The sequence below is a fragment of the Polypterus senegalus genome, chromosome 8 (assembly GCF_016835505.1).
Source record: "Polypterus senegalus isolate Bchr_013 chromosome 8, ASM1683550v1, whole genome shotgun sequence".
NCBI classification, from domain to species: domain Eukaryota; kingdom Metazoa; phylum Chordata; class Cladistia; order Polypteriformes; family Polypteridae; genus Polypterus; species Polypterus senegalus.
This window is the reverse complement of record NC_053161.1, coordinates 21,460,877-21,749,234: the sequence shown is the minus strand read 5'-3', so window position 1 is coordinate 21,749,234 and position 288,358 is coordinate 21,460,877. Positions and strand designations below refer to the sequence as shown.

General features: G+C 37.7%; 1 protein-coding gene across 2 annotated transcripts; it reads left to right on the top strand.

The window, feature by feature from the left end:
* The first annotated feature begins 113,963 nt into the window (after nucleotides 1-113,963).
* Nucleotides 113,964-253,716, top strand: LOC120533833 (monocarboxylate transporter 2-like). 2 transcript variants are annotated; one of them, XM_039760861.1, is made up of 5 exons: nucleotides 113,964-114,265; nucleotides 156,614-156,857; nucleotides 242,790-242,933; nucleotides 248,170-248,991; nucleotides 253,036-253,716. In XM_039760861.1, the coding sequence occupies exons 2-5, from the start codon at nucleotides 156,641-156,643 to the stop codon at nucleotides 253,317-253,319; spliced, it is 1,467 nt and encodes a 488-aa protein (XP_039616795.1). In that variant the 5' UTR covers nucleotides 113,964-114,265; nucleotides 156,614-156,640; the 3' UTR covers nucleotides 253,320-253,716. The 2 variants fall into 2 exon arrangements, with proteins under 2 accessions (XP_039616795.1, XP_039616796.1); XM_039760862.1 differs by lacking the exon at nucleotides 113,964-114,265 and adding an exon at nucleotides 114,893-114,991.
* The last annotated feature ends 34,642 nt before the right edge of the window (nucleotides 253,717-288,358 follow it).

The following is a 288,358-nucleotide window of genomic DNA, read 5'->3' as shown; positions in this document are numbered from 1 at the left end:
GTTTTACATCCCTTGAATGCAATGACTGCTTGAGGTCTGTGATTCACAGACATCACCACGTGTTCTGAGTATCTTTTCTGGTGATGATCTGCCAAGCCTCTAATGTAGCCAGTTTCAGCTCCTACTTGTTTTTGGGACTTGTCCCCGTAGGGTTTCTCTTCAACGTGTGGAGGGCATGCTTAATTGGATTTTATTTGGATAACTGGCTTGGCCATTGAAGGATTTTCCATTTTTAGATTTGAAAAACTCCTGTGTTGTCTTAGCAGTTTGTTTGGGAACACCATATTGTTGTAGGATGAAATGGTGCCCAATGAGTTTGGAGGTATTTACTGGTACTCAGACAGATGAGATAATTCTATACACCTCAGAATTCATTGTGTCACTGTCGCCAGCAGTTCCATCATCAATGAAGAGAAGTGTGCCAGTACTTGCGGCACAATGTTTGACAGGTGAGGTGATATGCTTTGAATCTTGGGTAGTTCCTTTTCGTCTCCACATTTTGCTTTTGCCATCACTCTGATATGGGTTCATCTTTGTCTTGTCTGTCCACATGACCTTTTCCCACCATTCTGCAGGCTGGTTTAAGTACCTTTTCACAAACTGTAATATGGCCATCCTGCTTTTGTGGCTTAACTACTTGCAGTATGGCTTCTGTATTTCTGTTCACGTAGTCTTCTGTGGATGGTAGTCTCTGACACCTCCACATCGGCTTCCTGAGGACTGTTTTTGATCTGTCTGACAGGTGTTTGGGGTTTTTTCTTTACAATAGTGAGGATTGTTCTTCCGCAATGGAGATCTTACTTACTGAGCTCACTTTTTCTTTTTAATTATATTTCAGACAATAGATGTAGGTAATTCTAAGATTTTACTGATGTCTGCAATGGTTTTATTCTTGTTTGGCTTCTTTGACTTTCATTGCAACAGCTCTTTTCCTCATGTTAAACAATGGCAACAACAGAATCCAAAGGGCAGAAGCATGCCTAGGTATCATATGACTGCACTAATTAAGCAAAGAAACATTCCTGAGTAATCACAAACACCTATCATGCCAATTGTCCCAAACATTATGGTGCCCTGTAATAGAGGAACACATGGAGTGACCGAAATGTATGCAAATGCCCTCTCTGCAATGATCACTTTAATCTGAATTGATCTATAATTTTAAACTTTAGAGAAAAAGGGGTAAATCAAGAAAAAAAGTGTCCTTGTCCCAAAACATTATGGAGGGCTTTGTAAGTGTTAGGTGGGAGAGAGAACTTTTTAGGTAATTAAGAAAAATGATTAAGTGTTAAATTGTACCACCCTCACTGGTGACAGTGACAGTAGTCACCTTACATCATAAAAGCAGAAATGCAACATAGAAATATTGCTTATGCATGAGAGAATGGTTTTGGAAATACACACTTACACTGTTTACTTTTCATTATTTGTGATTGATTTTTATCAGAATTGAGTTGTTATTTTAGCATGTTGTAAATATTAAGATTGAGTTGGTTGAGTAAATAAGGATTATAAAGCATTTATTCTGTCGCTCCTCCAATGTTAGAGTGTCACATTACATCATGACCTAGAGGGCCAATTTGCAACTTTACAGACGATTATTATAAAATATTTGGAAATGTAGAAGTTTTTACATAGGGCTATCCCCAGTAGTTGCATTCTTTCACAAAAGATGATGATGCACCATGAATAGAAACATACAATAACTACATTGGGGTTTCTCTCAGAGTGTTTTCATACATTTTCAGGTAAGTTGATTTCTGTTTTGTATTAAATAAAATGTAGTTACTCATTTGAATAATTTCTGTTTATCATAGCTTTGGAAAGTGGCACTCTGATGCAAGTTGTTCAGCTATACAAATTAAAATTTCACTGTACTCTTTACAAGTGGCAATAGTACAGCTAGTAAACTCTATATGAATTAAGTAGTGTGCTGTTTGTTTGTTCACCAGTCACACAGAGTTAAGTAGTGTGATGTTTTTCTGTTTGTTTGTTCATTAGTCACACAAAAGTATAAGACCAAAAGGGGTGTAGGGTGTGGTTAAACCCTTAAAGAGCAGTGTTCCTTTCTTTCAATGCCCCCAAAAATGTTTAAAACTCCAAAGCTTCAATCTGCCTATTGGACAAAGATTAGGTTGGAGGATGAAGTTATCTATGTGCTCCAAAAGGCATTTTCCCTCATAAACAAAGTTGGCAGCACTGTGAGGATTAGATTTTTAAATTTTTTTATTCCTTCAATAACATCCAGCCATCCCTGTTAAGGGGTAAACTCAGAGATATGCAGGTGAATGAGCCTATGGTGTTTTGGATAATGGACTATCTGTCCAGCAGACCACAGTTTGTGAGATTCAAGGACTATGTTTTTGATACAGATGTGAGCAACTCTGGAACACCACAAAGAACAGTCCTGTCTCCTTCTCTCTTCACTCTGTAGATGTCTGACTGCAAATAGAACACAAGGTCATGTCACTTGCTGAAATTCTCAGATGACTCTGCACTTATTGGGTGTATTGCTAAGGGGATGAGACAGAGTATAGGAGTCAGATATTTAATAAATCAACTTTGAATCATCTTTATAACATTATTGAAAAAAACATCTGTTGATGTCTCCTGTAACAGTACAGAGACCTGCAGCAATATCCGTGAATCCCAATTCCCCCTTCCTCCTATTGTGGAGACTTTCTACACATCATGGATTATTTATTATTAAATAGGTCATCCAGTTTATTAATGTAATTAAACATCTCTTCATAAAACCACACTAAACTTGTAAATACAAAGTATTCTTCACAGTTACCAACTCAGCAAGGATTTACAATAATTATGAAATACAGTCATCCACATACAGTATACATTCTTGACTCATGAAATTTGACTCATAAATAGATAGTTATCAGATAGTAGTAAGAAAGATCATTTTGGCATCCCCAGCACACACTCAGTGGTTTTCTTTTGATGACTGTTATCATTTTATTCCAAACTCTATTTATTATTTTAGCAAACATTTCGCTATTGCAGACTTATTGGCCTGGTGCTATTTGACCAAAATGACACATGTGAATATTTCATGTTTGTGAAAGGTATTACAAGGTAGGAAGAATTCCTTTAAACCTTTAGGTCACAGTATACATACTTTTTATAAGTGAGACGTGCTTTGGAGAACAGTGTTGGAAACAGTAAGACTTTTGATTCCCTGAATATTGGAGCTGGGGGATGCATTGATGTCTGAGTCTATCAAACATATGTCTGAGGAGATGGCCTTAGCCTTTTCAAATGGTGTTCATGGACCCCAAAATTGAGGAAAGGATTATATTGGAGCTTATGCCATCCCACTTGACAGACAACAGCTCAAAGATTGTATTGTAGGGCAAAAAGGTTTTTGTTTTTTTTTTCAAATATTATTCCTTTGATGCTTTGATTTCTGTCTGCCATTTTCTACAGCTTTGTGTGTATGTGTTTTTTTTTTAAATCATTAAAACTCATAGTGCTTTGTTACATTCGTCCTATTGGCTCACTCTGAATTTCAGGGATGCCTTGAGAGTGTCACCTCCTGTCACTTTTGATGTATGCTAATCACTGCGGCTGATCATTTCCTCTTTAATGTTGTCTATTTCTGTTACATTTGTAAAATAGCAACTTCTACAAGCACAGAAGATGTTTTTGAGGATGATCAGTGCTTATCTGCTTCAGGTGTAAGCCCTGTATGTAAATTAGTAGCACCATGAAAATAAGGCCAACATAATTGTGTGAGTCTGTAATGGTGCCAGAGAGAGTGATGGATCAAGAGAAGTCCTTTAGTTAGGCCGGGTGTCACCTTGGAAACCACATTAGATATTGTTTAGTCTTGGTGCAAATTAACCCAGACAAGCGAGAAGGCAAAGCCCCTGGAGGATACCAGCTGTGTATGTTTTCTTGCTGTTAATAATAGCGTCCTTGCAGCTTAAAATAAAATAATAAGTGTGGATTTCATACCTGTCTGTGAACCTTCTTTTCTATGGGAAAGTGAAAACACCTTTACTGTACTATATGTAATTCAGGCTGAGCTCATAAATATTCTGATAAACTGAAATCCACACAATCAGATTTACTTGCCTGCTTATCTAATTGTTATTTAAATGTTGTTTAGCCCCAGTGTAACCATTACTGGTGAATCTTTTTAAATCAATCCTTACATATGCGTTATTTATTTCAGACTATGTCTGCCTTTATACTGTATGCCTAGTATATAAGCTTTGCATTAATGTTTATATAATCTCAGAGTCAAAATAGTTTTAGTGAAATATTAAATATATCAACAGTGGTTATATGCAAACAGTAACTAAACAACAGCATATTGCTTTTACCAGTTTAAAGCCAAAGGATATCTATACATTTTTTTGTTGTGATATCCATTTTTAATTTAGATGATTCTGACACGCTGTTAAAGGGGCAGCACAGTCAGTGTCAAAATATGCTGGCAATAGGCAAGTTCTACACCTGCATGATAGAGGATATCATCGGCACTATGGATAATATTTATTGGTGGTCTGGTCGATGAACTTTATCATTTAAGCTCCATCTACATTTGCTATAAGTGGGAATTTATTAGTCTGTCTGCTCATCTCCACTATGGTGCCCAGAACTGAGCTTTTAGCTGTGAACATTTTTTGCCTGATATTTCTGAATTTATTTTGCGTTTCTTTCCCACTTAAAAGTGAACAAGATTTTTTGTTTTGTATGTTTGTTTTTTAAATTTGTTGTTTCTATTTACATATGTCACTGTGGTTTAATCAAAAACTTATCTATATGTAATATGATAATTAGAGATTGTTCTTGGCTGTAAATTGTTTAAGGATGAAGAACTGTTCCTTGTTTAAGTTTAAAGTCTTACAGCAACAGCTTCAAGGGAGGAATCTGCACTGAATGGGGGACAAATTGGTTGAGTCCTGGTACTCTTACTCAACAACAACATTTATTTATGTAGCACATTTTCGTACAAACAATGTAGCTCAAAGTGCTTTACAAAATGAAATAAAAGGAAGTTAATATAAAACATAAACAAACAAGATTAGGCAATAATATTATAAAGTATGTAACAAAGAAAGAGGTAAGGTTGAATGGCTAGGAGGAGAAATAGATGATGATGATCATGTGGACATCTGGGACACTCGCCATTCAATCCATAAACACAGGGGTCAGCAGAGTACCTTGATCAAGTGGTGGTGAAGCAAATCACCATCTTTGAAGAACCAGAAAAGACAGCAAAGAACAGTACAGATTATAAGGGAATTGCAGAACCATGAGGAAAATGATAATTCAATACCATATAGTGTAATAGGGATACAACTAACATGTAGGTATGAGAAAGCTATTTTAAAATAATAGGTTTTTAGCCATTTATTAAATTATTCTACAGTATTAGCCTAACAAATTTCAGTAACCTATTCCAAATTTTAGGTGCTGTCACACACGTGCGACTAGGAGTGAGCTGAAGGGACCAAGTGAAGGTGATTACCCACCAGGCCAGGGGGTGGCGGGGTGCTCTAAACCTTTGCCTGTTATTTCTGCAGATCAAATACGGGAAATCCTGCCTGACCTGACGTCACTTCCTGTTCCGGCACCTAGACTGATGTCACTTCCTATTCTAGCACCTAGACTGACGTCACTTCCTGTTCCGGCACCCAGACTGACGTCACTTCCGGGTTACAAGATATAAAATCCTCCATCTTGGCTAACTCAATCAGATCAGTGTGGAACTCAACCAAGCAATAGTGCTGTACCAAATATAATCCTTTTGCATAAGAACAATATACGGGTGGCTGCCCCAAACCTTTTTAAGAGTGTTGAGACTCGTTCTTTTACAGTGCATAACAGCAAAAAGCCACATCACCACTTCTTTTCAGTTTGACTCTTGGAATTATAAGCAGACCTTCATTTGAAGATCTGAGGTTATGACTTGGAGTGTAAGGGGACAAACATTCCAAAATATGGATGGGGTGAGATTTTAAACTGCATTTTAAAGTCAATTTTAAATGACACAGGTAACCAATGTAATGACATTAAAACTGGTGAAATGTGCTCAGATTTTCTTTTCCTAGTTAAGATTTTACTCAGATGTCCTGGGGTGTGATCTTCCTTCTTCCTCCACCTGACACCTTTTCTTCATGTCATTCCAGATAGAAAACTCACAAATCTGCAGAACCAGGTGTCTTAAATGGACACCCACCTGGAGACAGAGCCCAGCATTATGTACAAAAAAAGATAAGTTTTTGTTTTTTGTAATGCAGGCAAACAGTTGTTTTTCAAGAGCCTGTAGGACCTGCTGGCCAGCAGGTGAACTTATGTGCCCAGTATCTGGTGCAGTTGGGGTTAGATTGACCAATTGAGGATGAATCCACTGAAAAATGGCAGACATCTCTTTCATCCATCCATTGGAGAGTGCACACTCCAAAGTGGGAACAGGAAGCTGAGTGTCTGCTTTGCAGATTCTATACAGGTGTGTGACAGGAGTGGGCAATAAACCGGTTGGCATTCTAAAATTAGTGTAGAACTTGTAAACACTTTAAAACATAATGCATATCCTATCACAAAGCCTGCAAATTTATGCAATGCAAACAAAAAGGTGATTTTTTTGTTGTTGTATTAGTATCTTAAAAGTAATGTATTGAGTATGGACTTATCTTTCTATGAAATAAAAAAATCCTGGCACGAGACAAGATTTTTTAGCCTGGGATGAGATTTGACTTTTTCAGAGAGATTCTTTCACATCCCGCAAGATGAGAGTTTGTGCCAAGAGATGTAACCACGCCCGGGGCCAGAAATAAAAGACAAAGAGTAGAAGACAAAGTAGAACGTCATAAAGACGTTCAAAAACATTGGCGAGATACACATGCAGAGCAGGGTAGAGATAATGAAAGTACTGAAATTTGAAAGTCTCAAAAAAATGATAGTAAAGATCACATTAGCACAAACAAATGGAATTTATTACTCAGTGAAATAACAGAACAATGAAAAGAGATTAAATAGATTGTTCTGATTTAAACTTTTAAGTTGAAGACTTGTAGATCATCTAATTAGAGTTGCCATCAGGGAAAAGTAATGTTTCTTCCCATTGAAGAGGCTTATCCATGAGAATTAAAAGATTTGTTGTTTGGTGAAAGTGAAATCCACATACGTGAGCAGCAGAGATGCAAAGTGGCTGGCATGCAGCGCAGTCCGGGGGGTTGGCAAGCGAAGCGAGCAGGGGACGAAGCCCCCTAGTTTGTGTATATAAATGAGCCAACCCCTTTACCCCCTCTCCATTGGGTTAATTAAATCGCTTGTAATTTGACCTCTCCAAATTAGAATCATTGCTGTTATTGAACTATCTGGAGTATAAACACATGTTTGGTCTCTTTGTAAAGGTAACATTCTCTAGTTTCACTCTTAGTAGTCAGAATCACTGTAGGTGTGACTGATCAAAAGTTATACACATTAGAACTCACAGAAAAAATGAATTTTTTTGTTCTCGCCTAAGTTTTTTTGTGAAAATAAAGGCCTCTATAGCTGCAGTAGGTAGGTGGGGACAGAAACACACTATGTACCAACAGAATAACTTGTTGACTACTCACATTTCAAATTTGAAAAGAATACCTTTTACACCAGTTTTTATGTGGGCATGTCCAGGTGCTTTTTAGAGGGACCTATGGTTTATCCATTTTCCATATTTTGGAACTTATGCAAAAAGTGTAATAACTTTTGAATGCTTCAACCCACATATATCAATGAGGGCTCTACTGAAAGCTTACACCTAAAAGAATCTATATCTACACACAGTGTCACTCTATTAGTTATGGAAATTCATATTCCATAATAAAAACAATAAAAAATACACATTTCAATATAAAAATAGTCAAAACAAGTCTTATGGGCCAAAAAAATATATATTTTTTATCATTATTATTTTTTTTAATAAAATGCACACAAACTATATACATTTTTTACAAACTGTTACAACACAGCTCAGCATTTTTCCATGTGCCACTGATTGTAGCAATCCCTAGCAGGCAGAAAGCACAAGGGCGTGTCACATGTCGCTCTCTGCCTCAGACTTCTCCTGGTCCAATTCATCACTGTCACGCCGCATACATGCCTCTACTACTTCATCGAGAGTGTATTTACGTTTATCTGTACGTTTATCCATATTTAAAATGCGAAAAAACTTGGTGAAATCACAATAAACAACCATGCACCAAGTCTGCAGACTGGCACAAATGCCAGCTTCACACAGCTCCCTTCAGTTTTGTTTACAAGTTGGCATGGCAAGTTACACATCGGCGTGCTCAGCTGCTCATTGGCTGTAAGTTTGGAGTGTCACTCACAGCGTCCAATCAAACTGGTAGATTCTACCAGGGTTTGGAGTTGTGCGTCATCGTTCAGCTGTCTGTGACACTCGTTGGCTATATAAGGCTCCAGTCACCCCCCAGACCCCTCGTAATTGGCCAACTTAGGTGTCAATCAGAAGCTAACACTTCTGTGTAACATGCTTTAGCATGGTTATTGCCGACAGAAACAAATTACATCTGATGTCGGAGCTAGTCTCAAGTTAAGAAACGTATTCTAGAGTTTTTGTCCCTTTGAGGATCTATCGTGTGTTTTGGACCTAATTGTTTTACAGGATTATATTCCGGACAGAATGAGACCAATATTGCTCGGAAATATTGATGTTTGACTTGCAGAGAGCCTTCAAAGGTAGGAAAAGTCAACTGTTAAAAGTATTTACTTCTCTGTAAAAAAGGATTTAATGTCAGTGCTGTGGTTGTTGTGTGTCAAAATGGTTTATATCATCGGAAAGACGAGATTCTGAGGTCTCATTTGATGTGTAGTATGTCGAGGTGCATGACAGAGGGGCATGCACACATGGCTGTGACGTCGTCCAATTGTAGTTATGTATCGGGACCGGTACGTGTGCATGTTAAGAGGTTAAAGCAAACAGTTTGAAACATGGAGAGAAGACAAGAAGAAGCTGTGTATAGTCCTGCGTTTGGTCAGTGTTGCTGTGAAGAAGAAGCTAAACTTTCATCAGTTCAAGCCAGAGAACTGACTACTTGCTATCAAATCCATTTGAGTAGTAGAGAGTAAAAAGTGTTTCGATTGATAAAGAGACTGAAAAGTATATACCAATACACTATACCAGTAGCTACCAAAACAATTATAATTTACTATTATAACATATTTTTCAATTCCTGTTACGTAAGTAGCAAAAAAAAAAACAACAAAAAAAAAAATAATAACATAAAACAGCATGAGATTCTCACCTGGAATGCCCACTGCTTTCCCTTTGCCCAAACCTGCCGCTCCGGGTTGACTACTGCCATTTGTTAAATAGCACTGTTCAAATGTTAAAAGCAATTAAGAAGCAGATATATACTGTAATTCTTTTGTAAATAAACTATGTATTTCTTGGAAACTAAAATAAAAAACATTAACCAAAAGAAAACCTGTCTGAGTGCTACCATCTGTACTTCCAAACAAGTAGGCTGAACAGTAATCATTGTCAAAATAGGACTGCAAGAAATGGTTCACTGAAATTCTACAACACAACCACAGCCAAAATAACAAGACAAAGTCAAAACAAAATAGCAACAGTCAATAACAGAGCATCAAAAAGAAGAATTTTTAAAGATCACTTGTTTACTGGAAGAATCCATAGATTGGAAAAAGCAATTTGTGCTGTTGCACTGCAGTTTATCAGCTCATATTGGGCAGCAAGCAGGCAAGATATCATAGCAACTATTATTAGCCCATATTGGCTTTCAAAGTGGTGATGTGACAAAACTAAAATTTGAGTGAAAAACTATGAAAAACTTTCTCAAACTAAAAAAATAAAATCATGCCCATATATGAAAATAAAACTTCAAAATTAAACTTTCAGAATATAAAATATTCAAAATCTAAAAAAAATTATTCAAGGCACTTAAAACTTTGAGGAAGTGGGATACCAGAAATCATTACGAAGAGATCTAATCTGTTGTCTGTGGTATAGAATTGGGGTTGTATGTGACCCAGGAAATGACTAATGGACGTTGCTCAACTTTTTATGCAAACCCCTTGGCAGAGGCCATTTGAACTTAGAGCCTGGCGGTGAGCAAAGGCAGGGGTTCAACTGACAGAGGAAAGAGGGATGTTTAGACTGAGGGAAAGAAACAAGAAAAAGACAGAGATAGACAGTGACCATAATGCACAAGATGAAAAAAAAAATCAAAAAATGTTTTGATGTTACTTTCAGGAGAGCAAGCAATTTAGCCACCTTAACAGCTAGACAGGGGATCAAAACGTGTATGTCTGCCTAGAAAAACAACAGGTTTTTATTTCAGTTTTGTTATACTTCAGGCCTCTTTGTTTTCTCATTGTGTTCATCAGTATTTTTATTTAAGCTCTGTTTTGGTATTTATTTGTTCTCTATAGTCCTACTGATGAATGTCTGCCAAGTGGACATAAATAGTTCATAAAAATTTCACAAGGCCCAATTTCTCACACACTTACCTTCAATACTTCTGGTTCAACAAAATGGCCCACTTCCGGAATTGTTATATATCTGATGGGTTGGTGCTGTGTACTAATGTGTTTTTCTCTTCCCCCCACTGCAGACTGGGAGACTGACAGCTTTAACATTGATGATGCCACTTCCATTGTCTGTCCATTGTGACAGATAGGGGGCGCTGTCATCCCCTTGAACCCTCAGACTATACGTCAGACACCAGATAAAAGTCCAATAATTTGTTTTATTAACAAAATAAATGTGCACAAAGCACCCTCCTCTCCACAATACTCATTAACCACAATACAATACTTAATAAACAATAATCCTCCACTCCCAGATGCGTTGCCACCCTGCTCAGCTCAACGTCTGAGATCTCCCATAGTCCTTTTATAGTCCGTGACCCAGAAGTACTTCTGAACCCGTAGTCCATGTGACTTCCTAGCACTTCCAGGTCAGATGAAAACTCCTCTTCTTCAACCCGGAAGCATGTCATTCCCTTTGTCCATGTGACTAGGACGCACTTCCGGGCTGTAGGAAAAATACTCGCTCCTCCCTGCAGCTCCTTCTAGTGGCCCCTGTGGTACCCAGCAGGGCTGTGGATGAAAACTCCATTGTCCATAATTCCCTGCTGGTATTAGGAGCACCTCCATGCTGCAGGGAGTGCTCCACCTGGCGGCCTGGGGCTATTGATGACTGGCCGGCCATAGACCACACCATTTGGACTCGCCTCTTCCTGCCAATAGTACTTAATTCCACAATCTTGGACAGTCATTATTTGCTCAACACCATTTATACAACACTTTTTTTCCCAATTATATGGTGTTTCCTTATAGATGCCCAAAAATTCTGTCTATACACATATAAAAGGCAAAGTCCTCACTGACTCATTGCTAATTCTCCCACTTTCCATATAGGTGGGAAGCTGAAATTTCGCCTGCTCCTTCCTTGCAGTGTACTTACAAAAGTTAGGAATGTTTCATGTCCTATTGCAACACCCAAGGGGGGAAATGGGTGTACCTCCTACACTGTATATATAGATAAGGGAAACCCCTGCTCACTATTTCTGCGACTTCCAAAATAAGTAAGAAGCCCAATTTTCCTATGCTCATCCTTTACACTGTGCTTACAAATGTTAAGTATGTTTCATTTTGCTCTGTGCCCGTAACGAACTTTTGAAAATAACGTCTTCTTTTTGGCAGTTCTCACCATTATGCCGTAAGGAACTATCGGAACTGACCTCTCCTTTTGGCGGTTTCATTCCTTATTTCCACTAACAGAGGATTTATGTCATGGCAGAGACGCACAAGGGCTGCCCCCGGTCCCCCTTTCTTTTTCCGCATGGCCGCTATCCGTGCACCTACCATGTGGTTGGCTCCCAGCCTATATACATTAATGACATCCCACGCTCATGTGCCTCCTCACTCGGTTCCTTACTTTCCTCAGCTGTTCATCATGCTCACCGTTCCCTTATTATTTACTCCACTGCTTCAAGCCTGTCATTGTTCGCCTTGCTTCCTGCTGGTGACTCCGGCCTTTTCATTTAGTTTCTTCACACTCTAAATCCTCCAGGCACCAGGCTTCAGATCAAATCTCATTTTACAGATAGAACTGCAAACATCGTTAGATCCTTAAATCATAAAAATATGCATTTCTCATACACTACATTTACAAGCCTTTGACAATCATGTTACATTATTTTTAAAATGTTTCCGTTTCTTGTCCATAACTTCTCTAACACACTAACGCTCCGTTGCGAAGTGTGGGTATTTTGCTAGTAATTAATACATTAATACTAGAAGGCTCTGCCCCCTGCTCGCTTTGCTCGCCCACCCCCGGGTTTGGTGAACGGGATATACAATTTAAAGATATTGTTATTTTCATGGAATTCTATGTTGCATTGCTTCTCCATGATCATATATACACCTGACCAAATTGTGGTTTCTTCAAAATTAAACTTGTTGTAGCTTTAATTGTTGCGGGACCACAGATTCTCATAGCATATGGTCCTTTATTGTGTAAATCTACGTTTTGAGTATTGAATAATGTGATCGCAAAAAGTTTATTGTAGACTTGGATGTTTTGCCTATAGTGTTTGTGGATTTCACTTTCACCAAACAACAAATGTTTTAATTCTCGCGGATACGCCTCTTCATTGTGAGACAACACTACTTTTCCCTGATGGCAACACGAATTAGACGATTTACAAGTCTCCAACTTAAACTTTAAACCCTTACAATATCTACATACTTCTGACATATCACCTATGTCCATATATTCAATCTCTTTTTGCTGTTCTGTTATTTCACTGAGTAATAATTTCCAATTGTTTGTGCTAATAAGATCTTCGCTTTCTTTTTTTTTTATACTTTCAAATTTTACTGCTTTCATATTACTTTAACTTGCTCTGCATGTGTATCGCGGCAACTTTTTTTTTTTGAGCCTTTCAAATTCCACTGCTTTCATGATTTCTGACCTGCTCTGCATGTGTATCACGCCAACATATTTCAACGTCTTTATGAAGTCTTTAATTTCTGACCCCAATTGGACTTATGAGGTTTTCAACTCTACTTGGTCCGGGCTGATTATTACTTTCCTTATTTTCTGAATTTGCACATTGATTATTATTGTTCTTTTGCACATTCTTTTTTGTCTTCTTTTCTCTCCAGTGCTTTTGTGTCTCTGTTCGACACGCTGCTCTTTCTTCTTTGCTTAGTCGTTGATGTGCCATCTGGAATGTACAGTATAAAAATTTTAAGACCTGGGTGTTCATGAATTGTGTCTGCCAAAAGCATTCCAACAACTGAGAGGTTAGATGTCCGTGATTTTGTTTTAAATTGTTTGTAAGTAGGGCGTGACATGCAAAAGTTATCGTCTCATGGATCTTGTTTACAACCTTTGGATAGTAACAGTAGAGTACTAATACAGTTGTAAAATCATTTGATTATGTCTTCACCTGTACAGGATGGGGTTCTGTTGTATCCTACTAACAATGAATAGGACCCCAATTCATTGTATGATAAGTAAAGATGAATGCATAGAAAAAAATTAGTAAGCAAGAATCCAGGAGAAAGATAGTTGATATGTTTACAAAGTATTAATTGTTACTTAAGGGTTTAATCTTTATTAAAACAACAGGTTACTTTTACTATTCCTAAATATTTAATTCTCTTAGCATACTACTTTATTCGTTTAAAGCAACAAATGTTAAGGAATTTAAAATAGAAAATGTTATAATGAAAAATATGATGTCTTGATTTGTTCAGTATGGAGAGTGAACCCAACAATATTTCAGTAAAATACTTTCTTTCATTTATAACTAATGTGCATTTTACAATTATAGACAGCATAGTCATATTTATAAAAATAAATAATATAAAAATATATCTCTATCCAGAAGATGGTGCTATAGTATTTAAATTAGAAAAATGTAAAGCAGGAATTGTGTACTGTTAAATATATAATAAAGCTTTGAAGGTCTGCCAAAAAGAACACCTTATATACAAAGAGACGTGAATAAAGATGAATTATGGACCATGAAGGACAAATGAAGAAACAAAATTGAAAAACTAAAAAACTATAGTGCATGACACAGAAAAAAAAATTCAAATACTGAATGTTAAATTTATTCAATTTAGTTAATACATAAAAATGACTAGGAACAGCAGTTTAATCTTAACGAACAGTTTAATAACATGAAACGTATTGAAAAATGAGCATATTCAAAATAAAATGCTTTGCAAAGTGAACATCCTGCGGCACAGAGCAGGGATATATAGATGGTTCAATAATGGACAAGTGGAATATAATGTATACTGCACATAATAATTCTAATGGATTGTTTGATTTTACAAGAACATCTAATAATACACTGTGAGTATTGTTGCTGAAGCTATATAGGTAATGGTGAAGGACTGGAAACAGGTCATATTCAAATATAACCTTACAAAGTAACTAGTTTGGATGAGAAAAATACATTTATCGTGGATCATATGGTGCAAAACTGCAAATGGTGCAGCTGAAGTAGATTCCAAAAAAAGAGGATCCACATTAAATGAAAACATAATACAATAGTACTAATAAAGGTGTGGGGCACTAACATCTTTTAAGTCCTTCTGGCTTTCAAAGATCTTAATCTAGCACTGCACATGAGAAACTTTGCAACAGACTGGTGCCCAGGCTTTCTACCAGCCTTATTTCTGATGGTTTCAGGATGGCCTCAGACCCTCATGACTCTAAATTTTATTTAAGTGAATTTAAGGATGTTATTTTATAATTACATGCAATAAAATAAAATAAAAAAAACAAACAAACACAACCTGTTAACAACAGCATGTTGTGGTTGGCACTGCAACCTGGGTTTAAATCCTGTGCCTAGAACTCTTGTGGGATTTTCTCTCGAATCAACATTTGGATTAGATTAGTTTGCAGTCCTAAACTGGTGTGAGTGTGGGTGTTCTGCAATGGGCTGACACCCTGTTCAGGGCTATCTCTTTCCTTGTGTCTAATGAATATGGGATAGGCTCTGATGCCCCTGTGGCTCTGAATTGGATTCATTGAATTTTAGGAAAAATATATAAATAACTATTTTTTAAGGCTGCAATTTCCAGCCTCTACACTAAAAAAAGCAGACTACCTTTACATGTGATCATTTTTCAGCTTGTCCTCATGCAACAGGAAATACTGCACACATGAAGTATGGTTTTTTGTCATTCCCTTATTTCATTATATCCTGCTAAATTTAGAGAAGTTATTGTTCAAGATCTTTTTCTGAGAATAAAGTCTGTGCCCCTACAAATGATATTTAAACACAACACATAAGAAAAAAGGCATTTTAAGCAAATGGACGTAGAGTATATTCCCATATGCTATGTAAAGCCATATGAATGGGCAGTGAGTTATTTGATTCTACTGTATGGAATCCCAAGTGCAATCTCAAAAGAAAGCCACATAAAAAGTAAAAGTCAGATGTATCTCTTTGTCTGCTTGGCCACCGGCTAAAAAAATGTCCTCACCCTAAACACTGCTCCCCTGACATGAAAACTGGATGCTAGAACATGGGAATACAATATTAGACTGGCAGGTATACACAGATAACCCAAGAAATGTGCTGTTACAGTGCATTTGAGATCGCTGAGAAAAGATCGATAGATGTAGCAAAAATGTCACTGTAACAAGAAACGCTGTGCTCTTTAAAAGAAAGCAAGGGTAATCAATAAGGAGAAACTCTAGACCAGAGCTTTTCTAGAGTGAAAACCAATGAACTGAAGAGTTTTATAAGCAAACCTGAACATTTGCCAAGTTCTTCTAATACTCCATTCAGTTGGAAAATATATAGTAAGTCAGCCACAGTAGTAGATACTCATTCTTGTTGTTCTCACAATATTAGTTTTGAAGAATACTAATTTATTTAGAACTACATTTGCAAATATGAAAACATCATACAGTATGTATTGCAGCCGATATAAATGTTTTCCTGTTGTTTTAGAATTTTCTTTCAACGGAAAATGCCATATTGTGATATTATTGTGTAAATCATGTAGAAAGCACTTTTGGGCCTTGTAAACATTTTTGAAACACATTAAAATGAATCAATTGTCCAGTAGCACTTTAGTGTTTTTATGTACTGTATTTAAAGACAAAATCATTTTGACGGGAAATATTAATAAAGTATTTTAAAGCTTTTGAATTAGTATGTTATACAACAAATAATGCATCAGATACTGTTTACAGTATACAATAAATTTGTTAACTGTCATAATCCATTGTCTAAATCATCTTTATTCTGTTTTTAGATTAATTATAATCTACAGACTAATCTAACAGCATCAAGTGCACCACAGGAAAGATATTTGAATTGGCATCAGTCAACCACAAGGCACACATCCATATATACTCATAGTGGGCCAGTTAACCTAACACTTGGGCTAGGAGTTGGAGACTAGAGATGCAGCAGACCTAAACCTTAATACCAACCCGATTTGCTTATTAACTCTTGTAATAACAGACAGTGGAATGCACGTTTAAAATACACTATCTCTAGCTGTCAGTTTCCTTTCACACTGTAAAAACTGAACTGCTTAATATAAATGCACAAATAATACACTGGCAGTGCGAGGCTATAGTAATGAGAATGACAATAAAGGAACCAGGGGCTGTGAGGCCATCGCAATACTTGATTTGCTAGTGTCTTACCTTTAATATTAAATCACACCAAATGCTGGTATATAGTAGTGTTCTACCAGTAATACCCTCGACCTAGAATAGCTGATAGCCTGAAGTTTGTTTTACAAACTTGCTAAATGAGGCATACATTAAATGATACATATTTGCATACTTACCCACATAGCTGATATGATGAAAATTATTGTAATTTTAAGCTTTATTTCTGAAGATCTATTACTTTTTGTTTTTTTCATTTTTTTCTTGGTAACATTTTATGATGAGTGGGTCACCAGTTTTATATTTCTTTGATATTCACCTGAAAGGCTGTGCTTCATTACAGATGTACTTGTCGATTCCTTTTGCACAAATAGTAAGTATTGCACCAAACAAATCCAGAACAACTAAAGTGAGCCTTTAAAAAGAGTGTGCGGAGTAAAAATGCTTTGAGTGTAGTCTTATTATATGCTATCAACAAGAGCTGGAAGCACTCAGTGACTGTGACTTTAGTTTGAATCCTGAGCAAAAGGTCTATTCTGTTCATATTAGGTTGTCTGCTGTAGCATAGGACATCTACTCACAGTGGCACTGACCTACTGTTATTGTTATGAACCAACTATTCAATCTGTGCTTGATTGACTAATTTGTTGGCATCAGGCAATTCATTTAATTTAAATTCTTTTGATATACAGTGGAACCTCGGTTTACGAGTGTTTTGCAAGACGAGCTAAATTTTTTAATAAATTTTGACTTGATAAACAAGCGATGTCTTGCAATACAAGTAGTATGGATACACTTTGTCTGCTGGGCATCATGTGATCACAACTGAGCTGATGGTTCTATTCTTTCTCTCGCGCGCGCGCGCGTCTCTCTCTTTCTCTCACTGGTGCGCACCGCGTCTGTCTCCTTATATCTCTCGCTTGCACACGTCTCTCTCTCCTTATCTCGCTCGCTCGCGTCTCTCTTCTCTTGAGGGCAAACATCTCCTATTCTCCGTCTGAGTCTGTGTGCCTCACTCATATAGTTAACATCCGTACAAGCGTATACTGTTTACTACAGCATTGTGACTGTGTGTGTGTGTGTGCGCGTGCGCACGTGTGTGTTGTGAAGTGCGAGTCCCCTTCTTGCACCCGAAAACACGAAGCTGAGTTTCAGTACTTTAACAACACCAGCTTTATTCAGCTTGAAACAGCAACAGCGCGGTTATTTATTGTAGCAGGATCTTTATAATGTTCCTTGTATCACCCATTGATAGCATGTCTGTGATCTTTTTGGATGCACTTATACGGCGAACTGCTACAGCGCTGGGAGACTGTGATTGCTTTGGGACACTCTTCCGCGTGTCGTCCCGTTGGGTGGAATCCCACATGAGTTTAGAAACTCACTCACACCAGCCATGATTCTTTTTAAAGGTAAAGTGCAGGTTAATTTATTTTAAGGAATTTTTCCTTTATATTTTGTATTAATCTTTTTTGTATGAATAGTCTTGGGTTGTGGAACGAATGATCTGTGTTTCCATTATTTCTTATGGGGAAATTCACTTTGATATTCGAGTGCTTTGGACTGCGAGCACGTTTCTGGAACGAATTATGCTCGCAAACTGAGGGTCCACTGTAATTGGTTTATTAAAATTGTCATCAGAACCCAGACTGTAATTCATTTGATTTTACATTGGTAAAATTGACTAGTGCCCGTAGAAATCCAATTGACTAGCAAAATATTTGAGTTGGGTTTTTATTATTTTTTTTTCTTTAAATGATAAAGTGTTTATTTTACTATATTTAAAATAAGTAGACCAACATGCTAAAATAAAACATTTACTGATATTTAAATATTTGCTGAATGTACTTAAGTAACTTCCCATAATTTACATGCTTTAAATGTGTAAACTTAAGTGAGATTTACTTTATATTATAACTTTATATAACAAGCAATTTATGATATTTGACCTGAGTGTGATAAATATATTAGTATATACTGTATGACCAGTACATATGATAAATATTTAGCAGTATAAGTGGAACTCTAAAAGAGACAACACTTTTTTATGTCTTTGTTTGATTCCCCTCAGCTTAAAAGTCGAAAACCACCCATGATTCAGAGGCGCCCTTCTGCACTCCACTCTTGCAAAGAGCTCTTATGTGTGTATTTGTGGCCTTACTGTTACATTGAATGAGTCTTGCCATTGTCCTTGGACCTCACACATTAACAAGGGTACTTTTGTCCAAGAACCATTGTTTGTTTTTGCTTATTGCAGTTTTTCTGTAAACCGTACACACCATTGCTACTTTTGAGATACTAAAATAAAAAACTACAGACACCAACAATTATACCACAATCACAGTAACTTAAACCACGTGCTTTGTCATTACTTGTAGCTGTCGAAGTATAAGGCGAAGTCAAGCACGGGCAAAACTAGTGGCGAAAGAGTTTGTTTTCAAAATATTTATTGGAAGTTAAAAGCAAATAATCCACACAAGAATAAAGAAAAAATAGTTACACACGTAGAAAAAAAAGCAAAAAAAAGAAAAATGGATCTTGTCTAAACTTAGCTTTTCTTGAGGAACTTTAGTTATTTCTATACTTAAAGGTTCTTAATTTCTTCTTCTGTATGGTATTCAAATAAGCATTGTTTTCTTAGAGTTATTCACACACTCAAAGATCCCGTAGGCCCTCAGGCATGGTCATGGTTTAAAACTGTATGCCTCTACACCTTACACATGCCAAGGCTGTCACTAACTGAAGAATAATGTTTACTTAAAGCTGTTAGAAATGGCAAGAATATACCAATACAATTCTATTTATGGGGATTTTAGGATCCTCCTATAGATTATGTATTATCATCTAGTAAAATATTCATGAATCTTATAGAACTAGGAAAATGGCTCTTACATTACTAATGTTTGATTGAACAACTAAAGTTATTAAGGGAGCAAGCAATTTGCATTAACAACTATCTAAAAAAGCTTACAAAATGTAAAAATAATCACAACAGTGCAAGCAACATTTGTAATATAATTGCTACACGTAAGTACATAATGCTTAACCAATATCACAAATTGTAGAGTCATAATTACAATAGTTATTATTTTTGAAATCATAATCAAAGTTGGGTGGCTGCTCAACTGTTGGAGAAGGAGAAAATGAATCAACCTTTTAGATGGACAGCTTTAGTAAGAAACTACAGAGATAAGAACTGCACCTTATTTTACATTTACATTTTACTGTTTAGCAGACGGTTTAATCCAAAGTGACTTACAAAAGAAGTCAACATAATTGAGTAAACATCATTCTGTGGGATTGTTTGGGAATAAGTATTACAGGGAATGGTTTCCAAATTGATCAAAATTGACTTTGAATGATGTTAATTTTTCTTATAAAAATATGTAAATCAAGTAGTTACCTGGGTTTGTAGGATTTTTCACTGCAAAAATCTCAATATGAGATTAAAAAAGTTGCCAGTATTGAAATTACTCTTACGGTATATACTGTACTGTGTTTGAAAACATTTTTTCCAGATACTGTACACACTTTTAAGAATTTATTTAATATTACAATAGTTGATTACACACTGGCAATTTTGATGTATAGGCCCTGAATAAGTTGCATTCTGTGCTTTGATTGTACAGAAATTACATTATATGGGGACAAAATGCACTCCTAAGGCATTCTTTTGTCTTTTTCAGGGATGCAAAGTGATGACTGCAGAAGCACAGAGTAAACATCTACACTATATCTAAGAAAGCCAGAGATTCAAAAACATGTAGCACATTCAGATGTAGTCATTTACTACTGGGGAGATCTGGCATAATTTTGTTAAACTCTAAAATATAGTAAAAAAAATGTATTGTAGCTAAAATAGGTGATAAGCCCACATGCTACAGTATGTAATAGAGAGAGACATTTTTATTGTGTGATCTAATTGTAACGAAACTGATAAACATCAAGAAAAAGGATTAGTAGGCGGCCTAAAATATTGCAAGATCAGACACACAAATTATTTAATTATCACAGATGTAATAGCTCCAAGTCTTTAATAATAAAGGCAGGAGTTTTAGGGACCATTGACTTGAATGATCGCAAATACTTTAAACAGACAGGAATTCATAGATGGTCTTTTTTTCTTATATTTTATTTTATTAAAATAAAAAAAAAACATTCCATACATGTAAGTCAAGTTTAACAAAACTGGTTTGAAACAAATCGACCCCCACCTATGAGAATGAGGCCTAGGTCAGCAGAGTAGCACTTTAATAATAGTAAAAATATTGAAATAAATAAATATAGATAGATAGAAACAAGGGGGGAGAGAATCCACTTCCTTAATTTAAATGCTTATTCTAAAATGTTTTTGGGACCATTGACTTGAATGATCACAAATATTTTAAACAGATAGACAGGAATTCAGAGATGATCTTTAGATTGTAATGTTGTAATAAAAATGATGTACTCCAGAAAATGGAAAATGTTGATATCTGGTCTGTGTGCAGAGAGAGAGAAAAACATAATGAGATATTAAAGCTTATTTCATAGTTAAATAACAGTTAAACAAATCTTTGTTTAAGCTTTGTGCCCAAGTTACTCATAATTTAATTAATTCTTGGTGTGATGATGCAATTAGTAGCTTGTTGGAATCCCAAGGCCGTTTTACTGCTTATGTCAGCTTTGGAATCAAGAAGGATAAACACCTGGTGGTCTTCATATATTGTATATACTCTAAATTTCCACCTGAATATGGAGGCTAGGTAATCAATGAACTCTGGGGGTTTCTTTTAAATTGACTCTAAGTATTCTGAAAAGAAAAATGCAAATATATAGCTGAATGACCCTCTTATAGGCCTTCCACGATGCTCATGATTCCTGAAGCAATTTTACTGATCTGTAATATTACTCTGCTGAAGTTTTTTCACAGTAAGTACATATGTACAGTACTGTGTTTTGTTTAAATTCCAAAATGTGAGGAAGTAACAAGTCTGTTAATGTCTAGTTTGTTTAGCAGTAACTCCCTTAAAATGACAATTTAGTTCTCTTTTAATCTTTCTCTTTATTTTAACCTTTAGAGAATGCAAGGCTCTTTAGTAAAATATGTTATCCTTCTATATAAAAGCGGTTGGGATTGTCCTTCCGTCCCGTGAGTGCTACGCAGGCGCGGAGTTTCACACACGCCCCGCCCATTTTGCAATGCACGATGGGATTTGTAGTTTCGTTTTTCCAGGTAAAAGATGATTTTCTACTCCAGACTGTGCGATATCTTCATCTTCTTTCTTATTATATAAAAGCGGTCGGGATTGTCCTTCCGTCCCGTGAGTGGAAAGCGTAGCGGTATTCCGCTTGTCAAAGACTTACTACTTGCAGCTTGCGGTACGAAGCGACATGATGTGAGCAGAGTTCTGGTGCTCCCATCGACCCCTTGCTTTTGTGCGCAATGCACTGGAAAAATAGACAAAATTATATCTCTGGAAATAATTAATGTTGATGGAGTACAAATGCCACACCGTGTAGTAAATATCAGGGGGGTTTAAAAGGGCGACCTCAATATAGAAAAAAAGTTTAAATTTCATCACAAAAATAACAGAAACTACGAGTATTAAAGTAATACCGCTCAAATGCAATATAACCAAATTAATGAGTTTGTATAAAATATCAAATTGATCTACATATTGAATTGCCACTTATAGTCGGTCGCCTTAAAAGGCGGGTCAGCCTAGTGTTTTATTAATTACTGACAGAAATGATCAGAGATATTATTGTGTTGTAACATGGTGATACAATGATCAGCACTTCTACCCCAAAACTAAGACAACAACAGCATTTATTTCTATAGCACATTTTCATACAAACAATGTAGCTCAAAGTGCTTTTCATGATGAAGAAAGAAAAAAAAGACAATAAATAATTACAATTAGGGAACGCTAATTAACATAGAATAAAAGTAAGGTCTGATGGCCAGGGAGGACAGAATAAACAACAACAACAAAAAAAACTCCAGACGACTGGAGAAAAAAATAAAATCTGCAGGGATTTCAGGCCATGAGACCACCCAGCACGGTCATATGGACTTCTTCCCTTTAATGCATCAATGTAGGGACATCACTGTGCTTTGATTATGTGGTGGTGGTGCAGATCACCACCACAAAAAACTGGAAAAAGAACAGAAGAGAAAGTGGGGGTTAGTACGGATTTTAGAGCCACCAGGAATGATAATGATAATTAATTGAATATACAGAGCATCAGGATTAAACTAAGATGAAGCTATGTGAAAGCCATGTTAAAGTAATGTGTTTTCAGCAGTGTTTTAAAGTGCTCCAGTGTATTAGCCTGGCAAATTCCTATTGGCAAGCTATTCCAGATTTTAGGTGCATAACAGCAGTAGGCTGCCTCTCCACTTCTTTTAAGTTTAGCTCTTGGAATTCTAAGTAGACACTCATTTGAAGATAATTTGAAGATTATGATTTGGAGTGTAAGGTGTAAGACATTCCAAAATATAAGATTTAGAGAGATTATTTAAGGTTTTGTAAACCATAACCAGTATTTTAAAGCCAATTTTAAATAACACAGGTAACCAGTGTAGTGACATCAAAACTGAGGTGATGTACTCGGATTTTCTTTTCCGAGTTAAGATTCTAGCAGCTGCATTTTGCACTAGTTGCAATCAATTGATGTCTTTTTTTGGTAGTCCTGAGAGTAGTGCGTTACAGTAATCTAGCCAACTGAAAACAAAAGCGTGAACTGATTTTTCAGCATCTTGCAATGTTTTAAGAGGTCTAAGTTTTTCTATATTTCTTAAGTAAAAAATGCTGTCCTAGTAATCTAATTAATATCCATCCATCCATCCATTTTCTAACCCGCTGAATCCGAATACAGGGTCACGGGGGTCTGCCGGAGCCAACACAGGGCAGGAACCAATCCTGAGCAGGGTGCCAACCCACCGCAGGACACACACAAACACACCCACGGGCCAATTTAGAATCGCCAATCCACCTAACCTGCATGTCTTTGGATTGTGGGAGGAAACCGGAGCGCCCGGAGGAAACCCACGCAGACACGGGGAGAACATGCAAACTCCACGCAGGGAGGACCCAGGAAGCGAACCCAGATCCCCTAACTGCGAGGCAGCAGCGCTACCACTGCGCCACCGTGCCGCGCAATCTATTTAATATGTGTTCTAAAATTATGGTCATAGTTACCCCTAAATTCTTTACCTTGACTTTTAATCCTAATGCAAGTTTATTTCTAATAACCTCATTATTTCCATTATTGCCAATCACTAAAATTTCTGTTTTCTCTTTATTTAGTTTGAGAAAATCACTACTCATCCATTCAGAAACGCAAGTAAGGCATTGTGTCAGTGAATCAAGAGAGTCGGGGTCGTCAGGTGCTATTGATAAATACAGCTGTGTGTCCTAATGGAAGCATGTAAATCAAGAAGATCAGCGGACCCAGGATAGAGCCTTGTGGAACACCATATACAGTGTATCGGGAAAGTATTTACAGTACATCACTTTTTTCACATTTTGTTATGTTACAGCCTTATTCCAAAATGGATTAAATTCATTTTTTCCTCAGAATTCCACACACAACACCCTATAATGACAACCTGAAAAAAGTTTACTTGAGATTTTTGCAAATTTATTAAAAATAAAAAAACTGAGAAATCACATGTACATACAGTAAGTATTCACAGCCTTTGCTCAATACTTTGTCAATGCACCTTTGGCAGCAATTACAGCCTCAAGTCTTTTTGAATATGATGCCACAAGCTTGGCATACCTATTCTTGGCCAGTTTCGTCCATTCCTCTTTGCAGCACCTCTCAAGCTCCATCAGGTTGGTGAAAAATTGAGAAAGCACATGTACATAAGTATTCACAGCCTTTGCCATGAAGCTCAAAATTGAGCTCAGGTGCATCCTGATTCCCCTGATCATCCTTGAGATGTTTCTGCAGCTTAATTGGAGTCCACCTGTGGTAAATTCATTTGATTGGACATGATTTGGAAAGGCACACACCTGTCTATATAAGGTCCCACAGTTGACAGTTCATGTCAGAGCACAAACCAAGCATGAAGTCAAAGGAATTGTCTGTAGACCTCCGAGACAGGATTGTCTTGAGGCACAAATCTGGAGAAGGTTACAGAAAACTTTCTGCTGCTTTGAAGGTCCCAATGAACACAGTGGCAAAGTTTGAAACTACCAGGACTTCCTAGAGCTGGCCGGCCACCTAAACGGAGCGATTGGGGGAGAAGGGCCTTAGTCAGGGAGGTGACCAAGAACCCGATGGTCACTCTGTCAGAGCTCCAGAGGTCCTCTGTGGAGAGAGGAGAACCTTCCAGAAAGACAACTATCTCTGCAGCAATCTACCAATCAGGCCAGACGGAAGACACTCCTTAGTAAAAGGCACATGGCAGCCCACCTGGAGTTTGCCAAAAGGAACCTGAAGGACTCTCAGACCATAAGAAACAAAATTCTCTGGTCTGATGAGACAGATTGAACTCTTTGGTGTGAATGCCAGGCGCCACGTTTGGAGGAAACCAGGCACTGCTCCTCACCAGGCCAATACCATCCCTACAGTGAAGCATTGTGGTGGCAGCATCATGCTGTGGGGGTGTTTTTCAGCGGAAGGAACTGGGAGACTAGTCAGGATAAAGGGAAAAATGACTGCAGCAATGTACAGAGACATCCTGGATGAAAACATGCTCCAGAGTGCTCTTGACCTCAGACTGGGGTGACGGTTCATCTTTCAGCAGGACAACAACCCTAAGCACATAGTCAAGAAATCAAAGGAATGGCTTCAGGACAACTCTGTGAATGTCCTTGAGTGGCCCAGCCAAAGCCCAGACTTGAATCCGATTGAACATCTCTGGAGAGATCTTAAAATGGCTGTGCACCAACGCTTCCCATCCAACCTGATGGAGCTTGAGAGGTGCTGCAAAGAGGAATGGGCGAAACTGGCCAAGGATAGGTGTGCCAAGCTTGTGGCATCATATTCAAAAAGACTTGAGGCTGTAATTGCTGCCAAAGGTGCATCAACAAAGTATTGAGCAAAGGCTTTTTTTTTATTAATAAATTTGCAAAAACCTCAAGTAAACTTTTTCACTTTTTCATTATGGGGTGTTGTGTGTGGAATTTTGAGGAAAAAATGAATTGAATCCATTTTGGAATAAGGCTGTAACATAACAAAATGTGGAAAAAGTGATGCGCTGTGAATACTTTCCGGATGCACTGTAGAATATCATGTGTCTCTGAAGTATAATTACCACAACCAACAAAGAATTTTCTACCTGCAAGGTAGGATTCAAACCAATTTAAGACACTGCCAGAGAGGCCCACTCATTGACTAAGGCGAGAACCAAGTTTGTGGGGAGTTTGTACATTAAAACTATATTAGTGTGAATAGTCCATGGTTCCCTCAAAAATCAAAGTACATATAATTTAGGTCAGTTAGCAAATCTAAATTGACTCTGTTTGAGCAAATATAACATTGTATATGAGTGTGCCTTATGATGGGCAGCAGCCCCACAAAGTGCTTATTGATGAGTTGTGTATGGTATTGCTGGGATTGAAATTAAGAAAATGGATAAATGAGTGAATATTACTACATCTGCATACCAATCAATTCCAACACATGCTTTTCTTTTATTATCATAGTGTATAAAGTCAACCAATCATACAAACATTCTACAGCTTCAATAGTTTTCTTGCAGATTTTCTGGATTACTATTCTTTATATTTTTGTCAGTGAGAAGAATCCAGAAAACTCAGCACAGTTCGATGTGGGTACTCAGCCTGCAGTGTTCTATAGTTTTTCTTATTTCCAATATCACACTTCCCTGGCTGATTGTATTTAGGAAGTTCAGACATCAAGCTGGAATTTCTAGTTTCTCAGGATGACTACCATAGGTACTAATCATCAGTAACTGAGGTTTGATCTCTCAATAGCTACACTGCAGAGACAGTGTTTGATTTGAAGGGGTAACTCAAAAATAAAACTAATTCTTCATATAGAGTTACTTACTGGTAATCACCCAAATTCCAAATACAGAGTTGATACTTCTTAAGACAAGGCCACTGTAAATTTATTTTGAAGACTGTGTATATGGTTGTCTCTGTAAATTAGGTACTTACAAACTTTAAAACCTTGTCAGAAAAAAATAAAAATTCAGCTAAGTTTCTGTGATGCAAAAGTCACAATGTAAAGCAATTTTACTTCTTCTGAATTCTTCAGACCCATCCTTTATATTATTCAGTGTTGAAACATTGAAAGAAATAGATGAAAGTCTCATCTCCTGAACTGCTGTAGAACCTTTATCTACCCAGTTGCACTTTCTCAGCCATTGTTCCTTAGTAATGTTTCCGCTCTTCCAGGATTTCTTTATTTAAGACAGTCATGGACATATTTCAGTCACACATAATTGCAGCTGACAAAGTGCTCTTTAATGGTACCAAAATGAGTATGGAAGAATTCTGTAAGTAAGTGGGAAAGAAAACATAATCCTTTCTGAATTATGTGCAAAGTGCTCAGCACTTTGAGTTACATTAGGTACAGTATAAGCAATTTCATCATCGTAACAGTAAAAAATAATTAAAAGGAAAAATAACAAAGCAAATGCAAAAGGTAACAGAGACTTCCCACTGTGCTATATTGCTTGAACAATATTAGAAACCAAATTATCATTTTAAAAATATTGTATAAAAATATGTTTAAGTTTGATATCTATAGCAAGCCAATAGAGTTGTTTTTAAAGTCAGCAAGATTCCATTAAAATTGCTCAAACCTTCTTTCATTTTTTACTATTATGTTGTTCTTCGCTTCATCACTGCAAATGGCATGAATGAGGTTCTAGCTGAAGTCTTGAAGTCATGAATGAAGGTCAGCAATTTTTGCCATAGTTTTTGCCAACGTTCAGTTTTTCATGTTTTGAAATATCTTGATGACAGTTGTACAATGCCTGTAATCATCAATAACTCTCAAACTTGAAGTCTTGAAATCATGAAAGAAGATCAACAGTTTTGGCCATAATTTTCCTCCAGAGTTCAATTCTTCATGTTTTTAAATATCCAGATGACCATTCTACAATGCCTGTATGTTCAATAACTCTCAGACTAGCTAGGCTACTGCAACTATTATTTGGCCAGGCTGTTCCTTATGCTCATAACCGGAAGCTGAAACAAAAATGTGTGTTTTTTTATTTTGACATTATTCAAATGGAAGATAAGGAAGTTTGCTTTGTCTTTGCTTTTGTGCCCTTTGAAGTTTCAGATATTTTCTGGTGGCTAAACTACTTAAAGTATATTGTAATTAAATACATGATCTAGGCATTGTGCTACATCTACCTGTACCAATTCCGACCCCAAAATGTTAAAGGTAATAAAGTTGAAACATGAGTTTGAAACCAAAGTAAGGCTGCTTGCATTCTGCTTTCTCTATACAGAATGTCCTTGTGAATCAAAGCTTCAATTTTGATATAGACCTGTGATTTCTACTTTTGCTGAATCTCTTAGGAAGTTCTCAAAGTAGGACTTCTTCATCTGCCACCTGCATAGTGTGCATACAACACTTTCATCTGTGAATAGTGCTAGGCAAATCAGCAGCGGGTAATGTAAGACTACTATGCATATCTACGATAAACACATCCAATGTCACTTCTTGCAGTGCTAAATTATACACAGTAACACCTATTTACAAATCTTGCTCACCTCCACACTTCCAGTACAGTATACCTGTTTTCATCTAAACTGTTCAAAGCATCTGAAAGATTGTGGGGATGTGGCAATGGCTCTTTGCTGGTGGGTGCTGTTGAATTATCTGGATAAACAAGACACATAGCATCATACCTGGCATGTTCCAAATGTGTATACGTGATCAGCTACTTGCAAGTGATAACACTTGTATTTTAATTTTTTGCAAAGTGTAGTGTTAGGAAATCACAAAGCGTACAAAGAGCAGGAAAAGATGAATCTGTTGTCACTACACTGATGTGACTTAAATGAAAAAGTGGACAGAACTTCTCATGGCTTCTAGATATTAGATATTTTAATAAAAAAATAAGTAAAATCTTCAAAAAAGAAAAAAGTCAGCAAAAGCGTAGATAAACTGCCATTTTCATTTTCCCATATCTTTAAACTGCTTTTCCTGGAAAGGGTCGCAACACATTTTCATTTTATATTTTTGAATTCTTGACTCACTGCTTTTACAAACAGAAGTAATTCAGTTTTCAGTACGGGTATTGCTCTCCTATTTTAAATTCACTCCGACCTGTGTCAATAATCTACTGCATCTCTAATCAAACATTTATTTTAATTCGAAATATCTGTAAAAGTGTACAGGACAGGTAATCCAGTCAGACAGACCCGTGAAGACTATGGTGTTACTTGGTCTAGCATCCCTGAAGTTTTGGACTGTGCTGTAGTAAATCAAGTTTCATGAATGAAACACATTTAGTAAGTTGCAAAAATCAGTTTTAAAAGAGAGTGCCTCATGTAATTATAATATAAATAACACTGCATATAGATTTTCTCTCATACTAAAAGCACTTAACTCATGTAAATGTCTGGAATGAAAGAGACAGTAGAGCAAGGTGCAGAGGCAGTTTGTTTTTTATTCTGTTCTGGAAGACACAGGAAGCCAGTTATGACTGTGCACAACAGGAATAAATCTGAGTGAGGATTCATGCAGTAGAGCTTTGCCCTGGCTGAAGCTGTGATCACAAATTATAAAGGTCACCTACCAACAGAGATATCATGGTGGTGATAAAAATTATGCACAAACATCTCAGAAAAAGGTAGGAACAAAACAGATGTAATGTTATGTAGTTATAAGAAAACACTATGAGATTTGTATGACTTCAATAAAGATGGCAAGAATAAAAAAAATGATGTCAAGGAAACTGCACTGCATTTTCCTTAAAAGTTCAAATTACGATCAGTACATAAGACCAATGCTTTTCAGTTCTGATTGCCATGGCGCACTGTACTTTGTCAGTTTTGGTGTTTGGTCAACAGATCATTCTGTCATTTTCTAATAACAAATTTACGAGAGCAGGGTTTTTAAGCTGGATTTAATTATACTCCAATAGTGTAATCACAAGCTGCTTGAGAGCTGCACAGATGGTGGCCTATGCCTTAGCCGGGTGCTGCTTACTGCCAGCTTGTATATTGAGAGAAACTATCCCTGTATAAGGTCAAACTACACTACATAGAATTTGTAGCTTTGCAAATTTTGAAATGATGCAGCCAAACAATTGACAGTTTTTCAGGGAAAGAATATTGTACACCAAGGATATTTTGCACTTACATACAGACCCGTCACATACAGTGCTGTCCTCTCAAGTCCTCAATTTTTACTATTTACTTTGCTACACATAAATAAGCTAGGAATGCAGTCAATGTAAATTATAGTAGGATCAAACAGCGTTTTATTAATTTTGTGAGAGATGTATGGTGTGATAAAGGCGCTATATAGCGCACGACCCGGCAAAGACTATGCAGAGGCACGTGTACAAATCACACAGGCTTTTATTTTTCTTCACCCATGGTCACACGTCTTCCCCGTGTCCCACAGGCCTAACACAATCCCAGAAGCACTTAAACACAAAAGCAACAACTCTCCGCCTTGTACCACCACTCCTCTCAGGTAACCCTGTCCTCTTCCTCCCGATTCTAGCCCTTCAGTGGTGGAGGCTGGCCCATTTTATAGCCCACCTGGAAGTGATCCAGGTGCTTGACCACCTGGTCCCAATTGCACCTCCGGGTGGGGTTGATGACTCGTCCAGCCGGGTTCTCGAGTCTCTGCAGCACCCCCTAGCGGCCACCCCTGCTCCCACCCAGGTTGTGGAGGACTCCATGTCCCATGGAGTCATGCGGGAGACTGGGAAACGAACATCAGCCAGGGAGGCTGCCACCAAGGGTTCTGGGGGAGGTATTGAGCTGCCCATGGTGGCTCCCCCGGAACATATGCAGCAGAGGCGTCCTGGCCGGGCATGGGACCCGGCTGTCCATCACAATGGTTATGAACTAAAATTACTAACATAATGTATCGGAATTTTATAGTTAGGGCTAAGTGATTTGTTTTTTGTTCTCAACTTAAATCTTAGCGGACTGCCATAGTGACCTACTTTGTCAGATAGAATTGTGACTTCTATAAATCCTCACCCATTAATAGCCCTTTCTCAGGTAACACTAGATGGGGCACCACAATAAGGGTCTCTGTGTCATCACATTCTATATGACACTACTCACTTGCTGTAGTAGTGTGTTCAAATGGAAGAATCCAAACCTGTACACAACAGCACAAGAATAAATGTATTTTTTTATTTTTTAAAACTAGAAAAAAATTAATTACAAGGAAAAAATAATTAGCTGTTGAGAAGGCTTGTGAAGTGTGGATAAAAATTATCCTTGAATCTAGTGATGCAAATGCTAATGGTTTTCTAGAAAGGAAGAAGAATGAAAGTGAATGTGTGAGGTTGCTGACACCATCAATAACTCATTTTGTATTTCTATGTAATTCTGTGTTATAGATGTCTTGAACTGAAGGGAGTTATGTTCATGAAGGAGGTGGTGAGTATATATAGAGAGACATCGCTGAACACTTTTATGCATGCCATCCTTAAATCTTGGGGATAAGAGATTGATTTTTCTACCTGACTATCTCTGCCTATGCTTGTGGTCAAAGTGCCCTAATCAGTTTCTTCCAATATCTCTAGCTTACTCTCACTTTCCAAAAACTGCACCTTACACTTATGAGCAATTCTGACTTGGCCTACAGTGGCTGATGTTCCATCCCACCTGACACCTTTGTTGCAAGTATATTTGTTAGATCCCTGCAAACCAGTAATAGAAATTTGGATTCAGAAAGTTAATGATGGTTGAATATTTTGTCCATACCATTGTATTCTTATTTCTGATTATATCGTAGTACATCTGGAAACATGCTTCTCACCCAAACCTGATCCTAATGACAGTTTATCTGTCTCTTACAGATTAAAAATGTTGTTTTGTTTATGGAAAGGTAAACCAGCTTTTGCTTTAGATACACATTGATTGACAAGAATGCCTACATTCATAGTGTGAGATGTCAAATGCTATGCTTCTGAGACTGTGGTTGATAATACAGCGTAAATTGATCTGCTATATGGGCTTTGTGCATCCTGATATACTATAGCTGCACAGAATAATGTAATCACTTTTGTCTTTCATTCACTGCAAGCAGAGTCAGTTCTCTTGTTCTCACATCTACACTAGCAATACCTTTCACCAGATCCTTCACTCATAATCATGCTTTCACTACTTGCATCTGGACCTTTGTGTTTTTGTGAATGATGCATTTTGATGAAATGGTGCTTTTAGTATAGAGTGTAGCAATCAAGTTTATTCAAAATGCAGAGCTCTTATGCTACTGTCATCGACCTTTTAATCTCATTAGACAATCTCAAATATTGTCATCTGTTTTATTGAACAATATCTCCTCCAACCAAGTGCAACTACATAGAGAGTGGGCTGTATTCATCCACACATTTTTGAACACCAGAAGTACTCATGTTTATTTTAGGAAGTTTTAATTACTATTAGTGATATCTCCATGAGAATTTGATCAGTATATTACATATGATGCACAACTGAGGAGTGTGAGATAATGTTGTGGTCATTTTAAATATGCATTTGCTGGTGCAATTAGACCATTTCTGTCTCATCTCACACCATAAAAAGTTTATCTTATTCCCATCTGTTAGACCATCCCTAAAAGAAATGAGCATCTTATTAAGACTTTTAAAGTATGATCTGACGAAAGGGCACAGAAATGTAAAGTTTTTTTTCTGTATTGAAGATATTACATGACTTGGATGATTATAAAGAAGTTTTCCAGAATATTAATTACTTTGTACACAGTGTGGCTGATTATCCTAGTAATAAACTGTATATAACAAGGAGTATTTCATTATACTGTAGATGTCCCCATTTAAATCTTATCAGAAACTTTTTCTTCATCCAGAGATGGCAGGGCATCTGTGATCTCAGATGCTTTTGGATTATATACAATATAACACTAGCTGGCTTGGTCATAGTCCATTGGTCTAGCATTAAATCTACTTTCAGAGGCATCAGTGACTTCTGATCTTCAGATTGATGTGCAGTATTTGCAACACAGATCCAAGGCACCACTGTAATTCTTTGAAATCATCTCTTCATCTGCTAGGACAGGGGCAGTCAACTCCAGTCCTAGTAGTCTGCAGTGGCAGAAGGTTTTTACTTTAACCAAATTTTTTGATTAGAACCCAATTACTACTAAAATGATATGGTTTTTTGGGTTTAGTTTTAGTTAACTTGTTTGTGAAAATTCATAACTCTTAATTGCCTATTTTAGGTTCAGACAGCTGCAATAAAGTTTGGTATTTTTGAAGTCAAATTTATTTCTCCACAGACCTGATATATATGCATTTTCCTCATGAAATTCTGCTTTAAAGTTAAGTACTTTCTATAAATTAAAAAAATATACACTCACCTAAAGGATTATTAGGAACACCATACTAATATGGTGTTTGACACTTTTGACTTCAGAACTGCCTTAATTCTACGTGGCATTGATTCAACAAGGTGCTGAAAGCATTCTTTAGAAATGTTGGCCCATATTGATAGGATAGCATCTTGCAGTTGATGGAGATTTGTGGGATGCACATCCAGGGCACGAAGCTCCCGTTCCACCACATCCCAAAGATGCTCTATTGGGTTGAGTTCTGGTGACTGTGGGGGCCATTTTAGTACAGTGAACTCATTGTCATGTTCAAGAAACCAATTTGAAATGATTTGAGCTTTGTGACATGGTGCATTATCCTGCTGGAAGTAGCCATCAGAGGATGGGTACATGGTGGTCATGAGGGGATGGACATGGTCAGAAACAATGCTCAGGTAGCCCGTGGCATTTAAACGATGCCCAATTGGCACTAAGGGGCCTAAAGTGTGCCAAGAAAACATCCCCCACACCATTACACCACCACCACCACCAGCCTGCACTGTGGTAGCGAGGCATGATGGATTCATGTTCTCATTCTGTTTACGCCAAATTCTGACTCTACCATTTGAATGTCTCAACAGAAATCGAGACTCATCAGACCAGGCAACATTTTTCCAGTCTTCAACTGTGCAATTTTGGTGAGCTCGTGCAAATTGTAGCCTCTTTTTCCTATTTGTAGTGGAGATGAGTGGTACCCGGTGGGGTCTTCTGCTGTTGTAGCCCATCCGTCTCAAGGTTGTGCGTGTTGTGGCTTCACAAATGCTTTGCTGCATACCTCGGTTGTAACGAGTGGTTATTTCAGTCAAAGTTGCTCTTCTATCAGCTTGAATCAGTCGGCCCATTCTCCTCTGACCTCTAGCATCAACAAGGCATTTTTGCCTACAGGACTGCCGCATACTGGATGTTTTTCCCTTTTCACACCATTCTTTGTAAACCCTAGAAAATGGTTGTGCGTGAAAATCCCAGTAACTGAGCAGATTGTGAAATACTCAGACCGGACCGTCTGGCACCAACAACCATGCCACGCTCAAAATCGCTTAAATCACCTTTCTTTCCCATTCTGACATTCTGTTTGGAGTTCAGGAGATTGCCTTGACCAGGACCACACCCCTAAATGCATTGAAGCAGCTGCCAAGTGATTGGTTGATTAGATAATTGCATTAATGAGAAACTGAACAGGTGTTCCTAATAATCCTTTAGGTGAGTGTATATCTTGCCCGCACTGGCACCTTACAATTGGGGGGAATGAAGCAAAGAAGGAAGGCTTAAAAACTTATTAAATACCTGCATTTTTCAAGCCAAGATAGTTGTTGAGTATTGATCCTTACCCTCCGACATATCTTTGTGACAACAAAGGGCTCTGGAAATAATCATCTTATTGCATATTCCTGAGACCATTTTTCTCATGGTAAGGATACGTTATCTATTAGCTTGTGCAAGTTCTTACATAAATTTGTAAGTTACTCAAACAAAACCAACCTCATTCCATGAAAAGTTTAATGTGATTTGGTCTTTTGAGAGGAAACCACCCTCTAAGAGCATCAAAGGTTGTTGCGCAGGAGGACTAAGTGCCAAGTTATCACACACTGCTGGTCTTCCTTCAAAATGGCTGGATCTCATAGTATCACTCAAAAATGACATGCATAAAGTTTTTTACAATGTCTGTAATTGCAAGACATGGATCAATACTCATCAAATGTATTGGCTTGAAAAGTTGACGCATTTGGTAAGTTTTTAAGTTTTATCTCTGTGCCCAATAATATAACAATATAAAGCACCAGTACAGGCAAGATATTTTATTGAATTTACAGAAAGCCCAATAACATAACAATATAAAGCACCAGTACAGGCAAGATATTTTATTAAATTTAGAGAAAGCGTTATCTTTAAAATTCAATTTCACAGTGCAAATGCATACTGTATATACCATGTTTGTGGAAAAAATTACTTGAAAAATACTGAACTTATCCATTAAGGTTTTACTTGTAATCTGTTTTCTTAACCAGCCTTTAGTTAATAATGAGATGCACATGGCAAAGAAACCACCAGCTCTCCAGCTAATATACTTCCAGTTAAACCTGTAAACATGCATCATGAAGTATCTGTGTAAATAAAATGTTTTGCAATAAAAAGCGAGAAGAAAAGGACCAAAATGTATAAATCATAAGAAGTACAATCATAAACACATAACATATGGATGATGTTCTCAGAAAGCGAAAATTCTACAATGGGATAAAGATTTATCTTGGAAAAATGAAAGCACTAACAAGTCATATAATTAAATACCAAGTTTCAATATCTGCTAGGCTGGGCTTTTACATACAAAATTGGTTGAAATGAAAACCTGCACCCACTGTGAACCTTGTGGACCTGAGTTGAGTTCCCCTGTGCTAGACCTTTCAGGGTCTCTAATCTCTTTTGAGTGAGATTTGTGCTCATGACTGATGATAACTGGTATCCTATTGTATTCATTTTCAGCACTGATGTAGAGTTTCACTGGCCTTTTGTCTCTTCTTCTTGTGGCTTCTGCCTCATGTCTGGGAATTTACATTTTTTCTGATTCATTTGCAAATTGTAATTTACATGTGGCTGTTTCACTACCTTGTATACTGCTTGCCACATAGTTTAAATCTGTTCCCATGTATGCTTTGCTGCAGTTTCTCTTTCTACTCTTGTCTTTCACTGTTCAGACTATTCATTTTGTCCAGCATGACACAGTCTCTTTCTGCAGTGCTTTTTCAGAAGTCTTATTTCTATTTCATATCTTTGACTGCTTAAATATGATTGACGATTTGGTTGGAGTTCTCAAGTGAAAGTTTATTTCCTTGAATTTCAGTAAAACTGGTTTGACCTGGAAGCAGGCCTCTGATTGTATCTGCTGGAAAGACAAAAATCTTATATTACTTATATTACTATTTAAAATATGATTTATTAATTATATTTTCAGTTTGTCTTTTGCCTCAGTTATATAGCATTTGGTATATGATTCTCAACAGCAATGCAAAATTTTGTAATATGGGATCTCTTTCATATTTTAATATGCTATCTTATTGGTATCCTTATATGGATAAAGAATGTACTAGAGAAATACTTCAGTGTAATTTGTTATAATAAGAACTTTCCTACTTACTCTGCTCACCACACAGCCGGTCAGAGCCATCTAAACTGACACAATAATTGCATATGGTGGGGTGCAGGACAAAATGAAACTGTTTTACCTTAGCCCATGGCAATGTGTGGAATGTTGATTGGTAGAAGGTTCAAGAGCATACGAATGTGCCATGAGGGGAGCTGGTCTCTAAACTATGACAACACACTGATCCAAGGGGTACAGTAAGGAAGAGCAAGGCCACTATAAGTATAGACACACTAGCTAATGCTCATCTTTGTCCTTCCATCAACACCCAGAGACCATGCTGGATGAGAGATCTATCAGCTCAGGAACTCGATGCAAGATTGAAAGAGCCAAGACTTTTAGCAAGAAGAGCGGCTATCTAACCAGGTTGTAGTGTTATGACATCCATTTGCTTTGCTTCGCAGTCAACGCAACAGTAACCACAAGTGGAGCTGCAGACTACAGCTGTATCTCCGCTACAGGCTGGTAAGTATGACTTAACAGAGAAAGAGTAAAAAATTTTGAGATACTCAGGTCTAGATAGAAAGTCGTAAGGTGAGGATAGGGTCACCTTTGGACACTTCCACAACAAAAAAACAAGCACAAAATACAGTAATATGCATAGAAAATTGCAAACATTAACTCCCTGAACCAATTTTTTAACAGATCCTCCCTCCCACTGCCACCTTCTTCCAATGACCAGTCTTCCCACACCATCCCTACTGCATCACTAGCTCCAACCACATCAACTGGAATGGCCAGTGAGGAGTCCACCTCTGATCACCTCAGTATGGGTTATCCATAACTAAAGACCAAGTAAGACCAAATAAGAAGACAACTGAGGAAACTACACACAGGAAAAGCACCGGGGCCAGATGGAGTCAGTCCTCAAGTTCTCAAGGCCTGTGCTGAACAACTTTGTTGTGGCTTTTGTCACCTGATCTGTCTCTCAAGCTCCAGGAAGTATCACTGCTGTGGAAAACATTCTGTGTTTTTCCTGTTCCAGAGAACTTTACATTTTTAGTCATTTTTTAAAATAGTCTATGGACCTTTTCATAGTTTCATAGTTTTATCCAGTTGGCCATGGCATTTGTACTTCATCGAGGAAATCATTATCATGAACGTCACCTTACTTACACTTTGATTTGTTGAAAGTCCTGTAGTATTCATTAAACATGTTAGTTACTTGTTTGGATACACTAACTATAGATATGGCTGTATTGTTAACCTCTGTAACCTCTGCATTCCAAACTTACTTCTCAAGTATTTGTTAAGCTCAGATCATTTTCCATATCTTCAGAACTAGCATGCCATGACATACTGTAAGAATTAGTTATCATCTGTCTCACTTGTAACCAAAAAATTTAATTCTGTTTGTAATGAGAATTTTTTTGTGGAGTGAAGCAGTGAGCAATCTCAATATTCCTGGTCATCTTTAGAGATCTCTGTGATTAGTTCTGATGCTATTCTAGTTTATAACTTATTTTAATGCAAAATGTAAGAAATGACTTTGCCCCTCAAACTTTAGGTGTTTCCCAGAATGTTCCCACAGATATTTCTGCGGGTATGTTGGTCTCAATGGAAATATCATTTTGTGTAAAAATTAATTTAATAAAATCTTTGTCAGCTACTATTAATGAGCTTATTTTCTAATTTAATGTTGAAGTAATAATGCATAATAATAATAATTATACATTTTTAATGTGTCTTTCATTACTCTCAAGGTCACCTCACAGAGTAAAACAGACTATTAGTAAAAACAATGGTATTTAAACAACAGCAAACATTAAAACAATAAGTAAGCATTAATCAATTGTGAAAATGGCATGAAATAAGCAATAATGGACAGCACTAAATATCGTATTCGACCGTTTGTTCACAGGCAAAGGTGTTTTGGTATAGGTGAGTTTTTAAAACAATTTAAAATGTTCTATATTTTTATGTGGAAGGGTAAAGTGTTCCAGAATTTGGGTGCAGCAGTGAAGGAGGTCCTATCACCCATAGTACATAGGTTAATAGTTGGGACAGTCAAAAAACCTGCTTATGAAGATGGCAGGGAACAAATAGGAGCATAAATGTTGGAGCAGATGGAGCAGGGAGCAGATAGGAGCATGATGTAGCAGGGGGCCAGGTTGTGTAACACTTTAAGTGTGAATAGATGAATTTTGAAGAATTTTGAAGTTAAATAAAAATTCCACAGGAAGCCAGTGAAGGTGAGGTGTAATATGATCTGCTATGCTTGGTGTACGTAGTGATCCTGGTGGCAGAGTTTTGAATGAGCTGGAATCTGTCAAGGAGTTTGTTCGAGATGCCAGAAAGAATACCTTTTAAGTTAATCAATGTGAGAAGTAACTAAGGCACTGGGTAAAATTTCAGTGCTAACATTATGTCAAAGCAGGTCAAATTCTGGCAATATTTCAAATGTGGTAGAAGCACATCACTCCATTAAAACAGAAATAAAATTCAGTAGTAAAGATTTCACTTGTTGACAGCAATAATAGTAGTGGTAAAAGTAATAATACTCAGTGGTGTTTTTGGCATACAAATTCTGCTAGGGCTTAGCGTCTCCAGACTGTAATAAGGGAAACAGTTATCCTGATGACAAAGAGATATGCAGAACATGTGTACGTGCATGTGTGTGTGTGTGAAAGAGAGAGAGACAGAGAGAAATATTCTTAAAGCAAATTTTGTTTGATGGGCAAAGTGCTAAATGTTTCTTTCCTAAATAATCAATTTGATTCTTGATAATGTTGTTGATGACTATTCCAGTGCAGGCAAACGTACAAGTTCATGTGGCCTTTAAACTGTGCCATGGAAAACTCAAACAGTAGTCACTTGGGTAAGGTTTGTTAAAGAATAAGTTAGACTGCACACTTGCAAAGGTATGCTGAAACACTGTGGGGTTGAAGGGCCTGCCCAAGCACATTGAAAACTAGTGTCACCAGTCACCAGGTACAAAGAAAATATTTTTCTAGGTAGGAAATGGTATCATGAAAATTGGAAAAAAATTATTGTGAAGACCAAGTTGAATCTGATAATAGATATTTCAACTATAAATGTAATTATTAAGATAAGTTTGCTACTCATTCCATCCATTTGTTTTCCAAATCTATATTTCACTTAGCAGAGATACAGCAAAAGTGATAGCCTATCCCAGCAAACACAGCGCACAAGACAAGAACAATCCCTGGACAGTTCATTGCAGGGTGAACACACACACATACACACATACATACACTAGGTTCAATTTAGGATTGTCAAGCTGCCTAATCTGAATGTCATTTTGCAAAATGTCTTCTGGGAATGTGGGAGTGTGGTGTCTCTCTTGTCGCTAATATAGAGATGCCACTGACAATAGTAGTGTTATTGTTACATACACAGTTAAATTCTTGCTTGCATTTCTGACCAACATACAACCCTTTGCTACTCTTCAGGTGCCATGATAAAAAAAAAATGCACTAAAATGCAGAATTTTGTTTTATTTAACAGGAAACACAAATTGGCTTACTTGAAGTACTCCTGTGACTGAGAGTTAGGCAAAGATTTTATGTTTAAATATTTTTTCCTCTATATTAAGCATGCATTTTACAAAATAGCAAAGCTTTTTATAGCTTACAATGTTTATTCAATAAATTCTTTACCATCTATAGACATCACAGATGTGGTATTCTCTCTGGATTTTGAGAAGATTTTACTAAATAAAATATTTACCTTATTCAGTTTAGGTTGAAATGAGTAAACTAACAAATGCAGGTGTAGGATCAGCTTGAATTCACTTTGCATGTGATGCAGCTGCACTTTGCTGGTAGCTCAGCACAACATTTTTTCTGTTTAACAGAAAGAAGGAATGATGCATAAAATAAAAAAAAAACAGCATTTAGAAATTTTTAATAAAGAAAAAATACAGTCAGCAAACATCAGCAGTGTGATCTAATAAAATGTCACACAGTATTCTGTAAAAGCAATCAGTCAGATTCCATTACAAGGTTGCAGGGAGCACATGAGAGTCACCAGCCCTGAACAGGAGGTCAGTCCATACCTTTGTACAAACCCACACTGATCAATTTTAGAGGAAAAATGACATGGGATTAAACTGGTGTCCCCAGAGAAAGTGATTTGAATGAAATGTATAAAGATATTTGAATGTGTCACCACTGCACTATTATGCTAATGATTATTTGTAGGTGTACTGTATGCCGAAAATATGGCTATCCGTTCATCCATTTTCTGCACCTGCTTCTCTGATCTCAGGTTTGTTTTGCCTTTGATGCTAGACATCTAGTCTATTTTTTCATTTTATGTTTGAAATAACAACAACAACAACATTTATTTATATAGCACATTTTCATACAAACAGTAGCTCAAAGTGCTTTACATAATAAAGAATAGAAAAATAAAAGACACAATAAGAAAACAAAATAAATCAACATTAATTAACATCGAATAAGAGTAAGGTCCAATGGCCAGGGGGGACAGAAAAAACCAAAAAATAACTCCATACGGCTGGAGAAAAAAATAAAATCTGTAGGGATTCCAGACCATGAGACCGCCCAGTCCCCTCTCTGGGAAATGAGGCTTATAGACTCTGGTACGGGTTTTAGACTGCTCAAGTCATGTCAAGAGCATAACAATGTTCCTTAAGATAGCAGATTTGAAACAAGTGATTTTACCTGTGTATGTCTAGTTTATTTTTATTTAATCTATTAGTAAGTTGGTAATGTGAAAAAAAAATACCTTTAATTAGGAAGATCCCACTATTATGTATTAGCTGTATTCACCGGTTAGTTGTGTTTGAAATTTTTTTTTGTTTTCCTGAGAATATTTTGAATTGTTTTCCAGTTGATGAAAATGTTAGCAGTGGCATCAGGAAATGGATTGCTATTGGTGATCCCAGTCATGAGATATGAATTGTTTCTGCTGTCGAACAAGCCTGTGAACAATCTGCGCACTGTCCTTTTTAATGCCAAAAACAAGAAATCGACAGCAGAATCACGAAACATAGCTTATAGCATTCCATGCAGTTCTTGCCCAGCAGTATACATAGGACAAACATCATAAAGAATCACAACACGTATACAGGAACATCGCAACGCCGTCAGAAGGAAGGACTCATGATCACTGATTTATACACATACAAAATCAACTGGACATACATTCAACTGGGACAATGTACAAGTAAGATTTAAGGCCAGTACTAAAAGTGCCAGAGAGCTGGCTGAATCTTGGCTATCAGACGAAAACACCATTAGCAGACATTTGGGCATAAACCCAGCATATGCAAACTTAAGAAGAACATATTCATAATAAATAAAACTTTATGACCAATACTCCTCCCAACCCCCACCTTATTAAATGCACACACTGACCTACCCCCTCCACCTAATTTTGCTGTATATTGCCTTTGATTCTTGTATGTCTAAGCATTATCCTTTGATGAAGGCTCCTGGCAGGGGCTGAAAGCTTAGGAATAAAAACTACTTTATGATATTTAATTCGTCTTCTCCATTTGTGGATCCCCAGCTGCAAATATGCAAACCATATCACAGACCTTCGCTTCCATATATATATTTATATATATATATATGGAATTTATATATATATATATATATATATATATGGTCACGCATGCACGACTAGGAGGCCGCGGAAGGACCTTAAAACACATCGAGAGCGTTCACCGGCGGGGAATGGCGGGTACTAACCTTTTCTCTTTGTTTTCCAGAAGTAAAGACGCTCCGCCATGAGCCACTATACCGCAGTGCGGCTACTTCCGCCCTTCCTCCGCCATCTTCCCTGACGTCACCAGTCCCGGCATCCCTCACGACTCCTTCCTCCACTTCCGGCTCCTCCCATATTAAATGGCCGCCGACGCCTAGTATGGCGTTGCGCAGATGCAATTGTTTTGTTTCTCTGTCAGACCGGTTTTTTGTTTAGGGACTGGATTGTAGACAATATTTTCGGGGCCGGAAAACCCCAAACCTTTCTTCTGTTTGGCTCTAAGCTTGTTACAATATATATATATATATATATATATATATATATATATATATATATATATATATATATATATATTACACTATATAAAAATAAATGTCATGGCCAGTGTAGCTTCTAGATGGCTGTTCTCCAGTTGTTTTTACTACAAAGATATAAAATATTCATGCCAACTGTTTCATTAAATAAAAAATAAATAATCCTGCTAATTTTACTATGTTTCATTTGTGATCATTGTGCTGTATTAGAATAAATCTTCTATTCAGCCTTAAGTAACCGTTTCAAGATGATCGACTATCTGATTGTCAGCTCCCAACAGTTGCTGCAATTAAATATATCTTAATTGGCATTAGACTAATAAGGCTCACAAAAATGTCAAATCCATATTCCATGTGGATCTGTTTAGCATGATTAATTCTTATTTACGCTGTAGGTAAGGAATTATGTGAAGTTTAGCTGAGCTGACAGATGGTTATTCTAAAACCACTTTGAAATATGAATCCATTTTTGTACCAAGCACACATTAATATGACAGACCCACTGGTCCCTTTAAAACAGAGTTCAGTTGCTCAGTTATTTCTTTTCAATCCTTGTGTATTATTTGAAGATTATGGCAAATAGTAGTGTTTCTAAGCAGAATGAGCTAAGTAAGCCAATAATGTTGATGTTTATATATAGATAAGGATGTTTAAATATAGATAAGGATACATATTAGAATATTTTATTGTTATATATGGAATATTTTCATTCAAAAGCATTTCATTAAACAGTTAGTTAACTATAATAATAAAAAATAAATTAATCTGGTTCCTGAAGACAATGATGTGAATGGATTGTGTAACATTAGAACTTGTAACAATTGATTTGTTAGCTTTGTAAATGTTCCTCAGGCCACAAGAGGGCATTATGGGTTAGAATCTAAAGACTGCTAGGGAGAGCAGCATCCCAGTGACATTTTAGATTATGAAGAGACTGAAGGGGAAACCAGGTGGTGTAATTGGATGGGGTAGAGGATTCCTTAGAGGCACCACCACTTGGCCTCTGATAGGTGGCCAGGTAACCCTGAAGTACTGATTTAGTGAGAAGTCAAGCAAAATGACACCTTTTATTGGCTAACTAAAATATTACAATATGCAAGCTTTCAAGGAATCTCAGGCTCCTTTTTCAGGCAAGATGTAATACAGAAACTGGAGTTCCCTGTGTTTATATAGACACCTGGACAGATACAACATTGGAAAACCTTTAAGTGAGACATTTTAAATGTAAAAAATTAATAGACCTCTTCAGGTTAAGATTCATTTAGCAATAGAGGAGAACAATGTATGGTCAAGATCTTTAGACAAAGTCTTTTGAAATTTTTAATGAGTTTTTTAATACAATGTATGCCTGTAGACAGGTGGTCTGTGTCAGTCTGAGAGATGCAAACAATCCTCATATCTGGCCATAAAACTCTTGTTTCTATTCAAACTATGTTATAATGTATTAAATTTTAGCACAAGTTTAACTTCCCATTCTTTTCTCTCTTGCTGTGTTCTGAAGTTGCCCATAAGCACGGTGACTTTCACGTCCCTCTCACAGTGTCTATGGCTGTTGAAGTGGGCTGCTACAGGAACATCTCTGTTGCCACGTTTAATGTGGAACCTGTGTAAATGAGAGGTTATCCAGAAATGTTTCTGGACCTGAGATTAAAAACTTCTGTCAACAAGTATACTGGATGCATGTACTAAGAGGTAGCAAGCTGGCAGCTGGAGAGAAATCGGTGAATCTTTGTGGTAAATAAAGCAAGTTGTTAGTGGTAAGTAAACTAGCCCCCCAACAGAACACCACCTTCGACTTTTATTATTTTCACCCATTTGTGTATTATTCGTCCCCCTGTCACTATTGTTCATGTGTTTTTGTTAATAAAAAAACCTGCTACCTTTTATTACTCAAGCCTTTCTGATAATAATTTGGGTTCAGTAATGGCTCACAAGTGCCATTAAAGTTCATTACCGTATGACTAATTCCAAGGTGAATCAAGTGCAGGTAAAATCTGATGTATCTGATCTGAATAAAAAAAGAAAAAAATATGTATTTGCTTAGCTAAAGAAGAAGAACTGCTGTGCACAACCTGAAACTGCCTTATGGTATGTGAAAAAAATAATACTATACTAAGGTAGGGAATAAAATATATTTTAATAAGCATGTCTGAGCAAAAAACATCTCAGGTTTTCTGTGTTTCTATTTGTGAATAGCAGCCACTCTGAGACTGTTAAGTTTGTCATCATTAGCAAAGCTGCTCAAACTGTAGATTCAACCAGGACATTATTAGCTGAAGAAAACAGATATATGCCAGTGAACTGTAGCAGATAAATCCCTGCAGATAAAGAGGAAGATGAGAAACTGTTTAGGTTAGTGTATTTTTTTTCAACTTTTTATTTTTAAAACCGTTTCAAGGTTAAGCAGTGTAGACTAGTGGTTAAGGTGTTGGACTGTTGCAAAATTGATCAATGTCTCCGACTCATTATGTGACCCTGAGCAAGTCATTTAATTTCCTGTGCTGTGATTGTAAAAATATATCTGAACATATAACTCTGTTCTTAAAATAAAGCATGGCATTCTTCATTTAGTACATAAAATATTAAGTTTTGTGGATTTAACATAACATAACTGTTATAAAGCTGTTACCATCACTTCAGCTGCAATGTATCTGTACCCATATACGGGGTGAGCAAAAGTAGGTTTACAGTTGCTCGTATGGAAAAAGGTGTGCAAATTATGATTATTACAATAGCTTTATCAACTTTATTAATTCAAAAGAATGTCACAAAAGACTGTCATGATTTAGGCTGAAAATTGATATTTTGTAGTCTTTTCCTTTTAGAGAAGAAATATTGTGTGCTGTTGTCAGTCAGGGTCATGTCTTTCTAGAGGTGTGGTCTCTGGGGTTGTGACCTTGACTTAAGCACCAAATGGCATAAAAGGTCAGCATGTAGATTTAAGCCTTTTCTGGTCTGTGGGTAAAACTTCTGTGGAAGTTCATAACAAAAAAAAAAAATTAAATTATAAATAACATGTGCAGTTGAGTATTTCGAGCCCCGCGTCTGAGTCGGATGGTTCCCCTGGTCAACAATTCGTGTGTTTCACTATGCCCACTATGCTTTTCCGTCTTCAGCTACCCATGTGCACTTGTACGGAGGAGACCTTACAGAACAATGCCAAAACGAAACGCAACTAAACCTGCTGCTGCGAGAGAGGACACATTACAGCGTGATCACGAAGCAAAGAGGCAAAGGTGTGACAGTTGCTCACAAGAAACGGATACTCAGCATTCACACAGATTAGCTCAACGACGCATCTCTGCCGCACAATGAAAGGCAACTGAAACCCCTACAGAGAGAAGACAGATTACGCCGTGATCGCGAAAGAAAGAGGCAAAAGCGTGCCAATGAGACACCCGACAAGAGGTCCTTACGATTGAGTCCTTCAACTGTGGTCATCCAACGCGCAGCGTAGCGTGCGCCAAGTTGCTAGTCTTATATGATACTCTACCGTAGTTGTCCATTTGTCTGTCCAGGATTTTGAATCTCCTGTAGCTCGCAAGCCGTTTGACCTATTGACCTGAAATTTGGTACACATATATTACGTGATGTCTACTAAATGCTTTCGGGATGATGATTTTTATTACTCTTTTTATTTTTACTTAATTTTATTTTAGAATCAACTCTCGGCAGTGGGCCGTCACTTCCCCTACCTCTTCATATCTTAAATCATTCTTGAGGCAGATGGCTAGAGGGCATCATCGCTACCACCTTCATTGTCACTTCCCCTACTTCTTCATAGCTTAAATCATTCTTGAGGCAGATTGAAGACTTAAATGCCAGCTTAAATGAAAAATTAAGAAAAGTGTACTAAGTAATTGCAACAAAAAAACTGACTTAATCAGTTTTAAAACAAAAAGACGCCGAAGAAAGAAGAGAAGAAACGGGCCGCTAGGGTGGAGAAAAGAAGAGCTGCTCAGGAAGCAGCAAGCGCATCAAACTCTGAGCAAACAAATGCTAAACTTACAGAGAAGGAGTATGAAAACTGTAAATCAAGTGTATTTCCTGCACATTATCGTGCACTACGCCATTACTGGTAGCAATAATAATAGTAAGAAGAAGACAAATATGAAGATAAATAATATAAATACATAATACAATAATTAATAAACACGCAATAATAGAAAAGTAAACTGTAAACCTACTTTTGCCCACCCCCGTATTTAATCAATTTCTAACACTTTCATTTTTAAGTAACAGCACTTCTTTTTGAACATTACAATATTTAAATGGTTCAAACAACTGAATAGTTTTTCTAATACCTCTGAAATGTCAGTTTTAATGTATTAATTGACTACTCTAAATTAGCTCAGGGCACCCAATTCTGCAGGGAATTCTGCACTTTGTTCACCAGACGCTGGAAAGTCGCAGTAACCTGAATGAAAGGACCCGATACTCCCAGTGTCCACTAGGGGTGCTAAACGCTGTCTTGACCTTCATGGAGTCCATTAAAGGAATCTGCCAATACTCTTTTGTCATGTCAAGTGTGGTCAAACATTTTGCTTGGCCAAGCCTTTCAAAGAGGTTGTCCACGCGAGGCATGGGGTAAGCATTGAATAGGGAGACCTGGTTAAGCTGACGGAAGTCATTGCAAAACCTCCAACTACCATCAGGCTTATTAACCAATACGATTAGACTGGACCAGGGACTATAACTTTCCTCTATCAATCCCAGATCCAGCATTCACTTCATTTCCAGTTCCACTTCTGCTTTCTTTGCCACAGGAAGTCAATAAGGGTGCTCTCGGACTTTAACTCCCAGTTCAGTCACAATATCATGTGCAATCAAAGAGGTCCTTCCTTGTTTTCACTCACCACCTCCAAGATGGACAGGATAGCTGATTCCAGCTCCTGCCTTTGTCTGGCAGTTAATTTCTAGCCAAAATTAAGGGTGTCTGTGTGAGCAAAGAATGAGCAGGGCTGAGCGGAGGTGGGATCAGGTTCCCTTTCCTTCCACGGCTTCAGCAAGTTCACATGATAAACCTACACGCTTGGATTGGGTTGCTTCACCAAATAGTTGAGCAATCCTTTCCTCTCCATTCTTTCCGAATGGGAGGTGGGAACTAACACCATGACACAATCCCCCAGATGGAATTCTCTGAGTGTCGTGCCACGATCATAATAGTGGACCTGTGCTGATTGTGTCTTTTCCATATGAGTTTTTAAAATAGGTCGGATTTTTCTAAATCTATCATGTAATTGCGCGATATATTCCAAAAATATCTCCTTATATCTCCTTCCTAGCCTTCTTTCACAATATCCAATATACAATATAGGGTCGGCGTCCGTATAATAATTCAAAAGGTGAGAACCCCATAGTGGCTTGTGGGACTTCCCGAAAGGCAAAGAGAACGAGGGGTATCGGGTCACATAATCCATGAGGACTAATATGTACAGTATTTATGTACTCGGGCTCAGGGCTCTAAGGGTCCTACAATATCGACCCCAATTCTTTCAAAGAGGACATCAACTAAGGGAAGGGGAATGAAAGGAGCACGGTCCCTCCTAAGAATTTGCCGTAATGGACATTCTGGACAAGAAATACAAAAATGGCGAATCTCCTCATTAATTCCCGGCTAATACAATTGGAGCTTGATCCGCTCTAAAGTTTTTTCAGAGCCCAAATGGCTTCCAAGGAGGTGGGCGTGTGCTAATTCACAAACCTGCCACCGGTAGGCTCGTGGGATTAACAAGAGTTCCCAGACCTTCCCCCCATGTTCCACGACCCGATATAATAGATCATTTTCTATTACAAAGTGTGGCCATTGATGAGGACCACTGTCTTCTTTGCAGATTTTGGGGAATCATCATTCCACTGTTCCCATTTGAAAGAAGCCGGAGTTTTTCTAAACTGAAAGTGTTTCTCAGAGAGAGGGTCTGGCGTGACCTCAAGGGGCAGGGATTCCTCCCAACTCGACGAGGTGCGGGTGGATGACATATTCACCTGCGACGGTCCAGGAGTTTTCCCATCCTCCTCATGGGCTTCTGTATCTCTCTCCACCGGCTTTGTACATGGCGTGGAGACAGCTTGAAACAAGTTATCCCCATCTAGAACAAGGTTTTTTATCAGAAGTAGTCAATAGTTTACCGCATTTGTTTTCAGACCAGTCCCGCCCCAGAATCACTGGAAAAGGAGGATTAGGGTGGAGCACCATGGGAAATTTTTTTTACCGATCCTCCCTGACTGATGAAACATAGTGTGGTATCGTATACACGGAATTCTCTGTGTCTTTTTTTAATTCTTTGTCACGGTAAGATATATTGGCAATCAACAATGGAAATGTTGCTGCTGGAATCAAACAGGGCTCCTAGTTTATAACCATTAATGACTACAGGTCCCGTATTTGATAAAGTCAGGGGATTGGCCAGAGCGCACAAACCATCTCCTGCTCTCCACCTACATCCCACCTCATTCCTGGGTAGGTTGCACACACGGCGGCCCGGGAACTCAGGAACAGGCTCTGATTTATGTGGAAGAGGCTTATTTTGTAGGACATAATCTCTAGGAAATCCACTAGAGGACTGTTCTGCTCTCTCAGATTTTAAGGCTGGCATGGATTATTTTATAAGCTGTATAAACTCTTCCATAGAATTAAAATCTCCCCAGTCCAGCTGGGCAAAGTTTTTGGGAAGGCCCTGTAAAAAAATAAAGCAGGCGACCTGCTGCACTATTTGACAGGTGGTCAATTCAAATTGCCTTAGCCATAAGGCCACCTGCTTCCAAATGGTTATAGCCGGCTCCTGGATTGATCTTTCTGGATCAAACTCCCATTTCTTTATTCTTCTTGCCTGCTGGACTGGGGTAGCCCATATTTTATTGGGAGCTTAGTCCCAATGGGCGGCTCCGCTCTCTCCTCTGAGAGCATAATAAGCCCTTTTTGTTTCATCCCCAGAAACCAGCCTACGTCTGTGTGTCCCTTTCACACTCTCCACTTGGTAAGTTATCAGCCCGGATTTGTATTTTGGGAGCGGAGCTTGTACTGAGTCTTTCCTGACCCCCGAACGCACTCCCCCGCCCAGAAACTCGGGCCCGGTACTTTCCTACCTGGTTTTTTATTAGTTCGTGTCCTGGTTTCTTCTGGGACTTCATCTTGCTGACTATGCCACTGTAACAAGAAAGACTCCAAGACATCATAAAGGTTTGGGGCAGCCACCCGTATATTGTTTTTCCCTGCTGCAAATGTTGAAATAAGTAGCACGATGTGTATAGAACAGAGTCTAAAACAAAACTGATCACAACAGTGCGGTCCAAATCTAATTATGCAGATCCAGGTCGTCTGGATGACTTTGATTTATGCGGGGACGATTCCAGTTCGGCGCGAAGACAATTCTTTATGTCGTCAGTTTGCACAATTCTCAATGGTCCGGGATTTTTCGGGTGATTTTCTATGTAATAAACTTAATAAGTTATAGCGTAATGAAAATTGCATAATTAGATCTGGATCACCCTATAGACAAAGGGAGATTAAAGGCCCGTATAGGAAGTGACGTCATCAAAAGGGCCGGAATCAGAAGTGATGTCGTCTGGACCGGAAGTGACGTCAGCAAAGGCCCCGGTGCCAGAAGTAATGTCAGCAAAGGGCCCGGTGCCGGGAGTGATGTCAGCAAAAGGGCCGGCTCTGGAAGTAATATCTTCTGAGGAGCCGGAACCTTGCTGGATTTCCCAGGAAAGGTCTGTAGGGAACTGAGAAAGACAGTCAGCGCACTCTGCTGCCCCCGTTCAGATGTTTTATTGCAATTACTCAGACCCTTTAGCTGCCTCCTACTTGCATGTGTGTGACAACAGATTGAAACTTGTGGCTGCAGTACAATAAAATGTCATTTGATTCATATTGTGATGTATAATGAGAACAATAAAATCATATTGTTATTTTCACATTTTTAAGTTAAACCTACATATTGATAAAACAGCAATTTAATATATGCTGCATTCTAAAAATGGATTTCAGTGTTTTTTATATTATTAAAGATTGAAATGATTTCATTGAAAATGGCAATGTAATTGAAACACAACCTATTTGAAGTTTAATTATAAGATGTTGTATATCTCAATTTGATGTGTTCTATTGAAACAAAGGAATAAAAATGAAATAGTTTACATCCCAAAGAAAATATTTTAAAAGGATACTAAGCACAGGCACAAAAAAAGGAATAACTAATTGGTGACTCAGTTTGAGTTACTCTGAGCAGACAAATAAATCAAAACATGATGCCCCCACTATTTGATATGTGCAATTGTGCAGTTAGGTGACTAAATGTCTTATTTGTTCACATGTAAAGCGTGGGGGCACCCTTAAGCAAACCTTGTATATTGTGGCACCAAAAGCAAAACACACAAATTAACATGTGTTCATTATACTGTACGTCTTCACAGATGCAAGTCCATAATAAGACTGGAGAAAGATGGTGGTGATACCAGTTATGAAATTTGGTGAGGCGGTAGGGACAAGTTCATGTTGAAATGACGCCATGTGCTCGCGAGATGCTGGTTTCTAGATCTGCAGAGATAAGGAAAAGAAAAACCTTACAAGACAGTGTCAACCCTTGACTTGGGGTGGAATTACATGTTGACAAGCCATGAAATTGTTTTCCAGGCACACGTGTGATACCAATTTGCTAAAAAATGCTTTTTCTTTTACCTATTAAATGGTAAATGTACAAAATCATCCAAATAACCTCTTCGATATGCATTATGTCAAAAAATGCTGCAAATTCCATGAACACGTTCAGCTGGATCACACTATTTCAACCATCTGCACATTCATTTAAAATGACACTTTTTAATTATTTCATGTTCTTAGAAATTTTTTTTGCTTTTCTTTATTAATAAAGGTTATATTTTGTCATGCATGCTGTAGTAGTTTAGTGGTTAGAGGTGCTGACTCACAACTCCAGGAAACTGGTTATTGTCTGTGTATAATTTACACATTTCTCCTTGTGTCTGCGTGAGCTTTTCTCTGTTTGCTCCAGTTTCCTTTTACATGAAAAAGGTGTGTGCATTAAATATTTTATTTATGCTAAACAATCTGATGTGATTGAATGCCACCTTGTACATAAGTGTACCTTGTGACAGACAGGTGCCTCATCCACCACTGGCTCCTGAATAGGCATGATGCTTCTGGAATAGTCCCATATTTCCTGTTATCCTAAAATTAGATACATAATTTCACTTAATGGATAGGTGAATGGATGCATCCAGAAAAGCAAACTTTTGTTTTTTTTAAGGTTATACGTATGTTACATGTTGCCTTTATGTTCATTTGTTTTACTACTGTTAAAAGCAGCATTGTGGGACCTGCTAATAAGAGCCCTGTTTGTAGACAATTGAATATAAATAGAGTGGCAAGGTCATTTATAAAACTGATAATCAAATAACCTTATACGGTAGGTTAAGTTTCCAAAAGAAATATAAAAATATACTTATTAACATTTTTCACTTAAGCAGTTTATTAATCTTCCCATTAGTTGCATTCTCATGCCATATTATCTAATCTTTATTAAGTAATGCATCTATGTATCTTCATGACTTTATATGGGAAAGTTTTTACATTTTCCCTTGCTATCATCATACTAGGCGAGGAGAATAATTCACATTTCATTGATTGTGCTCCCAGAAGTGACATCATCCAACTTCGAGGACAGGCAGCAGGGGGTGGGATAGAAGTCATTTTGTTACTCTGCCTTTTTTTTCCGAGATAGTCATAGAGTTCCAGGTTAACATTTGTCAAAATTGTAAACACCTGTCAACTTGATGATATTGGCTCCCTTAGGAGCAACTGCTTCCGTGCGGCGATGATATGTACATCATAAAATCTACTAAATTGCATTGCAGCAACAAGGTCACCCCTCCTATCAGCAACTAGTACAAATATATTCCAAAAAGAAAATCTTTGTATGGATGGAAGATGCATTCCTGATGTGTAGTGATGAAGCGCAAGTCTTTGATTCCCGAGAGATATCTTATTGGGCTGAAAGACTTTTTTCAATCTTGGCATATATCTGTGAGCTTGTTTCATTTTCAGCATTGTAATCCAGACTATAGGCAGATTTATTCTCTGTTGAAGACAGGCATATGAATCTATTAGAATCTAAAATATAAGCTCCCCAGTTTTATTTATTTTTTTTTTATCAATTTTCTTTTAAAATTTCATTTCAATACCAAGAAATAACAATCAACAATCAGAAAAAGTTACAATGAAAACATGCAACAACAAACCTCCCCACAGTGCTCTCCCAAAATAAACCAACTCATTTTAGGGTACGCTGGAATTGGGTGAGTCCGCTTTAAAAGTCAGTGGTGCACTTTGGTCTACTTGGAATGGCTAACTTAAAGTTGATAGGCATCTGTTATTTCTTAGATCTTTTGTAAACAGGCAATCTGAGACGTGCAAAATTCCTACAATGTTGTTTTTAAAATTAGGGAAGCGGTTTCCTTTAATTGTATCATTTGAAGTTTCAAAGGGTTTTGATTGTCTCAGTGGTATTTACTGTAGGTTATATTTTTATTAAGAATGTGAGTGCTCGGTGAAAAGATAAATAGAAAAAAAGCAATTTCTGATTTGTTATTTTTTCTATAAACTAATTCTTATGAAATGAATTGAAACATATTATTTTTCAATTTCATTTTTGTAATGTGCAGCACACTGTGTCATAATGCCCATCTGTTTATTCCTTGTAATGAAATTAAATTTTTAAAGAATAATATTAATGGTAAATGTTCCAGTGCTAAACTGTATAACACCTTTACTTACTTCTTTTTATTCTTAATCCATTTTAGTAACACATCTTGTCTGATAAGCCTACTCAAATTGTTTTTTACAGACCATTTTTTTAACTGAATAATCTGTTTGAGCTGCATGATGGCACAGCAAGTAGCATTACTGGTCCTCATTGTTTCGGTTTTGTTCCAGGCTGGAAGGCCTCCTGTCCGAAGCTAGCATGTTCTCAATCAGTTTTTTTTTTATATAGTGCTTTTCATATGGCATACAATCGCAAAGCACTTGAAAACAGCACTCTTCCCATCTGTCTATGAATTTCATGCTGAAATTATGCTTTTTCATAGATTTTAAATGGCTATTGCTAGTGTTATGATCTGAACCAGTTTGTTAATTTATTTGCTTCTCATAAATTTATTCTGCTGCTGTATTGTGGGCCTTTTGAAACGCTTTAACTTCACGGAAATTTATTTCATGAGTACTTTGTATTAATAATTTGGTTATGAAACAGTGAAAATTCTTCCATCGTTTATTTCTATGTGATTCATGTCGCCATTTTGTGTCTGTGTTGTTAGTATGTACTGCATTGTCACTAGGAACTGCATCCCAGAAAGCACTATGCATCACATCAAGTTGCTCAGCTTTGTAACCTCATGCAGCATTCAGTAGAGCGTCCCAGATTCAGTCAACAGTCAATCATCTTCAGCGTTAGCCATTAGGCGAGAACACCTTTTGATATTTGATTCACCACAATTCTTATTTTGTCTTCAGTAACAATCTGGTTTCTAGATTTTGGCAAAGGCTCACCTTCCAGTTTTATTTTCACGACAGCTCGCCTGCTGGTTATTATGCCATTTTGACTTCAGGTTATTGCAAGGTTCTGAGTCTAGACTGTGGTGACAGCTTGTCTTCAAATTATAGTACAGCATGGAATTCTTTTTGGGAGTATGCCTTCTTGTTATTAACTTCCACCACTTCTCATTTTGACATCAGTCACAGCTTTACTGTTTGGTTTTGACAATAGTTCTCTGTCTTTCGATACCAACTTTGACAGTTTCCAGACAAAACGTGTATCTCCTGGACAAGCTACTCCATCTCTACAGGTGTTGAACTTCTTGCTTGTCAGCAGGCAATGTAGAGTGGGTGGGATGTTGGTTGGAACTGAGAAATAAGGTGACCATTGCCTACATTGCTGCCCAGCACAGCACCCTGAATACCAGAATTTGAACAATTGTTAGGTTCATTGGCTATTCAAAAACATCCCTGAATTTAAGAGCAGAATCTGGCTCTTGTATTACTTTATGGAAGAAAATTGATAAATGAATATCTACTCTCTATATATAAAATCCTAAGCCTAAAAGTGCAACGATGACATTTTAATGTCACATTCTTTTGTCATGCTTTAAATTGGGCTTATTTTCAAACCTACATATATATGTTTGGTATCATTCTTTTCAGAATTTATTGAACTTTAATGTGATGTTGTTAGATTTTCAGATTCTTATTTTGTTTTTAAATTATAAAATAAAAAATATCAAGAACTCACATCTCGCGAGACGGGACTTTGTGCCAAAAGATTTAGTCACTCCCAGGGCCGGAAATAAAACACAAATAGTCGGACAGATGCTGTACAGACTTTTAAATGTTTGAAGCGCCGTGCAAGATGCAGTTCTGCTTCAGCTGCTAGTCCGTCTATGTAGTCTTTCTTGTCCTTCCTAATGATTTTCTTCACTGCTCTATGGGCTTCTGCATATTCCTCTTGGGCCTTGGCTTTTAATGCCCTAGTCCTGCTGTTGTTGACTGTCGCTTTCTTCTGTTTTCTCTCTTCTATCTTTCCCAAGGTCACAGCTGTGATCCACTCTTTGTGATGATGTTTCTTCATTCTGACCACTTTTTGACAGGCTGTTCTCAATGTCTCTTTTACTGCCTGCCAACTAATCTGTACACTATTTCCTTCCTCTTCCTGGTGCAGTTCTTGTAGCACCTTAAGCTTGTTCTTCAACTGAAGTCCAAACTCTTTCCTGATGCTGGAGATCTTTAGAGGGCTGACATCATACTTCACTCTACACTGTGTTGTTTCCTTCCAGTTCTTTTTCATCTTCAGCTGCATACTGGCTACTACTAGGTGGTGGTCGGAAGCCACATCTGCTCCTCTTCTAACACTAACGTCCTGAAGAGATCTTCTAAGATTCTTACTAATGCAGATGTGGTCAATCTGGTTTTCTGTCAAGTTGTCCAGTGATACCCAGGTGCTTTTGTGGATCCACGTGTGAGGAAAGATGCTACCTCCAATGACCAGGTTATTGAGCGCACACAGCTCCATAAATCTCTCTCCATTATCGTTCATCACTCCCAGCCCATAGATCCCCATGACTTGTTCATATCCTGTGTTGTCGGATCAAATCTTGGCATTAAAGTCTCCCATAAGGATGACAATGTCTCCGGCTTGAAATGTCTCTACGATTTTCTGCAGTCTGTTGTAGAACTGGTCCTTATCTTCTTCATCAGAGTCATTGGTTGGAGCGTAACTCTGGATGACGTTGAGTTTTATCTTCTTGTGTTTGGTTCTGAAGGATGCTGTGATGATCCTGGGGTCCTGTGCCTCCCATCCAATCAGTGTCCTCTGTGCTTGTTTGGACAACATGAAGCATACTCCCTGCGTATGGGGTGCATTTCTCTCTTCATGCCCGGAGTACAGCAACAGCTCTCCTGTCGTTAGTTTTCTCTGTCCGACTTGTGTCCATCTGGTTTCACTGATGCCCAGCATGATCAGGTTGTTCTTTTTCATCTCGGCAGCTACCTGTGCCATCTTGCCTGTCTCGTACATGGTCCTGGTATTCCATGTACCGATAAGGGTTCTCTTGGATGAAGGAAGGGTAGTCGGCTCGGTGGTTTCCTTTCAGCTTTCACCATATAGCGTCATGCGTCTCCGAGTTGTCAGAGATCCTTCATCTTCCAGGAAGTTAGTCTCTGTTTCTCTTTTTGCCGTTTCTATAGCATTGGGGTTTTACGGGGTGGGGTTGCTAGCCCAACGTCCAACCCTCCTCCTTTTTCATCCGGGCTTGGGACCGGCAATGGCAGAGTTATGGCAGTGGCAGTGTACAACGGCAACATGAAACAGCTGTATGACACAACTAAGAAATTATCTGGAAAGTACAACAGGCCAGAGCGACCCGTCAAAGACAAGGAGGGAAAGGTCATCATAGGACTAGAGCAGCAGATGAATAGATGGGCTGAATATTTTGAGGAGCTTTTGAATAGACCAGTACCACCAAACCCTCCAGACATCAACCCAGCCAACGAAGATCTTCCCATCAATTGCGGTAAGCCGACCAGGAAAGAGATCAGGAAGGCCATCACCCTGATGAAGAACAGGAAGGCAGCCGGACCTGACGACATATCAGCAGAAGCCCTGAAAATAGACCTGGAAGCATCAGTGGAGATGCTGTACCCCCTTTTTCGAGAAGATCTGGGAGGAGGAAGAGATACCGACTGACTGAAAGGAGGGTTACCTAGTCAAGCTTCCAAAATAAGGGGACCTCAGTAACCTTAACAACTACAGAGGCATCACACTTCTGTCAGTGCTAGGCAAGGTCTTCAACCGGATCCTCCTAGAATGGATGAAGGACGTCATTGATCCACAACTACGAGATGAGCAAGCAGGCTTCCGGCAGAATCGATCAGGCACGGACCAGATTGCAACGCTGTGCATCATAGTCGAGCAGTCCTTGGAGTGGAACACACCGTTGTACATCAACTTTGTCGACTATGTGAAGGCGTTTGATAGTGTGGATTGAGGGACCCTGTGGAAGATTCTCCGGCACTACGGCATCCTAGCCAAGGTGCTCAACCTGATCAAGAGCTCATACGAGGGAATAACCTGCAGAGTGATCCATGGAGGGCAGCTCACCAACAGCTTCCAAGTGAAGACAGGAGTCCAACAGGGATGCTTGTTATCCCCGTTCCTCTTCCACATCGCTATCGCCTGGATCATGAAGACATCCACCAGCGAACGCAGGAATGGAATCCAGTGTACCTTGTGGAGCCAACTGGATAACTTAGAGTTTGCCGATGATCTCGCACTTCTCTCCCACAGTCAGCAGCAGATGCAAGAGAAGACCAGTGTGTTGGCAGCCACATCATCACAGGTTGGACTCAACATCCACACGGAGAAGACCAAGATTCTTAAGGTCAACTCCAAGAGCAACAACCCAGTCTCCCTGAATGGAAGTTCCCTGGAGGAGATACAGTCCTTCACCTACCTGGGCAGCATTATCGACCAGCAGGGTGGAACAGATACAGACGTCAAGTCAAGGATCGGCAAAGCAAGAACTGCCTTCATCCAGCTCAAAAACATCTGGGCTTCCGGAGAACTGACCTTGACCACCAAGATACATCTGTTCAACGCCAATGTGAAATCAGTACTGTTGTATGGGGCCGAAACCTGGAGGACAACCAAAACCACCACCCGAAGAATCCAGACATTCATCAACACCTGTCTCAGAAAGATCCTCCACATTTGTTGGTCAGACACCATCAGTAACACCAACCTATGGGGAAGGCTCTGCCAAACTTCAGTAGAAGCAGAAATCTGGAAGAGAAGATAGGGATGGATAGGGCATACCCTACATAAACCGCAAACTAGCATCACCAGACAGGCTCTTAGATAGAACCCCCAAGGAAAGCGGAAGAGAGGCTGTCCAAGAAACACCTGGCGATGTGACCTCGAGGCAGACATCACAAGGATGGGCTACACCTGGAGTCAACTAGAAAGAATGGCCCAGGACAGAAATCTCTGGAGATCTACCTTTGGCGGTCCATACCCCGGAAGGGGTGGAGGGCATAAGTAAGTAAGTAAGCAAGATGCAGATCATACAGCATGGCAGCAGCAGCAAGCCAGCAGAACAAGATCGAGCAAAAAGGAGGTAAAAAAAACTATTTGTTTCCCATTGTATCACCGTTTAAGAGAGGGTAACAGAGGAGCAACCACATCTCCTTGGGATGTGTTCAGCTCCTCTCTTCACAACATGAGCAACAGAGACTTGAAGTGGCTGGAGAGCGAAGCGTGCAGTGAGGAACCCCCTAGTTATTTCATAAAGTAAACCATTCATCATTAAATCTCCCTAATGTGGTTTAGGGTTGCAGGCAGTTGGAGCCTTAAACTGCAGCACTGGGTGAAAGGGATGTACCAGTCTTGGAGACAGGTGCCAGTTCAGTACAGGGCAGAGTCGTACTCACTGATATAGGTCAGTTCCTATATATATATACACAAACACATGGCAAAAAAAATTCTATTCAAACACATTTTGGGTTATTAGTATATAAACCAAAGGTTGAATTTGTTTAAGTTTTTTTATTCATTCTTCTGACTCCCAACCTAATCAGATTTGACATTTGCATGCCTTTTATTTTTTTCCATAGGCTTCCTGGTGAAAGCAGAAGTTGATCAATATAAAAAATTAATATACAGAGATGTACGCTTCATACACCAGTGATGGGTAGATAAATTCAACTGTGAATGCCAAGGAATCAGCACACTCACTTCTGGCCCCTTCTTGCTATTTATTGGAGGTGCAAATCTCAGTATTAAAAATATGCTTGGTAATAAACTCTTAAATTTATGAAAGTGATCCGCATATGTCAGCATGCATCATGATAGTGCTGCTGATATTTGTCTGGCGGCTCCCTGCTTTTCAATGAACACATGAGCCACACACCAGCATCTCAATGATCTTTCAGTGCCATTTAGCCAAAAAAAAGTTAGCTTTACTTTTTTGTTATAAAAATCAAATATTTTCTTAAAATGCTATAGACATTTATATATTTTTTTGACAGTAGGCTATCACCTCCAAATCTCCTGCCCACTCTTAATGATGTTCATACAAGTAGGCAGATTACACATTATTTCAGACTGTTAAAGTTTTAATCAGTAAATATAAAGACACAGGTGATCCTTCTGTTTAAAAAAAAATACTGTTGAAATAGGTTAGCATTATATCTGGCAATTGACAGTATGGCTCACATGATGGGTAAATAAATGGAAAGGTGTTATATGCCAGGGGTGTCAAACACCAGGGGCCTCATGTATAAGCGGTGCGTGCGCACAGAAATGTTGCGTAAGAAGTTTTCCACGTTCAAATCACGATGTGTAAAACCTACACTTGGCGTAAAGCCACGCACTTTTCCACGGTACCTCATACCTTGTCGTACGCAAGTTCTCCACTCGGTTTTGCAGACTGTAGCACCCAGTGTCAAAGCAGTGCTACTGTTCCTGTGTGGTTACTCTTTTATTTTCCTGACGGGGCTTTATAAATACACAAACTAACCGCATATTATTAGTGTAATGCATCTGATTGTAATTAACTTGTAACAATATAATGGTCCAGGGAATAGCCATAGTATTCCAAATACCATAACTGCTTTAGCGTTGTTACTCTCATTGCACCTTCTTCTTCTTCTTCTTTCAGCTGCTCCCGTTAGAAGTTGCCACAGTGGATCATCTTTTTCTATATTACTCTCACTGCACCACTCGGAGTATTTTTATCACTGTATCTGAGTATGAATCACAGTAGCAACTAATCGGAAAGAGAATTATCAGTATACAGTATCAAGCACACGCTGTCTCAGCCATGGCAAAACGTTTCAAAGCCTTTCCTGTACGGATCTCACGGTTCAGAAACAGTTTCATCCCAAGAACTTTAAACGCACTCAATCAATTGCTCCTTGTAGAACTGTTTGTACTTATAACTACAATCACCCCACTGTAAACTTGCACTACAGTTATAACATTACACAACCTGAGCCACTTTATAAAGCACGTGTTTACATATGATGATGATATAATTTTTAAGATGAATTGCAGCAAAATATGTTTATTATATTGTACAGATAAAACTTTAACTTCATTTAAATAATCTATATTCTTCACTGGGACTGGCATGAAGGATAGAATAATTAAACATGTACTACGAAGATATTTCAATGTTCCTTAAACATTTTGAAGAATTGGTGCTCTAAGCTTACAGATGGCTTAACGTCTATTACAGAGCTGATTGTGTGGCGATCGGTTACTTGGAGAAAGAAAAGCAAGGACTGCAGGGGCGGCCATGCCAATATATATTGAATATAAAACAGAAAGAGAAAATAACGACACAGCTAAAAAAGCAGCAGCAAATTTTGATAAAAGTTAAACGCTTGTGTCATGAGCACGAGGCGGCCATGCAGTGTCCGCAATGAACATGGCCATCCGCCGTGCATATGATACCATATTGACATTGGCGGGAGAAGATGCCACTGATTCTTTCTCTGCCCAGGGCCGCCACAAGCCTAGAGCCGCCCATGAGTACTGCTGCAATAAATAATTTCATCAAAGGTCGCACAATCACTGTGCCGTGAAACCCATGTTTAATAACGTGCTTTAACTCCTATCATCATGAAAATGACATCACGTATACATCTCAGTATTTTAGTTATTCAGAGAGCTGTAATATCACGAATGTAATGGATTCTGTGTCCAGTCGGAGGAAGAGAGCTGGTTTAAGAAGCAAGTAGTTATTCACACACATAGAGCACATAGAAGATCACATACAAAACAAAGCATTTAATGTGTTACTTTAATTACGATGAGATTTGAGAAATTGGTTAGTTAAACGATTTTAAGATAAAGTTTATAATGTTCTACTTTAATGACAAAATAAACTACATGATTAAAGTGTAAATTTCGAGATTGAAGTTGACATTTCATGCTTTTTCCCCACAATGTGCCTTTTTTTTCTCTGTACCCTAATAAGCTTTCATATGACACTCAGACAGTGGGCTACGACTCGCCTTTTCACAGTGACTTTGATATCTGACAAGTTCCTTTTTATTTTTTTTTATGTGCGACTTTGTGAACGTGAGCTTTCAAGTTTCTCCAACACGCTATGTCACTCGATCAACTTCCTTTTGTTGATTATACCATGGTTTAAATCAACAAATAGTATGTTTTTCCTTTGCCTCCACTTAGTATTCGCTGAAATTCTTTTATTTTTCTCCATGCTTTTCCCATTGTCTTTTCGCAGAAGGCTGAGCTTAAGGGTGATTTATATTCATTTGCATATTCAAGGAGGCGTAATTCTGGGAGGAGTTGGGGCGGGACAGAATGCGCATGCACGAGCGTTACTTTTCACGCTGACCGGATTTATGGAGCAGAAGAACGCGGAAGTTGGAGTATGCACAGATTTCTGCATCTGGATTTTTCTGTGCGTAAGCACATTTCGGCTTTTGTGCTTATGTCATGTTATAGTGCAAATTCTACGCATGCCTGGAGGGCCGCAGTGGCTGCAGGTTTTTATTCTAACCCTTTTCCTAATCAGTGACCAGTTTTCACTGCTAATTAACTCATTTTCCTTTCATTTTAATAGCCCTGTTTTCAAGGATTCAGTCCTCTGAAGTGATTGCTTTTTTCATTAAATGACAGCCAAACAGAAATGAGATGTGAAACAAGCCAACAGATGAGCAGCTAAACGGGGATTTCAAACTCCAATCAATTTCACTCCAACCAATCTCTTAATGAGAAGCCGATTTTTGCTGTTAATTAAACCCATTATTTAATTCCATGGTTTGATGCTGCTCTCATTCTGCCACACTTTTTTCTAAGAACACCATGAAAATGTTTTCGTGAGCTGAGAGATCAATCTAACCGAGAACTTCGCCTTTCTTTATTTTCAGATATTGTATGATGAGCACAGCTGAGCTGGTCATGTGGAAGCCTGTTTCGTGTCTCATTATTGTTTGGCTGATGATTAAGGAAAAAGAGACAACTAAGGGGCCTGAGTCAAGTTAATTAAAACTAAGGCAAAAGAAGTTAATTAGCAGCAAACACTGGTCACTAATAAAGAAGATGGCTAGAATGAAAACCTGCAGCCACTGTGGCCCTCTAGGACTGGAGTATAACACCCGTGTTATATGATCAGATTTTACATTACTTCCATTTGAATAAAAGTCATTAGGTTGATCGTAAAGTTTAGGTTTCTTTACTGGCATGTGCTAAATGGGAAGAGCTTTGACAAGTATAAACAGGTGATTAAAAAAAGTCCTCTTATTAATATAGATGATGACCTACAAGCCCAATCGTTAAACTGCAACGTTTGGGTTGCACACTCAAGGATGTAGAGAATACTGTAGGAACAATTGGTTTAGACCCTCAGCCAGAGACAGGCTTACAGCACCCAGCATGAAGGACAATTTCACACACCTCTGTCTTTGGGTATGCATGCCCCTTTGTCTCCATTCACATTCAATAACTGATCGCACGTTCCACCTTGGTGGTACTGTTTGTATAGCTCTACACAGAAAACATCTTTCTATTAAACTTTCAGATGAGTTATATCCAGGTGGGACAATAATATAATGTTTTAGCATTGGATCTTCAAACCTTCAGGTACTGGGTAATTGTTTGTGTAGAGTTTGTACCCCTCTCTTAATATTTCTGTAGACATTCTTCAGGTAGTGTGATTAATACACAACTTTCAAAGATATGAATGTTAGATTAATTATTATTTGCAAACTTTTGTGTCTTGCTTAACGACTGACTTTTCATTTAGTGCCAGTCCTCACCTTGAACTTGATGCTTCTGAAATAAGCTTTTTTTTTAAAAAAGAAAACATTTGGCATGTCCACATATACAATAGGGCATTAATACTGTTGATTGACAGAATTCACCAAAGATTTTTTTGTGCTGTGTGTATGCTGTATTCGTCGGTGACCTTGTTCACCAAATATTTTCCTGGAAGCCACTGTGTGACCGGTTTAGGTGAACATTTTTTTTCCAAGTGCCCCATGATGCTTTGCAAGGCCAATATGACATCACAGAGGTGAAGCAGCTATGCATGCTTATTGTAAGACGTTGGAGAGTCTCAAGAACAAGAGGGAAAAAAAGCCATATGGTACATGACAGTGTTGTGTGATATTTTCCCTGTGTCTAACTGCACTCATTTCACCAAAGGGAAACTCAGCTCTTCCACTTGTTGTTGTTTCAACTTCAAACCCAACTGTTTGATTGCTGTATGTAGGTTGTCAGTGAGTTTAAAAGGGTAAAAAATAGTTCACAAAGCCACAAAGGTTGAGAAACACTATTGGAATTCCAATTTGCATGCGTTTAGAAAAATATTTTTATTATAGGGGTACATTAGCTAACCATAATGACAATATTATGAGTGCTTTCACTGATCATTGTATGCTGGTAGTGCAATACCGCATGGTTAATTATGCATGCAAATTAGTCACGTGCCCTGCTATGAGCTTTAAAGAAGCCCAACCCCTCCTCCTGCCCTCATCAGCAAACACATGACACACTGGGAAATAATAAAAACAAAAGATTTAATACTTTACAAGGTGTTTCTTCTTGATGGAAATATCTGCACAGATAAATCGGAACAAAACAAAGGTTGTGCCTGAAGTCAGGTTAAACAATAGAACAAGCCACTCCCATGATGCCACTTTCTAGCATTGCCAATGTGTGCACCATGAGTGGAACTCTGTGAGCGCAATGATCTATATTTTGTTTACTTATTCCAGCTTTTGTGGCCATTTGTTGCATTTTGTTTGTGGTATTTCGTCTTGTGTTTTTTGAGAAACAGTGGTTACCACTGCTGGCTCACAGCTCAGGTCACATTTTTATGCCAACATAATCTGTCTGTCCAGCATATTTGGCAGACTTTTACCCATCTAAAGACATGACTATAGGTGTGGTACACAGCAAAAGCTGAAATAAAATAGAACTACTACTGCAAATATACAAAAAATACTGGCTTTTCCCCAGCCATCAGTGACACTTAAAATGCTAATTCACTCGAAACTAGTTTAATTCCTCCTTTTACCATTGATTTCAATTATTTCTGAGGAGTTCAGTGATGTCCACCAACATTTCTATGATTTTGCTAAACTCATGGCGAAGCAAACTCTGTAGGGTTCACTCATCACTAGTTATTAAATAGCTTCTATGAATGGCATCTTTTAACATTTTGTGAGAATTCCTGAATGGGTGTTTACAAACTGTATGTCCGTTTTGAAGTTTTGGGACCCAAGAATTTGGAATTTATTTTTAGTTTTGGAGATCAGAGTGAATTACCATTATTCTGCACTGTCATCTTTGTTTTTCAAACTATGCCGTGATTTCAGAAAAAATATATCGATCATTGCCACAGTGACTTTCCCAGAGATACCCAGGGTACATGATGTTCCTGACGGTATTAGAGCAGCAGCATAAAGGTTAACACAGGCATTTTGGGGGTATCAAGTTTATGGATTGAGAATTATGTTTGTAATTACTGAAAATCTCTTTTGTTTTTGATTTCTTAGTTTTAGAATTCTTGCTCTTGTTTCTGACAAAAAATATCATTATGTCTTATGGTTCTTGGCTTGTTGTTGACTACGTGCATCTGCCGCTCATTTTCTATTGCTACTATTGATTCAGTAGTGTTACATCTGCATTGTTTTAAGAACCCTATTTTTTTACCAACAGTCGTATTCCCTTATGTGAAACTCTTATAGAATGAACTGTTTCTTTTGTGGGACCTCCTTGTCTGTATGCGCATAATGCATCCTTCTGTGTTAATACTAAGAGCAATTATTTTTCTTTGAACAATTTAAGGATGTTAAACTGAATATTGAAGGCAAAAGCAATCCAGGCCTTTGTCTAAACAAGATAACAGCTTAAACCGTGTTTTGTGCCTGTGTGTGTGTGTTTTGCTTTCTTTATGCTTACCTTTTACCTAATTCTTAATGGAAAACACTCCTGTTTCATATTGTTTCAGCCCTATGAGATGATGATGAATTACTTGTGACCGGATTATGGTGTACTAAACTGCCTTTCTTCTTATGCACCCTACTGTGTCTAAACATACCTTAGTTTATTTTAACAGTAAGCACTTATTTCAAATTTTAACTTGGAGACAATAATATTTCTGGTAATATTATTTATTTTAAGAATGACACATTTTTACAGAAAGGAAATGAATTTTGCTTTGATGCACGTGTAAGGAAACTATAAATAAAACCGTAAACTTTACTCGAAGTGTGATGCACATAACAATAACATTCTCAAGTTTCCTGAATCCAGTTCAGCATTGGGGGTGTCAGGTCCAATTTTGGTTTTTTTGGGTAAAAGCCACCCTTGGATCAAGTGCCATCACAGGATCCATTTACTCATAAACCCAGAGTCAATAACACTAGGCCAATTTAAAGTTGCTAACAGGGACACAGAAAACCCAGGTTGTTGGATCCTTGGTGCTAATCATGCACTGTTCATTATTTTAGTTTGCTGTCATGTCCTTCTGTAGCGGTCCGGTGCCACTAAGATTCACACCGTCAAAATGACAGTGATTTATTTATTTTTATAGAGGATCCCAGGGACGCTCCCAGCCTTGGCTCGACCCGCACTCACTCACAAGCAGAGACAAAATAAACCACACTGGAACTAACCAAAATTAAAGAATATAATGAAATTCAATAATATAAATGAAAACAATAATATCACCCCAGTACCCTTACGGCAATATTACATTAAACACAAAAACACAACTCCATACCGGATGTAAGGAGAGATGATGAGAGTAAGTCCAGAGATCTGTATGTTGAAAGGGAATGAAAAAGCAGTCCTACCGGTACACACTGTAAGGGTGAAGATGAATGGATGGTTCAGGAGCGCTCCTACACTTGCGGGAAAGCCATGAATCCACAATCAGTCGTCAGCACACAGGTAGAAAGAAAACGATCCAGACCCCAACAATGAATACAATCCAGGACACAGCAACTAAATATAGCTTAATTAACAGAAGGCAGTCCGACAGGTAAACAAAACATGAAATACAACAACAAAAAACACTTCTCCTCCATTTCGGACACCTGCCCTCATTTTAAACCCCAACAACCCCTGCAGGGACTGCTGGTAGATGCAGTTTTAACTAATAGTAGCACTGCTACAATTCTGTCATCACATTAATTGTATGTCTTTCCTTAACTAAATTCTTGGCTATGTTGCATTTCATTTATCTTTGGTGCTTTTATGGAATGTCAAATGTGTAAAAGTGAACTTTTGTCCCTGTTTTAATTAGTAAGAATATTATAGAATATTACAAACTAGCAAAATACCCGCGCTTCGCAGCGGAGAAGTAGTGTGTTAAAGAAGTAATGATAAAGAAAAGGAAACATCTTGAAAATAACGTAACATGATCGTCAATGTAATTGTTTTGTCACTGTTATGAGTGTTGCTGTCATATATATATATATATATATATATATACACATACATACATACACACACATTATATATACAGTATATATATCTATATCTATATATATATATCTAATATCTATATATATATATCTATATATATCTATATCTCTCTGTATATATATATATATATACACATACATACTGTACATACATACACACACACATTATATCTTTATCATATCTATATATATATATAGCAAAACACCCACACTTCGCAGCGGCGAAGTACTGCCTTAAAAGTTTTATTAAGAAGAAAATTAAACCTTTTTAAACTGAGGGAAAATATGCCAATAATTATTTGTTAAGGATCTCTTTGTATACCACATTGTAAGTTCGGCCCTCCGGTTGTAATATGACCAAGCTGTGCGCTGAGCTTACTCTTAAGCATGCAAGTACAGTTGGCCATGTGAACAGTAATTTTGTTTCAAATCTCATAGCTTGGATTGCTGCTGTCATAATCGGTTTGAGTTTCATGGTTTGTTTCAATTACAACAGTATTTGTAGGGCTTGTGTTGAAGTGACATTCAGCATCTGTCAAGCGTTGTAAGTATACAACCAGTTTCATCGATAACTTCACATCCAGCTTTTGAGAGTTTAAACATTCATAAACATCAAAGTATCCACTACTGAAATCGTCACCTGTCAATCTAAGATGTTTAAGGGGCATTGGTGGTTATCCAAAGGTGTAAAATATTTGGCCATTTCGGTCCACTTGAAAGCGACAACCGAACAATTCAGCGGCAGCCATCAACTCACATGCAGATGCATAGGTGAAGGGCTTAAGCATTTCACTCTTATAGTGCTCCTGTGTAGTATAATTATCTCCTGTACCGTCATCAGTCCACACCTTGAACCTGTCCCAGTCAATCAATACATAAGACACAATGTTCCTCCAGATATCAAGAGTGAGCCTGATATGGCCGTGCAATATGTAACAAAGAGAATGGAAAAGATAGGTGCCATCTCCGGGCATGGAAACTACTCGGTAAATGACAGTTCTTTGATCGATGGTTATCACCTCAATAGACATGTTAATGCGGGTTAGGTTGGAATGATAAAGGAAATGGGTACCTGAACAATGTAAAGTAAGTCTAAAATACCTGCACAATAACTATAATCGTAATAAATGAACAATAAAACAGCGAAGAAGCTGTGGATTAAATAAAAAGGCTGTAGTTATCAGCAGGGAGACGTGAATCCCGTGGCGAAGCAAGGAAGGGAATGTAGAGACCGGGCGACGGACGGCCTTATATAGGCAGGCAGCCAACAACGTGGGAGGCGTTGGGATGGGGGACCCAATGCCACCTCACATGGTGACTGAGCTGCAGGCTATGGACGTATATATGTACGTAAGTAGGATTCAGTTAGCGTTGGGAACCCGCGTACCAAATTTCTTGAAGATGGGCCCATAAGTAACAAAGACTGTTGAAAAGTTCAATATGGCGGCCGACAGTGGCATCATACCATCGAAATAAGTATGCGTACATCGGTTTCGGTTAGCGCAGGGAAGCTGCCTACCAAATTTTGTGAAGATAGGGCCATGAATAAGAAAGTTCAACATGGTGGACGTTGTTGCCCGTTATGACCGGTATGAGTAGAATTTCGAAATGAAACCTGCTTAACTTTTGTAAGTAAACTGTAAGGAATGAGCCTGCCAAATTTCAGCCTTCTACCTACACGGGAAGTTGGAGAATTAGTGACGTTTGGAAAGTTCAATATGGCGACCGACAGTGGCGTCATACCATCGAAATAAGTACGTACATTGGTTTCGGTTAGCGCAGGGAAGCCGCCTACCAAATTTCGTGACGATGGGGCCATAAATAAGAAAGTTCAACATGGCGGACGTTGTCGACTGTTATCGACCGTTATGACCATTACGTGTAGAATTTCGAAATGAAACCTGCTTAACTTTTGTAAGTAAGCTGTAAGGAATAAGCCTGCCAAATTTCAGCCTTCTACCTACACGGGAAGTTGGAGAATTAGTGATGAGTCAGTGAGTGAGTGAGTGAGTGAGTGAGTGAGGGCTTTGCCTTTTATTAGTATAGATATTTATTTCTATTTTGACTTCTAATTTCTAATTTAGTTTCCCAAATGAGTCATATGTTACTTTAAATATATTTAGACTCTACTGTATGAAAAATAAGAAAAAATGTAATAAAAAATAATAATAAGCACAGTTAGGGCTGCAATATATTTTCACTTTAACAACTAGTTTGCTAAATGAAAGTATTCTCAAATCACACTATTGGGGGCTACCTTACAAATGTGCACATAAATATTCACCCATCCATTATCAACATTCCTTAATGTTGGTCAGGATTGTGAAGGGTTCAACGCATATGTCTGCACCACTGGATACCAAGTATGAACCAACCAACACCTTTCACACCCATCCATGATTGTTAATGAGGGACAACTTAGACTCACCAACCAATCTAATGCACATATCTTTGGAATGTGCAAGAAAATCAGGAATACCTGAGAAAATAAAACATAAACAGAGAAATCAGAGCAGTGGGCATTATGATTCAACTTCTGTTCATTCTAGCAATTTAACATTGTAATTTAGCAATCTCATCATTTTAAATAACCTTGTATTTGACTGTCAAGGTAGTGCAGCGGTTAGCCTTTACAGGACAAAGGGCCCAGTTTTCATTCCCAGCCTGTCAAGGAGATTGCTTATAATGTGTATATCTATCTATGCAGGTAATGCAATATCCTTCCATACCATTCAACATTGAACAGCATCTCCAGAGTGCCATCCTGTTCAATGTTCTTTCCTGTTATATGTATGATCCTACTGGAACAAACTCACTCTCTCTCTGTGACCGTTTAATGGAATATGTGGCCTCGGATGATGATGAATGAACAGCTATATGGACACTGAATGTCATTACGAACACACAATTTTTGCAGTATTCTTTATTTGGGCTAGGAAGCAATAAGATTGTGCTAAAATGTATTCTACTGGATTTTGCTAAATTAATTTTCTATAAAAACAGCTCCTTGACATGAAGGAGTAAGACAAGAGCTGATTGAGGATTTACAGTACTACAGTGTGGCTCTTCCGGCTATCAATTTTCAAAGCTTACCCATTAACCACTGGACATGCCCATGCACACTTCTACTTTTGCTCATATCAGGCCAATACCACGTCAGCAATCCATCTAACTTGTCCATGTTTAGTATCTGGGAGGAAGCCAGAGTATTTATTACATAAATATTTAAGTGGTAGAAGTTATTGGGAAGAGCTCATATAAATTTCTGACCTTAAGTAAGAGATGCATAAACTGAACATCTTTATTGTTAATCCCTCTCCTCCGAACATTAGTTGTATACATGAAAATGTAGATTTGGTGAGATATTGTATATAATACTTCTTCAGTTGCTGAAAAGTCTTTCCACTTCACTTCACTTTCTTTCTTTCTTTCTTTCTTTCTTTCTTTCTTTCTTTCTTTCTTTCTTTCTTTCTTTCATCGTACTAGACTCCCATTCTTCTGGTGAATGCTTTTCTCATGATTTCATCGATCGTTGTGTTAAATAGTAGAGGGGAATTCATGTTTCCTTGCTGGACTCCGATTCGCACTGGGAATTCATCAAATAGTTCATTCCAAATTCATACACAGCTTGCCAGGCTATTGTTGGAAGATTTAAGGAATCTGATCATTTTCTCAAGTACGTGCTCGGCCTCTAAGTTTCTCTGCATTGCTGACCAGTGAACGCAGTCAAAGGCTGACTTAAAATCGATAAAGACGATGATAGTTCACTTGCCACATGCGATTCTTTCTTCCTTGAGTTGACGGATGGAAAAAATTTGGTCACAGCATCCCGGATTCAGTCTATATGGGCTTGCGCCTCCCAGCCAGTCTGCTCCCAATATTTTAGGAGCATGGATTGAATAAGCTTCATAAAGACCTTGCGAATGATGGAGAGGAGACTGAAACCACTAAAGTTCTTATATTTGTGGTTATCACCTTTCCTCAAGATCGGAATAATGACTGCCTTCTTCCATGTTGCTGGGATGTGTTCTGTGCTCCAGATAATTTTCAGAAGGGCGTGAATTCGATGAATGTCCATTTCAATTTCTTCATGTTTTTGTTGGTTAGCATATTTTGACCACTCAGCCTTCAGATGGTTTGATACAGAAAGCAATAAATGTTGTGGGATGCTGTATATGTGAGGTCAGCTCAGATTTTATTACAGTGTACTTCTCAATCTGCTTTTGAAATCAATGTTTTTGGCTATCTTTCACTCTATCACCAGGTTGAGGCACTCATCCAAAATCCATGGCTGCATACTGTGTGCAATCAGTGTGCACAAGGGGATGGCACATTCCAGGATCAACGCTAATAGCTGTTTTCTTCTAAATCAACATTGTTGGATAGATCAAGTGCGGCAGACTTGTTCAAAAGGGCAATCTGGAATGTCTGGCTGGTAGCTAGGTCGCTCTGTTGTGTCCAGTCCTGCTTGACTGACAGTTGTGTTCTTGGCCTTGCACATTGTAGCCGCAGTTGGAATTTGGTAGTTTGGTCATCTCATTGCACACATGTCTTTCAGTGATGATCTAAAACAGGAGTTGATCAAGATATAATCCAGGATAGCTATGTCTTTGCCAAATTGGTTCCTTCATGTAATTTGATGTTTCGAGGGATGTGGTGAAGGACTGAAGGCGCAGTCTGTTATTATTTCCTTCTCCATAACTGAATTTGCCCATCATTTCTTCCCATCCTGTTCTGTCCATCTCAATGTGGGCAATGAAGTCATCTGCTAGGATGATGATTTAAGTCTGGGGAATAGGGTCTGACGTATGCTGAAGTCAGTCATACAAATCATCTTTGCCCTTGTTTGTGCACATACATGGAGAGAATATGAGTTTTGAATGTGCCATTGATGTTGATTGCTGCCAGACGGCTAGAGACAGGTTGGAATGCAATGATGTTTCTGTCCACCCAATTGTCCACCATGAAACAAACACCCATTTCTTGTTTTTTCCCACCAGAATAGAAAAGTGTCATTGACCCATTGGATATTGGTCCGACATCCTGTCACTAGTTTGGACAGAATCACATGATTTTGCAAGCCAATAGTTCCTGACCAGTAATTTCTTTTCGTCCAATGTGGTGTCTAGTTCTTACATTCCACACTGCTGTGTGAATTTCCAGATTTGGTTGAATAAGCTTGTATCCTCAGGTGGTAGTCCTCTTCTTGCTAGTACCCTGGGTCCTTGATACTGACACATTGGCTTGCTTGGCTGTGGTTCTCCATGCAGTTTCTAGCCTCATTTCCCTGGATTCCCAGTTCTAGCCACCTCGGCAGAGTGACTGCCCTCCTCCTTTTTCAGTCAGGCTTGGAACTGTTCTTGATGGAGTTCTTTCCACATATTTACCATGCAATAATATGCTCAGCTGGACAGTCCAAATCATTCTATCCAAAGCAACATAATGGTACTCCTGAGGAATTCCAAGAATAGTCAAGAGATATAATCCTACCATCCGGCCGATAGTAGAATCATCACTTGACAAAGAACTATTTCATTCTGGGAAGGGTTCTTTACATATGAAATCGGTACTTTGTGCTTTAAAAGGTACTTCAAATGTGAACTAAACAGAAACCTTTAACGTATAGTGTCCTGAATCAAGAAGTTGTCCTCCACAATCTTCACAAGGGATTCCAAACAAACTGGAGGATGAGCCATGACCCTTAATGGAGCACCCAGCAGAGGCACAATTAACTTCAGTCAGGTCCTAAAGCAAACGTCTGTCTTGTGAGTGGAGCAGACCTTCTCTAGTGCCTTCAACACCATCCAACCTCTGCTCCTTAGAGACAAGCTGACTGAGATGGGAGTAGACTCACACCTGGTGGCATGGATTGTGGACTATCTTACAGACAGACCTCAATATGTGCGTCTTGGGAACTGCAAGTCTGACATTGTGTTCAACAATACAGGGTGCCGCAGGGACTGTACTTTCTCCGGTCCTGTTCAATCTATATACATCAGACTTCCAATATGACTCAGAGTCCTGCCGCTGATGACACTGCTATTGTGGGCTGCATCAAGAGTGGGCAGGAGGAGGAGTACAGGAAGCTAATCAAAGACTTTGTTAAATGGTGTGACTCAAACCACTTACATCTTAACACCAGCAAAACCAAGGAGCTGGTGGTGGATTTTAGGAGGCCCAGGCCCCTCATGGACCCTGTGATCATCAGAGGTGACTGTGTGCAGAGGGTACAGACCTATAAATATCTGGGAGTGCAGCTGGATGACAAATTGGACTGGACTGCCAATACTGATGCTCTATGTAAGAAAGGTCAGACCAGACTATACTTTCTGAGAAGGTTGGCATCCTTCAACATCTGCAGTAAGATGCTGCAGATGTTCTACCAGACGGTTGTGGCGAGTGCCCTCTTCTACGCGGTGGTGTGCTGGGGTGGCAGCATAAAGATGAAAGACGCCTCACGCCTGGACAAACTTGTTAAGAAGGCAGGCTCTATTGTAGGAGTAAAGTTGGACAGTTTAACATCTGTGGCAGAGCGACGGGCATTAAGCAAACTCCTGTCAATCATGAATAATCCACTGCATCCAGTGAACAGCGTCCAGGCAGAGGAGTAGCTTCAGTGACAGACTTTTGTCACTGTCTTGCTCCAGTGACAGACTGAGGAGATCGTTACGCCCCCACACTATGCGACTCTTCAATTCCACCCGGGGGAGTAAATACTAACATTACTCAAAATTATTGTCTGCTTTTTTTTTTTTTTTTCATTTTTTCATTTTAATTACTATTTAATTTAATATTGTTTCTTTGTATCAGTATACTGATGCTGGATTATGTGAATTTCCCCTTGGGATTAATAAAGTATCTATCTATCTATCTATCTATCTATCTATCTATCTATCTATCTATCTATCTATCTATCTATCTATCTATCTATCTTTAAAATGGGACACTGACCCATTTTAGAAAACTGAAGGGGAAAGGGCTAAAAGAGATCAGAGGTGGGTAGAGTAGCCAAAAATTGTACTCAAGTAAGAGTAGTGTTACTTCAAAATAATATTACTCAAGTAGAAGTAAAAAGTAGTCATCCAAAAAATTACTCAGAAGTAAAAAAATATTTGGTGAAAAGACTACACAAGTACTGAGTAATTGTTTGATCATAATAAATGATTAATTTTTTAGAAATGTTGTAATAAGAATAATGTGTAAATTCTGCTATTTCAAAATAATAAAATAAAAAATGAGTAAAAATAAATAACATCTTTACAAAATAAAGATGCGCAAATAACACAAAGTTCCAAATCTCAGTTTTTCACAAAACTTTTGAAGCCAATACCTACAGTAGGTAACATGTATGTTTGAACAATGCAAACTACTTACAGTGACAAGATATACTGTACAATGACAGTATAATACTGCATATTCACTTGTCCTCAAAATAGCACAGCTGATAGAAAATAACATTAGAACAAGGCAGCTTGTGCACATACAAGAAGTCTCACTTTACCTTTGCTAAGCATGTTTGGAATACAGCGTATATAATGGAAAAAAAGTAATGATTTGAGTGTTGCCCAATGTAGCAGAGTAAGAGTAGCGTTTATTTCTTCACAAATGTACTCAAGTAAAAGTAAAAAAAAATGTTGTGCAGTAAAACTACTCTTGATGTACAAATTTTTAAAAAAGATACTTAAGTAAACGTAACAGATTTAAAGTAACTCGTTACTACCCACCTCTGAAAGAGATATGCACAAAGGCAATCCGAAAGCAAACAAAGTCCCAGTACAAAATTTGACAGGACTGCTCAAAAACAGAACAGAGGTTAGAAATCCAGTGAATTAATATAATTACTTAAATTGCACAAAAACACTAAGAGAACTCACTTAATATTGTAATGAGGCTAACAAGCTGCATCAGCTCTAAAAGTGCAAGAGAATCCATTGGTGTTATGGGGCAGCTGTGGTGGGAGAGTCTCAAAGCTGAGATCCAGACCTGGAATTTCGTTTGCAACATCAGTTCAGGGAAGGGAAACAGATGACAGATCAGTACATCTTCAGCTCCAAAGAATTTGCCTGCTCACTTATCATCAACATACTGTATCACTGGCAAGACGCCCAGTGGTTAATAACTGTGTACAGCCATACAGTCGTTTTTTTTTTACCGAAACATTTTTAATGCTAACGATATAACAGTAATAATTATAAATTATGTGATTTTATTTTATACAAAACATTTTCAGTATTTTTTTTTATTGTGTGTCATGTGCAAGTTTCTCTGATCTTTTGGCAAGCTTCTAAAATATTCCCATTTAATTGTTCACAGAAAACTTGGAAATAACTAAAACAGTGAAAGTCAAAAGTTTGCAAATGTGAAGGGGTTACTATAACGAATATTAAAAGCAAAATATAAATAAATGTAACTGTAGTATATTGTAAGTCTGGACTTTTGGGGATTCCATATTAATAAGGAATCATGGGTATTGGAGAGCTATTAGGAAGTAGAGAATAATAATAAGGCCGTGTAACGTGTACTCTGAAAACGATCTTAGTAAAAGGACCTGTTAGTTTACTGCTTTGAACCTGTCTCCGTCTTCTTTCTTTTATTAGTGCAAAATTATTGCCCATACATATAACAGTAATGAACAGTTGAAAAATACTTTAAATCAGGCAGAGAAAGACATACAAAAGAAGCTTACACAGAAAATAAAATGTATAAACCGGTCAACAGTTCAATTAAACCTGAACTTAGCCTGAGATACTGTATGCATGAAGTTTTGTTTTTTTTTTGGTATTTCACAAATCTCTGTTTATCTGTTCATTGTTATTTAAGGAAAAGCACACCTGTAAAAGCGCAGTGTAATGTTATAGTGGGACCTCTCTTGCTGATACTTACAACATACACTCACCTAAAGGATTATTAGGAACACCTGTTCAATTTCTCATTAATGCAATTATCTAATCAACCAATCACATGGCAGTTGCTTCAATGCATTTAGGGGTGTGGTCCTGGTCAAGACAATCTCCTGAACTCCAAACTGAATGTCAGAATGGGAAAGAAAGGTGATTTAAGCAATTTTGAGCCTGGCATGGTTGTTGGTGCCAGACGGGCCAGTCTGAGTATTTCACAATCTGCTCAGTTACTGGGATTTTCACGCACAACCATTTCTAGGGTTTACAAAGAATGGTGTGAAAAGGGAAAAACCAGTATGCGGCAGTCCTGTGGGCGAAAATGCCTTGTTGATGCTAGAGGTCAGAGGAGAATGGGCCGACTGATTCAAGCTGATAGAAGAGCAACTTTGACTGAAATAACCACTCGTTACAACCGAGGTATGCAGCAAAGCATTTGTAAAGCCACAACACGCACAACCTTGAGGCGGATGGGCTACAGCAGAAGACCCCAACGGGTACCACTCATCTCCACTACAAATAGGAAAAAGAGGCTACAATTTGCACAAGCTCACCAAAATTGGACAGTTGAAGGCTGGAAAAATGTTGCCTGGTCTGATGAGTCTCAATTTCTGTTGAGACATTCAAATGGTAGAGTCAGAATTTGATGTAAACAGAATGAGAACATGGATCCATCATGCCTTGTTACCACTGTGCAGGCTGGTGGTGGTGGTGTAATGGTGTGGGGGATGTTTTCTTGGCACACTTTAGGCCCCTTAGTGCCAACTGGGCATCGTTTAAATGCCATGGGCTACCTGAGCATTGTTTCTGACCATGTCCATCCCTTCATGACCACCATGTACCCATCCTCTGATGGCTACTTCCAGCAGGATAATGCACCATGTCACAAAGCTCGAATCATTTTAAATTGGTTTCTTGAACATGACAATTAGTTCACTGTACTAAAATGGCCCCCACAGTCACCAGATCTCAACCCAATAGAGCATCTTTGGGATGTGGTGGAACGGGAGCTTCGTGCCCTGGATTTGCATCCCACAAATCTCCATCAACTGCAAGATGCTATCCTATTAATATGGGCCAACATTTCTAAAGAATGCTTTCAGCACCTTGTTGAATCAATGCCACGTAGAATTAAGGCAGTTCTGAAGTCAAAAGTGTCAAACACCATATTAGTATGGTGTTCCTAATAATCCTTTAGGTGAGTGTATATACAGTATGTTAAAATAGAGGACAGTGCCCAAAATGAATAGATCAATAAAAAAATATCAGAACTGCACCCCAACAAATGAGAATGCTGTCAAAATAGAATGATTAGGTGTTAAATTCATCATTCATCTTTACATAATATATTAAAATTGTGTTGAAATAATATTAAACATTGTGATGAAACAAATAATACTGCGTGTGCTTCATTCAAATGAGTATAATACCCCAATTTCCAGTTAAAGCAGTCGAGGTAAGTCAAGGTAAAGCTTAACAAATGCACCAGTGTTTTGGTTATCTAGGAATATGGGCAGGTTTGTCTGAGTGAGCAAAATAGAGCGTAATTTTATTGCATGACAATACATGTTTGACATGTTATGTAAAGATAAATGATGAATTTGGCACCCGAGATTCTAATTTATTGAGGTGCAGTTCTGATAGTTTTCTCTTGGTCTATTTATTTATTATTGATGCATTCTCATTTTGGGCTTTATCCTCTGTTTTAACATATTAATGTTGTAGGTATCTACAATAAAGGTCCGAAAACAACATTACACTACTCTTTTACAGATATGGTTTTTCCTTTGAACAAGTGTAAATTTTTTTTTTTTTTTGTAGCATACCTTCAGTTATGAGGTTATTTATGCTACTTTGTCATTGATGGTTCTTCTGGTTCTCTTCCTTTGCGACATCAGTCTGAAGAACCACTTTCCAGCTTTACCTTTGAGAGTTTAGATAAAACGTAGCTTAGTAATAAGTTATCAGAAGGTTGCAAATAAAACAATAGGTTATAAAGAATGCAGAAGCAATGAAGACAGTAGTGTAGACAGTTTCAACAGGTTGAACTGCTGAATTAAAATAAATTAAGTGATCTCCAGTGCTAACAAAATGTTCTACATCTATTTATTTTTTCTGTATTGAGTTTGTGTTTGAAACACAAAGGCTGCTAACGTCAAAGTTAATCAAATTAAGTGCACACAATGGCTAAATTATTTTTTTTCCCTGAAGTAAGGGCTTGCTATTCACTGGATCCATTGGATTTATCTGCTGGCTGATTTGTTTAAAATTTCACTGAGGTTAGCACCTCTGCCTGGTGCTTTTGACTTAAACTAAAAATAGTGATTGTTATTAATTATATCACTTTGAAACTGACCTCTTTCAAATTGTTATAATGGTATCCTATTTGTGACACAGGTTTGACTAATTTCAATATGTTATAATGACTTCCGGAATTCTTGCTAATTACCTTCTTAGCCAATTGCTCCTATCTATTGAAAATGTTGAGAATTCTAGAGTGTTGCATTTGGTTAAAAGTTATGATTAACATTTTCATTCACTCAGTCCTAGCTGTCCTCCACTGAGAAGGCTTCCTCCAAAACTATTATCGCTCTGTGCATTTTAATAACAAGTATTTAAAATTATTTTTCTATTTCTTAAGGAACATTGATGCTGTGGGTAATGCTTCTACTTAAAGACTCTGTGGATCAGGATTTCAAATGTCACCCAGGGCATTGCCTTTTTGCAGCAGGCACATTCTCTCGAGGATAATTCAACTGGTGTCTCTAAATGAGGAACCTTAAATGAGTATAAGAATATTCTGTAATGGTCTGGTGTTGAACTTGGTCTGTTGGCAGAACTCCCCACAACCTTATAAAGTAAAAAATGAGATGGATATGCCCCCACACCCTAATTTTTAATAATGTACTGTACATAGCATGTACAAAAAAGAAACACTTTGTTTTTTTCCCATTTCCTATGTTTCTTCTCATAAAAGTTATTTTCCTTTACAGGTTTCAGCTCCCTATCATATTCAATTTCCTTTTATTTAAACTGATTGAATAGACACTATAGTGGCTCGACGAAATATTATGAAATTAGGACTTAAACAGAGCACATCATAATATAAACAGGCTTTACACAGAAAGGTTTGTAATGCATAATAACTATCACTGGTGCATTGTACTCAATCATTTTATAAGACATCTTCCACAACTGCCATTTTGCAAAGCAGGAAATAGTAAAAGGATATAAGATGAAAAAAATAATAATTAAAGACACATAATGAAGAAGAGGATTTTGGAATTTGGGAAGACATTAGCATAGAGTCACTCTAGATCAGGGGTCCTCAATAACAGTATTGTTCAAGTAACACTTCTGCTTCACTTTAGTTGCCTCGCTCATTAAGATTATGAACCCTTACTGCTTAATTTAGTCTTAAACAGCTGTATTCTTGGTTTTTAATCACACCTTATTAGCAATAACAAGCAAATGACAAAAGAGACCAGCATTTCTCCCTTTAGCTTTTTACCATCTATTCCTGTGGGTTCACAGACAAAAGCGTGATAGACATATGCGCCCCGACAAAACTGTGACCGACAAGTCAGCGCCGACAAACCCGCTAACTGGTTTTCGACAAATGCGCGCCGAGAAAATCGCGAGAGAGGCCAAGAGAGTGGGACGCCCCTGCTGCAATTCTTCCTACATATGCAGGGCGTGATCTTAAGGACAATCTGTGTGCCGTGCTGTTGTCATGCCGCGTCTCATAATATTGACTTCTAAAATAAACATTATTATATATGCTTTAAACTAGTAATTCATATTTAATGAAACTTTCGCGGTTTTGTTGGCACGATTTTGACGGCGCGTTTTAATCAGCGCTATTTTGTTGGCGCGCATATGTCTATCACGCAAATGTCGGGTCACAATTCCGGTGTTTATTTATCATCCATTATTGAGTTTAATTAGGGAGGAAAGTGAACAGAGAAAAGATAAGGACTGAGAACTACTCCTCCATTTTAGCCTTCAAATCATTTGGAAGATATCCTTAGAAAGGGGAAGAAAATCTAGGATATGAGAATGACCTGACATAGCAGAGTTAAAGCACTAACAAGCCATGAAATCAAATTATTGGCAAGAAATGGTTTCTAATTAAGCAACCGAGTTAGAACAAAAGCCTGCAGCCACTGTGGCTCTCCAGGACTGCGATTGAGGACCCCATTCTAGATTAAGAATGACCAGTGTCATCAACCAGTAGTAAGGACAGGAACTCAGATCAAATGTTTGGGTGCCAATCAGGCCACCCCACTCAATTGAAAAGGTTTATAACAGAACAAGCAATCAGTGGCACAGAAATGAACAGAAATATATCTAGCTGTTGGCTAATGCAAGGATGCTTATGTATAGAGTGGTCAGGGTTGTGGTTAGAAACTCAGTCTCATCTTCCAAATGAGATGCCTCCTCTTGGGAGGGCCTTGTTTTTACAACTCCTGGATTAGAAGGGGCAGAGTTAGTTGCCCTCATTGGGCATCTTCTCAGAGCTGTTTGTGTAAAAAGAGACAAGGTGGTTAATGATCATGCCCCCTGGTGTCCCAGGAGAGTAGTGCTTACCTTTGACGAGCCTGGCAGGCGACCCTGTGATGCACATGCTTCGGATGCGTGCAATGCTTCAGATCCTCTGTAAGCAGGATGTGGGTCACTAGACCATGGATGGTTTGCCACTCCCTCCCAGATTCTTCTAATAAATGACTACTTTACTTTACATTGTATCTAATGTTAAGAGGAGAGAAAGTGGAAAGATAGTTCAATGCTTGTGACTTAATGTTGTAATGATGATGACAAATGTTATTCTAGAGAAAACCTCCATTTACTTTCAGTTCACCTTCTTTTTGTTTAAAGTAAATGAGGGATCTTTCTTTCATTATAGCTACAAAGTGTCAATTTGATATTTCTGGTAACTTTTGTACTGATCTGTTTAGTACAGTGCCTAATATAGTGCACACTTTTATCCTTTTATATATTCTACATATGTTTCCTACATTCTCTTAATTCGTAAATGCTTTTTAGTTTGACAAGTCACGTAGATATTGAGCGCAAGGCAGGAAGCAATATAGAATGAAGAGTCTATCCATCGCAGAGTATGTAAAACACCATACTCAGCCACATAGGGATCATTTGCAGTTTCCAATTAACACCTTTGGTATTCAAAAGGAAAACCAAAATATCTGAAGAAATATTCATGAACACATAGATAGGTAAAGCATGGGAATTTGACAAAAACTGGTGGTTGAACCACTAAAATAAAAGTTACCATAAAATTAACCTTAGTGAAAACTGTGTTCTGCAGTACGCATAGTAAATGCTGCCATCCATGCACCAGTTGTAGATTAAAAGAGACAATAACAAATTAACAGTGAGCTGGACAGCATTGTTCAAGTGATTCTTCAGAAAAGTAGTTTGAAATAAAATGTGAAATCTCATTTTCCTCCCATTTTATTTAAATGAGACGGGTGACATCATGAGTGTTTACTCTGCGTGATCCTAAATTGTCCCTAGTGTGTGCTTGGTGTGTGGGTGTGTGTGTGTGTGTGTGTGTGCCTTACAGTGGGCTGGCACCCTGCCTGGAATTGGTTTCCTGCCTTGCACCCTGTGCTGGCTGGGATTGGCTCCAGCAGAACCCCTTGACCCCATGTTAGGATATAGCAGGTTGGAAAATGATTGACCGACTGACAACAAATTGTTATTATTATTATTAATTATTATAGTATATTTAGTTATCATGTTTTTCCATAAGATCATTATAAACACTGATATATTACAAATATTTCTTACTGCGGGTGCAGTGACAAGTTAAGTGACTTCATCTGAGCCCATAGTGAGACAATGGGAGGAACTGACCAGCTAGCACACTCATGCTTTAAATTCCAGTGCCTTAGCCACTAGACTTTAAGATTTATGGCCTTAGCAGTGCTTTACACTCATTATCGAGGTAAGCACATGAAAACAAGATCTGTGACCAGACAGGTTCCATCAACAAGACAGAATAGGTGCCAGGACATTTCTTGCAGATTGTAAATGATATTATATGAATTTGTATCACATCTTTATAAAAGGTTTTCCTGACTGGTAATACCACCATGTGGTATGCTGATGCAAAGCACATTCAGAAAGTTGTGATAGTTGCTTACAAAAGACCTGTCAAAAGACTACTAAATAGGAAAAATTGTCATATAATTAAGAATTCCAGCCACCCTAGGCACAAGTAGTTATTCAGAAACAGCATATAATCTAAAGTAGATTATAAATTTAATAGATGCATGTATTCTAATTGCCTGACTACTAAATTATAACTGCTGATGTGCTGTGCCTGGTGATATTGTGAGCAGATATTATACCTTTATGCATGGCTTTCCTGTCCACTTCAGTTATATTACCACACCAGTAATGCTACCAATCAGGGTAATTTCTCTTGCGATTTATTTAATTATATAGTATTTAACATAGAAACCACAAAAATCCCACACCCTTTGTCTTTTCTAATGCTGCTCCAACTGGTTGCTTCATCACACTTCTTGCTTCTGCATTCCCTCATTTACAATAACCTGTACTATAAATCTTATTTTATAGTTGTCATGTTTTATCCTCTGTAAATATGACAAGATTTAGATTACCTACTATAAAATTGCATTTTTGCCTATTTAGGTCATGGTAAACTTAATCTATAACATGTCCACCTCATAATTCAAATAATATGTTTAGAACATAATCTAAACAGACAGAAATTAAAATATTTTATATTATTCAAGAAATGTTCTTGAGAAAGTACATATATCCATCCATCCATCCATTATCCAACCCGCTATATCCTAACACAGGGCCACGGGGGTCTGCTGGAGCCAATCCCAGCCAACACAGGGCGCAAGGCAGGAACAAACCTCAGGCAGGGCGCCAGCCCACCGCAGGAAAGTACATATAAATCATGTAAAATATACTGTATATGATAAGAAAAATTAATTAGGGATATTTTATATTTTGTGGTATACTACATGTCATAAAACACATTATAAGCTTTTTAAAATGATAATGAAAAATGACTAACACATTATGTGTTAACTATATTATACATTACTACATACATTGTTATGTAGTTACATTATACATGTAACTACATTATGTAGTACAATTATATCTTGTAATAATTAATGTTAAAAGTGTAAAAACATTTATAAATTGCTAATAGAGGAATACAATGGATACCTAAACCAAAGTGTTACGGAACATTTAAATAAATTGCACAGCCTAAACTTTAACCTTCTGCTTTGTCCGTTTATGCTACCATACTGCCAGGGTTACATGATTATGCAATAAACAGACTTTAAAAAATGGCCATTAGTTTATGTTAATTTGCTTTACGCTAGTCTTTATGGTTACCAGTATAAAGTGAAATGTGATTTGGGTGACAAGTGTGTCTTTAAAAAGTGGCAAAGACATTATTCTGGTTTTTAACCCGGCTTAGGACTGCAGATTTTAAAAAGAAAGCATTCTTTATGCTGATTAGTAATGCAAGCATACCTATTTTAAAAAAGTGTTATGTTTTTGCTGCTCACAATCCTACATGTAGATTTAAGTCAGAAAACAAGAGATTTTTTTTTAATTGGTGGGAACTCATTTAACATAACATTATGTCTATTATTAAAAAAGACATAATATTAAGAAAAACATTTAAGCTTCACTTGTATATTTTGAAAGAAAAAACAAAACAACTATTGATCCCTATATGAATTACTGATTTATTGGATTTGCCAAATGCATGTTATGTTATTTCTTCAAGGCATTGATGTGGATTCTAAGCAGATTATGGCTAATAATGTATTGCTATTTCGGTGACATTTTTACCAATTTAAATAAAATTGAAAGTAGTAAAAATAGCAAAATAATTTAAAGAAAATATAACAGGGAATGTAATATCCTCAAACTGGCTTTAGGGTTATTAGGGAATAAAGACTATGCCAACAACTTAGGGGCATCTGTTCATCTTAAACTGAGCTCAGGCATAAACTCACTCAGTTACAGTACAGGTATTTAATAAAAAATTATTCAAACTATTCAATAAAAAATAGTTGGAGTGAAATTTTAATATGCAGTGAATTCAGAAGGCATTCAGATGCCTTCACTTTCTTTACACATTTTTGCCCATCAATCTACTCTCAATACCCTATAATGACAAAGTGAAAATGTGTTTTCAGAAAGGATTTATTAAAAATCAAAAACTGATATCTCTCAGAATCTTTGCTGTGGCACTCCATGTGAGCAACTGCATCCTGTTTGCTTTAATTATCCTTTAAATAAGTTCCCACAATTCACACTGCATGAAGTGCATGAATGCAGGAATGCTATAAACATTCTCAATAAAACTCTTGAGAAGACAATGATCAGAGCAAGGGTATAAACCCATTTCTAAAGTTTTATGTGTTCCCAGAAAACAATGGCCTTAATAACTGTGAAATGGAAGAAGAACAACAACAACATTTATTTATATAGCACATTTGCATACAAAATGTAGCTCAAAGTGCTTTACATAATAAAGAATAGAAAAATAAAAGACACAGTAAGAAAAATAAAATAAGTCAACATTAATTAACATAGAATAAGAGTAAGGTCCGATGGCCAGGGTGGACAGAAAAAACAAAAAAAAAATTTCAGATGGCTGGAGAAAAAAATAAAATCTGTAGGGATTTCAGACCAAGAGACCGCCCAGTCCCCTCTGAGCAATCTACCTAACATAAGTCAAACAGTCCTCTTTGTATTTAGGGTTCTCATGGAAGGACTTGATGATGATGGTCACGTAGACTTCTGGATTTTGATCCATCCATCATTGTTGGAGCATCATGATGCTTTGAGTAGGTGGCGGTGGCGCAGGCCACCACAAAGAAACCGGAAAAAGAAACATAAGAGAGAGTAGGGTTCAGTACAGATTTTAGAGCCACCATGAATAGTTATTATGATGAATTGAACATACAGAGTATCAGGATTAAGTTAAAGTGAAGTTATGAAAAGGCCAAGTTAAAGTAATGTGTTTTCAGTAGTGTTTTAAAGTGTTCTACTGTATCACCAAGACTATTCCAAGATTTAGCTGTCCACTTGGTAAGAAGGACATTGGTCAGGGAGGTGACTGAGAACCCAGTGGTCACACTAACAGAACTTCAGATGTCCTCTGGTGAGATGGGAGAACCTGACAGAAGGACAACCATCTCTGCAGTACTCTATCAATCAGGTATTTACAGTTGTGGCTAGATGGAAGCCACCCTTGAGTAAGAGGCATATGACAGCCCACTTGGAGTTTGCAAATGACATTTAAAGGACTGTTGAGAAAAACGTTTAACTCTTTAGGCAGGCACTGCTCATCACCTGCCTAATACCATCCATACGGTGAAGCATAGTGGTGGCAGGACCATGTTATAGGGATACTTCTGAGTGGCAGGGACTGGGGGACTGATCAAAATTCAGTATATGAATATAGCCAAATACACAGAGGCCCATGAAGAGAACCTGCTCTAGTGTGCATGTGACCTCAGGCTGCAATGATGGTTCACCTTCCTGCATAATAATGGCTTAATTTTTCAGACAAGTACTAGAGTGGGCCAGCCAAAGCCTATACTTAAACATCATAGAAGCTTTGTGGAGAGACCTGAAGATTTTAGTTTACAGATGCTTCCCACCCAATATAATGGAGCCTGAGAGGATCTGCCAGTAAGAATAGGATAAACTGCCCAAATCCAGGTATGCAAAGCTTGTAGAGATTTCAAAAGAACACTTAAAGTGTAATTTCTGCCAAAAGGGGTTCTAGAAAGTACTAAATTAAGTGTCCGAATCCTTATATGAATCAGAGATTTCAATTTTTGATTTTTTGTTAATTTGGAAACCTTTGGGTTATTATGGGTTATTGAGTGTAGACTGATGGGCACAAATGGTAAATGTATTCTTTTAAAATTAATTCTGCAACAGAAAGAGTGCAGAAAATGAAACAGCCAGAATATTTTCTGAATCCACTTTTCACACAAGCCACACAATCCTGAGCAAAGTTCATTTGTTGTTACATTAAAAGAAATTTTAAATAATAAAAATAGTCCTAGATAATAACTGTTAAAACTATATATATACAGTATATATATATATATATATATATATATATATATATATATATATATATATATATATATATATATATATATATATATATATATATATATATATACTGTATACAGTATGGGGTGAATTTTCACACAAGGTAGGCCTGTAGTAGGGTAGTTATCTGAGAACGGAGCATAAATAGATTTAATCTTGAAAAGCTTCTTAGGGCTTACCCTTTCATGTTAGTGAAGTAATCAAATGGTGCGACTTAACATTCCTGTCTTAAAGCAAAATGCTTAGTCTAATGAACCTCTTACAACTAAAATAAAATAAGCAAGGGTCTTTATTGAGATTTGCTGCATACCGTTAATAATCAAGACAGAAATAGTTGTATGAGTTATAACTACACTGTTTATTAATCTATGATTACAAAAAATGTCAAAAGTCACTGGTTAGCACGATGTACTGCTCTGAATCTTGCACTTATCAAAAAGTCTTACTTTGTTTTTTCACTAAAAGTGAATTTCCTCTTGGAGAGTACCAAAGTTATCTGTCTGCCTTTCTATTTAAAATGTTTTTTCCCCGGATGGCATAGTAAGGTGGGCCAGTTGTTGCTGCTCCCTTATATCTCTAGGAGCCCAGACATTGCATGGGTGGAATTTGTACTCTCATGCTGTGCCTCTATGATTTTCTTTTCTCTTTTTTTAAGTATTTGTTTCATCCATCCTTTCAAAGATTTGCATATTATGTTAATCAGTGTATGGATGAATGAATGTGCCCTATGATGGATAGACAACACATCCAAACTGGGTTCATTCCTTCCTTGGCAATTAATTCTTCTAGGCTTGGGTTTCTTGCAAACATGCAAATAAAAGTTGTTTAAATATATGGAAGGATAGATAGATGGATGGCTGGGTGAATGATCATTCTGTTATTGTAATAATTCAGACTACTTGGGGTGTTAACATAATATAGACTTAACCATCTTTTAAAAATTCAAAAAAACAGAAGACTTATAACATTTTCTTATGTCATAGTATATAACTGTTATGACACCATAGAAGTGCCAAGAAACCCTAAAGAATTTGCCAGTCAAGTAAAATTAATTTTGAACTTTTAAGAACAAATAAAACACAAGCTGCAGTGATTTTCAAAGTGATGTACTTCACTTGACCACCCATTTGGCTGTATGTGTATTATCAGAAATTCCTTCCCTTTCCTGAAACATTTTTACATATAAGTGTGGTTTAAGGCAAAAGCTAAGCCTAGGCGATACTGGAGAACAATGCAGTGCAACCAACACCACCACAGTGGCACGTTACAGTCACCAAAATAAAGAATGGGCTCATTTTTGAGATGTGAGGGTAAGTATCAAGACAAAAACCACACAAGCCCAGAGAAAACATACAAAGTTCACACAGTGAATGCACCTGGAATTGAACCCAGGTCTCTTAAGGTGTGAGGAAATACACACAAATTATGTACTTTCATTAAAATGTATAGTATATAAATCATATATGTATACTATATATACTATAGCCCTTTTGTTCTTGCATGCAGAGAGAATAATGCATATGAGTGAAGTTTATTTTTAGCAAAGTAATTAAAGATATACTTTCAAATCTGTTAATTTTAAATATAGATATCCAGAAACTTCAAAACTTTGAAATACCCAATTTTCTCGCAGTCTGAAATTGTTGAGCCACTCTATGTATCACTCAAGCTATGGTGTTAAGTGGCCACTCTTGAGAATGGTGTTTATCTTGCCAAAATACTGCAACTCACAACAGTACAACTGTGTTGTTTTCTAATTTGTAAAACTCATTTTGTTTGTATAATTCAGGAAATTGCATTATAATTTTGAATTTTTGAAATGTTTTTAAAGGCACATAATTTAAAAGGTGTTAGAAATGTTTGTTTTTTTTTTTTTACAAAGTGCAAAATTACATGGCATAGAGTTCTGATCAGGCCATCAAATACAAAACTGTCAATCAGTAGAAAAAATTCAAACATATATAAAGTTCCAAAAAATGTGAAAACAAAACCTTCAGCATAGAATGAGCACAAATTATAGTGAGACCATGCTTTCTTCATAAAGATAAAGATAAGATAAAGAGAGTGTTGCATGTTTCAGACATAGTTAAATGGTTATTCAACCCCACCCTGAGCTGTTTAACAGTAAACAAATGAGACTGTCTAGGCAATGGACACTACGGGTGTGAAGCACGAAACAATGAAGCAGGTCTAACTGTGAAGCTGCTTTTTCTAACTACTGTACTGTCAGGACAATGGCTTATAGCTAGACAAAGCTGCCAGGCTAAAGAATGAGTAGACTCTCAAAACACTCAAGAAAGAAAAGAGCAAAAATATGGCTAACGCCCATAGACATAATAGCCAGAGTTGTGATAAGCTATCTTTGTAAACATACAACACAGGAAAAAAAATGATCTAAGCAAAAGTATGGCCAAAATAACATTGATACACTGGCTGTTCTGTGCTAAAACAAGCCTTATTGATACTGTTCTTAAGTGAGACTAGCTCATTGCACTTACAAAGATTTACAAAAGAAGATAACCATACAATATCTTTATATATAATACGCTACCGTGGCTGTCCATTTGTCTGCCCAGGATTTTTAATCACCCATAGCTTGCAAACCATTTGAACTATCCATCCATCCATTTTCCAACCCACTGAATCCGAACGTAGGGTCACAGGGGTCTGCTGGAGCCAATCCCAGCCAACACAGGGCACAAGGCAGGAAACAATCCCAGGCAGTGTGCCAATCCACTGCAGGACATGCACAAACACACCCACACACCAAGGCCAATTTAGAATCGCCAATCCACCTAACCTGCATGTCTTTGGACTGTGGGAGGAAACCGGAGCACCCTTAGGAAACCCACGCAGACACGGGGAGAACATGCAAACTCCACACAGGGAGGACCTGGGAAGCGAACCCAGATCTCCTAACTGCGAGGCAGCAGTGCTACCACTGCGCCATCGTGCCACCCCATTTGAACTATTGACCTAAAATTTTGTACACATATATTACATGATGTCTACTCCAAGGTTATTCCTCTTTTTATTTATATTTTATTTTATTGTAGAATCAATGCTCGGCAGTGGCCAGCAGGGCGGCTGTGTGGCAAAGCGTATGGGCACCGTTCTCAACCCTACCACCTTCGCCGTCACTTCCCCTACCTCTTCTTCCTCTACCACTAAGTGCCAGCTTAAGTGAAAATGAAAGAAAACATACTAAGTAATTGCAACACAAACACTGACTTAATCAGTTTTAACGCGAATAGATGCTGACGAAAGAAGAGAAGAAGTGGGCCGCTAGGGTGGAGAAACGAAGAGCTGCTCATGAAGCAGCAAGCGCATCAACCTCTGAGCTAACTAATGCTAAACAGAGACAGAGAAAGAGTATGAAAACTATGAATGCTCAAATCAAGTGTATTTACTGCACGTTATTCCGCAGTGCGCCGTTGCTGGTTTGCATATAATGAAGAATAGAAAATGAAAACCCCAGTCAGCAGCAAATTACTACGAGTCAATGGTCCTTTGCAACAGGCAAAATCAGAGCTGAACTAGGGCTACTGGCCACTGTTCCCCTTACTTTTGCACAGGTTGAAATATATAAATTTAATATGGAACGATGATGTGGGGTTATGTTAGTAAAGGTTGTATCCCAGATGTTCTAATCACTCTAGTGTGTTATTCAATTGCTCAGGAGCAAAATGGCAGCACCACAACAAGAGACCAAAAGAAAACAGAAAGTGTCAGTAGAAGCTGGTAATGAGTGCTACACTGTAATTTAAGAAAAATAACTACAAACATTATCACATTATGAATGGATTAATCACATTGCAGATGAGTCTGTTAAAATTAGTTGCAGTGGATCATGCATATGCTGTCAGCGTTCACTCTGTTTCCCCATCTGGGAACTACAGGTGGCTAAGAGTGTGTTCTAATCTATCCTCAAGAGGGAAACTGCATTTCCAGAAGGGACACACCCTAGGAGGTCCTCTGAAGTTCCAAGGAGTACATTTCCAGGAAGTTATTCTTAACCAAGGAAATTCCACAAATAAAGGATAGAGACTAAGGAAGACACTCATTTCTGAAAAGGGAGAAATCCTGTGCTGTTAACTGGGGATGAAGAGCTACTCTTATACAACAGATGCTCAAAAAGTTTTGTTACCCACATTGTTTATTGTATAATTGTTTCAACATACTAGATGTATTTGCCACGTTCCTTATTTTTCTACATAATCTGCATGGGCATCTATTCCCTTCTTATATAGAACATTATTTATTTTTTCCTGTTTTTATAGAAGCTATTTAAATAAATAAATAAATAAATAAGTAAAAATTACATACACTACTGTATAGTCTGAATACACCCCAGAATGACTAAGGAGGAAGAAAATTAAAAATAATGAAAAACCTCTGACTTGACAGTTACAGTCACAGTGAAGCATTATGCAGGCATATTGCTGTTAGTATAAAGGAGCCACAGTGGCATATTCTTGACACACTTCTGCTGAATGGTAACTGGCTGCAAGTACTCCATGTTAGTGTATCATAAATAGAATGTGCAGATTTGTTTATAATGGCACTCAGTTTTGCTTTAAATCTCTCCTTTGCTACTACCTCCAGAGTGCATCCTATAACTGAGCTTGCCCTTATTAATTAGCTTGTTATTTCAGTGAAGTGATGTTACCAGCTCAGCACACCAAAGCGTAGAAAGTTGCACTGGCCACCTCAGAGTTGCAGAAGATGTGAAGGATGTCACTACCCACATTTTGCTAAGGAAAAAAGAGCTTACTCTGCCCTTTCTTATATAGTGAATCTGTGTTACGAGACCAGTCCTACCCGTGGACTCTCAAGTACTTGTAGGAGTATTCCACCTCTACATCCACTCCCTGAATTTTGACTGGACATAAGGCTCTTTCACACAGCAAAAGTCAATAATCAGTTCCTTTATTTTACTGATGTTAAGATGCAGATAATTCTTCAAGTAGCCCTGATGGGACTGCTGTTGTTGGCCAGCCAGAACAAATAATGTGCCTTCAACTTCTGCTTGACCTTTTTTGGGAACTTAGCAAGTTTCCAATTGTGTCCCCGTGCTCTTGATTAAAATAACAGTCTCGATTCACTGTACTAATTCCCTTCAAAATTTTAAACACTTTAATCATGTCTCTTCTTAATATTCTTTTGCTTAAACTGAAAAGGCTCAGCTCTTTTAATATTTCTTCATAATTCATCTCCTGTAGCCCTGGAATGAGCCTAGTTGCTCTTCACTGGACCTTTCTAATGCTGCTATGTCCTTTTTGTAGCCTGGAGACCAAAACTACACGAAATACTCCAGATGAGGCCTCACTAGTGCATTATAAAGCTCAAGTATAACCTCCTTGTACTTGTACACAACACACCGTGCTATAAAACTTAACATTCTGTTTTCCTTCTTATTAGCTTCTGAATACTGTTTGGACGTTGATAGTGTAAAGTCAACTACAACTACTAAATCCTTCTCATAAGGTGTACTCTAGATTTTCAGACTTAACATTTTTACTTCCTATGTGTAATATTTAAAATTTACTAACATTAAACGTCATCTGCCCCAAGCCTGTATGCCATCCAAGACCCTCTGTATTGATTTAACTGATTGCAGATTATTTGACAATCCACCTATCTTGGTGTCATCTGCAAACTTAACCAGCTTGTTGCTTACTGTATATTCCTATCCAAATCGTTTATATATATTTAAAAATAGTAGCGGCCCTAGCACGGACCCTGTGGAACACCACTCTTAACATCGGCTTTCTTAGTCTGAGCTAATTCTGCACATATCTAAAAACTTCAACCTGAACTCCCACTTCTTTTTAGTTTGATGCCCAACCTCTCGTGTGGCAACCTATTGAATGCTTTCTGAAAGTCAAGATAAATAATATCATAAACTCGACTCTTATCATACCCTTTTGTTGCTTCCTCATAGGATTCCAGCATGTTAGTAAAACATGGCCTGCCTCTTCTGAACACATGCTGACTGTTCAGAAAAACTCCTGTAATTGCCATGTACTGGTCAATTGTATCCTTAATTATTCCTTCCATTAATTTCCAGTGATGCACATTAAGCTTACTGGCCTATAGTTGTTGGGAACTGCCCAATCAAACTTTTTTATATAATGGGATACTATTTGCCATTTTCCAGTCCTTTGGAATTTCACTTTTTGTAATTTCACCTAAGATATGTTATCAAGGGTTTGTACTTGCTAACCTCTTTAAGAACTCGAGGGTAAATATTATCTAGTCCTGGTGATTTGTTTGATTTCAGCCTATTTAATCTGAGCAATACTTCTCCCTCTACAATTTGCAAATCCTTCAGTACCTCCTTAGTCTCTGTTACCGATGGAAAGATATCTACTTCCTCACTTGTAAAGACCTCAGAAAAATACTTATTTAGAGCATCCGCTATTTAACTGTATTTTATAATTCCCCTTTACTATCGCTGATACACTTCACCTCCTCCTTAACTAATCTTTTACTACTAAAATATTGAAATAATCTCTTTGGGTCATCTTTCGCCTTATCTGCTATATTCCTCTCCAACTTTCTGTCAGCCTCCCTAATACCTTTCTTAATGGTTGCTCTCATGTTCTCATACACTCTACGATTCATATTGGAGTTATTTGTCTTATACCACTGTTTTTTTCCTTTGCAGTTTCTTTTTTAACTCTATATTAACCCACTGAGGAGTTTTCTTAAATCACCTATTAATTCCAAATTTAGGTATGTACCTGTCCTGCATTACATATAAAACATTTTTAACCTGTTCCACTGCTCCTCAACTGTCTCCACACTCAAAAGTTTATCCTAGTCTATCCTTCTTAGGTATTGCTGCGTTGGCTCACAATTTGGCCTATCAAAGTTAAACTTAACAATTTTAGTCTCTGCATCCACACTCTTACAAAACACTGAGAATTATATTTTATTATAGTCACTTGTCCCTAGTGGTTCAATCCCCTCTACAGCTTCAATTATATCCTGATTATTACAAAAAAGCTAAATCTAGACAGGCATCACCCCATGTTGGTGCTTTAACATACTGAGTTATCACCAGCATTGTCTCTGTATACATTTTTGACTGCTTGTGACTTCTAGGTCATGATTCCTTTTTCATAACAATCCATTTTATAAAATTCTCTTTACTAAAAAACAACAATTTTCAAGCCAATTGTGCAAGCATTTGGATAAGGATTGTGGGAAATTTCAAATAAAGCACAGAATAAGTTGCAGGCATTTCCTGTTAATTTTGACTAAAGAATAGAAAGAGTTGTGCAGTTTTTTAAGGTAATCCTCATATATGTTTGGGCTCTTTTTCTTTGTATTACCAACAGCTGTGAATCTAATTAAAATCTATGAGTATAGATTGGCTACACATTCCTGCCTGGTCGCAGCACAGTTCAGTAGTAGGGAAGACTAAAAAATTAAATGGCTTTGAACACAGCATGATAGTGGGCACCAGATGTGCATGCATTTGAAAATCTGCTGGATATTTCAATAACAACATTGTCATTAGTGTACTGAGACTGGGCCATTACCAGTGCTGATCCCATGGTCCAAAAACCTCTGACACAACTTGCACAGAGTAAGAAATACATTTACTTTGACATGGACCATCAGCCCTGGGCCACTCAACAATGTATTCAGTTAATCCCTAAAGAAATATGATTCTTCTCAAGGCAAATGTGGAAGCATCTTGCTCTTAGGTAAGTGAACTTATTAAAAGGCCATTCAGTGTTTAAGCATTGGTAAGCTCACGACGTTTCTTTGTGGATTTTTGCTAACTGTTTTAGACATAGCTGGAAGCTAATGAAGACCCTTCACACTTGAAATAATCCCATAGTCATGTTTCCTTCTTTCTGTTATTCATTCTTTCTGTCCCTTATGCTGAAAGCTACGACTGAAAATCATTAGAAAAGGTACATAATATGAAATGACCTTAAATTATTTTGTTGATTTTCTTTAATATTTTGCACTGTCTCAAAATAATGTTGTTACCTTCTCTGTTTTAACCAAAGACCAAGACAGACTTATTTTTTTTTTTTTTTTTAGTTTAGTTCATGCCAATTTTTCTCCTCAGTTTTCTAGAGACATCCATAATGGTATATATTGTGAAGAAAACACAGAAACAATGTTTAAGGTTTGGGTAATCTGTCCATGTATACTGTAAACACTGGTTTTCAAAGTTGAACGGTCAGACATGAAATATCAAGTACAGACACCAATACATTGAAGCATGGATATTTTATGGAGTGGGAACAGAAATGGAAATGGAATGCTGGGAAAGGAGGCGCTGAGGTTCATGGGATGTAGTGACGTCATCATTGGGGGACTGGAGGGGATGAAGGAACCCAGAAGTGGCTCAGCCTGCTGGCTAGGGATTTCGGGCAGTATTCACAGCTGTATTTTCTCGTCCTTCCTGTTGAAACAAAGAGAGAGTGGTTAGTACACTGCCGTCGTCCCCTGTCTTGCGGTTTTGTGCTGCTTGTCTGGTCCTTTAGCTGCTCCCTAATCGCTCGTGTGTGACAATATAAACTTGATGGCAGCAAGATTGTATTCTCATAAATTATACCAGTTAATCGGTAAAGTAAATGTAGAACCAAGAGTGTGACAGAAATATGCTCTAGATGTAGCCAAGTGATAAGAAGAACTTAAGCCAATGCATACTTTCATACATTCTGAACTGGACAGCTGAATATCAAAGGCAAATGGTACTTTGGCTGACCAAAAAGTACTGACTTGAAATGCATCCTCCGTTGACAGCAAGACAGAATTCCTGTCAAATGTTAGTGAGAAGCTAGCAATGCTTCTCATACATTCCATAGTGAGGTAAATGTTTATGTGCACAGTTGTGTAATTCCAGATGTCTCAAAATTACAAAAATAATCCAGGATCCCTGCATTTAGGAAAATCAATCAAGAGGACCCACATCAAATCTCCATCTTGTTTGGGGTTCACCCTTCCTTTTATAGTACAGTACTGTAAAATCTCAAGTTATTTTTTATGAGAGAAGGACTGTAGGAGAGAGAAACAATGAAGAGAGCATGCCTGACACACCCACAAAGCAAAAATGATGAGGGAAAAACGTTTTCCACAATGTGGATATAAACTAAAAAGTTTTGTTACATAACTTAATGTAGGCATTTCTACATATACTGTATTCTGTGATTGTAAGATTTCCAACAATTGCAGCCATCTTCGTTGCTTTCAAACAAGGGTGAAATGAGTCTTTGAATATGTTTAAGCAGAATGATTCTAGGATTAAGTTCTTGCTTCCAAATTTATTTAAAGTGTATAATCTGATCTGTCAATTAATTTTATGTGGAGTTTGGAATCAGAATGGTCAGAGGCATAGTTAAATTCTGTTTTGCTCATCCAGACTAGTAACAATCATCATAAATTAGCTAATTACTATTCTCTAATGTTACAGGTAGGTGATCCACCTCAGAATATAAACATAAATTCTACAACTACCTTATTACTCATATAAACAAAATTGTATACACAGAATTTCAAAATAATATATTAACATAAATTACCTCAAATAGTTTTTTCATTGTATACATAATATGGGGAAATATTACCATGTTCAAGGTGAAATTTTGGGAGCCTCTTTCATGACTTAGTTGTGGGAATCTGAAGCCAAATGAGTGAGAGGCATGAACCAATGCTGGATAAAAGCTTGAATTTTACAGGGTGCCATCCAAGAGAGTTAACAGTTAACAACATCTGGACAGTATATGTTTTATTTGTGGGAGGAGAAGAACATTAATTTCCTCCTGACATTAAACCACAAACTCTAACTTCCATAATCTCCCCAACATAAGTGTATTCATCTGCTTAAATATTCATCTCTGACTTAAATATATCTCTAAATAATATTTGTTAGAAAGCTACTAGAAAATTATGTGTAAGTATCATTTTAATCCAGCAATATATGAAAGTGTAGAGCCTTGAAAGGGAAGAAAACACATCAGACGTTTTCTCGGTGCAGGCAAAAACTACTAACTTTATTATTGAACATGCTTAAACTAAATACATAACTGTTGCCTCTCCACTCATCACCCTGCCTCCTCCCTATACTGCAGTGCATGTGAATTGTGTCTTTACAGAGGCGCAGTGCTTCCAGGGGCCCCAGACTTTACATACACGGGCAACGTTAACTTTGTTATGGCACACACTATGCGCCCTGTGCGATTGCAGGTAGGCAGGGTTGTGAACGGACCTGGAGAACTAAAACCTGCATGCCCAGTAGGTACAGGTGTGTTAGGGGAAGCAGTAGCCAGGTCACCAACAGGTGCTGAAAAAGAGTCAAAAACATTTGAGGAATTCATGTGCGCAGGCTTACGGCAATTCAATGAGACCGTCTGCTGTTTACCAAGTACAGATGTTTTATCTCTGCATTCCAGGAGTCGGAAAGGGCGTTCATAGGGTGGTTTCAGTGGACTGTGATGTGCCTTGTGCCAGACAAACATGAAATTTGCTAATTGCAGGTGGCATGGGAACCAGGAGTGAGGAGAGCCATGGTGGGCAGGAGGCACTGGCTGGAAGTTGACTGTTGTGCCCGGGAACAGAGATTGATGTCAGGATGCAGTCCAGGGTACAGAACTCTGAGGGATAAAATCCCCGGGCACACGGAGAGATTGGCCAAACACCAGTTTATCGGGCAAGACCTGCAGATCCTCTTCCGGAGCTGTATGTAACCCCAACAGATCCTACAGCAGATGGTTGACCCAGCTGTCTTTGGTAAGAGAAGCCTTGAGGGCTGACTTTAGCTACTGGTGAAAGCACTCACAAACACCGTTAGCTTGGGGGTGGTAGGCAGTGGTGTGTTGGAGGGTCGTCCCAAGGTCTTGTGTCATTGCAGCTCAGAGCTGTGAACTAAACTGTGCATCTCGGTCAGATTGGATGTGGGAGGGCATGCCAAATCGTGCAACCCAAGTGCTGATAAAAGCTCTCACTACTTCTGCTGTAGTCATGGACATCAAAGGAACCACTTCAGGCCGCCTGCTTCTCCTGTCAACAAAGGGTCTACCGGGTCCGAGTGAACATGGTCGAAATGGTGATAAGGCACCAGGAAAGGTGTCAGTGGAGATGTACACACACACATGGAGATGTATTTTAACCTTCAGGCATGCAACACAAGCTGCTGCCCAGCTACGAATATCTTTCTTGTTTCTTCACCACCAAATGGTGGGATGCCTTCCACTCTGGATGTGAGAGGTATGGTGACAAAAATGTGCCATCTCCATTTGCTGCAGACAGTTTGGCATGGGTTACCTGTGCTGGTGTCACAAAGGAACTTATCATTGCTGCCGTCTAACTGCACCTCTGACAACTGCAGGCTAGTTTGTGCCAAGTGAAGAGCCTGGACCTCTGGGTCCTTAGCTTGGTCAGCCGCTAGCTGGGAGTAGTCAATTCCAATGTGTATGGTTACTTTTTCTTACACTCGACATGCTGGACATCTGTTGTGAACTCTGATATGTAACCCAGGTGCCTTTGCTGCCGGGCAGACCACAGCTCTATGACCTTGGACACTGTGAGAACAAATGGTTTGTGATTGACAAATGCAGTGAATGGCCGGCCTTCAAGCAAGAAGCGGAAATGTCGAATGGCCAGGTATAAACTCAGTAGTTCCCAGTCGAAATTGCTATACTTGCGTTCACTGGGATGTAAATTTCTGCTAATAAACACTGATGGCTGCCATGAATTATCAGCCCAATGTTCAAATACCGCCCTCAATGCATGGTCTGAAGCAGAGGGGGCCTTAGGGATGTGTTGGGCCTAGGGTTGATCAACCCCATGCAGGGCCGGTTATGTCAAACACTGTTACTGGTATGTGTGGACTGTATAAACTTACGTGCTAATTTAATAAAAATAATGTTAACATACACCAGATTTTCTTATTACAGTATTCAGCTAAATTTTTGCAAGATAACAAGCGGACTTTATCAAAATATAACTGGAGAATATAACTTGACAAATCCGCTAGAATGGGAGACCATATAAACGGGGCTCCTTTAGGCACAGGACTTGTGACGGTCATCCCACTTGCCACTCCCAAATGCCGCTCTTGGCCTGAAGCGTCAGTTGTAAGAGCGAGTGCAGCATCGATCAGCAGGTGTACGAGCATGGCCATGTAAGTTAAATCATGTTTGGTAAATGCCTCATCCAAGTCTTTGCACCATGTGACAGGGGACTTTGAGGACTGGCCCTGTATTGCCTCATGTAAAGGTTGTGCAATGAGTGCTGCCCGAGAAATGAAGTGGTGGTAGAAATTGACCATGCCCAAGAATATCTGGAGGGTGTGTATGGTGTGGAAAATCGGTGACAGCAGAGACTTTGGAAGGCAAAGGAATCACACCTTTTTTTGAAATGCGATGCCCCAGGAGGTCTATGTCAGGCACTTCAAATAAACACTTAGCTGGATTGATAATGAACTCTTGCAGGCTCAGGTGCTTGAACAAGGTTCGGAGGTGGTTGAGGTTACCATCTGGCAACCAAGATGTCATCTAGGTAGACAAAAAGGAAGTCAAAATCGCAGAGGACAGAGTCCATCAACCTCTGAAATGTTTGTGCTACATTTTTAAGGTCGAAGGGTGGAGGTAATGATACTGCTGAGTATTCAGGGAAGGCGGGCAAAGTCCTTTGTATGTATCTCACCTTGGATAAAGTTGGATAAATGACTAATAACTTATGCTCAAGTGAGTGTGTGTACAGTATATAGCAGATAGGACAATTGCTAAAATAACAAAATATACAATGTCAACTGTTAGGCAGTCTTTATATGCACCAGTCAGGAACACAATTAAAACCACTGACAGGAGAAGCAAATAATTTTGATTAACTCATTACAATGGCACCTGTCAAGGGGGTGGGATATTTTAGACAGTACGTGAACAGTTCATACTTGAAGGTGATGTGCTGGAAGCAGGAAAAATGGGAAAGCGTAAGGATCTGAGTGACAATGATAATTATGATGGCTAGACAACTGGTTCAGAGCATCTCCAAAACAGCAGGTCTTGTAGAGTTTTCCTGGTATTCAGTGGTTAGGACCTACCATAAGTTGTCCAAGGAAGAACTGGTAAACCGGCGACAGGATCATGGACATCCAAGGATCACCTATGTGCGTGGTGAGTGAGGGCTAGCCTGTCTGGTCCAATCCAATAGAAAAGCTACTGTAGCACAAATTGCTGAAATACTTAATGCTCAATCAGAGTGCCCATGCTGACCACTGTCCACCGCTAAAAGAGTGTACAATGGGCAAGTTAATGTGAGAACTGAACCATGGAGTAATGGAAGAAAGTATCCTGGTCTGATAAATCGCTTTTTCTTTTAGGTCATGTGAATGTCATAGTGCGTGTGTGTTATTTACCTGAGGATAAGATAGCAGCAGGATGCACTATGGGAAGAAGGTAAGCCAGCGGAGGCAGTGTGATGCTCTACATAATGTTCTGCTGGGAAACCTTGGGTTCTGAATTTCATATGGATGTTACTTTGATATGTACCATTTACATAAAGAGTGCTGCAGACCACATACACCCTTTCATGTAATGCACCCTGGAATGGTTTGAGGAATATGACAAAGAGTTCAAGGTTTTGACTTGACCTCCAAATTCCCCAGATCTCAGTCTGATTGAGTATCTCTGGGATGTGTTGGAAAAACAATGGAGGCCCCACCTGTCAACTTACAGAACTTAAAAAATCTGCTGTTAAGGTGTTGGTGCCTGATACCACAGGACACCTTCTTGTGGACTTCAGGCCTTGATGGGTGATCAGTGTATAAAATAAAGTTGACAGACTCATTGATTCAAATACTATTTGTTATGTGGTTAAAAAAGTTGAAAATTGGCACGATAGTACATTGAGGGTAAATACCAGGAATCATGTATGACATGAATCATGTAACGCCCCCAACATCATGTAACAGCCACAAAATCCTCCCTCTTCGCTCTTCACGTTAATACATCAAAGTAACACTTAGGGTACTGGCACTTATGTATATCCACGTTAAGCACTGCTTTGCATATCCATTTGCATCTGCAAACTTTAAAGGGGGAATACATACAACTGATGAAAACACAAAAAGAAACACTGTACCTGAGCGAACAACATAAACAAATGAAAATTGCAAATGTCTAATGATAATGATATATATTCAGATTTCACATTATTCCTACTGAGTATCCATTTTGATTCAAAAGAATGTACTTTCTTGTAAAATTGTGTTTGTAATGACCATCAACCAAAGCCAAGTCACTAGGTTCAGAAAGGTGGTATTCAAGGCATGGCAGGCTGCCTGGAACACACTGGTGTAATAACACTGCTCATCAGAGAGGAGCAAGAGGAGTGAGGAGACCTAGTTGTAGTATGGTTGGATCTTGCTAACACATATGGGTCTATACCACACAGGCTGGTGGAATCAGCATTAGACTGCCATCACATCCCTAGGAAGATCAAAGAACTCATCAAAGATTATTGTGGTAATTTTTGGATTAAGATCCCATCTGGACTTACCACATCAGATTGGTATTGATGTAAAAAGGGCATCATTATTGGTTGTACAATTCCAGCCAGCCTTTGAATACTATAGTGAAAGCAGTGGCGGTAGAATGCAGAGGACCCCATACAATTTCTGTTGTGTGGCAAACCCCTATAAGAGCCTTCACTGATGACCTCACAGTTACAACAACTTCAGTCCCAGGCTCAGGTGGATTTTGAACAGTCTGTAAAAGCGTTTTTCATGAGCAAGGATGATCTTTAAGCCAACCAAGTCTCATTCTCTCATCCTAAAGAAGGGTACAGACATAGATTAGTTCTGCTTTGTCTTAGATGGCGTTATAATTCCATCAGTCAGTAAAAAGCCAGTCAAGTGCCTGGGGAAAGTCTTCAACTGTAGTCTGAGAGGCACAACCACCATCAAGACAACCATCAGGTAGCTCGAGGCCTGGCTAACAAAGGCAGACAAGTCTGGATATATCAGCACGGCATCCTGCCTTGAATCTTGTGGTCTCTTTTGGTGTGCGAGGTGCCAATTACAATTACTACAAAGGATTTAACCCACTAACTAGAGGGCAGACAGTACAATATTGTTCAGCCATGCTTTATGTATAATTGTCAATGTTGTTTTAATTGTAACAAAATAAGTCTAAGTGTAAGGTGGGGCTTTAAGGTTGCAACAGATTGTTTATTTAGGTTATATGAAAAATGCCCCTTTGTAAAGCATTTTGTTACGGTTGCCTCTTATTCACATACAGTATAACTCTGCAGGAAACAATACCTCTTGAAAGGAAATCTCAAATAGTAAACTTGGTGCACAGCTTTGGAGCCAGATTACACAGAGAATTGACTTTTAATAATAATCAAGGAAGAGTTCTTTTATATTAGTTGGCTTCTAACATTCTCTGTAAGATTTATTAACTGAGAAGTATTATTTAAGAAATGGTGTTAGAATAGCAAACTTAGCAAACATGCTACAAAGAATATTTTAAGGAAAAGGCATAAGAAATTGGAATTGTACTGGTCTGCAAATGTCTACTCCCCTTTCTCTAGAACACTAAGTTTAGGGTCTGGAATCCTCATCACTAAAAAAATGCTTACACTCTAATGCAACCAACAGTAATTCATAATTAGATACTTAGAACGTTCTAGTGTAATAAGTTCATGCAATTTCAAAGTACTCTGAAGTATATTCCAAAAGTATGGAGGGGCTTGACTTGCATGATCATCACTCCTCTTGTGTTTTTGCAAGCTAGAACAGCGCAAGTCTTAGTAACATCCATATTTCCTGACACAAAAATTGACAGTTGCAGCACTGCGAACAGTGCTCATGGGGGCTAACATCTTACTTGTCATTGCACTTGATCAAAATTATTTTGCCTTTTTGCCATGCAGCTATTGTTGCACCATGGTGTAGCTTCACACAATTCAGTAAAAATATCACAGCAGTTCAGTTATTTAGTTTCAATTTCCATGTCAACCTATGATGACCAATTCACATCGTCAGCATTAGTGTTTGCAGTTGGTCCAGTTTCAGTTCATTCTAAAACTGTCTTTAAGGTTTTTAATTTGGCATTGTGTTTTTTTGTTGGAGGCTCTGTCCCAGTCATGAATATGGATGAGCTATGTTAGAGATGGCATAAAGTGTCAGAAAGCATCAGATATATTCCTGCTTTTTTTTTTTTTTTGATGCCTGATCTAATTTTATTCAGATAGCAGCAAAATGGTGTCCCAAGAGTTATTTGGGCTTAATACAATAAAGAGTATCATTTTGCTTCACCCCGAGCCTGACTTGGATTTAACTATGATTGTATAGAATTCTGAGCTCAGGTATTATTAGGGTTAGCACTTAAGAAGCTTAAAGCTCTTTCTAGTCATTAGTCTTACGTTTTTTGTTTTTTTTTTCAAAAATTGCATTTTGGCTATGTATATTTAGCTAACAGATATTGTTATAAATCCTGAGCGTCTGAGGCCCTCAAATCCCAACACGATCACCAAAAAAGAGATCTTTATCAAATAAATGAAGGTTTTTTTTAAAACATCTCCAAAATATTACCAATTCTCTCAAAACACTGGTTCTTTTCCTCTCACCACCGCACTGCCCTCCTCCAGTCAAGTGTTGCCTCTCTACCACCCAGCTCCGACTCGCCTGAGTAAGGGAGTGCGGTCCCTTTTATTACAGACCCGGGAGTACTTCCGGTGCCAGGGCGATTGCCCAATGAAAGTACTTCTGGATCACACGGAAGTCCATTATTTATTATTTATTTCTCTGGAACGCCCTCTTGCGGCACCCTGTGACTCCAGCAGGGCTGCCTTGGCAGACTACATTTCCCAGCATGCCCTGCTCACTTCCCACTGGGTGGAGATATCTGGGACTGTTGCCATCTAGCGTACTGGGGGAATAACAGTTCTTTAGCAGTCTCCCTGTTTTTATAGAGGTTGTCTGTCCCTTTCTTCCTTCTGGTTCCGCTTCATTTCCTGGCCGGTACGTCCATCCAGCCTGTGTGGCATCTACAATATCTAAATATGGGCAACAAGTTGATGCTGTGATTTGTTCTACCACCTTACACTTCCATAGTCCTGGTATCTAAAATGAACAACAAGTTGATACAGTGGTTTGCTTACACCTCCATTGTCCTGGTTTCAAATTCCAGCCTGACCAATGCCTACATGGAGTTGCAATAGTTTGCCCATGCTTTTTTGAGATTTCTTCCAGGTAATCTGGTAGTGTGTTAGATTGATTTATAAATTGGTGTGAGTGAGAGAGTGTGTGTGTGCAATTTTGCCCTACAATAGGCTGATTAATTGTCCTTGCTGGATCCTGTATTGTGCTTAGTGCTCCTGGGATAGGTTGTGGCTTCAAGAGATCCTAAAGTGGATTAGTCGGTTAGAAAATGGATGTATGAATAATGTGGCCACCAGGGGGCACTCCAGGTCCCCAAACACCCAACAGAAAGTCGTGGACACACGTGTATAAAATAAACAAGAGGATTCAAGAGGATTTCATTTCAGGAAACTGTTCCCCAAGAAGATTTTACCCACAGGACAGTCACAGCACAAAGCATCAGCAATAAAGTACAATACTGCAACTCTTTGTCTTCTTCCTCTGTCTCTGCCACTGGTCACTGCCTCCTCCACTTCTCCTCACAAGCTCTGTACACTTTCCTCCTGACTCTGGTTCCTGGAACGGAGACAGGCAACTCCTTTTACCTACCACCTGGAAGTACTTCTGGGGTTCCATACATGAGGTCCGAAAGCACTTCCTGGTGAGGCAGAACAAAGATATGCCCTGTGGGAATCTGAGACATTGCTGCAGCCCAGTGTGGCTGCCATTTAGCGATCAGGAGGAGATAATGCTCTGTGCACACTCTGTCCCCTGGTCCTTTCATCTTAAGAGCATCCCAACCAGGTAAGGATGCTGGCCATTCCTCACAATGGACAGATAGAGAAATATACAGTATATTTCATTAGCTGAAGATTTTTGATCTCATTTTACCATTATTTATAGTCAATGTAAATCCACTAATTATCTTTATACTTTGAATTAATATGTATTATGACCTTCTTCATGTGAGTGTTGCAAATATCTGTCACACACGTGCGATTAGGAGGCAGTCAAAGAGCCCATAGGTGAATGAAATATCACGAGACAGAGGGTCATCATGTGGTACTTACCCAAATCTCTTTTATCAACAGAAAAATGGAAGACAAAACCACAACTTCCGGCTTCCAAAATGGCCACAACGACGTCACTTCCGGTGTCCCAGATCACGTCATTCCAATCATTTCCTGCCAACCATTTCCTGTCCCCATAATACTTTTTGTATATAAATGCCATTTTCATTCAGTAAAGTTGTTCACTATAATTCAACTACATTGAATCAATTTATTTCTTCATTCTCTGAGCAACAATATATGGGGACGGTCCCCAAAACTTTATGATTGACTGTGTGATATTTTTATTCATGAAGACTCATTCACAATTGGCGTAGTCGGCAGGATTGTTTTTCAAGATGTCGGAAGAACATCCAACCATTTCCTGCCAACCTTTTCCTGTCCCCATAATCCTTTTTGTATATAAAAGCCATTTTCATTCAGAAAAGTTGTTCACTGTAATTCAACTACATTGAATCGATTTATTTCTTCATTGTCTGCACGACAATATACAAGGACAGTCCCCAAAACTTTATGATTGACTGTGTGATATTTTTATTCACAAAGACTCATTCACATATCATAACCTCAAATTGCATATTAAGAATATGATCACAAAGTAATGCATTAAAACAGCACAACTAGCAATTAAGTACTTGAAGAATGTGAGCCAGGAGTGATGAAAGTACATTTAAGACTTAGATTACATTTGTTTTTTAACAAGTCTTTTGTGTGTATGGGGAAATCCTTCTTACAAGTGTGAACTTGAACCCGGACACAGACAGACGGACATCGTTGGATCCACCAAACACTGTTTATTTACAATAACTATTTACAGTTAGTCACGTGCACTCCCCAGTGCCTCTTGCACCGTTCCCCAAAGTCCAGGCCTCACAGTTTCTATGCCTCTCTCTCTCTCCTGGCTGCCACCAGTCCTCTCTCCAGCTCCGTCTCTCTGCCACCCGAATTCCGCCCATTACTGGAGGGAGGCGGCCCCTTGAATAGGAACCCAGATGGGCTCCAGCTGCTTCCCGGCACTCCTCCGCAGACACGCCCCAGTGTGGCGGAAGTGCCGGCTGCACACCCGGAAGCCATCTGGGTGTCCCCCGTCATCTTCCCCCCAGCACTTCCTGGTGTGTCGGAAGTGCTGGGCTCCAGGGATATCCAGGCACCGGGGTGCCGCCTGGCGGTGGCCACGGGTCCCTACAGGGCTGGGCTTCCAAGCCCTTCACCCGAGGCCCCCAACATAACCAGGGCGGACACCCCCTCGCAGTCTGGAGGAGGCACAAGCCCTCCTCTGGTCCTCCTGGGCGTCCCGGCCGGGGACCACACAAGTTCTTTTCATTCATTTCAGTATTTGGCTTTTCAAAAATCCTACCCATGACAGTGGCTGTGATGTCAGACACTTCTGCTTCTGTGACTCCCAAATACCAGAGTTTAAGCAATGTAGCAATGTGAAAGAGATACAAACACAAGTTATTTAGTCACTGTTATACAATATCCTAAAATGTTGGAGTTCAAAGAGTTTTAGGGTGGCCACCTGTGTTTATAAATGTTAGCACTCTAAAGTAAGCTTAGAACTGAATGGGCGAAAGACTAAGGTTTATTTGAGGAGTATGGTATATATATATATATATATTGCCTGAGATGCTGAGGACGATTTATGGCAACAGTTCAGCCAAGGAGGGTTTCAGTGTGTGTAGCTCTTTGTTCTCAACTCAGTTGCTTTATTATAGACTAATACTTGCCAATAACACTTCTTTAATTTAATTACTTTATTACTGTTTTTATTCTTCCATGTCAGGTCATTCATGCTGAACATAGGTGTAAATGGGACTAAGTCATATGGTGCACTGCTTGTCCATTTGTCATATCTGTCTCATTTGTTAATTGGCAGCTGGCTAAGAAAGCAATAAACAATTAAAAACAGAGAATGCATCAGTTTAAGACTAAAAGAAGCAATTAAGGTTAGTGAAGCACAAAAAATATAGCTTGAGAAATAACTGCTTCAGTAGCGCTATTCGGCTTCTAATTAAGACAAGATTGGAGTGCAAACTTTAAGCTACTGCTGCCACTCCCTCCATCCCCTGCCACTGAATCTGAGCATCATTGCTTAATGCATCAGTTTTTCTTCAGGGTAACTAATTTGTCAATGCATGTTGGGGTATGATAAATTGTGTCTGCCTTTTCACTGGTTTCATGTGTTGACAGAATGCTGTAAATACACCCAACACTCAAGTGTGAAATATTAGCAATAGTGAGTACAGTGTAAGACAAAAACATCTACTAAAAATCATGTGATTTATGAATATTAAGAAAAATGTAGCAAACGTATTTTCCAGTATTAAACAGTGGTGTCAAATCTTGTACCACCTATTTTTTTCCGGTTTGAATCTGGCTACAGGAAGTTTGTCTCCTGTTACATCCTATTGTGAGCATACATCTTGTGAAGTAAAGAAAGTTTTGTTTATTTTTATTGCCGATACTACTAATAATAACCACAGCTATATACGCATAACTTGGGATGTTGGCCTAATGCTTGCCTTGTACACTGTAAAAATTTTATTTTTGCTTCTTTTTGTCTACAACAATAGAATGTTTGAGGTCTTGACAAAGAATTTCAGAGAAAGGAGTTCCCTTGCTTTAATCATGACAAAATGTCATTAAAGAAGCTTGTTTTTACCGTTTGTTTTCTTTTTCAATATAAAGTATGTCAATTTTGCTACGATTTACAAGATGAAGGTAAAATTTATGCATCTGATAGGCTAATTGCTATTCAGCACTATAGATAGTAATGTGTGTGTTCCTACCATAAAATCATATGCACCTACAATAGCTATTAACAACATACAGTATGTGAACAATAAAGATTTAGTTTAGTTAAGGCAAACACAAATTCTATTGCCTTTTTCCATGTTTTTCTCAGCATTAAAATATCTACTATAATAAATATAAGGCTGAAATACAGTTAGCTCAGTTAGCTGGATTGTTAATATTGTGATACATAAAAAAGAAACAATCCTTAATGCTAATGACAACAGGAATGTTCACAACACATTTATGGAACAGGCACAAGCCCCTATAAACCAAAATGCTTCTATTTATTACAGCATGTTCTGATCTTATCAGTGCAAAGCATGTATGTATGTACTGCAGCACTACTTAGTGTTTTACTCCAGAATTGTAGAGGTAAAAAATCCTACTCATAAAAATCACTTATTTGGAACAAATTTGATCATCAAATAAAGTATTCTTCTGTTAGTATAGTAGAAGAGAACATAATTTGGGCGATTCACTGGATACACACACATACTAAACTTCTTTAACTATCCAGAAAGTGTGTCATGACTGAATAAACTTTTCATACTCAAAGCCAAGATCCAAACTATACAGCCATTGCAGGAAACCTTTAGAAAAACTGTTTTGTCTATTTTAAAAGCAGCCTTCCAGAATTATAAAGGGCATTTTGCCTAAAAGTTTTTGCAGAGAGCAGTACTCCTCTGTCAATGTGTTCACACTGTTGTCCTGTCTCTTTCTCTAGTGCTCCTATCTAAATCAATAAAATGTCTGCATTAAAATTCAGTCTTTCTGATCCAAAGTTGAACTTTTACTTTAGAACAACTCTTTCATACTGGGCAGTTCTCTTCATTAATTCACTCCCACACTGCCTTTTTACTGATGACTTTCTGAATTGCAAAGAACTCTGCATTTAAACAGTTTTCCTGAGACTGGCACCACACATTTCACTTTGAAACTCCAATTTCGCATAGCAAAGTCTCCCACTGGTTGCATTCTCTCAATCACTTTACTAGCCCTCTCTTAATTATGAATAACTGCATTTAAAGCAGCCTATAGGATCTGCAGGGCAGACTTAAAAATGTAGGCTGCTCAGGAGCCTTTTCTGCATGGTTAACCTGACATGATTAAAATTTCAGATACTGTACATATGGGTCCAGGGAGTGGAAGTCATATGTATGTACAAAATTTCCTGTAACTGCTTTTCCTTTTTTGGTGACATGTGAATGCATATTTATAGACACATTTGAATACAACAGGATGGCACGGTGGCACAATGCTAGACCCAGCATTCTGGTTTTGAATATTTTTCCCTGTCATTGTCTATGCAAAATGTCTATGTTCTCACTGTTTGTATGTAGGTTACCCAAGGTTTCCTCACACATCAAAAAAGATGTGAAAATTAGGTTAACTGCTGACTTTTCTCCTTGTGAGTGCTGGTGTGTGTTTGAGACTTGGCCTAGCGGTGGATTGGTACCCAGTTCAAGGCTGCTACTTGCTTTGGAACCATTTCTAAAGGGACTGGTTATGTTTTTTATCCAATATAATTTGAATTAAGAAGGCTTGGGAATGCATTTTTGCATTGAAATTACATGATTATACACCTTTCTAATTCTTATTGCCCATAACTGTGCATGTGAATGTACTGTACTTGTGTAGGTGAGTGAGTGAGTGCGTAGACATTATAGTTTATTACTGCTGCATTGACCATTTCACCTGCCCAGGTTTTTACTGGATCTGTAACTGCTTTTAAATTTCTGGTCAACATCCCTTATTACATTGAACTGGACATCACATTGGTTGCACTTACTGAGTTTCTGATGGATGACAGAAAACATAGAGCACAAGCATACAGTATGTCCTAAAACATTTCTTGTTTAGTTTATTCCTGATTCCTTCATCCATGATATAACTCTCCAATGTACTACATTTTTCCCTCATTCTTCCCTTCTTTGTTCTGAAAATTATCCTACAGCATCTGTCACAATTTCCTTTCAAAAGTAACAGACTTCTTTACCTTTGAAATGTCTTCTTTGTCTTCTTTCTGCTGCTCCCGTTAGGGGTTGCCACAGCGGATCCTCTTCTTCCATATCTTCCTGTCCTGCATCTTGTTCTGTTACACCCATCACCTGCATGTCCCCTCTCACCATATCGATAAACCTTCTCTTAGGCCTTCCTCTTTTCCTTTTTCCGGGCAGCTCTATCCTTAGCATCCTTCTCCCAATATACTAAGCATCTCTTCTCTGCACATGTCCAAACCAACACAATCTCGCCTCTCTGACTTTGTCTCAACCAATCCAACGTGAGCTGACCCTCTAATGTACTCGTTCCTAATCCTGAAATGTATATATTTAAATATGGAGTATTTTTAAATGGAGTTTATTTGCCTGAAAAAGGTACAGTAAATTATTGGTGCACTTAGATTACTCATAGTAAGCAATTTGTATTTTAGTGCATTATTTTGCAGTCACTCTTTAAGTGGACATGACACACCAAAATATAGTATAGTATACCACTGAATATTCAAGGTAACCATAACCAAGTTTTCATTTCTCCAAGATATCAAGAAAGTAAAAATAATATTGCTTAACTGATTACCTAAATATAATCTGAAAAATGGTAGGTGCAGAACTACATTCTTCTGAACAATACTGTATATGCATCACCCATAAACAGTAATGATGCATAAAAGCATTTAAAGAAACAATTTCACAATGATATGATAATCTTTTTTGTCCATATGGCTTTAAACTGAGATATTTCTACAAGAAGGCAGTTGTGTTCTACTGCAATTTAATATTAAAATAATGGGTTTGGAAAATACAGTATATGTTACCAACTCTTTCAAAGTCGTATGCTCCTTTACTCCATTTTATATAACTTCAGGTTCCTGTATTAGAATTGACCAGGAATCCATGCCCAGGCTGAACTAATTTTTAAATATTTATGTTAGCCTTTATTAAAAAATACTTACAATTTTTTCAGTTCATTGTATCATTCCACAAAAATGACAAAGAAAGATACAAAGATTAGTTTATCTTTTTATCCCTTTTTAATTTATGCACACTGTACAATATATACCCCTAAAAGCATCATTCAGCATCAAATACAGTATACGGGTTATTAAATCTGCTTATATTTTCGGAATATTATATTATAACACTGCAAAAACATCTAAATTGACCTATAAGTTTAATTGCAGTCATTGGTGGTGCAGAGCTCATTTTGTAAAATGTCATTAGGCATTTTTGGACAGTTTTGGGACATAGTAGTAATTCTCATTCAAAAGAATTAGTAACTCTCTTTAACTATTTTTTTCATATTTGTTTCTTATTTCAGTAGCTATTTATTTTACCTGGTATGCAGTTTAGTGAACTGGAACCGGAAGAGTATAGACAGTGTGAGACATGCCAGAACACCACTAGACAGACACCACATCTTTATCAAAAAGCATGTTTTATTCTCCTCCTTCATCTCAACAAAGTCCCGCATAGTACACCGGGCTATTCGCCCCAATCACCTTTCCTCCAGACTTTTCTCTTTAATGTCCTCAGACCTCCTTTCCTCTCTCCACGGGAGCCTTGTCCCGCTCCCACTCCCGACTCTAGCTCCCAGACTGTAGGAAGGCGGGCCCCTTTTATTCTCACTCGGATGTGCTCCAGGTGCTCCCTCTGATGACACTTCCTGGTGTGGCGGAAGAGCACTCGGAAGCACTCCGGGTGTCCCTGGAGGGATCCTCCTTCATCTTCCCGGGTGTAATGGAAGTAAATCAGTCCTGGGCCCTCTGAGACTCGGGGCACCCTCTGGGGGTGGCCACGGGCCCCAATAGGCTTGAGCCTCCTTGCTCTTTTCCCGTGGTCCTCCTCTAATCCAGGTCAGTTGCCTCCTCATGGCCAGGAGGACGTACATGCCACATACCGGTCCTTCCAGGCATCCCGGCCGGGTTGCAGCCCCAGCGACTCACCACAACAGCCAATAGTTTCATTCTTTTCTATGCTGTTTAATGCCATTATCTACTACATTTTACATTTCCTTTCATGAACCAGGAGGAGCGCCAGTATCCATCAGCATTTGTCCGGGAGGGGGTCAAGCCGAGGACTAGCCCTTCAACCCCGGATCTGGGACTGCTGAAAGTTGCCAGGGATTGGCAGATGTAAGTTGACTTGGATCAAAGGCTCATCTTCCCCACAGAGATCGTAACAACTACTCTGCGACCAGACCTCGTCCTTTGGTCTAACTCCCAAAAACTTGCTTACGTAATTGAGCTGACGGCACTGTGGAAGGATGCAATTGAGGAAGCATTTGAACATAAGAAGCTGCGGTATGCCAACTTGGCAGCTGAGGTGGAGGACAGAGGCTGGAAGATCAAGGTGCGCCCAGTGGAGGTGGGGTGTAGGGTCTTTGTTGCCAGTACAACAGCAAAACTACTTAGAGAGGTTGGAGTCAGGGGACAGGCTCAACGACAGGCTCTCAGAGAATTGGCTAACACTGCTGAGAGGACCGGTCACTGGCTATGGCTGAAGAAGGCTGACAACAATTGGGCAGCTAAGGCGATCAGCTAACCGCGAGACACACGCCCAGGATTGATCAACCTGTGGTGGGCCTACCTCAACAGAGTGTGTCTTGTGATAAAAGGCCGAAACACCCTGTGAAGTTAAGGCACACAACTGATGATGTGTCCTGCTGGTAGAGCTTCCTGGCTGCCATTCCTCATAGCAACCATCCCTCAAGACTTTCCTCACTAGAAGCGATGCAAATATCAGGGACTGTAACATCTTAGTCCTTTCATTGAATCTAAACTTACTTTTTTTATATTAAAGTTTCCATCACTGACTCTGGAATATCACACTCTCTGAGAAAATTCTATTAATCCATTCTTATAACTTCTCCTGTTTTTGAAAATATTTCAGTACTCCTCAAAAGAACTGTTTCAACTACTTCCTGTTCTGGTTCACTGATGTTAACACACACCTTACATTGACTTATGGTTCACTGAACTGTATTTCAATAAAACTGGAATTATTATAACATAATAACAACTGGACTTCAAGGTGTAAAAATAATAATAATCTGTTTGAACAAATTAATATGGAATGGGGCACTGTACTACTGAAATAAAACAATAAAAATAATCTGTTTGAATGAGTTATATGATTCATTTGAATGAGTTATGAATTTGTTTGAAGATGTTGTGTAATTCATTTGAACAAGTTGGTAATTTGTTTAAACAAATAATGGAATTCATTCAAACGAGTTAATAATCAATTTTCCATCCATCCATCGTCTTCCGCTTTTTCGGGGTCGGGTCGCGGGGGTAGCACCTTAAGCAGAGTGGCCCAGACTTCCCTCTCCCTGGCTACTTCTTCCAGCTCTTCTGGTAGAATCCCAAGGCGTTCCCAGGCCAGCCAGGAGACATAGTCCCTCCAGCGTGTCCTGAGACTTCCCCGGGGCCTCCTCCCAGTTGGATGTGCCCCGGAACACCTCACCAGGGAGGCGTCCAGATAGCATCCTGATCAGATGCCCGAGCTACCTCATCTGACTCCTCTCGATGCGGAGGAGTAGCGGCTCTACTCTAATAATCAATTTTTTTTTTATTTTTTTCCTTCACACCTATAGGGCTCCGTATTTTTATAAACTCTACTTATAACATAACTTTTTTAGTCCTCCTTAATCCAGTTTAGGGTTGTAGGGGCACCAGAGCCTATTCCAGCAGTACTGAGCACAAAGCTGGAAATAGCTACCAATAGTGTGCAAGTCCATCAAAGAGCCCACTCAACAACACTCACTTGACTTCAGGTTAAAATCACTAATTATTATAACCATGCTTTTCTGAAAGTTTGGAGACTAAGCTGAGTACCCAGAGAAGACTGGGCACAAATCATTAAATTAGGACAATGACATAGGTTAAAGCAGCAGCACTACCAACTGCATATACAGTACATACATACATATACATATACTTATACATATGTATATAAGCCAGGGAAAGTTAATGCATTAATTGTTGTGATTAATGTGGCCTATTTAATGCAATAAAAAATCTTGTTGTATCCCTGCAACAAGGCCAAAGCCTCAGGCAGTGCTTTGGTCAGGGCAGCATTTTCATGTCGTTTTTTTAACATTACAAAATAATAATACAAAAAAGTTAAGTGTGTACCTAAAGAATTATATACACATCCAGTATCATATTCATATACTACCTCAAAAATCTTATGAAATAAACATTTTCATTTAAAGATTAAACATTTCATATTACCTGGATCACAACAATATGCCACACGTCAATATGTAGAACTGGTGCTCATTTTTTTGATTTATACATACTGACATAGGTGCAGGGGTGTGGGAGGAATGGGGAAGGGGGTTAATGGCAGTCTTGGTGCAATATTAGAGAAAAGTTGCAAAGTTAAAAATTACTCTCTCTTTTTTTCATTTCATGTTTCTGTAAGAGGATTGAATCAATGTCATATCACATAGACTTCACCCTCTCAACTTTGACCGGTGAAAATGACAGTTTTCATTTCAAGGCGTATTTCAAGTTACCCACTGTGTCACTGAACAAACAAATGAAGAAATAATTAAATAAACATGTAAAGAAATAAGAAACAAAAAACGAATTGATTCATGCAATCATTTGTGCTCATATACAGTGCTGTTGTATTTATTTGTCACATTTTACAATGCATTTACTTTTTTGCATATTTATTAATTTAATGTGCACCGAACTGTTCCTCAGTGAGGACAGGTACAGCCACCCATGACCTTAGACTGGAAAAATGGGGTTTGGAAAATTAATTAATGAACAACTAATAACATATAAAATAATGTATATAATGTAACTTTAATAGGCCTCCCTATGTTTGAGGTTGATTTGGCGACAAAATGAAAAAATAAATAAATTAAACCCCATGTTGAATCTTAAAAATGAGAACTGGTCCTAGGCTTGTTCTGGTCATGGGCAGATGTTGCAACTGCTGATGAGTTCCAACTAATAAAATCACCACCACGTAACAACACTGGGTAGATTAAAATACAAATGAATTATTTAAAATAATAAAGGTGACGTTTAGGACACAAATGCACGAAGCTTATAATCTTTAAAAGGTACATATTCAGATATACTGTGTTATTTATGAGGACAACGATAATTTGGCAGACTGATTTCAAGTTCTTACAGTCGCAACATTTTTGACTTCAGAATAGATTGTGGCTCTCCGGGGTATTTGAAGGAGTTGGTCTGATGAGACAGTTGAAACATTGTATACCTGAAAGTAACAGTTTGAGATAATTCCATAATTGAGATAATTCTATAAATTACGTTTTACCTTGCGTTAAAAAAACACTGCCTTTAATAGGATGATCTATATTTGTGGCGATTAGAGCGCCGAATCTCAGTAACTGCCGGCTATCGCAGCGAATGGGCATTACTGGTTACTACAGGTACACCAAGAAAACAATGTAAACAAAACTGAGAGGTGATGCCTGTTGGTATTTGCCGCGGGGTTTCACGCGAAAAGACATAGGATTTAAAAAGCAGTCCTATAGGACAGTTTCACGAGCGCGTGACACAAATAGCCAAGTATGCCTTCCAGTAGCAGGGCGTCAAGCGCGTGCACACGGAGAGCACCGCGCACGCCTGCGTACTAAATTGTCATCTTCTCTTTTTCGGCTTTCTATTTTCGTGTACAAACGCGGGACAGTCTAATGAACCAACAGACTGATTTATTTCTGCTCTAGACAGGTCGCCACTAACCCGCCCTCTGTATAAAACCTGCGACCTTCAACTTAGAGCACATTGCAATTGATTACTGGCTTAGTATCTTTCTCAACACACGAGCAAGGTCAGCGGCCAAAAGGACCACAGCTGAAGACACAGTCTTTATATTATCAAACCAAAAGGTAAAGTGTGATGATTTTCATTTGTCCATTACGCGTATGGGTTGCCTGGCTAAATTAAATTAGAAGTGTTTTTTTTTTTTTTTGCCAGCATGACGTTGCACAGAATTCAAGGTGGAGACAGCAAAAAGACCGCTGTTCTTTTTTAGTAATATTTCCCAAGTTGGAGTTTGTATTTGTATTATCAGGCACTGAAATTAAAGCTTTTTTTCTTTGTTCGAATATACAGCGCAGAAATCAAATCCGCAGGGTACATAGACACAAATGACTCTCATAGCATCAATGGATGTAAAGCACCTCACAGTTGATGTCAGTACTGCAGCGATGCCTGAGATCATTTTATTGTTCTTATCTTTATTGAGTCTAATAGGGCTGTACTGGCTAAATCCGCTCTATTAACCTTCAGAGCAAGAAATAGTGATAAATAATGCATACATGATGGTGAAATGAGGCTGAGCTGTTCTATTGTAGTGATGCCGCAGCCTTTTTTGTCAGAGGCGTCTTACGTCAATCAACACAGAAGTGAATGCGAATGTTCCACGCCCCAAGCCGGGCCCACTTTTCATCCAATAGTAAATCATTTCCTCTTGTGACGCTTCAATTATACAAATAGGACCGTCGCGTCATTTGACGATCAAGTGTACTAGAAACCTGCCCTTCAACATCTGCGTTAAGATCCTCTCCCCGAGCAGTCCTATTGGCTTTTCTGTGGCCAGTAACCTTTCTTTCGTGAGTTTTAAAATACTTTTTCCTTATCACTACACCGTTTATGAATTACGCTTCCTTTCTGTAAAGTCAATTGTAAAATCAAGATTTTAATTCTTTGTGGTGTAGAGAGTTGCTCTGCACCGTTATATGGTCTCCCTATAAATTATACTTTACTAATTTTTCTTGAGTTGTGTTTTAATGATGAAGGCTTGAAAGTGTAAGATGTCCAGTGTTTTTATTTACTTTAAATATCAGTGAGTAGGTGCATGTTAAATGTTAAGTCAAGTTTTTATTCAAAGCAAACTTGTTACAAGTTAAAAAAGTATAACATATATATATATATATATATATATATATATATATATATATATATATATATATATATATATATAAGCCTGTTTAATCTAATTCTTTCTACTAACAACATCTTGAGGAAGATAGAAATGGTATTTACTTAATAGACTATCAATAGTTTTATTATTGATTTTTTTGTAGTGTTGTGCATTTAATAAAACACTGTATGTACATAAATACATTTTACTGTGTACATTTGCATAGAATAAATGCAGTACCATATTTCTGCTGCAGAGCTCAAAAACATGTGTGATGTTGAGTGGATCCATCCATTTGTTGACCTCCCCTTTTTCTACTAAAGAGTCACAAGGAGTCCAGGCCTAGGGCAACGTCATTAGTGCTTTGGATTTACTTTGCCTTGTGGTCAATCCAGAACTGGGTTATTGTAAACCCTTTCAATTCATGATCACTGCCATGAATGTAGGACAAATATGTTTTTTGTCAGATATCTTATTTGTAAGCCTGCTTTTCCCAGTTCAATAGCACAGGAAGCCACATTCCATACTGGAGACAAAGATTGAATGGAAGGGAATAACTCTGGACTGAACATCAGATCCATAGCTGGGAAAGCCCAGACTCCCATCACAGGCCATTTCAGATTTACCCAGTAAACTGTTTTTGTGCACTGATAAATTATTGTTTTCTCCACATATCAAAAATATGATAAAGCAAAAGATTGTACAGTTTAGGTTGGTTGGTCATTGTAAATGAGTGATATCAAAATGATCAAGTGATTCTGTTCTTTACTGGTTTCTATGTTGAATTTGATGTTGCTGAAAAAAGTTCCAGTTACCAATGACCCTAAATCAGAATAAGAATACATTGAGAATAAATGATTGAAAAACCTTGTCATGAGAACAGGATGTACAAGATTTATTAATTTTATAGAACACATTCCTGGGTTATGATGACATTTCCTAACACTATAGACAGAAGTATTTGACAGCCTGAAAAAGAACTTAACTGCTCAAGTAGTATATTTGCATATCTGTGCAGGCAAAAGAGGCATTTACTTCGTAAATTTTAGCCAGTGCTATTAGATGTTAGTTAGAAAGGATACAAATGTATGGAGAAAGAATTAAAGATTTACTGTACATCACTATGGAAAAGTACATTACTAAGACAGGCAAATAGTTCTGTTCAGAAAGATTTGCATACAGAATAATATATAAGATGATTTTAATAAGAGCTGGAAATTTTACCCTCATTATAGAGCTATTGCAAAACAATATCATGTTGGTAATGCAAATCTCATGTTAGCAAATGTAACTGAGGTATTTTAGGTGTAATAATGATGTAAATGTTTTATAAGGGTCAACTAACTCAGTTTGTTTGTAAGGCACCTTGCTGTTATGTTTTTTTTTTAAGATAGAAAATGCCAGAAAGCATTTAACCACAAAGTTCACACCCCCATGTAACAAATATTTTAGCATCCACACAAGACATACATGATGAAGATATTCTCTGACAAGGAAAGACACATAGTCTAAGATATTTAGTGCCTTTTAATGGTGTAATCAGTAAAATGTCATACTGACTGTTTACTAGTCAGTGTGCTAGGTTTAGTATAATAGAACAACCATAAATGTTTCGATGGATTTATTTCGTTCTGATGTTTAGTGGATGTGTTACACGGTGCACCTTTATAGTTAGGAGATTGTGTATGTTTAAAATTAGTAGACATATATTAAAAACATTGAAGTTTACAATAGTAGATGAAATGATAATGCAGTTTAATTAGGAAATGTGATTATATATTTCCAAAATTAATTGTTTTTTATTCATGTTTTTATGTTATTATTAGATTTACTGAACAGTTAAAAAACTGAAGGTAAACTATTTTCATGCATATGTGTCTTTACAATCTTGTTCTAAATATATAGAGAATGTTCATTTAAGGTTAAGTGTATTTTATTCGACATCTTTAATCCTAATTCAAACTGAGAAGGCTTCCAATTTGTTTTTTTTTTTTTTATTAAAATGAACTTTCATGTAAATACTTACACCAGCTGCATGATTCCTATGATACATTTCATTATTTTGAATTAGAAAGCTGTAGGAGTAATGCATATTGTAAGTATGTAATTAAGTCAAGAGAAGATATTTTAAGAAAATAATTGTTTCACACACCCTGTTCTCTCCTACAAATGGGACACAAATATCACCATTTTATATTGCTGCACCACTTTTCAAATAGGCTATATAGGATCATTTTCACCAGACAATCACATATGTGGACATATCAGAATTATGGTGAAATTGAAATATCAAAGACTTAAATGTACATATACGGTATGCAAAATGATAGTGTGTTCTTTAAGGCAAATATTTTTTCTTGTTTTGTGTATTTGAGGAGGCTGTTGTTTCTTATAATGTTTCTATAGTGTTCTAAAAAAAACTACATTGCCTCTTGAGACAGAGTACCTGTACTTTCTATCTATCTATCTATCTATCTATCTATCTATCTATCTATCTATCTATCTATCTATCTATCTATCTATCTATCTATCTGGCAGTCAAAATGTTGCACACATTTTTAAAAGCAATACAGAAAGCAAAGTTTGAAAATGGGTGAATTATTTGGATAATACATCTGTGGATTTTATTATTGTTAAAAAATATATATATATATATGTTTGACCTAGTCACCTCTTGGACCAATTGGGACCAGCTTTGTGAACTATGCACAGAGTTCCAAACATGTGGATTTCACCCATATGTTTTATAATGCTTGTGATTTTTTATAATAAATATGGTTACACATGTTAATCTACTCACCATTAAAAACATAACACACAATGATAAAAACAAAACAATTTTTTTTTCAAAATGATACACTAATAAGAACTGAAACATAACACAGAATGTATAATAACTCAGTCTGCTGCACAGAGAGGCCAAAAGCAAAGTATTTCAGTTGTAGATGTTAATTGTAAAGTTTTAGTGTCTTAAATTTTCAAAACTCTGGTATTAAGCCATACATTCTTTAACCTCTGTTGTCTTGAACATATAATTTAGGACAACAGGAACAAGTCATGAGATGCATGTTTATAGATGTGTCACATGGCTTTTTGCATATCCAGTTTCCTAATAATTATAGGTAACCTTTCTCCTGCTTAGCATTGTTACTGCTTTGAAGTGACTTATTCTAGTTTAGACTAGAATTGGTGTCATCTTTAAGCACATATTTTTGAAGAACATAAATTGTTAAGTGCTCTTCATAAAATAATGTGCTTGACCTTTCCAGTATTATTTTTTAAATAAAACATTTGTTTTTAAAGAGGATGACTGTACAAGCCTTCTGCAGTAAACAAAAATAGATCCAGTTTAATTTAGTGTTTTCTTATTTTTTTTATTGTCTAGTGAGGTTTCTTATAATTGCAGGAATTGGAAGCCAAAGGGAAAATATAACTGTAGCTTGCTTATCTGAAAGATACAGGGGGTGGACAAATTAGTGGAAACACCACACAAAAATGTTTAAATTTAAAGTAACGAAATGTCAGTTACAACTGCAGATGCAAAGGTGAGTAATAATAGGTTGATTACCAATTAGTAGTATGTGTCAGCAATAAAAGAAGTCTGGTAATTAACACTGTGATATGTTTACACATTTTTTGTGAACAACACAAGTCTAAAAGCAGAGCTGCAAAGAGGTCAAGTTGTCATTGCCCAAGGTCACAAAAACTGATTTTTTTTTTAGTGTGTCAAAGAGAGCAGTCCCAAAAAAAAATTACAGCATTTACCAAACCTGGACAAATTACAGGAAAGTGAAACAGTGGTTGCAAGCTGAAGCTAACTTACAGACATCAATTGACAATTCACAGGATAGCTGCTAAACACTGCACCTTCAGAAATTAATCCAGAATTGAGTCAGTATCTAATGAGAAGCAGTCTAAACAAAAACTGTAAGTGGTGAGCTACACAATGTTGGAATTTATGGCTGTAATGCCATTCAGTAACTGTTTGTATCCAATGCACAAATACACATAACCTAGTGAAAGAAGCAAAAACCCTACATCCCTGAAAAATTAAAAAAAAAAAGTAATATGGTCTCGTAAGTCATCATTTACTATGTTTTCTACATTTGGACAGGTTTATCTTTGGAGAAAGTTAAAAGATGCCTTCAGCTCACAATGCCTGTTGCACTCTGTTGAGGTAAAGAGAAATGTATGGGCAGGCATCTTGTGGGTCTTACTAGGTAGAATAATTGTTTTGCAAGGTCATATATCATACCATAATATTTTCCAAGCAACTAAATCATTAGCAGGGTCATGGGGTGCTGGAACCTATATCAGTAATCATAGGGCACAAGGCAGGAATTATCCCTGTATAAGGTGCCAGTCTATTTCAGGGAGACCACACACAAAAACACACACACACACACACACACACACACAAACACACACAGACACAACATTTCACCTAATCTACATGTCTTTGGACAATGAGAGGAAACCCATGCTGACATAGGGAGAACCAGGTTAATCCCAACCTCCACCCTCCATGATGCTAAGCTAATTCATGAGAAGATTCATGGATATCTAGATGTATTCGGAGGATTTCAATGTCTCTGTAATCACTAGATCTAAACCTTATTGAACCTTTATGGGAAGTGGTTGAGTGCAGATTGTGAAGTATATTCCTTTATTTCTCAAAGAAGTGGGATCCTTCTCTGAAGAATGATACAATTCAGGACCTGTATGAAGACTTTTAAAGGAGGACTGAAGCTGTTCTATAAAGCAAAGGATGTCTGTAGTGCATATATTGTTACCTCTTTTTTGCTTTTTGGTCAACCATTTTAAATCCGTTATACACTAAATACGTTTTCTGTTAAAATTTGAGTGGTTAACATTGATATTTTAGGACTCAAAATGAATCAAAAAGGAGGTTTCCTCTTTAAATAGACTTTCTTCTATCCACCATTCCAATGCTGACTCTCTAGAACTGACACTTGGCTCATATGTACTGTACATGCAGGTTGCTATTTTAAAATTTGATTTCATGCCAGAATTTTAACAGGTTTTCCCATGTCTCAGTATTTCCTTGTGATGTTTACTATTTTTAAAGTGTTTTATTTTCATTTTATGTATAAAACACGTAGTGGTAGAGTTTGCTGATAATATAGAAATGTAAAAATAAGGTTTTTCTTTAACTAGGTTTCTTTATAAACTGGGTTCCTTAGCTTTGAGACTGCAAGAGGCCTTAATTAGGCAGAATTTGAATAGAATTCAAAAGAAAGTTACTTTCTTAGTATAAATAAACATTTAATTGCTTTTGATTTTGCTTAAGCTTGCTCTGCTTAATATTACTTTTTGTCTGTCTGCCTCCTATTAAAATAATAATAAATTGTTCTGATATTTCATTGTGACAGTATAAGGAAACAGTTCTATAAATGTTACACTTGGAAACCTGCATCTGTAAACATTACACTATTGTTGTATTATGTTTTTAAGGGAATATGTGATGTTTTGAAAACTAATTGATACTGTATATCTTAATTCACAGATTTTCTAAACAATAGTCTTTCAAGGCCTGAAGTGATTCTCAAATGGGGGACAACCTGTTAAAAAGTTTGTAGTGAAGAGCAGAGAAATCTGCCACTGCAGGTTACTAATACTGGGCTTATTCCTAAACCACCTACCCCCAATTTTATCAGTCTGTGCATTTTTAAACCTGCAGGGTTTCAGGAAGACAGCAAAATAAATAAAAAAATAAATAAAAAATAAATAACACTTGACACTAAGAGTATATTAAAAAGTTAAAGTTGCTGTGTTTTATTCAGGAGCTTAGTCGCACAAAGTAGCTGAAGCTTAGTGATTAATTTGCACATTGTAATGAGTACTATGAAAGAAAGGACAGACCGTCTCACACACACACACGTAGACAACCTCGGCAACCTCGGCTTCCTGGCTCTATGTGTTTGAGAAGTACTTTTGTCTGCTGTGATATCTTTCTGTCATTTTACTACTGTGTTACTTTATGGCATGACAACAGAAAAGAATTTAGATAACCATTGTACTTAAAACAATGCTAAAATATTCTGTAAGAGTAATTGAGACGTGCAGTTAGAAACTGAATGTTGTGTAACCTCACCAGTGCTTTTACTGGTGTCTTTTGGCAGATTTGTTGAATCAAGTGTTTTAAGTGCTGAAACCTTTCTCCTGTGGCTGTTTGTTATCAGCTCTCTTAATGGAAATCCTTTTGACAGGGTGTGACATATCGTTTACTTCAAATGCATATTTTTTCACAAACATAGCTTCTGATTGTTTAAAGCTTACATTGACTCAAACACTGTCTTTGTAACAGAGAACAACTACACACTCACCAGCTGTGACAATGTTTGTTCACTTTTACCACTTGTCTATTGATGTCTTTAAATGCCAATGTATAATTTGATGTTACAAAATTTTGTTTTTATTTGCATCAGTTTGTTTATTTGTTATTGCCTGCTCTTTTTTTTTCAGTGTGGAGAAGTGTCTGTATATATGTGTGTGTGTGTGTGTGTGTATATATATATATATATATATATATATATATATATATATATATATATATATATATATATATATATATATATATATATATATATATATATATATATATATATAATATACTGATCCTGTCTAGCTATTTACTTACTATCTGCTTATAACCTTCTTCTTTTTCTTACGGCTGCTCCCATTTTGGGTTACCACAGTGGTTCATCTTTTTCCATATCTTCCTGTCCTCTGCACCTTGCTCTGTTACACCAATCAATTGCATGTCCTCTCTCACCACACCCATAAACCTTCACTTAGGCCTTCCTCTTTTCCTCTTGCCTGGCAGCTCTATATTCTCCCAATATACCCAGCATCTCTCCTCTGCACATGTCCAAAACAACACAATCTTGCCTCTCTGACTTTCTCTCCCAACTGTCCAATTAATGTACTATTTTCTAATCTTGTCCATCTTCATCTACCCAATGCAAATCTTAGCATCTTTAACTCTGCCACCTCCAGCTCGGTCTCCTGCTTTCTGGTCAGTGCTACCATGTCCAACCCATAAAACATAGCTGGACTCACTACTGCCTAAGAGACTATCCCTATCACTCTTGCTGATACTCATCTGTCGCAAATTACTCCTGACAGTCTTCTCCACCCATTCCACCCTGCATACACTTTCTTATTCACCTCTCTTCCACAATCCCAATTTTTCTGTACTGCTGATCCCAAGTATTTAAACTTGTCCACCTTTACCAACTCTATTTCCTGCATCATCACCATTCCATTGACCTCCCTCTCATTCACACACATGTATTCTGTCTTGTTCCTACTGACCTTCATTCCTCTCCTCTCTAGGGCAGTGGTCGGCAAACTCATTAGTCAAAAGAGCCAAAGATCAGCAGTACAACGATTACGATTTCTTTTGAGAGCCAAATTTCTTTTCAAGAACCATGTTTTTAGGAGTCGGTTTAAACTAACTAATAACATTAAATAAAACCAGATATCATAATAATAATAATAATCTTGTTTATTGACAAAAAATATTTTTTACATTAAAATAAAAATATGACAAAACACGCATTTAATGTGAACAATGACCTTGCATTTCCTTGGAAAGTTTGGATAAGTCAGGTTTGTATGTCGTTGTTTTTAATTTCAAGCAGGATTCCAGGTTCTCATCAATAAGATGATTTATCAAAGTACTTTTGATAAGGTTTATGCTTGAAAAAGATTGTCCGCATGAATATGTAGAGCCAAAGAGTGAAAGAACAGCAAATGCTAGTTTTTTTTTTAAGTGATCATACGAGTCAGGAATACTATTCCAGGTGTTGAAAATTATCATGTCTTCCTTCTCCATTTCTTTCAAAGCAGACCACTTGTGCTTTGAACTAAAATCACATTTATTTTTCTCCAGTTTTTCCAGATCAGCATTAAGGCGTTCAAATTTCAAGCTCCATAATTCTTTGTTTTTTAACTCCAGTAATTGCATTTCAAAAGCGCCAATGTCAATATTAAAAAGAGAAAAATGTAATTCTGTTAAGTCAGCACTGAGAGGTTTAACGTAACGTAGCCATGCTATTTCTGAATTCCTGAAACCTTCATAGAAAAGCTTCCCTCATATTTAAAATTGTTGTTTTGAAATAGTAAATGTCAATTACCGAGTTATTTTCTTGGCGATGTTTCAGCAGGCTTGGAAAATGAATTAATGTTTCTCTTTCAAAATCTTGCGCTAAAAGGGATAATTTGTTTTCAAATGAAATGACTTCTTCCATCATCGAAAAAATTGTGTTTCCTTTCTCCTGTAGTTTACAATTAAGATTATTTAGATGAGACGTAACAACTACCATGAAATAAAATTTTTGGATCCATTGATCATCTGTTAGTTCAGGATAGTCAACACCCTTCTCAAGGAGAAATGCTTTAATTTCTAATAATAAGGAAGTGAAACGTTTTAAAACGTTTCCCCTTAAAAGCCAACTTACCTTATTATGTATGCAGCAGAAGATCTGCATATTCACTCTCCATTTCAACTAAAAATTCTTTAAATTGGCGATGTTAAAGAGCTTTAGCTACAATTGTGTTGACAATCTTGATCACCAATTCCAAAACATTGCAAATTTCTTCTGGAAATGTCTGCGCACAAAGCGCTTCTTGATGAATGATGCAATGGTAAACAAGGATCTCGTGATTAATTTTTTCCTTCGAAATAGAAACAAAACCTTTTCTCAGTTCGGTCATACTTTTTGCCCCATCTGTTGAAATTGAAACAATTTTATCGAGTGGGATATGATGTTTCTCCATTTTGACTGTCCTATTTTTTACTGTTTTAGCAGACAGTGGTAACTCTTTAATTTTTTTTAAGAATTTCTGCCTTGTTCTTAAAATCCTGGAATAGCTCTTCGGATGCATTTATAAAACAACTTTTAATGTACTCGCCGTCTGTGTATGGTTTGCCTGTCTTAGCAATCTCTTGACTAACAATAAAGCTTGCAATATTAACATTGTTGGAAGACTGCACCCAATAATTAAATACAGAAGTTGATTTTACTTGATTCTTCTGAAGTTCCTCAACTGCTTTCTTCTTCACATCACCGGCGGGATATTTACTGGCAAATGACGCGTGTTTAGTTGTAAAGTGTCTCTCCAAATTTGATTTCTTGTTATGTGCCAGTTTTTCTTGACAAATAAGACAGGTCAGAAGGCCATTTGAGTTTTGTATGAACGCGAACGATTCGGTCCATTCAACTTTAAATTCACGGTTTTCGTCTTTCGTTTTTTTTTGCTTCTTCTTTGTAGCCATGTCAAATAGGTGGCACCTAAAAACATGTTTCGTTTTATAACAATAAAAGCAGCAACACAAAGTTAGTACAACTTATTAAATTGATGCCAAAAATACCTGTGAGATCTGCAGCTGGTTGAAAGATGCAAGTAGCTTAATGCACTTAAGGTTCTCTCGTCACTCACGTGAGACTTTTTGGCACGCCAGGCACTGACCACTGTACACATTGACGGACGAGCTGTGACTGGCTCACACTCGCTCAACTCGTGCATTAGTCGCGTGTGTCTCCTCCGTTGCGCTACGTCAACCCGACTGACACCCCGCTTGCCCGCACGTAGTCGAAATTGATTCGTGGCAGAGCCGCACTCAAGTGGCTAAAGAGCCGCATGCTCCATATCGCCACATCTGAAGAGTCTCCTCAGCCTGCTCCCTACTCTCACTACAGATCGCAATGTCATCAGCAAACATCATTGTCCACCGGGACTCCTATCTAATCTCATCTGTCAACCTTCACATCACCATTGCAATTAAGAAAGGGCTCAGAGCAGATCCCTGATGTAATCCCACCTCTCCATTGAATGCATCTGTCACTCCTATAGCAGACCTCACCACTGTCACACTTCCCTCGTACATATCCTGTACAAATCTTACGTACTTCTCTGCCACTCCTGATTTCCTTATACAATACCACAAGTCCTCTCAAGGCACCCTGTCATATGCTTACTTCAGGTCCACAAAGATACAATACAAGTCCTTCTGGCCTCCTCTATACTTCTCCATCAACACCCTCAGAGCAAACAATGCATCTGTGGTGCTCTTTATTGTCATGAAACCATACTGCTGCTCACTAATCATCTCCTCCCTTCTTAACCTAGCTTCCACTACTCTTTCCCATAACTGGGGTGTCTGGACCAACGGCCATCCTCTTCATAGCTTTCCTTACTTCCTCCTTGCTAATCCATTGCACTTCCTGATATTGCCACATTATCCAACCTTCTCTCTCTTGCATTCTCTTCATTCATCAGCCTCTCAATGTACTCTCCATCTACTCAACACTTGTGAGTATGTTTCCATCTTTATCCTTTATCACCCTAACCTGCTGCAAGTCTTTCTTAGCAAGGTCCCTCATCCGTCTGTAGCCAATCAGTAAAGGTCCTTTTCTCCCTCTTTAGTGTCCACCCTCTCATACAACTAATCATACGCCTTTTCTTTAGTCTTCACCACCTCTCTATTCCCCTTACACCTTATCTCTTGGTACTCTTGTCTACTTTCTGCATCTCACTAACTATCCCACTTCTCCTTCGCCATCCTCTTCCTCTGTATACTCACCTGTACTTCACAGGTTTTCTTTTCCTCCTTCCTCTGTCCAGATGTCACGACAAGCACACCTCTTGCTGTCACCGTTACTACTTCTGCTGTAGTTGCCCAGCTGTCTGATAATTCTTCACTGTCACCCAGTGCCCATCTTACCTCCTCCCAAAACTCAACCTTTCAGTATTCCTTGTTCAACTTTCACCATTTGATCCTTGGCTGTGCCCTCCCTTTCCTCTTCTTCATGATCTCCCACATCATCCTACAGACCACCATCCTATGCTGCCTAAATACACTTTTCCCTGTCACCACTTTGCAGTCTTCAATCTCCTTCAGGTTGACTCTTCTGCACAGGATATAATCTACCTTTGTGCATCTTCCTCCACTCTTGTACATCACCCTATGTTCCTCCCTTTACATTATACTGTAAATTAATCCATGTCATATGAGTCATCAGTACCTTTTTATGATTTTATTCAAATAACCTTCAGAAAAAATCAATGTTCAATATACTTTTGTTACAGTGTATTATGATTAATCTGTACTCATTTATCATCATTAGATATGTACACGTAAAGCTATACTTAAGATATCATATCATGACTGTTAAGGCATTATGGTGTTTGTTTAACCAGTCAAGTGACCTACATTAATCACACACTTAACATTAAAGTATAAGCAAATGAATCAAGGAAGTTATGCTTGACAAGCTTTGCATATTATCTGAATTACCTAGGTTTTACACCTTAATGCTTAATGTGATTCACTTTCAAAATATTATTTCTGCAAACTTGTTCAGAAAGAAAGACAGAAAGAAAAATACATTTTTAATATTTTTGATTGATTGACTTATTCTTTTAAAATATTATAAATACGGTGTATTCCTGTTCTTAGTTGTCAGGAGTTGAATCCAGTGTGGTTTTCTGCTCTTGTAATCCATTTGCTTGTACTTAGTGAAAAACATTATCTAAGAATGAATTGAATTGAATCAGTGTAATGTTGTATTATTGCTGGTGGAGTAAATTTAAAGCTGACTGGTTTTTATCAAAGGAAAGAGAGAAATTTGTCTACCACAGTGAAATGTAATTATGATGTATCAGTTCCTTGAAACAAACTAATTTTGTCAAACATCCTACGATCCATTACAGGTTATGTTTACTTCTAAATAATAAACGCTGCAAACAACAACCCGTAGGAGCCTTTGGACTAGGTTCTCTGAAATGCATGGGTTCTGACATGCAGTAGTTTCTGAGTAGTTGCTGAGTCATTGTTGTTGAAACTAGCAAGGTCATAAAGAATTTGCTTATAATCATGCTGGCCACACCCAATCTATAAAATCATGTGCATTAGGAGGTCAGCTGCCTTCATGTTTGAAATCATTTATGGTAAATAACAAATCTGAGTTTCTTAAATATTGGGATATTATTCTGAATTTGTATTGATTAAAATATGCTTTTTAAAGATTTGGTCACACTGGGCGATCACTTTCAAGTTTTTTATGTCATAAATTATATTTTCTAAAGATATAGTTAAATAGGTTTTATTCTAAATGTATTATTAGCCTAATATTTTTCTGTAATTACATATTTACATTGAAACATCACAAAATGAAGACATTTTATTAAGTATATATTGTGCATTGGGTTGGGGAGGTGGGATTTTGTACCATTTGTACCAAGGTACTAATCCATATAAACAAAAGTCCCACCACTGCATTGTAATTGTTAGCATGCTTCTTGTCACTCACTCAATTGCTAACTCTAAAACAGAGAGCAATATTGCTGTCAAGCACTGGCATACAAGATGTTCTATTGGCAGTTTTTCAGGGTGTCGAACAAATTGAGTTGCCATTCTAAAATGTCAAAGCAAAATGATTCTGGGAAAGTGGAATTAGTCTAAATGACATTTTATACACCAAAACTCTCAGGGAAAATAAAAATAAAGAAGAAACAACGGAAAAGTTTCCAATAGAATAATATGTTTTTATTTTAACATTGTGTATATTGCAAAGGATCAACATTCAGAAAATTATAAATTTTAAAAATATATAATAGAATTGGCCCATTTCATTCAATCAATCAATCAACATTTATTTATATTGCACATATTCATACAAAAAAATGTAGCTCAAAGTGCTTTACAAAATGAATAGAAAAATACACAATAAAAAATAAACATAGGTCAACATTAATTAACATAGAATAAGTAAGGTCCGATGGCCAGGGTGGACAGAAAAAACAAAAAAAACTCCAAAGGCTGGAGAAAAAATAAAATCTGTAGGGTTCCAGACCACGAGACCGCCCAGTCCCCTCTGGGCAATCTACCTAACATAAGTCAAACAGTCCTCTTTGTATTTAGGGTTTTCGTGGAAGGACCCGATGATAATGGTCACGTAGACTTCTGGCTTTCAGTCCATCAATGTTGGTGCATCAGGATGCTTTGAGTAGGTGGTGGTGGCGCAGGCCGCCACCACAAAGAAACCGGAAAAAGAAACAGAAGAGAGAGTTGAGGTCAGTACGGATTTTAGAGCCACTATGAATAGTTATTATGATGAATTGAACATACAGAGTATCAGTATTAAGTTAAAGTGAAGTTAGAAGAAAGCCATGTTAAAGTAATGTGTTTTCAGCAGTGTGTTAAAGTGCTCCAATGTATTTGCCTGGCGAATTCCTATTGGCAGGCTATTCCAGATTTTAGGTGCATAGCAGCAGAAGGCCACCTCACCACTTCTTTTAAGTTTTGCTCTTGGAATTCTAAGGAGACACTCATTTGAAGATCTAAGGTTACGATTTGGAATATAACGTGTCAGACATTCTGATATATAAGATGGGTCGAGATTATTTAAGGCTTTATAAACCATAAGCAGTCAATCCTGAATGACACAGGTAACCAGTGTAGCGACATCAAAACTGGAGTAATGTGTTCAGATTTTCTATTCCTAGTTAGGATTCTAGCAGCTGCATTCTGCACTAGTTGCAAACGATTTATGTCTTTTTTGGGTAGTCCTGAGAGGAGTGTGTTACAGTAATCTAGTCGACTGAAAACAAATGCGTGAACTAATTTCTCAGCATCTTTCAGTGATATAAAAGGTCTAACTTTAGCTATGTTTCTTAAGTGAAAAAATGCTGCCCTAGTGATCTGATTAATTTGCGATTTAAAATTCAGATTACAGTCAACAATTACCCCTAAACTTTTTACCTCCATCTTGACTTTTAATCCTAATTTATCCTGTTTATTTCTAATAGCCTCATTGTATCCATTATTGCTAATCACTAAAATTTCAGTTTTCTCTTTATTTAACTTGAGAAAGTTACTATTCATCCATTCTGAGATACCAGTCAGACATTGTTAGTGAATCAAGAGAATCGGGGTCATCAGGTGCTATTGATAATTACAGCTGTGTGTCATCAGCATAGCTGTGGTAGTTCGTGTTGTGCCCTGAGATAATCTGACCTAATGGAAGCATGTAGATTGAGAAGAGCAGCGGACCCAAGATAGAGCCTTGTGGAACACCATATCGGATATCATGCGTCTTCGAGTTGTAATTACCACAACTAACAAAATATTTTCTCCCTGTCAGGTAGGATTCAAACCAATTTAAGACACTGCCAGAGAGGCCCACCCATTGACTAAGGTGATTTCTAAGGCAGTCAAGTAGGTGTCAGAGAATGTACACTTTACTGATTAAGTGTGCACAAACTGTGCTGTTAACTTTGAGGTAATGATAAATCATTGTTTGTATATTGTATTGTTATAGAATTTATGTGTTTGAAAGCTTTGGAAACATACATATTGCATTTATTGAATGTCAGTCTCAGATCTGTTTGTTAGTGTACATCATTTATATATTTGTCTGTACATTTAGAACTGAAATAAAAACTGATTTTTTGTGACCTCTGTCCACAACAATATATGAATACATTACTACTGAGATTTTAAACATAGTGTATTTGAGAATATTTTCTGCCAGACAAAAGGTTGCCAGTATCACCAAGGACAAGAGCTTATTGATGAATAGAGAACCCTTCTAGAAATCAGCATATGTAAAAGAGGTTCATCCAATGTGGTTAGCCTTGCAGTTGAAAAAGATCACCAGGGAAGAGATTTTTGAAGAACTCTAGCTTCAGAGAAGTGTTAAAGAGTACTGTTGCCCATAAATAACTACATGAACAGAAACGTATCACAGCGACAAACAATGTACTTTATTATCTGACATATTCATTGTGAGCAAGCTGCCTAATTAACTAGTCAATTACTAACTTAATGTAAATCCTGGGCCATTTTAACCATTCTGTTAGTTAAATATTATTAACAATTTTGTTAGCATATTCCAAGTATTTCTTGATAAGTCTTAATGATGTATATTTTTAGCTTTTTCTCCAATTTCACAGTGACACATACTGAAATAATTAACTTTAAAATGTAAAATGTAAGTTCTAAATTCATTTTTTAGTTGTTCCAAGTTTTCATCTTTGTTTGACTCTAAATGTTTACTGGACATTTAACCACGAGTGGTTCTTTCGAATTCATAGAAAAAATATGAGGTTGTGATAAGCTGATGTATGCTATGCTGCTTTCATATTCCATATTATGCTGACATGCATTATGAAATATAATAAGTGCAAAATTCAGTGTTAACAAACCATAGTTGATAATTCCATTGCATTCATTTTGTTCCTTTTTACAAATACTGTGTTATTTGAAGCTGATATAGTACCACTCCATTAATTTTCATTAACACAATGCTGAGTTTGTTCAGCTAATTAAGATCTTTTCAGAAAACACTGTTTATCTTAATTTTTCTACAAGTTTGTTTGAATGGTATTATTTGCTAATTACCATAAACCATCCGCTGTATAGTAATCAGTTGCTCAGAATTTTTCCTGACTTTGTATAGTTTTATCTGTGGCAATGATAACTACTGAAAAGTTACCTATATTTTTGCTACTATGCATTTTTTCACTTTTCACAACAATTTGCAATACATTAAATACATCTTGTTTATTTCAGAACAGGATTGCCAGAACTAAACTAATACATTTTAGAAGTGAATCTTTGCTAGTTTGGGTAACTGTTTTAAATCATCAATCAGTCTCATTTCTATACAATTTTACTGGTCATATGTGCAGGGGTTCAAAGTCTGTCCCTTCAGGTTAGGGGCAAGCATCAGATGAAAATAAAATAGCATTGAAATTAATAAAATATTTTAAAGTGATTTTCTGATTACATGGTTCTAATTTTTTGATGAAAACAAATATCACGCTGAAGCACTTACTGTGACAACAACAACATTTATTTCTATACCACATTTTCATACAAAAATGTATCTCAAATTGCTTTACAATATATCAAAGAGATAGTTACAAGAAAAGAAATACAAATAAAATTTAGACTGGAATAATAATGAATAAATAACAAAGAATATATCCATATAAGCTTACATAACATATACAGTATAAGTAGTAGAAAAGTAGCATTCCTATATACAATATCATATTGTATGTCTCTACAGATGAGTATGATGATCAGGTGGTCAGGTGGCCGGGAAGACGGAAAGAAAAATACAATTAAGCTGGAGAATAAAACAAAATCTGCAGGGGTTCCAAGGCCAAAAGACCTCCCAGACCCCATAGGGCATTCTATCTAACATAAATATACTTAAGTCATTCCTAATTGTTTCCAGGCTTTGATGCAGTGGGCCCATGACCACCTGTTATACCCGACTTCATTCAAGCATCACAAGTGGCTGCCTAGTGCCTTGATCAGGCAGTGGTGAAAGTAGAAAAAGAAAGCAGAGGAAAGTAGATATTAGTAAAGATGGCAAATCCCTGAAGAATATGATAACTTTATGTGTATATAGTTCATTAAGAGTACAACTAAATTGTAGCTAAGAAAAATCCAAATTAAAAAGTAGGGTTTAGCACTATTTAAAAGATGTTTCACAGTATTTGCCTGGCATATCTCTATTGGTAACATATTCCAGATTTTTGGTGCATAATAACTGAAGGCCACTTCACCACTTCTGTTACGCTGTTATGCTTAGCTCTTGGAATACTAAGCACATCACAATTATAAGATCCATGTTTACAACTTGGGGGTATAGGGGGGGCAGGCATTCCCAGATACAATAAGGAACAATATTATTTAAAGCTTTACATACCATTAGCAGTATTTTAAAATCAGTTCTAAAGGACATAGGTAACACATGTAATAATGCTAAAACTGGTGAGATGTGTTCAGATTTTCTTTTTCTGGTTAAGATTCTTGCTGCTTCTTTCTGCACTAATTTCAACAGACTGACGTGTTTCTTAGGTAGATCAGATAGGAGTGTGTTACAGCAATCTAGTTAAATTAAAGCAACAGCGTGAACTAATTTTTTCTGCATCTTGCAATGTTACAAGTGGGCTAATTATTGCAATGTTCCTTAAATGAAAAAAATGTAGTCTTTGTAAACTGGTTAATGCGTGATTTAAAGTTTAGGTCAGAGTTATCTTTGCCTTGACTTTTACTGGTAAGGGGTCAAGTTTATTCCTAATACCCTCATTATTTCCATTTTTGCCAAACCTCAAGATTTCTGTTTTTTTCCTTGTTTAGTTTGAGACGCTATAGAGAAATAAAGCTGCATATCACCTGCATAGATGTGGTAGTTCACCTTGTGTTTAGAAATAATCTGGCCTACTGGAAAAATTTAGATTGAAAAAACCAGCGGCTCAGAATAGATCCTTTTGGTACACCACATACAATATCATGGATCTCAGAGGTACAATCAACACATCTAACAAAGAATTTTCTACCTGTTGTCTAAGGCCATTTATAAGAATGCTGTGATCTATGGTGTGAAATGCTGCACCAAATGCTCAATTTATTAGTTCTTTGCATCATTTCTTGAATAATTAAATAAATACTTAACATCTATTAAATTATTTGACTAGTCCGTTCAGCCATCTTGTGCTGTTGGTTCTTTCTTCTTTTTTATTTAGTGGTTACGCAGAGCTTGCCTTCATGTGTCTGAAAAATAAATAGAGAGATGGAAGGGTTTTAAATGATAAACTGTTGCAAATTAACCTTCAATTCCTAGAGTTTTCACTTAATCTTAGGTTCTTAGATCAAGTGACAGAATGAATTGTAGAAACTAATTTAACATGTGGAAATAGAGAAGGAAAACTGTGTGTTTTACATTTATGTATAATGCAATAATTCCTTATTAGTACCTCTGTCAAATCACTAGTATATTTGTTTACTTTTGAGAGAAATTATATTTTATTATTGAGATTTTGATCTCAGCTTTCCCCCAAATTTGTGCCTATAAATGATGATGCTTTGTAGTAAAAAAAAGTGCTGCCAACACTTAAAAATACTTAAATGATTAGGCTTAAGTTATGAAGTAATAAATTAATTTAAAATGGCCAAACATAATAAAATGTTCATTGTACCTCATTATATGCCCTTCAAAGGAGCAGACAAACAAGGCAAACCACAGTATTATCAGATAAGGAACCTAGAGCAACAAAATGAATTATTTACAAGCCTAAGAACATAATAAATTTTACAGATGAGAGGAGACCAGTCTGTCCATCAGGCTTGTTTAATTAGCAAATAGCTTAATTGACCATACACTTGATTCCATATTTTTTAAGCCATCAGTGTTTTTTGTATAAACTCTCTGTGTGGTAACTTTATAAAGGATTTGCTAACGTGTAGTGTTAAAAACTACACATAGGGCATGAATGATTTTCCACATAATTTTCTCAGTTTTTCTCTAGTATGTGATACTTTGCCTAAGTGAGATTATTTTGCCAGATCATCTCTAACAATAAGTTTGAACATTTTGAAGACTTTAATTTGGTCCTCATCACATCTTCTGTTTTGAAGAATAAAACTGTCATTCTCCAGTTTAAATTGGTCACATTCTTCAGCTAATGGAGGCACTTGGTTTTCTGGAATGTCGGAACTCAACCCTGGCATCTGTCTGCTTCCAACATTATAGCTAAACACAGAATGTATACTAAACTTGGTGTTGAGAATAGTCAATATGTAGTGCTGAAAAAATATGTGATTTGAGTGCTTACGGTATCTTATCATTATATGACTCAGTATGTGCAATAGCATTGCCTGCGAAAAAGGGAATTGAGTACATATGAGATAAGAAAGGGCAGCACGGTGGCACAGTAAGGAAACATGGGTTTACTTCCCGGGTCCCACCCCGTGTCTGCGTGGGTTTCCTCCGGGTGCTCCGGTTTCCTCCCACAGTCCAAAGACATGCAGGTTAGGTGTATTGGCGATCCTAAATTGTCCCTAGTGTGTGTGTGTGTGTGCCCTGTGGTGTGCTGGTGCCCTGCCTGGGATTTGTTCCTGCCCTGTGTGGGCTGGGATTGGCTCCAGCAGACCCCCGTGACCCTGTGTTAGGATATAGTGGGTTGGAAAATGACTGACTGACTGACTGAGATAATAAAAAAAATTATATAATTTTACTATGTATGTGTTGCTAGCTCATGTTGTTAATCATGGTAGATGCTTTCTCAAATCATGTGAGTTCATTGCATAGTGACAGATCTGCTGCTCTTTCGTGCAGACCATAATTTGTTGCAAGTCATTCAAGAATATAACCACTGACTAAACAAATCTGTAGAGATAAAAGTATGATAAAATGCAGCAAATTGGGGGTTTGTCGGGGATAAATATCATAACTTCACACACCATGGTCGCTGTGAGCAGGCAAGGGAACAGAAAACATATTCTTACCTCAAGAAAAGGGTATCCTTGATAAAATGTATTACTTCCAGTTTACTTTTGTTGTCATAAGCATACCTCAGAAATGCATAAAGCATGCTTACTTAAATCAAAATATTTCCTTTTTTAAAGTGGACCTGTTTTGTAAGTTCTAAAGGTTTTGTCTTCATGTTTGGACTCTTTCCCCATCTCTTCCAATTTAAAACACAAGAAAAGGGTGATTATTTTTTTTAATTGATAAAAAATGCTTCACTTTAGAACACTTTTTTATGTGGGTAACTAATATGTAGCATGACCATGAAGAAATAATATGATTGAAAAATACCAGACTTATTCTTTAACTGGCTTTGCTTATGTGCAGTGTTATGTGCAGCCTGCTGACATTTATGACTCTGTGATTTCCAGACTGAATCACAGAACTGATGCATAAAAACAAATTTCACATATAAACAGAATTGCACAGAATACAAAGATTTGAGGGAAATTTATTACAAAACGTCTGAACATGGTGAACTATTTGAGTAATCTATCCATGTATCATCAGCATAATATGTTTACATTTGTTGCTCATTTAGTGGAAACCATTCTTAACACAAACGTTCTTCCTCTGTGTCTTTGTGCATGTATGTACACAAAGTGTGCAGGCTGTCCAGTTCCTGCACATCAGTACAGGCATGTGGGTTAGCTTGCTGCATGGCAGACTAATAGAATATAAATAGAAAAAAATGTCCAAGTGACTTGCATCAGGTACTCCAACAATGACCAAAAAAACTATGAAACACAATCTTAACTGCAAAATTCAGGACATAAAAATATCCCATTGATTTTTACGAAGTCTGGCAACAGCTTTACTGGAGCATATATACAAATGTCTCTCTTCTTCTCTGCAGCTTGCCTATCAATGGAATGATGCAAGACAGCAACTTTCAAAGGCTGCAGAGATAGCACTTCCCTACATATACTTTCTAGGTAGCTCAGTTGGCTGTAAGAGAAGCATCAGCAAATATAAGACACTCCTCACAAAGTGATTCACAACATGAGCTGAACACCAAGTGCCTCACAACCATGTACTTCAGTGGGGATATGTGTCAGAAATGGAACTAAGAAAATGAACACTGCACGAAGTTTAAAAAAGAAAACACTGATTAAGGGCTTTAAAATATAAAAACTTTTAATTTGGTAAATTCAAGTGTTTTAAGTTGCAGACTGCACTTTTATTTATAGTTACATTTATTTTCAGTCATGTCATGATATTTAATTAATTTATTCATTAATGCATTTTACTTAACCCCTGAAACTCTTGCTGTTACTGAATATGTGTGTGTTCAATTTGTGGAATTTTAAGAAAAATAGCACAAAGTAATGAGTGAGAAGAGCTTGTGCTTTGGCTGATTTTTTTTTTTGCATACAAATTTAATTGTATTTGCAGAGTACTTTTTCTACAGTTTGTTTCTCTTTAGTTAGGTTTTCTGTTTTTTTCACAGGAGTAATGCTGAGCGTGTAAATTGAAGCAGCTGTAGGGATTTTGTATTTACTTGACAAAAGCATTCTTGTTCCTGCATAGTCAATGAATTATCAAAAGAAGATGTAAGGGTTAACCCATAAAATGAAGAAAATACAGTACAAAAAGAATATTAGATAAATCCGTTTCTTCTTACTAGAGTCAGCAAGTGTTTGTACTTGGAAGGGAGTGTTGGCAAAACATATATTCTAACAGGGAAAAGAAGTTTAATCAAATACAGTTTAATTAACTGCCTTAATTCTTTTCATTACTATTGTTTTTAGTTGTTGGTCTTTTATATTTTGTTCTGTAGAATAGTTAATTTAGTCTAACATCATTCTTTTATTACATGGTCGTTTTTTATGAGGTTTTCATTTTGTTTGTTTTATGTTAACTTCATGAATGAAACCATTATTTATAGTTTTACAGTTTTTGTTTTATCATTCTATTTTCTGTTGTATGTCTTTATTTTGGTGAGCATGTTTGAAACTTTCCTATAAATGTTTCTAAGAGGATATAATGTTGCTTATCCTGTATCGTTTTAATTATTGCAAAAAGTAAGGTCTGAGTATGTGTCATATCATGTTAAAGTTGAGAGGCACTGATTGATAAAACATCAGCATCATTTCTAGGTCATCATGTCATTCCAGCAAAAGTGGCATTACTAGCATGATTTTAGTTATTTATTACTTGCTGTTATTTTTCAGACCCTAATTGCTGCATCTTCTGGGCTTAATTCTATTTAAAAAACACTGGAACAAAAAGCATTAATAGTCAGCTAGAGTGCTTTTTGTGTTTAATAGGAGTGTCTTGTCTACAATCTAAAGGAAATTCACTTAGAGTAATATAATTGGTACTGCAACTCTAATAAATCAATTTTGTCTGTGAGTGTGTTTACATAAGTGTGCCCTGCAAGTGGTATCTTACCCAGGGCTGCCAGGATAGACTAGCTCTTTGTAATTCTGGGCTGGTGTAATTGGGTTAAAAATAGCCAAACTGGTTGTCCTGACACTAAATTAAAAGGGCAAAAAAGAGAAAAAAATGCACTATTTTGTTGTCTTTGCTTAGCATTTCTTGTGGCTTTAAGTAAATGAACATTTGAATGAGCTTATTAAGAAATTATTTTGAATCACCTAAACTATAAAATTTCATTTATGTACTTTACTATAGTGAGTACATTTGTTTTTTTTATTGTCTTGCAACTCCCATATAAAGCATCTACATATACTGTAATCAGTTTTAATTTGTATTATCTTCTTTCATATGATTCTGGTTTTAAGTAAGTAAATAAAGTAAAACACTTCGCTTCTCATTTCTTCTGATGCACATTATCTAAAGGAAAAAAGAGCTGTGGAAATCCAGTCACTTGTCAAGAGTAAAATAGCTGACTCATTTGCCTGATATGACCTTGGATATCTTACTTCACTTTCACGCATCTGTTAAAATGTGTCATAGAAGCATGGTAGACTGATACTTTATGTAATTTTTTTTCAAGATTCAAGAGTTTTATTCATCTCACACACACACACACAGTTATCCAGGTTCAACATGCAGTTAAATGAAAAAGCTAGCCTGCTTCAAAAATGTGCAAAGAAAAAGCAAACACAATAGAATAAATGATAAAATTAAGAAAAAGATAATAAAATTAATTTAGTTAATTTAAATTAAATTAAGTTAAACTAGATTAAAATTGAGTTAAAAGCTGAAATCTGAAACTTTAAAAACCGTAAAAAGAATAAAGTGGCTGTGCAGTAAGTTAAAGTGAGTTGTAGGTTCGAATGCAGTAAGTTAAAGTGAGTTTTATTTTAAAAAAGTACTTTTTTGATAATGTTGAGTTCTGAGACATTACTTATTCTAGAAAGAAATTTTAAAAAGAAAATTATTCTAGTACAGTTAACACAATACAAACTTTCCTTCAGGGGACAAGCATATTACTAGACTAAAATCAAATGTGGTTATTAATAGCTTGTTTAAAAACAGTCATTGGTTCAGATGAGTTCACATCTTTCACTCATAAGAAGGTGTGCAATTTAATAATGGGTTCATTATCTTGGTAAAACATCTCATCTTTATTGTATTTATGTACTTTATGTATTACAATGCAGACGCAAACCATCATATGACTGGAATTATGCAGTATGAATACTTTCTCTGCAGGTACGGATAACACTTCTATTTGGCAACATTACAAACAACAGTATCCAAGTAAAGTATAACTAATGTGCGCTGGTGGAACTAACTATATCATGTTCATTTTCATTGTGTTTTGTTGTCTTGCCAACACATTTTCCACATTGCAGCCTAACAGTGTGTGAAAATCAGTGCAGAGTTCATTAGCAGATATTTCTTTTACCTTGAGGGAATTGTGTTTTTAAAGTAAAAGAAAGCTGCTACATACATTTGTCAACTCTTATTCCACTGAGTATTGCTGGGACATTTTCCAAGGATTGCATGTTTAGTATAATAAATTGCAGGTGTTAAGTTAGGTTTTAGAAGTTGACCATAACTTCAGAAGAAAAAAGTACATGATGCATTGGTGAATTATTAAAGCAAAAAGACAAGTTTAAAAATAATATGTAAAGTAAAATGCTCAGGTGTACTGTCCTAACGGAATTTGCTATGATAGGAAAACATCACATTCTCAAAAACATTATGTTGATGATACTTACAGCAAAAGGCAAAATATGGTTACTTCCATATCTCTATTAAATATTCAAACCCTTGGACTTTTAGGGTTAGTGAATGCCCTACTAACTCCAGTACATGGAAGACAGTGTATTTCACTTTGCTGTCTTATATCTCTTGGAAAGCAGTTTTTAAAAGTTAATAAAAACCAACACATATTGACATTTTAAAATGTGTAATTTTTACAAGCATTAATTCCTAAAATGAATACTGACTGTCTTTCTTCCTGCTAATACCGTGAGTAATGTACTGTATTGGTCAAATAGTTACTGGATTGTTCAATAAATGAGTGAAAGTATTAAGAGTCCCATATTTCAATAAAGTTTAGCATCTAAGGCATGTTATTCATGAATTTTAAGTGACACTGGACATGTACTGTATTATCCAGAGAGGGTACATGTGAACTATGCTATAAATCAGGAAATTCTATTTTTCCTATTAATTTGCTGTTTCTGTTTTTCAGCTGTGTTTAGGTGCAACATAAACCTTTCTGTTACAGGTGTCAATCAGTCACCCGCTTGTTACTCGGAAGAGTAAAAAGGCAGGTGTTACAATCTACTGAACCATGAAAGACAATTCCCTGCTATGACAGAATATAGAAGAAATTGTTGAAGTGTGGCAAAGGAAGTCTGCCACAAATTCACTTTGCCTTCCTATGTAGTCAGAGTACAAGAGCCAGATGAGAACTTCATGTCAGTTTCTAGCAAAGATTACACACATTACACCATCACTTTTATTTATAAAAGCACTTTAACATTTTTCAGCATTGTTATGAAGGCATGAACAATGAAACCTAGCATAACTGTGAAAACCCTAAAATAATGCTAAACTTGCTGATCAAGTACTTAGAGCTTGCTTTAATTCCCAAATCAGCTTGTTTTGCAATTGAAAATAAATTATTTTTTCCTACTGCAGCTTTTCAACATGTTTTATTATTAAGATCTTCATTGCTGCTAATACTTTTATAATGCAATGCATTATAATGTAAATAGGCAGTAAAAATATTCATCTTTAAACATATGTATGATTCTTAATTCTCTTACAGCTTAAATATATAAATACTAAATAACTATCAATCTGTAATTTACCTAAATGTTATACATTTAAGCAGACATTGCTCTCCAATTATTGTATTAACTGTCAAGCTTGGTTTCTATAATAGAGTGTTGACTCTGAGGCTGGAGATCTGCGCTGGCAATCAGAAGGTTGCCAGTTTGAATCCTGTAAACGCCAGAAGTAATTCCACTCCACTGGGCCGTTGAGCAAGTCCCTTAACCTTCTGGGAATGATGTTAACCTGCATCCAGCCCTGCAAGCAGGTCATCCAACTTGCAGGGAAAATTCGGGAGTTGGTGGCAGGACTGGCCACTGTAAAAAGAAAAACCTCACAATGTTCCATTCCATTCAAACTGGTGTGGTGCTGAGGTGTCGCCCGTTACATGGCTGCACTGAGGTGGTTCTTAATGTGGTGAGTGCAGCAACATGCTGTATCAGTGCATACTCCCAACCTCTATCAAGCTTTAAAGAATATTGTGCTATGAAACAGTCTAATTACTTCCAGATTCACTTGTGTACTAGTAATAACTAAAGCTTGCATTGTGCAAACTATTTATTTTTTTCATGTCAAGTGGATAAACTCCATTCATTATCATGATAATATATATACCACCAGAAAAAAAATATAGAATATTAGTAGCATATATATGTACCATAGTGATACTTTTAAACTCCCAGTTGAATAACTGTCCAAGAGCAATTGAGATGGATGAATTATTAAAAAATAATACATTGAAAGGACTTTGGTAATCCAAGTATCATAAATTACAGAATACAGAAGACAGCAGTAGGAGATTCAAAGGAAATCAAAAGATGTTGTTATGCTTCCAGACAATAAAATTAGATGAAGCAAATCCATATCTCAATACTTAACACAAGGATAGATGAAAAGCCTGAAAGATGAAATGGTATGAATATCTTAAATTGTTTAGAAAAGTGTGGGATAACATTTTTTCACTGAGATATTCTTATAAAATAAAAAATGTTTTTTGATATTACTTAATAATTATTCTTCAGCAGGTGTTTTTGTATTTGAAATATAAATACAATCAAGATAAAAGCTGGAATAGAGACAGGACATGAACCGTGATGCTGCTGATTTGCAGTTGGACATTCAGCCATCTGTGCTACTCTGCAACTACCAATCAGCATTTCTGACTATGAAATATCAAACATCATCACTGTTGTCTCTGAATTTTTTAGCTTGTTGGTGAGGTTGGATTTTTCTTGGACATCAGGGCCACAAGATTGACCCATGAATGAAAATCCAGGAGTATATCTACCTTCAGGGCATTCTGTGTATGTGACAGCAAAAGGGCCTTCTACCAAGATGGAACGATAAAGTCTCCATGCGGCAAATTAATGAGTATGAAATTGCACACAGCATTAAACTACCAGGCATCCATGTGCTGCATTGTTAAAAGAAAGATCAGCTCTCTGTTAAGGAGCTAAATCCCTCAGGTGCCTATGGATCTTAATCCGGGCTTGACTTTGACCTATTGTATCCTAATTTGTGTCTAAGAATGTCTAAGAAAATGTGTAATCTGTATTTCTCTTAAAAAAAAGTAGAGATGTTTTTTTGAAGGGCACTATGTGAAACTATTTAATTTATTTCAAAATAACTGACAATGCAACAACTGTGAACACCTTTTTACTATGCATGTCAGTGTAATATAAACTATGTCAGACTTAATGTGATATTTTTTTACCAATACTAAATAAAAACTGCGGTGGGCTGGCGCCCTGCCTGGGGTTTGTTTTCTGCCTTGCACCCTGTGTTGGCTGGGATTGGCTCTAGCAGACCCCCGTGACCCTGTAGTTAGGATATAGCGGGTTGGATAATGGATGCATGGATGGACTAAATAAAAAACATTTTGTGAATGAAAGTTCAGCTGATGTGGCAAAACAGTTTGGCTAATTCATATTTGAACTATCTAAAAATTATTCCCCACATAGATTCTGTTAATTACACTTAAACATATTTATTTATTAATCTGATATTGTACTATTTTCATTTTATATTCTAGTAAATCATTTGAAGACATTTATATTAATAAGTTTTGGAATAATGAAAATGGCATACATACATATTTATACAGTTCATACGTTTACGTACTCTGGCAGAATTTGTAAGATGTGTACAATACTTTAAAGAAAAGATGACTGATCGGGCAAAAGACATTTAATTTACTTTTAATGGAATCCAATATAAACTATAAGGCATCACAGAATCGCACAACCATTAAACAACATATTAATGAGAAAAATAATGCAATGGTCCCTGTTCAAAAATTTGCACACCCTATGTTCATAGTACTGTTTATTGCCCCCTTTAGCATCAATGATGGCATGCTGTCTTTTGTGATAGTTGTTGATGAAAAGCCTTCAGGTCCTGTAAAGTCTTGGGTGGTCTTGTATGTACTGCACGCTTGAAATCTCCTTAAAGTGGCTCAATGAAATTGAGGTCAGGTAACTGTGATGGCTACTTCGGTACCTTCACTTTTCTCTGCTGTGGCCACCAAAGGGTCAACTTGGCCTTGTGTTTTGGATCATTGTCATGTTGGAAGATCCAAGTGTGTCCCATACACAGCTTCCGGACTGATGAATGCAAGTTGTCCTCCAATATTTATTCATCTTGCCATCAATTTTTACTAAGTTACCTGTGCTACTGTAGCTCATACACCCCCAGAACATTGGAAATCCACCTCCATGCTTCTCATTAGGGATAGTGTACTTTTCGTCATGGGCTTTGTTGCATCCTCTCCAAACATAGCATTTATGGTTGTGACCATAAATTTCAATTTTGGTTTCACCACTCCAAAGGACTTTATTCCAGAATTTTTGAGACTTGTATAGATGTTGTTTGGCATTTTGTAAGTAGGCTGTTTTGTGGCGTTGGCACAGTAAAGGCTTTTTTTCTTGCAAATCAACTTTGCAGCCCATTTTTGTTCAAGTACCTCTTTATTTTGCATCTTGAAACCGCAACACCACTTGTTTGCAGAGAAGCCTTTATCTCAATTGAAGTAGCTTGTGAGTGTTTCTTGGCAGCTCAACAAATGATCTGGCAGTTGAGGCTGACATCTTGGTCTACCTGACCGTGGCTTGGTAACAACAAAACCCCTAACTTTCCACTTTTTTTTATCAGTGTTTGAACACTACTGACAGGCATTTTCAGATCTGTAGATGTCTTTTTATATCATTTTACTGATTTATATAAATTAACAAACTTTTCTTGCAACTGTCTGACAGTTCGTTTGCTTTCTCAGTGGCTTGGGGTCCAGCAAAGTCAGTGTAACTCTGCATGAACTTAAATTGACTGTGTATACACAAGCACTGATTGCAATCCAAGAGGTTAGATGTGTGGACACACTCCCTTAATTACCCTGAATTTGAACCTGTGTGTGTCAGCTTGTGTGTATATTATCAGCCCCACCATTCAAGGGTATGTAAACTTTTGATCAGGCACATTTGGTTGAGTTCAGTTATCATTATGAGTTAAAAAGGGCACACACAAATATGTGATAATAAATTGCCTCACCTGAGCACACACTCTAATTAATAGGAAGGCTATGTGCATGATTACTTATATTTTCCAAGCAATGGCCAGTATTTCATACATTCTGCTAGGGTAGACTGTACACAACTGTACACACACAGATACACACACATATATAATATAGATATATACTGATAAAAAAGAAACACAAAATCTCATGGAATGAGGAAAATATAGATATCCTGCAGCTTCTGTACTTTCACAAATGGTGTCAGTTTTAGCTCTCTAAAAGAGTATCAAAGCTTGTTCAGTGAGACATTGCAAATGGTCAAACATATAAAGGTTTTTAGGTGCAATGTTACCCTACAATGTCCAGGCAGAAAAATGTCTGATCAAGTTTTGTTTAAAAAGGCCTTAGTTTTCTCTTCTTTCCACAATGTGAATATCACTTGAAGAAAGGGAGAGTACCATGGTATGCTTCAGTCCTGCATGCTATGTGTCGATATCGCCAGTCACTATGAATTATACTGCTCCGCTGTGGCCTAAAAGCAGGCAAGTATTCAGCAGACGAGGAGAATAGAATAGGACCAATAGCCTTACTTCTGCTGAAACTTCCAGCAGACACAATACACACATTGGTGACTAACAGTGAGCTACACATTTTATGCTGCTGGCCTTAGAGCAAGATGACATGTCAGAGGCTAGCACCTTTTATGTTCAACTTTACAGCAGGACAGTGACTGAGTGTGCAAAACCTTTGGGGTGCACTAAAGTACCCTCTGCTTACTGGAGTCTAGCAGTTTCATCAGGCCATTCTGCAGGAATTGGAGAACAATCCTTAGCTGCAAATAGAGTTTAATTTGCTGAATACGACCAAGGTGTTGAGCAATGGAGGCAGCAAACAGCTATCACAGAAAATACTGAAGAACTACGTGAGTGTTGTTGCTATTGATGTCCTGTTATTTTTGTGATTGTACTGTTTTTTCTTATTATTCTCGTTTCCATTTCAGGTTGAGGTCTCAGTCTAATGTGTGAATGTTTCTCTGTTTCATCATGATGCTCTATGTTTATATACTGTATTTGCAATTATTGTATAGCACATGCTGTTACAAGTGGAAGAATGCTCAATAAAAAAGAAAAAAATTGAATGGTATTGAATTAAACAGAAGTGGAACTTCAGCCTGAATTATTTTCTTAGTGTCAATGTAAATACACACCTTTTGATAGGAATTATATGATATCTGTTCACCGTATTTTTCACGTACCATGTTTCTCTATGCGTGATAGTATTATAATTCAGTTGAATGAAACTGAGCGTTTTGTTTCATATCACATTGTTTTAATATAAAGTATAAATTTCTTGAAATTGTAAAATATAGGAAAATTTTGAATTTACAAGTATTTCATTTTAATGGGGGTGTTTATTAAATAGGCAAATTGTTTCCAGTAGGGATTGATGAAAAGAAGTAATAAAATTTGTTGTTATAAAATATTTAGAATTCATAACATCACCTAGCATGCATGTTATTTTGAAAGTAGTATATTCTGTCTGTATTGAAACATCATAACAATTGGAAATTAATTATTATCTGCACTACATATATTGGGCCGTAAAAATATTTAAAAAACATGTTAACATTAATATTCTAGTGGGTGAAATTAATGTTAAAAGATTACTGTTTTGCACTGTTTCACTCCCTAGAATATTTATCTTACGTTTGTAACATTTGTTTGTTAGTTTGCACTTTTAAAAATGCTAATGGTGGTTCATCAATGAAACTATTTGCATTCCTTCTGTTAATGTAAGAACCGTTTTATTACTTAGTCTGCAGTTGCAAATGGCACAGTGTGACAAGTAATTAAGTTAATTGGCCTGTGCAGACAACTTCGAAGCACTGAATATTAATACGTGGATGAAACTATGTAATCAAATCATGTGCATGTTGATAACTAGAGGCTGTTGTGAGTGATTTATTGACATATTAATAGATCAAGTGTTGTAAGAGGTACAGAGTCTGCTCTGTACTACATTGCTCTTTGCAAAATGTTCAAACAAATTATCATGTCAAAGAATGATCTTTCCTTGTGTTATGGTTAAACCAGTAAGGGAAAGATCATTCTATATAATATATATTTTATTTATATATATATATATATATATATATAATGTATTTCTAGGTATTTGGACTTATTGTTAAACTTGGATCAGTCTGAATAAAATAAATGTCAGTGAAACTGTAACAATAAATCAAAAATGAAAAGCTGTTTGACATCAGGCTGTTGAGTTAATTAAGTTTTGTGCCACATCAATTATAGGTGACCGTGAGTAACAATAAAACAAGTTATGTTTTGAGCAAATGGCAGAATGCTGCAAAGAAAGTGATGAGTTAATAAACAGACAAACAATAAATCATTTAACCATATATTTCATTTGAGCAGTTGAAAGAATAAAGGAAAATTATGACTCAAAGTAGGAATAAACACTAGACATTAGAGATGAAGACCATTACCTTAGTCAGTATTTCACAGATAAGTATTCAGAAGTGTTAAATGTTGAAAATATTTTTTCACTACTTACAAGGTATGGTGGAAACTAGTTTATAAAATATGACTGATAAGTTATTCTTTATTCAGAACTCAAAGACTGCACAGGTGCAGTACAGATTAATGTGAAATTAAAGGCCTCTTCTGTATTGAATAACTTTTTTGTCTCTTTCCAGCTGATATTTCTTTATTAATAATGATGATATGATTTTCTTTCCACATCCCCAACATGTCCTAGGTCAGTGTTGGTTACAATAAATTGATGTGGTGAAAACAGGTGTAGGTGATTTTCAGTGTGCCAGTATTTTATTGGTATTCTGAGCTGCTGGGATTATGCAGTTTCTGAAATTGGGTGGATAGATGGATCCATAAAATATAACCATCATGGCACCTGAGGCCCTATATATGGTGTAACGTACACAGAAACATGACATCATGAAATACAAGACAGTAATATATCTTTAAGAATAATATATTTTTCCTGTCCTTGTGTGTATGTAACATAGTTCTTATGCACATTTTAATCAAGTTTAGTGTTTTGAGAAAGGTACCATAAACTTTGAATGTAGCCATGCAGGATTAGCAAACATTATATTTATTGTAAAGTAAAATTTACAAGATTAAAATTGGAGGAATAAAAACAGGATTGGAACATGACACACATAATAATGGCATATTTGACATATAAATAATTTTACTGAGAATGTTGTACTTTATCCACTGATAACACAAGGCATACAGTATCTTCTAACCACATTTCTTTTGATGACTTTTATTATAGAAGGAGTTCCAGAGATGATTTAATTAAGTTTGCACAAAAACCTGACAGCTTAGGGTGAGGTTAACCTTCTGTTTACAGTGTACAGTGGTATGCTCTTGACAAGCATTGCCATTCAACAAAAAAATTAAGACAAAACTTACCCCAGATAACCTTCTGTAAGATGTCCCTTCTTCTTTTTGAATACATTTTAAGCAACAGAATGCATCTTTGAATTTATATAACATTAACACACCTGAAAAAAATGATGTAGGCAAAAAAATATGTTTTTAGACAGATTTCATTTAATGGAGACCTGTTTAGAAGCAACTTAAATTACTTTTTTCATTGGTCAGTAGCAGATATGCATGATTTATGTTACAGAACATGATCTGCCTTTCACAGCACTAGTATGGGATTATTAGACCATAGTTAGTTTTACATTGAGTCTGATGTTCTGTTAATAAACAGACCACTTGAGCATAAAGCAACCAGACTGAGGCCTATTCAAGTTAAATTATATGGATTTTTTTAAGTGTACACATTTTAGATTAGAGATTGCAGTTTACTATTTGTTGCTCACCTGTGTTCAGTTTTTCACAGATATGATACTGGCACTCATTTCATTGTAATTTCTAGCTAACAAAATTTTAGTTACTATAGTTTATAATTTCCTGTTCTGTTTAGTCATGCACACAAAAAGATTTAATTATTTTTAATAAAAGCACATACCACTCTTTCATTTTATGTCAATATGGTTTACCTATGTAGTTTCTATTCACAAAACCTGTATCTTTGCTTCATTTTACTTATCGCAGTGGCTAATTCATTGCCTTTACGTGAAATGCTGCAAATGCATTAGTGAAGTAGCTTTTCTTACATTTTTTTCTGGCCTTTATGATAACATAAATGATACAAGACCATTACATACTGAGCAGTTAAAAGTCAAAATCACATGACCTTTAGTAAGAATTATGCAGATGACTCTTACTATGTATACAGGAGGTCTATTTGGTCATTAAAATAATCTTCCATGGTTATGCATCCATGGTAATACATCTTTTCCAAAGATCTGGAGGACACCACTGATATTCGCTCTTTAATGTTAACTATGCAGATTTGATTTTTGCAACCCCACAACAATCACCACAGTAAGAATTCATGGTCGATGTTCTTGCTGATAAATACATCCTCTTTTACTGATGCCATGAATTAGATTCAACAGACAGATGCTGAATTGTCACTGTGATGCTATTCGCTGCTAAGCACAAAGTGCAAGAGGCCAAAGGTGCAAGTTAGTAAAACTTGTTAATGCAATACACAAGTGTTGTCAGCAACTGGAAGCCAGTGATTCTCTAAAGAGTAAATATTCAAGCATTAGGCTGTGATGCTTGATTTGACTTTTGCATTTCCATAAGAAGAACACAACCACTTTTAGTACTCATTTTCACAGATTTTGTTGTTTCAGCTTCCTCATAGCAATTGAAATAAATAAATAAGTAAATAGTAAAAATACTACAGTAAAAATTAAATAGCAGGCTTTCACCTTCGGTTCTATAATTTAACTGATGTTATATTTTAATTGAAATAAAAAGACATTATCTTGCCTTATGTCAATGGCACTCTGGTTGGCCGCTTAATTTATCAACAGTCTAATGGTTCATTCCTCATGTCTGATAAGGAACTTTAGGAAGGTCAATGTTTGTGGTATGATACTACACACCTATCATGATGTGTTCTTAGGCTGAGCCGATTATCCTGTAATTTTCGCTTTGAAATGGTGTTATGCTCTGAAAATTTAACAAAACCAATTAAAGCATTCAGTGTTGTAGTTCCTCACTGCATTAGTTGTTTTGCTGTTGTTTCTCCCCAATGACAGACAGAGTTGTTTCACAGTTGCCAGCTATAGAACAAACAATTCTGCTTCTTTCAATGTGATGTCACATAAACCTTAAGGACCAATTCACCATTCTGCATTGTAAATTTCTAGTGTTGGGCATTTTTCAAGTGTTTTAATGTTGCTTTGCAGTAATTTTTCAAGCATTTCTGTGGCTTTTTTGGGGCATTATTAAGTGATTTTGAAGCACTTTCTCCAACATTTCTAAATAAGTGTTTTGCAGGGAAAATATAATTTGCATCATTTCCATTTTGCATTTTGTGAAGCGATTGTTGTGTTTTCAAAATAAAATTTATGACTTTAGTGCTTTGAATCTTGCCAATCACTGTACTAAAGAGCAGGTGTCATCTTCATCATGAGTACCCAAAGTGTGTGCACCATGTTCAGTGCAAGTAGGAAAATAATGAAAGGAGAAATGTGTGACAAAATATTAACTGTTGCAAATGAGAGTATTTATTATTTGTTGACTAATTAGGCTATTGAAAAAATATCACATTGGCATCTATTTGTTCGCTTCCCGGGTCCTCCCTGCGTGGAGTTTGCAGGTTCTCCCCATGTCTGTGTGCTCTGGGCCTCTGGGTACTCCGGTTTCCTCCCACAGTCCAAAGACATGAAGGTTAGGTGCATTGGTGATCCTAAATTGTCTCTGGTATATGGGTGTGTGTGCCCTGCGGTGGGCTGGCACCCTTCCCAGGGGTTTGTTTCCTCACTTGCAACCTGTGTTGGCTGGGATTGGCTCCAGCAGACCCCCCCATGACCCTGTAGTTAGGATATAGCAGGTTGGATAATGGATGGATATTGTTATTTTACTCTGCCTGTGTTGTTCTGATGCATTACTTTAATGGCATTTAAATATTTTGTCTATCTTGAGTAATAACGTGCGAGTGGTCTGGAACTGACTTATAAAATATTTTGTTATTTATTTTATAATAATATAGCATACACCAAACTAATGGAAGACCTTTTGGTTAACATTGAACTAACATTAGGTCATTTCCAGCATGCTTAAAACATTATAAATCAAGCCTTACATAAAGGAGAAAACACAATTATATAATTTTCACAGTTTTTGCTTTCTGCTTTTGAAATGTAATCTCATCACTAGTACTAATAACAGTGGCTAATTTATTAGGTTCTGACTTTCTAAGTAACTGTTAGTACAGAGGTTTCCAATCCAAGGGACCCCCATGGCTGTTGGATTTTGCTCCAAACAGTTTCACAATAAGTGAGTCAACATCCCTCCAATTTACCTCATTGTTTAATTAGCTGGTCTATTTTTCTTATTCTGCATTCAGAAAAAAACAGTTCTTTAAAGTGTATTTTATTGTATTTTGCAGGTCAACATTTTAAAATCAGTATATATAAATATTTTTTGTCATGCAGGAAATCAAATTAATAAAATCATTTTAATACAATTTCAGCTATACTGTACCTAGAACTAGTTTGGCATCATACCAGAGCATCTGCTTATCCTACCATAGATCATTTGTTGGTTGAAGGTCTCCTGTCTGTCATTTATAAAAAATACTTTATGTAATTAAGTTTTACAAACTGATAATTATGGCAAAGAAAAGACTCAATTTCTCTCTTTCAGAGATTAAAGGAATGTTGCTTTGGTTCTCTTTAATGCCTACTGTTTTGTCCTGGTGACTGTAAAATCAGAGTGAATTATAAAAAAGCTTTTAATTATTTATGAATATATTTCATTTTCATGTTTTCCGTACTGTTGTGTTTAATGTAGATTTTTATTTCATAGCTGCTAATAAGAATAACAAAGTATTAGTTTAACTTACTTTGTTGTTGTCTATGAACTTTTTATTAGAGCAAAAGTGTGAAAGTCATATCTTGGTGCCAGAAAAATACATTAGGACAATATTCTGTTCATTTGCAGTTAAACACATGGAGTCTTCAATTAGTGCCATCTGCAGAACTGTGACAGCTCGCCCTGCCATGTGTTGTTTTTTTAGTTATACCTGGCCTTCGCTGTATTAAAACAGTTCACTGTAAATATTCATTGTAACCTTCCCAGGGTCATGAAGATCAACATTTTTGTGTTTTCTTCAATGTCAAATGTAAAACATGGTCATGAGCTTAATGAGCAATTTATATATTTATAACAACTAACAATGCCAATATGAATAAATAGAATTTTTTTAACTTAATAGGTTCTTTATCATAACTAATTTAAATTTATTTTAAAGTTGAATATCATGGAAAATATGTGTAAGTGATCTATATACAGATTTTAATAGTTGCCAGGTACAGAAATTGGATAAATGGAAGTATTAACCTTATTTTTGCAAGATTTTGCCTTTTAATGTGCAGTCATCTGTTCCCAAGACTCCAGAGATATTTTCTTCATGGTTTAGTCACCAATTATAGAGATACATGAAGAAAATTACAAGATCTATACAAATAAAGTTTGTATTTTAAAATGGGAAGAAAGTAATAATGGCATATATGTCTTGAGCTGTTTCAGCTGGTTTGAACAAAAGAGGCAAAAAGCAACTAGATTTAAATGATTTGTCTGTGAACTTGTCATTTCCCAATACTGTTCAGCTTTGTTGTAGATGTATTTCTTATTGGGACATTAAAAGAAGGATTATAAACTGTGCAATTTCTTTTGTCAAAGTTTTACATTTTTTTAATTCCTTCTAAAATACCAAAGCAATTATAATGACAATCTTTTAAGTATAAAACATGGAAGCATCTGCCACCGCAACAGATGGCAAAACCACAGACAACAGATTTAAAATATTAGATCCAATAAACTACACTACTCCTGATTTTATATGGTGTAGTACTTGAACAAATATTAATAATATTTTCATGACCCTCACTTCTCAAGTTTTAATGCATAATCTGTAGAAAAGTCACACCGGTACTGTGCTGTATTTCTATCGTGGTTTTTGACTGCAAACAGGAAATGTACTTTTTTATTCAGAGTTTATTTCTATTTTATAAAACATTATTTCAGAAAGGACCTTTTAATACATACAGGATGGAATGTAGATCCACTTAAAAAAAAAATTATTATTTGGTTTGGCTGTCTGTGACACAGATATGAGGTAAATGCAATGATGAAAAGAAACCGTGTTTTCTGCTTCCAAGAAGATCTAGACTGAAACTTTCATTATATTGCATTATATTACCATCCTAAAAAGGCAAAATAGTTTTACAATTATCACCAGACATTAGTCACACCATTTTTATATTCCTAATGCAGTCACAAGAATTTATAATTAAATCTTTACAGTCTTTTGCAGGTTGAGTAAAATAGTTTTGCATTTTCATTATCTCTTTCTTTGAAACATATTGAAAAAAGTAATGTTAAAAAATAAAGATATGCATTGCTTACCCAGTCTAGTGAAAATTACTTGGCAAAAATTATAAATTACTAACTGTAAGATTGTGAACTTTATAAATAAAATCTTTAGATAATAAGAGAAAATGTGAAATACAGTATTTTGACTTTAGCTTAGCTAACTGAAAAAGAAATAGAAAATAAAAGTTATATGCAACATTTTTGTTCTTACAGTAGTTAGCCAACAGTTATTGCATTACTATTTAATAAAATTAACCCTGGAAATGTCACTTGAACTCTCCCATCATTGCATAATGGAAAATTATAAACAGTTGTACTCTGTGTAAAGCCCTTAGGGATGATATTTGCTGTATCTGATTTCACACACATTTTGTGCCAGGAATGTAACGGTAAATTTCCAAGTTGAGGGCATATGTCTGCACAGTTCGAGTCAGTATCTCAGAAACTCAACCTGGCACAGTTTCCCAGGTCAAGACACAGTTTAAGGTGTCAGATGAAAATGTATTTAGTCTGTAGTTCCTGAATCCCTTCATAGCTTTTAACATGACATTATAAACTCAAAATAATATCACTGATAAAGCCAGACAGTGTTTGTTGAGAAATTCTGGTTTCATATAATAACTTTATTTTTGATTACTGTGGAATAAATAAAAATGTAATCTTTTTTCAGTTCATGCAGCAAATGTCACAACAATTCGAAGTCATGTTTCACTCACATTAATGATGTACCTGTACAGTGTACATCCTCCCAAAATACATTATTTTCTAATAGCTTACTCAAGTTAAAAGAAAGAAAAAAGAAATTACAACTTGGTAAACAAGAACATCATACACATTACTTATTAGTGTATTTTTTCTCTAGCCCTAATATACAACAGACAATATTTTCATTAATATTTTAAAATTCATCCAAATTTCAAGTAATGCTTTTGTTAATGTTCCATTAGTATATACTCTGATTTGTATTACTAATTAAAACCTGGCTGCAACCCAATTGCTTCATGAAAAATCATTCATTCTTGCTCAAATGACATTTTTCTGCTTCATTTTGGTTGCCTCGCTTGTTAATATTTTAAACACTTCATTGCTTATTTTAGTCTTAAAATGGCTGCATTCACTGTTTTTACTAAGATGCAAATGACAAAGAAACCAGCAGTTCTTCATGTAGCTTGTTTCCATTTACATTTGTGTGCATTCATTGTACACTATTGAGTTTAATAAAGTACTCAAAAGGAAACTGAAGAGAAAGTGAAGAACTGACTATTTCTCATCCATTTTAGACTTCAAATCATTTGGATGATATCATTAGAAAGGGAAGAATGACCTGACATTGCAGAGTTAAAATACTAACAAGTCATGATATTATCCATCCATCCAGCCTTTATCCAACCCGCTATATCCTAACTACAGGGTCACGGAGGTCTGCTGGAGCCAATCCCAGCCAACACAGTGCGCAAGGCAGGAAACAAACCCTGGGCAGGGCGCCAGCCCACCGCAGAGTCATAATATTAAATTATTGGCAAGGATAGTTTTCTAATTAAACAGCTGGGCTGGAACAAAAACCTGCAGCCATTGCCCCCCTCCAGGGCCGACACTGATCACGCTTGTTCTAAACCAACTTAGCAAGAACAGAGTCACACAGAAACTGGAACCTAACCCAGCAAGCGTTGGGCTCAAGGCAGAAAGAAATCATTAACAGGCACCAGCATATGAATCTTAAAATTAAGTAGTATGATAGTTCACAGTGCATTCTCACAGGTCACAGCAGCCCAGTCCCTATCTGTGTGAAGAATGCACATTATTGATATGTTTTACTGGGAATCCTTAAAGTACAAAGGTTTTCTGCCACATCCCAAACACATGGTAGATTAATTAAACTTACTAAACTGGCCTGCTGTAAATGATTAGGAATAATGCAACAATGAACCCTGTAAAGGGACTGGAACCCTTTCCAGAGTTAGTTTCTACTTCACATCTGATACTGATGACAAATACTATCTTTTAATTAAAATAAGGAAATCTGAAGTGTGTTAATGAATTACAATTTTGCATATAAAATTATTATTATATGAACTTTACCTTAAGTTGAACCAAAGATGTGCATGTTACATTAATTGCTGAATGGGTATAAATGGGTGTGGATTTCTGCCTTTTTTACCTAGTTCTGCCAGGAGTGTCTGTGGCTTACTGCAAGCAACTTGGAGGCGCTTACTGCAAGCAACTTGGAGGCACTGATGCACTGACTTAACTCAGTGTTATGCAATGCTGATCTTGCAATGCTGTAAAGGCTGTTTGCTTTTTTCTCCATTTTCTTAATTATAAGGCAAATCTTTTAGTTTAAGGCATTTCACCCTACTGTGATTATTCTGCTATGTCAGAAATTCTCTTCAGAATTATTTTACTTTCAGAAAAGACCAACTCAATCGAAGAAGATTAAAAAGTCTCACTCTCAACTTTTCCCTTTTTTTTTCCAAGATATTTTCTTCTTTATAATAACACACGTACAGGTAACAATGGCTTCACTGCTATTAAGGAGGCTGTTGTGTTCCTCATTATTTGTGACTTATGGTAAATTGCCTTCTGATTAATAAAGAACTTGAAATTCTTGTGAAGCCACTGAATGAAAATGAAACAAACAGGTACAAAAATCAAGAGACTCGTACATAATAAAATACATTACACCAATAACCATTTTACTGAATTTCAAATTCAAATAAAACTTACTTTATTGCACATTTCTAAGGCAGTAATGTTAGAGCAATCAATCTAATGAAATGAGGAAGTGGTTCATAACACGACTGAAATAAAAAATTGGCTGGAACAAAATCTTCCCACCTTGGTCCTTCAGGACCAGGATCAAATGCAAGAAAATTATCAGTCAGTCATTTTCTAGACCACTTAGTGCGGAACAGCATTGTGGTTTTAGCCAGAGCCTATCCCAGCTAGCATAAGGCACAAAGCAGAAACCAACCCTGAATGCAGACACAAGGAGAATATGCAAACTCTGTGAACCCTGGTTGCCTAATTGCGAAGTACCAGAGTAATTATCATGACATAATTAAAACAGACTTTCATTTGTATTTCTTTAAATCAATATTTGTACAATTTCATGATGTATGAAATTGTTTTAGAAGTTGTAACTGTATACAGACATTTGTATATTACAACCAATTGTGGTTATCATTGCTGTCCTACAGAGCTAGCATGCCATATGGGAATATTTAAACCATTTGCTGTCCATCTGGTATTTACAAGATCTCTTCTTGTTTGTATCATTTTTCCTCCCTAGTTCTCCATTTTTCATCTCTCATTCCTAATGATGTACAAGTTAGATTAATAGAATGATTCTAATTGCCACTGTATGAGTGGGCCCTGTGGTGAACTGGCACCTTTTCCAGGGTTTTATTTCTGCCTTGTGCCGATTGCCGAAGGGATAGGCACCAGTCCCCTGTCACCCTGATCTGGGTTAAGTGAAATTGAGTTACAACATCAAACCTTATGGCGTGTAATTAATACAGGAACCCTGCACTTAATAAATTCAAACACACCTACAGCCATAAAAATAAGGGTGCCAGAGTGGTTCTTCAGAACAATCCCACAAGGGAACCATTTTTGGTTCCCAAGAGAATCAGCCATGTGAAGTTTCCGGTGAGAACCTTTAGATCCATAACAAGTAACATAAATAATCATAATAATATTACATTTAGAAAATTTAAATGGGAACATGATTTTAAAAGGAGAGTAACATAGCCTACCCTCAGTTTTTCTTCATCTGATTTCTGTTCTGTTCAGCTTTTCAAAACCAAAAGAACCAACTTCTTATGCAAATAATCCCTCACTGAGTGCAATGGTTCTTTGTCAAGCAAAAGTTCTATGAGAAACCATATAACTCAGAGAAGTGCCACTAAAGAACCAGTGTTTTTAAGAGTGTACCTCTTCAAAACAGCCATGATAATTTTTCCAATGCAAGCATATAGTTGTATTAACTAATATATGGCAGGACTATTGTGTTGAATAAATATTTTTTAATATTCTCCTTATTGCAAATTTTTTGTATAAATTAGTTTGTGTGATGTGAAAACTGCTGAAATACTGTAAGCAAAATTATTTTCATAATAAGTCTTCACATCCTTGATCTTGAAATGATTATCATAAGGGTACAGTGTCTGTTTTAATTGTTAATGGCTGAGTCAGAACCAATAAAAGTGCCTCCCACGTTTAATACTCTTAGGGTGGAGCAGGGGTGGCTTGCCCTTCCATTTAAAATACCTCTTTTTATTGTGAATGGAAAAAAATAATAGTTATACATCTTTAAGTGTTCTACCATATTATGTATTGTACATTTGAAAATGTGCTCATTCCAGTGCACTGAATAAACTGGATAAGGTCATCCATAAGAATACATATTCGTGTTTGTTTTCCTTTACTCCTCTCTTGTGGAATACCCTTTATGGTACAAACATTTATTTTTTCTGGGCTTCCACTGATGAACTGCTGAATGAAAGTGGTGCAATTAGCAAAAATCTACCAAACAAACAGCTGTCAGGAGTGCATAAATTCTAACTGAACAGCTGCACCCTTCCTTGTGCTTGATATATTATTTGGAAAATGTCTTATTGAAATATTTATTGTACATGAGTAAAACCTTTTTGGTTCTGTTTGTGGAAACTGAGTTGCATGACATTTAACCAAAGTATTAAATGTTTTCATTTTCTGTTCATTTCTAGCTCAGGAAGTATTCAAAACAGCCAGCAATGCCACCAGTTGCCGGAGGTCCCCCAGATATCGCTCCACCTGATGGAGGCTGGGGCTGGGCTGTAGTGTTAGGTGCCTTTATCTCCATCGGATTTTCCTATGCATTCCCAAAAGCAATCACAGTATTCTTCAAAGAAATTCAGGAGATATTCCATACCACATACAGCGAGATTGCATGGATTTCGTCTATCATGTTGGCTGTTATGTATGCAGGGGGTAAGTCTGACAAATGTGTTTCTCAATTCTCACTAAATTAGATGACAATTTCTTTTATTAAAAAAACAAATAGGGATAAAAATTCAGTCAAATGAAAAAACTGACAAAATGCATAAATTTAATTTATTGAAAGTGCTGTGAAAGGTTGGCCAACTGGTAATATACTGCATACTTGAAATTTTTAATCATTAAGGATATTGTAATATTACAGTATATATTAGTGCAAGCTTAATGCATTAAACACAAATGTTCCTGTTTTGTTCACGTTATGTTTTACGATTTGCTTCTTCTGAACCTGATTGATTTCTAATTATTTTATGTAAAACTTTTCTTAAAGAGTCTGCTAAGATAGTAGACTGTGTTATACAGTTACTTCTGAAACTGTATGTCACAGAGATGGTAAACTTTTCATGTACGTCAAGGCGATTCAATAATTTGGCTTTTAAATAAGGTTTTTTAAGTCAACAAACACACTGTTTCATCTTTCAAACTACAGTTTATTTCTTTCCATTGTGTGTGGGTAGATTGGTATAGAATACTCTTAGGATTACTATTGTTTTTACTAGTTCACAAAATTACCCTGGCATCATCAAGTGTTCTACTCATTATGTGCTAACAATATTCTGCACTTAAATAAACCATCTGAATATTAGACCAAGTACAACATGTTACACATCTGAGTATATAGATTGCTAACCTCAAAGTTTACTTTAGAGAAATTTCTGATTAAAGCAGTCTTGGACTAGGCTTTTTCCTTCTCTCGTCTTCTGTGCTTCCTTTTTCCTAGTTACATGATGCAGCTATAGAGGTTTACGTAAGCGACAAAAGTGCATGTTAAGTTGAATACTCTTTAGGTCTATTACATAAGAGAGGCATGTCCTCCCTTTTAAAAGACCCTTTTTATTGTGAATGGAGAAATTTGTCCCTAAGTAATGCACCAATTCTAAAGGATGGTGGGTTTTTAAAATTTGGTGAAAGCCCTTTTAGAAAGTAGCTGTAGGTATGATATGAAGATAAACCAATCTCTTCCAAGGTACAGTATGCTTTCCTTAAATTCTGAACATGTATAATTTCTCTTAATGCATGCATGGTAATAGTTAGTTAAACTATAGTGTCTTCTTCTTCTTCATTCGGCTGCTGCCGTTATGGGTTGCCAAAGCGGATCATCTTCTTCCATCTCTTTCTGTCCTCTGTATCTTTTTCTGTTACACCCATAACCTGCATGTTCTCTCTCACCACATCCATACACCTTTGCCAAGGCCTTCCTCTTTTCCTCTTCCCTGGCAGCTCTATCCTTAGCATCCTTCTCCCAATATACCCAGCATCTTTCCTCTGCACATGTCCAAACCAATGCAATCTTGCCTCTCTGACTAGGTCTCCCAACCGTCCAACTTGAGCTAACCCTCTAATATACTCATTTCTAATCCTGTCCATCCTTGTCACACCCAATGCAAATCTTAGCATCTTTAACTCTGCCACCTCCAGCTCTGTCTCCTACTTTCTGGTCAGTGCCACCGTCTCCAACCCATATAACATAGCTGGTCTCACTACCATCCTGTAGATCTTCTCTTTCACTCTTGCTGATACACGTCTATTACAAATTACTCCTGACGCTCTTCTCCTTCCATTCCACCCTTCCTGCACTCTCTTTTTCACCTCTCTTCCACAATCCCCATTACTCTGTACTGTTGATCCCAAGTATTTAAACTCATCCACCTTCGCCAACACTACTCCCTGCATCCTCACCATTCCACTGACCTCCCTTTCATTTACACACATGTATTCTGTCTTGTTCCTACTGACCTTCATTCCTCTCCTCTCTAGAGCATGTCTCCACCTCTCCAGGGTCTCCTCAACCTGCTCCCAACTATCCTCGTCTGTCAACTTGTCCATCACCATTGCAAATAAGAAAGGGCTCAGAGCCGATCCCTGATGAAATCCGACCTCCAACTTGAATGCATCCGTCACTTCTACCACAGACCTCACCACTGTTACACTTCCCTTGTACATATCCTGTACAACTCTTACGTACTTCTATGCCACTCTCGACTTTCTCATACAATACCACAGCTTTTCTCGAGCCATCCTATCATATGCTTTCTCCGGATCCACAAAGATGCAATGCAAATCCTTCTGGCCTTCTCTAAACTTCTCCATCAACATCCTCAGAGCAAACATTGCATCTGTGGTGCTCTTTCCTGGCATGAAACCATACTGCTGCTCACTAATCATCACCTCACTTAACCTAGCTTCCACTGCTCTTTCCCATAACTTCATGCTGTGGCTCATCAATTTTATTCCCCTGTAGTTACTGCAGTCTTGCACATCCCCCTTATTCTTAAATATTGGCATCAGTACACTTCTTCTCCACTCCTAGGGCATCCTCTCACTTTCCAAGATTCCATTAAACAATCTGGTTAAAAACTCCACTGCCATCTCTCCTAAAGACCTCCATGCTTCCATAGGTATGTCATCTGGACCAACGGCCTTTCCATTTTTCACCCTCTTCAAAGCTGTCCTTACTTCCTCCTTGCTAATCCGTTGCATTTCCTGATTCACTATCTCCACATCATCCAACCTCTTCTCACTCTCGTTCTCTTCATTCTTCAGCCTCTCAAAGTAGTCTTTCCATCTGCTCTACGCATCCTCCTCGCTTGTGAGTATGTTTCCGTCTTTATCCTTTATCACCCTAACCTGCTGCACATCTTTCCCAGCTCGTTCCCTCTGTCTAGCCAATTGGTACAGGTCCTTTTCTCCCTCTTTAGTGTCCAACCTCTCATACAACTCATCATACACCTTTTCTTTAGCCTTCACCACCTCATGTCTTATCTCCTTGTACTCTTGTCTACTATAGTGTCTACATTACTTTATTGCATAGTTTGGGCCTCTTTGTCTTAGCTACTGTGGTTACACTGTGGCCAGCTGTAATGGGGAATGAATTCCACAAAAAGTAATAAGCAGCTCAACTAAACCTGAATTTTAAGTTTCAGAAGTAATGAGAAACCATAAATGAGTTATATGTATGTTTTCATTGATAAATAGAGCACCAATGGTGAATTGTACCTGATAATTTATGAAAGGCACTTTTAGTATTTGACTGCATGGATTGAGAATAGAATATATTTTGAGCCAGTAAGGTTTAATAGTCAGTTTTACTTCATAAATGAAGAAAGGATGGAATATTGTCAAACTTCACAGAAAAACTGACTATCTAAACATAAAATAATTTGTATTGATTGCCTGAATTTGTAAGCTTTAAGCATCCTAAATGTTAACAAACACCAAAGAGAACAATCAATCAAATTGGTTACTGCTATTAATTGACTTTCTAATTTTTCTTCATTTATTAACAAGATTGAATATCAGGAACACTACATTTTGAATATTATGGAAATGAAGACTGGATGATTCTTACAGTTTTATGGATAAATGCATCCTTTCCAACAAAAATAAAAAACAATGTGACTATTAAGGCTGCTTAAAATCCAACCCCATTAATTATGGAGCTAGCATATTGTACCAATAATAAAGTATTTCAAAAAGCCATGTGCAATGTGAAAGCATAAATACACACACATACTGTATGTTGCCACTGATATAATAATAAGAATTTCTGAAGTGAGGAGAATGCACAGTACATTCATGAACTCCAAGATACTGTAGACCTGTGTTGTTCCGTTGATAAACAAATCAAAACAAAAAGTGATGAGTAAATATGTAATTGAAAACATAAATAACCAATGATCATATTGAACTGATTGAATAATGTCCATACTCTATCCATTCAAAACAGAACATTAAAGTCTCTTATTTTCAACATTGAATTTATTTTTATAAAGAGTAGTCTTCTTATTCCAGAGATCATCAGCTGCTAGGATAGAAGCCAATTAATGATTAGAAGTCAATTTAGGAATCTCGGCAAGTCAAGGATGAACAAAAGAGGAATGTGCCTGTAATTCATTAATAGTAATTGTCTGAATAGTTCACACAAACTGGGAGAACGAAGCTCTGTTTATAGAAATCCATGGAACTTCGAAATAGATAGATGGATGCATCAGAAAACATGGTTATCACATGCAACTAAATGCATTAACAATGAAAATGTTAATGTGCATAAATAATTAATAATCATGTTAGAATGAACAACTGAAAAACCTGCCTACAGGTCTGAACGCACACACACACACACACACACATACACACACAGCTGTGCAATAAACAACTGACCAATGAGCTGGAAAGAAACATGAAGTTAAATTTTCTTTCCTGTTGTTGCAGAAAACGTTGAGTATTTATACAGTATATTCAATGTAGAAATATTAATGAGACACATTAAAGCACCAAATATAAAAGAATGCCAGATTAGGAGAGTTTCTTTGAGTTTGTCTTAAGTTTTCCAAATGACAGTTTGTGGCTTCCTGTTAACTGCATTCGGCTAGTAAACAGACATGTGCATAGCTATTATTGTTAATGGTAGTTAACAATGCAAAATGAAATTTGAAGTTGAAGAATATCAAGCAGTTTTTGTAGTGTTTAAGTCTAAGGCTTTGGACTTTAAACCCTGAGGTTGGGGGTTCAAATTCTACTACTGACACTGTGTGATAATGAGCAAGTCACCTACCTGAGCACCAGTTGGAAAAACAAAAGAAATGTAACGAATTAGATCTCAAATATTGTAAGTCCAAGTGGATAAAGCATCAGCCAAATAAAAAGTAATAATAAAAGAATGTTAAATGTAACAATAATTTAACATTCTGAGATGACTGAAGATGCCAGGTTTTCTTTGTCATAAGGTAACCAATATATTTTTTGAATCCTTGATTACACTTATCAGTTTATAAAGTAGGTTCATTATTGTCATACAGTATCTGCAGATGACAGTGAAATATGTAAAGTGTTTTGCCTCTGTGAATAACAGCAGGAGGTTTTGATGAGATACAGTGTGTGTGAATCAACTGCATGTAAAGAAAATGATTGTTTAAAAGAGTAAAGAAACTTTACACACATTAGCAGAAGAAATCAGAGAGCACGTCCTGGTTCACTTCTGTTTAGCATGGGTGTTTCTGCCAGAACACAGTCAGGAGAGTTGTCATTCATTACGAACCTTCTTTTTTTCCAGTGCAATTGTTATATTCCAACAAGTGACTATTAATACATTTTTCCAAGGTATACTTCAGAAAAGGCTTCCACAGGTTTCCCTGAATTTTGAATATAAAAAACTGTCTTTACCTGGTGCTAGATTTTTTAACATTTTTTAAAGTTACAGCAGCCAATGCTGTGATGAAGCTGACGGAGAAAGGGTTTGTTGAGGGTGTTTATTACAGGTAATCTACAGTGCATCCAGAAAGTATTCACAGCGCATCACTTTTTCCACATTTTGTTATGTTACATCCTTATTCCAAAATGGATTAAATTTATTTTTTTCCTCAGAATTCTACACACAACACTCCATAATGACACCGTGAAAAAAGTTTACTTGAGATTTTTGCAAATTTGTTAAAAATAAAAAAACTAAGAAATCACATGTACATAAGTATTCACAGCCTTTGCTCAATACTTTGTCGATGCACCTTTGGCAGCAATTACAGCCTCAAGTCTTTTTGAATATGATGCCACAGGCTTGGCACACCTATCCTTGGCCAGTTTCGCCCATTTCTCTTTGCAGCTCTCAAGCTCCATCAGGTTGGATGGGAAGCGTCGGTGCACAGCCATTTTAAGATCTCTCCAGAGATGTTCAATCGGATTCAAGTCTGGGCTCTGGCTGGGCCACTCAAGGACATTCACAGAGTTGTCCTGAAGCCACTCCTTTGATATCTCGGCTGTGTGCTTAGGGTCGTTGTCCTGGTGAAAGATGAACCGCCGCCCCAGTCTGAGGCCAAGAGCGCTCTGGAGCAGGTTTTCATCCAGGATGTCTCTGTACATTGCTGCAGTCATCTTTCCCTTTATCCTGACTAGTCTCCCAGTTCCTGCCGCTGAAAAACATCCCCACAGCATGATGCTGCCACCATCATGCTTCATTGTAGGGATGGTATTGGCCTGGTGATGAGCGGTGCCTGGTTTCCTCCAAACGTGACGCCTGACATGCACACCAAAGAGTTTAATCTTTGTCTCATCAGACCAGAGAATTTTGTTTTTCATGGTCTGAGACTCCTTCAGGTGCCTTTTGGCAAACTCCAGGTGGGCTGCCATGTGCCTTTTACTAAGGAGTGGCTTCCGTCTGGCCACTCTACCATACAGGCCTGATTGGTGGATTGCTGCAGAGATGGTTGTCCTTCTGGAAGGTTCTCCTCTCTCTACAGAGGACCTCTGGAGCTCTGACAGAGTGACCATCGGGTTCTTGGTAACATCCCTGACTAAGGCCCTTCTTCCCCAATCGCTCAGTTTAGATGGCCGGCCAGCTCTAGGAAGAGTCCTGGTGGTTTCGAACTTCTTCCTCTTTCGGATGATGGAGGCCACTGTGCTCATTGGGACCTTCAAAGCAGCAGAAATTTTTCTGTAACCTTCCCCAGATTTGTGCCTCAAGACAATCCTGACTCGGAGGTCTATAGACAATTCCTTTGACTTCATGCTTGGTTTGTGCTCTGACATGAACTGTTAACTGTGGGACTTTATATAAACAGGTGTGTGCCTTTCCAAATTATGTCCAATCAACTGAATTTACCACAGGTGGACTCCAATTAAGATGCAGAAACATCTCAAGGATGATCAGGGGAAACAGGATGCACCTGAGCTCAATTTTGAGCTTCATGGCAAAGGCTGTGAATACTTATGTACATGTGATTTCTCAGTTTATTGTTTTTTTTTAATAAATTTGCAAAAACCTCAAGTAAACTTTTTTCACGTTATATATATATATATATATATATATATATATATATATATATATATATATATATATATATATATATATATATATATATATATACACACTGTGTGCACAATTATTAGGCAAGTGAGTATTTTGACCATATCATCATTTTTAATGCGTATACTCCAACTCCAAGCTGTATTAACTTGAATGCTTATTGGATTTCAGCACGTCAGGTGATGTGTATTTGTGTAATGAGGGAGGGTGTGGCCTAAGGAGATCAACACCCTATATCAAGGTGTGCAGAATTATTAGGCAGCTAGTTTTCCTCAGGCAAAATGGGCCAAAAAAGAGATTTAACTGACTCTGAAAAGTCAAAATTGTAAAAAGTCTTTCAGAGGGATGCAGCACTTTTGGAATTGCTAAGATATTGGTGTGTGATCACAGAACCATCAAACATTTTGTTGCAAATAGTCAACAGGGTCGCAAGAAGCGTGTTGAGAACAAAAGACTCAAATTAGCTGCCAAAGATTTGAGAAGAATCAAACGTGAAGCTACCAGGAACCCATTATCCTCCAGTACTTTCATATTCCAGAGCTGCAACCTACCTGAAGTGCCCAGAAGTACAAGGTGTTCAGTGCTCAAAGACATGGCCAAGGTAAGGAGAGCTGAAACCCAACCACCACTGAACAAGAAACATAAGTTGAAAGGTCAAAACTGGGCCAAGAAATATCTGAAGACAGATTTTTTTCAAAGGTTTTATGGACCGATGAGATGAGAGTGACTCTTGATGGACCAGATGGATGGACCTGTGAATCAGTAATGGGCACAGAGCTCCACTCCAACGTGGAGGTGGGGTACTGGTATGAGCTGGTATTTTTAAAGATGAGCTAGTTGGACCTTTTGCATTGAAGATGAACTCAAAATCAACTCCCAAACCTACTGCCAATTTTTCAAGACACTTTCTTCAAACAGTGATACAGGAAAAGACCATGATTTTATGCAGGCCAATGCTCCATCACTTGCATCGAAGTTCTCCACTGCGTGGCCAGCCAGTAAAGGCCTTAAAGATGAAGGAATAATGACATGGCCCCCCTTCCTCATCTGACCTAAACCCTATCGAGAACTTGTGGGCACTTCTTAAACGCTAGATTTACGGGGGAGAAAAACAATACACCTCTCTGAAGAGTGTCTGGGAGGCTGTAGTCACTGCTCCACAAAAGCTGATCGTCAACAGATCAAGAAACTGACAGACTCCATGAATGGAAAGGCTTATGACTGTTATTGGAAAGAAGTGTGGCTATATTGGTCATTGATTGATTGATTGATTTTTTTGAAATGTCAGAGATGTTTATTTGTAAATTTTGAGGTGTTTGTTTATTATTCTCACTATAACAGATGAAAATAAACAAGTGAGATGGGAAAATTTTCATTTTTCCTTTAGTTGCATAATAAATCTGCACACTAATAGTTGCCTAATAATTGTGCACATATGTATTCCCCTGATGATGTTCACACTCACATTTCCGTTGTGAAACATTCAGGTTTCAGGTTTATTAACATTTTGGATTGACTAATAGCACTGTGTTTGTTCCATATTAAAATTAATCCTCAAAATACAACTTGCCTAATAATTCTGCACTCCCTGTATATATATATATATATATATATATATATATATATATATATATATATCTATGTATATATATATATATATATATATATATATATACAGTGAAACCTCAAGATACGAACAGCTCTGTATATGAGAAATTCAAGATACGAGGAAAGTATGAGCGATCTATGGATCTAAATACGAGTATTGGCTCCCGTAACGAGCCATGAGTCAGGCTGTGGGTATGCATGACGCGTTTCCCGATCCATCTCGACTCTGGGATTCACCCAAGCTGACGCTGCCAGCCCGTCAGCTCACTCAGTGTTCCTTGTTCTCCCGTAGCGTGAGGATCTACGCGTTTGTGCGCTTGTGATTTCATTGTTTCGCTGTAGCAGTTAAGCCATATAAGCGTATCCAAAAATATCGCGGACATGCAGACGGAGAATAGGAGATGATTGCCCTCAAGGAGAGAGAGAGAGAGAGAGAGAGCGTGCGCGAGCAAGAGAGATAAGCAGAGAGACGCGCACGAGAGAGAACCATTAGCTCAGTTATGATCACATGACGCTCAGCAGACAAAGTGTATCCATACTACTCGTATTGCAAGACATCACTCATTTTATCAAGTTAAAATTAATTTAAAAATTTAGCTTGTCTTGGAAAACACTTGTAAACCAAGTTACTCGCAAACCGAGGTTCAACTTGTATATATTATTTTTCAGTGTTATTTGTTAGGAAAATTGATTTTTATGTTGATATTTTTGGGGGTACGGAACGGATTAACTGGATTTCCATTATTTTCAATGGGGAAGTTTGTTCTAGATATGAGAAATTTGCTATACAAGCTCAGTGCTGGAACGAATTAAACTCATATCTCGAGGTTCCACTGTATATATATATATATAGTCTTTTCGTTTGTCTGTCCAGGATTTTAAATCACCTGTAGCTCGCAAACTGTTTCAACTGTTGACCTGAAATTTGGTACACATATACAGTAATCCCTCGCTATATCGTGCTTCGACTTTCACGGCTTCACTCTAACGCGCATTTTAAATATAAGTATATCTAAATATATATCACCGATTTTTCGCTGGTTCATGGATTTCTGCGGACAATGGGTCTTTTAATTTATGGTATATGCTTCCTCAGTTTGTTTGCCCAGTTGATTTCATACAAGGGACGCTATAGGCTGTTGGCTTAGAAGCTACCCAATCAGAGCATGTATTACATATTAACTAAAACACCTCAATGATATAAGATATGCTTCCCGTGCGGTGTTTGATTGTTTGCTTTTCTCTCTCTCACCCTCTCTGACATTCTCTGCGCCTGACGGAGGGGGTGTGAGCAGAGGGGGTTGTTTGCACAGAGGCTGTTTGCCGAGAGGATACGGATGCTCCTCTACAAAATGCCGCTTTATCGCGGTGCTTCGGCATACTTAAAAGCACGTATTGATTTTTTGATTGTTTGCTTTTTTGTTTCGCTCTCTCTCTCTCTGACATTCTCTGCTCCTGACGGCGCACCTTTGAAGAGAAGATATGTTTGCATTCTTTTAATTGTGAGAAAGAACTGTCATCTCTGTCTTGTCATGGAGCACAGTTTAAACTTTTGACTAAAGGGTGTTATTTCATGTCTAGAGGGTTCTAATAATTTTAACAGTGTGGAGAGTTTATAAGGGCTTAAAATATATAAAAATAACCATACAAACATATGGTTTCTACTTCACGGATTTTCATCTATCGCGGGGGGTTCTGGAACGCTACCCCCCGCGATCGAGGAGGGATTACTGTGCTACATGACGCCTACTATCTTCTTTCGGGGTGATGATTTTTATTACTCTTATTATTTTTATTTTATTTTATTGTAGAATAAACTCTTGGCAGCGCTCAGCAGGGCGGCTGTACAGCGCATGAGTATGGGCGCCGTTCTCATTCCCTACCACCTCCACTAATGATTCTTGAGGCAGATTGAAGACTTAATTGCCAGCTGAATTGAAAAATTAAGGAAAACGTACTAAGTAATTCCAACATAAAAACTAACTTAATCAGTTGTAATGTGAAAAGATGCCGACGAAAGAAGAGAAGCAGTGGGCCGCTAGGGTGGACAAAAAATAGCTGCTCAACCAGCAGAAAGCGCATCAACCTCTGAGCAAATGAATGCTAAACAGAAACGGAGAAAGGATGAAAACTAGTAATGCTCAAGTCAAGTGTATTCGCTGCACGTACGCTGTTACTGGTATTATATAATACAGAATGGCTTAGGACCTGTTTGTAATATCCTTATTCAGCAGCACTCACATAGGAATAAAATTATGCTATTTTATATACAGTATGTATGTTGGTATATTTGCTCATTCAGGGAAATTTTTATATCCCACGTTTGTTTGCTGTATGAATTGCATAAATATGCATTGCATAAATTGCATAAATTATATTTTAAAATAGAGTAAATTGTATTTTAAAGTATTCAAACACTCTGAAACCAAATTTACCTGTGTTGTCTTTAACCTTATGAAGCAGTAAATTAACAAAGCAAATGCCATTTTATTTAAACTATTTAACATAATTGATCTATTTAATCTGATATAGGTTAAAGTGATTTGAATGTTGACAAAAATGTGTAATATACTGTTACATCCCAAATTTTCACTATAAATGCAACATAATGATTAAATAATAATTAACTTTTTTTTATAATTCTTAAAAAAATACATATTTAAGCAATTAACAATATTTTTGGTTATGGACCACGTGATCATTAATTGTTAAGTTACACAGCTGTATTCATTTTTTTTTTTTTTTATTATTATTTTTATTAATTTTATTTCACTCCATACAAAGCAATCAAGTTTTTACAAAAAGAAAAATAGAGTTAAGAACAGATCGATCCCCACCCTTGAGAGAAAGAGAGCAAGCCAAACGGCATAAAAATACACAGCTGTATTCAATATACGTTTTATACCTCACAAACAATTATTTTTGTGGTCTCTGAAAACTGTTTTCATTTTCTCTTTTTAATTAATGATTTAAAACTGAGAATACAGCGAAAAGTGGAATGTCTTCTGACTTATAATGCAGACATTAAATTTAAAGCCTTTCACTTGTGTCTCATGATGATAAGTTTAGTCATTGCCTGAAAACGGATTTTAAATTTGACATGAAATGTATGGAGCTTTAGCTTTTATTGTAATAATATAAGCAGAACTGCAATATGGTTTAACTATGCATGGTAGGAATGTCAGTGGATCAATAACAGTTTCATAGTATTTTCATGGTAATGGTCAAAGTGGATTAAGTGAGATAAAGATAAGATTTTAAAACAGCCTTGAGCATGCACTCCTTACTTAAATGACCTTGGTTATTTACTTTAGAAAAAAAAAAAAGATTTTCTTACACGTTGTTTTAACAGCAGGTGCTGGAATAGTCTATAATTTACTACATGCACTAATTTCCTATAAACAAATCTCTTGATATATTTTTTACTTATTATAATAAAAATTGAAATTTGAAATCTTAGAAAGTTGTTTTCTTTTTGATTATAGTCTTTCAATTAATTTTTGAAGAGCAGTAAAATAGTACAATAATATATTACATATGCATACTATAATTGTACAAACATGGCTATAATGTACTATTTATTCATTTGCTGAATGGCTGCTGCAGTGGAAATATGACAAAACAGTCAACCTTTCAGTCAAAGTTTGCCTGTTCCTTTGTGCATTTTCAAATATATTGTGTGCTTATCAATAAAAAAAGGAAAATTGATTCATTGATAACCTTAGGATTTTTTTTATCCATAATAAAAGATCCATTATAGCTACAATATTCTTGAAAATGGTAAAACATTATCAGAAATTTTAGTCAAACTGTCATGGTGTGGCTATTAAAATGATAAAATGATTACATCTCTGACCAACTTTTTCTTTTGATATTTAAAAATGCCTTCATCATTTATATATATATATATATATATATATATATATATATATATATATATATATATATATATATATATATATATATATATATATGATTTTAACAATGTAAAATGGATGTTGCATTAATACCAGTTGAGGTGACCATGTACGACTGACCCAGGGTGAATATATTCTGTTTCATAATCTTTTGAGGATTGATCTTTGCATTTTGTTCAGTGGTATGTTTTTTGCCTTACAATTTTCATACTATTGGAATATGGTACCTTGTTGTCTTAGCATACTCCTCCAAATAATCACTTGTTTCTGTCTCCAAATTATGAATCAGAAATTTGATTTGTTTCCTTTAATTATATTTTGTTTGCTGCATCGGACACTTAAACATTTAATAAAGGTTAGTGTAAAGAAAGCCAATAAAATACATATAAAACACAAGGACGTGCGAGTTAAACAGTGACAGCAAGTGTTCTGGATTGATGAACCCAAATTTGAAAGAGCTTAAGAAATCACACATATGAGTGTCTCGACCATACACTAGAGCATGGTGGAGTTACCCTGCAGATTTTGGGCTGCATTTTTATAAATGAAGTTGGTGGTTTGGTCAGAATTACTGCAATCCTCAATTTTGAGAAGTACAAGCAGATTCTTATCCATCAGGATAAACAATTAGGGAGGTATCTAATTGGTCCCAAGTTCATTCTGCAGCATGACCATCACTTCAAACTCACAGCCCATAACATAAAGGAATATTTTCACAGAAAAAAAAGAAAACAAGAAAATGGAGTTCTGCATGACATGATATGACCTCTGCATAGTCCTTATCTCAACATCATCAAGACTTTTCTTTACTGAAGAAAATGAGATGGCCGAAGCCTGTAAAGAAATAGGGCAAGTTCTCCAAGATGCGTGGAACAAACTACCAGCTGATTTTCTAATAAAACTGTATGACAGTAGACCTGAGATAACTGATGCCTTTTTAGAGAGAAAGTGTAGTCACACAAAATAGTGATTTGATTTCTGTTAATTTACTTTTTACTGTTCTTTTTAGTACATTGTTTAATATGTCTATGATGTGCCTAAGACGTTTGCATATTATTGTATGCTGTAACTTCAGCTAACATCTAATTCATATTTTTGTCTGTTTCCTTCAGCTTGTCAAAGTAATACAATTGAGGATGCATAACATTAGTATTTGGATTACAATGCTGAACATGTGCCAGGATATGCTTTGGATGATAAACAGGCCCACTTAAGCATATTCAAAATGCATTATCTATGGAACTCCCCAAAGTTTAAAATCTACTGATTTACGTGTAATGTAACTTAAAGTATATGATAAGAGATACACAATGACAGTAGAACAAGTCTCACTGATGCCAGTGTGGGAATACAGTAGCCACTTGGGGGATACATGTGCTAGAAAAGAAATAGGCAAGAGTATGAGCTTGAAAGAGTTGTGGCTTGACTGAAAACATATGATGCCCCACTAGAATGCTAGAGAGCAGGTGACCTTGCTACTGGTGTGCATGCCTGACCTTCTCCCTCATGCTTAGTCAAGAAAGGAAGCACCAGATGTGGAAACACTGCTTGGCCACTTGAGGGCTGACAGTCCAGGTAGGAAAAATATAGAACCGTGCTTTCCCTTTTGACAGAGCAGTGGAGAACCACAGAGATCAAGTCTTTTATGACCAACTTGAGATTCAGGGGTAAAGAAATTCCAAATGGTATGTTCTAAATGTACGTATATTTATGGTTTATTCTCATATTTGAAGTATTATTTTTCATATTTTTATGTATTTTCTGTTAGGTTTGTAATAATGTACCATCCTTTTAAATGTGCCTCCATTCCTTGTCTTGTGTGAATGTCGCTCCCAGAAGGAAAGGCCGCCCATGGTATAACAGCTGCTGAGTCCTTCTTCTGGTTTTATATTCCCAGTAAGAGGCAAGATCCAGCAGTCGAGCCTTTGGTTTGTGATGGTGGTTAGTATTTTTTTTTTTTTCTGCGAGACTTGGTTTTGTTGGATTTTCTGCTTACTTTGACTTCTTTTGCTTCGTTCTCTCTTTTTTCTCTCAGATGGTGGACTTGAACTTGTTTGCTTCAGGACTGCCTTTTAGGCAACTCTTTTCTTGCTGTTTTTGAGCATTTTCCATTTTTTAATAAATATTGTATTTATAAAGATAGTGTGCTGCCCTTTCGTCTACCAGCCATGGGTTCAAGGCAGGGGTCCCCAACTCCGGTCCTGGAGGGCCCCAGTGGCTGCAGGTTTTCATTCTAACCCATTTCTTAATTAGTGACCTGTTTTTGCTCATAATTAAACTTAATTTTATTTGACTTGCTCTTGAAGACTCAGACCCTGTAATTGTTTCTTTTTCCTTAATTAGCAGCCAAACAATAATGAGATACAAAATGAACCAAAACATCCATCCATCCATCTGTTATCCAACCCGCTATATCCTAAGTACAGGGTCATGGGGGTCCACTGGAGCCAATCCCAGCCAACACAGGGTGCAAGGCAGGAAACAAACCCTGGGCAGGGCGCCAGCCTGATCATACAATATCTGAAAATAAAGAAAGGTGAAGGTCTCAGGAATGTTGATCTGCTCAGGTCCCCAAAACATTTTAACAGTGCTCTTAGAAAAGAAAAAAATTCAATTCTTTATTGTCATGTGTACAAGTACAAGTAACATGTACAATGAAATGCTTGCTTGCATGTGCCGTGCAGACAGTGAACATAGACCAAAAAAACACAATAATAAATGAATATAAATGAGTAAATACATAAAACCAGAATCCTAGGAATAAATAGAGACAGTGGCAGAAGTATATGTGCAGGTAGCAGTGGAGGTGACACAAGGTTACTGATTGTTTATGAGTCTGATTGCAGTTGGGTAGAAACTGTTCCTGAACCTGGAGGTGCGTGTCCGTATGGGCTTTAGTCGCTTCCCAGATGGGAGGAGGGTGAAAAGTGACAGTGCAGGGTGGTTGGGGTCTCGCCTGATACAGTTCACTTTCCTGAGACAGTGTGTAGTGTGGATGTCATGGATCGCAGGGAGCTGTGTGCCCCAGATCTGCTGTGCTGTGTTCACAACTATCAGAGCTCTGCAGTCCTAAACTGAGCAGCTGCTGTACCAGGATGTGATGCATCCTGTCCAGATAAATTCCACAGTACACCTGTAGAATCTGCACAGGGTTGTGGGGGACATCCTGGCTTTACTCAGTCTCCTGAGGAAGTAGAGGCATTGTTGAGCTTTCTTAACTACTGCCGCAGTGTGACTTGACCATTTAACGTCATTAGTTAGGGTGACTTCGAGGAACCTAAAGCTGCTGACCTGCTCCACAGCCTCACCTCCGATGTAGATGGGGCTGTGCTCTGTTGCCTGTTTGCGGAAATCCACAATCATCTCCTTAGTTTTGCTAACGCTGAGTGTGAGGTTGTTGTCCTGACACCAATCTGACAGGAGTCTGACCTCCTCCCTGTAGGTCATCTCATTGTCCTTGCTGATCAGACCTATTACAGTGGTATCATCAGCAAACTTGAGGATGGTGTTAGAGCTGTACTTAGCTATGCAGTCATGAATGTAGACCATACCCTGCACACTACCCTACGGGGTGCCAGTGTTGATGGTGATGATGAAGGAGGTTTTTCCACTATTACGCACTTCCTGAGGTCTGCCGGTGAGGAAGTTCAGTACCCAGTTGCACAGTGAAGAGCTAAGCCCCAGATCCAGGAGTTTAGTTCTGAGCTGGGATGGAATGATGGTGTTAAATGCAAAGCTGTAGTCCACAAACAGCCTGGCATAACAGTTCTTGTTCTCCAGATGAGACAGGGTGGTGTGAAGTGTTATGGAGATGGCATTCTCAGTGGACCTTTTGCAACGGTAGGCAAATTGGAGGGGGTCCAGACTGTCAGGGATGATGTCCTTAATGTGTTCTAGCACCAGCCTCTCAAAGCACTTCATGGCTAAGGGAGTAAGTGCTACTGGGCGGCAATCATTAGGGCAGTCTGCTTTATTTTTCTTTGGGAAAGGGATGATGGCTGTGTGCTTGAAGCAGGTGGGGGCAGATGAAACTCTCAGAGATGTGTTAAAATATCCGTAAAGACAGCAGCTAGCTGGTCGCAACATGTTTTTAAAACGCAACCTGAGACTCCGTCTGGGCCGGGTGCTTTGCGGATGCCGAGTTGGGAAAAAGTCTTCCTTATGTCATCCTCGGAGAGCCTCAGGCTGGAGTCTTGTGGCACTGTGGGGGGTCACACGGGCCTGTCCATGTTAGCGAGCGAAAAACATGTTTAACTCAACCAGGAGTGAAGCGGCGGTAGCTGTGGCCACGGGTGTCCGGGGTTTGTAGTCTGTGATCAGCTGAATACCCTGCTCCATCTGACGAGCATCTGCTGTGCTGTTAAACCGAGAGTCCAGTTTGTGGGCATACTGACGCTTTGCATGTTTAATGGCTTTTCGGAGATCATACCTGCTCTTTTTGTATGCCTGTGTTTCTCCGGAGTAAAACGCACTGCTGCGCTCATGGATCTGCTGGCGTACTTCAGCGCACATCCATGGTTTCTGGTTGGGAAATGCGCATACAGATTTTGTGGGTACACAGTCATCCACACATTTCCCGATGAAGCCTGTGACAACTGCGGCATACTCGTCCAGATTCTTAGAGGACTCTTTGAAAACATCCCAATCCACAGATTCAAAGCAGTCCCTAAGTTTCTCCTCCGCTTCTGTGGTCCAACAGTGAACCTCTTGCAAGACTGGCTCTGTACGCTTCAACTGCTGCTTGTAAACAGGAAGGAGCAGCACAGAGCGGTGGTCTGACTACCCGAGGTTCAGCCGCGGGAGTGAGCAATACGCGTTTTTGTGTGCGGTGTAGCAGTGGTCCAACGTATTAGCACCCCTGGTGGGACAGGAGACGTTTTGGTAGTATTTGGGGTAAACAGAACTGAAGCTTGCTTTGTTGAAGTCCCCGACGATGATAACCAGACCTTCGGGGTGTGTGTTTTCACAGTCCGTAATTAGTCCATACTGTTTCTTAAGTGAGGTGCTGGTGTTTGCTTGCAGGGGGATATAAACAGCCGCCACGTATACAGCTGTAAACTCCCTAGGCAGGTAAAGCGGCTGGCACTTGATGATCAGACATGCCAGGTCCGGTGAACAGCTTTGTGAAATGACTTCCACATCCATACACCAAAATCAACAATTTCAGAAATGTCTGCTATTGTACAATGAGAATAGCAACAAACTATGGAGTTAAAGAATGGGTTTAATTAACAACAAGAGTTGGTCTCGTTCATTGTGAGAGATGGACATCTGAAGCGGAGCTCCGCTAGCAGCGGTGTTATTTTTCATATTATCTGCTTATTATCCTGAGATATCCTGTGTTTATCCAACCTGAGGGGCACCACTACAGTATTTGCAAGAATATATAAACATGGCCAACAAGAAAGGGGTTCAGAAAGAAACGAAAACTAAAGCTACATCCAAGCTCAGATCGGCAAGCCCAAGCTCAAGATACGGCCTTTCAGAGACTGACCTGGATCAGATGGGCGAAAGCCCAGACTCCTCGGGACCACGGTCTGCTACATCGTCTCCGGTTGAGAGCGAAATGGGGAGAAAATGTACGAGTGCGAGTGACGCAGGTCGCGATAGCTCGCCAATTGGAGAAGATCATCTGAAACTGGAAAAGCCTTGCAGTCCGCGCTCTCAACTACTTCACACGAGCCGGGAACACCGACTGCAATAGAGCCCATAGCCTCACCTACGATGCACAAAAGCAGAAATGATCTGTCTGAACTGAAGGTGATGATCGCTGAACTCAAGCAAGAGATAAAGAAAGATATAAAGAAAAGTGAGAAAGCAAGGGAAAAAGCAAATGAGAAGCTGCGACAGGAGCTGCAACAGGAGCTGCGACAGACGTGGCAGCAGGATAATAAAGACTTGGAGGAACGCATATGTATTCGCTTTGAGGCAATCTTTAAAAATATGGTGGGTAAAATTGAAGAGCACATTCAGGAAAACTCGTCTAAACTGAGCACACTGGCTGATCAACTGGAGGATGTCAAGGAGACATTCACGACTCGGATTGAATCAGCCAAAAATCTAGCTGCCAGTGCTGAAGAAAAAGCAAAAACTACCAGCTCCAAATGCAAAAAACTCGGAGACAGACTTGCTGCTTTGGAAGATGGAAGCAGAAGGAATAATATTAGAATCGAAGGTCTACCTGAGAATCGAGAAAGTCCAAACCCAGTGAAATTCGCAGCTCAACTATTTTCTAAAATAATTGGAAAGGACTTTAACGCAGATTCTGAGATAGCAGCGGTTTATTGCGTATGCGGATCAAATACCGTTAGACCTAGATCTTTTATTATTCGCTTAGAGAGAGGCACTCCTCAGGCACAAGCAAGAGATTATATATGAAAATAACCACATTCGTATCTTCCCTGATTTCTCTCCAGCAACAGCTACTAAATGGGCAGCCTTTTACAACATTAAAGAGCGGTTACGGCAAGCCAATATCAAATACAGCCTCTTGTATCCAACCAAACTGAAAGTGGAATTGCACGGTCAATTCAATGTCTTCGCCAGCAAGGAAGAAGCAGAAAAGGAATTAAGATTGCTGATCCCGGCACTATTCTGAAACACAATAGTGAGTCATAGCCTGTCATGATATGGCAAGGATAAATAACCTACTGTCTGATCTATTTGTTAAGATACGGGTTTTTATCATTCTATATCCTCATTATTACTCGGACGCTATCTGTTTATGTTTTAATTACAGTTATAGACGTTTTTTGCTTAATTCCTTTTTTTTTCTATCTTTTTTTTTTCTCTACCCTAAACGAGACTGTTTAACATCATACCCTTGGTTTATTGTTATTGCTGTTATTGTATTAAGACTTACTATGCTTATTCTGGACCACTTTCTAACACCATTCCCCAGGTTTATTATCCAGGTTTATTATCTTAATACATTAAGATTGCTGAAGATTATATATATTTTAAGTTCATAGTTTGTTAATGATTATATTTTAGGCATATAGTATTTAGACGGTATTGGTAATAGATATCTCTATTTTTTAATCCTAAAACACCGCTGCGTGGGGGCTTGTTTTGCTTTGGATGTGCTCTGTCTCTGGGTATGTCAGAGGACTTTGTGAAGTGGGGTCTAGCCTCACGTGGGGAGGCAAAATGGGAGGGTGGGGGGTTAAGGGGGGAGAGAAAGAGAGCAGGCTATATCTATACCTAATCTATCCTTATAATCTTTATAATTATAACTACCAATGTAACAATAGGCTGCATAGCAATAACTCTTGGGGTAATAGGAAATTAAGGTTAAAGCTGTCTCAGTTCCAGTCAAGACTTTAAAATGACATCAAAAATTCAGAATCAGTGTCTCCATGATGGGACAGTTAACTTTGTGAGCTGGAATGTTAAAGGCCTGAATCACAAATTAAAGAGAAAGAAAGTAGTTTCTCACCTAACAGGTTTAAACGCTAAAATAGTATTTTTACAGGAGACCCACTTACTAAGCAAGGATCAGTTCTGGCTACAAAAGGACTGCACTGGCCAAATGTTCCATTCTAGCTTTACAAAGAAAACTAGAGGTGTGGGAATTCTCATACATAGAACAGTCTCATTTGTAGCATAAGATGCAGTATTGGATCCTTAAGGGAGATATGTGATGGTCATGGGCAACCTATCTAACTGTAAAATGATTTTGATAAATGCTTATGCACCTAATGTTGATGATAAGGAATTTATACAAAATGTATTTGCATCCATTCCCAATCTGAACACTCACAAAATTATAATGGCTGGGGACTTTAATTGTGTTTTAAATCCACTCTTAGATGGGACTTCTATCACAGGGGGGACGACATCTAACACTGCAAAGATAAAGTTTATAACTAATCACAACTTATCAGACCCCTGGAGGTTTTTAAACCCAAACGCAAGAACATATTCTTTCTACTCACCAGTGCATCATTGCTACTCAAGAATTGATTATTTCTTTATAGATAACTAGCAAAATACCCGCGCTTTGCAGCAGCGAAGTACTGCCTTAAAATTTTTATTAAGAAGAAAATTAAACCTTTTTAAACTGAGGGAAAATATACCAATAATTATTTGTTAAGGATCTCTTTGTATACCACATTGTCAGTTCAGCCCTCCAGTTGTAATATGACCAAGCTGTGCGCTGAGCTTACTCTTGAGCATGCAACGTACAGTTGGCCATGTGAAAAGTAATCTTGTCTGAAATCTCACAGCTTGGATTGCTTCTGTCATAATCGGTTTGAGTTTCATGGTTTGTTTCAATTACGACAGTATTTGCAGGACTTGTGTTGAAGAGACATTCGACATCTGTCTAGTGTTGTAAGCATACAACCAGTTTCATCGATAACTTTGCATCCAGCTTTTGAGAGTTTAAACATTCATAAACATCAAAGTGTCCACTACTGAAATCGTCACCTGTGAATCTAAGATGTTTAAGAGGCATTGGCGGTTGTCGAAAGGTGTAAAATATTGGGCCATTTCGGTATACTTGAAAGCGACAAAAGAACAATTCAACAGTAGCCATCAACTCACATGCAGAACCATAGGTGAAGGGCTTAAGCATTTCACTCTTATAGTGCTCCTGTGTAGTATAATTATCTCCTGTACCGTCATCAGTCCACACCTTGAATCTGTCCCAGTCATTCAATACATAAGACACAATGTTCGTCCGGATATCAAGAGTGAGCCTGATTTGGCCGTGCAATATGTAACACAGAGAATGGAAAAGGTAGGTGCCATCTCCGGGTATGGAAACCACTTGGTAAGCGACAGTTCTTTGATCGATGGTGATCACCTCGATAGACATGTTAATGGGGTACGGTTGGAATGATAAAGGAAATGGGTACCTGAACAATGTAAAGTAAGTCTAAAATACCTACACAATAACTATAATCGTAATAAACGAACAATAAAATAGTGAAGAAGCCATGGATTAAATAAAAAGGCTGTAGTTATCAGCAGGGAGACGTGAATCCCATGGCGAAGCAAGGAAGGGAATGTAGAGACCGGAGCGACGGACGGCCTTATATAGGCAGGCAGCCAACAACGTGGGAGGCATTGGGATGGGGGACCCAACGCCGCCTCACACGCTGACCGATCTTCAGGCTATGAACGTATATATGTACGTAAGTAGGATTCAGTTAGCGTTGGGAACCCGTGTACCAAATTTCTTGAAGATGGGCCCATAAGTAACAGACCGTTGAAAAGTTCAATATGGCGGCCGACAGTGGCATCATACCACCGAAATAAGTACGTACATTGGTTTCGGTTAGCGCAGGGAAGCCGCCTACAAAATTTTTTGAAGATGGGGCCATAAAGAAGAAAGTTCAACATGGCGGACGTTGTCGACCGGTATGACCGTTACGCGTAGAATTTTGAAATGAAACCTGCTTAACATTTGTAAGTAAGCTGTAAGGAATGAGCCTGCCAAATCTTCTACCTACACGGGAAGTTGGAGAATTAGTGACATTGGAAAGTTCAATTTGGCGGCCAACAGTGGCGTCATACCACCGAAATAAGTATGTACATCGGTTTTGGTTAGCGCAGGGACGCCGCCTATTAAATTTCGTGAAGATGGGGTCAGCCTTCTACCTACACGGGAAGTTGGAGAATTAGTGATGTTGGAAAGTTCAATATGGCGGCCGACAGTGGTGTCATACCACGAAAATAAGTACGTACATCGGTTTCGGTTAGCGCAGGGAAGCCACCTACCAAATTTTCTGAAGATGGGGCCATAAATAAGAAAGTTCAACATGGCGGATATTGTCGACTGTTATCGACCATTATGACCGTTACATGTAGATTTTCGAAATGAAACCTGCTTAACTTTTATAAGTAAGCTGTAAGGAATAAGCCTGCCAAATTTCAGCCTTCTACCTACATGGGAAGTTCGAGAATGAGTGAGTGAGTGAGTGAGTGAGTGAGTGAGTGAGTGAGTGAGTGAGTGAGTGAGTGAGTGACAGTCAGTCAGAGTCAGTCAGTCAGTCAGTCAGTCAGTCAGTCAGTCAGTCAGTCAGTGAGTGACGGCTTTGCCTTTTATTAGTATAGATAATTTCTTCCAAACAAATATGTTTCTTCCTAGAGACAAATACATCCTCAGATATTTCTGCAGGAATTCTCTGGGAAACTCTTAAGGCCTTCTTAAGATGACAGGTTATCTCATATCTTTCCCACAGAAATAAATTAGAAACAAAGAAAGTAGCAAAGCCATAAAGCGAAATTACTAGAACAGATGAAGAATATGGCAGGCTTCCAAGCGCGGGTCTACATAGGAAAAGGCAGGCACTGCATTCAGAAGTAAACCTCTTGACAACTAAAGAAACTGAACAATTAATTTATAAATCCAGACATCATTACTATGAACACGGAGAGAAAGCTAATAAGCTTTTAGCTCAACAAATTCACAAGCAAGAAGTTTGCAACACAATCCCAGTAATCACCAACACAAACGGAGACAAATTCATCAACCACAAAAATATAATGCACACATTTAGAGACTACTATAAATCCTTATATTCTACTGAGTTTAAAGAAGACAGTACACAATCTAATGCATTTCTGGATACATTACAGATACCACAAATAGACACTTTTAGTGCGGAGGAACTCAAAAAAACCTCTGCCGTTATCAGAATTACTAGATGCTTTAAAGACACTTCAAGGCGGAAAGCAGCAGGCCCTGATGGCTACCCTGCATAATTTTATAAGACATTCTCTGCTCAGCTAGCTCCCCTCCTATTAGCAATATTTACAGAAGCCAGAGACAGTCAAACTCTTCCAGTTTTCGCCAAGCATTAATCACGGTTTTTCCTAAACAAAATAAGGACTTATTACAATGTGCATCATACAGACCAATTTCACTTTTGAATAATGATGTTAAAATACTCTCAAAATCATAGCTAGAAGGATGGAGAAAGTGCTCCCTTCGGTAATATCACAAGATCAAGCTGGATTTATCTTCAAATCTTCGACACCTGTTTAATGTAATATACTCACCAAATAAGTCAAACACTCCAGAAATAATATCATCATTGGATGCAGAAAAAGCATTTGACATGATTGAATGGAAATTCCTTTTTACTACAGTGGAGAAATTTGGGTTTGGCCCGACATTTGTGCATGGATTAAACTACTGTATACCAATCCAGAAGCTTCAATTTGTATGAACAACACTTGTTCAGACTACTTTAAACTAGAAGGTGGTACCAGACAAGGATGCCCCTTGTCACCTCTTCTGTTTGCAATCAACATTGAACCACTGGCAATACACTGTCGAAATGCTGATCAGATAAAGGGATTATCAGAGAAGGACTGGAACAGAAAATTTCTCTATATGCAGATGATATGGTACTGTATATATCAGACCCACAAAATTCTGTGCCTGCAGTCTTAACAGCACTCACAGAATTTCAAAAGATCTCTGGTCTCAGAATTAATCTGAATAAAAGTGTACTCTTTCCAGTGAATTCTCAAGCATATAATATTAGATTAGAAACCCTACCTTTTATCATTGCAGAACAGTTTAAATACCTAGGGGTAAACATCACAAGTAAACATAAAGCTCTTTATCAACAAAATTTCGCCATCTGCATGGAAAAAATTAAACAAGACTTGCATAGATGGTCAACCCTTCATCTCACTCTAGCTGGAAGAATTAACACTGTTAAGATGAATATTCTTCCTAAGCTCCTTTTTTATTTCAAAACATTCCAATATACATCAATAAATCATTTTTAAGCAATTAGATTCAACAATAACCTCATTTATTTGGAACTCAAAACATCCACATATCCAAAGAGCGACCCTACAAAGACAAAAGGCAGAAGGTGGCATGGCTCTACCTAACTTCCAGTTTTATTACTGGGCAGCAAACATACAAGCTATAAAACTCTGGACACAAATAGATGAACATACACAGGCTTGGTCCAAATAGAAGTAAAATCCTGCAGTACTTCTTTATATTCCCTGCTCTGTGCCCCAATAAATGCAAGTTATCGGCAATATACTAATAACCCAATTGTGCTTCACTCACTCAGAATATGGAACCAATGTAGAAAGCATTTTAAGATGGAGAAGCTTTTACCTGTGGCACCTCTGCAAGAGAACCACCTCTTTCAACCTTCGCAAACATATGCAGTTTTTAATATATGGAAAAAAAAAATTTGGATTAACTAGCTTAGAGATCTTTATATAGACAATATCTTTGCATCCTATGAACAATTACATTCCAAATTTAACATTCCAGCTACACATTTCTTTCACTATCTTCAAATCAGGAACTTTGTTAAACAGAACCTTCCCGATTTTCCTCATCTTGCACCCTCATCCATGCTGGAAAAAATATTGCTCAATTTCAAGGACTGAGACAGCATCTCTGCAATATATAAAACCATTTTACAGTCCCTTCCTTTCAAAGATCCAAGAGGACAATGGGAAAAGGATCTCTCCTCGACATATCAGAAAAGGAGTGGAAGGTAGCAATGCAGAGAATTCACTCGAGCTCCATATGCTCAAAGCATACAATTATTCAACTCAAAATTATATATCAAGCACATCTGTCTCACCTAAAAGTCTCCAAAATGTTTCCAGGGAAAGATCCAACCCGCGAACGCTGCAATCATGTCCCAGCCTCACTGGGTCACATGTTTTGGGCCTGCACCAAATTAACATCATTCTGGACCAAAATTTTTAATTACCTTTCAGAGAGCCTTGCCCAAAGCAGGCCTATAGATTTGGACTTTAAGATATTTGGAATGAGACCAAATCAGGTCAGGAAGAGGAGGCATGGCCAGGCTTACAAAGCTTTTTAGAGGCTTCACACCCATCTGCAACGTTTGGAACATCATATCGCAACACCCAGGGAGGTCAAATCTGGTGTCTCTGGAGTAAATAGAAGACTGTGTCTAATTATGGTGGTGATTCTGTGTCCTGGCCAGTAGTGACATAAGCAGGCTGTTTAAAGCAACCTTCATACTAGATTCCAGTTGAGTGCATAGTTTTGAGGAGATTTTGGCAGGAGGAGCAAAGGCCATGATCTGCAGTGATAAAGCTAGTGATAAGAGGTAAAGGCTGTGCTTTCTGGTAGCATTATGGTGGGCAAACAGGCAAGCCTTTTCCCCAGATAGACTTGGCTTCAAGACCCGATAATTCATGTCTAGAAAGGCAGCAGGTTTTGCTATTTTACTTCTGATTATTTGCTTTGTGAGTTACTTACCTTTGAACAGTACATTATGTAGTAGAGGTGGCATTTTTTCAGACTTTGTTGCCTCCTTTGTGTTGATCTTTTTGTGGAGAGCTTTATATTACATATAGAGAAAATATGTGAAAACAGTCTACAGTTGTGCTCATAAGTTTACATAACCTGCCAGAATTTGTAAGATGTGTTCCATACATTAAAGAAAATATAACTGATTAGACAAAAACCATTTCATTTACTTTTAATGAAATCCAAATTAAACTATAAGGCATCACAGAACGGCACAACCAATAACAAAACATATTAATAAGGAAAAGAATGAGATGATGCCTGTTCAAAAGTTTGCATATCCTTAGTTCTTACTACTGTTTATTGCCCCCTTTATCATCAATGATGACATGCAGTCTTTTGTGATAGTTCTTCTTGGCGAAAAGCCTCTAGGTCCCATAAATTCTTAAGTTGCTTTGCATGATCTGCACATTTGAGGTCTCCCCAAAGTGGCTCAATGAAATTGAGGTCAGGAGACTGTGTTGGCCTCTTCAGCACCTTCACTTTATTCTTCTGTAGCCACCAAATGATCAGCTTGGTCTTGTGTTTTGGATTACTGTCTTGTTGGAAGATCCACTTGCATTCCATGTGCAGCTTCCAGACTAATGAATGCAAATTGTCCTTCAATGTTACAAGTATTACAAGTGTATTTTCCTTGGACAGTAAAACAGCTTAGTAGTACAGCAGTGGCAGCAAGTGCCATATCAAGATCTCAAGAAAAGAAACATAATAGGAGAGGGTTAGTAAGGGTTCATAATTATAGGATTATTTATTTGTTTATACAAATGACCAATGATCAAAGTTGCAATAAGCCAAGCTGCTTATCAGCACTAGTCAGGGTCTACTAGAATTAAGTAGTGAGTTTCCGCCTGGATTTAAACACTAAGACCAAAGGAGCATTTCCTATATAAGCAGGCAGATCATTCCACAGCTTTGGAGTCATGTAACTAAAAGCTCAACTTCCCACTATTGTTTTATTAATCCTTAGAATCATTAGTAGGTCGGCATCTTGAGCTTTTAATGAATGCTATAGTTTGTAAGTACTGTAATGACAAATTAATTCTTAGTGATAATTAAAACAAATTGCACAGAAGTAGCAGCCTTTTCAGACTTATTGGTTTAACTTAACTCAAGTAAATAAAACCCCAACCCACCTTCTTTTAAACTACATAGTAATACATTGTAATTGTTTTATACCTATTTGGCTTAATTTCAGCTATTTACAGAATAAAGGTTTTAAAGTAAAACTTGATTCTTCAGATTCAGAGAACCAATAACACAATTAGCGCAAAAGCAAAAAAGAGAACAATAAAAAATCCAGTATAGTGTATATTACAAGTCTCTTAAAACAGTATAATCTACAATGTGATATACAGTGTTTATCAAACGAATCATTATAATATTCTGAAATTTGTATTAGACATCAGTGGGCAGAATATTTATGACACAGCGGTGTACAAACTAGAGTTACTTTCAAGATCAAATTGATTTTTTAAGTTACATTCATGTACAGAATATACAGATGGAGCCACGTCAAATAGCCGCGGCCGTGTGAATGGCGTGCGGCTGCCCTATGCACGCCGTGATCCCCCCCTCCCTCTACTGACAGAAGGCGTGTCAAGATTTCACAGTAAACACGCCCATTCATGCCCTATTTATTCATTTACCTGGTTCCACCACTAGATGGCGCTTTGTTCTCAAGAACACGTTAACACACGCCAGCAATTTAGCTGCGCTGAGTTGCAATCACGTGATTTTAACATTATATTTTATTATTATAATTATAACATTATATTATATTATATTATTATATAGGAGCTTCCCTGTCTGCCTATCATATAGTGCCTTTCCTTCCTACCTATCTATATATCTATCCCTTAGCTGTTTTTATATATCTATTATACAGTGCCTTCCCTGTTTATTTATATATCTAGTGCCTTCTCTGATTGTCTGTCTGTCTGATTGCATATAGCGCTGAACTTACTGCTCTGTACTATTCTGTCCTCTGCATATCCTGGAGTACAAAAGAAACAGCACCATACAGCAACATGTGCGAACTGGCAAGATCGGGGAAAAAACACGCGTCACTGATTACAAACCGCAAGATGAATGAAAGAGACAATATATGTAAAACATCATTGCACTAATGCAATATTATTTGAAACGAATAGCGCCAGATCGGGTTTGAATATGCCCCGATCCGACGCTGTTCGTTTTCAAATAATATTGCATGTACTGTGCGTTGAAAGTGCTGCACTGAATAAGATGACTCCTTCTGTAACAGCATCAGCGTGTATTCAAACCCGATCTGACGCTGTTCGTTTTCAAATAATATTGCATGTACTTTACTATTTTAGAATAAAAACATACATTTGATTTCAGTCAGTCTGTAAGAGCCAGTGTAAATGCATGATAATTGTAAAGGTTAGCTTTTTTTAAATTCAGTTCCATTTTCTCAGTCGCGTTCACGATCCCCCCCCTACCTCTACACCTGACAATGCTGTTTTCACATAAAGACGCTATAACTCAAATGTGATTTATTTGGAGATGCGCTATAGCTCGAATGTGATTTATTTGGAGACGCGCTATACTCGAATGTGATTTATTTGGAGACGCGCTATACTCGAATGTTATTTAAACAGGGAAGAAAGTACAATGTCAGGTGCTCATTCAGTGTAATAGGAACCATAGTACAGAGAGATGTGTACACTGCAACAAGTACACATGTCGTGAATGTAGGAAGGTGTGTGGAATTGTTAATATTTGAATGTGATGATTTTATATAACACGGATCGGAAATCAGCAGTTCTTAGCATTGCACCACGCAAGCTGTCGTATCAACCGCCTACTGTAACTTGCTTTATTTTTTCTTCACTTATAGTCTAGAATAAAAGTGCACTTGTTTTTCATTCTTGTACACCAACATATGTTCCTGTGTTTGAGCGACATGGGCATGCTAAAAAAAATAGACGTGTAATGCCACGAAAAGTGCACGCAGGCACTTCAGTTCGCAAGCATTGGTACGAGAATGCAGTCACAAGTACACTGCAGAGCTACAGCGCATCTTTATGTGAAAACAGCATTCTCAGATAAGGATCCTGAACACGACTGAGAGAATGAAAAGTGAATAAAAAAAAAAAACTAACCTTTACAAGTATCATAAATCACACTGTTACACACTGAAATCAAATGCATGTTTTTATTCTAAAATAGTAAGACTAAGAGCAGTTTACTTCTCAAAACTGAGTGGTGCAGGATCGAACTCGATCTTTTGACTCCCAGTCGGGAGCTGATTCAATTGTGCTACGGAGTCCGTCACAGTAAATGGCTGTCAATGTCCCTTGTTAAGGCGGCTTTTTTCTGCAGTTATATTTTTGAATAAAAGCATACTTGTTCTGTTATATTTGTTTTGTGAAAGTGTTTGATATTTGGACTTCAGGCTTCATACATTATATAGTTTATGCTTACATTTTGTCATTTACTACTACAATATGAAAAACGTTTCTGTTTTAAAAATGTGTTTACACGGATTACTGTAGAAATGGAACACACGTGAAATGCGTGTATTCCAAATAATGATCTATTATTTCCTCTCTAAAACTCCACTTCACTCCCAGATAATCAATCAAAGCGTGAGCTGGGAGAAGTTTGTGCACGTTCTAAATTGGTGGGGGGATGGAATAGCCGGCTACTTGCAGCTTTTCTTTATCAGCACATTTAGATTAACAAAAGACACTGGCGGAGAGGTGAGAACGGTTTTAAGAAGCGATTGACTAGTTTTGGAAGAATACATTTTATTTCTAAAGTCGTGTGCGTGTTTTAATTGTTGGGGATGCGCAGCAGAGACAGATTAAATCCCCATAAACACTTGGCAACAATATTAAAAAGTTAGCGCTGTTATACCAATGTATTTTTACTGATTTTTTACTGCTTATATTTTTTATCTAGTTTCGTTTGGTTTTACGCAATTTCATGTGTTATTTGTGTGTGTGTGTGTGTGTGTGCGTGTGTATGCGTGCGTGCGTGTGCGTGTGTGTGTACGAGAGAGAGGCTCGAGAGAGAGCTTACAGTACAGTATATTGTGATTAGTCCAACGTCGCTAGAGCCTGGCTCCTACCAATATAAATTATTTCAATTAAACCCATTTGTCTCAATCACAAATTAAGCCAACGCTGTAAACAAATGACACAATAAATTATACATTCTAAAAATCAAGTTTTATTCGAACATTTGCAAAATATATACACAAAAATGAAAACAATCATAAATTTCTGCTAAAGCCAGCCCGTGGCTGTTCAGGGTCAAGTTTACGAGGGCTTCTCAGTCTTTCGCTTATTTTACTTCTGACTCGAACCAGTGGTGCGCTGTCAGATCCGAAATCTCTGCATGACAGTCTCGTGCACCTTCTCTTTTAAATTCTTGGGCAATTTGGCTTTGCCGTTGTCCCACTCCAGTTCACCTGCTTTGCCCAGCTCTGGTAGGCCTCAAATGGACAGAGCGCCATGAAGACACTGGCTGCATATATATCTGGCGACGCTCCCTCGCTGGAAACACTCTTTGTAAAATGTCTCCTCCCTTTCAGCAGTCAGAGGCCTGAGAGGCACATCTGGAAGTTGTGTGCTTTTCTTGAAGCTGATGCTTTGATGGCAGGCTGGAGTAGAAGCTAAAAATGCTGGTGACATGGTCAGTTCAGCGTTGCCCTCGTCAGAGTCTGGAAACCCAAATAGCCAACGTCCACAAGAGGGGCGTGGGGGGGCGGAGGTGAGCTGCTGCCACATCGGAAGAATGGGGGTTCTCTCACTTTCTAGCTGTTCCAGTCTCTGGATGACAGCCTCCAGCTGAGTCTTTAGGGCCGCACACCCCTCACACGGCCCCACTACCTTGGTTTGGACCAGCTGTTGTTCCATTTTGTTATTCGACTTCGGAGGTCCCTGACTTCAGCACCTAGTAGCTTCTTGGAAGATTTCATAGAAGCTGGCGGCGACGAGAGAACGCTAGCCTGAAAAAAAAGTTATTATTTAATTATGCTATACAAAAATATATAATATTTTATATATTATAATTTATATATTATGAAACCAAAGCATAATATTGTACACAATATTAGAGCTTAACATATCTAAACTCACACCCATGATATATTTCATAATGTATTTTAATGTAATTTGCAGTACATCAATTCAACTTACCGCTTTCTTTTTCACCATTCTCACTTTGCCTCTAGGGGTGGATGCTGCAGGTTTTCTCTGCTTTCCCTTTTGGTGGCTGAGGAGGGCATCTGTGCCCAGAGAAACATGAATCAGTCACACATTATGAAACCAAAGCATAATACTGTACACAATATTAGGGCTTAACATATCTGAACTCGCACACAAAAAAGGAACATTTGCTTACCGTAGCTGAAACACGCTTGTGGTCTCTGTGTCTTGTAAAAAGTGACCGCTTCCATTCTTAGCAGAATTATGGAGTCGATTTAATTCATTCCAAAAAATTGTGCGCTATTTATTTGTAACCTGGCTTGCGATACTGACCAAATAGAATCTGATTGGTTAGCAACCTGTGAATATTTTAGCCAACCAGAATGAGTTAGTTGGAACACGCCCATTTGTGCGCTATTACATTTTGCACGGATCAACCACTGCAATTATTCACCTTTTTAACGACTGTATTGTGCTGTGAAGATGCCGCACATCACTCAACTGTGCTCACAACAAATTGTCAAATGCGGCCTGTGGAAAATCGGCACAGCAGATACAGCAGCATTTTGCAGGATTGGGGATTAAAGTTTCGCCGTGTTGTGCGATATCACTACAAGGAGAGACATCCTCGACGTTCTTATCCAAAGAAACTACACCAGTAAATAATAAAAAGAATTAGCAAATACTGAACAAGTGTGTGATACTGTTATTCATACAGTAGAACAAGTTATGTTTGCTTTTGTCTAATGGTTATCTCTGATTTCTGTAGCAATATCCTGAAGGCTATTGATGATATGACCGTGGCTAATGATGAGATGACCGCCTGGCAAGTGCAGCAGAAAGTTGTCAAAGACTTCGGCGTTCATCTGAGTCTCACCAGTGTTCGCCGAGCTCAGAGAAAACTTGGGTGGACGTTTGGAATGACTCGTTTTAGCCCAATGATGAGAGACCGCAGTAAGGAGGCACGGCTAAATCAAGCTCTTCAGTGGAGGGAGTCGGGGGAGATATGGGATGATGTGTTGTTTACAGACGAAACAACAGTAGCTCTTGAGCACTATGCCCGACAGAGTTTCCACAAAAAGGGACATTTTGCTTCCAAACCACGGCCTAAACATCCATTGAAGGTCCATGTCTGGGGAATGATTTCGAGATATGGAGCAGGGCCTATTGTAATTTTTGAAGGAATTATGGACAGACAGTTTTTCAAAATTCCATCATCAAAGCAGCTGCAGGACCATATATACGAAAATATTTTGGATCGCATCATCGCTTCTTCCAGGATAACGATCCAAAGCACACTGCTGCTGCATCCTGCATTGCGGCAGAGGGAATCAACTGGGTGAAGACTCCGCCAGAGTCACCAGATTTGAACCCTATCGAGCTTGTCTGGCACTCCATGAAAGACTTCATCCGAAAAGAGGCAAAACCGGGCACAAAAGAAGAGCTCATTCGTGCCATTGAGGTATTTTGGGAGACAAAAGTTACCCAAGACTTCTGCAGTACATTAATCACCGGACTTCATAATGTACTGAGAATGATAGTGAAAAACAATGGGGGGCACAGTGGAAAATGAACAATCTTCAAATCCCCACCAGCGCACAAACTGTACACTATAGCTGTGTTTTCACAGTTAATAAAGAGTACTGAAATACATCAAACACATATGTCCTGGTTTGTTCTATTGTAAACATGTCTTATTAAAGATGCACTGTATTGTGGGACATGGCAGTTTTGTAATGTTCAGCAATGTCCAAGCAGCCGGTTACTAAGTTCAATAATTAAAATAACTTATGTTAACATAGTTTCATAAATAGATGATGTGGTAAAAAAGGGAAAAACGATTAATAAAACAGATTTAAATCACTCAATACACAACCCATGATGCTCATGCTATTTTAATTAATTAATTAATTAAACTACTTGGGTTTGGCTTTGTTATATTTTTGATGTTTTCGCTGATGTTTTTTTCGCTGATAGTCAAAAAATGGCATAACAAATCAATTAATGGCGCATAATATCTGGAACAAATATCTGTCCATACGGATCAGTATTTCTTTAGTCATTTAACCAGCATAACGTTGCCCCATTAAAGATCTGATGGGCCATTAATCACTTATCACAACTGTGAATAGATGCGGCAGCAGAGACAGATTAAATCCCCATAAACATTTACACTTGAAAACAATACTAACAGAACTAAACAGTTCCAGAGGGTTAGCGCCTGTTATCGCAGGACAGGAATCACCTACAGGATACTACTGTATTTTTCACTGCTTATATATTTTTGCCATAGTTTCATTTGGTTTTACGCGATTTCATATATTTGTGTGTGTGTGTGTGTGTGTGTGCAAGAAAGAGTGAGAGAGAGAGCTGTGTGCGAGAGAGGGCTTATATTGTGATTTGTCCACGGTTAAAGCCTGGCTTACTACTAATAATAAAAACATTTCAATGTAACCCATGGGTCTCAATCACAAAATCAGCCAACACTGTAAACAGATGACACAACAAATTATATACTCTGAAACGTTCATTTGAACATTTAAAAATATATACAAAAACATAAATATAAAAACATTCAACTATTATTGTTAAAGTCAGTCCGTGGCTGTTCAGGATCAAGTTTACGGGGCTTCGTTTAATGTTGAAGCACTAACGGCCAAAGTGCCACCGGTGTGTGTGTGTGTGTGTGTGTGTGCGCGCTCCGGCATTCGTCAGGTTTGTCTGAGCTGGCTTTAACACAAACACATTTGCGCCAGCAGGACGAAAAAACCATTTTAGCACCATCTAACAGTCAGTAATAAGGAGAAGTCAGTACATTCTCCGTTGAGATTTCTCACATTCAACTCCTCCTAAGTTTGTCTTTTAATGAAGTTCTAAGAAAACTAAGAAAAATATTTTGGGTCACTTAAGCACGAAATAGCATAGACGAAATGATCAAGATTTGAATTGTTGTTGTCATTTTCTCAAACATGATTTTCCAACTTGGCGTTTATAAAGATTCAGACAGACTGAATTTAAGAATGCACCCCTAGTAACCTAAAAAAACACACCCACACACCGAAGAGCAAAGCGAGCTGCATTCACACCTCAGACCGTCTTTTGTCTTGTAAATGAGGTCTCCTAATTCACCTTCCAATCCCCACCAGCACACACACTCTTTGTCTGTACTGTACACTGTTGCTGTTTGTTAGGGCACTTGGTTATACAGAGTACTTTAATGTATAAAACACTTACTTCCTGGTTTGTTTTATTTTAAATATAGCTTATTACCTTATTCAGCAAAATAAACAATGTTATCTTTGTGTTAATTATTAACGTATTGATGTCTTTTAATTAAGGACAAAAATAGACCATGCGCTTGTGTTTAGGACTGCTGAACAGCTGTGTTCATAGGTTTAATCAACGATAACAGTTAAAGCATTTGTGGATGAGAGGTGTGTGTGTGTGTGCGCTCCTGCATTTCTCCGTTGGCTTTAACACAAACACATTTGCAGACAGGTCTAAAGAACCCCTCCCCCCCTCCAAAAAACACACACAGAGCAATTAGCACCATGTCATAGTCAGGATTCTCCACTGAGGTTTCTCACCTTCCACTCCTTCTAAGTTTGTCTTTGCTCTTTTGATGGAGTTCTTAAAACCCAAAAAATTATTTATACTGAGAAAAATTATTATGGGTCACATAATCACAAACACAAACTAGCACAGATACATATGATCAAGTGTTTAACTGTTGTTTTCATTTGTTTCTATGACCAGTAATAATATTAATAATATTATTATTGTTAGCCCAACTCTGACTATTTAAAACAAAGGCGTCTCCCATTTTTTGCCCATTTACTGTAAGTAGTTGGTTCAAGTAAATGTTTTTAAATACCCAAACAATCCCCAACAATTAAAACACGCACACGACTTTAGAAATAAAATGTATTCTTCCAAAACTAGTCAATCGCTTCTTAAAACCGTTCTCACCTCTCCGCCAGTGTCTTTTGTTAATCTAAATGTGCTGATAAAAGAAAAGTTGCAAGTAGCCGGCTATTCCATCCCCCTACCGACTTAGAACGTGCACAAACTTCTCCCAGCTCATGCCTTGATTGATTATCTGGGAGTGAAGTGGAGTTTTAGAGAGGAAATAATAGATCATTATTTGGAATACACGCTTTTCACATGTGTTCCATTTCTACAGTAATCCGTGTAAACACATTTTTAAAACAGAAACGTTTTTCATATTGTAGTAGTAAATGACAAAATGTAAGCATAAACTATATAATGTATGAAGCCTGAAGTCCAAATATAACTTGCTGGGATAGAGTTTTCAGAGATTTAAAAAAAATCTTCATTATACATGTTTAATTATGCCATCCATTCAGGGTTGCCCATCCCAGCAAACATCTTGTGCGAGGCAGGAGTAAATCCTGAATGAGGCCAACACATCGCAGGGTGAATATGAGCAACACATAAAGTAGCAGGGTCAATAATACATAACAAAACCCCACATCCTACATGTCTTTAAAAGGAAACTGAAACACGCCGAGTAGACCCACCAGAAAAACATGCGAACTCAAGGCAGGGAACACCCGGGATCCCCTTGCTGCGAAGCAGCAGTGCAACCACCACGCCACCGTGCCCCCATATGCTTTAATACATTTTAAGTTCTGAAAACTCTGAGGTCTAGGTTTATAACTTGTTTTAATTTCACAAAGACGTTTATCGTGTGGTGATTGGTTATGTGCAGAAAGAAAAAGCAAGGATAGGAACAGGAGGTTTAGTACGTCAGATAGAGACAACGCGCATGCTATAAAGAAAGCCCGCTCAGAAGAACATCCATTGAATTCTGCGTTCGTGTCTCCGATCACCACATCACGAACCCAACATTTACACAATATTTAAGTTAAACCTGTGCGATACCCATTCATATATCCAGTTTTTTTGGAGCCTCGTCACACCTGCCATAAAGTTCACTACACTGAACATACAACTGGGGACCCCTTAATGCAAGGGAGCAGCTCTATAGCCACGCCACCGTGCTCCCCGCCAGCCATGTTTAATACCTGCTTTAATGCATTTCATCGTGAAGAAGATATCAAGTATTTATCTTAGTATTCTGAATGTTCATTGAGCAGGAATATCATGAAGTCAATGTGCAGCGATCGATTTCTGTGCCTCTCAGTGCATGAGGAAGTCAGTTGAAGAAGCATAGAGATTAACAACTGGGTCGGGGAACACTTAATATAAAGCATTTAATCTGCTACATTAATTAATGACGGGGTTTGAGAAAATCTAGTAAATTAAACATTCATTTTAAGATTTAGTTTAGTTTGCGACATTCTACTGACAAAATAAACTATTAGAATAAAGTGGAAATGTCGACTTTAATCTCAACATAATTGGCGACAATAAAGTGGAAATGTCGAGAATAAAGTCAACATGTCGACTTTAATCTCGACATTTAGATTTTTTTTCTTCACTGTGTCCGTATTTTTTTTCACCGTGGCCCTAATACGCTTCCGTAATGTACACTGGCTCTTACAGACTGACTGAAATCAAATGTAAGTTTTTATTCTAAAATAGTAAAGTACATGCAATATTATTTGAAAACGAACAGCGTCAGATCGGGTTTGAATACACGCTGATGCTGTTACAGAAGGAGTCATCTTATTCAGTGCAGCACTTTCAACGCACAGTACATGCAATATTATTTGAAAGCGAACAGCGCCGGATCGGGCATATTCAAACCCGATCTGACGCTATTCGTTTTCAAATAATATTGCATTAGTGCGATGATGTTTTTACATATATTGTCTCTTTCATTCATCTTGCGGTTTGTAATCAGTGACGCGTGTTTTTCCCCGATCTTGCCAGTTCACATGTTGCTGTATGGTGCTGTTTCTTTTGTACTCCAGGATATGCAGAGGACAGAATAGTACTGAGCAGTAAGTTCAGCGCTATATGCAATCAGACAGACAGACAGGCAGAGAAGGCACTAGATATATAAATAAACAGGGAAGGCACTGTATAATAGATATATAAAAAACAGCTAAGGGGATAGATATATAGATAGGTAGGAAGGAAAGGCACTATATGATAGGCAGACAGGGAAGCTCCTATATAATAATGCAATATTATTTGAAAACGAATATGTAAATGCATGATAATTGTAAAGGTTAGCTTTTTTTTTTAAATTCAGTTCCATTCTCTCAGTCGCGTTCACGAACCCCCAATCTGACAATGCTGTTTTCACATAAAAATGCGCTATAACTCGAATGTGATTTATTTGGAGACGCTATAGCTCGAATGTGATTTATTTGGAGGCGCGCTATACTCGAATGTGATTTATTTGGAGACGCGCTATACTCGAATGTTATTTATATAGGGAAGAAAGTACAATGTCAGGTGCTCATTCAGTGTAATAGGAACCATAGCACATAGAGATGTGTACACTGCAACAAGTACACATGTCGTGAATGTAGGAAGGGTGTGTGGGAATTGTTAATATTTGAATGTGATGATTTTATACAGCACGGATCGGAAATCAGCAGTTCTTAGCATTGCACCACGCAAGCTGTCGTATCAACCGCCTACTGTAACTTGCTTTAATTTTTTCTTCACTTATAGTCTAGAATAAAAATATTTTACTAACTAGTTTTATTAATTCATTATTTAATAATAAATAGCATAATCATCATGGGTTGTGTATTGAGTGATTTAACAAAACTGTTTTATTAATCGGTTTGTTGTTGTTTTTTTTACCATGTCATCTATTTATGAAACTATGTTGACAATACAAGAACTGCCTGTACAGTATATTAAAGATACGGTATAGGGCTTCCTGGACACTGCAGTTAACTGAAGCAGTCAATGCTCCATCTGGCGGGATTATACAGCATTGCAACCATCTTTTTAGAAAGCGCATGGGGGCGTTTATGGGGCGTGGCATCGTTAACTGCGTCATCGCGGGGAATCACATTCCGTGCACGGATCGTGCATGGTCCTGTCATGGACCTGTCATGCTCCAGGCGGCTGTTTGACGTGGCTCCCACTGTAAGTACACTGAGGTTATACTTCTTATTTCTTGGCATGATGATGCATTAACACTCTACCTAGAGCCTTCATCAACCAATTATTTAAACCTGCTTATTGTATGCAGGATTACTGGGAGTCTGTCCTAGGAAGAGAGGGTGCAAAGCAGAAAAATAAAAATGTTAGGGGGTTCCAGATAATCATAGAACACATCACTTACACCAGGTCATTTTAGTAGTTCCAGTCTACTCAGCATGTTTTTGAGCAGTGAAAATAAACTAGATCTCCCTTAGGTAACGAATGTAAGAATGAAGAACACAGCAAGTAATCACATTGAGAATCAAGTGCTGTGAGGTACAGACTACGTTTAAATGCATGTGATAAACATTTTAATGTAGGCCTATGCAGCAAATCCTTTTCATGATAAACATTTTGCTTTGAATTATTTATTTGAAATATCTTTTAATAAAGAATGTCATAGTTGACATTAAAAATATACCTTTATATATAAATAAATGTGATAAATGATGTCCAAAAATGATAAGTCCTTTGGGTTCTAAAGTAGCTTCATTGGACTGTAGTTGATTGTAGGCATTACTGCCATGGCCCAAGGTGAAACCACTCATATTAAATAAATTTTAGCAGCTGGTAGAAATTGATTGTCATTCTGAGGACCAGCAAAGTGGAACTATTTGCCAGATGCCCAAAAATATGTCACATTTTATTGTATTCCATATGCTTAATACCCTTAAAGGATCACTGTGTATACACATATTTGTTGTATATGCATTTTATCATTTTCACACCAAAAGCAATGAGTTATTTATTCTAAAGATTAAATAATGCAAGTGGGTTTTGGCTTTCAACAATTTCTACCTAAATGGCTTCTGGTTCATTTACTGTAGGTATCAGAAAATGGTAAAAGTTCCTTTTTAGCATATTTATAGAAAATGAATGCACTCCTGGCTGTGGTTAAGAAGTTTGTAGCACGTGGGTAGCCTAAGGGATATCTATGAAGGTGCCTATTTTTTTTACAAATCATCACCTTGACTGGTTTTTACACATTAACATATTTTCCGTTATAATGATTTTTAGACTTTCTCATACAGTCACCAACGGTCCACATCAATAAACATTGTGAAACCATCTGCCTGCACATCTGCTTTTTTCCTTTGATCAAGCTCCCAAGTCAGAAAAAAAAACATGCTGCATCTTATAAATTAAATACATTTATCAAAGCCATTGCTTTTGTTCTGCTGAATTAAGTAAATAAGTACCCATAATGAGAGCCTGTCAGGCAATAAAAGTAATATATCCAGTTGTGCTTTCTTCACACTGGTTTATAAACCAAAAATGAATGCCTTCATTAAATTACATAATGAATATCTAGTGACAAAGACTGTACATTATTTAAAGTGGGGATTAGTAATGAAAGTATTTCTAATTGGGTAATAAGCAATAACCCATTTTGTTAGTTTAGTTAATATGTATGTTTTTTTAACCAGAAGGCATTCACTGAATAATTTTGTTTATTTAAAATTTGGTTAAGAGTGGCATTGGTAGCTCTGCTTCTTATTCTTCTAGTATCAGCCTGGGTTTTCTCTAGGTTCTCCAGCTTTGTTTCACATCTCAGAGATGTGCATGTGTTAAGCTAACTGGCATTTATAAATTGGTGCAGTGCAAGTTGGTAGGTGTTTGGGTCTGTGTTGTTTATGAAGATTAGCATCTCATCCTAAAGCAGTACCTACCTTGTGGCTGATACTACTGGGGAAGATTCCATTACCCCATTAACCTGTAAATAAACAGATTAAGAAATAAATGGATGGAATTGGAGTAGTACAGCCATATTCATATTTTTTTCTGTAGGAACTTTACATGTTCTTGCGGTAATTGTCTTTTTTTTTTTGGTACGTCACATACTTTTCACATATCCTAAATTGATCTTAACTAGTTTTAACTAATATGCTTGTGTGCTTCAGGGGTTGTTTCTTTCCTTACATCTGCTGTTGCTGAGATTAGTTTTGACTTCCTATGACCCTGTGTTAGAATAAGAGGGTTTCAAAAAATAAGTTGTGTTTTCTTTTTTGAATGAGTACTGTTTCTTAGTATATATGTTGAAAAGTTATTGATTTAAATTTTAATTGATTTATTTAATTTCAAATTTGTATTAACACTGGTCTTATTGTAACTGAAATATTTTATTTATTTTATATTGTGACTGTTGCAATTAATGTTTTTTGTAAGGTATCCTTTAGTACATGGAAAGGCACCTACAAATAGAATAAAATAATAATAATAACTTGACATACATAGTTAATATCCATTTAAAATTGCTCATTTTTTAATTTTATTTATTGATTTTATTGAAATCACACAACATTCCATACAAATAGATCAATTTTACAAGAATTGGATTGAAAACAAATCAACCCCGATCACTGAGAAAGAGAGCATAGGCAGCAGAATAAAACTTAAACCTAGTAAAAATAAGTAAATAGATAAATTAATAAGTGAATATCTGCAGTGGGCCGGCGTCCTGCCCAGGGTTTGTTTCCTGCCTTGAGCCCTATGTTGGCTGGGATTGGCTCCAGGAGACACCCATGACCCTGTAGTTAGGATATAGCAGGTTGGATAATGGATGGATGGATGGAATAAGTGAATATAGATGAATGGAGAAGAAAAAAAAAAGGAATAGGGAGAGAATCTGTTTCCTCAGTACTGTACTTTAAAAGCTTATTCTAAAATGTTATTGATTAGATCCTGCAAGGTTTTAAAAAAATTTTGCACAGATCCTCTAAGTGAGAATTAGATTTCTTCCTATTTCAAATAGTATATAATATCAGTTACTCACTGGCTTAAAAGGGGAGAGTTAGGATTCTACTGTAGTAGTAGTGTAGTGTAGTAAAGGCAATTACAGTTTGTTTGTCCTTCTCCACTTTAAACCCATCTGGAAGAACACCAAACAAAGCTGTTAATGGATTAGGAGGGATTGAGACTCCAAAGCTGTCTGAAAGGCATTTAAAGATTTTGGTCCAGAATGATGTTAATTTGGTGCAGGCCCAAAACATGTGACCCATTGAAACTGGAACTTGATTGCAGCGTTCACAGGTTGAATCTTGCCCTAGAAACATTTTGGACAATTTTAAGCGAGACAGATGTGCTTGATATATAATTCTGAGTTGAATAATTGTATGCTTTGCACATATGGAGCTCGAATTGCTACCTTCCACTCCTTTTCTGATATGTTGAGGGAGAGATTCTTTTCCCATTGTCCTCTTGGATCTTTGAAAGGAAGGGACTGTAAAAAGGTTTTATATATTGCAGAGATGCTGTCTAAGTCCTTGAAACTGATCAATATTTTTCCAGCATAGAGGGAGGTGGGACTGAGGAAAATTGGGCAGGTTCTGCTTAACAAAGTTTCTAATTTGAAGATTGTGAAAGAAGTGTGTTGCTGGAAAGTTAAATTTTGAGTATAATTGTTCGAAGGATGCAAAGACGTTGTCTATGTACAAACCTCTAAGTGATTTAATCCCAAATGTTTTCCAGACATCAAAAACTGCATATGTTTGCAAGGGTTGAAAAAGGTGGTTCTCATGCAGAGTTGCCACCGATAAAACATTCTGTCTTAAAATGCTTCCTACACTGCTTCCATATTCTGAGTAAGTGAAGCACTATTGAGTTATTAGTATATTGGCAATACTTTGCATTTATTGGGGTGCAAAGCAAGGAATTTAAAGAGGAACTGCAGGATTTTATTTCTATTGCAGACCAAGCCTGTATATGTTCATCTATTTGTGTCAATGTCCAGGTTTTTATATGTTGTATGTTTGCTGCCCAGTAGTAAAATTGAAAATTAGGTAGGGCCATGCCACCTTCTGCCTTTGGCTTTTGTAGGATCGCTCTTTGGATACATGGATGTTTTGAATTCCAAATAAATGTGGTTATGGTTGAATCTAATTTCTTAAAGAACGATTTTTTGATGTACTGTATATTGGAATATTTTGAAATAAAAAGAGAAGCTTAGGGAGAATATTCATTTAACAATGTTAATTCTTCCAGCTAAAGTGAGATGAAGGGTTGACCATCTATTCAAGTCTTGCTTGATTTTTTCCATACAGACAGCGAAATTTTGTTGATAAAGAGCTTTATGTTTACTTGTGATGTTTACCCCTAGATATTTAAACTGATCTGCGATGATAAAAGGGAAGGTGTCATATCTAATATTGTGTGCTTGAAAATTCAGTGGGAAGAGCACACTTTTAGTCAAATTAATTCTGAGTTCAGAAATCTTTTGAAATTCTGTTAGTGCTGTTAGGACAGCAGGCACAGTATTTTGTGGGTCTGATATATACAGTACCATATCATCTGCATATAGAGAAATTTTCTGTTCTAGTCCTTCTCTGATAATCCCCTTTTTCTCATAAGCATTTTGACAGTGAACTGCCAGTGGCTCAATGGCGATTGCAGAAAGTAGTGGTGACAAGGGGCATCCTGGTCTGGTACCATGTTCTAGTTTAAAGCAGTCTGAATTAATGTTGCTAATATAAACTGAAGCTTCTGGATTTGGTATACAGTCGTTTGATCTATGCACAAATGTTCGGGTCAAACCCAAATTTCTCCAATGTGGGGAAAAGGTAGTTCCATTTAATCATATCAAATGTTTTTTCTGCATCCAAGGATAATAATATCTCTGGGATGTTTGACTTTGAGGGTGAATATCTATATATATAATTCACTAAGGCAAGACACCCATGGAAAGCACTATTCACTAAGCCGCCAAGACACCTGTGGCGCATGCAGGGAGGAGCCACGCCCACCAACTCCGAGACCATTGGATATGACTACAACTCGCAGAGCCATGCCCACCAACTCGGGCGCAACGACACAGAAAGAATGGCGTCATTTATATTCGTCTGTCGAGAGGCCTCATGTACCTGCGAGCCACCTTGACTGTTCATAGAGGCATGTTTCTCGCGGAGGTGAGTCACCATATGCAGCGTGTAAAACAGTTTGTGAGGGGTATCCCATGGGATCCTTAAAAGAATCCTTTACAACTGAGGTTAAAACACAATGAAGTAAGCAGTCTTTAAAAACCGAGTTTTCGGTTACGGCGCACCACCGCGTGCACCATAGCAAACTCTTTTACACGCTACATACAGCAATTCGCATCCGCGACAAACATGCGTCTTCTTCACTCACAGACAATTATATGTTGCTCTCTCCAGAGTTCCATCTTTTCATTCACTTTCTGTTGTATCCTCAAACCCTCCCTTCTTAGACAACTGCATCTTTCCAGAAGTGTTCAACCATCAATAAATAATTATGCGGCGTTTGTTATGCCGCGGGTTCACTATTGTGTTGTATTTTGCTCTCTCCAGAGTTCCATCTTTTCATTCTCTTACTGTTGTATTCTCACACCAACCCATTTTAGACAACTGTGTCTTTCCAGAAGTGTTTAGCATTCAATAAATAATTATGCATTAGATTGAGCGTGTGTCTACCCGGCGCAGAGAGGCGTGGGTAAGCCGTTGAACCCCATTCGGGCTGCAAACCGTGGAATTCCCACTAAGTGCGACTCATACGCTCCCACTGGTTGCGTCCCTACCCTTTGTGCACACCCCCCTCCCACCTCACTACTACCGTGGTCGGGTGTCTTGGTGGATTATATATAGAAAAGCAGCCAACGACTCAAGTGATGAGTTGGAGGTGGGCACATGAACGGGCAGTACATAATGAACGAGAATTCAGCAGACAAGCATGACAGAGGGAGATGAATGGACGTCCTTCTCCTCTCCTCCCGTTCCACACTCCGCGTGCACCCCCATCCCTCCGTCTGGCAAGAAAAGGCGCGATTGCGGTCCGCCAGTTTTCAGTCACGGATGATTGTGTGTTGGTTCGTTCCGCACATTGTTACAATGTTGCTTTTCTTGCTGATTTATTACATTACCGATTTTTCAAATGTTAATTTTCTCCCTGTGCTTAAAAATCATTAAAAAACTGGCCTGATTATGCGGCGTATGGTACGGGTTGGCTTACATTAAATATGCATCAAAGATTGGACACTAAATTTAGGCCTTTAATAAATCCAGTTTGATATTGTGATATTACTGAAGGCATTACTTTCTCCATCCTTCTAGCTAGGATTTTGGAGAGTATCTTAACATCATTATTCAGAAGTGAAATTGGTCTGTATGAGGCACATTGTAATACATCCTTATTTTGTTTAGGAAAGACGGTGATTAATGCTTGTCGAAAAGTTTGAGGTAGAATTTTATTGTCTCTAGCTTCTGTGAATGTTGCTAATAGAAAGGGAGCTAGCTGAGTGGATAACTTCCTATAAAATTCGACAGGGTAGCCATCAGGGCCTGCTGCTTTCTTACTCTGAAGTAACTTTATAGCAGGGGTGCCCAATGCCTCGATCTCGATCGACCGGTAGATCGCAAATGTAGTACAGGTAGATCACGTTGCATTCCAAAAAAAATTTTTTAAACGTTAGTCTATATATCCTCCCTATGGCATTTGCCACTTGATTGTCATACAGAGCAACCAGTCTGAGATCTCTTTTCTTCTAAGACACTGGTTATCCCGCACGCACGATCAAACAGGCGAGCTACTGCAAAACTCCAGCTCTGATCTAGTTAGCCTTCCAATTTGTATCGTCTAAAGAAGGGATTTAAAAAAAAAAAAAACCTGTTTGGGAAGGGTATGGGCTGGATGTGGAATTGGAAGAGGATTTTTTTTTCTTACAATGTCACAATCAAAGTGCGTTTTGTCTGATCTGTCAATCTATCATTGCTATTCCAAAGAAGGAAAATGTGGAAAGGCACTTTCGAACTGTTAATAAAAACTACAAAACTGACTTCCTTCCGAAAAGTGATCTGAGAAAGAGAAAAGAGAGGGAATTAAAATTAACTGGACAGCCATCATTTTTCACTCGGCTGAATTCAAAAGCTCCTTGACTGCATTATTTGGCTCTACTTATTTATGCGAGTCAGCCTTTTCCCACATGAAGATTATTAAATCCAAATACTGTAGTGACCATAAATGTATTGAATCGTTATTGTGCCATAAATGTTATTTTAGCTTTGCAAGGTACAACAAAATATATTTTATGTATAAAGTAGACTCAGTATATATCTATACTAATAAAAGGCAAAGCCCTCACTCACTCACTCACTCACTCACTCACTCACTCACTGACTCATCACTAATTCTCCAACTTCCCGTGTGGGTGGAAGGCTGAAATTTGGCAGGTTCATTCCTTACAGCTTCCTTACAAAAGTTGGGCAGGTTTTATATCGAAATTCTACGCGTAATGGTCATAACTGGAAGCAGTTTTTCTCCATTTACTGTAATGGAGATGAGCTTCAACGCCGTGGGGGCGGAGTTTCGTGTGACATCATCACGCCTCCCACGTAATCACGCAGTACATAGAAAACCAGGAAGACCTAAAAAAAGCGCTGAAGAAAACATGCATTATATAATTGAGAAGGCAGCGAAACAATAAGAAGCAAGCGAGTGACATATACAACCATATTCATGAGTTCTGCTACTTCGGAAACAAAGCACGATGTAAACCTACACTTTAAATTAAGTTCATAGACAGGCTGCCGCTGGCGTTTGTAATTTAGTGCCTGCCCATATAAGGCCGTCCGTCAGCGGCAATCCAATAGCAAACTGCCACTAAATATTCACGGGTGAAGGACTGTGCTTATGGAGAGGAAGATGAGATGGTCAGGGTGGTGTTTGACACAAACTCAGCGAAACTGCGAGAGAAAGTTTTAAGTGCCAGGACTAAGGTAACATTAAATACAGCCATGGACATAGCACGAGATGGCACCAGCACAGCTGGGAACCTTCGATGCATGTACACCGAGCGGCTCACGTGAACTGACGCGTGCACAGATAAAAGCAACAGTTCCAAAGAGCTGAACAAAACCGAATTACACAATTGAAAAGGCAGCAAAAATATGAAGCGCCTGATACATATAAGCATATTCATAAATCCAACTACTGCGGAAACAAAGCACACGGTTGGAAAAAGTCAATGTTCCGCTAAAGGAAGACAGTGTAAAAAACCGTGCATGCAGTGTGTCAGGTCTCAGATAAAGAAGAAGACGAGCTGTTTATTGATGCAGTAAGAAACGAATCGATGAATGAAACCTGTCATCTTTACAACGATTGACAAACACGGAATGTAACTTGAACACAACACATCCTACAAATACGAACCTGATTGAAAGAAATAATGATAATCAAATCCTTGATGACAGCAACACTCAGTAACACTCACAAAACAAATACTGTATATTGACAGTCATGTTACGTTATTTTTAAAATGTTCCCTTTTCTTTTCTAGCTTTTTAACACACTACTTCTCCGCTGCGATACGCGGGTATATATATATATATATGTATATATATATATATATCCCGATCTACATACTCGAATAATGGATACTTTATTCGCCATCAATGATTGTTTTGGTAAAGCCATACTCAGTGTATTCATTAGATGAACGGTAAAAAGTAAGAGCGAGGGAGGATGACTTATTGAGGCATGCAGGCTGTAGTGCGTCAACTCTATCTGAATTGCGATCACATTTGAAAAATATATCTTTTCAAGTTCTATTTAGTCCATATGTGTCAAACTCAAGGGCATACCACATCCGCCCGCGTAATTATATCCGCCCGCGAGATCATTTTATATACTGTATTATTGTTATTAAAGCCCGGTATATGAAGCGCTGGTAACACAATAAACTACAGATCCCATAATGCAGCGCTTCAGCTGCCTTGCCAACACTTACCGCGTTAATCAAGTCTAGCTTATGATGCTGCAAGTTATTGCGAAGCTAGCTCACACGATGCTGAAGAGAAAAGTTGATTCTGAAAATAGAGCCTTTAAAACCGATGGGAGGCTGAGTATATGTTTACTGAACCCGTGTGTCTCATTTGTGGAGCTAATGTGGCTGTAATTACAGAATTTAATCTAAGACGGCACTATGAGACAAAACATCAGGGTAACCTGAATGCAATGCAGAAGATACAGAAAGCAGAATAATTAAATAAGAATCTGACACTTCAGCGGACGCTTTACCCGTGCACAATCACAAAGTGATTTCAAGTGAAGCTGCTTTTATGGGAGACACAAATGCACCAGTGCACCTTGCCCCACTTTCCCTGTTGCCAAGTAATGTTAAACCAAGTCGTCACTACGGTGTTCCCAAATCGCACTTTGCTGATAAACTGAGCGCACTGAGTTTGCACGGCGCTTTGGTGACTTTGAAGAACAAAAAGTCCGTCTACATGCGGCTCGAACCTTGTGCATGTTTGGTAGCACATATCTGTGTGAGAAGCTCTTCTCAGTGATAAAGACTAACAAAACAGCACACAGGAGTCGCCTCACTGATGAGCACCTGCAATCCATCCTGAGAATCTCCACAACACAGAACCTCACACCAAACAGAAACGAACCTGTGGCCAAAAAGATGCCAGGCGTCCAGCTCTAAAATGACATATGAGCAAAGACAACTGAATGATTTGATTTGTTATTGCTGAAAGGAACACATTTTATTTATATTTCCAGGTTTTGTTATGCAGCATGTTCATATTTGAATTTGTATAATTTTGACAGGATATATTTTTATGGAGAGCAAAATCTTTTGGGATATTTAAAATCTAAGTTTATTTTTTATATAAAATTACATAAGAGTAAAGAAATTTGAATGTTTGTTCTTTTAACGTTTACTTTATTTCTAACTTGTATAATTTAGACAGGATATATTTTTATGGAGAGCAAAATATTATAAGTTGTTTAAGGTTTGAGTTGATTTATTCACGAATAATATTCCTGTCTGTTTTTACCATTTCTACCAAAGATATTTCTGTCGACTAAATAAAAATTCCTTCTATTTAAAATTTAAATAGAACTTGAACAAATACGATAGTTCATAATATCCACGCAGACTTGCACGTAAGAGCGGTGTCATCCTTTTAACAAGCAGCGTATTGCACTGATCTGAAATAGCTGTGTGTGTATATATGTAGATATGTATGTATATGTATATATATGTTTATATATGTGTATATGTATAGATATGTATATATATATGTTTATGTGTGTGTGTGTAAATATATATATATATATATATATGACAACAATACTCATCACTCACAACAGTGACAAAACAATTACATTGACAATCATGTTACGTTATTTTCAAAATGTTTCCTTTTCTTTTCATTGCTTCTTTAACACACTACTTCTCCAAGCTTTTACTAGTGTATATATATATATTTATATATATATATATATATATATATATATATATATATATATATATATATATATATATAAATCATTTTTAATGTAGGTAGATCATTTCGAGCTGGTCATTTTTAAAAGTAGCTCACAAGCCAAAAAAGTGTGAGCAGCCCTGCTTTATAGCATCTAATAATTCTGATAGTGCCAACGGTTTATCCAATTCCTCTGCACTAAGAGTATCTATTTGTGGTATTTCTAATACATCCTGAAATGTATTAGATTGTGTCTTGTCTTCTTTAAACTCAGTAGAATATAAGGATTTATAGTAGTCTCTAAATCTGTGTATTATATTTTTATGGTCAATGATTATGTCTCTGCTTGTGTTGGGATTGCATTGCGAACTTCTTGATTGTGGATTTGTTGAGCTAAAAGCTTATTAGCTTTCTTTCCATGTTCATAGTAATAATATCTTGATTTAAAATGAGTTGTTCAGTTTCTTTAGTCAAGAGATTGAGTTCTGAATGCAGAGCCTGCTTTTTCCTATGAAGAGCCTCACTTGGACACCTGGCATATTCTTGATCTATTCTAGTAATTTCGTTAGTTGGCTTTGATACCTGCTTGGTTTCCAATTTATTTCTGTGGGAAAGATATGAGATAATCTGTCCGCTTAAGAAGGCCTTCAGGGTTTCCCAGAGTATTCCTGCAGAGACCTCTGAGGATATATTTGTCTCTAGAAAAAAACTGATTTGTTTTGATATAAATTCTGTAAAGTTCTCGTCTGCTAATAAAAGTGGGTTAAGACACCATCTGCGAGATGTGGGGCATAATGATTTTAGCTCCAAGATCAGAGGGGCATGGTCGGAAATAACAATAGCATTGTACTTGCAGGATTTAATCATAGGCAAGAAATGGTTATCTACAAAAAAATAATCAATTATTGAGTAGCAATGATGCACTGGTGAGTAGAAGGAATATGTTCTTGAATTTGGGTTTAGAAATCTCCAGGGGTCTGATAAGTTGTGGTCAGTTACAAATTGTGTGATTGTCTTTGTAGTGTTAGATGTCATTGCCCCTGCAACAGGAAACCTATCTAGGTCTGGATTTAAAACACAATTAAAATCCCCAACCATTATAATTTTATGAGTGTTCTCATTGGGAATGGATGCAAATACATTTTGGATGAATTCCCTATCGTCCACATTGGGTGCATAAACATGTATCAAAATCACTTTACAATTAAATAAATTACCCATAACAATCCCCCTTCAGGATCAGATACAAAATCTGATACTACAAAAGAGACTGTTATATGTATAAGAATTCCCACACCTCTAGTTTTATTTTGTAAAGTTGGAATGGAACATTTGGCCAGTCCAGTCTTTTTGCAGCCGAAACTGATCCTTGCTTAATAAGTGGGTCACCTGTAAAAATTACTATTTTAGCATTTAGACTTGTTAGGTGAGAGAGTATTTTCTTTCGTTTTAATTCGTGATTCAGGCCTTTAACATTCCAGGTCACAAAATTAACTGTCCCGTCTTGGAGACATTGATTCTGAATTTTTTATGTCATTTTGTAGTCTTAGCCAAACACAAGACAGCTTTGACCTTAATTTCCAGTTTTCCCAGGGGTTATTGCCATGCAGTTCATTGTTACGTTGGTAATTATAATTATAAGGGTTAAAAGTATAGATTAGAAATATTATGCTCTCTTTTTTCCCCTCCCTAGTCCCCACCCCCACTTTGCCTCCCCACGTGAGACTGAACCCCACTTCACAAAGTCCCAGTCCTCTGACATACCTAGAGACAGAGCACATCCAAAACAAAACAAGCCCCCTGCAGCAGTGTATATAAATTAAAATTGAGATATCTATTGCCAATACATTCTAAATACTATAAGCATAACAAAAAAAAGAAAAAAAAAAAGAAAAGAAAATCTTCAACATTCTTGAAGTGTTAAGATAGCAAACCAAGGGAATGGTGTTAAATAATGGTCCTGGATCAGCATAGTAAACCTACGCAATAATAACAACAATAATAAACCAAGGATATGATGTTTAACTGTCTCCTTTAGAATTAAAATAAAAAAAGGTTACTAATTTAATTTCTTCCACACATACATGTATAAACGTGTAAAATTGTAATTAAAACAAAAACAGATAGTGACCGAGAAGGGAAAAGGATGTATAATTACGGTACCAGTTGTCATTACAAGTGGATCAGACTGCCGGTGATATCTTCTTTATGATGCCATGACAGGGTGAGACTCACTGTCATATTTCAGGAAAGTGTTGGGATCAGCTTTCTTAACTCTTTATCTGCTTCCTTCCTACTGGTATATATGTAATGTTTGCCTTGAATCTCCACCTTCAGTTTGGCAGGATACAAGAGGCTGTATCTGATATCAGCTTTTCATAAGTGCTGTTTAATATTATAAAAAGAGGCACGCTTAGCAGCTGTTGAGGGTGAGAAATCAGGCAAAGTACGAATGAGGTTATTTTCAAATCTCTTGTTTCTGTCTGAGAAGTGACATTACATTTAATCTAAATTGTAACTTATCAAAGTGCACAATAAAAGTCCTAGGTTTAGAGTTGTTCGATCCCCATATGTGATAAGCTGCAGCTATCTCAGTGTCTGATTTAAAGTCCTCTCCAATTATTTTGGAGAATAGTTCAGCTATGAATTTCACTGGGTTTGGACTTTCGCGATTCTCAGGTAGACCTTCAATTCTAATATTATTCCTTCTGTATCCATCTTCCAGAGCAGCAAGTCGGTCTCTGAGTTTTTTGCATTTGGAATTGGCAGCTGTTGCTCTTCCATCAGCGGTGGATGGTACTTTTTCGGCTGTTTCATTTCGAGTCATGAATGTCTGCTTAACATCCTCCAGCTGATCGGCAAGTGTGCTTAGTTTAGACGCATTTTGCTGAATGTGCTCCTCAATTTTTTCAGCATACATTTAAAGGCCACCTCAAAGTGATTATACACGCGTTTCTCCGAGTCTTTATTATCCTGCTGCAGCTCTTGCAGCTCCCGCCGCAGCTTTTCACTTCTTCTTGCGTATCTTCTCGCTTCTCTTGAGCATACTATTTATTTCTTTCTTTATCTCTTGCTTGAGCTCAGCGATCATCACCTTCAGTTTGGACAGATAATTTCTGCTTTCGTGCACCGCAGGTGAAGCGGCGAGCTCTATTACAGCCGGCTCGCAAGGAGCAGGTGAAAGTGCAGACTGTAAGGCCTTTTCCGGTTTCAAATGATCTTCTCCAATTGGAAAGCAATTGTGAAACTGCATCACTTGCACATTCGCTCCCATTTTCGCTCTCAACTGGAGAAGATGCAGCGGACCGAGGTCTCGAAGAATCTGGGCTTTCGCCCGTGTGTTCCAGGTCAGTCTCTGACAGGCCGTACCTTGAACTTGATCTTGGACTTACAGGTCTAGGCTTGGATTTAGCTTTTGTTTTCTTTTCCGTTTCTTTCTGAGCCCCTTTCTTGCTGACCATGTTTATATATGCTTGCATATACTGTAGTAGAACCCTCGGGTTGGATAAATACAGGATACCTTGGGATAATAAGAAATAATAGAAAAAATAACACCGCTGCTAACGGAGCTCCGCTTCAGATGTCCATCTCCCGCAACTGATGAGACCAACCCTGTTTATGAAGATTAGCATCTCATCCTAGAGCAGTACCTACCTTGTGTCTGATACTACTAGGACAGAGTCCATTACCCCAGGAACCTGGGTTTCGGTGGCAGAACTGCTAACCAACCGCACTAATCAATCCCAAAAACACCTGCCCTATGACTTCCTTGCACTGGAATTAAGGGCTTTAGAAAGTGAAAGAATCAATTAACCCCTGAAGAAAGCATCCACCATGTTGGAAGGAAACAAATGGTGAATTTTAATGTGCCATTATTTTTATTATAAATAAGCCATGTGCCAAACAATATGTATATAAAACTGATTTATTTTTTGGTATCTTTTATTATCTTTTATTACTGAGGGCATGTTGCTTTGTCCTGGAGTTTTTTGGTTTTTTTTGCGTAATTCACCTTAATTAATATTGGAGTTACTTTATTCTTATTGTGTCCTTGATCTTGGAATTGAAGGATGGATGATTTATAATGCAATACTTGTCTCCATGATATATTTTGTATGTAAGAGAAACATTTTATTCTTTTTTGTGCCATTTTATATTGTAATAAAGATTGGAACTATATAGTCAGGATTTACAAAGCATGGTAAATACAAATAAATATGTAAATATCACTACTATTGTAAAAAATCTACATGTTTTATGCTAATTGCCTGCTGGAATTTTTCAGACTGTTGTTCAGTTTTCCATAAATGCATTAAAAGCAAATATACTGGTAGATAAAATAACTGAAAGAAATAATTGATTTTATTTAATGCGCATTGTAATTGCACTGTGAGACCTAAAAAGATTTGTAATTTAGAGCAGAGATGGATGAATGCCATTAAAGTCATGTGAATACATTTGATTAATGCTAAATGAAGGTCTTGACAGCTGGCCATGAGTCCCCCTTACTTATATGAAGTTTCCAGTGACTCTTTCTCAGTATACTAGGGTTGACTAATGTGTAATTAAAAATAGCTGCATTTATTCCTATGAAAAGTAATACTAGAACTGGGCATCAGTTTAATTTTATTGCATTTACACATATAGTTAAATATTACATTTCTCAGTTCATTATTAAGTCTTGTGTGTTAAATCTTTGCATATTCAGTGATTAAAATGAATACCATTGGTTTATTTTTTATATTTTATAAAATATGTAGTATATATATATATATATATATATATATATATATATATATATATATATATATATATATATATAGTATAGAACATTCAACCTCGACAGACAGACACAGAACACCCAAGTCCAAAACACATTTATTGTTCTTCTGCCTTCTACAGCACCACATAATGCACAAACCCACAATGTTCAGTCCTTTCTTTCCTTCTCTCTTCCTTCACTGCTGCCTTCACTCCTCTCTCACAAGCTCTGTCCTTTGCCTCTCGTCTCCGGCTCCTCGAATGGAGTGAGGTGGCCCCTTTTATAATGCACCCGATGTGTTCAAGGTGCTCCCTGACACTCTTCCAGTAGCACTTCCTGGTGTGACAGAAGTGCTGCAGTCCAAGGCACTGGGGTTGTTCAAGCACCCCCTGGCGGTGGCCAAAGAGATGGATATATAAATGGATGCATGAATGGATATTTTCAGTGTCTATTAAAAGTAGTCACCATCTTGGAAGTTTTCTTATTAGATTATTATACACCTTTGACTCACAGCAAATTTAATTTGGCTTTTTTGACACTGACCAACAAAACACAAATCTTTAATGTAAAAGTAAATCCAGATCTCTGCTAAGTGATCTAAATTAATTACAAATATTATATATATTGTAATCAAGTGAGGAATCACAAGTCCAAAACAGTAAATGTTGGGGCACCAACCCAGTCATCCCTGTTTACCTCTGACAGAGATAAAAGCAAAATAAGTGCAGACAATGGCACAGAAGCAGAGAAAATAAAAGTAAACAAAAAGGTTGCCATATCACACTTCAGATCTTTAATGCTTTAAAGCTGGTCAACCACGCAGGAGCTCTGTCCTGTACCATGCTCTGTTAACAGAGCGACACCATCTTCTGTCAAACCCATGACTTATAGGCAAGAGACTGGAAGGAGTGGAGTAGAGGGCATGATTCACCAGGGGGCCCTTTAGGTGATCCAAAGACCCTTTATATATGTGTATCTGTGTGTGTGTGTGTATTTGTGTGTATATATATATATATATATATATATATATATATATATATATATATATATATATATATATATATATATATATATATATATATATATATATTGTGGTCCGCCCAGGAGGACTTGTGCCTCCTCCAGACCGTGAGGGGGCGTCCGTCCTGGTTATACTAGAGGCCTCGGGTAGAGGGCTTGGAAGCCCAGCCCTGTAGGGACCCGTGGCTGCACCCCGATGCCGGTATATCCTGTGTGGTCCCCGGCCGGGACGCCCAGGAGGACCAGAGGAGGGCTTATGCCTCCTCCTGACCGAGAGGGGGCGTCCGTCCTGGTTATACTGGAGGCCTCGGGTAGAGGGCTTGGAAGCCCAGCCCTGTAGGGGCCCGTGGCCACCGCCAGGCGGCGCCCCAGTGCCTTATTATCCCGGGAGCCGGCACTTCCGCCACACCAGGAAGTGCCGGGGGAAGACGACAGGGGACACCCGGACGGCTTCCGGGTGCGCAGCCGGCACTTCCGCCACACGGGGGTGTGTCCGCGGGAGATTGCCGGGAAGTAGCTGGAGCCCATCCGGGTTCCTATAAAAGGGGCCGCCTCCCTCCAGTCAGCAGTGGAAGTCGGGTGGAAGAGGACGGAGCTGGAGTGAGGACTGGAGGCGGCCAGGAAGAAAATAGGCACAGGACTGTGTTGCCTGGACAGTGGGGAAATCGGTGCAAGAGGCACTGGGGTTTGTAGTGCACGTAAATCTTGTACATAATAGTTGTAAATAAACAGTGTGTGGTGACAATATGATGTCTGTCTATCTGTGTCCGGGTCCAAGTTCACAGTGGCGTAGTCGGCAGGATGGGCCGTCTGGTACAAGACGGGGACCCGCATTTCCTTTAAAACAAATTTCTGTGAACGGCCCGGCACAGCAGCGGACCCCACACACTGGCCGCAGGAGCGGTTCGCCCCAGAGACCGTCGCCGGACCGCAGAATGGCCATCCCCGGGTGCGGAGGAAGAACGGACGTTGCCAGAGCGCAGCGGGCTCCGAGGGTCACGCTGTCAGGACAGACAGCCAGGCCGCGCGCGGCGTAGAAGGCCACACCGAGGCAGGGGCCTCGGCATGACGGGATCCGGGAGGTAAGTGCCCTGCCCTGCAGTAATCGGCCCTTCGGGTCGCACTTACCTTTTCTACAGGGAGGGCGATCCGGATCCGCGTCCGTGGCAGGAGCACACCGGGCCACGGGCTGTCGGCAGCGCGATGGTGGCAGCAGAGGAGGCTGCGAAATAGGAGCCGCTGCGGCTCGAAGAATCGCCGCAGCTGCGAAGCTGCGAGGAGGCACGTCACCGCACCCAGAGCAGGGGAGACAAGATGGCCCCTTCGGCCGGATGTCCTGCCCGCTGACAGGCACGGGATTGGCTGGTGTGTCTTGTGTGCCGCCAATGATTGGATGGAGGGGACCAAGGAACGCCAGTCTCGTGCCTAGAAGGGACCCGATTGGGCCGGAGGGAGTGGCCCACAGGAGGCAGGCGTCGAGTGGAGCTGATGGACAGGTAAGCTCACCGGCGTCTGTCTCATTGTTTCCACCAGTGGCTCGGCGTGAGCCGGAGGAATCTCTTCGGCCCGCCGAGTTGTCCTTGGAGCAGGTGCTGGGTGATTTCATCATCCGTTTGGAGCAGCTGAGGGGGAAGGCGGTCGCGTCTGGAGAGACGCCGCGTTTGACAGAGGATCGGTGTGACGCTGGAGCCTTTGGCAATCGGGACACCACGGGGAAGGTGAGTTGTATCGTCCCCGTAAAGCATAAAGGGGGATCCGCCGAACATGGTCGCGACTTATTTAAGGAGGACCGACTTCAAGTAAGCGATCCCCCCACAGCGGACGTGGCGGTGCAGACGGCCGATCGTGCGAGGAGAGCGAGCACGCAGGCGCTGGCAGGACAGGGGCTGATGAGTGCCCTGGGTCCTAGCGCCCTGCGCTCCAAACCCGCGGCAGTCTCCTGTCGCTCTGCAGGGACGCAGACGGGACTGGATTTGAGCTGTTGCCATGCTCAGACCCAGACCGTCAAGGCGTCCAAGAGAAGAAGGAGGAACCGAGAGGTGAATGCCGGGACCTCCGATAGGAAGGGGCGTCTCGCTGGGGGCGAGCGCCCGGAGAAGGGCCATCCTCTGTGAGGGCAGAGGGAATCCCCTGGGCGGCTGGGCGAGCCGCCTGTGAGAGCGGGCCCGCGGACAGCGAAAGGACGGGCATGGAACCTGCGGCGGAGGACTCTAGCAGGCAAGTCAGGGGCTGTCGGAGGGGGGCAGGAGCACTGCCGGTACAGGAACCGACAGGACGCTAAAGGTGAGTGTCCTGGCAGTGCTTCTGGCCCCGACGAGCGCTGGAGCCGACGTCATGTGGGACCTGCCCTCCTGGAACGGGCTGCTCCGCGGGAGGGCTCCACAACGGGAGGCCAAAGGTGACCCAGCCGGTGGGGACGAGAGCGGCGCAGACCAGAGGGGCACGTTTGCGCGTCGGAGGGGGTGCCGAACGGAGATGTCCCAGGGTGCCGTGTTGGACCCTGGGGACATAGTAGGACCCTCTCTGGGGACGTGCTGCCCTTTCGGGAAGTGCCGTTCGTACCCACGTGTCCTCGCTATATTGTGGTCCCTGGCCGGGGCTGGAGCTCGGCCGGGACGCCCAGGAGGACGAGAGGAGGGCTTGTGCCTCATCCAGACTGCGAGGGGGCGTCCGTCCTGGTTATGCTGGGGGCCTCGGGTAAAGGGCTTGGAAGCCCAGCCCTGTAGGGACCCGTGGCCACTGCCAGGCGGAGCCCCAGTGCCTTATTATCCTGGGAGCCCGGCACTTCCACCACACCAGGAAGTGCCAGAGGGAAGACAACAGGGGACACCCGGACGGCTTCCGGGTGCGCAGCCGGCACATCCGCCACACGGGGGTGTGTCCGCGGGAGATTGCCGGGAAGCAGCTGGAGCCCATCCGGGTTCCTATAAAAGGGGCCGCCTCCCTCCAGTCAGCAGTGGAAGTCGGGTGGAAGAGGACAGAGCTGGAGTGAGGACTGGAGGCGGCCAGGAGGAAAAGAGGCACAGGACTGTGTGGCCTGGACAGTGGGGGAATCGGTGCAAGAGGCACTGGGGTTTGTAGTGCACGTAAATCTTGTACATAATAGTTGTAAATAAACAGTGTGTGGTGACAATATGATGTCTGTCTGTCTGTCTGTGTCCAGGTCCAAGTTCACAATATATATATATAAATAATTAAAAACCACCCCCTCTTTACACTTAATGCCATAATGTAGCTTTTAAAATCTGATATGAAAAGACCATGAATTGACACTTGCACAAAGTTTGTCCAAGAAAATAAAAAAGCAGTTTTTCTCATATGTATAATATGCACTTGTTGTGAAAATGTATTAGTATTAGTGCTGCATTTTGTTGAAACTTATTACATTTGATTGCTGACTCTGTTGTACATTAGTTTGATATGATTAAGTATGGCTGCAAGTATGTGCGTGTAAGCCTGCCTTGTGATGGGGTACCATGCTGCTTTAAGGACAGACAGACAGATAGATGCTCACCTCCCGTGAACCCAAAATAAAATTAGAATTTTTTCCATAATTGGGTGTATGAATGGTTAATGACATTGTTCTAGGTGTAACAGTCGGTCAGAGTCTTTATTGTGGCGTTTATTTGCGACATAGATGAATTAAATACCCACTGTAATCATTCCCTCGATTTCCATTGAATTGCAAGGGAGCATATCCACTAAGCAACAGTGCCTGAATGCCCAGGCTTCAGTGACTTTCTTTGTCCAGCATGAATACAATGACAAGGGTGTTATAATTATCAGTAATGTTTATGTATTAAACATGAAATGACTGATTAAATTTGTGAAACACATGCAGCCCTGTGTTATGTTTAAAGAATACAAGTGATTGAATATACAACAAGCTTCTTGTTAATACAGTACAGGGACATTAAATTCTCAGTAGGGTTTTGGGCAGCACAACACACAGCAATAGTCTCAGCATGAGTACTGTGCATAAACAGAGACTGTGTAGCGTTAAACGTCAGCAACATCTTGTGACATTTGCAATATGTCGCTCTTAAGAGGACTGTTTCCTTATTTGCTATACTGTTTAAAGTTATTCATTCTTGTTACTTTTTTGTCTCCATACGTATGTCTTTATTGAGCTATTTAGTTCATTTGACATCAGTTGTAGCAAGCCAGACTGATCATTGTGTTGGTATTTCCATAATTATTTTTGTTACATTATGTAGAATGTCTAAGCTCTCAAAAATTCAAGCTTTGACCATGAATAAATATTGAGCTGTGTTTAAACAGATATCACTGAAAAGATTTCCAAATGTTGTCATTTTAACTAAATATTATAGAGAAATTTATAGGAAATCGTCAAGTGTATAATTACATTTGACCATCATTAAAACTACAATGTAACCACCGTTTTTATATTGTAGAAATATCCAGGCAGTATTTTAGAATGATGAAATATATCTGATGGAAATTTAGTTACAGTTGCATTCATTTTGCAATCAGCATTTTTTGTTGTTGATTTAGGCAATGTTTTTCATTAAGTGTTCTTTGGAGGTAAAGCAGTCCACCTTTTATATAACTTATGTAAAACCTATCATCCATCCATCCATCATCCAACCCACTATATCCTAACTACACGGTCATGGGGGTCTGCCGGAGCCAATCCCAGCCAACACAGGGCGCAAGGCAGGAAACAAACCCTGGGCAGGGCGCCAGCCCACCACAGAAAACCTATCATTCAGATATGAATTCCAAACACAGAGAGGACAAAAACCTGGACATTACTCCTCTACAAACATCATTGATATATGTTAAAAATGCACTGATACATTAGAACTTGAGATCCCAGATATATTAAATTGAATATTTTTAATGTTAGTATTATTTGCAGTACACATTTGCTTTTTACCATTGTTGACAGATAGAGAAACTCACAGTCCTAAGTTAATGGTTTTGTCAGATTTATTAAATTAATATATCTGGTAAGAATCCTCTTGCTACCTGATGTTAAGCTACTTTTTCTAGGAGAAATGTGCAATGTAGAGGTTGTCCTTTTTAAATGTTACCCTGTTAGGAATCAAATTGATATTTGCACTCATGACAAATAGAGATTGAAGCAGCAGTGAGTCAGCATACCAGATTTGGCCATGCCCTGTTTGTCATGAGACATTTTTTCTTCGAAGAGGACATGTGACTTGTTGAATGTTAATAACCTCATTTAGTACGTCCTTGAAGTGACCAGAGTATAAGAGGAACCATTTGATGAAATATACCTTAAGTGACAGGGTCAGATTAAGTAGGTTTTTTTCTTTTTACAGACTGCACATTGTTTCAGCAAAGACATTTTCCTATGAATTGGAAAATAACAATTTAAATGCTAATAACGACAAATATAGTACAAAACATATTAAAAAAGCTATACTTAGCTGATGGGCTTTCTGCAGACACTTATTTTTGACATATCTGTAGAAGGATTAAAGTAAAGTAGAATAGGAATGATGATTTCAGAGCAAAGTAGCCAACTCAAATAATTACAAAAAGCGGATTCCACTACGGAATGTAATTTGAGAACTGCATTACCAGATTAAAGCAAAATTGCAGTAGCATTTCTTATTTTCTTTGTTTTTAAGGGTAACTGAAGAAAAAAATTAAGGTGGAGAACCATTATCAAACGCATATTAAATCTAAAGGGGGCAAGCATTTCTCAAAATAAGATACTCAAAGAAAAAACTGTTGCTACCTAATATAAATAAATAATGTAAAATGGGAGTAAGAGAAGTAAAAAATGTTACTGCTGGAATCATACACATTACACTAAACACTGCTGGAATAGTCTACAGCTATGGAGTTTTGAACCATTCAGGAATTGAACAATATTTCATCACAGGGGGCACTGCCCAAATATACAGTACCTATGTACCAAGAGCAGTAAAATATTGTGCTTTGGACTGTGGTAGGATGCCAGATTCCTTACAAAAATCTATTTGGAACACTGGAAATATGTAAACTTCTTGCCGTAGGTACATCACGTGGAAACTAAGTTAGAGTCCAAGAAGTCCTGTGAATGATGCTTCACCAATTGACAGTTAACTGGGTGGAATTTTAAAAATTTCAGAAAGTCATGATAGAATAAAATAAAGTAAACATTATTAATCCCAATGGGAAATTTAGATGCATGCAGCAGCAAAAACATAAAAAACAAGGATATAGACTCACAGGACAAATAATGAAATCCATCAATCAATCATTAAATCGATAAATAAATGTGCAGAAATTTAAAAATGAACTTAAACAGAGTATGTCAGTAGGAAATCCTTAGATGCATCTTTGGCTAAAAGTGCTCCAAGAGAGCGCCTCCAGGGGGCGTGGAGGGGATTTTTCATGATGGCATCCAGTTTTGCCACTATACTAGTTTCTCCAAGGTTCACTCTGTGATGGAGCAGGCTTTCCTGATATGTTTGATCAGCCATTGTGCATCTTTTGAGCTCAGGTTGCTTCACTAGGAGACTGCAGCATAGAACACCTCACTGGCTGCTATGGACTAGTAGAACATTTCCAGCAACTTGCTGCATACATCACAACACCTGATTCTCCTTAGCAAGTATGGTCTGCTCTTCTTGTACAGCACCACTGTATTGTCAGACCAGTCCAGTTTGTTGTTTAGCTCTGCACCACTTCCACATCCTCCCCTTGGATAGTGACTGGTCTCAGAGGCTCCTTTGCACACTGGAAGTCCACCACCAGCTATTTTGTCTTGCTGATATTGAATAGTAGGCGTTTCTTCCTGCACCACAAGAAATACTGTGCAGTAGAATGGAAGGATTTTGTGTGCATATTTATTTTCCTAGTTCCATATTCTGTCAAAATGAGAAAATAATTGAAAATATATTAATAAGATAAAGAATGATTTTTCAAAGCCTATCTTTGTTTCAAAATATTTTGCTGTTTATTGCATTTATGAGTTTAAATTCATAGTTAATCGCTGAGTTTCTACACTACTAATCAGTAATCTTAACTTTTTTCAGTCACTCCCCAATACAATAAATTATGTTAAAATGGTTAGCTATTCTGTGTACAATGTTTATTGAATGTGGAATAATTAAAGGATTGATTATAGTCATTTATAAAGTATTACAGACAGACAGACCTAACACTTCTGGTAAATACATAATTTGTATGTGTCCACCAATTCTCTTTTTGTATCTGCTTACTCCTCGTGGAGCTCAGCATAAAACAGCTCAAAGCAAGTACAAGTTCTGGTCTGCATGTCTCAGGAGTACATGTCTTTAAACTGGAAGAAGACAGAAATCACTCTAGTGCTTAGTGCCCAGTAGCTAAGTTGTAACCACTGAGTCACCATGTCACTACTGAAGTTATTTTAACCTTCATATAATTGGAACCTCATAAATGCTTTAGATGATCTTTTTCTTGTAGTTATGTATGTTTTAAAGATATTTCTTTTGTATTTTCTATTTTATGCATATATACAGTGTGTGTATGTGTGTTTGTGTATTAATGAATATTTATTAATGAGGGAGAGAAATAATTAAAATAAAAATAAAATAAATATGACTTAATCATACAATTCAATATTTTCATTGCCACTGTATGTACAGGAATATTATGAAGACTAATTAAAAGAAAGTGGCAATTTAGGTGTGTTGCTGTTGTTAAAATTGCCCTAGTCTGGATGTGGGTGTGTGTGTTTTCACACTGTGATAGATTGTACCCAGTGCTTGATGAGATAGGCTCCAGCTTCCCCTGGTTGGGAAAATGTTTGAATGGATAGAATTTATAAACAGTAATACAATATTTTATTATATGATGCATATGCCAAAGTATACTTTCTATTACCCTCAGAGCATTATAATGGCATGCTACTCAATCAAACATGTAATAATAATATAACAAACACAACCATTTACTTCAAAACGAATGCAACGAAAACTACAGAAAAATAGAAATACAATGGAGAAAAACAAAAACAGGAAAACCAAAAGTAAAATGAGATTAACCCCCACTCAAAATTACACTCTTTATTTTTGATGTGAGATGCATCTTGAAAATAGTAGCCAAATTTGGACTCACTCATAAATAAGCAATAAGATTTTATTTTGAACATAATGCTGTTAATACTATAAAATGATTGCAGTGTAAGTAACATTCTGTACATATTCTAGGATCAAAATCAGAGCTTAATTCCTTGCCATATATCAGCTACAAAGATTTTCACCTTGTAACAGTGTGTAATGTTTACCTACATGCATACGAATGTAACTTCAAAAAGTCACATGGTCGAAAAGCAGAGTGCAGGAAACCAAACATGGAAGAATTCTTCCAACAAGGAAAGATTTTTTTTGTACTGTGTACGTGACAACAGAGTGACTGTGTGACTTTGAACATGAAACAGATATCTTGACCTTCAAATGACTAATGGAAATCAAATCAGTCCTGTTTGTTTCTGCAGTAGCGTAATTGCTTATATACAATACATTTCAAAATTGCTATCACCTCTATAACTTTGTTTAGTTTCTTTTGTGGTTCAAGTCCCTTTAAGTTTATTCTGATGGGACCTAGGAATAAAATGTACAATCATGCTTTGATGGGGATATACCTATTTTCTTGCCTTGGATATTCCTATTACAAACAACAGAATATGTGTTGATTTGGTTTAAAATGCTAGATTTTAAAGCTAAGCTCTAATAATGATAAAACAGAACTGGCCGGGCATCAAAGTTAAATTAAGTATTTGCTAATGATAATGTGATACTTTGGCATTGAGTGTTTCCATTGCATGCGTCTGAGACCCTGCCAACAATTCTAAGGGCAGAGTACATTCTTGGAACTATGAAACAATAGCTTCGCATCACACTCTTTATCTTTTAAAGTTTCTGTTGTGTCATACAGAACTTCCTAGATGTTAAATGAGTAGCATTTTAGCTTGGACAAGATAAAAGCTCAGAAAACACAGATGGCATCTAACATTCTAAAAGTTCTACTCCCTTGGCACAATGAAGTATGTTTGCAAAAAAAATATAAACAAACTAAAGAGCTAGTTTGCTTTGTATTTATTTTCTATAATGCATTATTCTAACTTTGTTTATCAGATGTTAGAAGGGATTATAGAGAAATCCTTTATAATGAAGAAGCTTACGCTCACAACCTAAAAGTTTACCATTTTAAACGTACTCCCTTTTGAACACAGAAAAAAAAACCTGTACAGCTGGGCATCATGCCAAGAACTGAAGCATACATCTACCAGCTTATCCTTTTTCATTATAAACAATATGCATTTTTCAGGACATTAAACATTGTCACAGATATCCACATGTGGCCTTGATGGCTTTATTTTTTTCCCTTAGTAGCTTATGTTGAACAAATCAGCTTCCCAGGGAATTCGCACAAGACCATGTCCAGGTTTTTTTTCCAAAATTCTTTTTTTTTTTTTGGACAAGCAACATGGAAGTGAAACAGTTAGGACTGCTGCCTCATGGATCCATCAGACAGATAGATACTTTATTAATCCCAAGGGGAAATTCACATACTCCAGCAGCAGCATACTGATAAAGAACAATATTAAATTAAAGAGTGATAACAATGAAGGTATAACAGACAGACAATAATTTTGTATAATAGTAATGTTTACCCCCCGGGTGGAATTGAAGAGTCGTATAGTGTGGGGGATGAATGACCTCCTCTGTCTGTCAGGTGAGCAGGACAGTGACAGCAGTCTGTCGCTGACGCTGCTCCTCTGTTTGGAGAAGATACTGTTCAGCGGATGCAGTGGATTTTCCATTATTGATAAGAGCCTGCTCAGCGCCCGTCGCTCTGCCACGGATGTCAAACTGTCCAGCTCCGTGTCTACAATAGAGCCTGCCTTCCTCACCAGTTTGTCCAGGCGTGAGGTGTCCCTCTTCTTTATGCTGCCTCCCCAGCACACCACCGCGTAGAGGCACTCAACACAACCGTCTGATAGAACATCTGCAGCATTTTATCACGCTCGGCTGAATCATATTTCAAGGCTTTGTCCGTCTAGAATTTGCATTCTTCCCAAGCTTGAGCTTTCTTCATGATACTCTAGTTTTCCTCAAACAACTCTATGCATGTTAGGTCAATTGCTGATTGTAAATTGACCCCTGTGTGAGTGTGGATGCATCTATATATGAGTGATGGACTGGCTTTCTACAAGGTGTTTTCCCCCAGCAGTTTCCTTGTCCATGGATTCATCACTCTACAATTACAATGAATCTTAAGGCAAAATTCAGGTTATCCAGCTCCAAGGCAGCTTCCAAGCCCCCAAAAAGTGCTTTTTGCACCTAAGAGAGTTTCCAGATGTGTCCCACACCAAAGAATGTAGATCAGCTTCCTGCTCTAAAAGGACTGAAGAGTTGCATGCACCTAGTTTTGAAAGAAACTTTAGCCTCAAAAACATGCAGAGTTGGTTGTATTGGGGATCCTAAATTGTCCCTAGTATGTGGTGGGTGTGGGTGTGTGTGCCCTGTGGTGGGCTGGCACCCTGCCCGGGGTTTCTTTCCTGCCATGTGCCCTGTGTTGGCTGGGATTGGCTCCAGTAGACCCCCGTGACCCTGCAGTTAGGATATAGCGGGTTGGATAATGGATGGATGATTAGGCCATAGTCGTTTATAGTTATAGGTTTAGTGCCTGCTTATAGATGCATTATTTTTTCCATCTACATGAAAATGTTTCAGCTTACAGTTGCATACTTACATTTTTTTTAGGTTCCTGTTTGTCTAAAGGTGTCACTGCAGACATGGCAACTCATTTTTGATTACCACTCCTTATTATCAGATTAAACTTAAAAGACAAGCTGACAAAATGTTGGTAGATCTGCAACTTTGCCATTTAGTGTTGACTCTGGAATTCAGTTGGGGGTTTTGCTGCCAGCTTCCTGCATCCCTGTCTGCTCTCTTAACAGGCCTTGTGTGCCAGTGAAAGTCTAATCAAAAAGAGGAATTGTCTGTTTTGTCCTGCATGTTACGTCATAATAGTTTATAGTTTTTTTGTTTGGTTTTTTTTTTTTCTACTGGAGTTTAGACTACTCTTTAATTGCCATCTTCTTATTGTTTGTCAATGGCCATCAACATGAGAAAAAAACTTTAAATAAAACTTAATAATTACTAGAATAGAATCATGAGACACTTATTTCAGATAGTTGAAACATATTTTTTAAGAAATTACATTTTCATAAAAATGTTTCACAAATAGCAAAATAAAAACTACAGTTACAAAAAACATGTCTAAACATTGAAGAATTCCCTAACTGAAATTAATGTAAATTAAATGACAAATCAGACAGTTTGTGAGTCTCTAATGATGTAAGATGAGCATGCAGAAGAGGAAAACATCTTTGATGTCAGTTTTGAATGAAATACTCTTTTAGGGTTTCTAGAACAAAAAAACTTACCGACCCCACTGAGAATTCTATAATTCTTAAAGATGATAACATTATTCATTAATATCTGGGTAAAATGATAAGTCATAGAAGATTCAGTGTTACAGGTATCATCATTTTGGTGTCTTCCATCATCCATTTTTGCAGCAAATGCAGCTGCATTTGGGTCATGTAGCAGTTGATACCACAAGGATACCAAAAATAGAAACCCAAGACAAAAGTAGTGATTAGTAACTGAAAAAATGATATATGAGTAATTAGGACTGTCTAGGAGTTGTATTCTATGATAACAGCATAGGTATCCCAAAAGCAAATGTTAAAATGCAATATTAATTTTAACCTTTTACAACAGATAAGCTTATGAAAAGGCCAAATTAAAATTATTTTTTAATTAGTGTTTTTTTTTAATGTTCAATAGATCAATTCTGACATATTTGTACTGGTAAAATGTTCCACATTATTGTTGCCCAAAAGCTAAAAGCCACCTCGGAAGTTCTGTTATGTTTCACTTTTAGGTTTTATTTATTTATATAGCACATTTAAAACATAGAAATTAGGGTTAGATGAGAATAAAAGGTAACAGTATGAAATAAAAGCCAGATAAAGAATTGTTAAAAAAAATTAAAAAGAAACCATTATAAATAGTTTATATAAAAATCTGTAAAATAAAAATACATACATAAGATGAATACAGTATAAACAATATACCAGTATTAGAAAGATTTAACCACTCAAATTCATAAGCTAAAAAAAGCAAGTGAATAAAAGTGCTTTTTTAGCAGAAATGTAGCCACCACAAACACACGATCACCCCTCAGCTTCATCCGAGTGTGTGGAACAGTAAACAATAGCTGATTTGAAGACCTCAGCTGCCTGGCTGATGAATATGGAACAATAAGATTTGCTATGGAACAATAAGATTTGCTAAGTATGGTGGAGCTGACCCATGTAGGGCTTTAAAAAACAAACACTAAAATTTTAAAATTCACCCTGTAACTAACAGGGAGCCAACACCAGAACAATGGGATCCATTTTTTTGCTGCTGGTCTAAATTTTAACAGCTGCATTCTGCACCATTTGCATGCAAGACGGAATGTTTTGGAACGTTGATTAAGCCACAGTTTGAATATCTGTGATGACTGTTAGGGAAGGGGATGTATGGAGACAGGCTTTCTGAGATATATTTAAGGTGTTCAAAGGATTATATTTAATTAAGAATATTTTAAGATTACTCTTAAAACACAGGCAGGCAGCCAATCTGATAATATAGATGAAATATATATATTTTCTCTTTTTAGTTATGTTTTTTTGTTGCTGCATTTTGAACACAATACAACTCATTAAAATATTTGCATAGTAGCTTGATAGGAGTGCACTACAATAATTTTTTCAGCTAAAAATAAAACCATGCATTACTTTTAACATCCTGCAGCAATTTAAAAGATCAGACTTATGCTGTATTCCTTAAAAGAAGTGCATGGTGTTAGTAATATTCTTATCCAATATAAAATTTAGTTTTGAATTTATATTTCCCAGACCGGATGATCAGGTTCTTTACTTTGTTTGCTGTGGTTAATACCTAAGAGTTTCTAGTTTTACTTTGTTAGGTTTAGGGAAATTACTGCTCAGCTATTGTTTATCGTTAGAAAGACGTTTAGTTGGGGTTGGGAGCTTCTGGGTCATCTGGTGCTGCAACTAGGTAGATGTATGTTATCTTAATAACTGCAGTAATAAACCTTAAGCATAGAATTGATTTGGCCTAACAGTGGTTCATAAAGTAAGAATATTAATACTGTATTCTCATTTTATGGCTTAGACTGACCCATGAGACACAACATAAATAATACCACATTCTTCTGATACTACCAGCATCTACAGGGATTTTTTTGCGTGTTATATATAATTGAAAGCATCTTAAAGCACTACCATTAAAGGTCAGCCAATACTTGGAGCACTTATAGAGAATGCTGTGATCTATAGTATCAAATGCAGTGGCCAAGTCTAAAAGAAAAAGAACTGTTAAATTATTCATAACAACATTAAGCTGTAAGTCATTTACCTAACTGGTACATTTAATGAATATATGTTTATTCAATATAATCATTTAACTGTCAAAAAGATTTTCTCCTAAAAATCTGCTTCAGAAAGTAGGATAGAGATAGATCTAAAATTGTGCAAAACAGAGCAGCCTAGGTTATTTTTTTAAGCAGAGATATTTGACTACTGGAGTTTTTAAAGTATATATGAGAAATGCCAACTTCTATCAAATAGTTAACTATGTTTAATATTCTGTTGATTAGCCATTTAGAAACATCATTTAAAATGCCTGTAAGAACTGTAAAAAGGATATGTGTGGAAGGTTTGAATACTTTTAAATTTTCTATGTAGTTCATATTCATTTATTTTGCTAAAGGGGTTTAGTTAGTTGTGTTGAATACGAAGAGGTTCAACTTCCTCTATTATTTTAATGTGTATTATATTGCATCTTTATTTTTCCTGTAAATGAATACTGAAAAAACCTTCATACTTCTGACATTTTGTTCATACATTCCTTAGGCAGGGCAGTGTTTAATACGGATTCAGTGGTGCAGAATAATTTGGATTCCCCACACCATCGTTAATTGTGGAAAAATAAGACCAACTCTTAGGTAGAAATCAATTGTATTTAGCTATGTGACCCATTAGAATTTCATAATGTACTGCAGATTTAATTTTTATATCTTTATACTAATCTGTGCTGTACTCTTTTTTGAGTTTTCTATGAAACTATAGTTTCAGCCAAACATTAATATTGCTCATCTGGATATTTATATTAACAACTGTATTAGAAGTAGTGAATTCTGATTGACTATCTATACTAATAAAAGGCAAAGCCCTCACTCACTCACTCACTCACTCACTGACTCACTCACTCACTCACTGACTCATCACTAATTCTCCAACTTCCCGTGTAGGTAGAAGGCTGAAATTTGGCAGGCTTATTCCTTACAGCTTACTTACAAAGGTTGGGCAGGTTTCATTTCGAAATTCTACGCATAAGGGTCATAACTGGAAGCTATTTTTCCCCATATAATGTAATGGAGTCTTGAGTTGGAGATGGCCATGGGGGGCGGAGTTTCGTGTGACATCATCACGCCTCCTACGTAAGTACGTAGATAACAAGGAAGAACTCCAAACAGCGATCAGCACAAAACGCCATTTCACAATTGAGAAGGCAGAAAAACATTATGAAGCAAATGATGCATACAAGCATATTCATAAGTACAGCTACTGCGGAAACAAAGCACGGCGTGAACCGTAAGTTTATATTAAATTAAGTTCATAGACAGGCTGCCACTAGCGTTTGTAATTTAGTGCCTGCCCATATAAGGCCGTCCATCAGCGGCAATCCAATACAAACACTGCCGGTAAATGTTCACGGGTGAAGGACTGTGCTTATGCAGAGGAAGATGAGATGGTCAGGGTGGTGTTTGGCACAAACTCATTGAAACTGCGAGAGAAACTTTTAAGTGCCGGGTCTTAGCTGACATTACACGAGATGGCACCAGTACAGCTGGGAACCTTCGATGCATGAACACCAAGCTGCTCACGTGAACTGGCGCAGTGCGCAGACAAAAAGCAACAGTTCCAAAGAGTGCTGAACAAAACCGAATTACACAATTGAGAAGGCAGCAAAAAATATGAAGCGTCTTATACATACAATCATATTCATAAGTGCAGCTACTGCGGAAACAAAGCACACGGTGGAAAAAGTGAATGTCCTGCTAAAGGAAGACAGTGTAAAAAAACCCGTGCATGCAGTTTGTCACATCACAGATAAAAGGAAGACGAGCTGTTTATTGATGCAGTAAGGAACTAATCGATGAATGAAACCTCTTATCTTTACAACGATTGACAAACACGGAATGTAACTTGAACACATCCTACAAATACGAGCCTGATTGAAAGAAATAATGATAATCAAATCCTTGATGACAGCAACATTCAATAACACTCACAAAACAATTACTGTATATTGACAATCATGTTACGTTATTTTTAAAATGTTCCCTTTTCTTTTCATAACTTCTACTTCTCCACTCGGTACACGGGTATATATATATAAATGTATATATATACCCGATCTACAATACATACTTTAGCATAGACAAGCCACACGCTGTGGCTAATTGTAGAGTCTTAAGCCTCTAACGCCGACATTCGAGGTTCGATTCGAGAGGGTGTACTGACTATGTACGCGCTACCCATTCATTTTACCTTCGATCTCCTTGGTTTGGGACGTATGAAAAATATTAGGTTAACGCAGAATCATGTTACGTTATTTTTAAATTTTTCCTTTCTTAGCACAAGCACAGCTGAGAAGCTTCGATGCATGTACTCCATAACGCGTTAAAAAATAACGCATTTAATCACACTTTCAATTCCAAGCAAACGGAACTTTTGTCAATGCATGATTTCCTGGTACATCCATTACACTGATGCACACATCACAGCTACAAAAATGTTAGAGTCGGAATAAAGCGTTCCTACGACTGATCATTTCGACTACCCGAAAGCCTTGATAAAAGCATGGTTTTGTGCACACTGAAAAGCAAGCAAAATTAGATGCATTACAGAAAGCGGACTTTGTGGCTCTTACTGGGGATCATTGGACTTCCGTGACCGTTAGTAATTCTAAATACATCTAATTAGAAAATGTTCAATGATCACACTGTTTTAGCCTAATGTACAAAATAATTTTGGCTAATGTTACTCAGAGTTTAAAGAGTAAGCTGGTCAAATTACCTTTTATGTTTCTGACTTATTTTTTAAGAAGAAAACTGCACTTTATGTTGAAATTTTGGTTATTATTATTTAAAGACAATACTATTCTGAAAATGTACTTAAAGTACTTAAACTACCACTTTATTTTTAAGTCTGCCCAATTTTAACCAGGGATGATATTTTTGTTTCTGTTTTGAATTCAAATGCAGTTTAAAAGCTTTTTTTCAGAAATTAAAACAGCTTCAGTTTACAATATTCATGTCCATGTCTATTATTTGATTCTGTCGCCCACTAAAACCGTTTTAAATAAAAAAAAAAATTTGCGATTTGGGGCAAATTTACGTGCGATTACATACGATTAATCAAGATTAATTCTTACACAGCCTCTAATTAATTGGATTAATTTTTTAATCGAGTCCCACCCCTAATATATATATATGTAGATATATATATATGTAGATTTGTATATGTTGTATATACAGTATGTATATATGTGTGTGTGTATATATACAGTATATGTATATATGTATGTGTGTATATGTATATATATAACTGTATATATATATATATATATATATATATATATATATATGCCAGCAACACTCATGACAATGACAAAACAATTACATTGTCAATCATGTTACGTTATTATTAAAATGTTTCCTTTTCTTTTTACTTCTCCACTGCCAATCGCAGGTATATATATATATATATATATATATATATATATATATATATATATATATATATATATATATATATATATATATATATATATATATATATAATAGATAGATATGACAACAACACTCATATCAATGACAAAACAATTACATTAACAATCATCTTAAGTTATTTTTAAAATGTTTGCTTTTCTTTTTCATAACTTCTTTAACACACTACTTCTCCGCTGCGAAGCGCGGGTATTCTGCTAGTTAGTAATATTAGAAATTATGGAGTTAGCAACTTTTGTTACCAATATATTCCTTTTTATTTCAAGTTACCAGTATTGGTATTTTAAAGAATACACAGTAGTGCTATGAAATGCCAATGTTTAGGATCTAAATCACATAAACATTTGCTAGGTAAAAGGCTAACTGAGATCAGAGGAATGCACAAAGCTCATCAAGTTTATCGCTTTGGGATCAAATTGATTATCTGTATGAAAATGTAATCACCTACTACTAGAAACGTTTCATAACTAATTATTAAGTTAGAGAATACATTTTTAAATTCATGGATAAACATTGAAGTCACCTACTACAAGAAACTTGTCATAAATAATTATTAACTTAATAATAAACTTTAAAATGAATAAATGAGGCATTACAGTTTGGTGAATGATAAATAGGTAACACAAGAACAGAACTTTTTCATAATTATGGTAAGATATCTAAAAGAAGTGAAATTAGCAAGATAGTAGTATTTACAGTTCAAAAAGCTTGATAAAAATATTTCCCAAGCCACAGCTTTTCTTTCCTACGGAAGCGTATTAGGGCCACGGGTGAAAAAAAAATACGGACACAGTGAAGAAAAAAAAAATCTAAATGTCGAGATTAAAGTCGACATGTTGACTTTATTCTCGACATTTCCACTTTATTCTCGCCATTTATGTCAAGATTAAAGTCGACATTTATACTTTATTCTATTGTTTATTTTGTCAGTAGAATGTCGCAAACTAAACATCTTAAAATGAATGTTCAATTTACTAGATTTTCTCAAACCCCTTCATTAATTAATGTAGCACATTAAATGCTTTATATTAAGTGTTCTCCGACCCAGTTGTTAATCTGTATGCGCTTTTTCAACTGACTTCCTCTTGCACTGTGTGCCCCCCGCCACCCATGTTTAATACATGCTTTAATGCATTTCATCGTGAAGAAGATATCAAGTATTTCTCTTAGTATTCTGAATGTTCTTAGAGCAGGAACATCATGAAGTCAATGTGCGGCGATCGCTGTCTGCGCCTCACAGAGCAAGAGGAAGTCAGTTGAAGAAGCGCATAGAGATTAAAAACTGGGTCGGGGAACACTTAATATAAAGCATTTAATGTGCTACATTAATTAATGAAGGGTTTTGAAAAAATCTAGTAAATTGAACATTCATTTTAAGATGTTTAGTTTGCGACATTCTACTGACAAAATAAACATAGAATAAAATGTAAATGTTGACTTTAATCTCGACATAAATGGCGAGAATAAAGTCAACATGTCGACTTTAATCTCGACGTAAATGTCGAGAATAAAGTCAGCATGTCGACTTTAATCTCGACATTTAGACTTTTTTTTTCTTCGCTGTGTCCGTATTTTTTTTTTCACCGTGGCCCTAATACGCTTCCGTACTTTCCTTAGAGATCAGAATGAACAAAAAAATTTGGAGGGGCTTTTTCGTTTAGCACAGCAGCTCCATCAGAATTAAGTCATGTTAAAAGCCAAAACTTAAGTTGTCCTTCAGCCTTATTCTATACTAGCTGTGTAAGCCCGTGCTGTAAAAAAACGGGCTCCTAGAAACCATGGATTCTGGCACTTCAATCAATCAATCACATTATTTATGCATTAGCGGCTAAGCAAGGTTGTCTTTTTTTCATCGGTTTCGTTCTGCTGACCTGCTCGCCTCCATTATCTATCAGTGGTTAAGCAAGTTTCTCTCTCCTGTAAGGTTTTGTTTTGCCAATGTGCTCGCCTCACTTGTGTATTAGCGGCTAAGAGAGTTTCTGTTTTCTCGCCGGTTTCACTTTGACAACAGAGTTGCTTTCTTTGAGCTTCATGCTGTTACCTCCCATTTCCAGGCCAGACAGACGCACACACTTCCACATGTAGATGTTTATATATAAGATTGTTAATTCAATACTGCAAATTTGTTGTTCAGGTATAAATAATTCTGTTCCAGCGTTTTCATAATAGTAATTTCCTAGCCTTTTTATAGATATTGTTTTAAACAAACATAAGAAAGCAACTTCCCTTATTAAAGTCTATCATCCAAATCTCTACCTGAACTTACTTTCAGCCATAATGTATCTTCCTTCTCTGGAATCACAGGTGTATTGTGTGTAGCTCCTATAAATAACACCTGGAATTAGTGCACCTTTAAGGAGTAGTGTCATTCAAAATAAATGGCCTACTAGAATCCTTTCTATGATCTTCTTAATCCTCTGATCAAGTGTACCATGGAGCATCTTGCTTAGATGTCACTATACTAGGTTCCTAGATTCATTATATTCTCCAGTCCCTATAGCAGTCCCTTGCCCTCTGAATCCTTCTTTTCTACTCTTAATTCCTCAGCCAACACAAAACTCCATACAAAAATAAAAAAGGAGCATGGTACAGATTTCCATTAGAAAATAAAGCCTAGTGACTGCCATTTTATCATCTCAACTGTTTCACATAACCCAGTACAAATTGTGTGACTTTGCATTGCTCCAGGTGTAGAACCAATATGAAAACGATTGTAGCACTGCCATTTACAAAATACTTTGGATAAAAAACAAATAAAAATACAAATAAAAAATATAACTAGAATGTTGCAAATAAACTGGAAGAGGGGACATCCATCACTAAAATGGAAAAAAACATTATTACAAGGTAGACCAGCCCCTTTGCTCTCAGTGCCCTTTTGTCCATTTATAATTTAATTAAGCACAAGTGCATCCCCGCTTTTCATTGTAAGGAGTAGGAAAAGTAATGATAAGAACTGTGCCTTTTTAAAGCTAGGTAGGTTAGTCTATACCATGGGAAAGAAAGGAAGCTATTTAAAAGACTATTACTGGTTTATCTAGAATATCTGGCATTCACAGCAGTGTGTTGATAAAAACACTTGCAGAGTAGAATTCAGTCCAAACTTTTAATGGGAGGTTAATGCACAGCACATCACAATCAATATCTTCTGTATGAGGTACTTAAACAGATGTCTGTATAGTTTTGTTTGTACCTGTGTGTGGTCTGTAATAAAAAGAGTAAACTATAATCAATACTCTAATTATACACTTCAGAAGAGCAATATAAATAATATGTTGTAAAATCGTTAAACTGTATCAAAGTTAATCAGTTATAATACTTGAAATTTGTTGCTAAATGACAGTACTGCTATGAAACTGCACTGTTAACAATTGAAAGCAATATTAGTACATATACTGTAAAAAATACTAAAAATATAAATGTTATTCTCAAGCACTCATTACTCTTACTTAAAACTATTATATGAATTAGTACAAACAATTAACAGTATCAGAAATGTATTAACACTTGTTTGGCTAACAGATTGCTAACTTAGCATTGCTAATAAGAAGCTAAATGTAAGCAGCAGTACCATTTGAGCTTGATCCGGTTAGGTCTACTGAAAGAGTTGAGAGTATTTCGTTATGCATTCTAATGCCCATGCAATAGTGACCCAAGCAATTCATGGTACAGTATATTGAAAGGGTTTGATGCTAAATGAGTATTTTAGGCACTACTTCAGTTGTAGAAAAGCAATGCCATATTGTCTGCATCAACCGTCACTGGTAAATAAAGTTTTTTTCCAAGCTCAGTTCAGTTAAGTCCAAAGTTTGATTCTGCTGAGAAAGATATCGCTATCAAAATGGATGAAGTCATTGTAATCTATCAAAACATTTGATTTCAAAGGATAATTCTACTATGTAAACAAAAAGTATCAATACATCAGAAGCAAAAGGGTATTTTTATTTTTGTTTTGTTATTATTACTATGAGATGTTAATACATACACCTATAGGATACATGAATCATTTTACATTGCACTTTAGGTTTATGCCTTGCTGAATGTCAACTGTGCAAAGAGGAATGGTGATCTGTTATACCAGATGATCAGTTCTGGAGGCTTTCTGAATATCAGTCCCATAACTGGCACTTTATGTAGAAAGAAAATCTCTGGTTTGATGTGAACTCTTAAAGGCATGATCTCTTTTAGCATATCAAGTAGAAAGAAACAAAAGAGAAACAAAAGCTTATGGACCACACAGCCTAATTATAGTCAATAAGTCATTAAGCCAAGATCTTTCCCCATGTGGGCAGAGGGGGGGTTCACACTGGAGGGGGGGTTCACACTGACATTCATCAGGTGAAATTGATCGATTGGGTCACTTCGCTCCAATAACATATTACTAAATTGTACTTTATCGCTGTTGAGTATCAGCTATGCAAGCAGGAGGCCCAGAAACATAATCATGATAGAAAACGAAAGTTTATGAATTCAAAAAGGGAAATTGGGTTCCCGTCTGACCCATATGTTTCTGGCGAAGTGGCTTAGTCCTGCGGCAGTAGAAGAACAAATGAGTCCTGTGAACTGTAAGGTTAGGATTTCCAGCCAGCGCATGCTTGTGCAAATCTCACATGTAAATCTTTCGAAGGAATGGCATGATCCTAAAGAGGTGTTGACCACTGTCACTGCAGTCTCCCTGGCTATGGTTGCTATTGGTGATGATATGATGGACAGTCAGAAGGCTGAGTTGACGTCCCTGATCGGAAGGAACTCCGATGTCTTTTTGGCTGTGCCTGGCCGGAATGAAATTGCTGAACACAAAATGGTGACTGAGCCTCATTTTAAAGTACAGATGTACCTGTATCAGATTCTAGAAGCAAAGAGGACTGTGGTGCGCAAGGAGGTGAGGTAGATGCTCAATTTGGGTGTGAAAGCAAATGGTGCAATCCAATTGTAATACTGTATATACAAATTACTCTCTTGTATATGTGCCACATCTTCATGGATTAGTAGGATTTAAGGAGATCTATCTTTTTTCTGGGTGTGCTTAGGGCAGAGTTTGAAAGGGGTACCCTGTAACCAGCTTTGGATGCTTGTGTTTGTTTCAGGAGAGGCCACAGGGACACAGATGTGTGCTGGTGCTTCTACTTTATTATTTTGTCTCTTCAGTTTCTTCTATTGCTTCCTGTTATTTATGCTTATGACTAGTCTATCAGATGGAATTTCCTAGGCCTGAGACTAAAGGCCAAACATGCAAGTGTCCCTGACTACATGTGGTGCAAAAGATGTTATAGTTATGAAAGAATCCACGCCTTTGGCCAAGGATATTATTTTAATAAATTCTATTTTGTAGCATTATCTGCATTAGCTAATTCCATCAATCATGAAGTGATTACTCTCAATTAAAATGTTAATTTTTTTTCAATTGTGAAGGAGGTTGCACTGAGCTTGAAGGTCAGGGCTGACTGAGAGGTATAGCTCAGCTGACATCACCAGGAAGTGCCTCACCCAGAGTGTTCCGACACACTATCTACTTCGGCTAAGGTCAAGAAGGTTACTTTATTCAAGGTGGGAGCTGACTGATAGACAGCGCTCAGCTACCATCAGGAAATGCCCCACCCAGAGCATTTAGAAACACTATCTGCTCAGGCTAAGGTCAAGGAGGTTACTTTAACTTGTGCTGATAAGAAATGTGTCTTTTACTTAATAAAAAGTTAATCACAAAAAAAAAGAAATTACTTCTGGGAGCAATTGTAATAAAGATATTGCAAGTTCACAGCTGTCCACTGGCTGTTAACATAGTGCAAATCTGTGAACTATGTCAACACGGTGTGTAAGTCTGGAACAAAACAAAGCAATTGTTGAATCCATTTTCTAATGTTTTGAGGTAACTAACATGCTAGTAAGAATTTAATTGCACTATCTACACTTAACAACTTGAATTCTACAGAGTTTTCATTATTTTCCTATGACTTCATTAACACTGAAGATGTATTTTTATTTGAAAGTTGCTTCTTAGACATGACTTGAAATGGGTCTGCGTAGATGATCATAAGTGTATAATGATGCAGTCTGATTTTGCTTTGCTGTTCACATGCTGTTCACTGCAGGTTTAATTTGTCCTTGTTCCAGAATGATGATTCTTTCAAAAGAAGAATTCATTACTGTCTGTTCTTGTTTTGCTGTTGACCCTGTGCCCCATGTGGATGGTGTTAGAAGGTTTTAATTCCTGACTTCATCATTAGCCATGCTAGTAGCGTGGCTCACTCATGCCGCCATTCAATTTCTGAAATTAAGTATCACCTTTCTTCTTCGGAAGAGACACACCCTCTTGTGACAAATCTGAAGAGTAAGCTGCTAAGCTTTGAACTAATATTTTTGCATCTACAAAAAGCAGGTTTTGAGATTCATAGCACATAACAGGAAACCTCAATAATAACTCCTTTGGAGATGTTGTCTTCTAAATTATTTTCTGAAAACCGTTCCTCTTCTGAAACCCTTTTCTAGGTAACCTGTCTCAAGTCCTGTCCAAGTCTTTAGAATCATGGTGCTTCCTGTCTTGCTATATGGTTGTGAGACATGGACGCTATCCAGTGACCTGAGACAAAGACTTTACTCCTTTCATACTGTGTCTCTTCGGAAAATCCTTGGGTACCGTTGGTTTGACTTTGTGTCAAAAGAGTGGTTGCTCATAGAGTCCCGAATGAGGCACATTGCCTGCATTGTGAGGGAGCGTCAGTTGCGGCACTACGGCCATGTGGCGCGTTTCCCGGCTCACAAGATCCCCGTTGCCAGCCGGGATCCCGAATTGTTTCGCCATGTAGTGGGTGTGGCAACGCACTGTACCCAGTGCATGCTCCACAACTTGACTTGACTGTCCCTCACTAGACTCCCTGATGATATTGACATATTGAACTCCCCAGTTGTCTGAACTTAATGAAGCTCTACATAATCATCAGGGTGTGATGGCTTGCCTCTGAAGTTTTCTGCTCATTGGAAACAGCACACCCACTTATGCAGATGTTTAAGTGCTTTTTCCACCACTGAATTGAACCCTTTTAGTTAATTTAGCCATAATTACCCTCCCTTTAATACAAGGGAAAGGACTATCATACTGTTCTTACTATCACCTAATTTCTTTGTTAAATGCCAGATCAAAGCTGATGAGGAAGCTGATCCTGACTAGACTGGTCCCTTTTGTTTTCACCATGCAACTCTCACCATATTAATCCCTGCAGCCCTTCTGTGTTTTCTAGTAGAGAGGGCTTTTGACCAGGTGAATTGGAAGTTTTTCTTGTATTCAGTGGTTTTTGGAGAGGGTTATATTATTTTGATCAAGACACACCCTCAATGTAGACAATGGGTTCTATATATGTTCCTTTATTAATATTAAAAAATATAATTTATAGGGATCTAGTATACTAATGGGAGAGTACCCAACTAATAACTGCTGTAATTTTACAAACAACAGAGCACACAAAAAGGATTTCACAGGTGTAATCAGTGGCTGGCTTAAATACATTGTGTTAAAGCACCAATGATATGTGAAGCCTGTCTAGATTTATTATTCTCTAATAAACAGGATATAATGTGCAGTGGTACAGGTGATCAGACTATTGGAACTTATCATACCAAATATCTTGTTGAAGTAAACAGACATGTTATAACATTTACAAGGAAGTTTCTTCCAGATTCCCCTAGAAGACATTTAAAGTTATTCTAAAAACAACCACTTTCTGTTTTTTTAAACGTTTTACATATTGTCCCATTGAGGTTTTGTATATACAGTATACTGTGTAATTGTTAATATATTACCTCAGTACCTTTTTAGTTCATTTCCTATAGATAGTGTTATTCTTCCCCAATATAGTGTGCTGGTTGGCTAATTTCATGTTTTTCTTCTTGTTTTAATAGTGACACATTATCACAAGGAAACCCACAGGTGTCCATTTCTATTAATTGTTGTTTTTGATTTTTTTGGTATTATTATGCTTGAATGGATTTAGTTGGATTTCGTGATAGTATAGATGTGTATAGGCTCATACTCAGCCTCTAAAATATGTCTGATAGCTAAAAGTATAGCTCTAATTCTTAAATAACTAAAATAATAGAAAGAAGGCTCTTGGTTATATAAAGCATGAGCTTGCACATCTGTTCTCTCTATTCATACTGTATGTCAGGAACTTTGAGTCCTACATTATGAAAATAGTACTTACAAATCACTTGCTATAATAACTACAGTCTGACATTATAACTCAAATGATCTTTTTTTGTAAAAATGCATAATAGTGATGATATAAGATCTTCTTTATTATTAAGTAGACTGTTTTTAATCATATAAAGTTTTGTCCAGATTTTTGCAGAATTGTCTGAATTCTTCACGTTTGATTTGTATGAAATTATGCAATTAGAGGTCTACTATGATATGTCAAATACTGTATATTCTACTGGCCTTCATACACATTCTTAATCAGTTGCTTTTAGCCAACTGTAAAAAAAAATTAATAAAAATTAAACACAATTCATATAAAAGTAATAAAATTTTATTTAGAGTTCTTTGTAGAGTATTAGCATAGGGCACTGAATAAGCAACTAAAGTTAGAAAAATGTGGAAAGTTAATTTGAAGAAATTTGCCTACTGTATTTTCTTACTTGCTGTTTAAATATGAACTGTTCTTAAGTGCAAAAGCATTTTACACTTTTCATTAGGATATCTTATGACATATAAATAAAATAGATTTGGCCATCACTAGTAAGGCTTTTTCAATTGCATAATTCTGAAACAACTACCCGATATTAACCATCTTATTCTTGTATCTAATCCTTTTTGTTTAATTAATCTCCTAGTATACGGAGGTGATCTGTAATCATTACATAAAACAAAACTCTATTTCACTGACAAGAACAAAAATGGGAGGGGGGGCATGGGTTGGTAGTTCTGATGGTTTGCCCATTATGGTGACTGTTTTTCTTTGGCAGGTTCCCACAGAGTCTGCTGCAGCGCCTGCCCGACATACAGTATAACAGCAATGTGGGTTATAAATGACCACTGTAACTGTCAGTGTCCTATATATTAATAGGAAACAGATCGGTCTTATGGTTTGGTGGACATATTAGATTTACTAATAAACCTTTGTGCCAGATTCCTCCAGATGGAACAACCTATTTGCATTAAAGTTGGTTTAAACTGGCGCTTCCTAGAGTACTATTAATCAGCTGTATTGAATGATAATATGATAAACATTTGGTATGTCCATAGGCATACAAATAAATATGACATATTTGTCTGCATTAGTACACTATGTGGCAGCAGAATTTAGTATTTATAATGTATTATGCACATTCATTCAATTTACTATATTACATTAATAACAGCAATATTGAAATGCATCTCACAATAACAAGAGTTTAATCTGTCATTTTAATTTTTAAGATATTTTAGTAAGTTAATAAAAGGCAAGAAATAAAAAAACAATGTTACTGATGACAATTGACTTCAAAGAGGAAAACCTGCATGGCTGGATGCTGTGTCCACAAAAGGCAGATATATTAAGTTCAAGTATCTTTATTTTCATCCCATCCAAAAACAGAGTACAGGTTGAGAAGAAATTGCATGTCTTCAGGACCATGGTGCAAAGATGCAACATGTAGTGCAACAGGACAATATACATTATTTAGTGAAAATACAGCACATGGTGCAAATAGACAGGACAGTGTTCGGTAAAAAGACATGACAACAATAGGACAAAGTACAGCAGATGAATTATAATTGGACCAGTAACATCTTAACAGTAACAACAGCATTTTAATTAAAAGTGTGCTGTATAAGCAGATAATACATATATATCTGGAATGTAGTGACTGTTTAGCACTCATGAAGGTAATGTGCGCATTTGATTTAGACGGTTGTCAAAGATGTACAGTAAATAGTGTAAAGTTCACAGTTCATGGTTCATCTGCAAGTTGTTTGGGTTCTAAGGCATTAAGGAGTCAGACAGCATGGGGGAAGAAACTGTTACACAGTTTGGATGATCTGGTTTAGATGGTGCAATACTGTCAGCTAGATGTATGGAGTGAGGGGTAAGCTGCAACACTGGACGCATTGCTGAGGCTGTGTGTTCTGTATGTGTCTTATATGGAGGGGAGAGACACATCGATGATGTCCACGGCTGTCTTAACAATCCTCTGTAGTAACTAGTGGTCAGCAGCACTACAGTTCCCATACTACAAAGTGATGGAGCTAATCATCACATATATGAATCTCTTTGAAAACTGTCTCATTATAATTGTAATGTGTCCAAATCATCCCAACCTGACCGTGAAACCACTCCTGACACAGTGTATTTGATAATGTTTATATAAAGAAATGTCTCAATGCAGGGAGTAGACTGGATGAATTTTGAAAACAAACAGTATAACGGTACAGGATATGATGGAAATATTATTGTTATGTCAATGGAAACAACTGTTTCACTGTTTGAAGAGCTTGCTTGATTTGCATTAGTGTTTCTTAAGTAACAAGATTGACAAATATTTATATTCTAACCATCTTCTGCAGATGGGGAACCGCATGTGCAAGTTTCACTCTTTTATCAGTTTTCATCATGTCATCAGTTAGTAAATATGCATAGCAAATTACAGACTTTTGCAAGAAAGTGACTAATAAAACAAAGGTTCATTTTAAATAAAACAGTGACAATGTTTTAAGTATATTACATAAATACATACATAGATACATTTGCCCGTTTTGCTTTTTGTTTGTGATCCTATGTCTAAAAATCATTAACTTAAAATGTGTTTCATGTTTTATTTCATTCATATCTTGGATATATATCTTTGATTTTATCACATTAATGTGTATAAACATTTATGTTTAAGGATGGTTACCTAGTTTCCTGATCTCAGTTACAATCCACTATAAAATGAATTGTCTGTGCTGCTTCCTGATTGAATCTTTCTATGTTTCTTTAAGATATATATATATATATATATATATATATATATATATATATATATATATATATATATATATATATATATATATATATATATTGTGACAGTGAGGCTCTTGGCCACCTCTCCAACCCTCAGGTACGACTCCAGACACTGGATAAAAGTCCAAGACTTCTTTTTTAATACCAATAATGTGCACAAAACACCCTCCACACTACTCATAAATTCAATAAACAATAATAGTATTCTCTCCTCCTCGCCCAGACACTTCACCCCTCTACCTCCCAGCTCGTCTCAGTCTCAGGGCTTCCCCACGATCCTTTTATACACCCTGACCCAGAGGTGTTCCTGCCCAAACAGTCCACAGTTCCTTATTCCTTCTGAGTCAGGGTAAACAGTCCTTTTCTTCAACCCGGGAGCACGTTGTTCCTTCCTGTCACGTGACCGTGACAACTCCCGGGTTATACGGCACATAAGAGCCCACGAGCCCCCCTACAGCGACTCCCGGTAGCCCCCAAGGTATCCAGCAGGGCTGTGTATAAACACTACATAGTCCATTAGGCCCTGCTGGAACTCGTGGCACAATCCTGCTGTCGGGAGAGCTCCTCCTGGGGGTGAGGGCCGGAGCACGAAGGCGGCAGTCCTCCACAATATATATATGTCTATTAATTTTTCTAAAAAAGTATTGAATCTTTACAGCTTTAAACAGACACACTGATGGTGGTCAGTGCTTTTATCTCAAGGTTTTGGTAAAGTGAAAGACATAAAAATCTCCTGCACCGTGCAGTTGAAGGAACATAATCCTAATATATTTTTAATTCATGTTTATCATGTTTAGTGTTTTAACCACTGTTGAATGCAAATCACTTTGTTGACTCTTTGTTGTTATGAAATTGTGATTATTATGTTTTATTGTTTTTATGTCTCCACTTTCTTCACAGGTGTTGACATTTTGTTGCATTTTGAGGTTATCAGTTTGTAGCAGTGACCTTCCTTTGCTATCACATGGCACCTGGAAGTTACAGTGCATGACATTATCGTTTTAGGGCATCCAAATTGTAGATTAAATGTGAAAATCTTTTTGTTTTTGACTAGCTTTTCATACTTTCAGAGAACCAGAACTTTGCATGTTTTTGACACTTTTTTGAAATATGAATTAAGCTTTGAGATCAGAGTGATTTTTTTGATCTTTTAGCTTTTCACCTTGGTAGATTTCTCAGTCTCTCTCTGTTCTTCATTTCCCATTCATTTCCCTTTGTTTCTCCATATAATTTAATTTAGGCAGAACACGTTTTTGAACATAAAAGTATCATTCCTAAAAAGAGGAAGGTCTTTTCTGAACTAAAACAGGTTCTGCTACAAAATGAAGGCAGTGATCTAATGGTCTTCATTCAAGAAAGGGTGTTGAAGTTTGCCAATCTGTAGCAAAGACTGAATTCACTGACACACTGGCTAGTAAGGGGTAGCAAGGGACCATCAATACCATTATTTTTTTTGGTGTTCTATGGGAATAATTAGCCATGGATTATGTAACAGTTCTTTTTCTATGGTTTACTTCCATACTTCACACTGTACAGAGATTACCTGAATGGGGACAATAATTTCACTTAAATTAAACTCAAATGTTTTGGTTACATGGATCTCTTACATCCATAATTTCAGCTAAGGGTCCTTGGGGTATCTTGTGCTTTTAGTTTCGTTCTCTTCAGAAGTACATCTTAAAATGAACTTATCAAGATATAAGTATCTAAAGTACAATCTAACTCAACAATTATGATAATCTCCACCTAAGTGCCTTTATGATTTTAATCCCCCATTACTTGGTTCGCCATTTATATTTTCTTCCCATTCTGAATTTAAAAGTAGTATAGACATTCAGCACACCAATTGACGTTGTGTCTTAAAATTTATAATTATTTAGTTAATGTGTTTGTCATGCTCCTGCTCTTCCTTGACTTTTTTGAAATAGCTGTACTGAAAATGCCTATTTATAATTCTGAAGTTCTGTTCAGAAAAAGAGATTCATGACATTTTTCTTACACTAAAGTCTGCTCACCACTTCAAGTAGCGTTAGTGAATGCTGTTACCTAGGTGTAAATTGAACTGTTCTTAAGTTCACACTTGTATAACCTTTTTTACTTCAAAAAATCATCACCTGCCACTGTTAATTGACATTACTGAACATTGTAAACCAATTTTCAGTTGTTATCTCTCTTTTCAGACAACTAGAGAACAATTACTGAAAAAATGTGACACATCAAATCACTCACATTGATCCACTGTAAGTGATGAAGATGATCATATACTACCATGCAAAACTGAATAAAAAAACAGTAAATACAACTTTGACAGTGAAGAAAATGTTAATGTACAGTTAAATATATTTGATCAACTAAAAAGCTGAAACAGAAATTGTATCGAATAAATACATTTTAATTCATTTTTTTAATTGTTTCATTATTTTTTTTTTGTAACTGGAACTCAAAATTATGAATCAATGCTGCAGTCAGAAGCATAACTAGGCTATATGTCTGTGTAGCTATGGTGCCTGCTAACAGCATCCTATGCTTTAAGTGTCAGTTTCTTCTTAATACACACTTAATGCACTTTTCATTAGCTAATCAGCAGCACAGAAAAGTATTAGATTAGGGTGGGGAAGAGAATGCCTTTGTCTAATGATTGGACCCTAACCCTAATTGGGTATACAAAAAAGATATGTGACATAAAATTTCAACATCCACTTGAGAAGACGACATTTGCTGAAAAGCTAAATGTTAAGCAGTCATATAAAGCAGATATTCTTGTAAAACAGCAACTGGTGTGGTAAAGTTTACTTGATAACATGTTGTCACTATGACGAAAAGCCTGTTAAAGTGATGAACCTATGGCAGAACTACAGAGAAGACTTCAATTCCCAGCAGTCAGCAAGGGCATGCAGGGCTTGATAGGAGGAAGTACACAGTTTAAGAGGGTCGGCTTTGAGCAGGAGCATAGGCAGCAAAGCTTTGGATGTCTTTTATACCTGTACAACATCTTAGTGTAGATGTGTCACAAAAAGTGGATAGCTCAGCTTGGTGCTTGCATAATTCAAGGTGGCATGGCTTTTGGTTGCAGAGTGTGTATCTTTATATGTTGCAGTTTGCCTACTTAAGATATGCATATCCTAAGTAATAACATTTTCATTAGCTGATTTATTGCATATTCTGTAGCACCAGAGTAAGATTTCAGCGCTTAGCCAAGAATGAGCAGTAACTGAAGCTCCTATTTACCATAGAATATTTTGCATTATGTTTGAAATTCCAAAGCTTTGAAGTATAAAAAGGAAAAATCTTTGGCTACACGTTGTATGAATTGGATGACTGACTATGACATCACCACCGTGCAGGAAAAAACATTGACACGATGATTTTTGATCTTTTGGCTTCTGATCTTGGTAGTGTTAATTTCCTGGTCCTTTACAATTGTATCAGAACATCTTATCTCTAATACAACCTAAATTTCTGTGCTTGGAAAATGTACACAATCATGTATTTCAAAATATGTAATCAATGAAATATATCTCCCGTGACCCTGTGGTTAGGATATAGTGGGTTGGATAATGGATGGATGGATGAAATATATCTGTATGGAATTTGGTTAAGAAAAAAGGCTAATTTTGTTCTCAAAAAACTGACATCTTGTTTGCTTTATGCTTACCATACTATACCATATGTGTATTCAAATTATTATACTAAATGAACAAACTATTAAGCATGACAATACATTTTTCTGATTCAGAACAAACAAAGGAAATGAAGGCTATCTCTGGTAAGTTTAGAATGACCATCCAATCCTCTCCTAGAATGTTCAGTGTATGTATCAGATATCTTAAGAAATAGGTGTAAAACATATAACATTGCAAGATCCTTGTTCATGCCTATAATGACATTTTTATTTTAATTTCAGATTATTTTACACGTAAGAAACACATTGTGTTCAGCTATCACAACTAGACCAAAGCCCCAGTTTAATAAAATTAATTCACAGAAAATCTGCTTTGGCATAATTCTGTTTTCTGTTTTGTCATATTGCTCATAACTTTTTGCATTTGTGTGTTTTTCATAATTCAGACATGCTCTTTCTGCATTTAACGTTGTAATTTCTTGTCATTTACAGGCCCCATTAGCAGCATTCTTGTAAACAAATATGGAAGTCGACCAGTGATATTCATGGGAGGCATTCTTTGTTCAATAGGAATGATTTCTGCCTCTTTCTGCAACAATATTATGCAGCTTTATGTTTGCATCGGAATCATAGGAGGTAGGTTCTGCATTATGTGTGCTCTTTAGTAATTGCTTTTATTGTAAGGCTTTATTGTTCTCGGATTTTGACATGTTGTATAATGACAAGATAACATTTTCACCAACTGAAGTGTTTTAAAGCTGCACTGCAAATTTTTAAGAAGCTATGCAATTGGTTCGTACAGTCTTTTTATTATTTTTCAGATATTTTAAAAGTCTATAAACAAAATCCTGGACTCCTTGGGTTATCATATTTTTTTTCCTCCACATTTAATTAATAATTTAGAACTTTACAGCTGTGTGCAGCCTTGTGAGAGCTTTTGTGTAATGTAAGATTTGAAACCATCTGTCTGAGCACATGTGCCAAATACAAACTCCTCCTAGGCCGTTTAGTCTGCTGTCGCACAACCTGCACTAAATTACTGTCAGGAGTTAAAAATGAAAAAGTTATCAAAGGAATTTTGATTAATGATGTACCCTATCTACTGTGGGCATCACACAGGGACATGCCAGCAGTGTTACAAGTAGGACTCCTTCTAGACCTTTATGTGTTTCATTTTAAAGCATGTATTTAATTCATTTCTAGAGTTCCCACTTCGAAAGTGACAGTGGGTGTGAAATCTTTCTGAACTGAATGTTTTATTTCAGAGCTAATATTTCTATGGCAAAGTATTTTTGCCATTTGTTCCATGGTGTATCCTCTGTTTTGATTAAATAATGTGACCAGAGAAACCAATAAACTTTTCGACTGTTCAATTCAGTAGTTGTGCATGATCAGAAATAATATCATTAAAACATCCTTAAAGTTACAAACCAGCTAACAGTCTAGATTAATGAACGCTTTTTCCTGTTATTATGTAATACGACAGATGCATGACTTAATTGTTACTCTCAGTCATTACTTTAATTTTGAATATTTTGCAAAACTGCACATCTTATATTAATGGTTCTTACAAGATTACATATGTTTACTCTTTTCCAGTCAGCATTTGGTTAGCTACATTTTGGTTATGTCATTTGAACTTAATCTAATAGACTGACCTTTGTGATGTTGACAACACACTCAGCTTGAAGAAATCTACTTCACTTTTTACTTGTGCAGGATTACGACTGTGCTGTATTATCCTGAATTACATAATATACTGTTCAAAGTAGATATTTTACAGATTAATAGTTGACTGTTCATTGCTACTTACATCTACAATAACTGCAGCACCTTCTGGTAATTTTTATTTATTAATTTTATTTTGCTGTCCAACTGTTACTTTGACTTCTTTCAGTATTTTTCTTTTTTGATTTTACTCTAGTTTATTTATGTCTGTTTTATTTTGGGTTGACAAGGAGGTTAATCATACAATGAGTGTATCAAGGAAATGAAAGAATAAAATTAGACTATACTATAACTATATAACTGATGAATCTGACATTAGATTCAATGAAAAAGAAAAAAAAACAAACAAAACAAATTATGTATTTTTTTCTACAGTAATGTTTTTTTCACTCCTTTTAAATACACGGAACTTAATTATAAAGTGTACGTAAACATTACAGGCACAGAAATACTGCATTATACAGTGCCTTGCAAAAATATTCCGTTCCTTAACAAATTCCCCAGAATGTCAAATCCTTCATTGAAATTTGTTCTTTGTGGCATTTTTATTTCAAAGCACTAAGACTCAAAATTAACTTGAGTTAATTTTAATTGTGATACCATTTTATTAAAAAATAAAATAATAATAAGGAAAAAGAGAAAATGTGCTGTTTGGATATGTATTTCATTTCATTGTATATGTATGATATATTGAAATGATAGAATGTCAAAATGAAGTTGACAACAAACTGAAATTCTTACTGTGTGCATGATATACAGTACATTCCCACCTTACACTTTGATTGATTGATTTTTATTTTGAAAGAGATTTGTTTTCACATTCATTTGCCTTTATTTTGACACCTCAGCGACCTATTAACCTTTCCTTGTTTACTGAGCTTTAAATCTGTTTTAAAGCAAAAGTGATGCACTTTACAATAAATTCCTCTTCAAGCTGCATACTACAACATTATTTTATAATATTTGGATCACTGTGTGTTTGAAGTATATTGTGTATACAGTAATATCTTGGTTAACAAATCCTTAGGAAGTCAGCATAAAACATGTTACAACACTTGTGCAAGTCCATGTACTCGTCCACTAGAGCTCTGTGGTATAGTGTGAGGCAACTTTCCTACACACAATGTCCATTGTCTGTCACTGATATTGTGTGTACCTTAGAACAATTTAAGCTCATAAAAACATTAAAACAATTTTCCTAATATTTTATGAAACCTAAGCATTTTCTTTAGTAAATAAATGTAGATTATAAAGAGTGTAGATGCTGTAGAAAAGAAAAGCTACAATACCAAAACTGGGGTTAGCACCCAGCCATGAAAGGAGTTGGGAAACAACACCAAATTAAAAATTACAGTTTGCTTTGAGAATGTGTGGGAATATTTGTATTCAGTGTGAATGGCATCTGAGCCCTGATTTATACTTTTAGACCAGATATTTATGAGACAACAACACTGTTGTGCCACAAAATTAGACTTGATTATTAAGCATGCATCAGCATTCAGCCACAGTTTATTTTTCAGAATGCATAGCTCATACTCTCTGTACAATTGTATACATCAGTGGCCTATTAACATGAAAGCACTGAAATAACTTGAGTCAAATGAATAAATATAGTGTATTTACCATTTGTACAAATTATTCATGCCACATTTTACTGAGTGATGCCCTGTTGAGCAGAATATTGATCATTGACAATGCATTTGCAGTTGTTTAACATGTTGCAGATTTTTTTTTGTTTGTATTTTTTATTTATGAGTTAGAAAGTCATAATTATGAGACACTGCAAAAGTACAATCTATAGGTGCCCTGTGTGCCCTACCTTATTACAGGTGACACTATATTATTATATTGTGGGTCTTCCACATTACCTCATCAACAATTTCAACAATATGTTCCTTTACATGCCTCAGCTAGTGTCTCCATGTTCTTGCCACATTTACTGCTTTTAAACCTGAATGGACACTTGAATAAAGCCATATGTATCTCATTCTGGTAGTAACTCATGAGGCATACTTAAAGCCACTTTATGGACTACGGCATGTCATATATTTTCTACAGAAAATGTACACAGGGCTTTGGGGAGGACCCAGGTTCTACTGTACATCTTCACAGCTTAAATTCCAGAAGTGACTGTGTGGATTTTAGGTTAGCCAGGTTTACTAATCTCCTGGAAAATGAAGGTAGTGTCTAACCAGTAAATGGCAGAATTCACCTTCTATGGCATCTATTACATGTATGGACATTATGTCCCCTTTCCCCTCTGACCTCAGTACTCAAGGTTCCTCAACCATTGTGGTCTCTAATTAAATATAGTGCCAATTGTACCATCTCTCAGTACCTCTTTTGTGTGTTTATTACAAATTTGTCATGCCTTTGTCAGATGGGCAACAGATTCAGATCGGCAGTATAATAAAAAAATAATAATTTTGTAATGAGATGAAAGTAAGGTATGTCCAATAAACAAGAAAAAAAACAGCGAAGAACAAAAAGATAAAGAATAATCAGTATTAAAATCAGTGGTCAAAACCCAATAATTTCAGTAGTACTTTACAAGCAACCAAAAAACAAAATGAAGAGACAAAATTCTTAGTGAAAAATTCCTAGCAAAATCATAACTAAAAACCTTTTCTATAAACAAATACTAACTGAGTTAGTTTTCTGATATTTTTTACACAATTTGAAAAGAGTGCCATGCGCCTCTATTTTAAAAAAGGTTATGCAATCAATAATGAACATTGTTGCTAACAACAATGATCACAAAATAGCAGCAATCATGCTAAAAATCAGCAGGTTAAATGGTGGTGTGATGATGCATATAATACACTGCAATATAATTAGACATATATGCTCACACTCAACAACGGCCACTAGTTCGTGCTAGCATGCACCTCACTACGAAACATCTGTGTGCAGCAAACGTCACCGTGCAACAATAATGTCATGCTCACGACACAGATGAAGAGACAAAACATTGAACCGAAGCAAATACCGAAGCTCAACAAAATACAAGTGAAACACCTCAGCAACGGATGGCAAGGCTTTAAGTTTTCACTAAAAACATTTTCTATCTGGAGATATTTTCTCAAGACAAAGATTAATAGGGCTCGTATGCCAGTTGTATGGCTTAGACATGGTATTACCAGTGTGTTTTTACAAAAGCCAGTGGGGCAGCAAGTACAGGTGAGTCTACGTCCTCTGCACTGAGTAATTCTTAAATGTGACGCCTCTCCAAGTTCATAAATATAGTAAAACTGCCAGGGAGTGTTTGGGTTGTTTTTTTGTCCAGAAGACCACACACAACTAGTATACTATAAATATAAAATTAAACATACACATAAAATAATGTTTTTAGAATAAAATGTGTCATATGGTTCCAAAATTGTGTTCACAGCAGTTTATTCCAGCTTGAATTTTAGTTTCCATTATGTTGTCCCTTTTTACACACTGGTGCACGCCAAATTTAACTCCTACAGCAACTATAACAGCCATAAAAAATTAATTAAAGTACTTGTCAGGCTTGTAAAAGTACTGTAGCTAAGAAGAAAGACCTTATGAGTGACCCCGTAATGGATTATTTCAATGATTTGACACTAAGTAGACAGATTAGAGTGCCTGCCTAAAACAACTAGCTCCCTTTAAACCCAAATAAATGCCACAGTGCTGTAAAAAAAGAAATGGTGCAAAGCACAAAACAAACACATCAGACTACTTTGGAACCTAAGAAACAGTGAGGAGTCAGTATTTGTATCAAATATGAAAAACAAGGAATTAATAAAAGCAGTGAAAAATGCACTTAACTTTTGACCTAACTCACAGTACCAGTTTAAGAAAACCATAGAAAGTTGCTGAATACTTATAATAAAGTGCACAAGTAAACATTTAGCATTTTTAGCATTTTAACATTCTAGTGTGTTTCAACTCTAAGGTGTCGCTTTTTTCTTAAGGTATATATATTTATTTTTTACAAAGCACACTTTTATTACTAGTTAAGCAAAACAAGTCTTTTTGTTATGTTTCCAGTAAATTATTAACTCAATTTTCATAACCATATGAAAGTATTATTTGTTTTCCTTAGGTTTTATTTTTCTATTCAGTTTTTCCTATATACATATAATTTTAATATATATATTTTTTTCTTTTGTAGGTTTTGGATTGGCGTTTAATCTGCAGCCCGCCCTGACTATGATTGGAAAATATTTCTACAAGAAACGTCCAATTGCTAATGGTCTAGCAATGGCTGGAAGCCCAGTATTCCTGAGCACTTTGGCTCCTCTTAATCAGTACTTGTTTAATTCATATGGATGGAGAGGGAGCTTCTTAATTTTAGGTGGAGTTCTGTTAAACTGCTGTGTTGCAGCTGCATTGATGAGACCAGTGGGACCAACGCCAGCTCCTGTTGTCAAAAAAGATGTGGAATCAGAAGTAGCAGACCCATTACTGCAGAACAAAGTAAATCCAACGAAGTTGACAGTATGGCAAACTTTCAATAAATATTTGGACCTATCACTCTTCAAACACAGAGGATTTCTCATTTATTTGTCTGGAAATGTAATTATGTTTGTTGGCTTCTTTGCACCTATTGTATTTTTAGCCGCATATGCTAAAACCCAGGGCATCGATGAGTATAAAGCAGCTTTTCTACTTTCAATTCTAGCTTTTGTAGACATGTTTGCTCGACCTTCTATGGGACTGTTAGCAAACACAAAACGAGTGCGGCCTAAAATACAGTATTTTTTCAGCTTTGCTGTCCTGTATAATGGTATATGTCATGTTTTTTGCCCATTAGCAAAAGGCTATTCTGGACTTGTAATTTATGCTGTGTTTTTTGGATTTGCCTTTGGAATGGTTAGCTCTGTTCTCTTTGAAACTTTAATGGACCTTGTTGGAGCTAAGAGGTTCTCGAGTGCTGTTGGACTAGTCACCATTGTAGAATGTGGCCCCGTTTTAATTGGACCACCACTGGCAGGTATGTACAGATAGTTCGATAAATACCTTATATGCATATATATATGTTTTATAGTGTTACAGAAGCTCTGTGTTCTTTCTGTTTTTCTCATTGTTTTTGAACACAATTTACTAGTTACTTATCTAGATTAAGAATAGGCTTGATCTGGCTTCTGGCTTGTCACTGATAGTAGCTAGTAGAAATTGGATAAATGAATTATAAATTTACAGATGATCTACGCTCACCGCAAAACCAGGCAATGGCTTGTCTTGACTAGCTCATCTTCAAACAGGCTGTGAATTTGGAACAGGTCACAAAGGCTATCTTATACCTGCAACACCTGGAAACAATAGAAATACTGAGAAAATAAAAGCACTGGGAATTAAATACTCCTGTAATGAGCTACTAAGCAGCTCAGCTTCACTGAACCATGTTTGTGCAAAAACATAGAGGGCAATGTGCTGGTGTGGGAATAAAAGCAAGGCAAAAAGGACTCAAGACTGATCTGCCATCCATTACAATGGGTGATGTTCAATTGTTGTCTAATAAGATGGATGAATTGTCCACTCTCTTAGCAGGTCGTGGTGCATACAGATACAGAGATTTTTTACATTTTACGAAGATCTGTCTTAAACTTCATATACCTGACACTGTTTGAATGCAAGATGGATGTCATCCTATGTGAGCAGAGACCTAGTGTGGTGTGAAAAAAAGAAAGGAGGGTTAGTGGGCATCTGTGTGTATTAGGAATGGTATAAAAGGGAGAATATTCCAGTTAAAACGTTAACGTTAAAAGTTTGTAATTCGGACATTGAAACTCTGGCTGTCAGAATTTGAAATTGTTATTTAACCAGGGAAATGTTTTTATAATCCTCAGGAATGGAAATTATTCACTCTGTCACCAATGCTTTCATTGATGTCTCATTCTAATCCTGCAGTTGTAATACAGGGTACATTCAACCATGTGACTTTGGAAGGAGCACTGACAAACCTAAATCAGTTTGTGTCATGTTCTATTTGAGGAAATAATAAGCTGGACCTGGTCTATTCAAATGTAAAAGATTCTTTTAAGTGTAAACTGCTGACACTTCTGTGCAGATCTGACCACAACCTGATTCACTGCTCTGAATGACTGCATCCAAATGACAGGTGGGCAAATGATGTACAAGTCACATGGGAATGATATTGAGGGACTCAGTCACTGCATCACAGGCAATACAGTGGAACCTCGAGATACGAGTTTAATTTGTTCCAGCACTGAGCTTGTATAGCGAATTTCTCGTATCTAGAACGAACTTCCCCATTGAAAATAATGGAAATCCAGTTAATCCGTTCCGCACCCCCAAAAATATCAACATAAAAATCAATTTTCCTAACAAATAACACTGATAAATAATATATACAAGTGAAACCTCGGTTTGCAAGTAACTTGGTTTAAGAGTGTTTTGTAAAACGAGCTAAATTTTTTAATTAATTTTGACTTGATAAAACGAGCGATGTCTTGCAATACAAGTAGTATGGATACACTTTGTCTGCTGAGCGTCATGTGAGCATAACTGAGCTGATGGTTCTTCTCTCTCATGCGCATCTCTCTCCTCTTATCTCTCTTGCTCGCACACGCGTCTCTCTTTCTCTCTCCTTATCTCTCTTGCTCGCTCGCGCCTCTCTGCTTATCTCTCTCGCTAGCTTGCGCGCGCTTCTCTCTCTCCTTATCTCGCTCCAAAGCTCGCGTGCACACGCGCACCTCTCTCTGTCTCTCTCTCTCTCTCTCCTCTTGAGGGCAATCATCTCCTATTCTCCGTCTGCATGTCCGTGATATTTTTGGATGCGCTTATACAGCGAACTGCTACAGCGAAACAATGAAATCACAAGCGCACAAACGCGTAGATCCTCACGCTACAGGAGAACAAGGAACACTGAGTGAGCTGACGGGCTGGCAGCATCAGCTTGTGTGAATCCCTGAGTCGAGGCGGATCGGGAAACGTGTCACGCATAACCACAGCCTGGCTTGTGGCTCTTTACACGAGCCAATGCTCGTATTTAGATCTGAATTTTTCGCTCATACTTTCCTCTTATCTTGAATTTCTCGTATACAGAGGTGATCGTATCTAGAGGTTCCACTGTATTCATTTTTGCATCAACACTGTGGTACCCCTCAAAGAAAGTGAGTTGCTTTCCAAACAAAAAGCCCTGGATTACTAAGCAGCTAAAAAGTCTCCTGAATGAGGAAAAGAGGTCATTTAAATCCAATGACAAAGAACTTCTGAAGGATACACATCAAATAGTGAAGAAAAAGCTGAGTGGATGAAAGGAAGCTTACAAATCTAAAATACAAAACAACTCTTAATGAATAATGTCTGAATGGACTGGGCATAATTACTGGACTCAAGAAATCCAGGACTTAGGTTTCATAAGGGGACATGGACAAAGCTAATGCCCTGTACCATTTTTTTAAAAATTCTCTCCCACTGCCACCTTTTTCCAGTGACCAGCCCACACCATCTCTACTACATCAACACCTCCTAACATGTGAACTGGAATTCTAGGTGACAAGTCCAGATCTGACCATCAGTGTAGACTGTCCATAACTGAAAACCATGTGAGGAAACAACTAAGAAAGCTACACACAGGAAAAGCCACAGGGCCAGATGAAGTCAGTCCTCGGTTTCTGTATGGCATGTGCTCTCCAACTTTGTGGTATTCTTTGTCACAAATGCTGTCTGTCTCTAAGGCTCCAGAAAGTGCAGCTTGAGTAACATTGTGAACAAAACTGCACATTCTGTCTTTAACACAGTAACACTGAGTACTTTTAGAAAATAAATTATTCAGAAGAAGTGTGTTGGATAATACTACTGGGGCACCTTTACATGAGCGATATGCCTCCATAATGTCTCACAATGACTGTGACTGCCAAGCTAGAAGTTTTTTTTGTTTTACCTGTGTGTGTGTGTGTGTGTATATATATATATATATATATATATATATATATATATATATATATATATATATATATATATATATATATATATATATATATATATATATATATATATATATATATATATATATATATATATATATATATATATATAATTATATAATTTGTTTACGTAATGAGCTTCGGCATTAAGCCAGATTTATTCCTTAAGGAAAAATAAAGTTGTGTCTGGGTGCTTTCATAACAATTAATCCTGTTCATCAAATACTATAAAAAATCTAAATGACACCAATATATTTTTAATTGTAATGGTAAATTATAAATTTCAATAAAAACAAACATTGTGTCTGTGAATGGAATATGCTACCTATCAATTATATTTATTTAATATACTACTTATGCCATGTAGTTTTAGAGATACCTAAAAAAAAAAATGTAATCTCGGGTTTCACATCAAGAATGAATATAACAGTCTTACTGACAGAATGAACCAACACTGGACCTCAACAAACAATATAAAGACAAGACTGCCATAAAAAATTCTTATAATACTCCACATGTCACATCATTCCGACATATTCTCACCATGGGCAAAAATGTATGCATTGTTTGTTAAAATACTGCTGAATAAATTCTTACAGAAAATTAAACCAGTGTATACAGTGGAAACACTCAGGGGTGAGCTTTAAAAGTAAAGACTCTTGACCAATAAATGTAATTGCGTCTGCTTTGCCTGCACTGCTGATTTTTCTGGAAGTATTTGTTTAATAAAATTTTAGCAAAAGTTCATGCATTTTGCCCAAGGTGAGAATATTGCTGAGTGATGTCATATGTGGATTATGTGACACAAGTAATATGAGATTTTATCATGGGCATCATTTATATTGTTTGCGTAATCCAGTGTTGGTCACTATGCCTATTCTTTTAGAAACCTTATTACCTTCATTCTGCATGAGAACATGAGATTTAAATTTTTTCTTGGATATCACTGCAAACTACATGGGATAAGTAACCATAAAAATATAATTTTGGGGTGAAGTATTCATTTAATGTCATCTACCTTTATAATAACTGTGTATTGAACGATGTGTACATGCTTTATGTCTTTTTTTTATCTGTTTTGCTAGGCTGGTTGGTGGATTTGACTGGCGACTATAAATACATGTATTTTTGCTGTGGAATCATCGTGATCATCGCAAGTATCTGGTTGTTCATTGGGAATGCCATCAACTACAGACTTCTGGCTAAAGAAAAACGATATGAGGAAGAACAGAAGGAGCCTGAAGCCAATGTGACCAATGGTGAAAAAAGTGCAGAAGCACCCCAGGAAAGCAAAGAAAATGCACTTGAAAATTTGGCTGTTAGTCCTCAGAAAAACCCAGATGAGGCAGATAGAGAGACAAATATTTAAAGGTGTATATTTACAAAACAGTAAGAAATTGAAATGGTTCCAGTGTGTTAATGTCAAAGATCGAGCAACTTTAAATAATCTTGCTCCTCTCTATATCAATAAGTATTGCTGCCAAAGTAACAGCTCTTTCTGTGTTTTTAATTTAAATATTGCTGAAGTGGTTTGTAATATTTCAGTCATTAAGCAGCTTGAACTAACTGTGTTTTCAGCCATATAAAAATGGCTGTGCAAGTATGAAGTATTGGTATTACTTTCAGAAGATATTGATTTTTGTTTTGGTTTAAACATCACCAAGCATACCATCATTTCAAGATTTCAGAGAGAAAAATGCCTGAATGATTTTTAGTGTTGGAAAAGTGAAATTCATATGAATAATTTGGAGAAGCTATCTGCTCTATGGATGTAAAAAAGAGACATTTTTTGTGAAAAATTCAGTTGCCACACTCTGCAACAGCTACTTTCAAAGTACAGCATTGCCTTAAACCTCAAGAAATATTGTACACTTTTTATTCTACAACTTTTGCATCTTGCAGATTTTTTAATGGTAAATTTAAAAAAAATCTTTTTTTTTAGATTTTTGGCCTGTACAGTGGCATGCCATTGTCAAGAAAACAAGACAGAAATTAACAAAGTATATTTAACTGCATATTGGTTTTAATATGTGCTTGTTTAAGTGGTATTAACTTTTAGTCATTTTATTCGTTTATTATTTGATTGTTACCAAATTGAAAAAACATATGTAAAGTTATTTTAAAATGTGTTTAGGACACAAACACCCACATATGCATAAAATATCATTTTTTTTACTTAGCAGAAAAATTTCATTGCATCACATCACATATAAAATGTTTTTGAAACCTCACTGTACAAAAAGCAAACACTAAATGTTGATAGGTATTACATTTTTAACACAGTGTATCTCGAGTTGAGTGACTGTTGTTGTTACAAAATATAAATCCTTTTTTTGCATGAAGGAAATTATTTATTCCATTTAGAAGGAAAGATTGATCATATCTTCTCAAATAACATACGAGGGACATGAAAAAAAAATTTCCACACTTTTTCTTAACACTATTTACTAAGAATTTCAAAAACAAATGACATCACTTTTCTACATAGTCACCTTCCTTTTGCAATGCAGTTTTCCCAGCGTCGTACCAACTTTTTAATACCCAATTACTACTCCTCCCGCTTTCACCACTTCCAACGAAAATATAAGTGCGGAAATATTTTGAACGTCCCTCGTATTAACCATTTGTAAACATAAACACAACACAGGGCTGCTGTAAACACGTATGACAAATGCAACTAACTTGGGCTTCCAATTGCTGCAAATGCAGTTTTTACCATTTAGTATTGGGTATACATTAAGCCAAGCCTGTTATATTGCTTTGTGCCACAACTGTCATTCAGCTCAATATTCCTTTTTATGTGTATTTTTCTGAAATGTTTTTTCAACGTACCATCAAAAATATTGTTAATAATCTATTTTTGTAGCTGTAATATATTTATATGTAGGTTTTTGTTATAATAATATGTTAATTCTTCAGCATTGCCCTTAATAGGGTTTATGTAATGAGTCCAAGTATGACTTTTTTGCATTTTATTTATTATACTACATAAAACATTTCCTTGTTTTCTTGTTTTATTTATGGACCAACAATGTTTATCTTGTGAAAAAATAACCATTAACTTATTTTTATCAGAAGATACTTTCTTATGATAATTATTATAAAAATTGAAAACTAAACCTATAAAATCAACCAGTAGCCTTAATGCTAATTATAAATTTGTTTGTTGTTTTTAATCTTCAAATTCATAATATGTTTTAATTTATGTACGACATAGAAGAAAGTATGCTAATAATCAGGTCTAAAATTTGTTATTTTGTTTTTCAGGGTTTTAATTTTATCTGTAAATATTTTATTGAAAGATATCAAATGTTGAATTAAACCAGTATATGAATTAGCTAAGGAAATGCAAAACATAGCTTGTTAAAGTCAGCAATCAGAAGTAAAAGCCACTAGGCAGAGGCTGATGTGTACCAGAATAGTAAAAGGTATATTATGGCCTCCTCCCAAGTTAGTTACAGTGTATAGAAATTGCTGAAAGAAAAATGCAAAATCTAGCACTTTCTTTTGTACTTCCTCCTTTATTTGGAAATCCTGATAAAAAGGGGAATTCTGGAGTTATAATCTAGGTGGCTTCTTATAAGACAATTTCTGAAAGTTAATTTAAAATACAATCATTACATAATGATTTTTAATATTAATGATTGCACTGAACAATTCTTCAAAACAATCAGAAAAATTAATTTGGTGTTAATGGTAATTCTCAGTTCCAGTGGGCAGAGTGAGTTTTCTTGGGTAAAAGTTGTTTTTTTAAGACCTTCAGAGCCTTCGGAAAAACCCCTGGTGCAATTTGGTCATTCCAAACATTGGATGAAAATGCACTTTTATATCTGAAAAAACAGGGACGCTTATACCTTCGGATATTAACGCACAATTTTTTTTTTTTTTTTTGTTTAATAGATCAATAATATTCTTAAAATTACATAGCTTATGTTGAGCTAACAATTATCATTAGCTCAAAACTTGATTTATTAATTTATCTACTGTGGGGCAAATGCCTCAGACTTTTACAGGGTTATTGAATTTAAAGAATGCAAATTGCTGTTTTTCTTAATATGCATCAAAAACTCCTCCAGAAGAAGTCTAGACCAAAGTGTGGTGATTTTCTCATCACAGCTACCAATAACATTTCTGTTGTACTACATTGGCTTGACTACATAGAAATTCAACCATTTTAATCAAGTATTTGAATTATTTGGCTATATGACTAAATTAATTATTTTGTATATGTCCATTTGTTTGTTCCCTGTCCTATACCTATCTTGAAATAAAGGGTGTGTAAATGCATTTTTGTATTGCCCAGATCTTTCTTATTTTTATCATGTTATTTATTTATTTATTTATTTTTTTTACTATTGCATCTTTTTCATACACTATGCAAAATGAAAAGGACCCCTTCAGGGATCTCCCTAGTTCATTAATCATTATTAGTAATACTAACATACACACTTTATAAGTTTGAGCACTGATGAATGTTCATTTCGCATTCCTTTGAAATGCTTGAAAGTGAAGTCTAACGGCACTTTTCCTGTGAAGTTTTAAACCAATTGGCCAGTTCCTTTAGGGAAATATATAGTAAGCGATATTGCACATTTTTATTTTTAGATGATGAAATTTCTGATTTTGTTACATATTGAGCATAATAATTTTCATGCCATGAAAAAGGCATGTAAATTATGATACCTTAATCTTTAAAAACTAAGGAAAGCAATACACTAAATGTTTTGTACATTAAGATAGGCATTGGTGACACTGGATACAGTCTTTAAATGCCAGCCTGTGTCCAAGTTGGCATTTTCACAAAGTCACACAAGCTAGATTGACTGGCAACTTTAAATTAGCTTAGTATGGATAAGTGTCAATGTCTGCTTGAGAGTGGTTAGCAATTAGTTGGCATCTTGTGTACAGTTTTGTTCAGGGCTTCAGTGTTATCTGAATGCTGAATTATTGTGCTGGCAGTATGGGAATATACAATAAAGTACGCATTCAGTATGCTACGAATGATAACATGGATATCCATCCATCCATTTTCTAACCCGCTGAATCCGAATACAGGGTCACGGGGGTCTGCTGGAGCCAATCCCAGCCAACACAGGGCACAAGGCAGGAACCAATCCTGGGCAGGGTGCCAACCCACCGCAGAACATGGATATCTTAAGTAGAAAAGCATATTGTACATGGATAAACAATCAGCACACAGAAGTCATGCCACCGTATACTTTTGACCAGCATCCCAAAGAACAGTCAATTTCCATAACATATATGGTCTTAGAAGAGCTGTCTGCCCTTAAATAACATATATGTAAAGTTAAAATGGCTATTACATTGAGTGGATTAAGGTAATTGCATGCGATAAATCAATTTACTTTTGAGTGGATTAAGGTAATTGCATGCGATAAATCAATTTACTACAGCCCCATCCAGACACAGATGTGCTTTAGCACTAGTTATTTAAAGTAAACCTCCACCCAAAAATGGCATTTTTTAATTTGTTACTTAACCTATGTAGTTTGTATTAATGGCTGAGAAAAAAATGTAATCTTACGTTTTCTTGCAGAACAAAGATAGCAAAGTTTCTAAAATGGTCTATGGTGACCAATGTTGGACGACAGCACTAAAAAGTCTGTAAAAAATCTCATGTTGCATAATCCACATGTTAAGTCATCCAATTGTATGCTGATAACTTCCCAAACACATGTATTTTTACTTAAATATTGTTAAATAATCCACATCCAGAAAACACGTTCCTGAATGAAAATGGAATGATGTAAGGTTTGTCTTCAAAATACAGTGAACGACACCTTGCTTCTCTTCTGTCAGAGAATAATGTCAAAGAGCAGCAGTATGGGTACTGACAAAAACAGTGTATTTTTAACCAAAACACAAACTGTATGTGTGTACAATAACCATAGGAAGAGAAATTATTAGCAAGTAGTTAAAGCAAGATATTCAAGTGTCATAGAGCAAAGGATGGCTGAGTGACCTTCCAGGTTCCCAGAGTAAAAATTCTCTTTCTTTCTTTGTTTCTTTCAATATCTCCCCTTTTCTCCATGTTTTTTTTTCCTGAATTTAAACTCCATGGTATGCAGCACAAGATATCTTTAAATGCCAAGCCTGGAAAGCTGCTAAAGCTAGACAGCTAATACCTGCCTGTTTACACTACACGGCAAAAAGGACTAGCTTTTCTCCAGAAGGATCAGTCTTTTGCCTCCTTATGGGCTGGTAAGGGGAGAGAGTTAGCAGATATGATGGAGAGAAGGAAGGTTGATATATTGTGCGTACAAGAGACTAAATGGAAGGGGAGTAAGGCCAGGTGGATTGGAGGTGGATTCAAATTGATCTATCATGGTGTGGATGGGAGGAGAAATGGGGCAGGAGTTATTCTGAAGGAACAGTATGTCAAGAGTGTTTTGGAGGTGAAAAGAGTGTCAGGCATAGTAATTATTATGAAGCTGGAAATTGGTGATGAATGTTTTTAGTGCATATGCACCACAAGTTGGGTGTGCAATGGGTGAGAAAGAAGATTTTTGGAGTGAGTTGAAAGAAGTGATGAACATTGTACCCAAGGGACCGAAAGTGGTGATTGGACTGGATTTCAATGGGCATGCTGGTGAAGGGAACAGTGGAGATGAGGAGGTGATAGGTAGGTATGACGTCAAGGAGAGGAATGAAGAAGGTCAGAGGATAGTAGATTTTGCCAAAAGGATGGACATGGCTGTGGTGAATACGTATTTTAAGAAGAGAGAGGAACATAAGGTTATGTACAAGAGTGGAGGAAGATGCACATAGGTAGATTACATCCTATGCAGAAGAGCTGATCTGAAGGAGATTGAAGACTGAAAAGTGGTGGCAGGGGAAAGTGTAGTTAAGCAGCATAGGATGGTGGTCTGTAGGATGACATTGAAGATCAAGAAGAGGAAGAGAGAGTGGCCAGAGCCAAGGTTCAAATGGTGGAAGTTGAAAAAGGAAGACTGCAAGGTTGAGTTTAGGGAGAAGGCGAGGCAGGCACTGGGTGGCAGTGAAGAGTTACCAGACAGCTGGGAAACTACAGCAGATGTAGTAAGGGTGACAGCAAGAAGGGTGCTTGGCATGACATCTAGAAAGAGGAAGGAGGAAAAGGAAACCTGGTGGTGGAATGAGGAAATACAGGAGAGTATACAGAGGAAGAGGATGCCAAAGAAGTGGGATAGTCAGAGAGATGCAGAAAGTAGATAAGGAGCAAGGTGAAGAGAGAGGTAGCGAAGGCTAAAGAAAACGCATATGATGAGTTGTATGAGAGGTTAGACACTAAGGAGGGAGAAAAGGACCTGTACCGATTGGCTAGACAGAGGGACTGAGCTGGGAAAGATGTGCAGCAGGTTAGTGTGATAAAGGATAAAGATGGAAACGTACTCACAAGCGAGAAGAGTGTGTTGAGCAGATGGAAAGAGTACTTTGAGAGGCTGATGAATAAAGAGAATGAGAGGGAGAAGAGGTTGGATGATGTGGAGATAGTGAATCAGGAAGTGCAACGGATTAGCAAGGAGGATGTAAGGGCATATATGAAGAGGATGAAAAATGGAAAGGCCGTTGGTCCAGATGACATACCTATGGAAGCATGGAGGTGTTTAGGAGAGATGGCAGTGGAGTTTTTAACCAGATTGTTTAATGGAATCTTGGAAAGTTAGAGGATGCCTGGTGCCGATATTTAAGAATAAGGGGGATGTGCAGGACTGCAGTAACTACAGGGGAATAAAATTGATGTGCCACAGCATGAAGTTATAAGAAAAAGTAGTGGAAGCTAGGTTAAGAAGTGAGCAGTATGGTTTCATGCCAAGAAAGAGCACTACAGATGCAGTGTTTGCTCTGAGGATTGTTGATGGAGAAGTTTAGAGAAGACCAGAAGGAGTTGCATTGCATCTTTGTGGACCTGGAGAAAGCATATGAAGGGGTGCCTCAAGAAGAGCTGTGGTATTGTATGAGGAAGTCAGGAGTGGCACAGAAGTACATAAGAGTTGTACAGGATATGTATGAGGGAAGTGTGACATTGGTGAGGACTGCGGTAGGAGCAACGGATGCATTCAACGTGGAGGTGGGATTACATCAGGGATCAGCTCTGAGCCCTTTCTTATTTGCAATAGTGATGGACAGGTTGACAGATGAGATTCGACAGGAGTCCACATGGACTATGATGTTTGCTGATGACATTGTGATCTGTAACGATAGTAGGGAGCAGGTTGTCAAGACCCTGGAGAGGTGGAGACATGCTTTAGAGAGGAGAGGAATGAAGTTCAGTAGGAACAAGACAGAATACAGTGGTGTGAAAAACTATTTGCCCCCTTCCTGATTTCTTCTTCTTTTGCATGTTTGTCACACAAAATGTTTCTGATCATCAAACACATTTAACCATTAGTCAAATATAACACAAGTAAACACAAAATGCAGTTTTTAAATGATGGTTTTTATTATTTAGGGAGAACAAAAATCCAAACCTTCATGGCCCTGTGTGAAAAAGTAATTGCCCCCTTGTTCAAAAATAACCTAACTGTGGTGTATCACACCTGAGTTCAATTTCCGTAGCCACCCCCAGGACTGATTACTGCCACACCTGTTTCAATCAAGAAATCACTTCAATAGGAGCTGCCTGACACAGAGAAGTAGACCAAAAGCACCTCAAAAGCTAGACATCATGCCAAGATCCAAAGAAATTCAGGAACAAATGAGAACAGAAGTAATTGAGATCTATCAGTCTGGTAAAGGTTATAAAGCCATTTCTAAAGCTTTGGGACTCCAGTGAACCACAGTCAGAGCCATTATCCACAAATGGCAAAATCATGGAACAGTGGTGAACCTTCCCAGGAGTGGCCGGCCGACCAAAATTACCCCAAGAGCGCAGAGACGACTCATCCGAGAGGTCACAAAAGACCCCAGGACAACGTCTAAAGAACTGCAGGCCTCACTTGCCTCAATTAAGGTCAGTGTTCACGACTCCACCATAAGAAAGAGACTGGGCAAAACGGCCTGCATGGCAGATTTCCAAGACGAAACCACTGTTAAGCAAAAAGAACATTAGGGCTCGTCTCAATTTTGCTAAGAAACATCTCAATGATTGCCAAGACTTTTGGGAAAATACCTTGTGGACTGATGAGACAAAAGTTGAACTTTTTGGAAGGCAAATGTCCCGTTACATCTGGCGTAAAAGGAACACAGCATTTCAGAAAAAGAACATCATACCAACAGTAAAATATGGTGGTGGTAGTGTGATGGTCTGGGGTTGTTTTGCTGTTTCAGGACCTGGAAGGCTTGCTGTGATAGATGGAACCATGAATTCTACTGTCTACCAAAAATCCTGAAGGAGAATGTCCGCCATCTGTTCGTCAACTCAAGCTGAAGCGATCTTGGGTGCTGCAACAGGACAATGACCCAAAACACACCAGCAAATCCACCTCTGAATGGCTGAAAAAAACAAAACGAAGACTTTGGAGTGGCCTAGTCAAAGTCCTGACCTGAATCCAATTGAGATGCTATGGCATGACCTTCAAAAGGCGGTTCATGCTAGAAAACCCTCAAATAAAGCTGAATTACAACAATTCTGCAAAGATGAGTGGGCCAAAATTCCTCCAGAGCGCTGTAAAAGACTCATTGCAAGTTATCGCAAACGCTTGATTGCAGTTATTGCTGCTAAGGATGGCCCAAGCAGTTATTAGGTTCAGGGGGCAATTACTTTTTCACACAGGGTCATGTAGGTTTTGATTTTTTTTCTCCCTAAATAATAAAAACCATCATTTAAAAACTGCATTTTGTGTTTACTTGTGTTATATTTGACTAATGGTTAAATGTGTTTGATGATCAGAAACATTTTGTGTGACAAACATGCAAAAGAATAAGAAATCAGGAAGGGGCAAATATTTTTTCACACCACTGTACATGTGTGTAAATGAGAGGGAAGTCAAATGGTGAGGATGCAGGGAGTAGAGTTCGTGAAGGTGGATGAGTTTAAATATTTGGGATCAACAGTACAGAGTAATAGAGATTGTGGAAAAGAGGTGAAAAAGAGAGTGCAGGCAGGGTGGAATGAGTGGAGAAGAGTGTCAGGAGTGATTTGTGATAGACGGATATCAGCAAGAGTGAAAGGGAAGGTCTACAGGACGGTAGTGAGACCAGCTATGTTATATGGGTTGGAGACGGTGGCATTGACCAGAAAGCAGGAGACAGAGTTGGAGGTGGCAGAGTTAAAGATGCTAAGATATGCATTGGGTGTGACAAGGATGGACAGGATTAGAAATGAGTAACTTAGAGGCTCAATTCAAGTTGAACGGTTGGGAGACAAAGGCAGAGAGGCGAAATTGTGTTGGTTTGGACATCTGCAGAGGAGAGATGCTTCCCCTGTCCTAATTGCAATCTAAACTCCAAGATGGCAATGTGAACCCTCCCCCCATGCTTTCCAATGTACTGTATGAGGTATGTCTATTAAATAACGAGACTGTGATTCCACCTAATAAACAAAGCAGTCAGAACTGGTTATAACTGCATGCGTGGTGACCTGGAACATATCTAAACCTGCATGACAAACAGCAAAACTCTATGACTTTCAGTTGATTGTGAGTCGCCATTTAGTTTGGTTGTGTTTTCTGTAGTGTGCCAAAAAAATGCTAAGTTTAAAAGTTGAACAATGTATCAATTTTAAATTTTTAGTAAAATAGCTCGTCAAAGCAAGTCGAAATTCAAAGCCATGCTCATTGTGTTTTTCGATATCAAGGGAGTAATTTTGGAAGAATGGGTTCCAGAAGGCACAACAGTTAACCAGCATTATTATAAGGAAGTTTTGATAAAACTGAGAGAAAAGGTCAGAAAAAAACGGCTGCAACTGTGGGAAAATGGTTTCATTCTACACCAGGACAATGCGCCTACTCACACAGCACTTTCTGTAAAGCAATTTTTGACCGACAAGCACATTACTATACTTGAACATCCTCTATATTCACCTGATTTAGCACCTTGCGACTTTTATCTTTTCCCAAAAGTTAAATCAGTGGTTAAAGGGACACGTTTTCAGTCAGTTGATGCTGTAAAGAAGAAAACGGCGGATGTGTCAAAACAGCTTGCCTTCGACTAGTGGAAAACAAGAGTGCAGCAATGTATTAGTGCAAATGGGGAGTATATTGAAGGGGACAAGCATTAAATTTGTAATACATATAAATAAAGATGTTATTTAATCAGCCTCTTTATTTAATAGACACACCTCGTATATCTCTCATGGCATGTACTGTACAATCTCCAATGCGGATGACAGTTCTTCAATATAATATATGTACAATCCCAATTCCAAAAAAACTGTGTAAAATGTAAATAAAACAATGGAATGATTTGCAAATGTCATAAAGCTACATTTTATTCACAACTAGCAAAATACCCGCACTTCGCAGTGGAGAAGTAGTGTGTTAAAGAAGTAATGAAAAAGAAAAAGAGACATTTTGAAAATAACGTAACATGATTGTCAATGTAAATGAATGCAATTGTTTTGTCACTGTTATCTATATATATCTATATCTATATATATATGTATATATATCTGTATATCTATATATATATCTCTATATATCTACAGTATATATCTCTATATCTATATATATATATATATATATATATACTGTATATATATATATATATCTAGAAATATATATATATCTATATGCACTACATCGAGCCCGCGTGCTATTGTGGTTTCGCCTGCGTGCCTCAATAAGTCACTCTCCCCTTGCTCTTACTTTTTTACCGTTCATTTAATGAATACACTGAGTATGGCTTCACCAAAACAATCATTGTTGGCGAATAAAGTATCCATTATTCATAAAGCTTCAATTGGTGATCTGTCTTTCTGCGTTAACCGCATATTTTTCATACGTCTCAAACCAAGGGGATGTGACAGTAAAATGACTCGGGAAGCGCGCGTACATACTCAGTGCACCCCCTCTCAGGAATCGAACCTCGAACATCGGCGCTAGAGGTCTACTGTTGCGCCACGGCGTGTGGTTTGTCTATTTGAGAGTATGTAGATCGGGGTATATATATACATATATATATACATAGCAAAATACCCGCACTTCGCAGCAGAGAAGTAGTGTGTTAAAGAAGTAATGAAAAAGAAAAGGAAACATTTTGAAAATAACGTAACATGATTGTCAATTTAAATGAATGCAATTGTTTTGTCACTGTTATCTATATATATCTATATCTATATATATATGTATATATATCTGTATATCTATATATATATCTCTATATCTATATCTACAGTATATATCTCTATATCTATATATATATATATACTGTATATATATATATATATATATCTAGAAATATATATATATATATATATATATATATATCTATATGCACTACATCGAGCCCGCGTGCTATTGTGGTTTCGCCTGCGTGCCTCAATAAGTCACTCTCCCCTCGCTCTTACTTTTTTACCGTTCATTTAATGAATACACTGAGTATGGCTTCACCAAAACAATCATTGTTGGCGAATAAAGTATCCATTATTCATAAAGCTTCAATTGGTGATCTGTCTTTCTGCGTTAACCGCATATTTTTTCATACGTCTCAAACCAAGGGGATGTGACAGTAAAATGACTCGGGAAGCACGCGTACATACTCAGTGCACCCCCTCTCAGGAATCGAACCTCGAACATCGGCGCTAGAGGTCTACTGTTGCGCCACGGCGTGTGGTTTGTCTATTTAAGAGTATGTAGATCGGGGTATATATATACATATATATATACATAGCAAAATACCCTACTTTGCAACAGAGAAGTAGTGTGTTAAAGAAGTAATGAAAAAGAACAGGAAACATTTTAATAATAACGTAACATGTTTGACAATGTAATTGTGTTGTCATTGTCATGAGTGTTGGTGGCATATATATATATATATATATATATATATATATATATATATATATACACACACACACACACACATATATAAACATATATATGCACACATATATATATATATAAATATAAATATATATACATATATACATCTATATATACATATATACACATATATACATATACACATATACATATACATATCTACATACAGTGGTGTGAAAAAATATTTGCCCCCTTCCTGATTTCTTATTCTTTTGCATGTTTGTCACACAAAATGTTTCTGATCATCAAACACATTTAACCATTAGTCAAATATAACACAAGTAAACACAAAATGCAGTTTTTAAATGATGGTTTTATTATTTAGGGAGAAAAAATCAAAACCTACATGACCCTGTGTGAAAAAGTAATTGCCCCTGAACCTAATAACTGCTTGGGCCATCCTTAGCAGCAATAACTGCAATCAAGCGCTTTGCGATAACTTGCAATGAGTCTTTACAGTTCTGGAGGAATTTTGGCCCACTCATCTTTGCAGAATTGTTGTAATTCAGCTTTATTTGAGGGTTTTCTAGCATGAACCGCCTTTTGAAGGTCATGCCATAGCATCTCAATTGGATTCAGGTCAGGACTTTGACTAGGCCACTCCAAAGTCTTCGTTTTGTTTTTCTTCAGCCATTCAGAGGTGGATTTGCTGGTGTGTTTTGGGTCATTGTCCTGTTGCAGCACCCAAGATCGCTTCAGCTTGAGTTGACTAACAGATGGCCGGACATTCTCCTTCAGGATTTTTTGGTAGACAGTAGAATTCATGGTTCCATCTATCACAGCAAGCCTTCCAGGTCCTGAAACAGCAAAACAACCCCAGACCATCACACTACCACCACCATATTTTACTGTTGGTATGATGTTCTTTTCTGAAATGCTGTGTTCCTTTTACGCCAGATGTAACGGGACATTTGCCTTCCAAAAGTTCAACTTTTGTCTCATCAGTCCACAAGGTATTTTCCCAAAAGTCTTGGCAATCATTGAGATGTTTCTTAGCAAAATTGAGACGAGCCCTAATGTTCTTTTGCTTAACAGTGGTTTGCGTCTTGGAAATCTGCCATGCAGGCCGTTTTTGCCCAGTCTCTTTCTTATGGTGGAGTCGTGAACACTGACCTTAATTGAGGCAAGTGAGGCCTGCAGTTCTTTAGACGTTGTCCTGGGGTCTTTTGTGACCTCTCGGATGAGTCGCTCTGCGCTCTTGGGGTAATTTTGGTCGGCGGCCACTCCTGGGAAGGTTCACCACTGTTCCATGATTTTGCCATTTGTGGATAATGGCTCTGACTGTGGTTCACTGGAGTCCCAAAGCTTTAGAAATGGCTTTATAACCTTTACCAGACTGATAGATCTCAATTACTTCTGTTCTCATTTGTTCCTGAATTTCTTTGGATCTTGGCATGATGTCTAGCTTTTGAGGTGCTTTTGGTCTACTTCTCTGTGTCAGGCAGCTCCTATTGAAGTGATTTCTTGATTGAAACAGGTGTGGCAGTAATCAGTCCTGGGGTGGCTACGAAATTGAACTCAGGTGTGATACACCACAGTTAGGTTATTTTTGAACAAGGGGCAATTACTTTTTCACACAGGGCCATGAAGGTTTGGATTTTTGTTCTCCTAAATAATAAAACCATCATTTAAAAACTGCATTTTGTGTTTACTTGTGTTATATTTGACTAATGGTTAAATGTGTTTGATGATCAGAAACATTTTGTGTGACAAACATGCAAAAGAAGAAGAAATCAGGAAGGGGGCAAATAGTTTTTCACACCACTGTATATACTGTATATACACATATATATATACATATCTACATATATATATATATATATATATATACAAATATATATTAGGGGTGGGACTCGATTAAAAAAATTAATCTAATTAATTAGAGGATGTGTAATAATTAATTGCCCCAAATCGCAAATGTTTTTTTTTTAATTTAAAAGGGTTTTAGTGGGCGACAGAATCAAATAATAGACATGGACAGGAATATTGTAAACTCAAGCTCTTTTAATTTCTGAAAAAAAAGTGCTTTTAAACTGCATTTCAATTCAAAACAGAAACAAAAATATCATCCCTGGCTAAAATTAGGCAGACTTAAAAATAAAGTAGTATTTTAAGTACTTTAAGTACATTTTCAGAATGGTATTGTCTTTAAATAATAATAACCAAAATTTCAACATAAAGTGCAGATTTTCTTCTTAAAAAAATAAGTCAGAAACATAAAAGGTAATTTGACCAGCCTCACCTTTAAACTGTGAGTAACCTTAGCCAAAATTATTTTGTACATTAGGCTAAAACAGTGTGATCATTGAACATTTTGTAAGTAGATGTAATTAGAATTACTAACCATCACGGAAGTCCAATGATCCCCAGTAAGAGCCACAAAGTCCGCTTTCTGTAATTCATCTAATTTTGCTTGCTTTTCAGTGTGCACAAAACCATGCTTTTATCAAGGCTTCCGTCGGGTAGTCTTTTGAAATGAAATTTGCCTCCGATCAGTCGTAGCAACTCGCTTTCTTTCGACTGTTACATTTTTGTAGCTCTGATGTGTGCATCAGTGTAATCGATGTACCAGGAAATCATGCACTGACAAAAGTTTCTCTTTGCTTGAAAAGTAAAGTGTGATTAAATGCGTTATTTTTTTTTAACGCGTTATGGAGTACATGCATCGAAGCTTCTCACCTGTGCTTGTGCTAAGAAAAGGAAACATTTTAAAAATAACGTAACATGATTGTCAAAGTAATAGTTTTGTGACCGTTATGAGTGTTGCTGTCATCAAGGATTTGATTATCATTATTTCTTGCAATCAGGTTCGTATTTGGAGGATGTGTTGTGTTCAAGTTATATTCCGTGTTTGTCAACTGTTGTAAAGATAACAGGTTTCATTCATCGAAGCGTTCACCACCCAAATCGGTACTCGTCAATGTAAGATGTTCAACAGGCATTCCCGGGATTAAGTTTTGGAAATTGCCTGCGAACATTTAGCGGTAGCGTGTGTATGAACTTAATTTTATGTTTCTAGTCTTGCAAAGTCATTTGACGTGAGCCGCTCGGAGTACATGCATCGAAGCTTCTCAGCTGTGCTCGTGCGATCTCGCAATGTCAACGGGTTTATTTAATGTTAGCTAAAACCCAGCACTTAAAAGTTTCTTGCTACAGCAATTTTAACTCCGTTACAAAGTGATCCAAAGTCTCGTTTATACCTCGTGTCTTTTCATTAAACTTGTATCTTGCGAATACCACATTGGTCATAGGCATGACAAACGGCAGCAGGAGTGTGTCTATAAACTTAATTTAAACTTACGGTTCACACCGTGCTTTGTTTCTGCAGTAGCTGTTCACAGTCATTTCACGTGATTACGTGGGAGGCGTGATGATGTCAGACGCAACTCCGCCCCCCACGGCCATGAGCTGAAGTCCATTACAGTATATGTAGAAAAATAGGTTCCAGTTATGACCATTACGCGTAGAATTTCGAAATGAAACCTGCCCAACTTTTGTAAGTAAGCTGTAAGGAATGAGCCTGCCAAATTTCAGCCTTCTACCTACATGGGAAGTTGGAGAATTAGTGATGAGTCAGTCAGTCAGTGAGTCAGTAAGTCAGTGAGGGCTTTGCCTTTTATTAGTATAGTGTAAAAAGAAAGCACAGACAGTATAAAGTTTTGGGGTTTTCCGGCCCTGTATATTGCGGACACTCCACAATAATCAAAACAACAGGTCAAAGATATAAAGAAAATAGTTCATATGCGCGACGCCGTTCAGAGCGTCGGCGGCCATTTTATAGGGGAGGAGCCGGAAGTGGAGGAATGCTGGGAAGGAACCGTGAGGGAGGATGGGACTGCTGACTTCAAGGAAGATGGTGGAGGAAGGGCGGAAGTGGACATACTGCGGGAAGGTTACAATGGCGGAGCGTCTTTTTTCCTGGAAGACAAAGCAGAAAGGTTAGTACCCCGCCACTCCCTACCGGCGAACGTCTTTCGAAGCGGTGCAAGGTCCGTCCGCGGCCTCCTACTCGCGCATGCGTGACACGACCCCCCCTTAGCCCAAGACCGCCAGGTCGGGCGGACCAAACCGAGAGGTTGTGGATGCGAGAGAGGGCATCGGTGTTGGCGTGAAGGCTTATAGGGCTGCAAGTCCAGAAACCACCTGGTGACCCGCGGATTCGACTCTTTGTGGAGGGACATCCACTGAAGCGCAGCGTGATCAGTCACCAGAGTGAATTCGCAACCCAACAGGTAATACCAGAGATAAGCCATGGCCCACTCTCGATCCAGCAGTTTCCGACTCAGGTACATTACGGGGTGTTCGACACCTTCGACACTTTGGCTCAACACGGTGCCCAGGCCGGTGTCCGAAGCATCGGTCTGGAGGATAAAAGGCAACCCAAAATCAGGGGTCCTTAATACAGGTGCCAACGTTAGGGCCCTTTTAAGGTCATTGAATACGTGTTCCGCCATGTCGTTCCATACAACTTGTAAGGGAGCGCCTTTCTTTGTTAGTTTAGTCAAGGGTGCTGCCCTTTCGGAGAAACGGGGTACGAACCGGCGGTAGTACCCCGCCAGCCTCAAGAAAGCCTGCACCTGTCTCTTGGTATTCGGACGGGGCCATTCCAGGATGCCTTTAATTTTGGAGCATTGGGGTCTCACCTTTCCTCGCCGCACCAGGTAGCCTAAATACTTTTAGAAACTTAAAGAAACTTTAGAAATACTTAAAGAAACATTTACAGGGGTTAATGCGGAGGCCGGCCTTAGCCAGTGTCGCGAGGACAGCAGAGACCTGCAATAGATGTTCCTCCCAGGTGCCGGAATAGATGACGACGTCATTCAGGTAGGCGGCACTATAGGACTGGTGGGGCTTCAGCACTCTATCCACCAGACGCTGAAATGTCGCTGGGGCCCCATGCAGCCCAAATGGGAGGACCTTGTATTGCCAATGTCCGCTAGGGGTGCTAAAGGCTGTTTTCTCATTTGCAGATGCCGTTAAAGGAATTTGCCAATACCCTTTTGTCATGTCAAGGGTAATCAAGTACCGAGCCGCACCCAGCCGCTTGAGCAGGTCGTCAATGCGGGGCATCGGGTAGGCGTCGAACTTGGATACCTGGTTTAGATGTCAAAAGTCGTTGCAGAATCTCCAGGAGCCATCCGGCTTGGAAACGAGGACGATAGGACTGGACCAAGGACTATGGCTTTCCTCTATAATGTCCATATCCAGCACCCGCTACACCTCCAGTTCCACTTCAGCGCGTTTTGCCTCCGGGAGTCTATAGGGCCTCTCCCGGACGACTACTCCGGGGTCTGTGACTATGTCGTGCGCAATCAGCGAGGTCCGGCCTGGTGCCTCACTCACTACATCAGGGATGGCGTGGATAGTCTGGGTTATCTCCCGCCGCTGTACAAGTGTTATCTTGTCAGCGAGGTTAAGGGCAAATGTGCTAGCGAACAGGGAGAGGGATCTACTAGTGTCGGGAGACTCCTCCCGGTCCTTCCAAGGTTTTAATAAATTAACGTGGTAGATCCTCTCGCTCGGTCGACGATTCGGTTGCTTAACTAAATAGTCAACGAGCCCCTTTCGTTCCTTAACCTCGTATGGCCCTTGCCAATGAGCTAGTAGCTTTGAATGGGAGGTAGGGACGAGTACCATTACTCGATCCCCCGGGCGGCACTCCCAGAGGACGGAGTTGCGGTTGTAACATCGGGCCTGCGCTGCTTGCGCACGAGTCATGTGGTCCTTTAGGATGGGCCTGATTTTAGCGAGCCTGTCGCGCAGTTGCCACATACTCCAATATATTGGAGGAGGGAAGGGCCTCAGCCTCCCAGCCCTCTTTTAGTATGTCCAAAAGTCCCCGGGGTTGTCGCCCGTACAGTAGCTCAAAAGGAGAGAAGCCCGTAGAGGCCTGGGGCACCTCCCGGTAGGCAAAAAGCACGAGCAGCAGGAGCTGGTCCCAATTCCTGCCATTGGCGCTGACCACCTTGCGAAGCATCTGTTTAAGCGTCTGGTTAAAACGCTCTACCAGCCCGCCTGTTTGGGGTGGTAGACAGACGTCTTCAGGTGCTTTATTCGCAGTAATTTGGCAACCTCCTTGAACGTATCTGAGGTGAAAGGAGTACCCTGGTACGTGAGGACTTCCTTGGGGATCCCCACTCTTGAAAATAGGTGGACTAATTCCCGTGCGATACTTTTTGTATTAGCGGAGCGCAGGGGAACCGCCTCTGGGTATCAGGTTGCATAATCTACCATGACCAATATATACTTGTGGCCACGGTTTGAGGGTTCCAGGGTACCTACCAGGTCTACCCCTATTCCGTCAAAAGGGATGTCTATCAGGGGAATTGGGACGAGAGGAGCACGGTCCCTCCTAGGAATCTGTCGAGTCTGGCACTCCGGACAGGATTGACAGAAACGCCGGACCTCCTCGTTGATCCCGGGCCAGTAAAAGCGGAGCTTGATTCTCTCCAGCGTCTTCTCAACCCCGAGGTGGGCGCCTAGGAGGTGGGCGTGAGCCAGCTCGCATACCTCCTGCTGGAAGGTATGCGGCACTAACAACAGTCTCCGCACCTACCCTTCATGTGATGCGACCCGATACAACAGATCATTCTCCAGTACAAAGAAGGGCTCGCGTGGCATGGAACCGTCAGCTTGTGAGCTGCCTGGAAGAACAATCGCATTCCGGGCAAACTGCAGGGAATCGTCATTCCACTGCTCCCTTTTAAACGAGGCAGGCGTGGACCGAAATTGGTGGTCCAAATTACTTAGGGGGTCTTGTGAACGGTTTGGGGGAAGGGTTCCCTGGCTCGTCCCTTCTCCGGTGGATACTTCCGGGTCAGAGTCCGCCACCTGAGAAACCTCCCCCGATGTGCCTGCGCCATTTTGGCTTGCCTCAGAGCATGGAGTGGAGACCGTGGGAAGGGCGCCTCGCCCCTCCATGACCAGACCTAGCGAGGCCCCGGGAGCAGTGTTCGTCTTACCGCTTTTCCTGTGTTACCAGTTTTGCCCCAAAATTACCGGATAGGGGGGATCGGGTAACACCGCGACCGTCAAGTTAGAGACTTGCCCCTTCCAGGTGATGTAACAGCGGGTGCTGCGGTAAGACTTGGTCTCCCCGTGTACACAAGTGACCTGCAAGTGCTGTGACAGCCACTGACGCGGTAACACATAACGGCGAGCGACAATGGTAATGTTGCTGCTGGAGTCAAACAAAGCCACCACCGAGTGCCCATTCAACAACACCACTCCCGTGTTTGGACTTGCCAGAGGGTGTGACGGAGTACAGTACCTTTCAGCGGCTGCCCAGGTGCAGTCCATCGGCTCTACTGTCGTGTTGAGGGGACAGGTAGGAAGAAGTTGGCCGACCTCGCCGCCCTTTTAACAGCGCGGGGCGACCGGTTTTTCTTTTATCCTCTGGGTCACTTCTGCAGCGCGTCGAGAGGGCTCGGGGGTGGCCGCCCGTCCCTGTCGGTTCCCACGAGCCTTTCTGACCCCCCGCCTTGGTAGACCTCCAGTTGACGCTCCAAGACCTCCAGGAGGCCTGGCATGTCCTTAAAAGGATGGCGCCGGACCTGCTGGGCGAGGGAGCTGGGCAAAGCGTTCACCAGGCCCTCGCAAGCCACCTGCTCTACGACCTTCCAGGCCTCGGGGCCTTCGGGTCGTAACCAGCGCCCCATTTTGCCCCAGAAGTCGAAGGCCTGCGCACAGGCCGGCTTCTCTGGGTCGAACTGCCAGCTCCGCCATTGGGCCGCCTGCTGGCCCAGCATGATGCCGTAGCGCGCCAGGATCTCCGGTTTCAGGAGGTCATAACTTGCGGCCTCCTCGACCAGGAGGTCATAATAAGCCCGCTGCGCGGGTCCCTTCAGATAGGGTGCCAGAATGGACGCCCACTCGGACCGCTGCCACTCGTTCCAGGTGGCCGTCCTCTCAAAGATCCCCGGGTAGGATTCTATATCATCCGCCTCCGTCATGGGTACCAGAGGCGGGGGCGTTGGACGAGGCGGGTCGGGCTTTACCCTCCGGGCTTCCGCCAGTTTGGCCTTCGTCTCCTCCAACTCCCGGGTGGTGTTGGCTTGCACCTGCTGCAGGGCCAGGATCTGTGCATTCATCCCCTGCAGCACCGTGTTGAGGTCTTGCCCTTCGGTCATTTTTTCTCGGGCTTTTAATCCTGCCGACTACGCCACTGTAAAAAGAAAGCACAGACAGTATAATTCCGGCCCCGTATATTGCGGACACTCCACAATAATCAAAACAACAGGTCAAAGATATAAACAAAATAGTTCATATGCGCAACTAATAGACAGAGGTTTACCAAAAACTGCGCCTACAAATTTTGCAACAATCTCAGAATAATGTTTCTTAACGTAAAATCGCAAAGTTTTTGAATATCTCATCATCTGTAATACATAATATCAAAAGATTCTGAGAATCTAGAGAGATCTCTGTGCAAAAGGGACAAGGCTGAAAATCAATTTTGGATGCCTATGATCTTCGGGCCCTCAGGCAGCACTACAAAAAAAAACAAAAAACAGGCATAATTCTCTCATGGAAATCAGTGCATGGGCTCAGGAACACTTCCAGAAATTTTCTATGAACATAGTTCACCATGCCATTCATAAATGAAGGTTAAAGATCTGTCATGCAAAGGAGAAGCCATATGTGAACATGATCCAGAAACGCAAATGTCTTCTCTGGGCCAAAGCTTGTTTAAAACAGAATGAGGCAAAGTGGAAACAAATTGAAAGAAAGAGTGAAGGGAACATCCGGCTTCTTATCAGCACTAAGTTCAAAAGTCTGCATCGCTGATGATATGGGGTGCGTTAGTGCTTATGGAATTGGCGGCTTTAACATCTTGAAAGACACCATTAATGGTATATGCAGCTTTTAGAGCAACATATGCACCCACCCAGATGACATCTTTTTCAAGGAAGGCCTTGCATATTTCAGCAAGACACTGCTAAACAGCATAGTTCATTTATTACAACAGTAAGGCTTCATAGTAGAAGAGTCCAAGTGCTGCAGTGGCCTGCCTGCAATCTAGACCTTTTGGTGCATAATGAAATGAAAAATATGGCAAAGAAGACCCAGGACTGTTGAGCAGCTATATATCAGACAAGAATGGGACAACATTCCTCTCCCAAAAGTGCAGAAACAGATCTCCTCAGTTCCCAGATGTTTATGGACTGTTGTAATAAGAACAACGGATGATAAACATGGCACTGTCCCAACTTTTTTGAGACGTGTTGCTGCCATCAAATTCAAAATGACCTTTTCCTTTTCTTAAAATGGTATATTTTCTCAGTTTAGACATTTGATATGTTTTCCATGTTCTATTGTGAATAAAGTATGAGTTTATGACATTTGAAAATCTTTGCATTGTTTTTTTTATATTTTACATAAACATCCCCACTTTTTTGGAATTGGGGTTGTATCTCGTCATGATTGAAAATTCAAACAACTACTCCAGGCTCTCCTTTATAATGTATGAATCTCATCATTGTTGAAGACACCAAGGTGGACCCCCAATCCTGCATCAGGAGGGGCACCAAGAAGTTGGTAAATACAGAGAGTACAGGCACTAAGTATTTTCCACTTCAGGTACTGAATGATGCCATTCATTTTTGATGAATAGTTACTTAGTACATAGACTAAAGTTTTATATTTATAGTAAAAGACTTGTTTAGTAAGGTAATATATGGTAATAGGTTTTCATTTTACATGTGTCATAATTATTAATTATTGGGAACTAAAAGTGACATAGTTAAAGCGTTTCTTAAAAGTTGGAAAGTTTTTACAGTTGCTGTCAGATGAGCCATAGGATTATCCAAATATGTTTAATTACAGGGTATTAGTATGAGGTCAACATTGGGTCTCTTCTGTGTGGAGTTCACGTGTTTTCCTTACATTTGGGTTGGAATTGGTCTTTTAAGTGACCAAATTGTTTTGTTGTGTGTTTGTAACAGTATGCAAAAATGAAAACAGTAAAAGGCTGAGTACTGAACAATGAGGGACACCATATCTAACTTAAGAACCTAATAAAAGAGTACTGCCAGCACATTTCTGAAATTTATTTGATATATATATAAATTAAACATCGCTTGGACAGTGCCTCAGAGGTCAATTTAATTTACCAGGCGATGTAACAGATTAGAGTGGTCAATGATGTCAAAGGATGTGCCTAAATTTAACAATACAGTATAATAACCATTGCATTTTCTTCACCAGCAGACATTAAAATGTCATTGATATGCGCCGTTAGTGCCGTTTCTGTAGTGTGATCAGTGCAAAATAAAGACTGAAGTAAACTGTAATAAAACAGGGAGTGAAGCTCACTTTAGAAAGAATTAGTAATCTTGAGATAGGTCTATAATTATTAAGTATATTTGAGTCTAGAACTGAATTTTCTTTCAACTGACGCTTTTATTGTTGAGTGTGATAATCAACAATGATCTACTGATAATGTTCAGAAGTGGTTCTTCCAGTATACCAATTAATCTTTTCAATAGTTGTGTTGTATTTGGGTTTAATAGATAGCTAGTAGGTTGCATTTTACAAATTTAGAAATTCTCTGTGGAAAAGATCGGCATGATTTCTCATGAACCAGTCATCAGTATTATATTATCAAATGGTGAATTCTTCAAAAGTGAGGATGAGTACTCACTCACAAGACAAGCACGCAAGCAAATGACCCTGAAAAATTTGAAACAGGTGATTTGTTCCATGTAATAATGATATGACATCACACTTAACCCTCACGAGAATATGTTCTGTACCATATCTATTTTAAATTAGCAGATTGCCCCAATTAAGGGCAGTCTTTTCCAGCCAAGCTTAAAGTGATTTCTTATACAGGCCAGTAAAAGCTGCTCAAGTCCATTGTAGTGCAACTGCACAATTTGCTGGCCATTTGTAATGAGCAGAAGGCAATTCATTTATCCATCCATCCAATAAACAACCCACTATATCCTAACTACAGGGTCACGGGGATCTGCTGGAGCCAATCCCAGCCAACACAGGGCAAAAGGCAAGAAACAAACCCTGGGCAGTGCGCCAGCCCACTGCAGGGCACACACACACACACACAACAAGCACACACTAAGGACAATTTAGGATCACCAATGCACGTGACAAGCATGTCTTTGGACTGTGTGAGGAAACCGGAGCACCAAGAGGAAACCCATGCGAACCTGGGTCTCCTAACTGCGAGGCAGCAGCACTACCACTACGCCACAGTGCCGCCCTGCAATTCATTTATTCACCTGATAATTATTAACTACTCTGTTTCTGTTTTCCTTTGCAAAAAGAAGAAGGAAAACTGCATTAAGGTTGACCTATGAGGTAGAAAGGTTAATTTTAAGATAGACATTGAAAAAAGCAAACAGTCCAAAATTCATGTAACAACACATATAATTGCATCAAATCATAAAAAGATCAGACAAATGAGTACAAAAAGCCATTTACAAGCTAAAGATCGCATATTCATTTTGGCACGTCAAGTGACATATGGGGTATGCAGGTTTCAGGACATCTGGTGTTTGTGAAGAAACCTTTTAAGAGCTGCTAAACATGTTCTCAAAATATAATGCATTTACTGAAGGGTGTTTATCAACACCAGCAAAAACTGAGAGATATGCGCTTGATTCTGCAACTTTCTACATCTTAATAATAATAAGTTACATAAAGAAAAGGTAGTCAAATATGTCAGTGTATTGATGACCAATTATTGGTGCTAAAGCTAATCTTTACAATTTGACTAAAATGGGCAAATCCATTTAGTATTTTCAAAAAATCTTTTTATGTGCTTTCAAAAACCTACAAAAATGATCTGCACATACTGCAAATCTAATGGGTGGTTATGCATTTGACACTCGGAGGGTAACGTCACGGAGCCCAATGAGTTTCTAAGGCAGATTATTCTTGAAATGCTTCAAAAATGTGTTTGTGTTGCAACATACATAGCCTTAACTCTCATTCTTCTATATGCTGCATCATCAATATGTTGCACAATTTTGCTTTGCTATTTGTAAAATTCTGTATTATACTAGGACATCAACTCTGCCAAAACACAAGATCCTAGAATAAGAACAACATCCTTGAGGGTACAATTAAAACTTTGAAGAGGCTCTCTAACAAAAGTTGGACGTTTACAAAGTAGGTTAAAGAATCTGTCATGCAGAGTCTGCAAGTAATCCTTGAGGTACTGTGCCTGATTAATTTTTAGAAAAAAAAAAAACAAAAATGGCCACGGAAGCAATGATCTACTGTCAACACTTGGAATTGTTGAGCTCAGATTCAGTTTAGTCTTTAAAACTTAACCTTTAAGGAATGCCATTCAGTTTGAACTCTCTAGTGACCATATCTTGATTGACAATTGTATGTCAGAAATTGAAGAGTGGCACACTTTGCTATCTTCCAAACTATACAAGCAAAAAAACAGAAAGGTTTTAATGACAATGCAATTGATGATAGTATTCTATGACTGAAATGAAATCATCCTGTATACGGGATTTGAGATCGGTTTTGAAAGCACCGTCTGAACCGGAGGGACTAATAGGCACTGCAGCAGAACCCAATGTACAAAAGAAAACTTTTGAGACTGTTAAAAAGGGCAAAACTTGACTATCAAAGATTCCTTTCTCTAATTTGCTAGATTTTTTTTTTTACAGAGATTTTTGCCACCATCTTCTATCTTCTTCTTCTTTTAGATGCTCCTGTTAGGGATCGCCACAGCGGATCATCTTCTTCCATATCTTTCTGTCCTCTGCATCTTATTCTGTTACACCCATCACATGCATGTCCTCTCTCACCACATCCATAAACCTTCTCTTAGGCCTCCTCTCTTCTCTGGCAGCTCTATCTTTAACATCCTTCTCCAAATATACCCAGCATCTCTCCTCTGCACATGCCCAAACCAATGCAATCTCGCCTTCTGTAATCCCCATAATTACAAAGTCATCTGCACCATCACCATCAGTCATATCACAAGTAAAAGGCATCATTTCCAACAAAATAAGACACATACCCAAATGACAATAAAAATAATTCCAACACGAAAACTTAAATAACATTAAAAAAATAATGGGCCCAAATTCTTCCTAAAAGTAAATAGTATAAATAGCTACAAAACGCCTGCAAGGGCCCACCAGGCCTATCCATAAGACTCAAGTAAAATTGTTTAAGAAGGCTGAAGCACTGCTATATAAATGTAAATGTTTATTTATAACCAGTTTATAGGTGTTGTTTATGGCTGCACTTTTTTTGTATATGAGTGTTAATGTATGTGTGAACATTGTGGCCCTTTAACAGGAGACGGATTGAGACAGCAGCACCTGCAGCATTTTCCCTTCTGGTTTGATTTTTTCATCTGTTGCGGTTATTAAGATTTAAAATACTGCCTGGCAAAACATGGGACCAGTTCATCTTGCGTATCATCGAAACACCACTTTCAAGTCAACTACCGTTTTTGCTCCAAAAGATGCTCTAGGGCTTATTTTCAGGGGATATCTTATATTTATTCATGTACAACAATATACATTTATCCAATTACAGTCATGTCATCTTCTTCTGGAATATCATCATAACTCTTCACATTCAAACTCTGAATTTCAGCCTGAATTTCTTGCTACTCCAGCTGCTTTTAGGATTGGTATGCGTGCTTCGATGTTTGATGAATGGTTCAATGTGGTGAAGCAAAATGCTGACATACAAATGCACTTGTGGTGCTTTGATATTCAACCCTCACATATTCCCCAAAGTAATGACATGATACATTTTAAAAGTCTCATATACAGTAATCCCTCGCTATATCGCTTCGACTTTCACGGCTTCACTCTATCGCGGATTTTAAATGTAAGCACATCTAAATATATATCACGGATTTTTCGCTGGTTCGCCGCTTTCTGCGGACAATGGGTCTTTTAATTTAGGTTACATGCTTCCTCAGTTTGATTGCCCAGTTGATTTCATACAAGGGACGCTATTGGCGGATGGCTTAGAAGCTACCCAATCAGAGCATGTATTGCATATTAACTAAAACTCCTCAATGCTAAAAGATATGCTTCCCGCGTGGCGCTTGTTTTGTTTGCTTCTCTCTGTCTCTCTCTGCCTGACGGAGGGGGTGTGAGCAGAGGGGGCTGTTTACACAGTGGCTGTTTGCCTAGAAGATAGGACGCTCCTCTACAAAATGCTGCTTTATCCCGGTGCTTCTGTATACTTAAAAGTATGTATTGATTTTTTGATTGTTTGCTTTTCTTAGCGAGCGCTCTCTCTGACATTATCTGCTCTTCACGGTGCTCCTTTGAAGATAAGATATGTTTGCATCCTTTTAATTGTGAGAAAGAACTGCCATCTCTGTCTTGTAATGAAGCACAGTTTAAACGTTTGACTAAAGGGTGTTATTTCATGTCTAGAGGGCTCTAATAATGTTAACAGTGTGGGAGAGTTTATAAGGGCTTAAAATATATAAAAATAACCATACAAACATATGGTTTCTACTTCGCGGAAACTCATTTATCGCGGCAGAGTCTGGAACGGATTAACCGCGATAAACGAGGGTTGACTGTACCATCTTCTGTGCCGTCTTTTTTTTTTTTGTACCTTCACAATACCATCAGAATGTACGGCAGAGTATTTGAACCACAGAGAAAAAAAAATAAGAACATAATGAAAATGTCTATTTTGTGATTAACGTGGAAATGTCAGCTTTAAACTTTAAATCCCGTAGTTTACTTTGTCATTAAAGCAGACCGTCGTAAATGTCATCTTAAAACCGACCCAGATGTTAAATCGCTAAGCGCTTCTGGGGCGTCCTCCTGCATTGACAGCAGCGGCAAGCAGCATCGCCACACAGAACACATTAAATTTATTATATTCCAGCTCTCTGCACATTTAGAATTCTTAGATTTATACTTGATATCACTTTCATGATGAAATATATTAAAAATATGTATGTTACATTTTACAGATAAATCGTTAACTTTGTTTAAATAATGAATACTGCTAATAGTTACACATATGGAGTGGCACAGTGGCAGAGCAGTAGTGCTGCTGTCTCGCAGGGAGTCACGTCCCTTGTGATTCCTGCCTAGAGTTTGCATGCTTTTCCTGGTGGGTTTCCACAGTGGGCTCAGTTTTCCATCCAAAGACATGAAGTTTTGGGGATTTGGTGAAGCTACAATGATGCCAGTGTATGTGTGTGCATCTATTCACCTTGCGATGAGCTGATCCAGAGATTTTGTTTCAGTCTTGCACCAATGCTTGATGGAATGGGAGCATCCCCAAATTGATGGATGTAATCATTAAACATCGTTTTCAGAGATATTGTAGCAAGGTGTCCTCGTAATTTAATGGATGTTTCAGGCACACGCATCACATCGTGTGAAGTATAAACCTGGCCTTGGGCGTCTTCCTTTTCATCTGATGATCTTGACTAGGGCTTATTTTTGTGGTAGGGCTTTTATTACAGAGCAGCCTGAAAATCATGCTAGGGCTTATTTTCGGAGTAGGTCTTATTTGCGGGGAAACATGGTACCAGCCATGACAATATCCAGACTTCAGCCATGAGCCCAGGATTTTACCTTTTCTCACCTCGACATTCCTTCATTTTTCATCTCATGCAGTCAGTAAGGTGGCCACATGAATTGTCGTTTTGGACAGTGCTACCATGGCTAGGTGCAACTTCACAACACGCTCCGTGAGATTATTCAGGTTTCTTCTCCTAGGGATTGTGCTGTCTGCCTTACATCTTTCAAACCATTGCCTCCGCTTCAGTTTAGGACAGGTTTATGCTGGGTTTTTAACATTATCACCTTTATTTTTTCCAATAACCATTCAAGAACTGGACTGTCTTTTCCACCCTACCCCGTGCGTCAGTGGACTTTGTCTTTATAATTTGTTTGTTTTATGTGGGTGGGGGGCTTTCGTGGGGAATACAATTTGTTTTGTACTTTGTTTATTGTCTCTTTATTTGAATGCTCTATTCCTTTGAATGTATATGTCTATAAATGTATATCTGTGTTTAGTGTGCAGTCATTTAATTTATATACTCTGGATTTTCTATTTTAATTATGTAAATAGTTGTTTTTCTTGTTGGCAGGTATCAGTGAGGGCAGGATACAGTGTGATATTGGTTATGTTCGTTATACAATATTTCAGGCTAAGTTTGCATTCTTTTTTTGACTGAGTCAGTACAAAGCAACAAGCATGAATATCAAAAAGCAGAACCAATATACAATCTCACACAACAGGCTTGTTTATTTAAGGACGACAAATTGTCTGTCCATACCTTGGGAAGCCTAATGTCTCAAATCGCACTTTTTGATTATTACTAGCCATGGAAGACACCTCATAAAATAACAAATGCACATTTGGCACTAGATACAGCTACTCTTTCCCTGCCCACAATTGTGTAGCATGGCTAGGATCTCTACTCATCCTTCCCATGCTGTCTCTGTCTGCATTTTTGTTAATCTTTCCAGTCTTGTAGAAAGCAGCAAAAACTATCCCAAGACTTGTCTTATGCAGTTCTCCATGTACTAATGCAACAGGTTACTCTCAATCAGGCATCCAGTCATGACCATCTTCAGGGCAATAAGCTGGCTGCTACTATAATATTTCAGTTAGACAATGTCATAATTTAATATCTAAAAATGTTCATGGTAAATATGCTGTGATTATTTCATGAGGCCATGTTAGGATCCTGCTGGCTGGAGCAGCCACAAAAAGGTCTGTCACTGTAGATATGCAGTCAGACTTAATAGATCCTACTTTTTTTTCTTTTAAGCATTGTAGCAGTATTTGTTGATCATTTCTTAAGCATGTGTTATAAAAATATTAAGCTGCCAAACTTAACAAGGCAAGCTTTAAACTGTAGCATCATGTAAAAGAAATTTTATAGTATATGTATTAAATTGTGACATTGTATTTTTTAGACATTAGCTGATTAAATACACATACAATGTAATTAGTTTTAAGGACATTTCTGTTATGATACAAATGCAGAAATAATAAGTTATCTTTTTTATTTTACACTGTTGTATTCTTGTTAATTTAAAACATTGGAGTTTTTTAGGGACATGTAACCACATTTGTTTATTTACAAGCGACATGAGATAATAGAATAAATGTAATTATATTTGATATCTCTTGCCCAACGTGTACCTTCATCGTCTTTTCTTGGTATTCTCATGTGTTTGAACCACTCTTGACCGACACATTCCTAGAATCCCTGCTTCTCAAGACTCATTTTGAGGCGAACCACCTTTATACTTCCTGTCTCTGAAGGCAACTCTCAGCATGCCTCCTATGCCTTTACTCCTTCTCGTGCGTCTCACACTGGAACTCCAGTCACAAGATTCTCTGCTTCCGACCTCCAGCCACAGGCTCCTGAATGAAATCACAAGTTGTGAAAGGTATGCCGCTGGAGGTCTGTAGCCAGACTCTGTTGCTTTTTATTAGAAGTAAACTAATCTTCTTCTTGTTTTGGCTGCTCCCAATAGGGGTCACCACGGCAGATCATCTTTTTCCATATCATCCTGTTCTCTGCATCTTGCTCTGTCACACCCACCACCTACATGTCCTCTCTCATCAATCCATAAACTTCCTTAGGCCTGTCATAGTTCAGCCAGAATTTTCCCCCTGGCTGGTGTTCAAAGTTGTGTCTCTTGTTATTTGTTGTTTAGTTTTATACCATTTATTCATATTAATGTTTATTTTATTTATTATATCTGTTTTTCTATATGGTAAAGGAGAATGGCCTTTGTTATGTCCTTTGTGTTGTGTGGGTCGCTCCCCAAGAGGCAGAGCCTCCTGCCAATCATCACCAGAAATGGCCCTCCATCCTATTTAAGAGAGGACTTCCCATATTTCCTGGTAGTTCATTGAGAGTTCTTGTGATTTTTGATTTCCTGAATATCGAACCTGTTCTGTGTTTCTCGACCACGTCTTTGGATTTGTGTATTGGGGTTGTGTAACTGATTTCTTTGAACCTCTGCTCTATCTTGACTACGATTATTTGGATACGGTATTGGGACTGTGTTTTCTGTGTTTACTCTTGCCTTTCAGGTAACCCTTTGTGCTTTTCAGAGCTTTCTGTCTGCATAGGCCTTTTTAAAAAAAAAAACTTTATTTTTATCAAGATTTGTCTCTGCCCTTTGGAATTCTAGTCCTGGTTTTTTTGATGGTGATTTTCCCCTCTAGTAGCAAACATTGGAAGTGTTTTTACAGCTGTGCTTTTTGAACTCTCCATTTCATGGCAAGGTCTTCCTCATTTCCTCTTGCCTGCCAGCTCCATCCCTAGCATCCTTCTCCCAAGATACACTGCATCTCTCCTCTGCACATGTCCAAACCACCTCTCTGAATTTGTCTCCAAACCGTCCAACTTGAGCTGACCCACTAATGTACTTGTTCCTAATCCTGTCCATCCTTGTCAGACCCAATCTTAACATCTTTAACTCTGCCACCTCTAGCTCTGTCTCCTGTTTTTTGCCAGTGCCACCATCTCTGACCCATATAACTTACCTGGTCTTGTAGATCTTCCTTTTCACTCTTGTTGGTACTCATCTGTCACAATTCACTCCGGACACTCTTCGCCACCCACTCCATCCTGCCTGCACTAACTTCTTCACCACTCTTCCACCCTCCCCATTACTCTGTATTTAAAGTCATCCACCTCCACCTTCACTAACTCTACTCCCTGCATCTCCACTGATCCTCTGACCTCCCTCTCATTCACACACATGTATTTTGTCTTGCTCTTAATGACCTTCATTCCTCTTCTCTCTAGAGCATATCTACATATCTCCAGGGTATTCTCAACCTACTGCAAATAAGAAAGGGCTCAGAGCCAGTCTCTGATATAATCCCAGCACAACCTTAAATGCATCCATCACTCCTACCTGTCTCACTTCCCTCATACAAATCCTGTACCACTCTTACATACTTCTCTGCCACTCCTGACTTCCTCATACAATACCACAACTCCTCTCTAAACACTCTATTATATGCTTTTCCTAGGTCCACAATGACACAATTCAACTCCTGTTGGCCTTCTCAATACTTCTCCATCAACACCCTCAGAGCAAACATTGTATCTGTACTGTAGTGGTCTTTCCTGGGATGAAACCATACTGCTCCTCACTAATCATCACCTCCATTCTTAACCTAGCTTCCACTACTCTTTCCCATAACTTCATCAGAACATTAGAAGAATCTAGATGAGAACGGGCCATTCGGCCCAACAAAGCTTGCCAGTCCCATCTATTTAATTCTTCTAAAACAAACAAGTCTAGCTTTCAAAGTTCCTAAAGTTTTACTGTCTATCATACTACTTGGTAACTTATTCCAAGTGTCTATGGTTCTCTGTGTAAAGAAAAACTTATTTTTGTGAGTGATTAACCCTTAACAAGTTTCCAACTGTGTTCCTGATGAACTCATTTTAAAATAACAGTCTTTATTCACGGTACTAGTTCCTTCATAATTGTAAACAATTCAGTCATGTCACCTCTTAATTTTCTTTTGCTTAAACTGAAAAGACTCAGCTCAGCTTTTAATCTTTCTTCATAATTCATCTCCTCCAGCCCTGGAATTACCCTAGTCGCTCTTCTCTGGATCTCTCCTAATGCTGCTATATCCTTTTTGTATTCTGGAGACCAGAACTGCACACAGTACTCCAGATGAGGCCTCATCAGTGCATTATAAAGTTTGAGTATAACCCTCTTGCACTTGTACTCCACGCATCGCGCTATATAACTAAACATTCTGTTTGCCTTCTTAATGGCTTCTGAACACTGGCGGGAAGTTGATAGCGTAGAGTCCACGACAATTCCTAAATCCTTCTCATAAGGTGTACTCTCGATTTTCAGACCTCCCACTGTATATTCAAACCTAACATTTTTACTTACAATGTGTAATAACTTACATATACTGACATTAAATTTCATCTGCAACAAATCTGCCCAAGCCCGTCCTTCTGTAAAGAGTTAAAAGATTCCAAATTATCTGCCAATCCACCTATCTTGGTGTCATCTGCAAACTTAATCAACTTATTATTTACATTCCTTTCCAAATCATTTATGTATATTAAAAAAGCCACATCCCTAGCACTGACCCCTGTGCTACACCACTCTTAACATGAGCCAAATCTGATAAGGTTCCTCGCACCACCACCCTCTGCTTCCTGTGTCTAAGCCAATTCTGCACCCATCTACAAACATCATACTGAACTCCAACTTCTATTAGTTTGATGCCCAATCTCTCATGCCTCTGAAAGTCAAGATAAATACTGTCATATGCTCCACTTTGATCATATCCTTTTCTGACTTCTTCTTAGAATTCCAAAATGTTAGTAAAACATGACCTCCCTCTTCTGAACCTATGCTGACTGTTTTAAAAAACTCCAGTACTTGCCATGTGCTGCTCAATCCTATCTTGAATAATTAATTTCATTAATTTCCCTGTCCCTATGATCCTCATTAAGCTTACTGGCATATAGTTGCTTGGATCTTCCTGGTCACCCTTTTTATATAACAGGATAACATTTGCCATTTTCTAGTCCTTCGGAATCTCCCAAGTGCACAGTGACTTCCTAAAAAATATGTGTCCAGTGTGTATATACAGGTGCTCGTCATAAAATTAGAATATCATGACAAAGTTGATTTATTTCAGTAATTCCATTCAAAAAGTGAAACTTGTATATTAGATTCATTCATTACACACAGACTGATGTATTTCAAATGTTTATTTCTTTTAATTTTGATGATTATAACTGACAACTAATGAAAGTCCCAAATTCAGTATCTCAGAAAATTAGAATATCAATTAAGACCAATGCAGTCTGTGCGTGGTGGTTCTTGAAGCACTGACTCCAGCTGCAGTCCACTCTTTGTGAATCTCCCCCACAGTTTTGAATGTGTTTTGTTTCACAATCCTCTCCAGGGTGCGGTTATCCCTATTGCTTGTACACTTTTTTCTACCACATCTTGTCCTTCCCTTTGCCTCACTATTAATGTGCTTGGACACAGAGCTCTATGAACAGCCAGCCTCTTTAGCAATGACCTTTTGTGCCTTGCACTCATTGTGCAAGGTGTCAATGGTCGTCTTTTGGACAACTGTTAAGTCAGCAGTCTTCCCCATGATTGTGTAGCCTACAGAACTAGACTGAGAGACCATTTAAAGGCTTTTGCAGGTGTTTTTAGTTAATTAGCTGATTAGAGTGTGGCACCAGGTGTGTTCAATATTGAACCTTTCCGAGTTTCCGAGATACTGAATTTGGGACTTTCATTAGTTGTCAGTTATAATCATCAAAATTAAAAGAAAAAAACATTTGAAATACTGTACATCAGTCTGTGTGTAATGAATGAATCTAACATACAAGTTTCACTTTTTGAACGGAATTACTGAAATAAATCAACTTTGTCATGATATTCTAATTTTATGACCGGCACCTGTATGTACTCACTAGCCTCCTTAAGAACTTCAGGATAAATATTATCTGGTCCTGGTGATTTGTTTGATTTCAGCCTATTTAATCTAAGTAATACTTCCCCTCCCTTTTCAATTTCTAAATCACTCATTACCTTCTTAGTAGTCCCATTTACCATTGGGTGGTTATTCACTTCCTTACTTGTGAAAACCTCAGAAAAATGCAAGTTTAGGGCATCAGCTCTTTCACTGTATCGTTTACTATTCCTGATGCACTTCACCTCATCCTTAACTGTTTTTTTATTACTGAAATATTGAAAGAATCTCTTAGTGTCATTAGTGTTATTAGACTTATACTTCTTTTTTAACTCTTGTGACAGATAGGGGGTGCTTTCGCTCCCTTGAACCCTTGACCAAGAGGTCAGACACCTGGTAAAAGTCCAAATGTTGACTTAATTAATAATGCACCATGCACAAAGCACCCTCCTCTCCACAATACTCATAAACTCTCAACAATATACAATTAATAATCAACAATATCCAATCCTCCACTCCCAGACACGTTGCCACCCTTCCACCCAGCTCAGCTCGTTGTCTGGGAATTCCCAGAGTCCTTTTATATTCCCTGACCCGTAAGTGTTTCCATTCCCCAGTCCATGATTCCTTATCACTTCCGGGTCAGATAAAAAGTCCTTTTCTTCACCCCGAAAGTACGTCATTCCTCTTGTCCATGTGATTCGGACGTACATCCGGGGTGTAGGAAAAATATTCTTTTTTTTTATCTTTCTTTATTAATTTTATTGCAATCCATACAAATCAATCAAGTTTTTACAAAAAGAAAAATTGAGTTAAGGACAGTTCGATCCCCACCCCTAAGAGAGAGAGCAAGCCAAACGGTGTGAAATTTAAGGCTTGTAAACATATCTAAATTAATAAATTCTCTGTGCTTTATGAGCTTATTCTAAAATATTACTGATTAGATCCTGCCATGTTTTGAAGTCTGTACGGATCCTCTAACTGAGAATTTGATTTTTTCCAATTTCAAATAGTATAACACATTGGTTTCCCACTGACTTAAAAGAGGAGAGTTTGGGTTCTTCCAGTTTATCAGAATAAGTCTGCGTGCCAACAGTGTAGTGAATGCAATCACAATTTGTTTGTCTTTCTCCACTTTAAACCCCTTTGGAAGAACCCCAAACACAGCTGTTAATGGGTTAGGAGGGATTGTGAGTCCAAGGCTGTCTGAGAGGTAATTAAAAATTTTTGTCCAGAATGATGTTAATTTAGTGCAGGCCCAGAACATGTGACCCAGTGAGGCTCGGACTTGGTTGCAACATGGATCATGCCCTGGAAACATTTTGGAAAGTTTTAGTCGAGACAGATGTGCTCGATATATAATTTTGAGTTGTATAATTGTATGCTTTGCGCATATGGAGCTCGAGTGAATTCTCTGCATTGCTACTTTCCACTCCTTTTCTGATATATTAATTGAAAGATCTTTTTCCCAGTGTCCTCTTGGATCTTTGAAAGGGAGGGATTGTAAAATGATTTTATATATTGTAGAGATGGTGTCTAAGTCCTTGAGATTGAGCAATATTTTTTCCAGCATGGATGAGGGTGCAAGATGAGGAAAATCTGGAAGGTTCTGTTTAACAAAGTTCCTGATTTGAAGATAGTGAAAGAAATGTGTAGCTGGAATGTTAAATTTGGAATGTAATTGTTCATAGGATGCAAAAACGTTGTCTATATAAAGATCTCTAAGCAAGTTAATTCCAAATTTTTCCAGATATTAAAACTGCATATGTTTGTGAAGGTTGAAAGAGGTGGTTCTCTTGCAGAGGTGCCTCAGATAGAAGCTTCTCTGTCTTAAAATGCTTTCTACATTGGTTCCAGATTCTAAGTGAGTGGAGCACAATTGGGTTATTTGTATATTGCCAATAAAGTGTGTTTATTGGAGCACAGAGCAAGGAATACAAAGAAGTACTGCAGGATTTTACTTCTATTGTGGACCAAGCTTGTGTATGTTCTATTTGTGTCCAGGTTCTGATCGTCTGTATATTTGCTGCCCAGTAATAAAACTTGAAGT

Bases quoted from the DNA above. Each gene is read 5' to 3' on its own strand.
- LOC120533833 (XM_039760861.1), top strand. From the start codon at position 156,641: ATGCCACCAGTTGCCGGAGGTCCCCCAGATATCGCTCCACCTGATGGA. The intron at 242,934-248,169 runs GTAGGTTCTGCA...TTTCTTTTGTAG, and splicing joins TTGCATCGGAATCATAGGAG to GTTTTGGATTGGCGTTTAAT. The intron at 248,992-253,035 runs GTATGTACAGAT...CTGTTTTGCTAG, and splicing joins AATTGGACCACCACTGGCAG to GCTGGTTGGTGGATTTGACT.